We start from the raw sequence: 234,881 nt of genomic DNA, 5'->3' as shown, positions 1-234,881 counted from the left end.
TGTGGCTGACCCTGGCAGACATGAGGGAAACTAATAAATATCGGTTCCTTGACTCCCCCGTGTCCAAGGTCGGCCTATTAGGCGACGCGGTCGAGAGCTTTCCCCAGCAGTTCTCGGCCACACAAAAGCAGGCTGAGGCTATCAAACATGTCCTGCCCCAGCGGTCTGCTGTTGCCTCCACCCCGCCGCCGGCCACACAGCCTCAGTCTGCTCATGCCCGCATCTCTCCCGCCCCCGGAGGAGGGCCGGGGGGAATTTGTGTCTTGTCTCGTCCCGCTGCTGGCTCTCCGGAGTCCAGCGGTACCCACTTTCTCACCAAAAGATGTTTCCCAATCCTCCAGGTCCCAAGAGGGCGCGGCTGTCAGTGAGCGAGGTCCCGCTCTAAGCCCCCTCTCACTTCACTAGCAGGTCCCAGTGTGTTGGTCGAGGCCACCTCCAATGTGCCGTCTCCCAAACACACTGCCACCTCGCAGAGTCAGACCCCACTTCGGGCCGCTATGCTGTCCGAGTCGGGTCCCAGCACTCTGCCTCGCTGCCCCACGCCCGGTACGTCTGTGGTGCCTTTGGTCCCGCTGGCTTGGTGTCTGGAAGCCTGGCTAGCGCTTTCCAGCCCGTCCCGCTGGCTCATACGCACCATAAGACTCGGCTATGCGATTCAGTTCGCCCGGCCTCCCCCGGTGTTCAGGGGTGTCCATTACACTCGCGTGTCAAGTCAAGTCATCTTTATTTATATAGCGCTTTTTACAATGCAGATTGTGTCAAAGCAGCTTTACAGTGATAACTGGTATACAATTTTGCCTGCACAGCAGCTCTTAAAGAAAATGGTGTCAATGCAGGCAGATGCAAAGCACTGTTGAATGTCAAATGTCAAGTGTCCCCAACTAAGCAAGCCAAAGGCGACAGCGGCAAGGAACCCAAACTCCAACAGGTGACATCAGGTGGCAAACAGGTGTTAAAATGGAGAAAAAAACCATGGGAGAAACCAGGCTTAGTTGGGGGGCCAGTTCTCCTCTGGGAAACAGTGCTTTGTTACAATTCAGGTTGCTATCATAAGTCCGATAGGATCGCAACATTCAAAGTATTTATTCCAGTTCAGTCCAGTTGAGGATCGTATTCATCATGCCGGTATGGACGGTTTGTTGAGTAGCTGTGCCACTGGCTGTTGTGTCGATGAGGCCTTCACAGTGGATGATCTAGTTGACTCGATCTCTGCTGATTCTTCAGGGGTGCATTGTGGTCGTGTCAAGGCGTAGGTCCTCAATCTCACCTGGATACGGCCCGGATCTGGTTGACTACGGTAAACCTTGGGATAAACAGAAAGACTAATATTAGCGTAGATGTCATTCTTCTTCTGATGTAACGAGTACATCTGGTGTTATAGGAAGTGTTCCCGGTTCCAGCTGACCTAATTTATGCAGCCTAATAATCCTTTAACAGAATATAAATTGATAATGTGTTATGTGTATGCCAGGTTAAAGAGATTCGTTTTTAGTCTAGATTTAAACTGACAGAGTGTGTCTGCTTTCCGAACAATGCTAGGAAGATTGTTCCAGAGTTTAGGTGCCAAATAGGAGAAGAATCTACCGCCTGCGGTTGATTTTGATATTCTAGGTATTATCAGCTGGCCTGAATTCTGAGATCGCAATAGACGTGAAGGACTATAATGCTTTAACCCTCTGGAGTCTGAGGCTGATTTGGGGCTTGGATAAGTTTTGACATGCCCTGACATTTGTGCTTTTTTCAGTTGTTCATAAACATATAAATGACAAAAGTGTCATTACACTGTATTCAGCACAAACTAGGCTACAATAATATGTGAGGAACATGTATGTACATGTTTGTATTTTTGAAGGAATAATGTTTATGCGTGGTTATTGAAAAAACAAAAAACTTAAGTCACTGAAATAAGGCCAAAAAAAAAAGTATATTAAATCTGTGTTCACAAGACTTTTGGGTATTGGAGGTTGTAGACTAGAGTTTTTGTTTCAGAATTATGTAAAAAATTATGCTGCCTACTCCTTCATATAAAACAATATATTGATTTAGTTTTTGTAAGACACTTTTTGTCAAGAAACACAGTATGCGTGGAGGCGTGAATCTGCATGAATAATGGGCCATTTACACCTGAGAAGACAAAAGAATCACATACAGTAGGTGGCCATCCAAAACGGTGTTTCTACCGCTGCGCATGCCGCCGCCGCCGCGTCACAAAGTGCATTTGCCGCTTTTGACCGCTGAGTGGGGCTTTAACCACATGTTATCCAACAAATGCATCAAAGCACATTTATCTTTATGCAAAATGTCAATTTTCTCACATATTAGGCCTATATTTATCACAAATACATTTTTTATTTATATTTTAAACTCCTTTAATAAAACAGCATGGATTTTTGACACGCACATACTTTGTTATTCGTTACCTGTCCTTTATTTGACAGATAGAAAAAATATAGCCTATCTGTCTGGACACTGATTAATAAATTGTTGCGTGTTTCATGAATTATATCCCTTTATTTTAGTAAAACGTGAGTCACTGAATAATTTCGCTCCCATTATTAAGGCACGATTTAGCTAAATCATTGAAACTTAAAAGAATGGACGGATTAATAAAACGTCATAAAAACAACTGCAACTCCTGCAGCCGCATTTAAATGCAGGAGTGTATGCTATTCCTTAAAATATCAAATATAAAATTCAGAAACAACACATTCCAGCGGATAGATCACCTCTTATTTAACACAGACCTACGAATTTATTATCGAATTGAGATATTTCTTTCTTTTTAGGTACAATTATTCGCTGAGTTTAAGTTAATTTTTGAGACGTTTCAGTTTCTCGCAGAGAGACAGCTAAAAGCGCACCCTGTTTTTATTTATTTTAATAAAGCACAAGGTTTTGTTGTTATTGTGAGCGCACACAAATAAAAGTAGACCATTTGTATTCTTGTACTAATCTGTAGGCTATCGCCAAAAATGACGGAAGGCCTGTTTTAAGTTGTTTCAGCTGTCATGAGGAGAAAATCCATCAGAACGCGCCGGCGCTTTCGTCGGCCAGAGGGATAAAAATGTAGCCAATTTAGTTTCATATTTATATTTAAATATTGGGCTATAGCCTAATATATTTTTTTAAAGATGTCACCAATGTTGATTATGAAAAGTGAATAGCATGACGGATGCGCAATGTTGGGAGACAAATGCAGCGGGTCAGACATAAGTTCGACCACTTCATTAAGTTTTGTTTTATAGTAAGCCTTTCTTTAAAGTGAATTTCGTTTTGTAGAAATTGTATCTTAATTTCAATCAATGTTTCATCAACCAATTGCCTATATTTCATTAGGAAGAACACAATGCATTTAATTAGGGCTAGGAACACAATGCATATGAATATTTTATAGGCTTATTTGTATTTTGACTGCAGTTAAGAGCAAAATGACGAGAACAAGATTCTTTATTAAATATTCTTACTTTGTGCAAAACATATAGGCATCTGTACATTGTACTTCTATAACATAAATTATTTAATTATAGTTCAGATGAACCGTACAAACCCAATCTTGTTTTTTGCAATTTATTTAGGCCTATTTATTTATATCAGCAGATCTGTGTTGATTCAGTTCATTTCAATAACTGCTGATGTTGCAAACTGGTTAAGCTGTAAAGCAGCTCGAAAGAATTGACCAAGATATGAAGAGTTCAGATGCAAAAGCCTCTAAGTGCCGTCTGAAATTTTCTTCTAAAATGAGCATTTTTATCAAGCTTGTATGTTTATGTTCAGTTATTTCACTTTAATAGCAATGAAAAGGTCCTATTAATTGCCACTAAAGTGAAATCACTGAACCTAAAAATACAAGCTTGATAAAAATGCTCATTTTAGAAGAAAATTTCAGACGGCACTTAGAGGCTTTTGCATCTGAAGTCTTCATATGTAACATTATGGCTCCGTATTAGAACAATAACTGTACAGAATCTTTACTGCCATCCAATGTTCCTTAAAGACAAAGAAATAAAATAAAAATGTTAAAGAAAAACAAACAAAAACAACAAACCGATTGTGTTCCATTTATATATCAATGTATAATTTTTACATTATCTTGTGCGTATAAAAAGCACTCACCCAACCTAACAGTGCTTGACAAGTTTGAGACAGGGGGAAGGGCGCTTTGTTTAAAATGTTTGTCACCAAAGCCATTAATCCAGAGAGCGGGAGACTCAAAATATTAGCCTAAGCTATGCGCGTGACAGACCTTTTTGCAATCTTAGTGCTTTTTGTTAATTTTAACATCCAGGGCTGCGTTTCCCAAAAGCATCGTAAGCCTAAGTTGATCGTAAAAACGATCGTACGAGTGATCTTAATATTAAGGTCTGTTTCCCAAAAGCATCGTAACTTAAGTAGCACTTGAAAATGATCGCAGATCTACGAGTGCTCTGGAGTAATCGTAAATCTCTAAGTGCATCGTAAGAAGACAGAGTTATGAGGTCACCTACAGGACAACCGGCAGATTACACCTTTATTAAAGTGGAATGTGTATAACAGCTATGGTTTTGACTGTATTCCTCTTAAATACTCTTTGATGTTTAATATGAAAATAAAAGGGAAGAAAATACAAATATAAAAATACACATGATGTCATAAATAGTGCTGATAAAACATGTCTGTCATAAAAATTTGTCTGTACAGCTGTAGAAATTGGCTAGATGAAGTAGATAATATGTGCTACTGTCACCCTTAATATATACCCTTTATATAGCCCTATTGATATCTAAACTTGCATGTTTATGTTTTAAAATTTAGTTTATGGTTGAAAAAAGTCAGTCACTTCAGAAACACTTGGAAGAACCCTTAAAAATTCCTGTAGTATTTCATAGGGCCTTAGGCCTTGGGTGGTTCAGCAAACACATGGACATCAAAAACACTGAATCACAGTTTGATTGATTTCACACACACACACACACACACACACACACACACACACACACACACACACACACACACACATATATATATATGCAGGACACTATAGTAATTTATGTAAGTGAGAATGACAAAGTAAAGTAAACTGTGACATATTATACCCAAAAATTCTTCATACAGTGGACTACCAGTAAAATTGATACACATTTGGAACCAAAAATTATTCAGACACTTTGACCTGACCATGTTTTGCTAAAGTGTTATTTGAGATCTTGTCATATCTTATTAGCCTACCATTAAAAAAAGACTATAGTGAATAATCTGTAATAATGAATGAAATGTTCAAGGTGTCTGAATAAATTGTGTTTTGGCTGTGTGTGTATTTATATATATATATATATATATATATATATATATATATATATATATATATATATATATATATATATATAGCTTAAAGAAATCGTCAGAAAATTACATCTTTGTTTAGCTCTACCTCCTCCTGAAAAAACATTAATTTAATCTTTTTGAAAGATATCTTTATTTATTTATTTATTTATTCTAAACCACATCAGGTGACGATTATTAGGTTAAAAGTTAAAGGACATGATTCTATAAGGTAATGTTCAGCACTTAAGAAACGGACAGCGACTCTTAAGTAGCACGTAGAGCGCGTTCTCGCGCGTTCATGTTAAGGGCATTTTTGGGAAACGCACGTGGAATTGCAGCGAGCGTTCGTAACCTTGCACGTAGAAAGCACTCTTAAGAGCTAAGATACATCGTTATTGGGAAACCCAGCCCTGATCTGATCATATGAAATAAGCTGACGAAATACACAATTTTTAGACTCTGTTATGAGTATTTGCAGTAAGTTTCTTTATTTGTTTGTATTATGGAGATTTGCAGTGTTCTGCAGTTTTTCACGCTCCACTCCAGAAGTTCCGAATGGGATCGACCCTCCCCCCGCGCGTTGCCAGCGTCTGCTGCTGCCGAGCAGAGTATGTGCGAAGTTTTGACTGGAGCGAGGAGGGATTTTGTAAAAGTCGGAGCGTCGTGTTTTTTTTTTTTGTTTTTGTTTTTTGTTTTTTTAAATCTGCAAGAAATTTATGAGTTTAGCGTGTGGTATAGGAAAAAAAGTTTGCACAATAAGCCACTACGCAAATGTGTCTAAGTAGACCAGCTAAAATATATTGGTCGACCAAAAACATCTTATCAATTATTTAAGAAATAAAGACATGTAATAAAGTAATAAATAAATTTGATTAAAACAGAAAGACGTCTATTGCTTCAGCCTTATTCAAAGGCCGCGGAAACATGCTTTCGTTTCCATTCCACACCCGACGTTCTTGGTTTTCTTCCTATTTATTAAATATAAGCAATTGGTTGATGAAACATTGATTGAAATTAAGATACAATTTCTACAAAACGAAATTCACTTTAAAGAAAGACTTACTATAAAACAAAACTTAATGAAGTGTTCAAACTTATGTCTAACCCGCTGCATTTGTCTCCCGACATTGCGCATCTGTCATGCTATTCCCTTTTCATAATCAACATAGGTGGAATTTATTCATTTAAAAATAATAGGCAATAGCCCAATATTTAAATATAAATATGAAACTAAATTGGTTAGCCTACATTGTTATCCCTCTGGTCGACGAAAGCGCCGGTGCGTTCTGATGGATTTTTTCCTCATGACAGCTGAAACAAAAACGGGCCTTCCGTCATTTTTGGCGATAGCCTACAGATTGATGCAAGACTACGAATGGTCTACTTTTATTTGTGTACGCTCACAATAACAACAAAACCTTGTACTTTTGAATAATAAAATAAAATAAAAAACAGGGTGCGCTTTCAGCTGTCTCTCTGCGAGAATCTGAAACGTCTCAAAAGTGAACTTAAACTCAGCGAATAATTGTACCTAAAAAGAAAGAAATATCTCAATTCGATAAGATATAGGTCTGTGTTAAATAAGAGGCGATCTATCCGCTGGAACGTGTTGTTTCTGAAATCATGGCCAGTGCTTGTTGCTGCTGTTATCAGTTCCCTTGGCGCTCGTGCACATGAGCAGTTTTCACAAAGACAATCGAGCGTTTCGGTCTGGTAAAAGCACAAAACAAAATGCACACAACGTGTCCTTGCTCTTGATGTACAATCACAGATGAACACCTTTGGTTTTAATGAGTAAATTTGCCTAAATATTTATTCCTGCCGGTATTTTAGTCTACGATATCAAAATCACTAAACACTACATAGCATATATAATAGCCAATAATAATAATAATAATAATAATAATAATCAAGAACAATTAAAAAATCAAGTTAATAAGAATATAGCAGTTAATAAGAATTATTGCTCTTAATGCGGTCTAAACGCTGGACCGTTCTCATTTCGCTCCGCATATGGAACTTGAAGGATTTTTTTTTTTTTTTTTGCTAAGAGCAAACCAGAATGAAAATATTACATTATAATCCGTGTGTGTGTGCTCCTAATATATTATATATATATATATATATATATATATATATATATATATATATATATATATATATATACATATATATATATATATATATATATATATATATATATATATACAGCTATGGAAAAAATTAAGAGACCACTTAACATTGATTTCTGAACTTGGAGTGGTCTCTTAATTTTTTCCATAGCTGTATATGCCTAATGACTGTTTAATGACAATAGCATGCAGTAAGCCTTTGTGTAAAGGTCTTTCTTTTAATTTTTGATGCATAGAGTAGCCTAAGACTATCCCACGTTTTGAAATTAACTATCACTTTAAATTTTCTAATGGTTTTTAAGGATGTTAAAAGGTTATATTATAATGTTATTGTTGTTTTACTTCGTCCTTTCATCTCCGTTTACAAACCGACATTTTATTATTACAGTCACTTTCCAATCCGTCCCTTTGCGCCACCTGGCGGTAGTTTTTTATATGCGACTGAATTTCAGTTAACGCAACGGCCCTGCGGCGGCGGTATGCACGGCGGTAATACCCATTTTGGTTGTCCACCTACTGTAATAATGACCCGAAATGACTTGCATATTAATGAGGCCTTTCAGTCAGGTAGGCTGAGAAAAAAAACCTCTGTAATAATGTCTCAGCTCATCATAAACAGCAATACTGTGAAATATTTTTACAATTTAAAATAATGGTATTCTATTATATTCTTTAAAATATAATGTATTTCTGTGATGCAAAGTGTCTGAACAATTATGTTACCTCTATGGCATTTCATATAGGCTTTTAGCTTAAAAGCATGCACATTTGGAGAAATATTGATGGATTCTTATATATTTATGTACATTTTCTATACTGAGAAGTAATATTTATTGTCATCACTATGAGTGCTGGATACTGTTTTTTCAATTCATACTTGCAGCCGGAGGGCGCTCTCTGTACACCTTTAGTCCACAAATTATTCTAAAGAAGAAAAGGAACCAGGAACTAACGGCATGTCTTCTAGAGATCGCTAACCATTGCTTTAACATCCAAATAAACACTTTTCAAGACAATAAATACACGATTGAGATGATGAATGCATGTATTGCCTCTGAATTTGCGTCTGAATCACATACTTCTGACATGGCTCTCTTTTTATACAGATTACATAAACACAGAATGTTTGTTTTCGATTTGACTTGCACGATTAAAAACCTGACATTTCAACGTTTCTTTAGACGTAAGTGTCATTTTTTTTGTCATTAGTATTCATAAGTTACAGTTCATTTTCTGAGAACTATCAGATTGGACTTCGTTCAGAGGGAGAGGAGAGATCACGCATCATGTTAGTTTTCTTTATTTTACAAAAAGCACAACATTGTGTTTTTACTCTGACTGTGCACAAATAAAAGAAGACATTCTATAGTTTCAATTGATATATTACTTATGTCTCTATGACAAGAAATGACAGAGTATTTTAAGTCTGTTTTGCTGCAATGTGAAAAAAATCCTGCAAAACGCGCCGGCGCGTTTTCAGACCTCAGGGAGTTAAGAGCTCGCTCAGGTACTGGGGAGCTAAACCATTTAGTGCTTTGTAAGTAATTAGCAAGATTTTAAAATCTATACTATGTTTAACAGGAAGCCAATGCAGTGTTGACAGAACTGGGCTAATATGGTCATACTTCCTAGTTCTAGTAAAACTGACACAAGCTGTAGTTTATTTATCAAGTGAGCGGAACAACCACCCAGTAGAGCGTTACAGTAATCTAGCCTTGAGGTCATGAACGCATGAACTAACTGTTCTGCATTTTTCATTGAGAGCATATGTCGTAGTTTAGATATATTTTTAAGATGGAAGAATGCGGTTTTACAGATGCTAAAAACATGGCCTTCAAATGAAAGATTGGTATCAAAGAGCACACCCAGGTTCCTAACTGACGACGAAGACTTAACAGAGCAGCCATCAAGTGTTAGACAGTATTCTAGGTTATTACGTGAAGAAGTTTTTGGTCCAAAAATTAGAATCTCTGTTTTTTTCTGAATTTAGTAGTAGGAAAATACTGGTCATCCAATTTTTTATATCAGCTATGCATTCCGTTAACACTCTGAGGTCTAAAAACGCGCCGGTGCGTTTTGCAGTTTTTTTTTCACATTGCAGCAAAACAGACTTAAAATACTCCGTCATTTTTTATCATAGAGACATAAGTAATATATCAATTGAAACTACAGAATGTCTTCTTTTATTTGTGTACACTCACAATCAAAATAAAACTTTGTGCTTTTTAAAAATAAATAAAATATACAGGGTGTGCTGTCCTGCCATCTCCGTCTCTGCAAACATCATTCTAAAAGGTCACTAAAAGTAACTAAACTAGACGGCTTATACATGCTACATGGACATGAGAGATATGTCTTTGCAAAGCTTTAAGTGTCTACTTTTAAACGAAACAAATAAATTCTAAAAAAAATATTCTCCCTTTATGTAATCAGTATAAAAGTAAAGAGAGGTACTGTTTCTCCTGTCTTACCTAATTATCTTTAATGTGTGCCCGCCCACGCGCAGAGCGCTCTATTCATAAGATAATGTGCTGAGGCGATCTATGCAAACTGTAAACGCCCCTAACAGCGTCTTAAAAAGCATCCAGTTTCATCAGATTCATTCGCTTTCCTGCGCGTTTGGAAGATGGCACGCTATTCAGGTGAGCAGGCTCTTCAGATGGTCCTGGACAGTGAGGAAGAGTTCACTTTTTCCTCGGAAGAAGAACACGACTCTGACGATGAACGTCTGTATTTTGAAGAGCGACTTGATCCAGCTGAAGATACAGTTTCTGATGAGTAAGTGATTTAGTTTTACTTAAATTATTTGACGTGTTTTTTCTATATAAGCGTACATATATATTTGCCTTATATTTACATCTAGGCCTATCTATATAACTCTATGTAACCTTATCTCATAAAAATGCTTATAAATAGAATGCTTTTCTGTTGATATACTTAAATTATTTGACGTGTTTTTTTTATATAAGCGTACATATATATTTGCCTTATATTTACATCTATCTATATAACTTTATCTCATAAAAATGCTTATAAATAGAATGCTTTTCTGTTGATATTCGACTTGTTATTAATATGCATAGATACGTTGGATACACGCGTTAGATCGATTAACTGCATGCAGTTGAATAGCATATTATGATAGATGTGAATGTGCTAAAATATGCTTGGTTGTGAAATGCGCGAACGTGTTGCTATTCACTAAATGTGCTAACTGATATAGCAGACTGTCAGTTATATCAGTTAGCAACAGGCATTCAAGCAACAGGCATTCAGCTCTGTCATGGAAAACAGATAATGACACTGACATGGTTCCACAGACTCTGAGATTCCTACCTGCACGGGAACCTGGATCACAGCTGCGTCCTGCTGATGAACACACTCCTAAGAGTCTCTTCAAAATGTTTTTTTCTGAGGATGCAGTTTCAACTCTATGCCAGAACACCAATGCTCAGGCTGCCAGGGCAGTTTCAAAGGGATGTAGATATAAATGGACAGATATCAGCATCGGTGAGATGTACCGCTACATTGGGCTGCTGTTTTACATGGCTATGGTGAAGATGAGCTCCATCAGTGACTACTGGCGACAGGACAGTCTTTTCTCTGTGCCTTTTCCTGCTACAATCATGTCAAGAGACAGATACCGTACCATTTCATGGAACGTGCACATGAGTCACCCAGATGAAGACAAGAAGAATGACAGAAAGAGGGGAACAGCTGATCATGACAGTCTTTTCAGGGTCAAACCTCTCATGGACACAATCCGCCTTGCTTGTAAAGCAATCTACCATCCTAAACGGAACTTGGCTGTGGATGAAAGAATGGTGGCATGTAAAGCAAACACTGGAATGAGACAATACATGAAAGCCAAGCCAACCAAGTGGGGCTTCAAGTTGTTTGTCCTTGCTGATTCATCAAATGGATACACTGTGGACTTTTCTGTGTACACAGGAAAGAACAACTTTCCCACAGGCCATGGACTATCATATGATGCGGTGACATCTCTTCTGGACTGTAAAGTTTTAGGCTCTGGGTACCATCTGTACATGGACAATTTCTACACAAGTCCTAAGCTCCTGAGAGACTTGTTTGCCATGAAGTTTGGTGGCTGTGGGACATACAGAGACAACAGGAAGGACTGCCCTCGTAATGCAGCTAATTCACTCTCCAAGAAATCTGCCAGAGGATCCATCAGGTGGATTCGGGATGGAGCTCTTGTATTTGTCAAGTGGATGGACACACGAGAGGTATATGTCTGTTCTACCATACATGCTGCTTATAGTGGAGACACTGTGCAGAGGAGGGTGAAATCACAAGGAACATGGAGGACAAAGACAATTCCATGTCCTGCACCTGTGACTGCATACAACCAACACATGGGGGGTGTCGACCTGTCTGATCAGCTGATACAGTACTACACAACACAGCACAAAACAATGAAGTGGTACAGAAAGATCTTTCTACACTTCCTGGACATTGCTGCCACAAACGCTTTCATCATACACAAAGACCTTTACGGTAACATGACCCATAAAGAGTTCATAGAACAGCTGATTGCAGAGCTCTTTGGTATGTCGTCACAGAAAGCAGCTCCAAAACGGACCAAAAGTGACCATGTACCGGTTCCAGCAGCAGAGCTGACATCAGATGCAAGGAATAATGCCACCGCTGGTGGTCGGAACTGCATGCTTTGCAAAGTACAGCTTGGTAAAAGGCAAGACACACCTTGGAAATGCCAGGAATGTGACGTTTACTTGTGTCTTCAGTTGAAAAGGAACTGTTTTCAAAAATGGCACACAGATGTGTGACTGTTCAGATTCTCTGTTCACCACCTCTCACTGACCATTGGGCTGCAAAGATTATCTGTGTGTGATCAAGCATGTCATGTATAGGGTGTAAGAGTGGGCTTTTTTATAAACCTTACCTTTATTTGCCTGTATACACAAAATGTGCCTTTGACCCTTGTTTATATTTAAATTATATTGTTAACTTTATTTTAAATAAAAAAGAAAAAAACAATGATATGTCTTGTCTTTGCATTTTCTTAGTTCACTCAGTCACATTCCTGAGTGAATGGCTCATTATGCGGCTCATTAGGGGCAGGGTCTTAATCTCCCCAGGTGTAAATCGCTTCATTATTCATGAAGAGTCACACCTCTTCGCATATGGCCTACCTAAACAAAAGGTGTCTTAGAAATTTAAAATCAATACAATGTTTTATGTGTCAGAGTAGGGAGGATCATTTCCACATCATTTTGAAGCAAAAATTCTACACTAAAATATACAATTCTAAAAAGTCTTGTGAAAAAACATTTAGTATGCATTTTGAGGCATTGTTTCAGTTACTTTTGTTTTTTGTTTTTTCAAAAACTACGCATATATGTAATACTCTCAAAAATACTAACATGTACATACTTGTTGCTCACATATTATGGTAGCCTAGTTTGTGCTGAATACAGTGTAATGAGACTTTTGTCATTAATATTTTTATAACCAACTGAAAAAAAGCACAAATGTCAGGGCATGTCAAAACTTCTCCAGGGCCCAAAATCAGCCTCAGACTCCAGAGGGTTAATTTTGTGAATTGGTAAGTTTCGTCAGGGTGCGAAGAAATATAGAGCTGAGTATCATCAGTTTAACAGTGAAAACTAACGCCATGCTTCCTAATGATATCTCCCAAGGGTAGCATGTACAGAGTGAAAAGCAACGGTCCTAGTACTGAGCCTTGCGGTACTCCATATTGAACTTGTGATCGATATGACCTCTCTTCGTTTACTACTACAAACTGATAACGGTCAGATAAGTATGATTTGAACCATGACAGTGCAATTTCACTAATGCCAACATAAATTTCGAGTCTATTTAAAAGAATATTGTGATCAATAGTGTCAAATGCAGCACTAAGATCCAGTAACACTAATAGAGAGAAACAACCACAATCTGATGATAAGAGCAACTCATTAGTAATTCTAATGAGAGCAGTCTCAGTACTATGGTACAGTCTAAATCCTGACTGGAAATCCTCACAGATACTATTTCTTTCTAAAAAGGAACATAGTTGTGATGATACTGCCTTTTCTAGTATTTTTGGCAGAAAAGTGAGATTTGAGATCGGCCTGTAAATGACTAATTCTCTAGGATCAAGTTGTGGTTTCTTAATAAGAGGTTTAATAATAGCCAGCTTAAAAGTTTTTGGTACGTATCCAATGATAAAGATGAATTAACGATATTAAGAAGAGGATCTATAACCTCTGGAAGCATCTCTTTCAATAGCTTAGTTGGTATAGGGTCTAACATACATGTTGTTGATTTTGATGATTTAACAAGTTTAGACAATTCTTCCTCTCCTAAAGCAGTAAATGAATTGAATTTTTCCTCAGGGACACTATAATGCACAGTATGACACTATACTGTAGTAGACGGTTGCATGGTTATAATTTTCTCTCTAATATTGTCAATCTTGCAAGTAAAGAAGTTCATAAAGTCATTACTGCTGTGCTCTTTGGAAACATCAGAAGTTGAAGCTTTATTTCTTGTTAATTTAGCCACTGTATCAAATAAATACCTAGGGTTGTGCTTATTTTCCTCTAAAAGTTTTGAAAAATAGGCAGATCTAGCAGTTTTTAAGGCCTTTCTGTACTCAATCATTCTCTCTCTCCACAAAATGCGAAAAACTTCTAGTTTTGTTTTCTTCCAGCTGCGCTCCATTTTTCTGGACGCTACCTTTAGGGCCTGAGTGTGCTCATTGTACCATGGCGTTGGATTAATTTCCTTAATCTTTTTTAAACGCAAAGGAGTAACTGAGTCTAATGTGCTGGAAAAGACAGAGGCAATAGTTTCTGTTGCAACATTGAGGTCTTCTAAGCTGTCTGGTATGCTAAGGCGATGAAACTGATCAGGAAAATTATTTATAAAGCGATCTTTAGTGGTAGAAGTGATGGTTCTACCATATTTATGGCAGGGAGGCAGTTTAGCAGCCTTGACTAAATGTAGCATACACAAGACTAGATTATGATCTGAGATGATGATCTGTCACTCTGCTGCAGAATTTCAATGGCATCAATATCGATTCCATGTGACAATATTAGATCTAAAGTATGCTTACGACAATGAGTGTGTCCTGACACATGTTGTCTAACTCCAATAGAGTTTAGAATGTCTGTAAATGCCAATCCTAATGTGTCTTTTTCATTATCTACATGGATATTAAAATCACCAACAACAAGGACTTTATCTGCAGCTAGTACTAACTCTGATAGAAAATCAGCAAATTCTTTGATAGTCTGTATGACGGTCTGTATGGTGTCCCAGTGGCCTGTATACAGTAGCCAGCACAAATGTCAACTTACATAATGTTACATAAAGTACCATCACTTCGAAGGAATTATATTTGAAAGACTTTTGACTAATACTGTAAATATTACTATAAATTACAGCAACACCTCCCCCTTTGCCCTTCTGATGAGGATTGTGTCGATAATCGTAACCTTTAGGGCTAGACTCATTTAAAGTAATGTAATCGTCCGGTTTTAGCCAAGTTTCTGTCAAACACAGCACATCTATATTATTGTCTGTGATAATGTCATTTACAATAAGTGCTTTTGAAGATTGGGATCTAATATTTAACAACCCATGCTTTATCATTTGTTTGTCAGTATTATCTCTATTGTTCATTTGTTGAACATCAATTAAATTTTTACCATTAAATGGTAAGTGGAAGTAAAATGGAAAGTAAATGGAAGTTTTTTGTTTTCACTAATTCGGGGTACAGACACAGTCTCTATGTCATGCAACGTCAACTGGCGGCCCGCGGGCCAAATCCGGCCCACCAGAGATTTCCATCCGGCCCCCAGAATAATACTGAAATCAGGAATAGCCTTGTAAGAGGAAAAAGTTTAGGGCTGGTCCGAATACCATTTTTTGATGAACATCGACTATTCGAAGCTTCGGAGAGAGGGGCTGAACATATTTTTCTCTCTAATAAAGGCAGGAATCTGTGTCTGTATGTCCGTTTGCATTTATATTATTTCGAGAACCGTTCATCCAATCGACTTCACAAGGGAGTGCAGTGTCGCATTTGGTGCAATATAGATGGACACGCGAGACGCGACACATTCAGAATTAATAAACTTTTAGTAAACTACAGTCAGAGCAGCGCGAGCGGGAAGCGGCGCACCTCACGCGGGCAGGGCTTATGCTCCGAGAACGGTCACTGCACTAGTGATATAAAACGCACACACACAGGTCTGTTAAATTAAGCAATACTTTTAAGGTAATCTAATATTTTTCTGACTAACAAATTGGCACAGTAAGGGTAGATTTAAATAAAGAAAAACGAAATTTAAATAAAGAAAAAACGAAATTTAAATAAAGAAAAAACGAAATTTAAATAAAGAAAAATGAAATTAAAATAAAGAAAAAACGAAATTTAAATAAAGAAAAATGAAATTAAGTTAAATTAAAAACGAGATTAATTTAGATTGATAATAACGGGTAAAAATGCTAATACATTTTGTTTCTATTATTCTATTTTCCACAATGTCAAAGCAACAAAACACAAGCTCAGAGCCAGAGAACACTCCCGTTGCTGGAACCATAGGGCTGGAACACGCGTCGGTTCTATTTCTAGCATGCACGCGTTTTCTGCGTGGCTCGAGCGCGCCTGAGACGCGCGTCTCAGTGTGCAAACTCCAACCTGTTAAATATGGGAGCCGAAATAAAAACGGACACGCCACGCAGCCAGTGTGTCGCCGGCCTTATTCAAGGGGGAATGAGAACCGTTTTTTTATTTTTAAATCTAACGAAAAAAAAAGCCTTCTGAAAAGTAGCTTGTGCCATAGCCTGCCTTCAGTCAAGAATGACGATAAACGCGTTGCTCTCATTTAACATCTTTTATTGTTTCACATGCTCATTTTTTCACAAATGTCAACATTTTCCTTGCCTGGGATTTGCACACAATTGCGTGACAGTGACGGACAGCTTGACAGCCTCACGAATATGAAGCCTAAAATATCGCTATCGCCCCCTGGTGGCTTGCTGCAGTACAGGTAATATGTAAAAAATAACATAAATTTGGAATTAGAATTAGTATATCAAATAATAACATATTAGGATACAATTCGAATTTTAGTTTATATTACGAGTATCTGGCCCTTACATTGTCTGCAGTGAAAAATTCTGGCCCTTGGACAAATATAGTTGATGACCCCTGCTCTATGTGTTAATATCTAGGTGTAAGAGTCTCTATGTGTTGGGAATTATCTGACTTCTGTAACGTGAGGCAACTAGCAGACGGTCGGTTTAGCCAGTTTGTCTGCTACTTCCTGACCTGGGCCCCAGTTTGTCATGTTTCCGCTCCAAGACTATGTGCCATATTACTAGAGAGAAGAGCAGCACCATCCCGGGAGGGATGAATACCATCTCTTTTCAACAGGTCAGGTCTCCCCCAAAAACTTTTCCAATTGTCTATGAAACCTATATTATTCTGCAGACACCACTTAGACAGCCAGCCATTGAGTGATGATAATCTGCTAACTATCTCATCACTCCGACAAACAGGAAGAGGGCCAGAGCAAATTACTTTTCCTGACATTGTACTTGCGAGTTCACACACCTCTTTAATGTTAATTTAAGTGATCTCTGACTGGTCGAACATCATTAGTGCCGATGTGAATAATAATTTTAGAGTATTTACAATTAGCATTAGCCAGTACTTTTAAATTTGCTTTGATGTCAGGTACTCTGGCTCCTAGCAAACATGTGACTATGGTGGCTGGTGTCTATTTTCACGTTCCGTGTAATAGAATCGCCAATAACTAGGGCACTTTCAACAGGATTCTCAGTGGGTGTGTCACTGAGTGGGGAGAACCTGTTTGATGTTCTTATTGGAACGGAAGAGTGGTGTTTTCCGCGGCTAGGCCGCCTCACCGTTACCCAAGTGCCCTGCTGCGCGGGCTCTACAGCCGGAACCGAACAATGTACAGAGTCCTCCTGGCGAAGGATGCAATCGAGCCGGTCCCTCCAGCCGATATGGAGTCAGAGTTCTACAGCTCCTACTTCATTGTACCCAAGAAGGGCGGTGGGCTACGGCCAATCTTGGATCTGTGTGTCCTGAATCGGTCCCTTCACAGGCTGCCATTCAAGATGCTTACGCAGAAACGCATTTCAAATGCATCCGTCCCCAGGATTGGTTTGCAGCGATCGACCTGAAGGACACGTACTTTCATGCGTTCGAGGGTCTGGCATATCAGTACAAAGTCCTACCTTTCGGGCTGACCATGCCCCGTGTCTTTACAAAGGTTGCGGAGGCGGCCATTGTTCCACTCAAGGAACAGGGCGTTCGCACTCTCAACTACAAACTTTTCAGAGGCTCCTGGAGCACAGCCGTAGTCACGGCGCTCGGATTGCTTCATATGAGGCTGCTTCAGCACTGGCTTCACGGCTGGGTCCCGAGATGGCCATGGCAGCGAGGTACGTTCCGTGTCCCCTTGACACTGAACTGCAGTCGCACCTTCACTCAGTGGTCAGACCCTTAATTCCTGTGGGCAGGAGTTTCCCTCAAACAAGTGTCCAGGCATGCTGTGATCTACAAAGATGCTTCTGCCACAGGGTGGGGAGCCACATACAATGGGCATGCAGTATCAGGTCTGTGGACGGGGCCTCAACTTCATTGGCATATCAATTGCCTCGAGTTGCTAGCAGTACGTCTTGCACTGGGCTGCTTCAAGGAGCTGTTGACAGACAACCACGTACTGGTCTGCTTGGACAGCACTGCGGCCGTTGCGTACATCAACCATCAGGGTGGTCTACGCTCCCATCGCATGTCGCAACTCGCCCGCCATCTCTTGCTATGGAGTCTCTGCTTCCGGGCGAATTGAGACTCCATCCCCAGGTCGTCCAGCTGATTTGGCAGCGCTTTGGGGCCACACAGGTAGATCTGTTTGCCTCCCCGGACACTGCCCACTGCCAGTTGTTTTATTCCCTGTCCAAGGGCACGCTCGGCATGGATGTTCTGGCACACAGCTGGCCCCAGGGCCTACACAAATATGCATTTCCCCCAGTGAGCCTTCTCGCACAGCTCCTGTGCAAAGTCAGGGAGGAGAGGAGCAGGTCTTGCTAGTGGCTCCGTATTGGCCCACTCGGACCTGGTTTTCGTATCTGACGCTCCTCGCAACAGCACCTTCTTGGCCCATTCCTCTGAGGAAGGACCTTCTGACTCAGAGACGGGGCACCCTCTGACACCCGCATCCTGACCTGTGGAAACTCCATGTGTGGTCCCTGGACAGGACGCAGAGGTTCTAAGTGATCTCCCCCAGTCAGTTGTAGACACTATCCCTTCCACTAGAGCTCCTTGTATGAGGAACCTCTATGCGTTGAAGTGGAACCTGTTCGTCGAATGGTGTTCCTCTCACCGAGGTCTGTGCTTTCCTTCCTGCAAGAGGGCTTGGAGCGAAGGCTGTCTCCCTTCACCCTCAAGGTGTATGTTGCCGCTATTGCCGCACATCATGATGCAGTTGAAGGTAAGTCGTCAGGGAAGCATGACCTGATTGTCAGGTTCCTGAGGGGGGCGAGGAGACTGAATCCGCCTCGACCTTCCTCTATACCCTCTTGGGATCTCTCCCTGGTACTTACATCTCTCCAGGGTCATCCCTTCGAGCCTTTGCAGTCAGCTGAGTTAAAAGTACTGTCACTTAAGACCATCCTCCTGGTTGCATTGGCCTCGGTGAAGAGGGTAGGGGACCTGCACACATTTTCCTGCGCTCTGCGCCTGTACGTGGACAGAATGCGAAGCTTTAGGACCTCAGATCAGCTCTTTGTCTGTTACAGAGGCCAGCAGAAGGGAAAGGAGGTCTCCAAGCAGAGGATGGCCCACTGGATAGTGGACGCCATCGCCTTGGCCTATCAGTCCCAAGGTGGGCCTTGCCCGCTTGGGTTGAGAGCTGACTCCACCAGAGGAGTTGCCTCTTCCTGGGCGCTGGCACACGGCGCCTCGCTGACAGATATCTGTAGAGCTGTGGGCTGGGTGACACCCAACACGTTTGCTAGATTCTATAGCCTTCGCATGGAACCGGTATCTTCGCTTGTACTCGCTTCCAGTAGTCGATAAACACGAAGAACCTGTTCTAGTGTCGGCTTGCAATGCCATTCCCACCCCCTGGGCCGGATACATGCATCCATTACTCCACTAAGTTCCCCACTTGGTGAACCCTGTCGAGTTCCTCCGCCTCCCCTTGCGGCTCGGACAGTGCAGAGTATCTGATGCCAGGCCAAATCTCTGTATCTGACGTTGAGGTTTGGCTGGGTTCCATATGTTGCGATCCCTCTACATGAGCGGTCCCATATGTGTATTGTCCACAGTCAAACTCCCCACGGTGAGCCTGTGTCTTTCCCTTAGCAGAGCCAGCTCTGCCGTCACCTGTCAGGTGAGTCTCTAGGCTGGAGCCATCCCAGGGACTCCATATGCGTACTGCCCACGGCCAGTCCATATGTGTATTTCCACATAAATTCCTCCCCTGCAAGGTAGGTGGTGGCCTCCGCAGCGTCCCCTACAGGTTTGCTTCCCCAGTGTCATCTAAGACTTACTGTAGTGGGTCTTGCAGAATAGCAGTAGACTCTCTCAGTGTAAGCTCGCCCCCTTCTCCGCCCCCCAGGTGCGCTGAGTGGCTGGAGCTTACGCTGGGCGCTGGAAGGGGTCAGTAACTGTGGCGCTTTATTTGGGATCCCAATTCATCGTCACTACTGACGTACGTCGAACGTGACCAACTGAAAGGGAACGTCTCGGTTAAACATGTAACCCTCATTTCCTGAAGGAGGGAACGGAGACGTACGTCCCGTCGCCCGTTGCTGTAGTGCAGACTTAAGGTTGTCTCCTTAGCGAGTGCAATTGCATCTGCTTCCCTATTTATACCACCTGGCGGGGGAGGTGCGCATTATGCAAATATCACACGCCAATTCCATTGGCTTGTTTTAGTTCACTCGAAGCTGATAGGGCTTTCTGGCGAGATCCCAATTCGTCGGCCACTACTGACGTACATCTCTGTTCCCTCCTTCAGGGAACGAGGGTTACAAACGTAACTGAGACGTTTTCCCCATGAACAAGTTAACGTCATGGAGGACTTATTTATTTTGCTTATATATGTACATATTATATATCATTTTTATAATTTATAAAAATTTATATTTATATTTATATATATATATATATATATATATATATATATATATATATATATATATATAAGGCCATTTCATTTGATTAAATTCCTCAGAATTAAATGCAGTCAATTATCAGACAAGTAAACACGGTCTGAATGAAAGGCTGTGCTTCAATCTTTCATAGATCAGTCTGATATGCCTGTAACACAGCCATTGTGTACAGTGCAGTACCAGCCTGACTCGCTGTGAAAGGCCTCTGATGATGCACTCCCAGGGGAGAGATAGCACGCAAGCATCTCTCTGATTTGAGGCAGCATCGTATAAATGCCCGCCTTCGCAACTGCGATAGTCAAAGGGCCGACGTCACAGGTACAAAACACATTTATATTATAATTGTTTTGAGGTCTGCTTGTGTTTCACTGCATGAATGACCGCCCAGAGCAGTTCCCTTTCGCTTTATCATCACGGGAGGAACGCTCAGAGACAGACAAACTGAGCCGAAGAAGCACAGAGGCACGCTTCGGTCTCGGCAAAAGGACCTCGCGAGAGAGAGAGAGAGAGAGCAATAGGGATCGACTTGTCTCTTGCTCCTCAGCCAGATCGCCATACATTTTTTTAACCTGCAAAATTTTTTCTTTCCCTTGTATTATCATCAACATACACAGAGGAGTACACAGAAATACTTGTTACAACTAACAGTAAACAAATATATAAAGACCTTATGCCTTTTTGGGTGGTGCATAATAAAGTGGTAAACTATATATCCATAAATCAACTGTAACTGTAATAAACTGCTCTGACCTTCATCACTGCCGTATCCAGTATCACTCTGGAGACTGTAAGCTGGATCACGAACAGTTTACTGATCTATCCTTGAGTAACAACTTTTTAGCTCAACCTCTGTTTTGTATTGTCCCTTTGTATTGACCCTCGTTCACAAAGCAGTCGGGTGTGAAATGAATCGCACAGACATAAAGGAATTTCGGTATAATTGAGGGAGCATTTTCTTGGAAAACAAAATTAATCCACCTCATCTTCAGCGGCTCAGATTTAGGGAATAAATGGAGAGAGCTATGTGGATCAACTCCCTCACGCCGGCGATACCACCTCGGTTTTTTTCTTACCAGTGTGAAAGAGACTCAAAATACTCCGTCAATGTTGCATATACAATTAAGAGTTATACACCATTTTCAAGTTCAAGTTCAAGTTATTTTATTTATAAAGCGCTTTAAACAAGGTAGAACCTACCAATGTGCTGAACAAGATCAAGCATACAATAAAAAACAAAATAATAAAACATAACATAATTCAAGGTCAAATTCACATCATAATTCAAATAAAAACCAAAAGGCCTTGTCAATCAATTTTAATCTGTGGAATATCTTCTTTTATTTGTGTACACTCAGAGTAACAACAAAATGTTGTGCTTTTTGCAAAATAAAGAAAACTAACATGATGAGTGATCTCTCGTCTCCCTCTGAACGAAGTCCAATCTGATAGTTCTCAGAAAATGAAGTGTAATTTAGTGAATACTAATCACAAAAAAATTAGGCTTATGTCTAAAGAAACGTTGAAATGTCAGGTTTTAAATCGTGTAAGTCAAATCGAAAACAAAAATTCTGTTTATGTAATCTGTATGAAAAGAGACACATGTCAGAAGTCTGTGATTCAGCTTATTATCCGCTAATATGGCCACGCCCACGGAGGGAGTGCTATTCAGACGCAAATTCTGAGGCAATACATGTATACATCCTCTCAATCGTGTATTTATTGTCTTGAAAAGTGTTTATCTGGATGTTAAAGCCATGGTTAGCGACCTCTGGAAGCCTTTGTTAGTTCCTGGAATATCCTGTTCTTCTTTAGATTAATTTGTGGACTAAATGTTCACAGAGCGCCCTCCGGCTGCAAGTATGAATTGAAAACACAGTATCCAGCGCTCATAGTGATGACAATAAATATTAAATAAATATTACTCCTCTGTATAGAAAATTGATATAAACATATGAGAATCCATCAATATTTCTCCAAATGTGCATGCTTTTAAGCTAAAAGCCTATATGAAATGCCATAGAGGTAACATAATTGTTCAGACACTTTGCATCACAGAAATACATTATATTTTAAAGTATGTAATAGAATACCACTATTTTAAATTGTAATAATATTTCACAGTATTGCTGTTTTTTCTGTATGTTTGATATACACAATGATGAGCTTGAGACATGATCACACAGGGTTTTTTCACAGCCTACCTGACTGAAAGGCCTTATTATTATGCAGGTCATTAGAGGTTCTTTATGCAATTCTTTTGTCTTCTCAGGTGTAAATCACCCATTATTCATGATGATTCACGCCTCCACGCATACTGTGTTTCTTGACAAAAAAGTGTCTTACAAAAACTAAATCAATATATTGTTATAACTGAACGAGTAGGCAGGATAATTTTTACATCATTTTGAAGCAAAAACTCTAGTCTACAACCTCCAATACCCAGAAGTCTTGTGAACACAGATTTAAATTTTTATTTTGGCTTTATTTCTGTGACTTAAGTTTTTTGTTTTTTCAATAACCACGCATAAACGTTATATGCAAATTTTGCATAATAGGTCCCCTTTAAAATAAAATAGTTGTTGTCAATTCAGAATTCACTATATATTTATATTTAAACAATTTAACAGCATGAACTTAAATAGCTATTTTTTTTTTCTTTATGATAAAAAAGTTGCAAATATTTCTCTAATACTTTGACTGAAGAAGCAGTATTTTATTTTATTGGCAAACAGGCTTCTATGTGAGACGTTAGACTCAGACGTTCAGGCTCACAGGAAACATGAGAATTTCACTGACAAACTCCTAGAGACCTTCCAGGTAGGAAAACACATTTTCATAAATGTTTATATCTATAAGAAAGAAATAGATTACAGAACATTTATTGTAAAAATACTATAATAAAAATAAAATAATATTAATGTAATCAAAATGTAAAAAAAAAAAAAAAAAATGTTTTTGTACTTTTTGTATGTTATATGGCAGCTAATTGACATTTTTAACTGGTTTCTTTCACAAATATTTTTAATAACTAAATAAATAGTTTTGACGAAATATGGATGTGGATCTGGTTAAATTGTATTGTTCTGTATCTTATTTTTTCTTGCTTTGTTTGTAGGATCTTGAGAGCAAAATAATCATGTTTCTGAAGAATGAACTAGAAAAGTTTAAGAAAATATTACAAAAAGAGAACACACATTACTTTGTGAAGGACTTTAATGAGAATAGATGTAGTACCAAAGCAGCAGCTCTTGATCTCACACTACATTACCTGAGAGAGATGAAGCAGGATGATGCTGCTGATGCTCTAGAAGGTCAGAGACTCATGATCATCTGATTGATACTTATAAATGTAGGAGAGAAAATTTAGACTAAAACTATCTATTTTCTGTTCCTGTGTTTAGATGAGCTGCTCTTCATTCCTCAGCTAAAATGTGGCCTAAAGAAGAAGTATCAACGTGTGTTTGAAGGAATTGCGAAGCATGGTGACTCCATACTTCTGAATAACATCTACACAGATCTCTATATCACTCAGGGTGGCAGTGAACATGTCAATACTGAACATGAGGTCAGACAGATTGAAGTTGCTTCCAGGCGTCATGAATCCCAAGAGATACAGGTTAAATGCACACAATTGTTTGAAGCACCTGAACAAGACAAGGAGATCCGAACTGTACTGACAAAAGGAGTCGCTGGCATCGGAAAATCAGTCTCTGTGCAAAAGTTTGTTCTGGACTGGGCTGAAGGAAAAGAAAATCAAGATATCAGATTCATATTTCCTCTTCCATTCAGAGAGATGAACTTAAAGGAGAAAGAAGAACTAAGTTTGATGGACCTTATAACTCAGTTTTTCCCAGAGACAAAAGGACTAAACCTTTCAAGAAGGAATCAATTCAAAGTCCTGTTCATCCTTGATGGATTGGACGAATGTCGCCTTCCTCTGAAGTTTGATCATAATGAGATGTGGTGTGATATATCGTCACCAGCCTCACTGGATGTTCTCCTAACGAACCTCATGAAGGGAAATCTGCTTCCTTCTGCTCTCATCTGGATCACCACCAGACCAGCAGCTGCCAGTAAGATTCCTCCTGACTGTATCGACCGGCTGACCGAGATACGAGGATTCAATGATGCACAAAAGGAAGAATACTTCAAGAAAAGATTCATGGATCAGAATCAGGCAAACACAATCACTGATCATGTTAAAAAATCAAAGAGTCTCTTTATCATGTGCCACATCCCAGTCTTCTGCTGGATTTCAGCCACTGTTCTCCAGAACATTCTGGAGGAGAAAAGAAATAATGATTTGAAAAACAATCAGGCTGATGAGATCTCTAAAACACAGCAGGAATCAAATACTGAAGACACTCCCAAGACTCTGACACAAATGTACACACACTTTCTCCGCTTTCAGATCCAGCAGAGCCACCGAAAGTATGATGGAGAATATGCCCCAGATGTGTCCTGGGATAAAGACACCATCCTTTCACTGGGGAAACTGGCATTTCATCAGCTGGAAAGAAACAACCTGGTCTTCTATGACACAGATCTGGAAGCCTGTGGTATTGACGTCTATAAGGCATCAGTGTACTCAGGCATGTGTACCCAGATCTTTAAGGAGGAAACAGGGATCATTCTTGGTACCATGTACTGCTTTGTTCACTTGAGCATTCAAGAGTTTATTGCAGCTCTTTATGCACATCTCTTTTTAGATGTCAACAAGACAAGTGTGTTTGATCATGAGTCTACAGAACAGGAAAACAAAAATGAAACCATGATTGATTTTCTTAAGACTGCAGTGGACAAGGCACTCGAGAGTGACAATGGACACCTGGACCTTTTCCTTCGCTTCCTCCTCGGTCTGTCGCTCCAGTCCAATCGTCGACTCTTACGAGGTCTGTTAACACAGCAAGACGACAATGACCAGAGCAACAAGGAAATAGTTCAGTACATCAAGCAGAAATTAGAATATAATCTGTCTGCAGAGAGATCCATGAATCTGTTCTACTGTCTGAATGAACTGAACGACCAAACTCTGGTGAAGGAGATTCAGACCCACCTTAGTAAAGGAAGTCTCTCATCTGGTGACCTTTCACCTGCCCAGTGGTCTGCTTTGGTCTTTGTGTTGTTGACATCAGAAAAAGAGCTGGAAGAGTTTGAGCTTCAGAAATTCAAGAAATCGGATGAGTGTCTCATTAGATTATTGGCAGTCATCAAAACCTCTAGAAGAGCTCTGTAAGTCATTTAATGTTTAGTCATGTTTTTGTCTCATCCAGGGTATAACAGACTACTTAAAATACATATATTATCAGTTGTTACACTATATCTCACAATAAAATGTTATTTTAAAAGCTTAATTTCATAATAGTTTTAGTTCTGTAGTTTTAATTTTGGGGGGCAGTACATAATGCAATTCAATACATAAATCAGTGGTTCCCAACCTTTTCCAACTTGCGGCCCACACAAGCAAACATGTAGGTTTCATGGCCCACTGCTAGAATTTTAAATGAACTGACTATTGGTTAATGAGGACTTAGAAACAGAGAGTGTTAAGTCTTTGTTGAATAAACTGGCAATGAACAGCAGATAATGCAGATGCAGATAATGGGTTACCGAGCCCAGGTCTGGTTCCAGAATCAAATCGGGTGCTCTAGCCTTAAAGGGTTAGTTCACCCAAAAATGAAAATTCTGTCATTTATTACTTACCCTCATGCCGTTCCACACCCGTAAAACCCGTAAAAAGTACAGTGGTTCAATATTAATATTATAAAACGAGGAGAATATTTTTGGTCCGCCAAAAAAAACAAAATAACGACTTATTTAGTGATGGCCGATTTCAAAACACCGCTTCAGGAAGATTCAGAGCACAAATGAATCAGTGTATCGAATCATGATTCAGATCGCGTGTCAAACTGCCAATGGCTGAAATTACGTGACTTTGACGCTCCGAACAGCAGATTCGATACACTGATTCGTTTGTGCTCCGATGCTTCCTGAAGCAGTGTTTTGAAATCGGCCATGACTAAATAAGTCGTTATTTTGGTTTTTTTGGCGCACCAAAAATATTCTCCTCGCTTTATAATATTAATATTGAACCACTGTACTCACATGAACCGATTTAAATATGTTTTTAGTACCTTTATGGATCTTGAGAGAGGAAGTGTCATTGCTCCCTATGGAGGCCTCACGGAGCCATCGGATTTCAACTAAAATATCTTAATTTGTGTTCCGAAAATTAACGAAGGTCTTACGGGTGTGGAACGGCATGAGGGTAAGTAATAAATGACAGAATTTTCATTTTTGGGTGAACTAACCCTTTAATGCACTTATATCAGACTTTTGTCCCATCCATTGCTATGGTCACTATGTCAATCATTGCAATTTTGAGAGTGAATTCCACATTTGCAACAAGTATGTGGCGGTTAATCAATGAAGCTGTCTACACTGCACAATAAATCTCTTTACATCTTGTATACACGTTGTTAAAATGAGAGGATTCACAAGCTTGCATAACTCAGTAGCACTGAACAAAAACTCAGCCGTTTTGAGTAGTGGATTCTGACTGACTTAAACACTTCTGATTGCCCATTGCGTTCAAGAAATCAGTATGTCTGTCATTGGCTACATTGCTCAACACTGCAAAAGCACGTTGTAAATAGAAACATTTGACGTTCTCCAGAGCTCAAACACAACCACGCACTGGAACATTTGCCAAGTCTGTTTCACCAATATCCTATTATTACAGATTCAGCTAAGGGTGCTCTTGCTTACATTTGAGGGTCCCCTTTGGAACCGGGCCTGACCGAACCAAGAGATTCTGGCACATGACAATTAGACCTTATAAACTAAAATCTTTGTGACACCAATTTGATAAGTTGGTGTTGTTTAGCATTTACTAATCACTGGCTGTCAGGCTGAAGAGAAGTAAGTTGCAAATGGAGATCTGGTTTGGTGTGAAGCTTATTCCGGTAAAATAATCTGTAAAGCTAAAATAAGCTAAATAATGTAAAGCTTCATTTCAGCAACACAGAGCGGTAGCTCCTTGTTCTCCACTCCCACACATGTGAAGACTATCACTAGGTAGTCACTACTGTATTTTCTTTGCTTAGCTTTGTTTTTAGTCTTTTTGATGTCAGGCATTGCTGAAGATTTATCCTTACTTTTGTAGATGATGAAACATCTGAATTTGTCCTTTTCAGCAACTCTGTTGATAACCATTTATTCATGTTTAAATCTGCTGTAGCCTATAACTGTATGCAAAAGAAAAAAATGCTGGTAAATTCTTAACACAACTGAACGGCGAACTTAAATAGTGAATACACAGTAACAGTTACATATTTTTTTTTTATTATTTTACATTTAATTATTATATTTAGTTAGATAGTTTACACGTTAACAATGCTGAAATCATTGAAGACCCAGAAACTCCACCTCAAGACAAATGTATAATTCATTGGCATTTAAGCTATAAATCTTAACAAAAATATTTTTATTCAAGCATGCTTAATTTTATATAGCAAATTTGTCACTGAATCAAAAATATTATATATAGAAAATGCTAGTTCTTTTACACACACACACACACACACACACACATATACAATGGTGTGAAAAAGTGCTTCCCCTCTTCCTGTTTTTTTTTTTTTTGCATGTTTGTCACACTTTAATGTTTCAGATCATCAAACAAATTTAAATATGAATCAAAGATAACACAAGTAAACACAACATGCAGTTTTTAAATGAAGGTTTTAATTATGAAGGGAAAACAAAATCCAAACCCACATGGCCCTGTGTGAAAAAGTACTTGCCCCCCGCTGTTAAAACATAACTGTGGTTTATCACACCCGAGTTCAGTTTCTCTAGCCACACCCAGGCCTGATTACTGCCACACCTGTTCGCAATCAAGAAATCACTTAAATAGGACCTGCCTGACAAAGTGAAGTAGACCAAAAGATCCTCAAAAGCTACACATCAAAAATGAGTTCCAAGACGAAAACCGCTGCTGAGCAAAAAGAACATAAAAACTCGTCTCAGTTTTGCCAAAAAACATCTTGATGATCCCCAAGACTTTTGGGAAAATACTCTGTGGACTGACGAGACAAAAGTTGAACTTTTTGGAAGGTGTGTGTCCCATTACGTCTGGTGTAAATGTAACACAGCATTTCAGAAAAAGAACATCATACCAACAGTAAAATAAGGTGGTGGTAGTGTGATGGTCTGAGGCTGTTTTGCTGCTTCAGGACCTGGAAGACTTGCTGTGATAAATGGAAACATGAATTCTGCTGTCTACCAAAAAATCCTGAAGGACAATGTCCGGCCATCTGTTCGTGACCTCAAGCTGAAGTGAACTTGGGTTCTGCAGCTGGACAATGATCCAAAACACACCAGCATGTGGCTGAAGAAAAACAAAATGAAGACTTTGGAGTGGCCTAGTCAACGTCCTGACCTCAATCCTATTGAGATGCTGTGGCATGACCTTAAAAAGATGGTTCATGCTCGAAAACCCTCCAATGTGGCTGAATTACAACAATTCTGCAAAGATGAGTGGGCCAAAATTCCTCCACAGCGCTGTAACAGACTCATTGCAAGTTATCGCAAATGCTTGATTGCAGTTGTTGCTGCTAAGGGTGGCCCAACCAGTTATTAGGTTTAGGGGGCAAGCACTTTTTCACATAGGGCCATGTGGGTTTGGATTTTGTTTTCCCTTCATAACAAAAGCCTTCATTTAAAAACTGCATGTTGTGTTTACTTGTGTTATCTTTGATTCATATTTAAATTAGTTTGATGATCTGAAATATTAAAGTGTGACAAACATGCAAAAAAATAAAAAAGCAGGAAGGGGGCAAGCACTTTTCACACCACTGTGTATATATATATATATATATATATATATATATATATCACTGCCCTCCAAAGTTTGGATACACTGGTTCCCTTTCGTGGGAACTATCGACGCTATGTCAATGACGTGATGGGTGACGTCACGGACTAGGAAACTATAAAGCATACCCAGAACAAAGAACGCTAGCTTCTGATGTCTTCAGCAAGCGCTCTCTGTATCTTGTGTGTCTTATTTGGTGTTGTGTCTTATCACATATAAACAAGTCAAATGTGAGTTGAGTATGCCCAGGCAGCTCTCGAGGGAGCTTTCTGTGTGCACTGTAAAAACTCACTCTCAGGACACTGTGTTCCAGTGTTCCCTGCGGATCGGGTCCCGCTTCGGCTTTATTTGTGGGGTTCACAAATGGATCTGACAGAGGAGTTAGAGACGGGCGCCGCCCTTTCTCTGCCCTCACCTGTCAGGTTCAGCGCCGTCTCCCAGATGGAAGCACGGTCTGCGGTTTCTTCCCCCGGGTTGAGGCACCGATACTCACATGTCCAGCTCTGAGAAGGTGGATATTGTGATATCGATCTGAGGATCGCCACCTCACAGTCACACACATATCGTGTTTCAAAATCACACATTTATAACAAATCAATAGTGAACAGCAGTTTGAATCGCATTTTCCCCTGTGCTACACTACAAAGCGAGTGGGGATGCACACGATTTATGTGTCGTTTGCTGGGAGTGGAGCATGCACATCAGCTCACAACTCACAGTGACAGGGTTCATTCATAAAAAAAATGTCCTGAAGAAAAATATGCACTAGCGGGAGTTTTGTAGCTCCACTCCTGTTGGCTTTATTCTCGAGGGAATAAAAGTCTAACGCAAAGCTCGGATCTCGCGTTGCCGAGGCAGCGCGTGGATTAAGTTTTCATTAAAGAATATATAGCTCGGATCTCGCGTTGCAGAGGCAGCGCGTAGATTAAGTCTGCAAGAATGAATATACGGCTCGGGTCTTGCGCTTGCTGAGGCTGCGCATATATCACGTGTCCGTAATTATGCATGTGTGTGTGTGCATGTATATATATATATATATATATATATATATATATATATATATGTATATTTATATATTAAGGGATCTGAGTAGATGGGAGTTCCCTTTCTCTCTTTCCCTAAAATACCTTGCGAATTATTACGAGCTATAATTCTTTTTTGTATTCTAAATATATTCAGTTTGTTCAAAAAATATATATTTATATAAGAACTGGCTGCATTTAATTTGAGGATTAAATTAAATATTGAATACATTAAATTCTGAGGAATTTAAAAGAAAATAAAGGAGACCGTTCTGCCAACCCTGCCACCTCATGTGCTTCAGGGCACAGTGGTTTCCAGTGTTCCTCCAAGAAAGAGGAGGATTGTAGAGCGGTCAGTTCAGATGTTCCCTGTCGGTTCGCCATTTCAGGGCACTGGTCTGACCGTTCATCCAAAGAAAATGTCGCCACCCTTGGTCCCCCGCAGAAAGCTTGGGGACAGGGACAGGCGACACAGCTGAAGTCTTTGTGGGGTAACACAGATCTGCGGACTGTAATTATCACCAAGAAGGCTTCGAAGAGGTCCTGATGCCAGTGGCGCGGGACATTGGAGGGCAGCCCCCTCCAGAGAGGGTTGGGTATTAAAATACTTGGTACCCATCCCTCTTTGGCGCCCTCAGGGGACCGTTCTGCTAACCTTGCCACCCAGTGTGCTTCAGGGCGCAGCAGTCTCCACCGACCCTCTGAGGAGGGCCGGTCATCACTTGATTCGGCTGTTCCTTGCCGGTTCGCCGCTTCAGGGCGCCGAATCAAGTGTTAAAAAACACCAGAGGCCAGTCTCGAGAGACTGGTTCCCTTAGTAAATAAAGCAGAATGGAAACTTCTCCCAAATATTTCAAAATGGGTGCTGCTCACAATAGAAAAGGGTTACAAATTTGGGTCTCGCCCGCCCCAGTTTAATGGGGTCCTTCCCACAGTGGTGGACCCCGAGCAGTCTCTGGTAATGGAACAGGAGGTTATGACGCTCTTGCAAAAAGGAGCTATAGAAGGGGTTCTCCTCCCAGCAAGCTGTCAGGGTTTTACAACCAATGCTTCATTGTTCCAAAGAAGGATGGAGGGTTATCCCACAGATCAGGTCCGAGGACTGGATTGTTGTGATAGACATAAAAGATGCTTACTTTCATGTATCCATCCATCCACAACACAGGAAGTTCCTCAGGTTTGCTCTCGGGGCAAAGCTAACCTGTACAGGGTTCTTCCCTTCGGCCTATCTCTATCACCCCGCATGTTCACGAAGTGCGTGGATGCAGCTCTGGCTCCGTTGAGACTCCAGGGCATCCGCGTACTGAACTATATCGACGACTGGTTGATACTAGCTCAAACAGAACAGTTGGCAGTTCAACATTGAGATGTTGTTCTGTCGCACATGAAGAAGCTTGGGCTGAGGCTCAATGCCAAGAAAAGTGTGCTGGTTCCGAGTCAAATTACCAACTACTTAGGGGTAGTTTGGGACTCCACCACGATACAGGCATATTTATCCCCTGCTCGTGTGAGTTCCATTCTCGGGGCCGTGAAAGGGGTGAAGTTAGGCCAGTCACTCACTGTAAAACAGTTTCAGAGACTGTTGGGTCTTATGGCAGCTGTGTCCAACGTGATAACTTTGGCCTTCTGCACATGAGACCCTTACAGTGGTGGCTCAGGACCAAGGGGTTTTCTCCGAGGGGAAATCCTTTTCACATGATCAAAGTCACGCGGCGATACCTTCGTGCTCTGGTCATGTGGAAAAAGCCTTGGTTCCCAGGACCCGTGTTGGGGACTTCTCGTCGTCGTGTAATGCTTACAACGGATGCTTCCCTCATGGGCTGGGGGGCGATCATGAGTGGTCGCTCAGCTCAGGGTCTCTGGGAGGACCATCAGAGCTCCTGGCACATAAATCGGCTGGAAATGATGGCGGTATTTCTTGCAGTAAAATACTTCCTCCCAGACCTGAGGGCATTAAAATGTGGGAGCAGACGCCCTCGATTTGGTCGATTGCTCGATTGCTCCTGTCTCCCTCACTGCCTCTGCCTCGCTGCTGGTGTTTGCGTCTCCGTATAGCTTTGTTTTCTCTTACTTTTATTGAATCTCTTACTTTTATTCATTGTTGCTTATATTATTATTATTATTGCCTACCACATTAATCTGACGTCGCTAGCCTGTAATCTTTGAATCTAAAGCGCTGTTACAACGTGTTTGCATCTCGCTTGTTAACTTGTCATCAGTCTCGCGCGCTCCTTTTCAACGCGTTCATCAAACAGCTGTGGTAACTCGGATCAGTCTAGAAACACGGTGAGTCATGTCATCCTTTCCCACTGTTATCTCGTGTTCAGTTTGTCACATGTTCAGTGTAGCTCTCTCTGTCAGCGACGAGGGATTTACATGTCATAAATGTAGGGAAATAATCAGGCTGACAGAGAGAATCTCAGAATTAGAGACACGCATCCAAACTTTAATCGAGGATAGTAAGAATGCAGGGGCTTCAGATACTGCTTTGGATGCGACTAGCTTAGTGAACTCTGTACATTGTTCGGTTCCGGCTGTAGAGCCCGCGCAGCAGGGCACTTGGGTAACGGTGAGGCAGCCTAGCCGCGGAAAACACCACTCTTCCGTTCCAATAAGAACATCAAACAGGTTCTCCCCACTCAGTGACGCACCCACTGAGAATCCTGTTGAAAGTGCCCTAGTCATTGGCGATTCTATTACACGGAACGTGAAAATAGAGACACCAGCCACCATAGTCACATGTTTGCCGGGAGCCAGAGCACCTGACATCAAAGCAAATTTAAAAGTGCTGGCTAATGCTAATCGTAAATACTCTAAAATTATTATTCACGTCGGCACAAATGATGTTCGACTTCGCCAGTCGGAGATCACTAAAACTAACATTAAAGAGGTGTGTGAACTCGCAAATACAATGTCAGGAGAAGTAATTTGCTCTGGTCTCCTTCCTGTTCGTTGGAGTGATGAGATAGTTAGCAGATTATCATTACTCAATGGCTGGCTGTCTAAGTGGTGTCCGCAGAATAATATAGGTTTCATAGACAATTGGAAAAGTTTTTGGGGCAGACCTGACCTGTTGAAAAGAGATGGTATTCATCCGTCCCGGGATGGTGCTGCTCTTCTCTCTAGTAATATGGCACATAGTCTTGGAGCTGAAACATGACAAACTGGGGCCCAGGACAGGAAGCAGACAGACTGGCTAAACCGACCGTCTGCTAGCTGCCTCACGTTACAAAAGTCAGATAATTCCCAACACATAGAAACTCTTGCACCTAGATATTATCAAATAGAGACTGTGTCTGTACCCCGAATTAATAAAAACAAAAAACTTCCAAACCCATTTAATGGTAAAAATTGAATTGATGTTCAACAAATAAAAAATAGAGATAATAATGATAAACAAATAATAAAGCTTGGGTTGTTAAATATTAGATCACTTTCTTCAAAAGCACTTATTGTAAACGATATTATCACAGACAATAATCTATATGTGCTGTGTTTGACAGAAACCTGGCTAAAACCGGACGATTACACTACTTTAAATGAGTCTAGCCCTCAAGGTTATGATTATCGACACAATCCTCGACAGAAAGGAAAAGGGGGAGGTGTTGCTGTAATTTATAGTAATATTTACAGTATCAGCCAGAAGTCTTTCAAATATAATTCCTTCGAAGTGATGGTGCTTTACGTAACATTATGTAAGTTGACATTTGTGTTGGCTACTGTATACAGGCCACCAGGGCACAATACAGACATAAAGTCTACAAAGAGATTGCCGATTTTCTATCAGAATTAGTACTAGCTGCAGATAAAGTCCTTGTTGTTGGTGATCCATGTAGATAATAAAAAAGACTCATTAGGATTGGCATTTACAGACATTCTAAACTCTATTGGTGTTAGACAACACGTGTCAGGACCCACTCATTGTCGTAATCATACTTTAGATTTAATATTGTCACATGGAATCGATATTGATGCCGTTGAAATTCTGCAGCAGAGTGACGACATCTCAGATCATTATCTAGTCTCGTGTATATTACATTTAGTGAAAGCGGCTAAACTGCCTCCCTGCCATAAATATGGTAGAACCATCACTTCTACCACTAAAGATTGCTTTATAAATAATCTTCCTGATCAGTTTCATCGCCTTAGCATACCAGACAGCTTAGAAGACCTCGATATTGCAACAGAAACTATTGACTCTCTCTTTTCCAGCACATTAGACTCAGTTGCTCCTTTGCGTTTAAAAAAGATTAAGGAAATTAATCCAACACCATGGTACAATGAGCACACCCGGGCCCTAAAAACAGCAGTTAGAAAAATGGAGCGCAGCTGGAAGAAAACAAAACTAGAAGTATTTCGCATTTCGTGGAGAGAGAAAATGACTGAGTACAGAAAGGCCTTAAAAACTGCTAGATCTACCTATTTTTCAAAACTTTTAGAAGAAAATAAACACAACCCTAGGTATTTATTTGATACAGTGGCTAAATTAACAAGAAATAAAGCTTCAACTTCTGATGTTTCCAAAGAGCACAGCAGTAATGACTTTATGAACTTCTTTACTTGCAAGATTGATAATATTAGAGAAAAAATTATAACCATGCAACCGTCTACTACAGTCTTGTGTCAGACAGTGCATTGTAGTGTCCCTAAAGAACAATTCAATTAATTTACTGCTTTAGGAGAGGAAGAATTGTCTAAACTTGTTAAATCATCAAAATCATCCACATGTATGTTAGACCCTATTCCGACTAAGCTATTGAAAGAGATGCTTCCAGAGGTCATAGATCCTCTTCTTAATATTGTTAATTCATCTTTATCACTAGGATACGTACCAAAAACCTTTAAGCTGGCTATTATTAAACCTCTTATTAAAAAACCACAACTTGATCCTAGAGAATGTCAATTACAGGCCGATCTCAAATCTCACTTTTCTGTCAAAAATACTAGAAAAGGCAGTTTCATCACAACTATGTTCCTTTTTAGAAAGAAATAGTATCTGTGAGGATTTCCAGTCAGGATTTAGACCATACCGTAGTACTGAGACTGCTCTCATTAGAGTTACTAATGATTTGCTCTTATCATCAGATCGTGGTTGTATCTCTCTATTAGTGTTACTGGATCTTAGTGCTGCATTTGACACTATTGATCACAATATTCTTCTAAACAGACTCAAAAATTATGTTGGCATTAGTGGAATTGCATTGGCATGGTTTAAATCATACTTATCTGACCGTTATCAGTTTGTAGTAGTAAACAATGAGATGACATATCAATCACAAGTTAAATATGGAGTACCGCAAGGCTCAGTACTAGGACCGTTGCTTTTTACTCTGTACATGCTACCCTTGGGAGATATCATTAGGAAGCATGGCGTTAGTTTTCATTGTTACGCTGATGATACTCAGCTCTATATTTCTTCACGCCCTGACGAAACTCACCAATTCGCTAAATTAACAGAATGTATAGCTGATATAAAAAACTGGATGACCAGTAATTTCCTACTACTAAATTCAGAAAAAACAGAGATTCTAATTTTTGGACCAAAAACTTCTTCACGCAATAATCTAGAATACTGTCTAACACTTGATGGCTGCTCTGTTAAGTCTTCGTCGTCAGCTAGGAACCTGGGTGTGCTCTTTGATACCAATCTTTCATTTGAAGGTCATGTTACTAGCATCTGTAAAACTGCATTCTTCCATCTTAAAAATATATCTAAACTACGACATATGCTCTCAAAGAAAAATGCAGAACAGTTAGTTCATGCGTTTATGACCTCAAGGCTAGACTACTGTAACGCTCTACTGGGTGGTTGTTCTGCTCGCTTGATAAATAAACTACAGCTCGTACAAAATGCAGCAGCTAGAGTTCTTAATAGAACTAGGAAGTATGACCATATTAGCCCAGTTCTGTCATCACTGCATTGGCTTCCTGTTAAACATCGTATAGATTTTAAAATCTTGCTAATTACTTACAAAGCACTAAATGGTTTAGCTCCCCAGTACCTAAGTGAGCTCTTAATACATTATAGTCCTTCACGTTTATTGCGATCTCAGAATTCAGGCCAGCTGATAATACCTAGAATATCAAACATCTACCGCAGGCGGTAGATCCTCCTATTTGGCACCTAAACTCTGGAACAATCTTCCTAGCATTGTTCGGGATGCAGACACACTCTGTCAGTTTAAATCTAGACTAAAAACGCATCTCTTTAACCTGGCATACACATAACACATTATCAATTTATATTTTCAAATCCATTAAAGGATTATTAGGCTGCATAAATTAGGTCAGCCGGAACCGGGAACACTTCCTATAACACCAGATGTACTCGTTACATCAGAAAAAGAATGGCATCTACGCTAATATTAGTCTTTCTGTTTATCCCGAGGTTTACCGTAGTCAACCGGATCTGGGCCGTATCCAGCTGAGACCAAGGACAGGTGCCATGACACGACCACAACGCAGCCCTGAAGTATCAGCAGAGATCGAGTCGGCTAGATCATCCATTGTGAAGACATCATCAACACAACAGCCAGTGCAACAGTTCCTCAACAGACTGTCCATACCGGCGTGATGAATACGATCCTCAACTGGACACGACCACAACGCAGCCCTGAAGTATCAGCAGAGATCGAGTCAACTGGATCATCCACTGTGAAGGCCTCATCGACACGACAGCCAGTAGCACAGTTCCTCAACAGACCGTCCATACCGGCGTGATGAATGCGATCCTCAACTGGATGGAACTGAAATATATACTTTGATTGTTGCCATCCTATGAGACTGATTGTAACAAAGCACTGTTCGCCAGAGGAGAACTGGCCCCCCGACTAAGCCTGGTTTCTCCCAAGGTTTATTTTTTTTCTCCATTTTAACAACTATCTGCCACTTGTTTGCCACCTGATGTCACCTGATGGAGTTTGGGTTCCTTGCCGCTGTCGCCTTTGGCTTGCTTAGTTGGAGACACTTGACATTTGATATTCAATAGTATTCTTGACATTTATTCAACAGTGCTTTGATCTGCCTGCATTGACACTCTTATTTAAGAGCTGCTGTGCAGCCAAATTATGTACCAGTTATGTACCATGTAAAGCTGCTTTGACACAATCTGCATTGTAAAAAGTGCTATATAAATAAAGGTGACTTGACTTGACTTGATTTGGCCCTGTCGAGGCAGGGGCCGATGCCCGGGGAATGGAGTCTCCACACCGAGGTGTGGAGCTCACTTTGGAAAACTTCGGTCGAGCTGAAATCGACCTATTTGCTTCAGGGGAATCAACCCAGTGTCCACTGTGGTTCTCCCTATCTCATTCAGCACCATTGGGTCTGGATGCCATGGTACAGACGTGGCCGAGGCTGCGTCTGTATGCATTTACCCGTTCGCTCTGCTCCCTGGAGTTCTGGAGAAAGTACGCCAGGAAGGGGTCAGTCTAATATTGATAGCCCTGAACTGGCCAACCAAAATATGGTTCTCAGACCTAGTGTCACTTCTAGATGGCTCCCTGATGGAGCTTCCTCTCAGGCAGGACCTCCTGTCTCAAGCGGGCAGCATGATAATTCATCCTTGCCCAGAACTACGGAGACTGTGGGCCTGGACTCTGAGGGGGCCAGGCTCATAGATGCTACTCTCCCAACTGAGGTTGTGGAGACCATACTCCACTCCAGAGCTCCCTCCATGAGGAAGTGTATGCGGCCATTTCGGCCATGCTCCTCTGGGGGATTCCTCGGTAGGTTGTGACCCCCTTTTTATACGCTTCCTCCATGGTACTCTGAGGCTGAGGCCTTCAGTGCGTACAAGGACTCCGGCCTGGGACTTGGCCGTGGTATTAGAAGGGTTAGCTGGGGCTCCCTTAGAACCACTAGAGGAAGTTTCAGAGAAATTCCTCACCCTTAAAGACCATATTTCTACTGGCTATTTCATCTCTTAAAAGAATAGGAGATCTTCAAGCACTTTCAGTTGCTTCTTTGTGTTTGGAATTCGCACCTGGAATGGTGGTCGAGGCTATCTCACTTGCTTATGAGGCAGCCAGACATCCATCTCCATTAGCTGTCCGTGTCCACTCTACTAGGGGTATGGCGGCCTCAAAGGCCTTAATGTCAGGAGTATCCATTAATGACATATGTGGTTCTGCTGGATGGTCATCCCAGCACACATTTATTAGGTTTTACAACCTGGACGTAGGCTCCTCTCCGGGGTCCTCAGTTCTGTCTACAAGATAACAGACAGGTACTTGGTGATACGGCGTAGTTGGGATAGCGTTCCCATCACGTCATTGACGTAGCGTCGATAGTTCCCACAAAAGGGAATGTCTCGGGTTACTGATGTAACCCTTGTTCCCTGAGTAAGGGAATGAGACGCTACGTCACGTTGCCGTACCCCCTGCATACCTGTGAGCATCTTGCTTCAGACATATTCCAGAAGCTAGCGTTCTTTGTTCTGGGTATGCTTTATAGTTTCCTGGTCCGTGACGTCACCCACCTCTGACGTCTCGTTTCCTGGTTGGATACAGAGGTGCTTCACGAACACATCATACAGAGGGTTCCCATCATGTCATTGACGTAGCGTCTCGTTCCCTTACTCAGGGAACAAGGCTTATATCAGTAACCCGAGACGTTTTGGACGATATCAGCATAAATCCTTATCATTTTTTGGTGCAAATACATTACAGTAACTTGATATTATCATTGAAGACCAGCAATAATAATTTTCATTTTGATTACATAATAATGGCAATATATACATGTCAAAGTCAGACATGCCCCTTTGCCAGCTGTGATCCCTGGTTACTGGTTTAAACTTGGCCCAGGTTTGTAAAATATTTTTGGGTCAGCACGCCTTAATAGCTTCAACAATTGATTGCCAAGTAAGTTTAGAATACAATGAACCAATTAGAACCCAGTTTAGGTCAGATAGCTGCTAATGGTGGATATTTTGATGAATCGAAAATTTAAGTTTTTTTCTATGTATAAACTGTTTATATAATAAAATATGTTTTCGTAGTTTGTGTTGTCCCTTATCAGTGCATAATTATCACAAATTAAAAAGGATTCATGCCAATATTCTCCAAAACCCCACTTTTCTAGGGCGTTTCCAAACTTTTGGAGGGCAGTGTATATATACAGTGGGTACGGAAAGTATTCAGACCCCCTTCAATTTTTCACTCTTTGTTATATTGCAGCCATTTGCTAAAATCATTTAAGTTCATTTTTTTCCTCATTAATGTACACACAGCACCTCATATTGACAGAAAAACACAGAATTGTTGACATTTTTGCAGATTTATTAAAAAAAGAAAAACTGAAATATCACATGGTCCTAAGTATTCAGATCCTTTGCTGTGACACTCATATATTTAACTCAGGTGCTGTCCATTTCTTCTGATCATCCTTGAGATGGTTCTACACCTTCATTTGAGTCCAGCTGTGTTTGATTATACTGATTGGACTTGATTAGGAAAGCCACACACCTGTCTATATAAGACCTTACAGCTCACAGTGCATGTCAGAGCAAATGAGAATCATGAGGTCAAAGGAACTGCCTGAAGAGCTCAGAGACAGAATTGTGGCAAGGCACAGATCTGGCCAAGGTTACAAAAAAATTTCTGCTGCACTTAAGGTTCCTAAGAGCACAGTGGCCTCCATAATCCTTAAATGGAAGACGTTTGGGACGACCAGAACCCTTCCTAGAGCTGGCCGTCTGGCCAAACTGAGCTATCGGGGGAGAAGAGCCTTGGTGAGAAAGGTAAAGAAGAACCCAAAGATCACTGTGGCTGAGCTCCAGAGATGCAGTCGGGAGATGGGAGAAAGTTGTAGAAAGTCAACCATCACTGCAGCCCTCCACCAGTCGGGGCTTTATGGCAGAGTGGCCCGACGGAAGCCTCTCCTCAGTGCAAGACACATGAAAGCCCGCATGGAGTTTGCTAAGATGGTGAGAAATAAGATTCTCTGGTCTGATGAGACCAAGATAGAACTTTTTGGCCTTAATTCTAAGTGGTATGTGTGGAGAAAACCAGGCACTGCTCATCACCTGTCCAATACAGTCCCAACAGTGAAGCATGGTGGTGGCAGCATCATGCTGTGGGGGTGTTTTTCAGCTGCAGGGACAGGACGACTGGTTGCAATCGAGGGAAAGATGAATGAGGCCAAGTACAGGGATATCCTGGACGAAAACCTTCTCCAGAGTGCTCAGGACCTCAGACTGGGCCGAAGGTTTACCTTCCAACAAGACAATGACCCTAAGCACACAGCTAAAATAACGAAGGAGTGGCTTCACAACAACTCTGTGACTGTTCTTGAATGGCCCAGCCAGAGCCCTGACTTAAACCCAATTGAGCATCTCTGGAGAGACCTAAAAATGACTGTCCACCAACGTTTACCATCCAACCTGACAGAACTGGAGAGGATCTGCAAGGAGGAATGGCAGAGGATCCCCAAATCCAGGTGTGAAAAACTTGTTGCATCTTTCCCAAAAAGACTCATGGCTGTATTAGATCAAAAGGATGCTTCTACTAAATACTGAGCAAAGGGTCTGAATACTTAGGATCATGTGATATTTCAGTTTTTCTTTTTTAATAAATCTGCAAAAATGTCAACAATTCTGTGTTTTTCTGTCAATATGGGGTGCTGTGTGTACATTAATGAGGAAAAAATGAACTTAAATGATTTTAGCAAATGGCTGCAATATAACAAAGAGTGAAAAATTTAAGGGGGTCTGAATACTTTCCGTACCCACTGTATATATATATATATATATATATATATATATATATATGACCAGTCACGGAAAGTAGGGATACAAGTCGGTTCTGGGGCATTTTGAGTTATTCACAGATTCTCCAAGCTTTCCAACAATGTGTAACACATGGAAATCTGATAATATTTGGAGAAGTTGTGGCCATTTGAAGGTAGGCACTCAAAAATGCTCAAAGGGCAGAAAATGACCTCTAATTTTGCAGTTCTCGCCTGTTCTCACCTGCTGGGAGTGACAAAAGGGCTCATTTACATCTCATTTAGATAAGCCATACCCCCTGTAAAGCTGCATGGTTGCATAGCAATGACAGACGCAACGGGAAAAATTGGACCGCATACTATTAATAATAAAGGATAATGTGCATTATAAATGTCAGTAATTTATCTTTTTTGACATTAGGACTTTTTTAACAGGATACTGTGATAACTGTATAGTCCTGGTTTAGACCTCAGTTAGTGGTTAGACCTGGTTTGAGTCAAAGGATTAAAAAAATCCTGTACATTAAACTCTTCAATAAATACTTTTACTTTTGACTTATAACGCACATTTTACGGCTACAGATACTTTATACTTTTACTTACACAGGAATTTAATCTGATACATTTACTATTACATTAGTAAATCCTTGTTAAGAATATTAAGTAGTAACTGGCTAAAATTATTAACGTCACATTCAATTCAAGAATAGTAAGGTTTACATGAGCTAAGTCATTCACACCAGTCAATTCAAGCAGTTGAAGCGTTATTCAAATTAATAGCAGATGCTAACATTACCATCTAAAAGCCCATTATAGTAATGGGGGTTTTTGGCAAGTGATACGATGCTAACGATTACAATTAAAACAAAACTCCTGAGCTAGCTAATAGCAAAAGACACATGAGATAACGTGTAGCCTACGTGTTCTTAGAATGAACACAAAACGTCAAACTTTGATGTTTATGGAAACTCACCCCATAAGAAACAGAAAAGATCTCGTTGCCTCCAATGAAATAAGTTGTTCGGGCACACTTTCTCTTTGTCGGGGTCTTCTTTGTGGATGTAACCATCTCCGAAGTTTGCACTACTATGCGTCTGTTTGCCTCTAAATGTCCAATAATTTGCATGTCCTGCCACTCTTTTTTCCGCAGCTAAAGAATCCAGCCGTATGTTGTACTTCAAAACATTTTCGGTGTAACGGCCACGGTTCAGCTCGTCTGCGATATTCTTTGCGGCGTCCATCTTCATTAAATTTTGATATCAGCTAGAGCCGGCCAGAGCGCTGCATAAATAAGTAGCCACGCTTCCCTTGGAGGGCAGCGGCAATAACAAAAAAAACAAAAGCCTGCGTATCCGATTCCAGTATGGAAATACACACAGACAATGACACGCCCCTACTGTGAGATAGAATCCCAGAAAAACAAGCCGATTTCAACCTCAAAATGTACGCTTTTAAATAAACCAATACTGCTACCTAAAACACGGAGATGCTTCTTCGTGATCTCAACTAACAGATTCTGCAAAAAAAACGAAAATCACCAATTTTGAAAAAAAAACGCTTCTTTCTCAGTTTGCTCAATAGTTATGCTGCCGACTTGTGTCCCTGGTTTCCGTGACGGGTCACATATATTATATATATTATACTATTTATGTAAAAAAAAATAAAAAATAAAGTAGTGGAAAATATATTTAATATTTGTATATAAAAATGTTCCATCTAATTCTGTGATGTAACTTATTTGTCTTGTAGGCTAAATGATTGTGACAGATACCAATCTGAAACAGCTGAACATGAACAATAATAATCTGCAGGATTCAGGAGTGAAGCTGCTCTGCACTGGACTGAAGAATATAAAGTGTAAATTGGAGATACTGAGGTAAGTTTTGTTACAACAGAAGACATTTTTTAGATATTTTTTACTTTTAAATATACTTCAATCATGACAACTCTTGGAATAGGTTTTAGCAATGTTAATGTTTTTGGACTTGGTGGACTAGATGTGCACCAAGAATTGCACTTCCTGCTTCGCTACTGTTCGGACGCTCTTGCTTACAGCTCTGCGCTTTGCTCTATTGCTTTTATATTTTATCTCCTAATTTTAAATACAGCAAACAGCACAGTGCTCAAACGGCAAATCTTGGCACCAACAAACTTTTAACTGGAAGAATTGCTACAAAAAAGGGGAATATTTATCCAACCAGCCTCCCACTGACGGGAACCATCAGCTTACATTCCGGAGAAGGGAAAACACAGCCGCCTACATCCAAAAAGATTAGAAATAATATGCCTCCTCTGGTTGAAGAATCTACCTGCTGCACAAACTGCCACAGACTTCTACAAAGGATTGCAGTTCTTGAAACAAAGTTACTTGCGGGACTACCAAACCAGACGGAACAAACAACAGAGCTTCGTCATGGACGTCCTCAGCACACAGTCGGTGAGTCCCATGAATCTAACGCTCCTAATCAGGCCATACTGAGTGCCGTAATTGATCAACATACTAATCGATGGCACAAACAGGGAGCGAGACCCAAAGGCACTCGAGACATCAGATTGTCACAAGTATCACATTTTGCAGTAGCATCCTCTACCCCAAACACTAGCTCCCTACCACCGCCAATACATCTGGAGAACAGATTTGAAGTGTTAATGAATGTGGGTGAGGAATCCCCAAACATGATCGGACACAGATCAAATCAGCCAGCAGCTAACACCGATGCTAACTGCCGCTCAAGGTTGAGCAGACAGCGGCACTCAGCTCAGAGAGCAGCTGAGCCCAGGACTCTGATAGTGGGTGACTCTATTATCAGAAACATTAGCAGCAGGGATACAACTACATGCTGCCTTCCACAAGCAACAGTTTCTGATGTAAACAGGGAACTTAAGAGCATTCTGATGAAATATAAAACTGCAAACCGACTAATCATCCATGTGGGGAAGAATGATATTCGGAAGGAGCAGTCAGAACTCCTTAAAAGGGATTTCAATGAACTTTTTGAAATGCTCAGAAGACTAAAAGTTCAGTCGTTCATCAGTGGACCACTCCCAGCAAGAGGAACAAATAGATTTACACGGTTGCTTGGTCTTAACACATGGCTGCAAAATACCTGCAACTTAAATGGACTGAATTTTATTGACAACTTCAATCTTTTCTGGAGTCAGAGACAGTTGTTCACACATGATGGCCTGCACCCAAACAAACTGGGCTCAAGAGTGCTAAAGGACAATATCTACTTCTCCCTTCATCATCCTTCAGCAGTGTGTGCAAATCCACTCAATCTGAATGGCACAAACACACCTGGACAGAGTGCAACTAACCACAGGACTTCATTTCAGCAGCTGAATGGACATGCGGCTGACACATCCCACAAGGACAATGATAACACCACGCAGCCACAACAACCACTGCTCACGGACAGAATCCCAACTGAGCCCTGCCCACAGAGCTCACCGATAGAGAGTGACGTATTAGAACTTCTCCAAGATTCAGCACCCAAGGACGACTTTCTGGAAAACAGCCAGGGAAGCCAGGACAACATATTACAGCCTCCTGTAACACCAGAGCAACAGCCTCTCTCACCGGACACGTTATCCCTCTCTCCAGCATCCCCTCTTCTGTGCTTCTCAGAGAAAATGGAGGAACTGGTGTATGCTGGAACCAAACTCTGCCATTCTTTTGCTGCGAGCCCCCAGATATCAACGAAAAAGCGACAAGCCCCACAACCACCAAAGCCTGTGGGCCCAGCTCGACCTCCCCCTCCTCCTGTGAGAGCTCTTCGGCCCCTGCCACAACGCCAGGGCCCTCAACCTCCTCCGTCTGTTCTAGGTGAACCAAAAACAACTGATAACAGCTCTCAGTGATGTGTGTCGGGTCCCCGCTATGATAACAGTGACTTTGTCAAATGTTTACAGAACAAGCGGGAACCCAGTGTGCCTGTTGCTTTCTCTATTTCTGTTTTGTTACGTAATAGAAAGCCTAAGGCCTTCTCAAAACGTTTGGTAAACCCATTTAATCTGCTGCCTATTACACGTCAAACTAAGATTACTGTAGAAACAGAAAATAAGACTGTTAAGTTAGCACTTTTAAACATCCGTTCACTTAAAAATAAATCATTTCTAGTCAATGACTTAATAACCACAAACAATCTAGATTTTATGCTTCTAAATGAAACATGGCTTGAAGACAGTTGCAGTTCAACAATCCTGAATGAAACAGCCCCTCCTAACTTTACTTTTATGAGTGTCTGCAGAGCTTTTAGGAGAGGTGGAGGTGTAGCCGCTATATTTAAAGATGTCTATCAGTGCAAGCAAGTGTCATTTGGTGATTACTTGTCTTTTGAATACTTGGGTATTGTGTTAAAAGGTGCTCCTCGCATTCTACTTATAGTCATTTACAGGCCTCCAAAATATTCTCCAGCCTTTGTGGAGGACATTACAGAACTGTTATCAGCAATTTCCTTAGAGTTTGACTGTTTTGCTATTAATGGGGACTTTAACATCCACATAGAAAATGCAGAATCCAATATGGCAAAAGAAATTCTAACAGTTTTGCATACTTTTGATCTGACTCAGCATGTACATGGACCCACACACAATCGTGGACATACACTAGATTTAATTATTAGTAAGGGTCTAAACATTTCATCCATTGTCATTAAGGATGTAGCACTATCTGATCATTTCTGTATTTTCTTTGATCTATTGATCTCTCCGACTGTTGAAGCTAGATCTATCTCGGTCAAAAAGCGATGCTTAAATGAGAATACTAGTGCTCTGTTTATGAAGGCTATATCTTTAACACCAAGCATATCTGCAGACTCTGTTGATTTTCTCCTTGATTCTTTTAACTCAAAAGTACAGAATGTTATTGATAACATTGCTCCTGTGAAAGTCAGGAAGAAGAGTGGCAGGCAAAAAGCACCGTGGAGAAACTCAACAACAGTGCAAAATATGAAAAGAGAATGCAGAAAAGCTGAGCGGATGTGGCGAAAGACAAAACTTGAAATCCACTATAACATCTATAAAGATAACCTTCATGCTTTTAATGTGGAACTAGGGAAAGCTAGACAGACCTTCTTCTCAAATATTATAAACAGAAACTTAAACAACACCCGCACTCTTTTTGCTACTGTAGAGAGACTAACAAACCCCCCAAGTCAGATTCCCAGTGAAATGCTCTCAGACAGCAAATGTTGTGAGTTTGCTTCCTTCTTCTCTGAGAAAATTAATAATATCAGAAAGGCGATCAGCACATCCTTGAGCTGCACTGGGGAAAAACAGATCAGATCACAACCTCAGAAAGTAGCCATTATGTCTGTTTTTGAAGCAATTGATGGTAAAATTTTGGAAGAAATAGTACAGCACCTTAAAACATCAACCTGTGCCCTTGACACCCTTCCCACATCTTTTTTCAAAAGCGTGTTTAACTGTTTAGAAGCAGATCTCCTAGAAGTGGTAAATGCCTCACTTCTCTCTGGGACTTTTCCAAAATCCCTGAAAACTGCAGTTGTTAAGCCCCTCCTGAAAAAGAGCAATCTGGATAACACCATATTGAGCAACTACAGGCCAATCTCAAATCTTCCTTTCATAGGCAAGATCATTGAAAAAGTTGTTTTCAATCAGCTGAACAAATTCTTAAGTTTGAATGGGTACTTTGACAACTTTCAATCTGGTTTCCGACCGCATCACAGCACAGAGACAGCACTCATAAAGATAATAAATGATATTCGCCTAAACACAGATGCAGGTAAATTATCAGTGCTGGTTCTACTCGACCTCAGTGCTGCGTTTGACACTGTCGATCACAACATTCTTCTTGACAGGCTGGAAAACTGGGTTGGGCTTTCTGGGATGGTTCTTAAATGGTTCAGGTCATACTTAGAAGGGAGAGGTTATTATGTGAGTATCGGTGACCATAAGTCTGAGTGGACATCCATGACATGCGGAGTCCCTCAAGGTTCAATACTTGCACCCCTCCTGTTCAACCTATATATGCTACCACTGAGCCAAATAATGAGAAAGAACCAAATTGCATATCACAGCTATGCAGATGACACCCAGATTTACCTTGCCCTATCACCTAACGACTACAGCCCCATTGACTCCCTGTACCAATGCATTGATGAAATTAAAAATTGGATGTGCCAAAACTTCCTTCAGTTAACACTCTGAGGTCTAAAAACGCGCCGGCGCGTTTTGCAGGTTTTTTTTCACATTGCAGCAAAACAGACTTAAAATACTCCGTCATTTTTTGTCATAGAAACATAAGTAATACATCAATTGAAACTATAGAATATCTCCTTTTATTTGTATACACTCAGAGTAAAAACAAAATGTTGTGCTTTTTGTAAAATAAAGAAAACTAACATGATGCGTGATCTCTCATCTCCCTCTGAACGAAGTCCAATCTGATAGTTCTCAGAAAATGAAGTGTAACTTAGTGAATACTAATCACAAAAAATTCATACTTATGTCTAACAAAACGTTGAAATGTCAGGTTTTAAATCGTGCAAGTCAAATCGAAAACAAACATTCTGTGTTTATGTAATCTGTATGAAACGAGAGCCATGTCAGAAGTCCGTGATTCAGCTCATTACCCACTAATGCGGCCACACCCACGGAGCCAGCGCTATTCACAGGCAAATTCAGAGACAACACATGCATTCATCATCTCAATCGTGTATTTATTGCCTTGAAAATTGTTTATCTGGATGAAAAAGCCATGGTTAGCGATCTCTGGAAGACATTCAGTAAATTCCTGTTTGTTTTCTTCTATTGATAAGTTTTAAGTGAGTTTTTGTTTCTTTAGCGCCCTCCGGCTGTAGTATGAATTGGTAAACACCATTCATGGAATATCGTCTTCTTCTTAGGTGAATTTGTGGACTAAAATGCACAGAGCGCCCTCCGGCTGCAGTATGAATTGCAAACACCAGCGCTCATAGAGATAACAATGAATATTAAATAAAAAATAACTCCTCTGTATAGAAAATTGACATAAACATATGAGAATCCTATATTTCTCCAAATGTGCATGCTTTTAAACTAAAAGCCTATATTCAGACTCTTTGCATCACAGAAATACATTATATTTTAAAGTATAATATAAAACCATTATTTTATATTGTAATAAAATTTTTCTGTATGTTTCATATACCATGATGAGCTTGAGACATCACAGAAGTTTTTTTTCACAGCCTACCTGACTGAAATGCCTCATTAATATGCAAGTCTTTTCAGGTCATTACTATTCAATTCTTTTGTCTTCACAGGTGAGAATGAGCCATTATTCATGGAGATTCACGCCTCCTCGCATACCGTGTTTCTTGGCAAAAAGTGTCTTACAAAAACTAAATCAGTATATTGTTATAAATGAAAGAGTAGTCAGCATAATTTTTACATAATTTTGAAGCAAAAACTCTAGTCTACAACCTTCAATACCCAAAAGTCTTGTGAACACAGATTTAATATACTTTTATTGGCCTTATATCAGTGACTTAAGTTTTTTGTTTTTTCAGTAACCACGCATAAACGTTATTCCTTCAAAAACACAAACATGTACACACATGTTCCTCACATATTATGGTAGCCTAGTTTGTGCTGAATACAGTGTAATGACACTTGTGTCATTAATATGTTTATGAACAACTGAAAAAAGCACAAATGTCAGGGCATGTCAAAACTTCTCCAGGCCCCAAATCAGCCTCAGACTCCAGAGGGTTAAACAAAGACAAAACTGAAGTCATTGCGTTTGGAAACAAAGATGAAGTTCTCAAAGTGAACACATATCTTCATGCTAGGGGTCAAGCAACTAAAAATCAAGTCAGGAATCTTGGTGTGATTTTGGAGTCAGATATGAGTTTCAGTAGCCATGTAAAGACAATAACTAAATCAGCATATTATCATCTCAAAAATATTGCAAGAATTAGATGCTTTGTCTCCAGTCAAGACTTAGAGAAACTTGTTCATGCTTTCATCACCAGCAGGGTGGATTACTGTAATGGGCTCCTCACTGGTCTTCCCAAAAAGACCATAAGACAGCTGCAGCTCGTACAAAACGCTGCTGCCAGGATTCTGAGCAGAACCAGAAAACATGAACACATCACACCAGTCCTCAGGTCCTTGCACTGGCTTCCAGTTGCATTTAGAATTGATTTTAAAGTACTGTTACTTGTTTATAAATCACTCAATGGCCTAGGACCCCAATACATTACGGATATGCTCACAGAATATAAACCTAACAGATCACTCAGATCATCAGGATCATGTCACTTAGAAATACCCAGGGTTCACTCAAAGCAGGGAGAGTCTGCTTTTAGCTGTTACGCTAGTCGCAGCTGGAACCAGCTTCCAGAAGAGATCAGGTGTGCTCCAACAGTAGCCACATTCAAATCAAGACTCAAAACACATCTTTTTACCTATGCATTTGCAGATTGAGCACTGTGCTATATCCGAACTGATTGCACTTTATTTTATATGTATTATCTCTTTATTCTTTTAATAATTTTTCCTGTTTTTATTTCATTTTAATGTATTTTATCTTGTTATTTCTTTTATATATTTTTAATGCATTTTAAATACTGCTGTCTGTTTGAAAAAGTTGGGAGAATTAGGAAGAAAGCATTTGTGATTAGGTTAAAATTTGGTAAATTTGGACAAACCATGGGGAAATTTGAGCTGTGATGGATGGTTAAGATATCTCTGGATTACAGTCAGGACACTTTCCAAAGGGGAAATTTCCAAAGGGGAAATTTGAACTGTGTTGCATAGATAAGATATCTCCGGAAGGGGGATTAGGGCTGTGTGGCGCAGTTTGAGGTGTCTTGGCAAAAGAGGAGATTGAAACTTTGTTTATCAGTTTGAAGTGCCTTAACAGGTCGCTAGAGAGCGGTCCTGTCGTGTGAGGTTTAGATCCACTCTGACGGCAACAACAACACAATACTCCCTAAGACTTCCTAGCTCTTCCATCCAGATAGCAAAATTATCTGTTTTACTGTTATTCCTTATGTTTTATCTTTATTATTCTTCTTTATGTAAAGCACTTTGAATTACCATTGTGTATGAAATGTGCTATACAAATAAAATTGCCTTGCCTTGCCTTGCTGTGCTGCTGCTGCTGCTGCTGCTGTTGATTATTGCTGCTGCTGCAGAGAAAGTATGGACTTGCTACTGCTAATAAATGCACAGACATGCTGCTGTGAGCATGTAAGATATGCTGCTGTTGCTGTATAAATGGACATTCATAAGTCCCGTAGCAGATCTATGCAGGTGGAGCTGAGGGAGGTGGAGGGTTACAGAGGATCTCTGATAGCGTGTTTGGACCAGTCTATATAAATGTTGAGCAAGCAATCTCATTGGCTGCAGGATCAGTAGAGGCAAATCAGCTTGTGCCATGATGTGATTGCATGTAAAAGACAAATGTCTTAAAGCTATGAATATAATTAAAGTGTTGGTCAAAACTAAATGGGGAGCAGAGTAAACAATTGATATTGATCTGATACCGTTTGGACTGTTGGAGCATAATTTATGATTCTTCCAGGAAATAATATAAACTAAAACTAAAAGCAAACAAAAATAATCCAGCCTTCTCTCTTATTTTCTGCTCTCTCTCTCTCTCTCTCTCTCTCTGTCTGCTAATGTAGGTTAAGCTTCTGTTATATGACAGATGAAGGTTGTTCTGCTCTGACTTCAGCTATGAAATCAAACCCATCACACCTGAGAGAGCTGAACCTGAGCAGGAATAAACTAGGAGACTCTGCAGTGAAAAACCTCAGTGATCTACTGATGAACCCACAATTCAAGCTGGAGAAACTACAGTTAGTATCATTATACTGCAGGCAGTTGCAGTGTGATTAAAGTTCTTTCTGGGTTTTTCTCTATTGGTCACACAGTTTTTTTTTTATCTAAGAGGTAATTGTTTAATTTTAAGCATTTGACAATTTACTGATTGTGTTCATGCGGAAATCTACTTTTACAAAAGAATGAAGAAGGGTTACATCAAATAGTTGAAAAATGAAAGAGAATAAACAGTATCTTCCAGCATACAAAACTAATGGGCTGGGTTTCAAAACAGACTATTGGAAACTTAAAGCCTGCTTTAGTTCTTCAATAATAGGATCATCATAGATCTGAGTCATTTTCTTTTCTCTTTTTCTCTTCAGTCTGAGTGAATGCAGTATTGCAGAGAAACAGTGTCTCATCCTGACTAAAGCTCTGAAATCAAACCCATCACACCTGAGACAGCTGGACCTGAGCGGGAATAAAATAAAAAACACAGGAGTGAAGCACTTATGTGACGTACTGAAGGATTCACACTGTAAACTGGCGAGATTGAGGTCAGTAACATTCACATACAAGAAATAAAAAGTGTTTTGATATTGAACAAAACAGAATAAAGTGTTTATTTTTCTCATTTCTCCTAATGTAGGTTAAGCTACTGTGATATGACAGAAAATGGTTGTTCTGATGTGACTTCAGCTCTGAAATCAAACCCATCACACCTGAGAGAGCTGGATCTCAGTGTGAATATAATAGGAAACACAGGAGTGAAGCACCTATGTGATGTACTGAAGGATTCACACTGTAAACTGGAGAGATTGAGGTCAGTAACATTAACATACAAGAATCAAAATGCTTAAAATCACTTTAACAGTTTAAACTAAAACACTTTATACTCAATATCTCATAAAGAGCCTGAGTTCACATTATATTTGTGTAAAATTCTTCATCTTAATATTTTGTGATCTGGTGAAATGAAGATTATCTCAATTCATCTGTTTTATTTAATTATAAAGATGATGTGACTTTACAGAATAAAGAGTTCTTTTCTTTTCTCTTATTTCCTGCGTTCTCTCTCTGCTAATGTAGGTTAAGCTACTGTGATATGACAGATAAAGGTTGTTCTGCTCTGACTTCAGCTCTGAAATCAAACCCATCACACCTGAGAGAGCTGAACCTGAGCGGGAATAAACTAGGAGACTCTGGAGTGAAAAACCTCAGTGATTTACTGATGAACCCACAATTCAAGCTGGAGAAACTACAGTTAGTATCATTATAATGTACAGCAGTTACAGTGTGATTAAAGTTTAGTTGTGCGGTTCTTATTTGTGAATCACACTCATGGTCTTAGCGATCAAATGTGACCCAACCCCTGAAATGTAACTTCTTATTTTTTCAGTAAAATCATTGTAATACATTTTTGTTCAATCATATTTTTTTCTTTTGCATTTTGAGAGAGTTTAGTGGTACAGTTTTCCCATAGAAAATAATATAAAAATAAGACTTTTTTCATTAAAAAAGTTACGTTTTTTTTTTTTAAAGTTTTTTTCCCAAGTTTTAGATATTTTTTGTTAGAAATAGTGATTTGAAGTGTTTATTTTATTTTATTATTACAGTCAAACCTGAACATCGTGCTAGAACGAGAACTCAAGGAAGCATTTTGTTGCCAATTTTTTATTCAGAATTTTATATTAAAAAATGCATTTCGTTCAATCATAACGCATTATGTGTACAGTTTTCAGTGAAAAGTTTTGTTTTTTTTGTAAAATGTCAGTGAACTTTAACAAAAGGAAAGAACAGTAATCAAAAGGAAACAGAAATATTGAACAAGCTAAAATATCAGGAAGCATATAATAATAATCAAACAGTAAATTAAAAAAATAAAAATAATATAATAAAATGAGTTATAAATACTATTCTAACTATATTTATCTTATGTGGCCTACTACATAACTACATACTAACTACTATAACTAAACTAACTACATAACAACTAGCCTACAGTATGCATTGTTGCAGAGGTCACAGATCACTATGCAATGTCTCCTGCAAACTGGATTTTTCTGCATTTCTTTTTTTACTACTTATGCTCTTGGCACAGAGCTCCTGCAAAAAAAAAAAAAAAAAAGAAAAAGAAAAAAGAATGCTCTGATCGGTGCGAAGGAACAAGCCTGAGCTTCCAAGTGCACTAACAAACCCAAGAGGCAGCGCTCGCTTCTCATTGCTGTTTGTTGCAGATTTCCCGTTAATTTCCAGTGTGTCTGTTTTGCACCCTTGATGTTTTAGTGTCACTCTGTGACACCACATCACCTCTGTGAGCTTTTTTCTGCATTATTACTGAATTATTGAATTGATTTTATATATTCTCAAAACTTTGCTCTGTGTTACAGAGAGCAGTTCATAGGTGTGTGTGTGTGTGTGTGTGTGTTTGTGTGTGTGTGTGAATGAGTGTGTTTATTTCACAGCCTTGATGTTTTAGAGTGTCACCCCTTCACTGCTGTGAGCTTTTTCTGCATTATGACTGAATTATTGAATGGATTTCACATATTCTCAAAACTTTGCTCTGAGTTACAGACAAAGTGGTTCATAGGTGTGTGTGTGTGTGTATGCGTCCGTGTGTGAGTGGATATGTCTATATCACATTCTCGATGTTTTATAGTGTCATCCCTTCACTGCTGTGTACTTTTTTTCAGTATTGTGACCGATTTGTACAGTGTATCCGCAAAGTATTTACAGCACTTCACTTTTGCCACATTTTATGTTACAGCCTTATTCCAAAAGCGATTAAATTACATTTTTCCTCAAAATTCTACAAACAATACCCTATAATGGCAATGTGAAAGAAGTTTACCTGAGCCTGAGCTCAAAATTGAGCTCAGGTACATCCTGTTTCCACTGATCATCCTTGAGATGTTTCTACAACTTGAATGGACTGTGGTAAATTCTGTTGATTGGACATGATTTGGAAAGGCACACACTTGTCTATATAAGTTCCCACAGTTAACAGTGCATATCAGAGCACAAACCAAGACATGAAGTCCAAGGAATTGTCTGTAGACCTCCGAGACAGGATTGTATTGAGGCACAGATCTGGTGAATGGTACAGAAAAATTTCTGCAGCATTGACTGTCACAATGAGCACAGTGGCCTCCATCATCTGTAAATAGAAGAAGTTTGGAACCACAGAGACTCTTCCTAAGCGGGCCGCCCGGCCAAACTGAGCGATCGGGGGAGAAGGGCCTTAGTCATGGAGGTGATCAAGAACCTGATGGTCACTCTGACAGAGCTCCAGCGTTTCTCTGTGGAGAGAGGAGAACCTTCCAGAAGAAGAACCATCTCTGCAGCACTCCACCAATCAGACTAGAGTGGCCAGATGGAAGCCACTCCTCAGTAAAAGTCACATGACAGCCCACCTGGAGGAATCTCAGGCCATGAGAAACAAAATTCTCTGGTCTGATGAAACAAAGATTGAACTCTTTGGCCTGAATAGCAAGCGTCATGTCTGGAGGAAACCAGGCACTGCTGATCACCTGGTCAATACCATCCCTACAGTGAAGCATGGTGGTGGCAGCATCATGCTGTGGGGATGTTTTTCAGCGGCAGGAACTGAGAGACTTGTAAGGATCAAGGGAAAGATGAATGCAGCAATGTATAGAGACATCCTTGATGAAAACCTGCTCCAGAGCACTCTGGACCTCAGACTGGGGCAACGGTTCATCTTCCAATGGGACAACAACCCTAAGTGCACAGCCAAGATAACAAAGTAGTGGCTACGGGACAACTCTGTGAAGGTCCTTGAGTGACCCAGCCAGAGCCCAGACTTGAACCCGATTAAACATCTCTGGAGAGATCTGAAAATGGCTGTGCACCGACGCTCCCCATCCATCCTGATGGAGCTTGAGAGGTCCTGCAAAGAAGAATGGGAGAAACTGCCCAAAAATAGGTGTGCCAAGCTTGTAGAATCATACTCAAAGACTTAAGGTTGTAATTGGTGCCAAAGGTGCTTCAACAAAGTACTGAGCAAAGGCTGTAAATACTTATGTACATGTGGTGTGTTTTGTTTTTTCCCCTGTTTTTTTTTTTTTTTTTAATAAATTTGCAAAGATTGCAAAAAAACTTATTTCATGTTATCATTATGGGGTATTGTTTGTAGAATTTTGAGGGGAAAAAAATTAATTTAATCCCTTTTGGAATAAGGCTGTAACAACAAAATGTTAAAAAAAAATGAAGCGCTGTGAATACTTTCTGGATGCACTGTAGATTGTGCACACAAAAATTCTCTGTAGTTTCGTATTTTTGTCCATTTCCCATTCATTTCCTATGGTTGGTATTTTTTTACGACAACACAGCCTGTTCGAATCATGTCCTCAATTTTTATTTTGCCTGTTCACATTCCAAGTGTCACCAAGTTTCTTACCATTCCGATGAAGCTGTGATTTTTAAGAATTTAAAACAAAATTCTCTGGTCTGAAATGACCGAAGACTGCAAAAGGGTTTTAAGACACCTGAACTCAAGTCACATTGTTTATAGAACTGAATTTTCTGGGTTTTTCCCTATTGGTCACAGTTTTTTATCTAGTAGGTAATTGTTAAATTTTAAGCATTTGACACAATTTACTGATTGTGTACATACAGAAATTAGATTTTACAACAGAATAAAGAAGGGATGCATCAAATAGTTAAACATTAAAGAGAAGAAACAGTATCTTCCAGCACACAGAACTAGTGGACTGGGTTTTAGAACAGACTATTGGAAACTAAATGCTGCTGTAGCTCTTCAATAAGATGATCATCATAGATCTGAGTTATTTTCTTTTCTCTTTCTGTCTTCAGTCTGAGTGGATGCAGAATTACAGAGAAACATTGTCTCATCCTGACTAAAGCTCTGAAATCAAACCCATCACACTTGAGAGAGCTGAACCTGAGCGGGAATGAAACCGAAAACACAGGAGTGAAGCACCTATGTGACGTACTGAAGGATTCACACTGTAAACTGGAGAGACTGAGGTCAGTAACATTCACATACAAGAAAGAAAGTGTTTTGATACTGAACAAAATACAAGAGATTATTTTTCTCATTGCTCCTAATGTAGGTTAAGCTGCTGTTATATGACAGATGAAGGTTGTTCTGATGTGACTTCAGCTCTGAAATCAAACCCATCACACCTGAGAGAGCTAGATCTGAGCTGGAATAAACTAGGAGACTCTGGAGTGAAAAACCTCAGTGATCTACTGATGAACCCACAATTCAAGCTGGAGAAACTAGAGTTAGTATCATTATACTGTACAGCAGTTACAGTGTGATTAAAGTTCACTGTTTAGTTTAAGACAACTGGACTCAAGTCACATCATTTATAGCACTGCACTTTCTGTGTTTCTCCATCTGAAGAAAGATTCAGAAATACTATTAGTTAACGGCTTGTTATGTGAATCAGTAGAAAGAGCATTAAACTTTAAAGCATTTGAAACTTTGTGGATGTAAAATAGTTTTATATGCTAAAATCTGACAAATCTTATCTTTGAAACAATACAGAAGTGAGAACAGACTAAAAACAGCGTAACAAATGACAGTAGATTATTCTGACAGAGTTGCAGTTATACTGGACTAATGGTACTTTTCACTAAATCTTAATTTATTGAGCAAAATGTGTATTTAGAGGTTGTAAACTAGACTTTAAAATGACTTAAAATAAATTGATTCATGACCAAGATTTTCTTACATTAAACATCTGAAATCTCTCCATTTAAATGTATACTTTTCTATTGTTTCTATATTGATCCTATATATTAATCTGCAGTGATAAATTCACTTATTTGTGGAGTGAGGACGGATCCAGACTTGGATTGTAACTAGTGTCCTCAAATGCTCCTGTCTTGGTTTGTTCATATCATGAAGTTTCCATGATTTTGCTGCTGTATTAGTGACTGTATGGCATTTATTAATGATTCATTTAACTTACACATGAACTGAACATGGATTTGAGTCATTTTCTCTTTCTGTCTTCAGTCTGAGTGTTTGCAGTTTTACAGAGGAACAGTGTCTCATCCTGACTTCAGGTCTGAAATCAAACCCATCACACCTGAGAGAGCTGAACCTGAACGGGAATAAACTAGAAAACACAGGAGTGAAGCACCTATGTGATGTACTGAAGGATTCACACTGTAAACTGGAGAGATTGAGGTCAGTAACATTCACATACAAGAATCAAAATGCTGAAAATCACTTCATCAGTTTAAACTAAAACACTTGATACTCAATATCTCATGAAGAGCCCGAATTCACATTATATTTGAGTAAAATTCTTCACCTTAATGATTTGTTTGTAAGATAATCTCTCTTCACCTGTTTGTCTTTTTAGTCTACATGGCTGTGGCATTACAGATGTTTCTTCTTTAACTCAGTCTTTGACTGAATCAAAAGCACTGCAGTTTTTAAAAGATCTTGATCTGAGTGACAATAAGATAGGAGACTCAAAGCAGCGGCTCAGTGACATGCTACGAGACTCAAACTGTGTCCTGAGGTGAGGAAACATCACTGTGATATTAAAGATCTTCATTCACCTCTGATATGAACAAACCTTTCAGATATTCATGAAAGGAAATTATCATTAAGCTTTATTGCAATAAAGGGTTTGTATGAGAACAAAATAAGCTTTCTACAACAACACCTGCTTTATTAACTGTGTCAGTAGAAGTGAATAATTTTAGTTTGAAAATAGACTTGTTCAGATTGTAGGAAAACGCTGCACTCCTGCTGAAATCAGTGTGTTCAGCTTCAGCTCACAGCGTCCAGCCTCAGATGAGAAATGTCTCTGTCTCTAGTGTGTTTTTACTTTGACAAGAAACATGTCACACTGTAATGGTGCCCATTAACTGAGGCTGATTGAATTGCATATGATTGAATACATGAATGATGTTTTGTTTTGTTTTTCATTATTTTTATATTTATTTTTCATGTATTTTGTATGCATGTCATGTCATATTTACTTTGTATATTTGATATGGGAACAAAGTTTTATAATATGATGCGGAAGAAAAGTGTGACGCGGAACTAGCATGTTGATTGTTGTGTCGACTTGGGTATATATAGGGAGAACACCAAGTTAAAGAAGGCCGCGGTTCCGCTCATGCCTGGTGAATCTGGACTGGCGTTCACTTTTTCGTGGAACACTTCGTCAAGGGTCGGCCCTGTTTTGGACTTTGGACTGAGTAAACATTATTTCCATGAGTGAGCTGCGCTGTCAGAAGTACCGGTGTGGTAAGCAGCGGGAGTTTGTATGTTTGAACCGCTGTGTTCTGCTTATTCTTTCTATGAGTCCTAATGACAGCGAAACAAACGCATTGGACTGAGCACGTGTTATTATGCTGGTGTGGTAAGCGGCTGGAGTTTAAATGTCTGAACTGCTGTGTTCTGCTTATGTGTTCCACGAGTTCAAATGGCTGCACAAAATGCGTTTTAAGGTGGACTCAGTTGAAAGAAACTGGATTTTACAACAGAACTAATCTGTTTTTCAAATTTAAAAGCACTGTCAAAAATCACACCGAGATTCTTGGTAAATGGACGAACATATAAACCCAAATTACCAAGTGCATCTACACAAGCACTTAAATCCCCAGGACGACCAAATACAACAATCTCAGTCTTATTTTCATTAAGACAAAGAAAGTTCTGATCCAACCATACTTTTAAATCTCTCAGGCAATTAAATAATGACAAAAATGAAGCTTTGTCATTAGTTTTGACAGGCAAATAAATCTGAACATCATCTGCATAACAGTGGAAGGTGATATTGTGCTTTCTAAAAATATATCCCAAGGGCAGCATATACAAAGAAAACAACATAGGGCCCAATACTGAACCTTGAGGGACGCCACAAAAAAGAGGGGCAGCAGATGACGAAAATTCACCAAGGTGAACAGAAAAACTTCTGTCAGTCAAATATGATTGAAACCATTTAAGGGCTATGCCCTTAATGCCGACACACTGTTTAAGTCTAGATAAAAGAATAGAATGGTTGACCGTATCAAAGGCCGCAGTCAAATCCAAAAGGACTAAAACAGCAGAGTTACCAGAGTCCACAGTTAAAAGAAGATCATTAGAAACTCTTAAAAGAGCAGTTTCTGTACTGTGACGGGGCTTAAAACCAGACTGAAAATTTTCATTAATTCTAAATTCATCGATAAATGACTGAAGTTGATTAAAAACAACTCTCTCCAAGACTTTCGATAAAAAAGGGAGTTTAGATATAGGTCTAAAGTTAGACAAAATGGAAGGATCCAAGTTATTCTTTTTTAGTAGTGGTTGCACCACGGCATGTTTAAAAACAGCTGGTACACACCCTGAGCTGAGAGATATATTGACCAAAGATACAATGCTTGGCCCAACAGTGTCAAAGACATCTTTAGCCAAACGTGCAGGAATACTGTCAAGGGGGCAGTTTGTAAGACGTAGCTGTTTAACTATGTCAAAAAGATAAGAGAATGTAACCGGCTCAAACTGCTGAAAGACAGCTGGGCAAAAGGAAAAATCAGGAGAGTTACTGATAACCGTAAAGGGTGGAAAACTGAGACCAGCAATTTTGTCCACAAAATGCTTCAAAAAGTTTTCACATAATATTAAAGATGGCACAATACAATTTGAATCACGTGGGTTAACAAGAGAATTAAATACAAGCTACAAGGTCAGAAAAAAATTTAGTTTTAGCCGATTTAACTGCTCTCTGATATTTACATAATGCGTCCTGCATCATTTTTGAACAAGATTTTAAGTTTATCTCTTTTCCACTTTCTCTCAGCTACTCTGCAGGCACGTCTGAGAGAGCGGGTAATGTCATTTAACCAGGGTTCTGTCAGAACTTTAGGACGTTTTTTCCTCAACGGAGCAAGAGAGTCTAAAATCTCAGTACAAGTAGAGTTAAATAAGACCGTGAATTCCTCTACACTGAGATTACAGTCATCAAGATTGTACAACAATGAGTCTTTAAAAACACTAGAAAACTGTGATGCAGTTAAAGGGTTAATTGCTCGCACACTGGGTTGCGCAGAAGCACAGGTTGAAATCTCAGAATTGGGAACAACCAGAGTAAATAAAACAGGCAGGTGGTCTGAAATGCATGTGTCACATATTTCACTGATAGTAATACATAAACCATACGACAACACAAGGTCCAAAGTATGCCCTTTTTCATGGGTTGGACCAGTGACTGACTGTGTTAGATTAAATGAATCAATTAGACGGAGAAAATCTTTAACCAGAGGTTTGGATTCACAGCACACATGTATGTTAAAATCACCAATAATTAAAAAACGATCATATTTCAATGCAATCCCCGCCACAAATTCTGCAAAATCCTGGATAAAATTCTTATTATACTTTGGAGGTCAATATACCACCGCACATAACACAGTCGTGGAAAAACTGGTCTCAAAAAGCTGCAATTCAAAACTGTTGCAGGCGTCTACCGCTATCTCCCGACAGTGAAAAACTGATTTAAATACAGTAGCCAGGTTTCTGTCAAAAACATGAAATCCAGCTCACATGAAGTGAAAAAATCATTCAGCAAAAATGTCTTATTAGCTAGTGATCTAGCATTTATCAGAGCCAAACGAAGGGTGTAATCCTCTCTGGCCGATGGCACCGCACGGTTCAGCGGGCGAAAGTTCGAAGAATCCACACCACTTCTGCGGACCCGGACCCGAACTCGCATAGGAGGAGAAGACACAGGTGACAGGTCGGCCTCGGAAGTCACCGTCGGGAAGACAGGACGAAGCCACCTCCCTCTCATTTCCAGCGAACACCGAGCAGCAGGAACGTAAGATCCATCATGACGTGCCGTCACAGATGTGGACACCAGGTAAGCCTTGAATCTGACAAGGACACCTCCACGCTTCCCCCGTCGTCTCCAACGCTTCTTGCGAGGAATAACATATGGTGATCCGCGCAAAAACGCCGGTATATCTGCCAGGAAGGGTGGAAGGCCCGTAGTCTGGTGGTTTCCCGACACATATCTTCCAGACATGGTATCTTTATTAGTTCTAAAATTATAAAGTGTTTGGCGATCATAGACGAGCAAGGCAGAGATATCTCGACAACATATACAAATAAACAAAGCAATAGCAAATAACAAACTGAGAAGACAACGCGGAGACAGAGACAGACGGCATGCCATAGACACCGGCGCCATCTTGAAACTGACGTGATTCAAGGGAGTCTGTTGATGTTACAGGTTTTATTGAACAGTGTGAGAGTTTTTTGTCTCTTCGGCCAATGAGCGATCAAGAGTTATTAGGTACGTTGAATACTGTGTTGAAAGGACCAGCCCGAAGTTGGTGGTTGGCAACGTGTGCTAAGATTAACACATGGGAAGATTTTAAGAAAAGTTTTTTAGAAGCGTTTCTGCCTATGGACTATGAAGCTGAGATTGAGGACAATTGCGAACAACGGTACAGGCCCCAACACAGTGTTTGAGGGATTTTGCATATGATTACCGAGCACTGTGTTTAAAGTGGCGACCAAATATGTCAGAAGAAGAAATGGTCAGGCATATTCTTAATGCTTGTAACCCCAGATTGGCCAGTGGGTTAACACTCTGAGGTCTGACGGTATCGCCGGCGATACCACCGTGGTTTTTTTCTTATCAGTGTGAAAGAGACTCAAAATACTCTGTCAATGTTGCACATACAATTAAGAGTTATACATTATTTTAATCTGTGGAATATCTTCTTTCATTTGTGTACACTCAGAGTAACAACAAAATGTTGTGCTTTTTGTAAAATAAAGAAAACTAACATGATGCGTGATCTCTCGTCTCCCTCTGAACGAACTCCAATCTGATAGTTCTTAGAAAATGAACTGTAACTTAGTGAATACTAATGACAAAAAAATTACACTTATGTCTAAAAAAACGTTAAGATGTCAGGTTTTAAATCATATAAGTCAAATCGAAAACAAACCTTCTGTGTTTATGTAATCTGTATGAAAAGAGAGCCATGTCAGAAGTCTGTGATTCAGCTCATTATCCGCTAATGCGGCCACGCCCACGGAGCCAGCGCTATTCAGACACAAATTCAGTCAATACATGCATTCATCATCTCAATCGTGTATTTATTGTCTTGAAAAGTGTTTTGAATAGCCATATTTAGCGATCTCTGGCCTCTGTTAGTTCCTTGATTGTCACATGATATGCCTCTTCTTTTACTGAGGCATTTGTGGACAAAAGTGGCAGAGCGCCCTCCGGCTGCAAGTATGAATTAGCTAAAAACACAGCATCCAGCGCTCATAATGATGACAATAAATATAGAATAATAAATATTACTCCTCTGTATAGAAAATTGATATAAACATATGAGAATCCATCAATATTTCTCCAAATGTGTATGCTTTTATGCATATTAAGAAATTGTGGTTAATATAAGATTTTAAGAGTCAAAATGTGAAGCTTGAGTCTTAGATAGTTTGTCAACTGCACATCAACATTTAGGCTCTATAATATAACAAATATAGTAGCCTATATGAAATGCCCTAGAGGTAGGAATGTTCAGACGCTTTGCATCACAGAAATACATTATATTTTAAAGTATATTAAAATAGAAAACCATTATTTGGTTAGAGACTTGAGACTTCTTTTAAAAACATTATAATGGCAATGTGTTCAATCTTTTGACTGGTAGTGTAATTTAACATAGGCCTATACAAAATTTTCTTCATATCATGTGCAATAATACGTGCATGCACGAGATCACAAAAATCATGTTTTTTTTTTGTCCTGAGTGGACTTTAATCCTGTTATCAGCATGATCACAGAGGGTTTTTTTCACAGCCTACCTGACTGAAAGGCCTCATTAATATGCAAGTCATTTCAGGTCATTATTATTCAATTCTTTTGTCTTCTCAGGTGAGAATCACCCATTATACATGAGGATTCACGCCTCCATGCATACTGTGTTTCTTGACCAAAAGTGTCTTAGAAAATTAAAATCTCTCCATTGTTTTATATGAAGGAGTAGGAAGGATAATTTTTACTTCATTCTGAAGCAAAAACTCTAGTCTACAACCTCCAATACCCAGAATCCTTGTGAACACAGTTTTAATATATATTTTTTGGCCTTATTTCAGTGACTTAAGTTTTTTGTTTTTTTCAATAACCACGCATAAACGTTATTCCTTCAAAAACACAAACATGTACATACATGTTCCTCACATATTATTGTAGCCTAGTTTGTGCTGAATACAGTGTAATGACACTTTTTCCATTAATATGTTTATGAACAACTGAAAAAAGCACAAATGTCAGGGCATGTCAAAACTTCTCCAGGGCCCCAAAAATCCTCAGACCCCTGAGGGTTAAGAGGTTTGATACCTGTTGAGCAGTTGGTCAAAATAGGCTCCTTGATTGAGAAAGATTGGAGCAATACCAAAGGGTACTGGTCCAGAGTGCAGTCTACTGGTGTGGATCCTTCTTTGAGGAAGATGGGGAAAAAGGGACATGATAGGGGAAGGGATGCTGATGTGGCCATTGTTTCAGCAATTCCCGACCTTTTGGTTGTGCCCATTGGAATTAGAGGGTTCAAGGGAGATGCTGTGTTCGATACAGGATGTACATATTCATTGATGCGCAAAGGTTTGTGGGAAAGAATTAAGAAGGAGAATGAGTTTTTAAGTATCTCAAGTGAATTTTTATTATGCAGTCCAGGAGTCGATATCTCAGCAAGCTTCATGCCCACTTTTGAATGTACAGCCTAAAATTGTGAGACCATTGCTGGTCGTCAGTGTGGACTGAGCAAAGAGGGAAAACTGATATTACATCACATAAGATTCTAACTACTGATGAGGTACCAGTGTGACAAAGAGCTTATAGGGTATCCCCGCAGAAACAGATAATTGTAATGGAGCATATTCAAAAGATGCTGCAAGAGGGTGTTATTGAGGCATCATCATCAGCATGGGCTTCCCCTGCTGTTTTGGTACCAAAGAAGGATGGGACTTTTCGATGGATGAGGGCAGTAAGAAAAAGACAGCTGTGATAACACCTCAGGGACTATTCCAATTTAAGGTTATGCCATTTGGGCTGCGAAACGCTGGTGCCACCTTCCAGCGGCTTATGGAAAATATCCTTGGTGAGTTGAAAGAGACAGTATGCTTTGTGTATATCGATGATGTGATTGTTTTTCACAGACACCAGAGCAGCATTTACAAGATCTGGAGGCTGTTTTTCAGAAGCTTCATGTAGCTAACCTTACGTTAAATGTCAAAAAGTGTCATTTTTTCATGTCCCAGATAGTGTTTTTGGGGCATGTGGTTTCAGGTAATGGGGTGGAGGTTGATCCAGAGAAAGTGAAGGCAATTTTGGATTACCCTTGCCCCAGTAATTTGAAGAGTTGACATCGCTTTATTGGCATGGTGGGGTGGTATCATAAGTTTATTCCCCACTTTGCAGATACCACTGCTCCCTTGAATAATTTGAAAAAGAAGGGGCAACTTTGGGATTGGACACCGGCATGTCAGGTAGCTTTTTAAAAATTAAAGCAAGCATTGTTGCAACCACCAGTATTGGCTTTTCCAAAGCTCTGACCATTCGTTTCAAGTATGTACTGATGCCAGCAATGTTGGTTTGGGGGCTGTCCTGATGCAAAATTTGGATGGTGAGGAAAAGGTTATTGCTTTCATCTCCAGGGCTTTAACAGGAGCAGAGATAAAGTATTCAACAGCAGAAAAAGAATGCTTAGCGGTGGTCTGGGCAGTAGAGAAATGGTAAGGGTAATACCTTTGATGTATTGATGTGCTTTAACTTGGGCTTTCAATTGTCCAAAAGCTACTTCACGACTGAAGAGGTGGATCTTGAGGTTGCAAGCATTCTCATTTCGGGTACATTATCGAAAAGGTTGCTGTAATGTCGTACCCGACGCTTTGTCCAGGTCACCAGAGCCACCAGAAGGTGATGTGTTTGTTGCTATGGCAAAAACGTCCTGGGCAGATTTACCTGTAACTATGCATGACATTGAAAAGGCTCAAAGAGCTGATGCTATGTGTGAAGATTTAAGGCAGCCAGATGTAGATCCCACTCCAGGGTGCATTGGCCATAAAGAACAACAAGGAGTTTTGTACCGGGTAGTGCCATCTAAACATGGTGGGTTTAATTATCAACTGGTGGTTCCCGTAGAGTTGAAACCACAGTTTCTTACCTACTTCCATGACAGTCCATTTGGCGGCCACCTAGGTAGAATGAAAACCCTTTTGAAGATTTTAGAAGTGGCATGGTGGCCGTCAGTTAGGAAGGACGTATGGGATCATGTTTGTACTTGCATTACCTGTCAGAAGTATAAAGGTGATAACCAAAAACCAGCAGGGAGGATGCAAACAGCAGAGGTTCTGGCCCCTGGAGAAATGCTTGGTGTTGATTTTATGGGGCCGTTCCCTGTGAGTAAGTTACGTAATACCATGTTAATGGTTGTTGTAGATTACCATTCAAAGTGGGTTGAACTTTTCCCTTTGAGGGATGCTAAGACGGCAAAAGTTGTTCAGATCTTGAAAAATGAAATCTTTACCCGTTGGGGTGTTCCAGCCTTTTTGGTTTCAGATCGTGAAAGTACGAACATGATCCCATACGTCCTTCCTAACTGTGGACCCCAGTTCACTAGCCAAGTTATGAGCAAGCTGTGTGAATCCTGGGGAGTGGTACAGAAATTAGCCACAGCTTACCACCCTCAAACTAATTTAACTGAAAGGGTAAACAAAGTTTTGAAAACAATGATAGCTTCATATGTCGGTGAGCATCATCAGGATTGGGATCGATGGTTACCTGAGTTTCGTTTAGCTATAAACACAGCTGTACATGAAACCACTGGGGTAACGCCTGCACTGCTAGCATTGGGACGAAATCTAAATGGCCCTTTGGAACGTATGATTAATAAAACACCCATACCTGATACGTTGGCATATAACACTTTGCAAAAGCAACAGGAAATACAGGAAGAAGTGCGCAGACATGTTGGTGTAGCCAAATCCAGACAAGCTAGGCTGATTCTTGCATATGATTGAATACATGAATGATGTTTTGTTTTGTTTTTCATTATTTTTATTTTTATTTTTCATGTATTTTGTATGAATGTCATGTCATATTTACTCTGTATATTTGATATGGGAACAAAGTTTTATAATATGATGCGGAAGAAAAGTGTGACGCGGAACTATCATGATGTTTGTGTGAAGGGGTCTGAAAGATGAGAAACTGGGTCAATACATGCACTTTAAGCAAATTATGAAGTATGCTGTGTTTTTTTATTTATATTGAGTTTCATAGTTGTTGTTTTTTGTTTTTTTTTCCTTGTCTTTTTTTTTTTTTTTTTTTTGCTCAACAAATGTTTTCATGCAGACGCAATCAGATTCCAGCCTATGCCCTTGAAGCGTGCTGTGAAATCCCTTATAATATTTGATGAGATATAAGTGGGTTCTTACAACACTACTTTACACTGTAAGGTTCCTCCTTACAGAGTAAATAAAGATCAATTGCCAGTGACCATCAGGTGATCAACAGAAGAGTCTCGCTACTGTGTCTATAAGGAGAAATAAACACGTATTAATAACACAAATATTGTTTGATAAATATGTCTGCAAGATAATGTGAAGTCTGTAATTAATCTGATTACAGGAATTTAATGTAACTTCTTTTACTCAAAAAACAGTAATTGAAATATATTAAGTAATTTGTACTTTGTTCCACTGAACACTGATTGTTTTCTCTTCTGTTTCTCCTTATAGAGTAGATAGAGTTCAAAAATACCACAGGGATCCATTATATTATTATCCAGTTTAAATCTGTGAAATGATCATGAGAGGATCAGTGACCATCAGATGATCCACAGAAGAGTCTCTACTGGGTCTATGAGGAGAAATAAATGTGTGATTAATGTGTAAATGTGTTTCATACAGGTGGAAGAGACTCAGATTTACAGTTAAATGAAGCAGCATGTGTGTTAGCATGAGTATCAGAAACATGTGATATTGAATGATTAATGTTACTTTAATATTCAGTCAGATGATGGTTTTGTGTTACAAGCTCAGATGAGTCTGTCAGCAGAAATCTTCAGTATCAGGCCTACAAATATGAGAATATATTAATATAATATAATATAAATATACAGTTAAGAGCAACTATTTTTGAAAAGTTCACTTTATTGAAGCTCCATAAGCAGATGCAGAGATTGTCCTGCTGAACCCTCATGTGCTGTCGTGGGTCAATTTGACCCATTTTGAGATTTGAGTTGTCAGAAAAGAAGCTTTTTTCCACTTATTTCAATTCTGAAAAATATTTAATCAGCCACATATGGAAAAATTAACTATCATTTCTTTTTTCAATCGTACAATCTATCTGAAATACTATCTAACCCACGGAAGAGGATTAGGGCCAAGTAATAAAAAATAAATAAATAAAATAAACCCATCTCGAGATTAGTCATTATAATGCGAGATTAAACTCGAAGTTGAAATACAATGTTGAGAATAAACTAATTAAATTGAGAATAAAATATTTAGAAAAAATGGGACTTTCTAAAACGTTTAACATGAACGTGGCTTAATGTATTAAGACAATGATATTAACAGACCAAACTCAGTAAACACCATACTAATAAAGCATAATATCTATGTACAGATGAGCCCAGAATATGACCAACACATTTAATTACACGTTAAAGGGCACCTATTATGCCCCTTTTTACAAGATGTAATATTGGTCTTGGGTGTCCCCAGAATGTATTTGTGAAGTTTCAGCACAAAATACCCCACAGTTAATTTATTATAACCATTTGAAAATGTCATTTTTGGGGCCTGTTTTAAAAAGAGCTGTTTTGGTGTGTACCACCTTAAATATAAATGAGCTGCATATCCCCGCCCTGCCTGTGGATGAGGGCGTAACTTGCATAACAGTCGGTAGAAGCAGAATGGCTGAGAGTGAGAGACCCGCTGTTTTGTATGGCATTCAGCCGTACATGTTTGAACCGGAATCAGACCCAGATGATGAAGAGACTCCGGCAGAAGAAACACAATTGAGAATGGAGCAGGACGTCTCTGAATGGTTATTTGATACATTTATGTACTTATAGAGTTTTAATCGCGTCCCCTTTGCAATTATGGATGTGCAACACACACACACACACACACACACTGTGATAACGTTCGCGCAATTTTTTGAAACTACAAACACAAATACTGTGATAACGTTTGCTAAGTACAAACGAAATTATATTTATGCGAGGGAACGGTTGCGTCATGTTGACATTACTTGTCGTACAGGTGCTTATGTGGCAAATGTGAGAAGATGGCTACAGAACCAGAAAATATATGCTGCAGGGAGATAGAACGGGTATTAATTTATTTACATTTGTAATTGTTGCAAAAAATAATATGTGACATAAAACTGTCTGACGCTATTTGTTGTATCAAAGGTTACAAGACGGATGAAACAACTTCAAGTCACTCCATCATGTATGGTAGACCATCCCGGAATGGATGAAAACATACAGAAAACATACACAGTTTTTAATACAATATCTTTAAAAAAAAATATATATATATATACGTGTGGATACACACTATACAAACAAGGTTTAAATTATATACACAGACATTCTACGACGACGACAACAACTTTAGACGCATTTGTTATTGAATTGGCTGACATCGACTGAAATGACTATTTGCTCAAAAAACATTAAATACACTTACTTCTTCTGGAGGTGACGTTGGATCGCGAACAGTAGGCAACGATCCACACTTGAGGATTAACTTTGAAGCAAGACCTGCTTTGAATTGACCCTCGTTCTCAAAACAGTCTGTCAAAAAATGATTCGCGCAAACATAAACGTATTTTGGAATTTTGAGTGGCGCGTTTCCTTCGTAAATAAAATCCATCCACTGCGTTTTCAGTGGCTCTGATGTCGGAAGTAAGTGAAAACTACTATGTTCATTATTACATCCCACAACAGAACACTTATGTTTCTTAGGAAACATTACCGGCTGTCGTTGAAACAATAGAGGATGGTTGACAGATCACCGAGGGCGGGGTCTATGCCAAAACCAGATTGTCAATCAAACCACGTGGGTGGGGCTTAGCGCAATTCTACGTCACAATGAGAGCAATCTTAGAACAGGGCGTTCTGAGACAGTGCTTATGAATTAGTGAGATTGTAAAAAAAAACACTGGGTGGATTTTTCTCATTCTAGGGTGGTTTTGCTCACACACTGCCAACACACATTTATGGTCAAACACCATGTAAAAGTGAATTTTGCATAATAGGTGCCCTTTAAGTGTTTTCCTCCCATAGAAAACTGTTATAAAGAAAACGTCTGCCCACTTCTCCAGGTGGAGCGATTCTTCTCAAAAACTGTTTCTTCAATGATTTCCAAATCTTTTTTTCCTCCATCTAATCATTTATCATATGATATGGAGATCTAACATACCTTATATTTTAAATATTCCCATTTATCTCTATAAGTATATAACTCTAACATTTTCACTTAAATTATTAATTGTAGATATAATTTCTTGACAAAAGAAAGTATCAGCAGAGATCTGAAGTATCAGCAGAGATCGAGTCAACTGGATCATCCATTCTGAAGGCCTCATCGACACAACAGCCAGTAGCACAGTTCCTCAACAGACCGTCCATACCGGCGTGATGAATATGATCCTCAACTGGATGGAACTGAAATAAATACTTTGATTGTTGCGATCATATCAGACTTATGATAGCAACCTGATTGTAACAAAGCACTGTTTGCCAGAGGAGAACTGGCCCCCCGACTAAGCCTGGTTTCACCCAAGGTTTTTTTTTTTCTCCATTTTAACACCTATTTGCCACCTGATGTCACCTGTTGGAGTTTGGGTTCCTTGCCGCTGTCGCCTTTGGCTTGCTTAGTTGGTATTGAATACTATTTGATATTCAATAGTATTCTTGACATTTATTCAACAGTGCTTCTGATCTGCCTGCATTGACACTATTATTTAAGAGCTGCTGTGCAGCCAAATTATGTACCAGTTATCAATGTAAAGCTGCTTTGACACAATTTGCATTGTAAAAAGCGCTATATAAATAAAGGTGACTTGACTTGACTTGACAAAAGGGTAGAGAGTAGATTTTTATTCATTTCATTTATATGTTGAACACTTTCAAACTAAAGTACAACATTAGGGCAATAAACATTAGTTGAACAGAATTAACATCACTTTAGTCCTGAGACTCGACTAGGAAGATGTAAGATCATATCAGAAGACAAAATTAAATAAACAAGCATATAATAATTATGGTGAGTGGATGTGTCACGATTCCTGTCACTTCCCGGACTCTAATTCCCATAATTCTCCCTGCCAGTCACCTGCACACACTCCACACTAATAACTAATCACCACACCCAGCTGCAGTACATTAACCGGACTATAAAAGAGTCTCATTCACCACACATCATTGCGAAGTCTTGTTTCACCTTGTGTACAACCCTGAGCGTTATTATCCTGTATTGCCTGCCTGCCTGCCTGCCTGCCTGCCTGCCTCTGATCCTGTCTGCCTCTCGTCTATGATTCTCTGCCGCCTACCTTTTGGACTGTTTATTGTTACCTGGACTGTGAGTGATATCTGCCTGCCTCGACTTCTGCCTGTACTGTGACCACGATTCTGTCTGTCCCTTGTTGTTCCTGTCTGTCCCTGTTTTGACCTGGCCTGTACGACTACACTCGTATCTAATAAAAGCTGCATTTGGATTCGAACCTGTTTCCCGCTTCGTTACAGAATGAGAGGAGTTTTCCTGTTTGACAGATTAAACCGTGAAAATATCTTGAACTTGTGTTAAACACGTTATTTCAGGATTTAACCAGAAACCCACTGACTTTGGGACGATGCAGAGGTGTAAAGTATTTAAGTAAATGTAATTAGTTACTGTACTTAAGTATCTTTTTTTCTACTTTGTAGTTGTATTGAGTATCAAAGATATTAGCAACTTTTACTCTCTACTTGACTACATTTGAGCAAGTAAATGTACTTTTTACTCCACTACATTTGTGATGAGTAATGCAATTACAGATTACATTTTTCATGACAGCTCACTTTTTCTGCAGCAGCGATATCGCCATCTAAGGGTATTGAAGGTACTATATCTTGTGCATTTTGCCTTTATTCACCAAAACTTGTCAACAATGATACTTTACGTGAATGTGAGTGCATTAGCAGGTAGTTTCTGATCGCAGGTGTTTGATTTATTAGATGAGGAAATGACTGCACTGGTGATGAGGGTCAAACGAGCACATACAGTAGACTTTGACTATACAATTTTACTTAACATCCGCTTTACTTATTTATCCGCTATATTGACAAGACCGTTTTGAAGGATCTTGGTTTACTTGTGACCTTTCTGTGCACTTGAGCTCAGCTGAGACTTGAGAGTTTGTAGACATTTAAAAGGTTGTTGTGTCGACCTTGATTTATTGTAACATTGAGGTGTCCAGTTTTATTTTTATTTTATTTCTCATCTTACAAATCAATTGTTTCTTATTTTCACTGTTATGTCTCTCAGGACTAGTGTATCTCTGAGCCTACATTCAGCATGAGTAAAATACTTAAGTACTGTTAAAATCAAATACTTTAAGACTTTTACTCAAGTCGTATTGGAATTGGTTACTTGTAACTTGTAGTGGAGTCATTTTCGATGTAAGAAATCAGTACTTTTAATCAAGTATGGTTTTCAGGTACTATTTACACCTTTGTGCCGATGGAAGTAGAAGTGCTGAAATGTGAACTCAGTTGTGGGTTTGAGGACTCATTCCTGTATGGCAGCGTATCTCCATCAGTCCATGGAGTTGTCTGCCCACGCTGAAGCTCTGCTGTCTGGCTGTCATGTACTCCAGAAGGTCTGGAGCTCCAGGCGTCAGAGCTCTGTTGATCAACACAACACAGGAGGTAGAGAGCAGATTTCCTCTCTGTAAGGCCAGCAGGTCTTGAAGGTAAAGCTCAGGGTCATGATCCATTAGAACCAGATCCAGATCATCATTCCCAGTGTGAGAGGGTGAAGAAGAGATGAGTAGAAGATTAGAGGAATATTATCTGTTCAAGAGCTTGATGAAATAAAGCATTAACAGACTCCAGTGCCTGACCTTTCTGAGGACCAATGTTGGAGGAGGCGTGTGTGGTGGAGTAGAGGTCAAAGGTCAGCAGAACACTCTGAGTTTGTCCGTGGTTGCAGTTGGAGAAGACAGAGGCGTGAGTTTGTAACGTCTACCAGAGGGTTTGAAGTCTGCCCAGATGAAAATGAGAAAACAGGAGGCGAGAAGAAAAACCCGGGGCAAATGCACTGGTAGTCCCACGAGTCTTTATAGATGGTTCGTACAGTATAGCACACTCTTCACATACATGCAAAAGAGCGAGGGTAAACAGGAAAAAGAAAAGCACTCTGATAAACGCTACGAATCAAAGTGGAAAAGTAACATTATTAAACTGTAACATCAGTCAGCAGTAGAGCAGTCATCTCTCTCGTCACACAAGCATTCTCTATCAACTCTGTGCGTGCGCGCTCACATAAGAACAGCGTGCACACTACAACGTACGCCATAGAAGAAGTTATCTTAAAGGCACATCAACATTAATGTCTTGAACAGTATTCAACATAATTTAGGTGGCCGTTACAAGTTGAGCTGACACAGACCTTCCTGTGCGAAAGCTTCAGTATGCCAGAATACACCTGACGGCACAGGGCCGACAGCGCTGAGCGGAAAAGAGCCGTCATCACGGCCACAACCGGGAGCAGAGGCACGGAGAACACCAGCAGAGACATCACTGACCATCAGTGACCTGACAGGAGCAGAGGAGCGGTCAGGACAAGATTAAGTTAAAGGATAGTTCACCCAAAATACTCTATCTATCGATCTAAATTTTTCTTTCTGGAACCTCTCCAAGGTTTGGCTTGTTCAGAGGGGTTCGCCTCAACTCCTCACCTCTTTTTGTTGAATAGTTATTTACAAGGGATTAATATAGCTGGTAAAATATTCTCATAAGTCAATTAGCTGATGACACAACACTTTCTAAAAGATGATTTGCAGATCTCTATCACTTTTGATTGTATCAAAGTTTCCTCTAAATCTTCTGGTCTAACTTTGAATTTTGATAAATGTGAACTGCTTCCCATAAAGTCTTGTTCTGCCTCATCCCTGTACAATAATCCTGTTAAGTCTTAAGTTTTTTGGGTGTAATTATTTGCAAAGACAACAATGCGAGAGATCAAACTTTAATCCTGTAATCGCCAAGAAAGAGTTTAATTCCTGGCTCTAAAGAGACTTATCTCTCCTCACCTGTTGCACTTTTTAAAAACTCAATTGAATCTTTACACTCATTTATCTCTTTGACACAACCCTGTGAAACGGCAATAGAGAATGTTTTCTTTTGTCCAGTCTTTCTCTCAGGAAAATGAAGATTAGACACTCTTTCAGAAAGATAGAATTACTGTCCCTGATGTGATATCTCATGTGATATAACATCTGTTGTGAGTTGTTTACATGTGTATTTACTTGTGTATATCCTTAATAAAAAATCCTCTCCCATGCCTCATAGGATAGTAAAGTGTCCATACATACTTCAGATCGCTGTTAAACATTAACAGTCTTCAGATAAAATAGACTGATCTGATCAAAGATCGATTCGCACCACGTGACAAACAGGAGCACAGGTGAGTCTCAAACTGAAAGTGTTTCAGAGACTTCTGGATTCTGTTCCTGCAGGACAAGACCGTCTGTACTACTGAAGTAAGCTTTAATACTGACACCATTACAGTTATTTGAGGAATATGAACAGATTTCATATGAGTTTGTGTGAGTTGTGTGTAATTATGATTATGATTATTAACATGATATGTTTAGTTATAGCCTAACATAAGTTATAACTTATACCTGTTGTAAAAGAATAACAAACGATCAAGAAACAGCCAGAAATTACTAAAACAAACAGTTTTATGGACATTAATTTTATAGAAATTAATAACAGCGGTCTGATGTCACTGTCAGAATATTTGAGATGACCAATCAAATCAAAGTAGGCGGAGTTTATGATCACAGAAGCTGTTGAGCGGGAATTCCAGCGACGCTTCGGTTAACGGTCATAAAGTGCGAGATAAGATGAGATAAACTAAACATTTCATATTTGACAGCTGTTTTAGGATAGAAATGTTAAACTCCCAACAAAAATAACCAGGGATGCAAACTAATGAACTTTTGTCTAATTTTGCCATTTTAATTGCCTATATAATTTACCTGATTCATGTAATTAACTAATGTGAGGGACAATAAACATTAATGAAGCCGTTTTCATCATATTAGGCATAAGATTAATAATGAATGTGCACATATTGTGAATTAATTTATTAAACTGTTACCTAGCTTGTAGCCTTCAGTAAATGAACGTGTCTAAGAAAATGATTAATAAAACATATGAATATCATGTTTACTTTCTTCACAGATGAAAATGAGTCTGTCAGTCAAAGCTCAGCTTTAGGAGGGGAAGAGACAGAGCAAGATAAGAAGACTGAGAGAAAAAGAAAGAGTGATGGAGAGGAGGAGAGAACAGGTATAATAATCTACTGTCCACTGACATGCAGGGGTGGATCTGGAAAATCATTTATAGGGTGTCAAAGGGGTGGCATGAGGTCTGAGGGGTGGCAGCACCAAAGCAAGCAACCATGCCTAGTATTTAGAGATTTATGGCCTGACATACACAACTGTGTTCACAAATGTTGCATTACCAGAAAGTATTCATCTATACTGTTTAAAATTAAAAATAAATATAAAGATTTCAATATCCATCATGGCACCAAGTCAAGACACTATATGAAAAACATCAACAGATTCTGAACGAGGTCGAGCTTGTGTCACAAAAGGAGTTTTATTCATATTACACAGGCTGCTTCAATGGTATAAGTCAATTTTTGAGTTTGTGTTATTAACAGAGATGGGAATGTTTGTGTGTTCACCAGAACACCCCATCAACCACATACTAGCAACACCCCAGCAACTGCACAGCAAGAGCCTAGCAACCACCCAGAATCTCCTAGCAACCACCTAACAACACTTTAGCAACCACCCAGAATTCTGGCCTAACTCACCAAACTATTTACTTTTTTAAACAAGACTTTAAGTTAGCTTTATGACAATTTGCCAGCATAAATTTGTCTTTCAAACTTTTCAATCTAGTTATTGTTTTTCTTGATTGCTAACGCACAATTCATGAAACAATTCAACATTTTCTCACAATTATAAACACAATATCTCAACTTGCACAAACCTCAAACTTCCAGGTCAAAATAAAATGTTCTAGTCAAAAACCTATTCTCTTCTGACAAAATCAAAATTTGGCATCAGATGACACACAAAACATAACAAATACACAGACTACTGCACTGCCCAGTGAACACTAGTGAGATCATATAACACTGTAACAAAAGCCTTATTGGGATTCAGGATTCATTTTGCAGCTCAATGTCTACTACACTATACAAAAATACATTTACAGATGCTGTAAAATAAAGCAATGAACTTTTGGGGGAAAAAAATAATTTTACTATTGTAAATTGATCTTGCAGTAGATGAAAAGCATAAGAAAACTATGTATATGAACTTGGTATGCACCACAATACAGTATACTGTCAATTACAGTGCAGTAAAAAAGTAAATTCCCTTATCTAAAGAAGTGGTACTTTGTACTGTAATTATACTGTATGTGTAACTTAACTTTAAAACCCTGTAAATGATTCTTTCAGCTATCTCTTAGATTTCCATTGGAGTGTCATCAGTTTTGATATATTTGTCATTGTTAAACATTTTGAGAACTGATGGTTTGGGAAACTGGGCCAACTGAATCACTTGTGTTAGCAATCGAGAAAAATAAAATACATTTAGATTCTTACCTAACTCTGCTATTATTTTCTGTGATCGGGATCTTCTTATTGATTTCATGTTATTGTTTCTTCGGATGGCAAAAAAACCCTTTATCTGTGATGAAAGTGGAGTGAGCGGTCAGAGAATCAGCTCCCAAAATATTACGAAATGAATCTCAGACATATTCGGATAGGATTACATTTCTCAGAGGACTTCTGAGTTAGCCGGGAAGCAGTAATTTTCTGATTCACGAACAATTGGAAAAACAGTTTGTAAGGGAACTTGGCTGCATTGTGTTTTGAACTCAGAAAGAACCGGTTCATAAGAGTCATTTGTTAATGAAGCTGACTACACTGGGCACACTGTATGCAACCATCATGCACAGTTTTTTGAAAGACGCGTTTTTCTTGACATTATTTTGAGATACGATGTCTTTTTTAGGTTATCACATTGAAGCGCCGCTGCTGAAAAGCAGTACTTGAAACACTGCTAACATTTATATTTTATTCTGTGATAATTCTGGGGTGGCAGAGCCACCTGCCTAACATGGTTTTAAAGCTATTATTATTCAGTATTTTGGCTTTCAAATGTCTTGAAGTGCACATAGATCAGAGAAATCCAGCTTTCTTGGGTGAGTATATGAGTATATATATATATAAAAAAAAAAATGTATGAATCAAAAATTTCAAAATGCATTTAGAAATATATCGCACAAAACTGAAAAAAAAAGCGTCTATCAAAAATAAACACAAAAACAAAACTTTAAACACATTTAAAGTGATATTGCTGCTCATATTTTCATTTTTTGAATGCTTGTGCTGTTTTCCCCTTCGCTCTTATTTCCACATTTTGCACTTGCTTTTCCCAATGTTGCAGTTTGACTTTCATGTACAGGGTTTTTCCTGGGTCAGAAATGATCTTCAGTGGTGGTAGACGAACATGGTCATCCCATAGAATAAAAAAATATGGACGACGCATCTCCATTCTCTTCCATGGTAGAAAAGTGAAGCTGCCAATGTCCCAATAGAGTACTGACATCTTGTGCTGATTTGGGACCTGAGTCTGCGCAGTAGTTAGCATGAAGTAGAGCCGCGCACTATCAAGGCCCCGCCCACACTCTCGCAGAATCGTTTAGTACAGTTTACTGCAGAACAACTCATTATGGCAGTGTGAAATAAACAGTTATGGAAATGTTGAAATTAAAGTTAAAATCTGAAAATCCAGAAAAAAGTCAGTTGGTGCCTCAGTGACTACTTCGCTCAGAGACGCTGTCAATCACAGCTGTCAATCATGACGTCACACCCACGTTTTTATAGCATCAAATACCTTACTAAAACCAAACTTATTTAAAAAACAAACACTTGAAGATACATCACCATGACAAAAACTACATAAGAGAAAACATCTTTGGAAAAAAAATATTTGAAGTGTAATTTAATTGTTTAGTTTGTCTTTAGATTACATGAAGAGGGCAGGGTTTATGACCTATACTGGGACCAACCACCTGGGGGCGATAGAGACACTTTGGTTTCACTTTACAGGACTTGTGCATCACACTTGGGTGTTCCACACACACAGGAAAAAAGCTCCATCATTTTGATCAGTGTTGAGCAGATTCTGACTAAACACATCTGATTGGTCATTGCATTCATTTTTTGTTATCGATCATTAGAAAGCATCAGGATCTCTTTGTGATCTAGTGTTTAAAATGTTAAAAAGAACATCCACTGTGGCTGTTTCTCACCAAAACCAATGAAAAATTGAATGACAGTTTATTGTCACTTTGAAGACATAAAAATAATAATATTAATATTTAGCATAGTTGTAACTTAACATTCATTATTAGTTGTTATTTTTCCTCATCATTTCTCCCTCTGAAGTATCCTGATATTAATCTCAGTCACTCATTGTCATGTCCAGGTCATGCTGAGCATCTGATGGTCTTCAGCGACACAGAGACACCAGAGCTGAGCTGTTTTCAGTGTCAGTTTATCTGCAGTAATGTCAGAGGAGCGAGGAAAGGACTCTCTCTCTAAGATGAGTCTCTCAGAGAAACAGAGGTAAGACTGCGTCTGTTTTCACACAATCATTTTAAACACTACTGGACAGGGGCGGATCTAGAAAATTATTTATAGGGTGGCAAAGGGGTGGCATGAGGTCTATGAGGGGTGGCAACACCTAAGCAAGTGCCCATGCATAGTTTTTGGAGATTTATGGCCTGACATACACAATTGTGTCCACAAACATTGCATTACTACAAAGTAGTCATCTATATACTGTTTAAAATTAAAAAAAAAAAAAAAAAAAAAAAAAAATTTCAATATCCTTCATGGCACCAAGTAAAAACACTATATGAAAAACATCAACAGATTCTAAATGAGTCTGAGCTTGTATCACTAAAGGAGATGAGCAATTTTATTAATATTACACAGGCTTCAACGGTATAAATCACGTTTTAGTGCAAGTTAAAGAGCAACAAAACAATTTTTTAGTTTCTGTTATTAACAGAAGTGGGAATGTCTGTGTGTGTTCACCCAGAACACCCTATCAACCACATACTCTAGCAACACATCAGCAACTGCACAGCAAGAGCCTAGCAGCCACCCAGAATCTCCTAGCAACCACCTAGCAACACTTTAGCAATCACCCAGATCATCTATATTCTGGCCTAAATTACCAAAGTTTGCATTTTTTAAACAAGACTTTAACCAACATAAATTTGTCTTTCAAAATTTTCAGTATAGTTATGGTTTTTCTTGATTGCTAACGCACAATTCATGAAACATTTCAACATTTTCTCACAACTATAAACGCAATCTCAAAATACACCAACTTGTACAAACCTCAAACTTCTAGGTCAAAATAAAATGTTCTAGTCAAAAACGTATTCTTGTCTGACAAAATCAAACTTTGGCCTCAGATGACACACAAAACTTAACAAATACACACTACTGCACTGCCCAGCGAACACTAGTGAGATCATGTAACACTGTAACAAATATACCTCTTACTGGGATTCAGGAATTATTTTGTAGCTCAATGTCTACTACACTATACAAAAATATATTTGCAGATGCAGATACAGTAAAACACAGCACTGAACTTTTGGAAGGATTTTTTTTTCTTTTTTTCATTTTACTTTTATAAATTGATCTTGCAGTAGATGAAAAGCATGAGAAAAATATGTATGAACTTGGTATGCACCACAATACAGTATACTGTCAATTACAGTAAAAGTAAATTCAGCATCCTCTGCACATTTGGCTAAATTTCATTACAGTATATACAGTACTATAGCAGTGTATTGGTCTTCTGACACAAGATTATATCCCTAGGCAGTCATTTTTCAGTTCTACAAAAATACAGTAGGAAACACATAACAAATGGATACAAAGAAAGCTGACAATCACAACAATGAGGTTGTACAATGTGCTACAGTTTACTGTACATAGAATAGTGAAATTTCGCTCATCTAAAGTACTGGTAGCTACTGTTGTCATGATCATGAGTTGGAGTGCCCTGTTTAGCCACCAGAGGGCACTCCAACAAGGACTATTTTTCACCTCAGACTACATTACCCATATTCACCTCCTGGACTCATTATCCTCATTTCATTGCACCCAGCTGTTTTGTGTTTGCTCATTAGTTTCTGTCTATTTAGTCTCAGTTGTTTCTTTCTTGTTTGTTGGTTCGTTGTGTTTGTTACATGCACGTTGTATTCCTGGCTTTTTGTTTTGTGGACTTATTACGTGGAGTTTGACCCTTGCCTGTCTTTGGATTTACGTTTTTGGATTTACCAATAAATGCTGCAACTGGATCCTAACATCTTGTTCTTGTGTGCACCGTGACAACTGTGTACAGTAATTATTATACTGTATTTGTAAGTTTAAAACCCCTGTAAATTATTCATTCAGCTCTCTTTTAGATTTTGACTGGTGTGTGTCATCAGTTTTGCAACCAAATGTAGTCATTGTTAAACGCTTTGAGAAACGTGTCTTTGTTTTGAGAACTGAACGAATGGTTTGGGAAACTGGGCCAACTGAATCACTTATTGTGTCAGCAATCGAGAAAAGCTAAAATACATTTAGATTCTTACCTAACTCTGCTGTTATTTTCTGTGATCGGGATCTTCTTATTGATTTCATGTTATTGTTTCGTCGGATGCCACAAAACCTTTATCCATGATGAAAATGGAGCGGACGGTGGATCAGCACGCCAAAAAAATACGATAATGAATCTCAGACATATTTGGATGGGATTACGTTTCTCACAGGACTTCTGAGCTAGCTGGGAGGCAGTAATTTTCCGATTCACGTACAAATATGGGAAAAATCGTAAGTGAACTTGGCTGCGCTGTGTTTTTGACTCTCAAAGAACCGGTTCATAAGAATCATTTGTTAATGAAGCTGATTACACTGGGCGCGCTGCGTGCGCGTGCAACCATCATGCAGTTTATTGAAAGACATGTTTTCTTGCCATTGCTTTGCGTTACGCTGACTTTTTTAGCTCATCACATTGAAGCGCCACTGAAAAGCAGTACTTGAAACACTGCTTAGGCTACATTTTCTGTGATCATTTTGGGGTGGCAGATGGGGTGGCAAAACTTTTTCTTAGGGTGGCAGTTGCCACCCCGGTAGATCCACCCCTGGTGCTGACTACGATGAGACTTTTTCACCCGTGGTAAGATTTAACTCAATTCGTACATTACTGTCTTTCGCTGTTCAGAATAATCTACATGTACATCAGATGGATGTAGTAACTGCGTTCCTGAATGGACATCTGGGTGAGGAAATCTACATGGAACAACCAGAGGGATACATCAAATCAGGAGAGGAAACTTTGGTATGCAAACTGAAGAAGTCAATATACGGGCTGAAGCAATCTCCTCGCTGCTGGAGCAAAACTTTTACAGATTTCATGAAGAACATTGGCTTCAATCAGAGTACATCCGACCCATGTGTGTTTGTAAGACCTCGACAGGAGCTGGAGATATTAGCTGTGTACGTTGATGATCTGATACTAATCACAGAGTCGATGGAAAATATGGAAGAGCTGAAACTTGCTCTTAAGAAGCGCTACAAGATGAAGGACGTGGGAGAACTTTCCTATATCTTGGGTATCTCTGTCATCCAAGACAAGGAGAAGAAATGTATGTTTCTTCATCAGAAGCATTACATTGAAGCAATTCTTCAAAAGTATGACATGCATGATGCTAACCCCGTTGCAACCCCAGCTGATGTGAATCAGATGCTGAAAAAAAATCTATGGTAGGTAGCTTACTGTATGCTGCTATGGCAACACGTCCTGACATAGCACAAGCAGTGAGTGTTGTATCAAAGTTCAATGCAAATCCAAGTACTGCGCATCTGACGGCTGTGAAGAGGATACTACGGTACTTGAAGGGTACGACAAAACTCGCTCTCAAGTATGAGCAGTCAGAATCTGGAACCTTGATCGGGCTGGAGATCAGGACGATCGTCGCTCAACAACCGGTAATGTGTTTCTACTGAGTGGAGGAGCCGTGAGCTGGCTCAGCAAGAAACAATCAACTGTTGCTCTTTCGACAGCGGAAGCTGAGTATGTTGCACTTAACCAAGCATCTCAAGAATGTGTCTGGCTTAGACAACTACTGAGTGATCTTGGAATGGATGCTACGCCAGTGGTGATCCTGGAGGACAACCAAGGAGCTATTGCAATTGCAAAGATTCCAGCTGATCATTCAAGAACTAAGCACACATACATTCGCTATCATTACAATCAAATGCAAGTGCAATACTGTCCTACACATAACATGAAGGCAGATATCTTGACCAAGCCATTGGTAAAACAGAGGTTTGAGTATCTTAGAAGTGAGATAGAACTGTTTAGTCTAACACTAAAGAGGCTAGACTGTGTTTAGTGTTAACATGGCAAAAAGGGACAAAGAAGAAAAAGATATTACTAGTTCCCTTTCGAAAGGGAACTCAACTCTGCGCTGAAATCGCGCTATGGGGAATGCCACTCGTGACTCGTGTTCGAAATGCCAAGAATCACACAACTCCAATCCTATTGGCCGGCGACAGCCTATGACGTCGAACGGTGTGAACCTTGACGTATAAAGGGAATGCTCGAGGAAGCAGTCGGACATCTTCTCGTCTTTTCGGGACTGTTTTGTTCGTGCCATTGTTTCACAAACTCCGGTAGGAAATTACTCCTTTATATCTGCAAACGTCCAGGAGGATGTGTTCATCCTTGTCCCAGGGGTTTGACACTTGATTTACACGTTTCTGGCATTTTTCTGTCTGGAGAGGAGCGAACGCATAGACGATGCTTGAGGGCGGCATCTATGTGTGTTTGTCTATTCACTGTGAGTGTCTATCCTGTTGCGACACTCCGTTCTCATTTGACACTCTTCCTGAGGGAGGAGGTGTCTGCATCTGTGCCTGGTTTTTGTAACCCCGTGTGTGCTGAGGCAATACGGCGGCTGCAAGTATAGGGCTCGCAGATAAGCTCGTTGGGAAGTCTGAGAAGAATTATATTTCTCTCGGCTTCCCCAGGGCTGACGAGGTTGTGATTTGGATGATGGTGACGTCCGCATTTGATGTCACCGCGTCCGATAGTGAGCGCTCCTCTGGCTGCTGGGTATGTGAGCTGCTGTGTTTTTGGGACGCGCTTTTCGGCGGGCTGCAGCTGCCGTGTGAGCGCGTTAAGAAAGGGGCCACGAGCGACGGCTCGACGGTTCCTTTCTGTCCATGAATGTTGCGGCTCCCATAGACTTTCCATTCTCTCCTGATCTCCGCGTTTGAGATCGGGAGGGCATTCAGATTTGGATCTGAGCCAGACAGACGGGAGGAGGAAGAAGCGAGAGTGAGATGGGTGATCAATTGTAAACACTGTTGCGTTTATAATCGATCCCCCAGCTGTTTAAAGAGCGATTTATATCTACCCTCTCCTCTTCTTCTTATTTCACCTCCCATATATATATATGCTCAGCTGCTTCTTTTACAGTTAGGCTGTCGGCTGGCCTTTTGATAATATTTTTACTAAAGGCCGCCTTCTGGCTTGATAGTGAAAGTGCTTTTAGGCTTAAAAGAACTTTTGATTTCATCCTTCTTCATGCATTAATAAGGAGGGAAAATCTTCGTTCTGCGAGCTGCAGGAAGGTAAGCTGGGTCTATATTTTTATGTTTATAAAAAGTGTAGACCTTGTTTTTCCTGTATAGCTTTCCTGAGCATGTAGTCAGTATAGTTAGAAGGGGTTCTTTTGGGCAAAATAACTGTAGCATTAGGTTGGCTAATTTTCAAAATATGCAGGCAGCATTATGGCCGCTATTTTGTAGCCTCCTATGTTAGAGTAGCTTCTCAGCTAATACTTTAGTTTGGTTTGAGTTAGCACTCGTCGCTTCAGTTATTTGTGTACAGGACGGCTTATTGGCCGCCTGACACTGTTTGCTTGCAGTGCTTCATTTTCTCCTCATATTTGAAGGTTTCAAAATGAAGCCCAAGCCTTGCTTGGCCCAGTAGGCCTTAGCTAGCGGCTAGGCTAAAGCTAGGTTTAGGTGTTTGTTTGTTACATCACCCTTATTATTACTATCCCTGTGAGGTTGTATAGTTCCTAGTTCTGGCCTCCTCCTGAGGGAGTTGTGGGCCGCATGCCCATTTCCCTTTCGATGTGAAAATGTAGGTGCTATGGCTGAGGTTAACAGCTAAGGTTATAGGCTGTTATTAGCCTTCCTGGTGCTGTTTTTCCCAGGTGGTAGGCCCTTATCTTCGAGAAGATGAGTTATGCAGTGCTGCTAGGCCCCACTTTTTAGAACTTTTTGTCATGCCTATAATGTCTTCATATGAGCCCCTTGAATTATATTCAAGTTTCAGATTACGATGCTAAATATTCTAGCTTTCGTTCTCTAGGGTTCATTACAGATTCCAGTTCTGTTCTGTGAAACATTTATCCTGTCTGGATGGCATGTATTACAAAGCATTCATGTTTGCTTTGGGTTCTAAGCTTTAGCCCTACATACATATGTGAGCTTACTCATGTGCTGCCACAAGTTAACACCTGTTTCTGTGATAGCAGGCTATGATTAGCCTCTATCTATGAACATGGTGTTTTGTTGTACTCCTCGGTTAGGGTATGTGTTTCACTGAGTGCATCACCTGTTGGATTGCACACTCTGGTTGAGTGTAGAGAGTCTTATTCTGGTTAAATAGCTATCTCTGTTAACTCTCAGTCGATCGTGACCACAGCAGCTGTCTTGCATTTGCTGTTAGATTGTTGGCCCTTTATTGTGGCCTCTTTCTTATCACAGCTTGTGTTAGGCGCTGTTGGTTATGATCACGAGTTTGCCCACGTATTTGTTGCACTGCCTCAGGCTTTTGCTCACGTTGTCTGAGGTAATAGGCCTGTTCGGCCTTCCTCAGACCGTGATAGCATTTTTATGTACCGAGGTACATTGCCTGTTGGAATGTGCAGGTTTGAGCTCAGGTTTGGTAAGTTAGTTCCCCACTTATCGTGTAGGATCTAGACCTGCCCCCTTGAGCTTGGGCCCTGTTATGACCACGGGCTGGCGCCACATGGCGCGAAAAGTAGTAGGCCTTGCCAGGCCTCCTTTGTAGCTTCTGTGTTGACCCAGTCGGGTTGGTCATTTCTGGACTCATTCTCATGGTTGAGTTATGTCTTTGACTCTCGCCGCCTTCGACCGCGCCCACCTCTGTTCGAGTAGGCCCTATGTTGGGCCTTTCGTTGAGTTCTGTGGCGTAGTGTGTACTTCTTATACCCCAGGGTTTTCAAGTACCTTGCCTGCGGGCTGGCCCAAGTCATGAAGCTACCACTGGTTGATGCCATGTGTTCATAGAGGTTGTAGGCCCCCGTCAGGGCCTCCTTTCTGTCTGCATATTGGCACAGCTTTGTGTGGGTTTCTATACGACTCATCACCATGGATGGGTCTTGATGCCACTAGCTGACGCTGCGTGTATACGGGTTGTAGGCCTTCGCAGGCCTCCTTTGTGTGACGCTGGAGTTTGGCTTTGTACTCCTCTCGCTTAGAGAGTAAAAGGTGCTTTTACTGAGTACATTTCTGAAGTGGCTTGCCTCTTGAGGTGAGCTTTTGTACTAAAACCAATTTTGGTCTGGTTTTATGCATTTGCTGCCTTGAGCTTGGTTTCCTTTAGCTCTAGTCGAGCTAAATAGCTACCCTGTCTATGACTTGGTTCTGTTTTGCTCCTAGAACTTTAGTGGCCGCTAGCTGACGCCACGTGCGACGGGTAGGCTTGAGGGCCTCCTTTGTAAGCATGCAGGCTTTTTCCCTCTTTAGCGCGTGTTGGCGTACGTTGTACTCCTCTTGCTTAACACTCTGGGGTCGGCGGTCACGCCGGCGTGATCACCGCATTTTTTTTCTAACCAGTGTGAAAGAGACTCAAAATACTCTGTCAATGTTGCACATACAATTAAGAGTTATACACCATTTTAATCTGTGGAATATTTTCTTTTATTTGTGTACACTCAGAGTAAAAACAAAATGTTGTGCTTTTTGTAAAATAAAGAAAACAAATATGATGCGTGATCTCTCGTCTCCCTCTGAACGAAGTCCAATCTGATAGTTCTCAGAAAATGAACTGTAACTTAGTGAATACTAATCACAAAAAAATTAGACTTGTGTCTAAAAAAACGTTGAAATGTCAGGTTTTAAATTGTGTAAGTCAAATAGAAAACAAACATTCTGTGTTTATGTAATCTGTATGAAAAGAGAGCCATGTCAGAAATCCGTGATTCAGCTCATTATCCGCTAATGCGGCCACGCCCACGGAGCCAGCGCCATCAGCGCACCAGAATAGAATAGAATGGACTAGCGAGCTTGGCATTTTAGAATTTAAAGAATATAATAGAATACCATTATTTTAAATTGTAATAATATTTCACAGTGTTGCTGTTTTTTCTGTATGTTTGATATACACCATGAGCTTGAGACATGATCAATGTCTCACAGGTTTTTTCACAGCCTACCTGACTGAAAGAGCTCATTATTTATGCAGCTCATTAGAGCTCTTTATGCAATTCTTTTGTCTTCTCAGGTGAGAATCACCCATTATACATGAGGATTCACGCCTCCACGCATACTGTGTTTCTTGACCAAAGATGTTTTCGAAAATTTAAATCTCTCTATTGTTTTATATGAACAAGCAGGCAGCATAATTTTTACCTCATTTTGAAGCAAAAACTCTAGTCTACAACCTCAAATACCCAGAAGTCTTGTGAACAAAGATTTAATATATATTTTTTGGCCTTATTTCAGTGACTTAAGTTTTTTGTTTTTTCAATAACCACGCATAAACGTTATTCCTTCAAAAACACAAACATGTACATACATGTTCCTCACATATTATTGTAGCCTAGTTTGTGCTGAATACAGTGTAATGACACTTTTTCCATTAATATGTTTATGAACAACTGAAAAAAGCACAAATGTCAGGGCATGTCAAAACTTCTCCAGGGCCCCAAAAATCCTCAGACCCCTGAGGGTTAAAGAGTAAAAGGGTGCTTTTACCGAGTACACTGCTCATCGGATTGTGTTGGATGGGCTGTCTTGTGGGCACTCACAGCTACCTAATTACTTGGTTGGTCATGTGCACAGCATGCTTTGTTTTCAGTTCTTTGGCCTTATGGGCCACCTGAATACCACCTGGTGTGTTGGGTTCATGTTGTGATGTTAGTTCTCTATAGAACTCGTAGCTATGTTGTAGGCCCCTTTTGTTCGGCCTCCATGGTTATGGGCCTACAGTACGGTCTGTCTGTTAGGTTGAGCTTCGTACTTCCCCCTGGGTTGACTGCGTAATTGTGCTTAGCTCCCTAAGCTGGCCATTGGTTGTAGACTTCTGTGAAGTCTCCTGTTCAGACTGGCCCCAGGCTGGTTTGTGCTCCCCTGTACCAGGGTTCTCTAGCGCACAGCCTCCTCAGTGCTTTATCAGCCACTGAGTAGATCCTAGGATGCGCGGATTATACTCCCCTCAATACGAGGGTTTATAGTGCTTAGCTGAATTCTGCTCTCCGGGATGCCCATCTCTTAATGGCCGCTAGCTGACGCCGTGTGTAAAAGGTAGGCCCTCGGGGCCTCCTTTGGGAACATGCTGGCATGTACCTTTTGCGCTTCTTTTACATTGTTTTTGAAGACAGTAAAAGGAATTTTATGTCGCTGGCTGGCCAGGGCTCTGGCTGACTCATTAACCTCCTCTGTAGTCGGTTTGTTCTGCCTGGAGCTTGATAACACTGCCACGAGCTGATGCCACGTGTCTGCTGAGGTTAAAGGCCCATGGGGCCTTCTTTAGCACGTGATGGCGTACGTTGTACTCCTCTTGCTTAAAGAGTAGAAAGGTGCTTTTACCGAGTACACTGCTCGTTGGATTGTGTTGGACGGGCTGTTTTGTGGGCACTCACAGCTACCTAATCACCTGGTTGGTCATGTGCTCAGCATGCTTTGTTTCAGTTCTTTGGCCCTATCGGCCATCCTGAATACCACCCGGTTTGATTGGGTTCGTATTGTGATGATTAGTTCTCTGTAGAACTTGCAGCTATGTTGTAGGCCCCTTTTGTTCGGCCTCCATGGTTATGTGCCTGCAGTACTGTCTGTCTGTTAGGTTGAGCTTTGTACTTCCCTCTGGGTTGACTGTGTGATTGTCCTTAGCTCCCTGTGCTTAGCTCCCTGGTCATTGGTTGTAGACTTCTGTGAAGTCTCCCATTCAGACTGGCCCTAGGCTGGTTTGTGCTCCGCTGTACCAGGGTTCTCTAGCGCACAGCCTCCTCAGCGCTTATCAGAAGCTGAGTAGATCCTAGGATGAGTGGTCTTACTCCCCTCAATACGAGGGTTTATAGCGCTCAGCTGAGTTCCGCTCTCCAGGATGCCCATCTCTGCGTGTGGGTTTGAGTTGCTACTGCCCTTTTGCAGTCACTCTTACCTGCTCTCCTCTTGGAGTTCGCGCATTGAAGATTCTGTATGTCAGACAAGGTAGGCCCAGACTATGTTTGGCTTTCGCTAAATTAGTACGGCCTCCTTGGTGGCGTCAGGGGTGAATTTATCCCCCTAGTGACGGGCCGGGATTCCTCTGGTTCCCTGGCCACATTCCCTTTAAGTGACCACTTCCCACGGGTCGTTGGTCTCAGATGCCTCTAGCAGCCTTGGCAGGCCTTTTACGGAAGGCCTCTTTTAGGCTCAGCTTGGGCTGTTGGCTGTAGGGAATGCTGTCACTGACAGCCTTGGAGAGTTCCTCCCGGTTCCTCCCGGTTTTTCCCTGGAACTACCGGACGTTTGTTCAGACTTCTTGGGCATGCATTCTCCTTCAGCACGGCGGTGTGGGTATATCGTTCCCCATAGCGCGATTTCAGCGCAGAGTTGAGTTCCCTTTCGAAAGGGAACGTCTCAGGTTACGCATGTAACCATGGTTCCCTGAGAACAGGGAATGAGACTCTGCGCTTCCCTGTCATGCATCGGGGTGCCTGCGGAACAGTCCCTCAAAGACGAAAAGGTGTCCGACTGCTTCCTCGGGCACTCCCTTTATACGTCACGGTTCACGCCGTTTGACGTCATAGGCTGTCGCCGGCCAATAGGATTGGAGTTGTGTGATTCTTGGCATTTCGAACACGGGTTACGAGTGGCGTTCCCTATAGTGCGATTTCAGCGCAGAGTCTCGTTCCCTGTTCTCAGGAAACCATGGTTACATGCGTAACCTGAGACGTTTGTGTTAGTATAGTTTATTGTATCTTGACACTATTGAATTTTTTTTCTTTGTTTTATTTTTTGTCAAAAGTAATATGTTCTTTACTATAACATGACAATGTTATTGTAAATTAAGTGGGAGTGTTGTAATATAGTAATTTACCAATAGGTGTCACTGTTATACTATGCGATCTAGTGTATCACTGCTGTTCTGTTACTTCCTGCTTACTGTGCGGTCAATAAAAAAGCATATGAATCTTCAACAGTTAAATTATTCAGTATTACAGATACTAGATGAGATTTTTAGTTTTAGTATTTTATGTATGTTAGTCTGTATGATAATCATCTGGTTACTGCTGTCAACAGTGTTTATTTACTCAAGAGATTTAATTTGTTTTAATCTGACCAGTTATCCAGGTCTCGGATCAGGAATTTATTTGTGTTAAACTGGTCTTAATTAAACATGAAACCTGAAGTATTTCCTGTAGTAAAGTGTTTTATCTTTCTGCTCTTTGTGTCATTAGTAAAAGATCAGACTCACATGTGTCCAGCTCTGTGTCTGTGAAGAGTGACTGGTCAAAAGAGAAAGGACCAAACTTCAGTGAAAGAAAACCAACAACTAACAAAAGGTATTTCATGTGTTTTTAGACACATGAAACTTTATCATTCAAATGTTGTTCCAATTGGCATAAAATAGTGTTATAAATACCTAAAGTGAGCCTCAGCAAAATGTTTGTAATTATTTGAATTATAAATATATATTTTGCAATTCACCTTTAATTTTAGTGCTGACATAACTGCTGCACAGTTATTAAACATATTAAAATAAAATACTTGTCAATGCAGAAGTCAATATACTTATACACTTTAACAGCATGAACTTACATAGCTAATGTTTTCTTTCTTTAAAAAAAAAGTTTGCAAATATTTCTCTAATACTTTGACTGAAAATGCAGTATTTTATTTTATTGACTAACAGGATTCAATGTGAGGCATTAGACTCAGACGTTCAGACTCACAGGAAACACAAGAATTTCAATGGCAAACTCCGAAAGATCTTCCAGGTAGGAAAACACATTTTCATAAATGTTTATAACAAACAAATAGGATACTGAACATGTCTTGCAAAAATACTATAATTGTAATGAACTGCTGTGGGACACGAAGGTTGAGGATCCAAATGCAGTGTTCATTAGAGGGTAATCCACAATCATAGTCAAACAGCCAGGCAAGGGTCAAATCTAGTGATGGGAAGGTTGATACCGGGGCTTCGATGCTCCGACGCAGTTTTCAAAGCACTATTGTATCACACACTGTACCGATGCTTGTATCGAAATGACAATACCACGTGATTGATGACGTTTGAAGCTTCAAACTTCATACAGTAACGGAAAGTCAAGACAGCTGGTTTAAAAAAAATGGGCGCTTCAGCTGATGCATAAAGGAAAATGCATTTAATCATGTTTTATTGCTGGGGTCTCAGAGACCCTGAGCAGAACATAAAGGTTAAACAGCTCAACCAAAATATTTTTTAACTACTCATGTCAGTTATGATCACATCATTGTATATTTTATATTATTAATCAATATGTGAATCCGTTGACCAGGTTACACATGACACGAGTTGTGGCCTCATTGTCACAAATTAATTTATATGAGATTACATCAGATTAGATAAAAACTGATTCGGTATGTCACAGACTTCCGAAGCTTTGGTCACATGCTTTTTCAAACCATAGATCTGCTCCGCGATGATTTAGATATGGTGGAGAAAACAAGTCTGACCACCAGATGTCGCTAATGGGCACTGTGTTAAAAGCTTCGAGTAATGAACCGTTTTTTGGCACAATTTGATGAAAGCCTCAAATGCTTCAGAAAGCCTTGGTTTCCCATCACTAATCAAAGTGATTAGTCTGTGACTAATCAAATCGCAGGCAGTCCAAACAAAAACAATCCAAGAAAAACCAGAAAATGGGGAAAACCAAGATACAGTGGTTTCAGAAGTGCAGTACATACAGACATGCAAGACCTAGCGATGAGTGTCTGAATGAACCAGGTTTATATAGACAGAGAAACACAGGGCTAATGAGGTTATGGGACACAGGCGTGAGCAATCATGGTTGATCAGTCCAGGCAGAGAATTATGGGGAATGGAGTCCATGATGGTGAGGCAATAATCTGGGATGGATTGCCCTCTGGTGGCTATCTAGGGCACTCCAGCTGATAATCATGACAATAATAAAATAAAATATTAATGTATCAATGTACTTTTTGTGTGTTAAATGACAGGTAATTGATATGTTTGGTTTTTAACTGGTTTCTTTTACAAATATTTTTAATATCTAAATAAATAGTTTTAAACAAATATGGATGTGGATCTGGTTAAATTGTGTTGTTCTTTATCTTATTTTTCTTCTTCTGTAGGATCTTGAGAGCAAAATAATCACATTTCTGAAGAACGAACTGAAAAAGTTTAAGAAATTATTACAAAAAGAGAACACACAACACTTTGTGAAAGACTTTAATGAGAATGGATGCAGTACTAAAGCAGCAGCACTTGATCTCACACTACATTACCTGAGAGAGATGAAGCAAGATGAAGCTGCTGATGCTCTAGAAGGTCAGAGACTCATGATCATCTGTCAGATTGACACTTATAAATGTAGGAGAGGAAATTAAGACTAAAACTTTCTATTTTCTGTTCCTGTGTTTAGATGAGCTGCTCTTCATTAATCAGCTCAAATGTGGCCTAAAGAAGAAGTATCAACGTGTGTCTGAAGGAATTGCGAAGCAAGGTGACTCCACACTTCTGAATAACATCTACACAGATCTCTATATCACTCAGGGTGGCAGTGAACAGGTCAATACTGAACATGAAGTCAGACAGATTGAAGTTGCTTCCAGGCGTCATGAATCTCAAGAGATACAGGTTAAATGCACACAATTGTTTGAAGCTCCTGAACAAGACAAGGAGATCCGAACTGTACTGACAAAAGGAGTCGCTGGCATTGGAAAATCAGTCTCTGTGCAAAAGTTTGTTCTGGATTGGACTGAAGAAAAAGAAAATCAAGATATCCGCTTCATATTTCCTCTTCCATTCAGAGAGATGAACTTAAAAGAGAAAGAAAAACTAAGTTTTATGGACCTTATAACTCAGTTTTTCCCAGAGACAAAAGGACTGAACCTTACAAGAAGGAATCAATTCAAAGTCCTGTTCATCCTTGATGGATTGGATGAATGTCGTCTTCCTCTGAAGTTTGATTGTAATGAGACATGGCGTGATGTATCGTCACCAGCCTCTCTGGATGTTCTCCTAACGAACTTCATGAAGGGAAATCTGCTTCCTTCTGCTCTCATCTGGATCACCACCAGACCAGCAGCTGCCAGTAAGATTCCTCCTGACTGTATTGACCGGCTGACAGAGATACGAGGATTCAATGATGCACAAAAGGAAGAGTACTTCAAAAAAAGATTCACGGATCAGAATCAGGCCAACACAATCATTGATCATGTTAAACAATCAAAGAGTCTCTTTATCATGTGCCACATCCCAGTCTTCTGCTGGATTTCAGCCACTGTTCTCCAGAACATTCTGGAGGAGAAAAGAATTAATGATGTGAAAAACAATCAGGCTGATGAGATCTCTAAAAGACAGCAGGAATCAAATACTGAAGATACTCCCAAGACTCTGACACAAATGTACACACACTTTCTCCGCTTTCAGATCCAGCAGAGCCGCCGAAAGTATGATGGAGAATACACAGCAGATGTTTCCTGGGATAAAGACGCCATCCTTTCACTGGGAAAACTGGCATTTCATCAGCTGGAAAGAAACAACGTGATCTTCTATGACACAGACCTGGAAGCCTGTGGTATTGACGTCTATAAGGCATCAGTGTACTCAGGCATGTGTACCCAGATCTTTAAGGAGGAAACAGGGATCACTCTTGGTACCATGTACTGCTTTGTTCACTTGAGCATCCAAGAGTTTATTGCAGCCCTTTATGCACATCTGTTTCTAGACATCAACAAGAAAAGTGTGTTTGACCATGAGTCTACAGAACAGAAAAACAAAAATAAAATCATGATTGATTTTCTCAAGACTGCAGTGGACAAGGCGCTCGAGAGTGACAATGGACACCTGGACCTTTTCCTTCGCTTCCTCCTCGGTCTGTCACTCCAGTCCAACCGACGACTCTTACGAGGTCTGTTGACACAGCAAGATGACAATGACCAGAGCAACAAGGAAATAGTTCAGTACATCAAGCAGAAATTAGAAGATAATCTGCCTGCAGAGAGACTTATCAATCTGTTCTACTGTCTTAATGAACTGAACGACCAAACTCTGGTGAACGAGATTCAGACCCAGCTTAGCAAAAGAAGTCTCTCATCTGGTGACCTTTCACCTGCCCAGTGGTCTGCTTTGGTCTTTGTGTTGCTGACATCAGAGGAAGAACTGGAGGAGTTTGATCTTCAGAAATTCAAGAAATCAGACGAGTGTCTCATTAGATTATCGGCAGTCATCAAAACCTCCAGAAGAGCTCTGTAAGTCAATTAATGTTTAGCCATGTTTTTGTCTCATCCAGGATATAACAGAATATTTAAAATACATATATTATCAGTTGTTACACTATATCTCCCAATAAAATGTTATTTTAAAAGCTTAATTTCATAATAGATTTAGTTCTGTAGTGTAGCGATGGTAGCCCCTCAATTCAAAAAAGTAGTAATAATTTTATATAATTTAATAATTTGTTCGGGCGCCAGACAGGCCTATAATCCTGTCAATAAATTAACTCTGGATAGCTCATTTAAAAACCACCGTTACATATGATGGGAACTTGAAAGGGCAGAATCGAATTAAACTCATACAGAACATCAATTCATTTGCAAATTTATTTTTAGAAAACCCACCAAGGATCATATGATCATATACCCAACCATAACAAACATACTCTTAAATTACACAGTTAAGACAGTGCGACATTATGCGTTTCACAAACACCTCCACAAAAGAACAGGACACAAGAAATAAGAAACAAAAACAACAGCAAAGACACAACTCCAAAAAGTGCAAAAACACTTGACTGTGGATGCGGGAACGCTATTTGTCCACTGGCGATTTCCCATACATTGGCGTACGTTTAGTCTCAGTCCCATTTAAACAAACGTTCAAAGCACGAATGAATGGAATAACTTTGTCACAGCAAACCCATTCGCATAGAAAATGTACACATCAGTTAAGCTTTTGAACGGTTTCACATTTAAGCCAGTCAAGCTTCAAAACAAACAAAAAAAAGAAAAAGGGAAAAAAACTTGCATGTATGTGTGGAATGGCGTGACTGTTGAAGTGCGTTGGTGTGTGCATGTAATGTATGTGCGTCAGGTTGCCAGGAGCCAGCGCTATTCAGACGCAAATTCTGAGGCAATACTTGTATACATCGTCTCAATCGTGTATTTATTGTCTTGAAAAGTGTTTATCTGGATGTTAAAGCCATGGTTAGCGACCTCTGGAAGCCTTTGTTAGTTCCTGGAATATCCTGTTCTTCTTTAGATTAATTTGTGGACTAAATGTGCACAGAGCACCCTCCGACTGCAAGTATGAATTGAAAACACAGTATCCAGCGCTCATAGTGATGACAATAAATATTACATAAACATTACTTCTCTGTATAGAAAATTGACATAAACATATGAGAATCCATCAATATTTCTCCAAATGGGCATGCTTTTAAGCTAAAAGCCTATATGAAATGCCATAGAGGTAACAAAATTATTCAAACACATTGCATCACAGAAATACATTGTATTTTAAAGTATATAATAGAATACCATTATTTTAAATTGTAATAATTTCACAGTATTGCTGTTTTTTCTGTATGTTTGATATGCACCATGATGAGCTTGAGACATGATCACAGAGGGTTTTTTCACAGCCTACCTGACTGAAAGGCCTCATTAATATGCAGGTCATTAAAGGTTCCTTATGCGATTATTTTGTCTTCTCAGGTGTAAATGACCCATTATTCATGATGATTCACGCCTCCACGCATACTGTGTTTCTTGACAAAAAGTGTCTTACAAAAAACTAAATCAATATATTGTTATAAATGAACGAGTAGGCAGGATAATTTTGCATCATTTTGAAGCAAAAACTCTAGTCTACAAACTTCAGTATCCAGAAGTCTTGTGAACACAGATTTAATATATTTTTTTGGCTGTATTTCAGTGACTTAAGTTTTTTGTTTTTTCAATAACCACGCATAAATATTATTCCTTCAAAAACACAAACATGTACATACATGTTCCTCACATATTATTGTAGCCTAGTTTGTGCTGAATACAGTGTAATGGCACTTTTTCCATTAATATGTTTATGAACAACTGAAAAAAGCACAAATGTCAGGGCATGTCAAAACTTCTCCAGGGCCCCGAAAATCCTCAGACCCCAGAGGGTTAATTTTGGGGGGCAAAATAATGTAATGCAATACATAGATCAGTGGTTCCCAACCTTTTCCAACTCGCGGCCCAAACATCCAAACACGTGTTATTGTGCTGGTACATTAAGGACTGCCATGGACCAATGACTCAATGACGGATATTCTTCATATTTTCATGTGATGATGGTTAACTGTATTAAATTAAATAGATATAAAAGACATACAGGGGCATTTTTGCTGTTTATCTTGAATTTTGGTGGCATTCTAAATGAATTTTTATAGACTAGATCACTCAGTGAAAATATGCACTCTAAATTCACACGCACACTCGTCTAACCTACAAGACTACATCACGTAGTGAATACGTGCACTCTATGGGTGTGATTTTGTTTCGTTATTTGTAAAGTGAGGGACATTTTTGATAATTTCAGATTGTTAAAACAACAATTAGATATCGTCTAGGGCTGGGCAATTTACATTGCTGAATGCCCCACTCACCTCGTGCGACCCATGGTGAGTGTTATCATGCCTACGTTGAATAAGATGAAACCGCACACCATTGTTGTAAACCTTACTGCTGCCGACTTTTGTCTTGCAGTTAATGCTCTCCTCGACTCTGGGTCAGCTGGAAACTTCATCTCCAGAGCCCTCTGCCATCAGCTTCAACTCAAGGCAACAGCCCCGCCGAAGATCTACCAGATCCACTCGGTAACGGGAAGACCCCTCCGTCAAGTACGTTACAGTGTCGGTCCTCTACAACTCCAAATCGGCATTCTTCATACGGAGGAAATCCAGCTGCTGGTTCTGGAAGATTCAACGGCTGACGTGATCTTAGGGCGCCCCTGGTTAGAGCAACATAACCCCATCATCTCTTGGAGGACAGGAGAGATCCTGAAGTGGGGTAACCAGTGCTTCAATGACTGTTTTCCAGAGTTTCCTTTTCTTCGTCTCCCACGTTCCGAAGAAATCCAAGTCTATGTTACGTCTGTGAAAAGTCCACTCGAAAAACGCTCAATGGACATCCCTGCATGTTACTCCCACTTCAGTGATGTCTTCTGTCCGAAGAAAACCTCCACGCTACCTCCTCATCGGCCATGGGACTGCACAATAGACCTCATCCCTGGTGAGCCAGTGCCCAGAGGGAAAATATACTCACTTTCCATCCCGGAGGAAAAGGCCATGGAGGAATACATCACCGAAGCTCTGTCTCAAGGCTACATACATCCGTCTACTTCCCCTGCTGCTTCCAGCTTTTTCTTTGTGGCGAAGAAGGACGGAGGCTTGCAGCCCTGCATAGATTACAGAGCTTTAAATAAAATCACCGTCAAATTCAGATACCCTCTTCCTCTCGTCCCATCTGCGCTGTAACATCTCCGCGGCGGCACTGTGTTCACCAAGTTGGACCTCCGCAGCGCATATAACCTCATCCAAATACGTGAGGGGGACGAATGGAAGACAACTTTTGTGACCCCTACCGGTCACTATGAGTATTGCGTTATGCCGTATGGACTCGTCAACGCCCCCTCCGTATTTCAGGATTTTATGCATGAGGTGCTCCGGGAGTTCCTGCACAAATCAGTTCTGGTTTACATCAACGACATTCTGATCTACTCCCGGAGCTTGGCCAAACATCGCTGCCACGTTGTGGAGGTCCTGCAATGCCTGAGGGCATTTCGTCTGTTTCTCAATGCCGAGAAGTGCACGTTCCATCAGCCCTCAGTGCAGTTCCTGGGATATAACATCGATCGCAGTGGCATCCGCATGGACGAGAGGAAGGTCACTGCTATAAAGGACTGGCCCATTCCCACCTCCGTTAAAGAACTACAAAGATTCCTGGGTTTCGCGAACTTCTACAGAAGATTCGGTGTCATCACCACCCCTCTCACGGATTTGCTGCGGAGTAAGCCCAAGTCTCTGTCCTGGACTCCAGCTGCCACTCAAGCCTTCGAGACCCTCAAGAAAGCGTTCATCTCCGCTCCCCTCCTGGTTCACCCTGATCCAGATCACAGGAGTGGGAGTGGTCCTTTCCCAGCAGCAGGGGAATTCCAATAGACTCCATCCATGTGCCTTCTTCTCCCGCAAACTCAACCCGGTGGAGGTCAATTATGACATCTGCAACAGGGAGCTCCTCGCCATCAAGCTCGCCCTAGAGGAGTGGAGGCATTGGCTCGAGGGAGCCCAACATCCTTTCGTGGTTTTGACAGACCATAAGAATCTGGAGTACTTACGGGATGCTAAAAGATTGAACTCCCACCAAGCAAGATGGGCTCTTTTCTTCACCAGATTTAACTTTACCATCTCCTACCGCCCTGGATCAAAGAACATCAAAGCAGATGCTCTATCCTGGATTCATGCTCCTGATGAAAGTACCGACGATCCAGAACCCATAATCCCCGAGAAACTCTTTGTCAGTCCCATCACCTGGTCTGAGGAAACTCTCCCCGAGTCTAATGCCTCCACCAACACCCCGCCGGGTTGCCCACAAGGGTTGCAGTACATTCCACGGACACGGCACACTCCCCTTATTTATGCATCACACTCGTCACTGGGCACTGGCCACCCAGGGGTCAATGAGACCCTGTCGTTGCTCAAACAACGCTTCTGGTGGCCCAACATGGAAGCTGACATCAGGAGGTATGTGCAAGGGTGCAGGGAATGTGCCATCTCAAAAAGCCCTCGTCATCTTCCCTCCGGGAAACTCCAACCTCTGCCCGTTCCCAACCGCCCCTGGTCACACCTAGGAGTGAATTTCATCACAGATCTTCTAGTCTCCAACGGATGCACCTGTATCCTGGTGGTAGTGGATTGGTTCTCTAAGTCCTGTCGATTAATTCCCCTGCGAGGACTTCCAACGACAATGGATACCGCTGAGATCATGTTCAACTATGTTTTCAGATACTATGGACTGCCCGAGGACATTGTATCAGATCGTGGATCTCAGTTCACCTCACGAGTCTGGAAATCCTTCTTCAAGCTCCTAGGTGTGACCGTAAGCCTCTCCTCAGGCTATCATCCCCAAACGAACGGGCAGACGGGGAGGAAGATACAGGAGATCAGCCGTTTCCTGCGTACCTTCTGTCACGGCCACCAGGACTCCTGGAACCAGTTTCTGGGTTGGGCCGAGTACGCCCAGAACTCTCACCGTCAACCCACCACTGGTCTTACTCCCTTCCAGTGCGTACTCGGCTATCAACCCCCACTGTTTCCCCTGGACCGGGGAACCGTCTGATGTCCCTGCAGTGGACTACTGGTTCCGGGAGAGCGAGAAGGTTTGAGACTCAGCTCATCTCCAATGAGCCCTACGCAGGCGCAGGATGACAGCGGACCTTCGGCGTTCCAAAGCACCCAACTACCAGCCGGGACAGAAGGTCTGGCTGTCGACCCGGGACATCAGGATGCGCCTGCCCTGTAGGAGGCTGAGTCCTAGATTCATTGGCCCCTTCACCATCGTCCGACAAGTCAACCCCGTCACCTACCAACTGCAACTCCCACCTGAGTATAGAATTCACCCCACCTTCCATGTCTCATTGTTAAAGCCTCACCATCCCTCTGTCACTTCTTCCACAGAGCCTGCCAAGGAACCCCCCTTCCTCTCATTGTGGATGATGGAACGGCTTATCCGGCGCCGTGGTGGTCACCTGGAGTACCTGGTGGACTGGGAGGGGTATGGTCCCGAAGAGAGGTCATGGGTTCCCAGGAATGATATACTCGATCCAAGTCTGCTTGACGATTTCCATGTCAGTCATCTCAACAGACCAGTTCCGTGTGGCAGAGGCCGACCACCATGACGTGGTCCATAGTAGGACAGGAGCGGACCGGGGGGGGGGGGGGGGGGTAATGTCACAGACACGCCAGGCTCCACAGTCACACAATCACAGCGCACTCCCTCACAAGAGTACTGATCATCCACACCTGTCACGCATCAGCTTCATCATCACAGGCACTACAAGAGACACTCTCACTCACACAGTCACTGTCCGGTCTTGTTAACGCATACCTACCTGTTATGCTTACCTCAAGGACTCCTCTAACGATTACTTACCTGTCTCCAGCGTTTTCCAAGACTCCTAGTGTTCTCTGTGTCTCCTGTGAGTGTTTCTATGTTTCGTCAGCTCCACGTCTGCCTGCCATCCACGATCCCTGGGAAAACAAGATAAGCATCAGCTCCACGATCATCATCTACCACGAAATATATCTGCATTCACTTACCTGCACCATCTGGTTGTTCAATAAACATCTACTTGCACTTTACCTGTGTCTCCGTCCCCTTCTGTATGTAACAAAATGTTCGTTGACAACCTTTTTTTCCATGACTAAGACGAGACAATGAGAGAGGACACCATTGTAATTTAACGATAACGTGACTAAAACTACACGTGCAATATAGTTGGCGAAAAAAGACGAGACTGAAATGTGGCTAAAAGACTAAAAACTTTACCAAAATCACTCTTTTGAAATCACTTTTTGTTTTTTTTCGAATGAAAGAAAAGACATAAATTTACAGACTGTCTTTACGAGCAGGTTGCCAGATTTCCAGAATTTAAACTCCCTATCAGAGCTTTTCTGTTAAAAGAGCACGTTTTTCATTAATCTTTGCTATCTGGCAACCATGCACACAAGCCCTAGATTTTCTACTTAAATTAAAGTGTCTAAATTGCGCTGCTCGTTTACTGACTAAATCTGGGACCAAAGTGCAGGCTGATTGTAGTAAGATCAAAGTTCGTCTGGAAGGAAGAGGACGGAGTCGGCAATTGACTGCTGACTGAGCTTTATTCAACAACTCAAAACTGTTCAACAGAAAGACTGTGCTTCGCACAACAACAAAATAAATAATCCACAAAGGGCTTCACTCCAGTCTTGGTATACACAATTCCCAAGGGGCTACACTCCAGTATCGCTGTCGTGACCAGCGTCTCAGTCAGCAGTTCCCCTCTCTCTCCCACACTCCTGCTTCTCGCGGCGTTTTATCCTGTCTCCACGCCAATTACTGGAATGAGAAACAGGTGTTCGTGATTTACATTTAACCTGCTCACTTACCAAGCCTCTCCTGACGCTTTCTCCTGCTGCAGACCTCGCTGAACCATGCCCCCCTCGCCACATACCCCCACTGCTCGACTCAGGCCGGGGAGCCGTCCGGCCTGCAGTACTTAGCTTCTCTCTTAGAGAGCTTACGGCTAATGTACAGCACCGGCCGTTCCTCCCCCTCTATCTAGCACCCAGCCCCCTGTCCGACGCGTCAGTCTGCAACACAAAGGGGAGAAAAAAATCAGGAGAGTGAAGCAATGGCCCGCTACATAGAGCAGCCTTCACCTGGGTAAAGGCCTGCTGGCACAGCTCCGTCCACTGGACCGTATCTGGTGCATCCTTTTTAGTTAGATCAGTCAACGAGCTGGTGAGGTCCGAATAATTAGGAACAAACCTTCTATAATATCCCGCCAGCCCGAGGAACTGTCTAACCTCCTTTTTGGTCTTGGGGCGCGGACAGGTCGCAATCGCTGCTGTCTTATCAATTTGGGGACGCACCTGCCCATGCCCCAAGTGGAAGCCCAGATACCTTACTTCCACGCGCCCAATTGCACACTTCTTCGGGTTGGCCGTGAGCCCGGCCCCTCTCAGCGATCTCAGGACGGCCCTCAAATGCTGCATATGCCGCTGCCAATCATTACTGAAGATAATAATATCATCCAGATAGGCAGCAGCATATGCACCATGGGGCCGCAAAATTTTATCCATGAGACGCTGAAAGGTAGCCGGTGCCCCGAACACCCCGAACGGAAGTGTAACGAATTGGTGTAATCCGAACGGCGTCGTGAAAGCTGTCTTTTCTTTGGATAATGGCGACAAGGGGATCTGCCAATATCCCTTTGTTAAGTCCAGTGTCGAATAAAATCGAGCCGTACCGAGCCGGTCAAGCAATTCGTCCACCTGCGGCATTGGATACGCGTCGAATTTCGACACTGCATTCACCTTGCGATAGTCCACACAGAACCGAACTGAACCGAACCGTTTTAGGGACCAAAACTATCGGGCTCGCCCAGTTACTGCTGGATTCTTCTATTACTCCCATTTCAAGCATTGCCCCTAATTCCGCCTGAACTACCTTTTTCTTGTGTTCAGGCAACCTATACGGCCGGCTGCGAATCACCACGCCCGGCTCCGTCTCGATGTGGTGCTGAATGAGGTCTGTACGACCCGGTGAGGAGAAAACACGTCAGCAAATTATGCTTGTAACTTAGTCAAATCAGTGAGCTGGGAGGACGAGAAGTGGTCTCCTCCTGGGGCCAGAGCGAGGGATTGTTTTTTATATTCGCCTCTGGCCCAAGATCATCCTCTCCGCTAATCACCATCGCCAGCATCACTGATTCTGCCTCATTCCATTTTTTAAGGAGATTGAGGTGGTAAATTTGACATGCTCCTCTCCTATCGGAACGGCCAACTTGCCGTGTAACCTCAAACGGTCCTTGCCACTTTGCAAGTAATTTCGAACTTGAAGTGGGGAGCAATACAAGCACTTTATCTCCCGGTGAAAATTTGTGTAAATTAGTCCCCCTGTCATACAGCTGTATAACATGATATACATACACTCTAGAAAGTTTGAGAACCACTGAAAGAGGATATGTAGTAAAAATGTGATGACTTTTCGTCGACTAAAACTAGACTAAAATATGAAAGACTAAAGGCCAGAACACACCAAGCCGACGCCGACGAACTAGTGGCGATGAATGCAGACTGTGCGGCAGCGTCTGTGTCCAAAGTTGGCCTGACACACCAAACCAGTGCTAGACAGCCGATGGCCAAGTAGCACATCAGTTCTGGGCCTGCGTGAGATGAAATGCCTTTCCGAACCAGCAGGTGGCACTATCTGAACAGCCAATCAGAATGATCAGATGGCCCGACGAGCTCCGGCGCCGATTTGAAATGTTGCCCAAAAAAGTGCAAGGAGGACCACCTTCAGCTGACGGTGCGGAACACACTGAGAAAACTTAGTCTGCTGACGAACAAAAAGACTAAACATTTTTGTCTGAAGATAAAGACTAAGACTAAATCAAAAATGGCTGCCAAAATTAACACTGGTTTGTACAACATCTGACTTCATATTTCTTGCATATTTTCTGCAAAGATATTTAACAATTTGTTTTACATTTACACCATGTTGGTCACTTCATGTGTGGTGCACTTGGAATGGAACTTTTTTTTAACCAGATTGTTAATAAAGAGAATGTTACTTAAATCATATTGTAGTAAATTTAAGTTGACTAGTTAAACAGTAAAAAAAAAAAAAAAAAAGAAGATCGAAATCATGAATCGGTCAATCGTTCTGAAAAAAAAAAAAGAGATTTGATTTTTTTTTTTTTTTGCCATATCGCCCAACCCTAATATCATCGTTCATATATGATATAGGCCTATGTTGCACACCCCTACGATGCAGCACTGGCCCAATCAGGCAAGTGACAGTTCCATCAACTGTCCCAAGGGTTGTCTCAACGCTGACCCCGGGCCATCGAGCAGTCCTTATTGTCGAGCCCTTATATATATATAATGTGTGTGTATATATATTATGTAAAAATAATAATGGGAAATATATTTTGTATATGAAAAATCCATCTAATTCTGTGATTGTAATTTATTTGTAGGTTAAATAACTGTAACTTAACAGACAAAAGCTGTTCAGCTCTGGCTACAGTTCTTGGATCAGATACTAATCTGAAAGAGCTGAACATGAACAATAATAAACTGCAGGATTCAGGAGTGAAGCAGCTCTGCACTGGACTGATGAATATAAAGTGTAAATTGGAGATACTGAGGTAAGTTGTGTTACAACAGAAGATTTTTTTAGTGCAAAAGAATTATAAAGAACAACAGGTAACACTTTATAATAAGTTCTCATTATTTATTGATAATGCATTAACTAAATTTAAGAATGAGCAATAGCTACATTTGTTACAGAAGGTATTACTTTTATGTTAGTTTAATAAATACAACTGATCATTGTTAGTTTCATCTCAGGTCCATTAAATAATAGTTACAACTTTTGATTTTCTCTTCTTTTTTTTTTTTTTTTTTTTTTGGGAAAAGTGCTTAATGTAAATAATAGTCTTTCAAAATAAAAATAAAAATAAATCTCTCTCTCTGCTAATGTAGGTTAAGCTCCTGTTATATGACAGATGAAGGTTGTTCTGCTCTGACTTCAGCTCTGAAATCAAACCCATCACACCTGAGAGAGCTGAACCTGAGCAGGAATTATCCAGGAGATTCAGGAGTGAAAAACCTCAGTGATCTACTGATGAACCCACAATTCAATCTGGAGAAACTAGAGTTAGTATCATTATACTGTACAGCAGTTACAGTGTGATTAAAGTTCACTGTTTAGTTTAAGACAACTGGACTCAAGTCACATCATTTATAGCGCTGCACTTTCTGTGTTTCTCCATCTGAAGAAAGATTCAGAAATATTATTAGTTAACAGCTTATGTGTATCAGTAGAAAGAGCATTAAACTTTGAAGCATTTGAAACTTTCATATGCTGAAATCTGACAAATCTTTGATTTGAAACAATACAGAAGTGAGAACAGACTAAAAGCAGCGTAACCAATAACAGCAGATTATTCTAACAGAGTTACAGTTATACTGGACTAATGCTACTTTTCACTAATCTTCATTTATTGAGCAAAATGTGTATTTAGAGATTATAAACTACACTTTAAAATGTCTTAAAATAAATTGATTCATGAATACGATTCTCTTATGTTGAAAATGTGAAATCTGTCCATTTAAATGTATACTTTTCTATTGTCTATTGTCTATTTTCTATATTGATCCTATATATTAATCTACAGTGATAAATTCACTTATTTGTGGAGTGAGGACGGATCCAGACTTGGATTGTAACTAGTGTCCTCAAATGCTCCTGTCTTGGTTTGTTCATATCATGAAGTTTCCATGATTTTGCTGGTGTATTAGTGACTGTATGACATTTATTAATGATTCATTTGAACTGAACATGGATTTGAGTCATTTTCTCTTTCTCTCTTCAGTCTGAGTGGATGCAGTATTATAGAGGAACAGTGGGTCATCCTGACTTCAGCTCTGAAATCAAACCCATCACACCTGAGAGAGCTGAACCTGAGCTGGAATAAACTAGAAAACACAGGAGTGAAGCACTTGTGTGATGTACTGAAGGATTCACACTGTAAAATGGAGAGATTGAGGTCAGTCACATTCACATACAAGAATTAAAATGTTGAAAATCACTTCAGCAGTTTAAACTAAAACACTTAATACTCAATATCTCATGAAGAGTCTGAGTTTACATTATATTTGAGGTGAAATGAAGATAATGATCTCACTTCCTCTGTATGTTTTATTTACTTATGGAAATGATGTGACTTTACAAAACAAAGAGTTATTTTCTTTTCTTCTTTCTTATTTTCTACTCTCTCACTCTCTCTCTCTCGTGCGCATGCATGGGCGTTTGCTGAGTGAGTGCAAGGAGTGCGTGGTGAGTTAGGACTCAGAATGAGTTTCTGCCCGCTGTGGCTCTTTTTTCTTTACTTTTTTCTTGTATGAATATTGCTTTTTCTTATGTTTAATCTGCATTGAGTAGATAAAACATCATATTGTTTTGGGAGTTTTTTTCGCCAGCATTTCACTGGAGGCATAGTGGCCCAAAATGTTGACTCGTTAAGTGTTGGAGTTAATGTAGTGGCTGTTGCAAGCGTGGAAGATTGTATTTTGGCTATCGGAGAGGTTGTTGGACTTAAGAGCATTTTAGCGGTGTCAAGGATGAGTAATGCAGTTGTTTGTTTTTTGAACACTGTAGAAAATGCCAATGATGTTGTAGAAAAAGGAGTTGTAATTTGTGGCCTTTTTTCACCTGTGCTTCCTCTTTCAACCCCTGCGAAAAAAGTTATTCTGTCAAATATCCCACCTTTCATTAAAGATGAGGCTTTGGTTTAAGAATTGTCACGTTTTGGAAAATTGGTTGATCCAGTGAAAAAGATAGCGATTGGGGGCAAATCTGAGTTGATCAAACATGTGTCTTTTAGGAGAAAAACATGTCTTTTAGGAGATTCACATATATGATTTTGAGTGAGAACAGAACAGAACTGAATTTAAATCTGAAGTTCAGGCTCATGGCTGTCCCGAGAATGGGGGTACACGCACAAAGCAAAATGTGATAGATGAGAGAGTGGTGCAAGATGAAGTAAGCGCTGCTGGTACATCTGTGTCAGTACCTATGAGTTCAATACAGAGTGTAAAGTGCATAACAAACAAGGTGCTTTATGAGCAAACTGTTGAAACTGTTCAAACCATGATTGAAATCATGGATGATTCGGCTGGTGAAGATCAAGAAAGGTTGAATGTGAGCTTGATTAAAGAAGCTGTTGTTACAGAATTGATGGAGACATGAAATTCAATGAATCGTTTATCTGATATAGAGTCTAGACCAGATAATGTAAATTTGTGTGAAGTAGACATGGATCAAGCTGTCTTCAAAAATCCTCTTAAAAGAAAAAAGAAAGAAAGATAGAGAAGAAGGATCAAAAAAAGCGAGAAAAGAACAAAAGAATGATACAGATAATATTGAAAGTGAAAGTGAACTTTCTGACTCTAGTACTTCAAGTTGTTCACAAAGTGAATGTAAATGTGACGATTACAGTGCTGATGAAATTAAGAAGTTTTTGAAGGTGACAAAAAAAATCAGATAGGAGAACAGATTGTTGATTTCTTCCCAGACCTGAAACGGTTTGTGGAAAGCACTAAGAGTCTAATAAGTGAAGGTTGCTTTCTGGATAAAGAAGTATGTCGACTGAAAAAAATTTGTTTAAAAAATCCAAAACCGGCTGAATAATAATGATGACAAAGTGGCATAATTCTTTTATTCTTAATGGTTGTGTGTCTCTGTACGGCTTAATTTTTGTTTCTTTTTTTTTTTTTTACTCATGGCAAATATCCGTATTGCATCGTTAAATGTAAACAGAGCCAGGGATGATGTAAAGAGGATGCAAGTGTACGAAACAATGAAACAGAAATAACTTGATGTTCTCTTATTACAAGAAACACATAGTGATGATAAAAATGTTACAGATTGCATAAAAGAATGGAATGGTCATATTTTTCTAAGTCATAAAATTTCACATAGTGGAGGAGATGCTGTCTTGTTTGCCAAAGATTTTACTCCATGCTCTTTAAAAATAGAGGAAATTGTGAAGGGGAGACTTTAAGATTCAAGCCCTTTTTGAAAACCCTTTTTGGTTTTTATTTGTGTATATGCCCCCACTTTGCAAATAGAAAGAATGGCTTTTTTGGATATTTTATGCTAGGCAAATGCAATAGCGAAGAATATCTATTTCTTGGTGGGGATATTAATTGTGTTGAGCAAAATATTGATCGCAATCATATAGAACCACGTATGCCTTCTCGCAAGTGACTTTGTGAAATAATTGTAAGAAATGACCTATGTGATGTCTGGAGAAATTTAAATGGAAATTTAAGACAATATACATGGGCTCGGGGGTCACGTGACACAGGCGGTGAGGAAAGACGTGCTCTAGTGGGCTCCTCTGACTAGCTATATTATTAATCAAGAATCCTACATTAATCTCCCTAGTTTGTAGATTTTCGAGTCCATTAAGGAATTGGGTGGGCAATATTCTTTATGGCAGAACACAGTTCGCGCCGAAAAGGACGTAAAACACGGCCAACTAGCAACACTCCCGAAGCTAACGATCCTGACTCGCTACCCAACATGGCCGAAGATGTGGAAGGCGAAATATCGTTACAGACCCTTTGGAAGGAGATCAAAACCAGTAAAGAGGAAATTAGCAAACAAATGGACAGGATGACCAACAATATTCAAGCTAAACTGACCCGCATCGAAACCTCTATGTCAACTTTATCGGAACAGATGGTCGAGGTTGAAACTAGAGTAAGCGCCACAGAGGATGACTTGAGAGATACTCGTTCGACAGTTACTCGCTTGGAGAAGGATGTCGCCTACCTTAAAGATAAAGTGCAAGACCTGGAGAACAGAAGTAGGAGATCTAATATTCAGATTGTAAACTTGCCGGAAAAATCCGAGGGAAGTAATATGGTTTCATTTCTGGAACGCATTATCCCGGAGATCCTCGGTGTAGAGAACTTTCCGTCTCCTCCGACAACTGAGAGGGCCCACAGAACGGGAAATACTTCGTCGAATAGGGCAACTCCAAGGATAATTGTGGTGAAACTCCTGAACTTCAGAGATAAGCAGAAAATCCTTCAACTTGCGCGAGAGAGAACGGAGGTTTTCCTTGACAACCGGCGCATCCACTTTTTTCCCGATTTCAGTGTGGAGCTCCAGAATGCTCGCAAAGCTTACAAGGAGGTGAAACGAATGTTGAGAGATCGTGAAATTGAATATCCTTCTAAGCTTCGGATCATGTACATGGGTAAAACAAAGTTCTTCTCCACTCCACTTGAGGTTAAGAACTAATGGCTTTCACACAAAGGATATCCTGTGAGTTAAGACTATAATGTTTTCATATAACACTGTAAACGTTTTCCTTTTTATTTCCTTGACCAAAGGTCATAACAAGAAATATTATTTTCTGTTGTTGCCAGATTACAATTTAGCCACTGCTGAAAGTTCCTCTAATGTATAGTATCATGTATAGTATATTTGAATGGTTCCACTAGTTCGCAATGTAGTTTAATATTTGATTTATTAGCTTTACCATTTGTTCAATGTCTGCACCTAATTAAGTACAATTCTAATAGAAGATATGAATATCTGACCGTTTATATATTTTTTATTTTGTTCTGAATAGGGAGTTTTATCATGCTATGTAGGATACTAGCTATTTGAATATGGCTAGTCAGCGTCAGCTACAAGTTCGGAAGCAAGGTTGTTACTAAGGCGTAATTTGCCTTCTTTTCTTTCTTTCGTTTCTTCTTTTTTTTCACATTTGAAAGTTACAATTTTAATTCAGGTGATTTTTATTTTTGTTTCTTATTTTTCACGCAACAAGATGCATCTTTTGCAATGGTATCATTTAGGAGTAGAAGAACATTATTATTTGTGTAGTGGAGATTTTGCTGTTATTTATAAGATCATGATAACTGGCTAAGATTTTAAACTGTGTATCATGGAATGTTAGGGGTTTAAATAATCTGGTAAAAAGAAAGAAAGTACTGTCATATTTGAAAAGGGTTAACACGGATATAGCTTTTATTCAGGAGACCCATCTTACAGATCAGGAACATATAAAACTCAAGAGAGAATGGGGTGGTCAGGTCTATTACTCATCATTTTCTTCCAGTGGTCGAGGGGTAGCAGTACTAATCCACAAAAAAATTACAATTTAACTTGACTAATACATACTCTGATACTGCTGGTAAATATGTAATTGTTGAATGTGAGTTGAATAGGGAACATATAACCTTTGTAAATGTCTATGGTCCAAACCATGATGATCCCATCTTTTTTAGCAATTTACTATTACGATTAGCTACTATTGAGGGCAGTTGCATTTTTGATGGTGACTTTAATCTAGTTTTAGACCCTTCCAAGGATAGATCATCAAAAAAAATCTTAAATCAAAAGCAGGAACCATTCTGAGTCAAGGGATAACTGATTTGGGGTCCTGGAAGGTCTCTTAGGTCGTCCAACCAGAGACAGTTAAACGTTCCTCGGGCTAGACTGAAGTCAAGAGGAGACCGAGCCTTTGCTGTTGCTGCACCAAAACTCTGGAATAGTTTACCTGTTTTTATTAGAACTGCCTCTACACTACATGAGTTTAAAACAAAACTCAAAACCCATCTTTTTTCTCTGGCTTTTAATTGTCATTGATGTGTGCTGTGTGTTTTTTTGGTTTGTTCTGCGCTGTAATTTATGGTGTATATTATGTTAGTTTGTTATACTGTACAGCACCCTGGTCAACAATTGTTGTTTTTATTGGTGCTATATAAATAAAGCTGAGTTGAGTTGAGGTTGTATGATGTATGGCGCAATCTCTATCCAGACCAAATTGACTACTCATTTTATTCAAATGTACATAATGTCTACTCAAGAATAGATTTCTTTTTAGCATCCCAATCATTAGCCTACCAAGTAAAAGACTGTACTCATCTTCCTGCATCCATCTCTGATCACAACCCTGTCAAGCTTACATGGGAACCAACAATGTCCCCACCTTACTCCAAAAAATGGAGCCAATCGGCCTCCCTGGTTGAGGGCTCAGGCTGGACAGCAGGCTTTACTGGAGGCTCTGGTGAGGCAGCGGCCATTTTCTTAAGCCGTCTGGGCCTCGTGGTGGCTCTCCTCTTGGGCGGTCTGGGTTTAGGATCAGGCATTAACACAGGGGAATACCCACTGGAGGAGTATGTGGAGGAAACTGGCGGTTGGTGAACTGACCAGTGGCCGTGTGTTTTTCTGAGGGGACTGGATGAGGAAAACATGTTCTCTTGAACCTCTTCAATCTCAAAATCAGAACCATTTAAAAAGAGAACCAGATTAACCCTCTGGAGTCTGAGGCTGATTTGGGGCTTGGAGAAGTTTTGACATGCCCTGACATTTGTGCTTTTTTCAGTTGTTCATAAACATATAAATGACAAAAGTGTCATTACACTGTATTCAGCACAAACTAGGCTACCATAATATGTGAGGAACATGTATGTACATGTTTGTATTTTTGAAGGAATAATGTTTATGCGTGGTTATTGAAAAAACAAAAAACTTAAGTCACTGAAATAAGGCCAAAAAAAGTATATTAAATCTGTGTTCACAAGACTTCTGGGTATTGGAGGTTGTAGACTAGAGTTTTTGCTTCAGAATTATGTAAAAATTATGCTGCCTACTCCTTCATATAAAACAATATATTGATTTATTTTTTGTAAGAAACTTTTTGTCAAGAAACACAGTATGCGTGGAGGCGTGAATCATCATGAATAATGGGTCATTTACACCTGAGAAGACAAAAGAATCACATAATAATGACCTGAAATGACTTGCATATTAATGAGGCCTTTCAGTCAGGTAGGCTGTGAAAAAAAACCTATGTAATCATGTCTCAGCTCATCATAAACAGCAATACTGTGAAATATTATTACAATTTAAAATAATGGTATTCTATTATATTCTTTAAAATATAATGTATTTCTGTGATGCAAAGTGTCTGAACAATTATGTTACCTCTATGGCATTTCATATAGGCTTTTAGCTTAAAAGCATGCACATTTGGAGAAATATTGATGGATTCTTATATATTTATGTCAATTTTCTATACTGAGAAGTAATATTTATTCAATATTTATTGTCATCACTATGAGTGCTGGATACTGTGTTTTCAATTCATACTTGCAGCCGGAGGGCGCTCTGTGCACCTTTAGTCCACAAATTCATATAAAGAAGAAAAGGAACCAGGAACTAACGGCATGTCTTCTAGAGATCGCTAACCATGGCTTTAACATCCAAATAAACACTTTTCAAGACAATAAATACACGATTGAGACAATGCATACAAGTATTGCCTCTGAATTTGCCTCTGAATAGCGCTCCCTCCTTGGGCGTGGCCGAATTAGCGGATAATGAGCTGAATCACGGACTTCTGACATGGCTCTCTTTTCATACAGATTACATAAACACAGAATGTTTGTTTTCGATTTGACTTGCAAGATTTAAAACCTGACATTTCAACATTTCTTTAGACATAAGTGTCATTTTTTTTTTTGTCATTAGCATTCATAAGTTACAGTTCATTTTCTGAGAACTATCAGATTGGACTTCGTTAAGAGGGAGACGAGAGATCACACATCATGTTAGTTTTCTTTATTTTACAAAAAGCACAACATTGTGTTTTTACTCTGAGTGTACACAAATAAAAGAAGACATTCTATAGTTTCAATTGATATATTACTTATGTCTCTATGACAAGAAATGATGGAGTATTTTAAGTCTGTTTTGCTGCAATGTGAAAAAAATCCTGCAAAACGTGCCGGTGCGTTTTCAGACCTCAGGGAGTTAATAGACTCGACTAGGGAAAAGAAACAGGCAGGTTCACTATAACGAATCATGTCCTCTTCCAGGCCCTTCAGAAAACAGGCATTCAGGAGAGCATCTGGCCAGTTCACCATACAAGATAGCTCAGAAAATTCCTCCACGTACCTCTCCAGCGGGCGACCGTCCTGCCTGAGAATCCAAAGACGGTCCTCCGCTGTGTCATGGGGCTTCTGGACAGTAGGAGGAATAAGGACCAGGAATATACCCATTTTAGCTTGTTGAAGTCTGGTCGGTTGGGTCTGTTCTTCTGTTACAGTTGAGGTTGTGGCAGAGATGAGGCATACATGGACTTCCACAAAGTAAGGTATTAACAAAGGAGTATAACACAACCAAAACATACTAACTAACAATAAGAACAGACAAAGGAGTGCAGGGAGTGAGTCCATTATAAAGGGTGTGTAGATGATGAAATCCAGGTGCAGGTGATGAGTGATGATGGGGAGATGACGAGGAAGTGAGTGCAGGTGATGACACAACTAGGATGATGGGAAATGGAGTCCAGGAACGAAGGGAACTGTGTCAAAAAGTGAAGCAGTCTTGACAAGAGAATGGAAAAGTAGAATACCAGATCTTCCAGATGGTTTATGTTGGGCAAGAGGATGGTTTGCAATATTTGGGGGTATACTTGGGTAATGAGACAACGGCTCAAAAAAATTGGATGAGAACACTTGAAAAGCTTGAGGGCCGACTCGAAAAATGGAAATGGGTTGTACCAATTTTATCATACAGAGGACATACTTTGGTTATTAACAATTTGGTGGCTTCCTCTTTGTGGCACCGGATGGCTTGCATTGATCCACCGGCTTATTTACTTGGAAAAATCCAGTCTGTTTTAATGGACTTTTTTTGGGACAAGTTACACTGGATACCACACAACATTTTGTATTTAAAAAAGAAGAAGGAGGTCAAGGACTTATTCATGAACAAAGTAGGACGTTTTCTCACCAGTTCAGAGAAATGAAAGCTCTAGCGTAAGTTCTGCGAGGAAGACTCAATGTTACATCACCTATTAGTTTAGATCTAACCAATCATTATCTTACACTTGGAGTATAAAAGCTGACACGTTTGAGTCCGCAGATGCTGACGCCAACCTTCACCTCCATCCTCCCCACCACCACCAGGATGGTCCCTGTCCATACCTCCCAGGGGGTTGGCTACACCCCTGCCTTCATCTTCATATTCAGGCAGGAAACGCAGAGTCCGCAACCCTTTAGGATCTGAGCTACGGACGGGGCCTATGCCAAAGAACTTTCTTACAATATTTTGCTTGCTGACTGTTAATAAATATTGTTGTCATGTTATCTTACCTCCCCGAATCTTTCTGGTAGAACTTTGCTTGGAAATCAGAGGCCTGTGCAATTCTTAAATCTGTTGACTAACTCTGTTTAGATAAGCAGTTATTTTTGATGGATCCAAAAAAGAATTAATACATCAAGGCTTCCTGTTTTTTTATAAAAATCTGTTTAAAATATGGGACCTTTTTAAAGTGAAAAGATTTGAGAGTATGGATTCTCTTTTTTGGTTATTGGAAGAACCCATGATTAACGGTGCCTGTCTGGACTTTTTAGATACATGTGGGTTATCAAATGATGTCTTTATTAAATCCAAGATTGCAACATTGGGGCGTTTAATTAATGTGTCTAGTTCAAATTTTAAAAATGTGGAAAATGTGGCTACTTCATTAGGTATTAAATCAGTTTGAATTGTTGAAAAAATTCTTCAGAATTTGCTGTGTTTACAGTAAAAGAAATGAACATGCTTGATGATTTTTTTTGTCAAAAAACTTCTGCCTGATGATAAAGATACTTTTCCAAAGTGTTTTTTGTCCCCAAATATAGGGGAATATTCTGGGGTGTTTTTAGAAAATGTACCAGATTTGGATTTATATGAAGTTGGAGGAAAAAAAAAAAAAAAAAAAAAAAAAAAAAAAAAAAAAGTACAATGCTTGTGTAAAAGCTTTCAACAAAAAAGGTCTACATAAAAGAATTGATTCGCCCTGGCATACTATCTTTGAACTTCATGAAGATGTAAAACCAGAGTGGAGGGCACTCTATAAGCCACCATTAACAAAAAGATTTGGAGACTTAGAGTGGAGAATTGTACATGGCATTGTCAGGTGAGCCTAGAAGACCCAGAGGCAAAAGGAGTTTGCAAATAGTTTATTAGAGTTCCAGAAATAACAGAAGCAGGCACGTTGCAGCTGGAGATCAAAAGAATAAACAGCGGCTTCCCGAGTCACAGGTCCTCAACTGTAGTCCCACTGGAGTGAAGTACAAGCAGATGGAAATGGTCTGTGCTGGCAGATAGAAGCGACCACGACAGGCTCACAGTTCGACTGAACTGACAGCAGGAAACAAGTTCGGGTCTCTGGACTGGGGCTGGAACTCAGACACAGAAAACTGACTGCTAAGACACACACGAATAAAGTTTAGTGAGACAACGAGGAGCACGTCACACTCACATATACCAATTCCCGAACACAGACAAGGACGAAGAACAGAGAGAAGTAGGCAGCGCAATCAGCGCGAAGACACAGAACAGGTGCGTGCATGGGAGCGTGCGCGTCAGAGGTAAGGGGAAACAGCTGAGACCAATGAAAGATGAAAGAGAGAAGGAAAGAGATACCCAAAACAAGAGTAATCAGACCTGGCTCATGACAGTACCCCTCCCCCGAGGAGCGCCACCTGGCGCTCCCAAGGAAGAGGACTGGCGAGAGCGAAGGAAATCATCGATGAGCGAGTGGTCCAGGACGTCCCGAGCCGGAATCCAACTCCTCTCCTCAGGACCATAGCCCTCCTAATCGACGAGATACTGGTAACCCCGACCCCAACGGCGCATGTCCAGCAGCTTCCTGACCCTGTAAATAGGAGAACTCTCGACAAGTTCGGGACAGTGGGCAGGGCGGGCGGGAGCGCGAACGACCGGCTTAATACACAAGACATGGAAGACCGGATGGACGCGCCTCAAGTTAGGAGGCAATTTGAGCTTCATGGCCACAGGGCTAAGGATCTTGATAATGGAAAAGGACCCAATAAAGCGTGGTGCCAGTTTATGCGATTCGGTTCGATGTGGTAAATCCTTGGTAGATAACCATACCTTCTGTCCACAAACATATCTAGGTGCTTTAATGCGACGGCGATTGGCCGCGCGACGGGTGCGTTCTCTATTTCGACATAAGGCGGATCTAACAGCTCTCCAAGTTCGTTGGCAAAGGCGGATAAAAGCTTGGACCGAGGGAACAGAAGTTTCAGTCTCCTGAGAGGGAAACAGAGGGGGCTGATGCCCTAATGAAGACTGAAACGGAGATAACCCGGTAGCCGACGAGGGAAGAGAATTATGGGCGTACTCGATCCAGGGGAGTTGCTCGCACCACGACGCTGGGTTACGAAAAGCCAAAGAACAAAGCATGCGTCCTAAAATCTGGTTAGTACATTCAGCTTGACCATTCGTCTGGGGGTGAAAACCCGAGGACAAGCTGGCAGTGGCCCCAATCAACCGACAAAATTCCTTCCAGAATTGTGAAGCAAATCGGGGACCTCTGTCTGAAACGATGTCAGTAGGGAGTCCATACAAATGAAAAACATTCTCAACAATAATCTGCGCGGTCTCCTTGGCGGAAGGGAGTTTACAAAGCGGTACGAAATGGGCTGCTTTAGAAAAGCGATCGACAATAGTGAGGATGACAGTGTTACCGTTAGAAGCAGGGAGACCAGTAACGAAGTCCATGGCCAGATGTGACCATGGACGAGACAGAATGGGAAGGGGTCTAAGGAGACCGGCAGGCAGAGAATTATTCGACTTGGTCTGAGCACATACGGGACACGAAGAAACAAAATGACGCACGTCGCGTGTTCTAGAAGGCCACCAGAATCGTTGGTTTATGGACGCTAGGGTTCCTCTAACCCCTGGATGGATTACCAGCTTAGAGGAATGACCCCATCGGAGGACTGCAGGCCGCATGGTCGGAGGAACAAACAATTGATTAGGAGGGCACCGTTTCGGAATAGAAACACCAGTAAGAGCGGTCTTGACTTGTCTCTCGATTCCCCAGGAAACGCCTGCCACCACGCAACCCTCAGGTAAGATAGGTTCAGTGGAAGAGGCGTCACCAGCAGAACCGAACTGCCGTGAAAGAGCGTCAGGCTTAGTATTCTTTGATCTGGGTCTATAGGAAATAGTGAAATCAAAACGTCCAAAAAAAAGCGCCCAACAAGCCTGACGAGCGTTCAATCGTTTAGCAGACCGGATATATTCTAGGTTTCTATGATCCGTCCACACAATGACAGGAACAGAGGACCCCTCTAACCAGTGACGCCACTCACCCAGAGCCAAACGAATGGCGAGAAGCTCACGGTTACCGATGTCATAATTTCGTTCAGCAGGTGAGAGGCGGTGCGAGAAGAATGCGCACGGATGAACCTTATTATCAGCGGAGGAACACTGAGAAAGGACAGCGCCCACGGCAATATCAGAGGCGTCGACCTCGACAATAAATTGTTCGGTAGGATCAGGCATGATCAGAATGGGTGCTGAAGTGAACAGCTCCTTCAGTTTGTCAAAAGCGTGCTGCACTCCCTCGGTCCATTTAAATAGTTTCTTAGGCGAAGTGGGAGCCGTTAGAGGCGTGGCAATGTGACTGAAATTAGCAATAAAACGATGATAAAAATTAGCAAATCCCAGAAAACGCTGGAGACCAGCATGAGAATCTGGGATGGGCCATTCCATAACCGCGCGTACCTTAGCAGGATTCATGCTGATGCCGTCAGCAGAGATTACCGAATCCAGGAAAGACACAGACTGAGCATGAAAGACACACTTCTCTGCCTTAACAAAAAGCTTGTTCTCCAATAGACGCTGGAAGACATGACGAACGTGCTGGACATGCACCGCTAGAGATGGGGAAAAGATTAAAATATCGTCTAAATATATGAAAACAAAAATATTAAGCATGCCTCTCAGAATATCATTAACTAGGGCTTGGAAAACAGCCAGTGCGTTGACCAGGCCAAACGGAAGAACCCGATATTCAAAGTGACCGAGAGGCGTGTTAAACACCGTCTTCCACTCATCTCCCTCTTTAATACGCACCAAATGGTAAGCATTACGGAGGTCCAATTTGGTGAAAATGCGGGCCCCCTGAAGCAACTCAAAGGCGGAAGACATAAGGGGCAAGGGGTAACGATTCTTGACCGTTATGTCATTCAACCCTCTATAATCAATACAGGAGCGCAACGAGCCGTCCTTCTTCTTAACAAAAAAAAAACCCAGCGCCAGCAGGAGAGGTGGAAGGAATGATAGTACCGGCTGCCAGACTCTCAGATAAATATTTCTCGAGAGCTTCGCGCTCAGGGGCAGAAAGAGAGTATAAACGACCACGGGGAGGAGTTGTACCGGGAAGTGGTTCTATACTACAATCATAAGGATGGTGAGGAGGTAGAGATGCAGCCCGGGAATGACTGAAGACCACCCGCAGATCGTGATACTCCTCCGGCACTCCGGACAAATCACTAGGCTCCTCCTGCAACACAGATACAGAAGAGACAGGAGACACAGCAGATACAAGACACTGGACATGACAAGACAAATGCCAAGACTGAATGGTTCCTTGTGACCAATTAACTTGTGGATTATGTTGAACGAGCCAAGGATGACCCAAAACAATAGGGGCAATAGTAGAATGAAAAATAGAAAAAGAAATAGTCTCTCGGTGGTTGCCTGAGATGATGGGCTCACAGGTGCAGTGATAAAGTGTATACTTGGCAGCTCACTGCCATCTAATGCAAACACAAGAGTAGGGTCATCGAGCTTCAACAAAGGGATTTTCTCTTCACGAGCCCACTGCTCCTCCATAAAATTTCCCTCAGACCCAGAATCAATGAGAGCTTGGCGTGTAGTAGTCGTTCCTGCCCACCGGAGCAGAACAGGCAGAGTGGTGACTGATTTGGCGGGAAAAGAACTAGAAACAGCGCTCGACAGTATCCCCCGGTCTACTGGCGAGTGTTCCCTTTTAGCGGGCAAACAGCCACCAGATGTCCCGAACGGCCACAGTACATACAAAGGTGACGGAGGATTCAACGCTGACGTTCAGCAGGCGAAATGCAAATTCCAGCAGTCTGCATGGGCTCAGGAAACTGAGCGGCTTCAAACGAAACAGTCGCTGGTCCAGGTTGGGGTGGAGATGGAGCTCGTTGGGTACCGCGGGCACGGCGTCGGAGGTCAGCACGCTTCTCCAAACGAATAGCCAATTCCACCAGCTGATCGAGGGCAGTGGGGACTTCTCGCGCATAGATCTTGTCCTTAATCTCAGGACACAATCCCTCCAGAAACTGCGCCATCAAGGCGGGCTCATTCCACTCACATGAAGCTGACAGAGTACGAAACTCTATGGAGAAGTCAGAAACTGAGCGTCCTCCCTGGCGTCCGCTTACGGAGCGGTCGAAAACCTTTACCATCTCCTCCCGGAACGCAATGAAGGACTGACAGCATACCGCCTCCGCCTCCCAGACTGCCGTGGCCCAGTCTCGCGCTCTCCCTGTCAGCAGAGAAATAACAAATGCTACCTTCGCACGGTCGGTCGCATACGTAGTGGGTTGGAGAGAAAAAACAACTTCACATTGAGTTAGGAAGGCTTTGCATTCTGAGGGCTCACCGGCGTATCTTGGTGGATTGCTCACTCTTGGTTCAGAGGCTTTGCTGGGAGGCGGAGAATCAGAGAGCTCATGACGGAGAAATTGAAATCGGTGAGATAAGTCTGCCACTTGAACAATGAGGTTCTCAACCGCATGTCTTATCGCAGAGAGTTCCTGCTCATGACGACCGAGCATCGCCCCCTGCATCCTAACAGCAAAGTGAATCTGTGTTTCCTTCACCGGGTCCATTTCTTGGTCCGGGAATTCTGTCAGGTGAGCCTAGAAGACCCAGAGGCAAAAGGAGTTTGCAAATAGTTTATTAGAGTTCCAGAAATAACAGAAACAGACTGCCAGATGTGAAGAAGCAGGCACTTTGCAGCTGGAGATCAAAAGAATAAACAGCGGCTTCCCAAGTCACAGGTCCTCAATTGTAGTCCCACTGGAGTGAAGTACAAGCAGATGGAAATGGTCCGTGCTGGCAGATAGAAGTAACCACACCCGACGACAGGCTCACACTTCGACTGAACCAACAGCAGGGAACAAGTTCGGGTCTCTGGACTGGGGCTGGAACTCAGACACAGAAAACTGACTGCTAAGACACACACAAATAAAGTTTAGCGAGACAACGAGGAGCACGTCACACTCACATATATCAATTCCCGGACACAGACAAGGACGAAGAACAGGGAGAAGTAGGCAGCGCAATCAGCATGAAGACACAGAACAGGTGCGTGCACGGGAGCTTGTGCGTCAGAGGTAAGGGGAAACAGCCGAGACCAATGAAAGATGAAAGAGAGAAGGAAAGAGATACCCAAAACAAGAGTAATCAGACCTGGCTCATGACAGGCATAGTTGCTGTTAATTCTTTTAACAGCTTCTATTTTAAATCCAAATGTTAGATAAGAATGTCCTTTTTGTTCTCAAAGAGAGACTATTTTTCATGTGTTTATGTATTGCTCAAGACTTAAGCCTTTATTTGACTTGTTGAAAGATATATTTATTTGTTTTGATGAAAAATTTACTGTTCCGGTTTTAAATATATCCAAAGACAATATGCCAATTGATTAATTTTATTATAGGCACAGCAAAAATGGCAATATATGTTAGCAGAAAGAAAAAAATTGAACAAAAAGGTAATTATAATGTTTTAATGATGTTTACAGCTATGATTAAATTGAGACTTGTAATCGATTTTTATTTCTATAAAGCTACAAATTGTTTAGAAGTGTTTGAAAATATATGGTGTCATAGGGGGCATTGTGTTATGTTGCTGAAAATGAAATGTATTTTTCACAATTTCTATGAATATTATGTTTTATATTTTAATGTTTTAATTTTTTTTTATATTTCTGTAATGTTTTTTGAAAAATCAAAAAAAAAAAAAAAACTCTCTCTCTCTCTCTCTCTGCTAATGTAGGTTAAGATACTGTGATATGACAGATGAAGGTTGTTCTGCTCTGACTTCAGCTCTGAAATCAAACCCATCACACCTGAGAGAGCTGAACCTGAGCAAGAATAAACTAGGAGACTCTGGAGTGAAAAACCTCAGTGATCTACTGATGAACCCACAATCCAAGCTGGAGAAACTTGAGTTAGTATCATTATACTGTACAGCAGTTACAGTGTGATTAAAGTTCACAGTTTAGTTTAAGACAACTGGACTCAAGTCACATCATTTATAGCGCTGCACTTTCTGTGTTTCTCCATCTGAAGAAAGATTCAGAAATATTATTAGTTAACGGCTTGTTATGTGTATTAGTAGAAAGAGCATTAAACTTTGTGGATATAAAATAGTTTCATATTCTGAAATCTGACAAATCTTTGCTTTGAAACAATACAGAAGTGAGAACAGACTAAAAACAGCGTAACAAATGACAGTAGATTATTCTGACAGAGTTACAGTTATACTGGACTAATGCTACTTTGCACTAAATCTTAATTTATTGAGCAAAATGTGTATTTAGAGTTTGTAAACTTCACTTTAAATGACTTGTGTCTGTATGGCATTTATTAATGATTAATTTAACTCACACATGAACTGAACATGGATTTGAGTAATTTTCTCTTTCTGTCTTCAGTCTGAGTCACTGCAGTATTACAGAGGAACAGTGTGTCATCCTGACTTCAGCTCTGAAATCAAACCCATCACACCTGAGAGAGCTGAACCTGAGCTGGAATCAAATAAAAAACACAGGAGTGAAGCACTTATGTGATGTACTGAAGGATTCACACTGTAAACTTGAGAGATTGAGGTCAGTAACATTCACATACAAGAATCAAAATCTAGTGTTAGCATCAGTTCTGGCAGGTCACGTCAGTCAAGCTTGCACCAGCTGACTCCCAGGTGACTTATGTCTACCTATAGGAATACGACGCCTATCACGGCATCTATATATAAGCTCCTCAGTATTGTCAGCAGCTATTGCATTTCTCAAGAGCAAATTACCCTCCTCCATCCCCAGCTCCTCCTCTCTTCAGTCAGTATTGGCCTCATTATTCCCCCTGAATCAGGCTAATTCTCGAAATATGTGTACGTTAAATTACGACATTTAATGATATCTGCATATGCTGGTCCTGTTCTGTTTACCCTAGGGGGTTATTGCTGCTCTCCCTGCTCTTATCCATGCTAGGCTGCATGGATGCGCAGGGAGTTCTTGCCCAGAACAGAACCAAACCGCAAATACAAACTCTATGCAATATCTACCATATTTGACGATAGTGGTCCTGACCAGTGTTGGGCACGTTACTTTAAAAAAGTAATTAGTTATAGTTACTAGTTACTTCTCACAAATAGTAACAGAGTTAGTAACTGAGTTACATCATTATAAAAGTAACTAATTACCAGGGAAAGTAACTATTCCATTACTTTATTTAAAATTAAAATATGTCAAATAACTTGAATGCCCCCATTATTAAATATAAGTCTAAGAATAAATAATTCTTGATCTGACTCGTAACTCATGATCCGCTCTTGCTTATGAAATTTCTCTGTACTGTCATTAAAGAAAATGTAGTTTCATATATATGTTTAAATAGTCCTATGTTATGTTTTAAATTAATTTACTTGATTATGAAAAGTGAACAGCATGAGTAAGATAGGATACATCATAAGATGCGCAATATATCGGGAGTCATGGAGTGGGTCAGACATGATTTGACCACTTCATTAAGTTTTGTTTTATAGAAAGCCTTTCTTTAAAGTGGATTTCGTTTTGTAAAAATTGTATCTTAATTTTAATCAATGTTTCATCAACCAATTGCCTGGATTTAATAAATAAGAAGCAAATATAGCAAACAATATAATCATGGCAGGTGTGGGTGCGATCACTTGCGCATGAACTGGAGCGCGTCTTACAGGCTAAATGAACCGAAACTCAGCGTATAGGCTGCTTGCCTCGCAGACATGAGAAATATATCTATAGAAAGCTTGAAATATCTACTTTAAAACGAAATAATTAAAAACAAAAAGAGTCTACTCTGATTATGTAATCTGAATGAAATGTGCATTTTCTCTCAAGGCGAGTATATGCGGAGATGATGAGAGTCAGCAATGTCAACTTCATCTCTGCAGCCGACACTGATTCAGAAAACATTACTTTATTAATAAACAATTAAAATGTCTCCTTGCTGTTTTTTGTCATATTCATAATCATTACTTTTGCCGGTTCTTTATGGCAAGCGTTATGCGTGCGCTTGAGTGCATAGCCTATATTACATAAACACTCATTATTAGTTTATTCTCTACAATATTTAAGAAATTAAATTAATATAAATGTGATTAGTCAACTGATGGCTTAAATGAACAACTACTAGTCGACTAGAAAAACTTATTTCACATATTTTCGATCCAGCATGTCACGTTTATGGCAGTAGATAGGACCTTCAAACCAGATAGACACAGCTTACATTTGACTAAAAGGATTTTGTCTTTATGCTCAACTAAAGTGAAATAATGAGCATATTTCCACTTTGAGAAATTTGTCTTGCTCTCGCCTTGACTCGACACTGCTGCACATACTTGAATAAACGGAAACACGCCCACAGTGTGTCTTCGTGTTTACAGTGGTTGGCATCCACCAATCCTACAATGCATCGCTGCTGTAAACAGGTTAGGCTGTAGGCTACACTTCAGCCAAAATTAATTAATTAAAAAAGTAACATACAATGCACCATATGGTAACGGTAACAGAGTTAATTTATTTAAAAAGTAATGCGTTACAGTATTAGTTACTGTCAAAAGTAACTGCGTTACTGCCCAACACTGGTCCTGACAGAAATGCTGAAAATCACTTCAACAGTTTAAACTAAAACACTTTATACTCAATATCTCATGAAGAGTCTGAGTTCACATTATATTTAAGTAAAATTCTTCACCTTCATGATTTGTTTGTAAGATAATCTCTCTTCCTCTGTTTTCCTCTTCCTCTCTTTCTAGTCTACTGAACTGTGGCATTACAGATGTTTCTTCTTTAACTCAGTATTTGACTAAATCAAAAGCACTGCAGTTTTTAAAAGATCTTGATCTGAGACAGAATAAGATAGGAGACTCAAAGCAGCGGCTCCGTGACGTGCTACGAGACTCAAACTGTGACCTGAGGTGAGGAAACATCACTGTGATATTAAAGATCTTTATCACCTCTGATATGTGAACAAACCTTTCAGATATTCTTGGAGGAAATTATCATTAATCTTTAATGCAATAAAGGGTTTGTGTGAGAACAAAATATACAACAACACCTGCTTTATTAACTGTGTCAGCAGAAGTGAATCATTTCAGTTTGAGAATAGACTTGTTCAGATTGTTGGAAACGCTGCACTTCTGCTAAAATCAGTGTGTTCAGCTTCAGCTCACAGCGTCCAGCCTCACATGAGAAACGTCTCTGTCTCTAGTGTGTTTTTACTTTGACTAGAAACACGTCACACTAATTTACACTAACTTTACCTTTAGTGATTTACTAAGAGCCCTACAAACATGTTTAAACTAGAGGACAAACAGCTTTAACTAGTGGAAGTTTAACTCAGAATAACATTTGTATTTCTCGCTGTGGTTTATTCCATACACCGTACACTCATTAGCATGTGTTTCTCCTTTACAGTGACTCAATAGGAGTCGCAGGTCCTTCTGCAGTCCCACCAACACAAACACACAAACATATGAGCATCATTCATGTTTTAAATGTGTTATATTTAAGACAAATATTGTTTGAGAAATACCTCTGTAAGATAAAGTAAAGATTAATCTTATTAAAAAGAAGTTACATTAAATTCCTGTAAACAGTTTAAAAAATTTTCAGACTCAAAAAAACAGTAATTGAAATATATTAAGTAATTTACACTTTGAACACTGATAGTTTTCTATTCTGGTCCCTCCTTACAGAGTAGATGGAGTTTAACCGCTAAACGTCCCTGATGGATCGTTTACATCAGTTTAATCTGTGAAATGATCATGAGAGGATCAGTGACCATCAGATGATCCACAGAAGAGTCTCTACTGTGTCTATGAGGAGAAATAAATGTGTGATTAATGTGTAAATGTGTTTCATACAGGTGGAAGATACTTTTTACAGTTAAATAAAGCAGCATGTATATCAGAAACATGTGATATTGAATGATTAATGTTGCTTTTATATTCAGCCAGGTGTTTTAGTGTTTAGTGTGAACAGGAGGAAGAAGCTCAGATGAGTCGGTCAGCTGAAATCTTCAGGCTCTTCAGTATCAGGCCTACAAATATAATGACATATAATGTAATATAAATAAATATACAGTTAAGAGCCACTATTTTTGTTTGAAAAGTTCACTTTATTGAAGCTTCATAAGCAGATGCAGAGATTCTCCTGCTGAACCCTCATGTGCTGTTGTGGGTCAGTTAACCTGTTTTTTCTTCTTGAAATTTTGTGACTTTTTCTCATTTAGGGTCATGAACATGCATGCAAAATTTAAACACACTGATGTGTTTTGACATATATACACACAATCATTTCTGTTACATTTGTGATGTTCGTGGGTCAACTTGATCCGCAACTGTACAGACCCCCCCACGAAAAAATGTTTTTTTTTTTTTCAGTTATATTTTGTTGTGTTGGATTTTAACTACCCTAGTGAAGGTAAAAAAGAGCTTCCCTTTTCAAAAGGGAACTCGCACTGCGTCCTAGAACTGTGTCCACTACATCACTTGGTCCCATCATACAGGCACATGGTTTTTCCTACCATTGCTATGCAGATGACACACAACTCTTCCTTTCATTCCAACCAGATGATCCCACAGTAACTGCACGAATCTCAAGCTGTCTGGCGGACATCTCGGCATGGATGAAAGAATATCATTTGCAGCTCAACCTGGCTAAGACTGAGCTTCTCGTCTTCCCTGCCAATCCGACTCTAAAGCATGATTTCAGCATCCAGCTAGGTTCATCCTCAATTACACCATCAAATTCAGCCAGAAATCTTGGAGTAATCCTTGATGACCAACTGACCTTCAAAGACCACATTGCAAAGACCATTTGTATTTTTAAACTTGTATTATGAGCACTTCTTGCCTCGTCATGACGACTCTCTTGTTGTATTCCTCACTTGTAAGTCTCTTTGGATGAAAGCGTCTGCCAAATGAATAAATGTAAATATAAATGTAGAACGCATATGGGGAACGCCCTCGCGTGAAGGGTGTCTGAAGTGAAAGTGGCATCATGCCAATCCTATTGGCCAGCGACAGCCTAATGACATCATACTAGTGCGACCAGACAGTATATAAAGGGCGTCTAGAAAACAAGACATCCACTTTTCGTCTTCAGTGACTGTTGTCTGTTGTGATTGTTGCAAGGTGAGAACCTTTTTGCATCATGTCTGAGAAACGTTTCAAGCATTGTGCCGATCCGTGTCCAAGATACCTGACACCAGATGACACATACGACTTGTGTGTTCACTGCCTGGGCGAGGAGCACGCGCGTTCAGTTCTCGAGGGATCTGTTTGCATTCATTATGAGTGTCTGCCTATGCAGACACTCTGCTCTCAGTTGTCTATCTTCTCAAGGGAAGAGGGACAGGCATCTGCACCTGACGGCTCAGGTCCTGCTCGTGCTGAGGCCAAAAAGAGACTCAAGTTGTGGGGCTCGCAGGTGGAGGTCACTGAAAAGTTCGAGAAAGGTGTTTCTGCTCAAAGAGGATGCCATTTCTCTGGGATCCTCTGGTTCAGCGGATAGTGCTCTGTTGGCTCCAAGCCATACTGAAGAGCAGACGATTGTTGTTGAGGGCAGTGAGAGTGTTATATCTGAGCCCGCGCGACCACCCTACGTGGGGTATGTTGAGTTGCTAGATGTTATGGAGCACACCACGGGCAGATTAAACCTGCCGTTGGTGCGCACTCGGGAAGAAGTGGTTCGTGGGAGGCTAGACGAATGCTTTCTTTCCGGCCATACTCCTCCAACTCCCGTCGGGTCGGCATGCTCGGGTCAAATGCATTTTTTCCCCTTCACTGGTTCTGGAAATTTGCTCCTCTAGAGCTCTAGCATTGGCAACTTGGGCCCGTGGCCATTTTCCTGGGAGTAGTAGGCCCTGCTATTTGAGGCCTCCTCGCCATTCTGGTAGCGTTATGTTGTGCTCCCCTCATTGTAGGGTTGCTAGCAATATGCTGAGTACACCACTCGTGGGTTGCTATGCAAACGAATGTCCCAAGCCTGCAATTCTATTCTCACATCTAAGTATTTGGCTTTGAGGAGCCTTCTTGGGTGTGCTCTTAGAGAATGTAGGTTTCTCCTACTGTTACCTCCATCCCTGAGCTGTTCAGTTTCCCCTGGGTTCTTATGGGAATCCTCACCTACTTCTGGTACTTTTGCAGCTCTTTATTGCTATGCTTGTTTTTACTCGTTCTGGTTGAGCTAGTTCTCCCCTTATCCTTGGGTCATTAGAATTGACTCCCAAAGACCGATCGGAGGGTTTAAGGTCTTTCAGGCTGCCCTGAATAATCAGTTGTTATGCTGTTGTTACTCTCTGGCCATCTTAGTCCAGTTTTATGTTAGGAGGACGTCCTGTCTCCTGCTATACTCCAGTCTCTGTTCCACCCCTGGCCTAGCTAGAGTACCCAGCCTCCAAAGTGTTTTCTTTCACTCTGTAGATCCTAGGTTGAATAGACTGCTCCCCTCTTTTTAGGGTTCCCGGCTATTTGCTGAGCTCTACTCCCAGGGATGCCCGTCTCTGGCCTGGTGAGTTGATACTGCGTTTTTGCAGTTCTCCTCATGAGGTTTCTTTCTTTGGTGGAAGCATTTAGAGATTCTGTTCTTCAGACAGGTTGTAGGCCTGACTAGCCTTTCTTTGGGCTGGTTCGACCCACCATCCCTGGTGGCCCCTGGAGACCTCACGCAGGTGCAGGGAGAGGAGCGGACAGGAACGGAGGTCTCCAGGGTGTGGATCTAGGCAGCCATGGCAGGTCAGAGGCCGTGGGCGGCCATGGTGGGTCAGAGGCTGTGGGCGGCCATGGCGGGTCAGAGGCCGTGGGCGGCCATGGTGGGTCTGGAGCCTTAACAGGCCATGGCGGGTCTGGAGCCGTGGAAGGCCATGGCGGGTCTGCAGCCTTGGAAGGCCATGGCGGGTCTGGAGCCTTGGAAGGCCATGGTGGGTCTGGAGCCTTGGAAGGCCATGGTGGGTCTGGAGCCTTGAAAGGCCATGGTAGGTCTGGAGTCCTTGAAGGCCATGGAAATACCGAGACCCCCCCCTTTTTTTTCTTGGGGGGGGGACTTGCGGGCTGGAACTAATAGGCAGGCTGGAATGGGCTCGTCGGCTGCTGGAGCGGGCTCGGCGAAGGCTAGAGCGGGCTCGGCGAAGGCTGGAGCGGGCTCGTGGGTGCCTGGAGCAGGCACGTGGGTGGCTGGAGCGGGCTCGTGGGTGGCTGGTGCAGGCTCATGGAAGGCTGAAGCGAGCACGTAGAGGCCTGAAGCGGGCTCGTGGAAGCCTGGAGCGGGCTCAGAGAAGGCTGGTGCGGGCTCGTGGAAGGCGGGGAACACTGGCTCTGCTAGAAAGTCTATTAAGTATTCCGCCTCCTTTGGCAGCTCGTGGAAGGCTGGAGAGGGGTCTGGAGACAGGATCCAGGACATGCCCTCATATGCGATTAAAAGCCCCACTGAGACTGGAGCGGCCTCGTGGGAGACTGGAGCAGGCTCGAGGATGGCTGGCCTCTTTGACCGGGGGAACCAAGGGAACTGTGACACACGAGCAGCGGGACTTTTATTATTACTCTTCCGCTTTTCCGGTCATGAGTATGAGGTAACACAGCTCTGTTTATCATATTAGATACATTTGAGAGTGTTGAAAATGATGTTATAACGTTACTCTGTGCGTTCACTCGGCGACTGCTGTGAGACACTGTTAGACACTGCAGTAAGATAGATCGATTTTAGAATATCATATTAAATGCTGGATGGCTTGTGTTGATAAATGGCATGCAATTAATTTTAAAACATATTGTATGATGGAGAAAATTATGTATTACTGTTACTAAAAATAAAGCATCTGATTATGCTATGTTAGCTACTTCACAAAATAGTGTTTTTCTCTGAGGCATGGTAAAGCATGGTACTCGCAAAAAATATAAATTATCAAAACAGTTGTTCCCTTGTCTATTAAAACGTGTAATATTTTAAAGTGTCTTTGGTGTTTCCATGGTTTCTACAAAATAAAACCGGAAACCGAGGGTAACATGGGTATGACGCGATTGACAGGCGACTCCTCACACGTCCCGGAGCCTTAATTAAAATTTCAATTTTCTCACGATTTACAAATAGTTGGAAACATTTGGGAAGTTTTAAGTACTCAAGTGAACAAAATATATAACACTGGCCTACTGGTTTTTGGATATTTTACTGCAAAAATATTACATATTGCACCTTTAAAGAGAAAAAAAATTGTTTATGTTTTATCAATAAAATGTTCCCAAATGGACCAAAAGATGTGGATTTTTTTTTTTTATCATGTTCCATCAACGTGTGCAGTAGAGGGTTAAATTGTTCACTTTATTCAAAAGTGATTATTCTGTTCTTCAATAAAGTTCTTCCTCTCATTGTTGCATCTGTCAAAATACTAATTTATAAAGTAATTTATAGTGAATACTATAGTGTTTTTGAACCATACTATAGTAAATTGTAGTATACTGTATATATTATAGTATTTACAACACTTAATGAATAATGAATGCTACAGCATACTGTAATATTAACTATAGTGAACTAATAAATTCTATTAAATACTGTAGTATACTTCAGTTTTTACTACAGTAAACTGTAGTGTATTGTAGTATAATATACCCTATAGTTGTAGAAGTATTGGGTAAAGTAATTTGTTTATATTACTATACTTTGTTATATTACCACAGCAACTATAGAAGTACCAAAACAAATTAAAGTACTTTACTATAGTATGGTTCAAAAACTCTACAGTATTTACTATAAATTACTATAGTATTTTTTCATGTGGGGCAGCTAGTGTGGAAGTTTGTGTTTGACATTAACTCATAATCTGTGATTGTCTGTTACTGATGCTCAAACAAAAAGTGTTACTAATAATTGGCAAGATTTTCATAATAATATCTATTACTTCATAGGAATATTGATATATAATTTCTTTCTCTGTTCACTTGTTGTGTTTCCCAAAGGATATGTATGAAATCGATGCTTCGTAACAGAAAATCATATTTTGATTTACTCCAATTTGATTTATGACAAACTATTTTAAAATTATTTAAACAATAAAATGATGCTGGTTTCTCAAACATCAGTAAACATTAGAACAACAACATCACAGGTGTACCACGTTTATATAATGTTTCAGAACGCTGCTTTCTTCAGATGAAAACGGCAGAAGATGAAGCAGAATCTCTTTCACCACAGATTGAATCATGTGACAAACAGGATCAAACTGAAAGTGTTTCAGAGACTTCTGGATTCTGTTCCTGCAGGACAAGACCGTCTGTACTGCTGAAGTAAGCTTTAATACTGACACGATTACACTTATTTGAGGGAATATGAACAGATTTCATATGAGTTTGTGTGATTATGATTATGATTATTAACATGATATGTTCAGTTATAGCCTAACTTTAAGTTATAACTTATACCTGTTGTAAAAGAATAACAAACGATCAAGAAACAGCCAGGAATTACTAAAACAGTTTTATGGATGGTTTTAGGATGTTGTTTTATGATAATGTGAAGTTGAAAGTATTGTTTGGACAATCCAGTTTTTCCAGTTGGAGAATGTTTTGAATCAGGGCCAGTGTTGGGAGATTTAGTTTCAGAAGGCGGAGCATATATGAATATTCATGACATTCCCAGAGGTCCAACCTCTTTATTTTTCTGAGGTGTATCTATATAATAAGGTTGTGAAATATAATATATTATATAATTTCGTCTGAGGAAAAATTTGATCGCATACAACGGTCATTAATCAGCTGTTGGTGAACGTCAAACTAGTGATCAAAGACTACAGATTTTTGCCTAGGATTATAGGAATCTTTTAGGATTCTCAAAATTTGCCTCAGACGATCAAATCATGGTCAAAATCGCACAGTGTGAACCAGCCTTAAGGTATGGGATCAATTTCCAGTCAAATGTATTGCAGTTTCGGATTAAAAAATAATATGTATGAATCAAAAATTGAAAACGCATTTAATTATATTGCACAAAACTGAAAAATAAATAAATTGAAAAACAGGCTAAGCATGAATAAAAACAAAACGTTAAACTGAAACATGGTTTCAATGTTATGCAAATTGCATGCAAATAATTTTTTCTGCTCCATATTTTCAAAAAACTGCTAAAAACATAGCTTTTTCATCAACACTTGACCCAGTAATATTAGCACTTACTTTTTATCTTTCTTTTTTTCCCTATTTCTATTCTCGCTCTCCATCTATTTGTATATTTTTTCAATGGGGGGGTGAGATCTGCCTGGTTACAAACATTCTTCCAAATATCTTCATTTGTGTTCAGCAGAACAAAGAAATTTATTCAGATTTGGAACAACTTGAGGGAGAGTAAATGATGACAGAATTTTCATTTTTGGTTGAACTATCAGGAAGACTTAAACTCTGAGTCAAACAAGTGCAACACCGGAGAGGGAAAGGAATCCAGACTTACCTGTTGTGAAAAAAAAAAAAAACATGTCAAGATCACCTGAAATACAGAGCAGCCAATCATCATCACAAGATCAGGAAGAGAGGATAAAATTCCTTCAAAACTGAGAGAGACTGTAAAATGCAGTGGAATATTTACTGAGTAAAATGCATCAGAGTATGTTTTGATATAGTTGAGTAATAATGCTTATTGAATGTTGAAATAATTTCTTGTTGTTAAAAACATTTAAAATGATATTGCACAAAACTGAAAAATAAATAAATTGAAAAACAAGTAAATTGAAAAAAAAAAAGTTAAACTGAAACATGGATTCAAAGTTATCAAAACTGCTAAAAACACATCATTCTCATCAACACTTGACCCAGTAATAATATTAGCACTTAGTTTTTATCTTTCTTTTTCTCTTATTTCTATTCTCGCTCTCCAAATGTTCATATATTTAAAAATAATTCCTTGCTCCGAGCACTCTGCTGGTGAAACTGGGACTTGACACGGCACTTGCGTACTGTTACTCATGTTGATTTGATTGCTTTTTTGGATTGATTCTCATTTGTAAGTCACTTTGGATAAAAGCGCCTGCTAAATGACTAAATGTAATGTATATTTTCATTTTTTGTATGCTTATGGTGTTTCCCCCTTCACTCTTGTTTCCACATTTTGCACTTGCAAAACTGTGAGCCCACTACTGACAATACAGCCAAAATAAATGCAAAGAAACAATTTGTAATATTGACTTATCCTATTTATTCATGAAATAAAAAATAATAAGTGTCAGGACAGATCATAAAACAAAGTGCTCAGAACTATTTCATATGTACAAACCCGATTCCAAAAAAGTTGGGACACTGTACAAATTGTGAATAAAAAGGAATGTAATAATTTACAAATCTCATAAACTTATATTTTATTCACAATAGAATATAGATAACATATCAAATTTTGAAAGTGAGACATTTTGAAATGTCATGCCAAATATTGGCTCATTTTGGATTTCATGAGAGCTACACATTCCAAAAAAGTTGGGACAGGTAGCAATAAGAGGCTGGAAAAGTTAAATGTACATATAAGGAACAGCTGGAGGACCAATTTGCAACTTATTAGGTCAATTGGCAACATGATTGGGTATAAAAAGAGTCTCTCAGAGTGGCAGTGTCTCTCAGAAGTCAAGATGGACAGAGGATCACCAATTCCCCCAATGCTGCAGTGAAAAATAGTGGAGCAAAATCAGAAAGGAGTTTCTCAGAGAAAAATTGCAAAGAGTTTGAAGTTATCATCATCTACAGTGCATAATATCATCCAAAGATTCAGAGAATCTGGAACAATCTCTGTGCGTAAGGGTCAAGGCCGGAAAACCATACTGGATGCCCATGATCTTTGGGCCCTTAGACGGCACTGCATCACATACAGGAATGCTACTGTAATGGAAATCACAACATGGGCACAGGAATACTTCCAGAAAACATTGTCGGTGAACACAATCCACCGTGCCATTCGCCGTTGCCGGCTAAAACACTATAAGTCAAAAAAGAAGCCATATCTAAACATGATCCAGAAGCGCAGGCGTTTTCTCTGGGCCAAGGCTCATTTAAAATGGACTGTGGCAAAGTGGAAAACTGTTCTGTGGTCAGACAAATCAAAATTTGAAGTTCTTTTTGGAAAACTGGGACGCCATGTCATCCGGACTAAAGAGGACAAGGACAACCCAAGTTGTTATCAGCACTCAGTTCAGAAGCCTGCATCTCTGATGGTATGGGGTTGCATGAGTGCGTGTGGCATGGGCAGGTTACACATCTGGAAAGGCACCATCAATGCTGAAAGGTATATCCAAGTTCTAGAACAACATATGCTCTCCTTCAGTCTCTTTCAGGAAAGACCTTGCATTTTCCAACATGACAATGCCAGACCACATACTGCATCAATTACAACATTATGGCTGCGTAGAAGAAGGATCCGGGTACTGAAATGGCCAGCCTGCAGTCCAGATCTTTCACCCATAGAAAACATTTGGCTCATCATAGAGGAAGATGCGACAAAGAAGACCTAAGACAGTTGAGCAACTAGAATCCTGTATTAGACAAGAATGGGACAACATTCCTCTTCCTAAACTTGAGCAACTTGTCTCCTCAGTCCCCAGACGTTTGCAGACTGTTATAAAAAGAAGAGGGGATGCCACACAGTGGTAAACATGGCCTTGTCCCAACTTTTTTGAGATGTGTTGATGCCATGAAATTTAAAATCAACTTATTTTTCCCTTAAAGTTATACATTTTCTCAGTTTAAACATTTGATATGTCATCTATGTTGTATTCTGAATAAAATATTGAAATTTCAAACTTCCACATCATTGCATTCTGTTTTTATTCACAATTTGTACAGTGTCCCAACTTTTTTTGGAATCAGGTTTGTAATATGTAAATTTATATATGAAAAAATCATTGTAAATTTGAAAAGTTATTAATAAAATGAACAACAAAGTAACTGTTACGCCCCGTCTAGGGGAAAGGGTGCAACATGAAAAACAATGATAAATTTATTGACTTTAAAATTGGGAGTTTTGGTTCAGGAGCTGACTGGGCCAAAATAACAAACAAAAGTTTCTTGTTTTAAAACCACTTTCCTAAACCCTAACCCAAAAGAAAAGAAAAGAAACAAACCTAACTCCCTAACCAAAAAACGAAGATCAAAAAGTTTACAATAAACAAAAATGGCGTTAGACTCCCTACTTTCCCAAATAATCAGTATTTACAATATATACAACCAGGCAACCAAAGGGCAATCCAAACTCAGCGTCAAAAACAGGCAAATGGGTCAAATATAACAAAGTTCCTCAAGTACAAACAATTTCAAATCAAACAAACAATACTCACAGTCTCTAACACTCAAACTCTCTTAACACATACACAGATTCTGCACTATACAACCAACACTCTGATCATACCACTGGCATCCACTTCAAGTTTAAAAGGTCTAGAAAAGTCAAGGGCAGTTAAAACGGGAGCATTGCACAACACATTTTTCAAAGACTCAAAGGCAAGTTCACATTTAGAATTCCAGTTAAAGGTCACAGCTTTACAAAGGTTATCTGTGAGAGGCTTTACAACATCTGCAAAATTTTTACAGAAACTTCTGTAGTAACCAGCCATTCCGAGGAATCATCTAAGTTCTCTCTTAGACTTGGGCACAGGAAACTCAACAATGGTCTGAACTTTAGCTTCTAAAGGGCGGACGGTACCATGACCAACCTCCTTACCTAGATATGTGACAGTAGCATGACAGAATTCACATTTTGCCAAATTAAGGGTAAGATTAGCAGCTTGAAACCTTGAGAACACTTCTTCTAGGGTCTGCAAGTGATTACTCCATGTATCTGATGAACACTACATCATCGAGGTAAGCCTCACAATTTTTAACACTGGCTAAAACTTGATTCATTAAACGTTGGAAGGTGGCTGGAATGTTTTTGAAACCAAAAGCTAGGATGTTATATTGCAGAAAGGCATCTGGTGTGGCAAAGGCTGAGATCACAGAAGCACGTTCCGTAAGCGGCACCTGCCAATAGTCAAGTCACCTTTATTTATATAGCGCTTTTTACAATGCAGATTGTGTCAAAACAGCTTTACATTGATAACTGGTATATAATTTTGGCTGCACAGCAGCTCTTAAAGAATAGTGTCAATGCAGGCAGTTCAAAGCACTGTTGAATATCAAATGTCAAGTCAAATGTCAAGTGTCCCCAACTAAGCAAGCCAAAGGCGACAGCGGCAAGGAACCCAAACTCCAACAGGTGACATCAGGTGGCAAACAGGTGGCAAATAGGTGTTAAAATGGAGAAAAAAAAACCTTGGGAGAAACCAGGCTTAGTAGGGGGGGGCAGTTCTCCTCTGGTGAACAGTGCTTTGTTACGAATCAGGTTGCTATCATAAGTCTGATAGGATCGCAACATTCAAAGTATTTATTTCAGTTCCATCCAGTTGAGGATCGTATTCATCACGCCGGTAAGGACGGTTGTTGAGGAGCTGCGCCACTGGTTGTCATGTTGATGAGGCCTTCACAGAGGATGATCTAGTTTACTCAATCTCTGATGATACTTCAGGGCTGCGTTGTGGTCGTGTCAAGGTGCCGGTCCTCGGTCTCACCTGGATACGGCCCAGATCCGGTTGACTACGGTAAACCGCGGGATAAACAGAAAGACTAATATTAGCGTAGATGCCATTCTTCTTCTGATGTAACGAGTACATCTGGTGTTATAGGAAGTGTTCCCGGTTCCGGCTGACCTAATTTATGCAGCCTAATAATCCTTTAACGGATTTGAAAATATAAATTGATAATGTGTTATGTGTATGCCAGGTTACAGAGATGCATTTTTAGTCTAGATTTAAACTGACAGAGTGTGTCTGCTTCCCGAACAATGTTAGGAAGATTGTTCCAGAGTTTATTGTTCCAGAGTGCCAAATAGGAGAAGGATCTACCACCTGCAGTTGATTTTGATATTCTAGGTATTATCAGCTGGCCTGAATTCTGAGATTGCAATAAACGTGAAGGACTATAATGCTTTAAGAGCTCGCTCAGGTACTGGGGAGCTAAACCATTTAGTGCTTTGTAAGTAATTAGCAAGATTTTAAAATCTATATGATGTTTAACAGGAAGCCATTCTGGGAAGAGGGTAGGAATCTGATTTAGTTAACTGATTGATCTTATGGTAATCAGTGCAAAAACATGATATCCCATCAGGTTTCAGAACTAATAAACATGGGGAACACCATGGACTAAAGCTTGGCACAGCCAAACCATTTTCAATTAGATATTGGGTTTCTTGTTTCATAATGTCATGTTTTTCCAGGATTAACACGATAAGCGTGCTGCTTAACGGGACGATGATCATCAACATCAATGTCATGTTTCAACACATTAGTCACAGTAGGTACATCTCAGAAAATTGCAGAATATTTGTCAATTAACTGTACATTCATTTTGAGACAATCTAGACAAATGTGAGAGTTTAGAAATGGGAGCGTTTAGCGGAAGTTCTACCCGGAAGACTCTAATGCACCTCATTGCTCATTATCTAACCAATCATTACACGTCACCTGAGTATATAAGTTCTGTTCCCACCCACTATTGTGTTCGCAGATACCATCGCCGGCGTTCAGTTCGCAGTTGACGTTCCTCACGACGCATGTACAGGCATATAATTGTGATTATCTAAATATTCACACAGACAATGTTAGCGGTAGTCCAATGTACTACAATGTGAAAATGTTTATTTTAGATGGGATATAATGCTGCAGCGTCATTTAAGTTCATGTTAGCCTATCATTTTGAACGTTCATTGAAGCGGTCGCGCAATGAGAGTGATTGTATTCACCATCTCAAATTTCAGAAGTGTGCAGCTCCACCCGCGGATTCTATTCTCGATTTCGTTCAGCAGTATCATCAAAGGGCCTAGCTATCATCAAAGCAATCTTCAATATTCTCTCGTCATCACTACAACAGCCACCTCATCTCAGTGATAAGTATTTTCATCGTTTTATGCATTTTGATGTCGTTGGGTGTATAATCATACTCTTTTGCTCTTTACATACATCAGCAGAGCATACAGTGCAGTCGCACGCTTTGTTTGAGATGGAACGGTGCTCGTTCGCATTGTTACATTCATAGCATGTCGTAATGATCCGCTTAAAAGCGGAGTTGGTCTCGTTGTCTAACAGCAGAAAGAACGACACGCTTTGTAACTTGGGTATGCATGGCGCATTGTGTCGAGTGACTTCCCTTGTAACGTTAGAGGCAGAAACATGATTATTTATGTCCTGCGTGGTAATAAGGCTATGTCGTTTGCATACTGCTTATAAACGTGTTTATTCTTGGGCAGCTTCATGCACGTGCACCATATTTTCTTTGTGCAAAAAAGGGACAGTCGATTTCATTCCATAGATATTGCGTTATCTTTCTGCGATAACGTCATATACTGTGATATGACAAATTTAACAGATTATTGAATAACCCTTTTTGGAAAGTAATTCTAGAACATTTAGGGTGATTTAAATGAAATAAATGGTGTTTTACATATTTCAGGTAAGTATTCAGATCCAGGAAATGATTAATGTAAAATGACACTGCATAGTTTTTACTGTATTAAATGAATTTAATGTACCTGTGCTAAAGGCACAATCTCGGCGTGGAATCGCGGGCGCGATTGCCAACGAGAGACTGATTTCAGTGCCACACGCGAGTCCCAGCCTGCACTTCCAGGAATAGGAATGAGTCAATTCGTTCTACTGAAGTACTTGCAAGTGCTTAAATACTAGGCTACTCATACAGGTAAGTTTATTTTATGAATTAAACTGAGGTAATGCATCGCTGTTTCACTTGGTCTAACATTACACTATCATATCAAACTGCATTTGAGTGTTAAAGTTGTAGACTGTTATCTATTAGTCTGTTGACCGTAAGCAAGATCAACAGTATGATATTCTAACATTCCATCGTGTTGAGCTACATAACATTAATTCGTCTCGTGTACTTTTGCTCACCTGGGGCCGGTTGCACCAGCTGTGCGCAAGTTACAACGTAGACTAGTTTTGACGTAAATGGACACTAAGTTACAACTTGCGCACTACTAAATATTTTTGTGTTGCACCATAAAACTTAGTTGAAGCGTAACTATACGTATACACTAAATATTTACGGAAGCCTCCTATCAGGAGTAACGGTTGGAATAAAATAGCAGACTGACTGAACTGCATCAATAAGCTCTTGTTTTACCTGACAGACTTCATTCTTTACACATATATGATGCTGCTGACATTTACACTCTCTTACATTTTAAGAGAGAGAACATCATGTGAAAAGATTACTTTGTTAGCCACTCTTCAACACGAACCCGTTAAACAGCGCACCGCTGTGTGCATCGGTCCTATCACTCCGTGTTGGGCATGTCAAATAAAATCAGTCATAATCAATAAATGTCATTTCTTATGTTTTTTTGTTGTTGTTGTTTCAGTATTTATTTATTGATCCTTATTAATTTAGTTTCAAATACAGTTTCTGAATGTTATTTACATATAAAAACATTTATGGTTAAGTAGTAGGCTATTATATTTAATGGGAACTTATTTTTACTGTGAGAATGAAGGATAAACTGAAATTCACGGAATTTCAACAACTTCTGCTCCTGTATTTGAAGGATCACTGACCCTCAGTGATCCTTCAAATACAGGAGCAGAAGTTGTTGAAATTCCGTGAATTTCAGTTTATTATGCGACTACGCATTACTTTACGGAGACCTTACGAGCTACTAGCGACGTTCTGCCTAAAGAACAAATGGTGCAACCGAATAAAGTACAGAGTTAGTTACAAACTAGCTAGTAGTTACTAAGCCACTAGTGTGGACTTTACGTTCCAATTTAATAAAGAGCTTACGAACGGCTGGTGCAACCCTACCCTGTCTATTAATGTGCTAGAGCAGCATCTGTTAAGTCGAGTTAGTTGCTAAGCTGTTGCATTTCGTAAACGCCATGCTGATGTTGATCCTCGCTCCTATTCTTATTCCAAGTTTGCTTGCCATGTTCCATAGTGTTGGATGAAACAGCGTGCCACTAGACATCACGCAGCTGTCAATATCTGTTTCCACGGTTACTATCAAAGACTATAAAATAACACAAGACGTGTCACTCGTTTTGTTTTGAATGGGAGAAAGTGCATTGCGCAATATGACGGAATATGTCCCACCTTCTAAATAAGAGCAATCGCCGACTGCTAAAGTCATCACGTCACAACAGCTGCTCTTAGAAGCTCCGGTTTCTATAGAAACGGTCAGACGAGACGCGCATTTAGGTCTGCGGGCGGTCGACATAAGGAAGCTGTAAGCTTTAAAGTTCTCGTTCTCACTTATGAGATTCCCGCTACAAGCTCGCAAATACGTGACGGCTCGTGAAAGTAAACTGTTCATTTTGCTTAATTTTAAAAAAGTGATAACCTGAAGAAAGCCTGCAGTATTTTTATTGGAATATAAAAAATCTTTTTTTTTTTTTGCGATCATATGTTTATTGAAAGGAAAAGAACAACATATTACAAGGCATTTCAAAATTACAAGAGGAAGAAAAAAAAAAAAAAGGGGGGGGGGGATAATAATTTACATACATATATAATATACGTGGAAGGGAAAAAAAAAAATATATATATATGAAGGAAATTTACTCAAGTTCAGGAGCTCAAATTAACAAGTAAGCCAATTAAGTCAGGCAAAAAATACATTATCTTAACCAGGATTTCAGTATCTCAGCAACATTGTTCCAACTACAGAGAGTCTTTTCATTCGCACCATTAACTCGAGCAGTGGACAATTCTAAATAGATAACATCCAGAAATGTAAGAATCCAACATTTAACAGAAAGTGAATGAGAAGGTTTCCATCTCAACGCAATCAACTTTTTAGCAGCTGTGAGGCCAGCTAGTATTGTACGCTTATGCTGAATATTAGTATTCCACACTGTTAACTTATTCAATAACAAAACAGGCACTGTTACGGGTACCGTTGCTGAAACCAGATCAGACAATCTGGATGCTACCTCTGTCCAAAACTGTGCAACAGGTGGACACTCCCACATCATGTGTAAGAAAGTACCTGGAACCTTGAGAGCACATAGAGTACAAGTCGGGTCGGGTAATCTCTTCATTAAATGGAGCTTGCGAGGGGTTAAATATGTTCTATGTACAAAGTTGAAATGAATCTGTTGGTGGTCAGGATTACGAGAAGCCTCCTTTATATTTACCCAAACCTCCTCCCAAGTAAAATCTGGATCAAGGTTTGAGCAATCACGTCTCCACAGTGTATCCAAGGGCAGTTTGGCATAAGAGGTCTCCAAAATAAAATTATATAATATAGACACCAAACCTCTATTATTTCCTTGAGCATTGATCAGATTATGCAATGGGTGTACACGTAAAGGTTGTTGCCAAGGTACACCATATGCTTTGAGGGCCGATCTAAGCTGTAGATAAAAGAAAAATGAGGATGCTGGCAAATTGAATGAGTTTGCAATATCTTGAAAAGAGCACAAACCAGAATCATTATAAATGTCTTTCAAGTGACGAATACCACTCCTACTCCAATGCGAAGGAGGAATGGGTCTGCCACCAATTGTCAGACCTTTATTATTGAATATAGGAGACTGTGTATGCCACCTACATGAGATCTTGCATCTAGATTCAACCAACCTCCAAGTTTGAATAAGATGAGAAACTATGGGACCAAAGCGCAGCTGACGTTGCTTATGTGATACATTAGAAAAAAGAACATCTTCCAAATTCCATGGATGCACAATATGTTCTTCAATATTACGCCAAGAGACAAGAATATTAGGGTTAAACCATATAAGCAGAGGACGGAGCACAAAAGACCAAAAATAAATCTTACAATTAGGAACTGCTAATCCCCCATCAATCCTCTTCCTCTGTAAAGTAGCCAACTTCAAACACGGTCTTTTCCTATTCCAGATGAATTGAGAGATATTACTATGGATTTTATTCCAGAAGTTTACAGGGGGGGAGAGGGGTATCATAGAACTAAAAAAATTAAGTCGAGGTAAAATGTTCATTTTTACAATAGAAATCCGTTCCTGCAGCGAATTGGGCAGATTAATCCATCTGTCCAGATCTCTCTTGATATCCTTGCCTACTTCTGAAAAATTGTGCATTACAGTATGGTTCAAAGAGGGAAAAATTTGTATTCCAAGATATTTAAAGTGCTGAACAACAGGAATATTAGGTGGATACTGCAACCTTTTAGCCGACTCATTTAAAGGTAAAAGGGCAGATTTAGACCAGTTAACCTTAAAACCAGATAAGTGGCCAAACTCTTCACAAATAGACAGCAGGTTAGAAATAGACTGTATTGGATTTTCCATGAAAACCAGCACATCATCAGCATATAGTGCTACATGATGCAAAGTATTGTGAATGGAAATAGGTTGTATCTCAGTGCACTGTCGAATCATCTGGGCCAGAGGTTCAAGGGAAAGAGCAAAAAGAGATGGACTTAAAGGACACCCCTGTCGTGAAGACCTAGTGATAGAAAATGGTGAGGAAATCAATTGCCCAGTTAGTACTAATGCTGTGGGATTAGAGTAAAGGACTTTTAATCATATGTATAAAACCTTTACCGAAACCCATTTTTTCCAAAACAGACCACAAGAATGACCATTCCATTCTGTCAAAGGCCTTCATCGCATCAAGGGACAACACTACTGAAGGAGCCTTAGCACCCAATGCTGCATCAATTATATGCAGGAGACGCCTGACATTATCCACTGCCAGTCTAGATTTAATAAAACCTGTCTGATCACAGTGGACTAACAAGGGCATGTGATCCTGAATGCGCCGAGCAAGAACCTTTGCATAAATTTTTAAATCAGAATTTAGCAGACTTAATGGCCTGTAGTTTGCACATTCGGTTGGATCTTTATCTTTTTTTAACAGTACAGATATTAGGGCAGTATTAACATCTCTAGAGAAGCTACCTTTTTCAACTGAAGCTGATATCATGTCTAGAAGTAAGGGACCCAATTCATTACAGAATGTAACATAAAACTCAGGAGGTATCCCATCTAAACCAGGTGATTTGTTCCTTTGCAAGGCAAGGACTGCCACTTTCAATTCTTCTAAAGAAATGTGGTTGTCAAGTAGAATGGAAACATTTGTTGCCAATCGTGGTAACTGTAATTTTTTAAGAAAATCATTGCATCTATTTTGTTCCGGCTGAAGCTCCGATTTATACAAATTAGAATAAAAGATATGAAACGTCTCATTAATTTGTTTGGGTTCAGTTGTGATGATGCCATTTGAGGATTTAATGGAGGATATATCAGCAAAGTGCTCATTTGACCTGATTTTCATTGCCAACAGATGACTAGGTCTGGACCCGTGGAAATAGTATCGTTGTCTGGTTCTATGGATTAAAAACTCTGACTGTCGCTTCAGAATATCATTTATTTCTTTCTTAACAAGGTCACGTTCTACTGCTATTTGTGAAGAGTAATTGCTTTGTAAGGTTGAATCTAGTCTAACAAAGTCTGCTTCAAGAGCTTGCAATTTGGCAGATCTGGCTTTGCTTAAATTAGAAGAAAAAAGTATAGCATTGCTCCGTATAAACCCTTTTATCGCCTCCCATAATATCCTGGGGTCCTCAACTGATCCTACATTAAACTTCAAAAAGTCGTCTAATTGACATAGGAATTGTGACTTATAGTTATCATTCACGAATAGGGAAGTATTGAAACGCCATCTAGTGGCTCGCTTGGATAAACCACCTAAAGTGGCGCAGCACCATATTCCTTTGTGGTCTGAGAGGGCTATAGGCAATAACACAGCATGATCAACTTTCTGAAAAAGTAAAGGAGACGAGAACAAAAAATCAATCCTTGAAAACGTTTTATGTCTAGCTGAGAAGAAAGTATACTCTTTTGATGAGGGATTGAGAGACCGCCATATATCTACAAGCCCCAGACTCCTAGCCCACGAATGTAAGGCATCAGTAGCTAATTCCTGCTCTCTGGAAGCAGTTGAACTTGACCGATCAAGTTTAGCGTCCAATACTGCGTTCATGTCTGCTCCTACTATAAATGAAAAATCAGTCAAATCTAACATCTTCTGTGTTAATGTATCATAAAAGCCGTTATCAAATGTATTTGGTGCATAGATAGATATAAGAGCAACTTTTTTTCCATACAATTCAACTTTCGCAATAACAATTCTGCCTGCATCATCCGCCCATAAATCCAACACCTTAACTTTGAGATTGCGTCTGCAAACAATGGCTACCCCTTTGGATTTTGTACTTGCCGTAGAGGAAGCAATAGTATGATAATATCTATTAGCAATACGACCAGAATCTTTACTTAACAAATGAGTTTCTTGTAAAAGCGCAAGATTAATTTTCTTTTGCCGGAGCAAAGTTAAAACACTGCTCCGTTTATGCGGTATATTCAGCCCATCGCAATTCCATACCAGAATAGACAATTCACCCATGATCGTCGTGTACAGTTCTCATAGCAGCCCCTGACAGTCTAGATATAGGCCTAACCATTCTCGCCTCGCCGAATATTACAGAGCACCGTGAGCTTTCCCCAAAGTATAATATACAAAAAAACATTAACAGCACAAATAAGAGAAGAAAATAGAACAATACAAAATAAAAGGGGTAACTAAAAAATACAAACAGATCGTATTGATCCGTGACCATATATGGGTATGGGGCAGCAAAGATAATTCAACCCAGAATCGTAAGATCTTAAATAACCATTGAAATCAAAATATAATATCCGACGTTAGTGGAGAAAAAAATAAATAAATCATAAAATAAATAAAAAAATAAAATAAATAAAAAATAAAAATAAAAATTACTAACAAAACTGAACAGGTAACGCTCAAGTTTTAGTCATCCTGGTAGCACGAATATATGCAATGAATACATATAAAAACAAACACATAGCCTAATAAACTAATCAAGTCCAAAGGTAACCTACACAGTATAATGTAGGTCCTCGCAGTGAGAAAAAAAAAAAAAAAAAAAAAACAACTACAGCTAAATAATAATGATTAGGTAGAGTCAAAAATTAGTTGTTGCTCCACAACTTGCGTTTGCGAGTCGTCTTCCGAAAATAAGTCGCAGCTTATAAGCTTGTATATAAGAAATAAGCTTGAATGTTATAATTCAGATAAACAAATTAACATTGTAAGTGCATAACGGCACAATGTTCTCTTCAAAGCAGCTTGTCGAACTGCGAAAATAAGTATTCAAACAACCAATCTAAGCCTGCAAATGTGTAAAGAAGGCCCAGTACAAATCCTGAGCAGAGTCCAGTTTGACGAACCGCTTACGCGACCGAGTCAGCATCATTGGAACCTTCAATTTCCACGGGAACTCCATCGTCTGCACTCGAAAGGGGAAGCACCACAGGTAGTGTATGGATAAAATCCTCAGCATCTTTACCCACATAGCAAACAGACTTGGCCCAAATGTGGCCTCATAATGGCACTGCTGGCGTGTTGCCGGCACTGGCATGCATCATGTCAGCCAACCGTGGGCCATGTGTGGCAATGATGGCACTGCATGCATGACGGCAGACAACATTTGGGCCGATTGTGGATGTGAGGTGTGTGGCCCAGATCAGTGTAACGATTATGTGCCATACTCTGTGTACTGGACAATTGTAAGTATTTAGGCCTGCTATATTCAAGGCAAGATTTACCCCCCCCCCCCCCCCCTCCTCTCTCCTCTCTCTGAAACAGATGTAATGATTTTAATAATTAATAATATTAATTGACTTATATATATGTCATTTAAAAAAATGTCCAGATTTAAAAATGCTACAAACAAAATATGATAACAAAAAAATATATTTTCCTAACAAGATAGTTATTTTATATATATATGTATATATATATATATATATATATATATACACACACACACACACACACACATATATATATATATATATATATATATATATATATATATATATTTCCCCTACATAACAGTTTATTTAAAAATATATGTAAAGTTATAGTTACAACTGGGCGGTCAACTATTGTTTATTTTGGCGCGATCTCCACGGTAACAGCAGCTTTTCTGGTTGGTGGATGAGGTTCACGTGATGCGTCGGTTGAAATTTCTCCCACTGAAGGGTGAAGACGTCTGTCGGACAACCGCTGTTCTAGGTAAGTGAAGTTATGTTGTGTACGACCTAACATTAGATGTTATGTTATGTTAGATGTTTTGAATCAATATTTGGCCGTTTGGAAAGAATTGAACTTAAAAAAAATTTACAAAAAAGCCGCCAAATGCGGTTAAAACTCGCAGATTATTTTGGTTATTATGATTAATGAATTCCATCACTCGTAACAGCTATCTTTAAAAATAGAATAACAACCCATTTTTGGCGCTTTTTGAAATACATGAAACTCGGATGCCACTTAGTTCTTTATTGATGTGAATTTTGCCTATAAGGTAGCTGATTCACTGCCCCTTGAACTTGAGAACCCAGATATGAGGATTGACGCGACCGGGGTGAGATAGACCGGCCTGCGGGATGTCCGAGGCGCGGTGCTTCCTGTCCAGTGTGCGGAACAATGTAGCCCACTGTTGTTAAAAAATCACAGCAAAATCAGCAACAGTAAATGACTTTTTTAACTGAAAGTGATTCAAAGGTTGTACAATCAGATTTAATTATATCTAAATCTAATCTCTGACTTTGATAATCAGGATAGGTCTATGTCTGATATTTTTGTTTTAGCTAGTAGACATTCTTAAAACAATAAGAAAGCAATTTGTTATTTCGTAAGCATTTTGCATCAGTCATAGAATCAAATCTGGAATAATCATTGTGTCACATAAACAAAGACATGTTTTTGGTATTTGTAGGAGGTCATTGTTAGTTTACATTAACCTATGCAATAAGTAACTGTTTAAGACAGACCAGTACATTTTGAAATTAAATGCACTTTTTTTGAGGTGGAAATAAGATGTTATGCTTTGAATGCGTTACATTATCAGTACTTCAACAGTGCATTGGTTACTCTGTTTACACCACAGTTTCCATATCTCAACATTTTTAAGGTTTTTGTTTGCTAAAATGGTCTTATTTGTCATAATACTGTTGTCAAACTCTGACAAGCCAGTTAGTCATTCAATAGTGCCATATTATTGGCAATCATTTCCTGTAAAAAACACCAAAGCAACCTTATTTTTCATTTGTTGATGAATGTTTGTATATGTATTTATTAATTTTGTATTATTATTTTGTCTTTTAGCTGCTGTGAGGAAAAAATTGTCTGACACCACCCCAGACAGCAACATAGTGTGGCCCAGATCCGGCTCACATCTGGTACATGTGGTTTACACGCGGACCAGATGTGGGCCGGATCTGGCCCGACACTATGTTGCTGTCAGGGACAAGACTAATAGTCTGCTGGAATAAGGAGAGAGCACTTGTGGAGAAATGAGGGGCTGCAGAGCTGTACTTCACTTCCTGAGGACAGTCCTAAATAGGATCACGTTCTCCCTCACACATACAAACATTCTGATGTGTAAATTTGTTTTAAGTATTTTTTTTTTAAATTTGCTCTATATTTGTTGAGAGTAAAATTACATTATAATATCTTTACATTTCAGTGCTAGATTCATTCATATATTCATGAGGTGGTAATAAGATATGCTTTGATTGTACTAAATAAAATAGCCTTCACACAGTTACACAATTCTGAATGTGGTTATTATTATTATTATTATTGGCTTGTGCAATATTGTTAAATAAACTAATTTTGAGAATTGAATTTTCTTGTGACTCATTTGTTCACATGGTTTGGGTAAGATTAGGCTGGGTTATGGCTCATTTTTGGGGTTTCTGGTTAAAGGGTGGTGGTGATATGGTTAACATATGGCTGAGAATTGGTACCAATAATAAAACCTGTATTGGCCCACTTCAGGGCCAGTTAAGGGTGATTAACTGGCTGAGATTCGGGCCGGTTATGGCCCATGTGTGACCCCTGTCTTTAATCCAGTTCTGGGCCACTTCAGGGCCGTCATTCTTTGCGGTACTTGGGCCGAGGGAAACGTGATTGTGTGGCCCGGAGCTGGGCCAGAAAACATTTGCTATGTGGGTAGGAGACTCGAACGACTCTACTCGGCCACCAACTTTAATCTTCAAAATAGCGGGATAGAGCAGGAAGAACTCCACGCCCTTGGCTCGGGCGTTATCCATTGCCTGGGAAAAGGCTAGGCGGCGTTTAAGAGTGTAGCTGCTATAATCTGGCAAAAATCTCACTTTCCGACCTTCGACAGTAAGAGGGGTTTTCCTGGCAGCTCGGAAAATCGCTTGGCATGTGGTAAAACGAAGGACGTTGAAAATCAATGTGCGGGTATTTCCTCGGTTCTTGTTATCAGTGTACACTCGATGAGCACGCATTATTTCACCCTGTAGACTGCCAAGGGAGGGAAACCACTTAGGGAGTGATTTCGTCAGGTACTGGACTGCACTTGACCCTTCCAGACCCTCTCTCAAGCCCGTGATTCGAACGTTACACCGTCGACTTCTGTCCTCCATGTCCGCCAGCTTAAGTTGCATCTGGTGTAGCGTCGCATCTTGAGTGGCTAACAGCTTCGAGTTATCTTTAACATCGGATCGTATTTTCCCCATCTCCTTGTTTATAGTTCCGATGCTCTCAGACAAAGTCATTAAATGGGTCTGGATAGCACCCAATTTTCCTTCTGTATCTTTTCCCATCTGCTGAAGTTGGTCAAAACGAGATTCAAGATAGTCACGCTGTTTCTCCAACACTGATTCAGCAATGGCTTCCATGTCAGACCGATTAACTTTGTTTTTCGAGGTATTAGACACGGATTTTTTGCTCGATTCCGCCATTCTGCTTCAACTGAAGTTATTATAAACAAACTTAACAAAAAATAAATTGTTTTAACAGAGAATTACTGAACAAATTAACAATTCTGGGTGAGGAAAATCAAACTATGCCGCCATCTTATCCAGCTGATCACGTGACTCTCCAAATATAAAAAATCTTAACATTGACAAAGCATGTAACACTAAGGCTACTCATTTTCTTAAATACACGCGGTGAAATTAAAATATATAAAATGATATGAAAACAATGTGTATAATAATTTGAAAGAAATCTTTTAATAGGTTATGACATTTGTTTGTGATGTTATGTGTATTTATTGTGCATTATCCACTTATTATATGCTGGGGCGGTCAGTTGAGCTACAAGTTTGCAGCATATCTCAATTCTCAAACAATGCGTTCTGTGTCCTTGCGTCCTTCTGAGTTCGTTCTTTCAAGATCGCTGGCAAGACCGGACTCCACAAGAACGCAAGTCCGCAACTCTGCATTCTTGGAATTGAAAACGACCCGAGAGGCGTTTCAAAGATGGCCACCAAGTGAAATGACTGTCTTAAAGGGACTTATTACTTTGCAGTACAAGAAGAATCCAGGGATAATGCAGAATTGCAGTTATTACACCATTGATGGGCATTATCTTAAATTTGTGACTTTCTCTGATTTTACAAATCTTGGTAACATTTAGGATAATGTACGCACACAATTTACATAAAGTGTTCTATATATTTAAAAAAAAAAAAAAAATTTATCAGAGCAAGTGGTTTAATCTTACATATTATCTCTAAAGCCCCAAAGTTATTTCTCTGTACTTTGTTGGTGGTTAACATGCATGACACAGACAGCAGCAAGCCTGCTGTAAGTTAAGATCGAATGCGTGGATCCCCTATAATGATACACATCAGTTTTCTTCTTCACGTTACCTAAGCCATATGCACTGTGTGTACAAGGACATTTTGACATAAATCTGCATGTACGTGTCTATCCAGGCAAAAATAGATGCTAGTGAAAGCAATTCATCTTTAACGTGTGCGCACAGAATAGCGTGTAAACTGACAGGACCTAAACGTGCAACTCCGGTTTTTAACTATGCTATCCTTGCGTTATGACTTGTGGATGCGCACATCGCAACATATCTAAAGTGATATATTGTGCTGCCTACTACACATCGAACATCAGAGTTACTGTGCTCTGTAGGCTACTCCGCACCCGCCTGGTCATAAGCAGTTCTTTTTTGCTCATTGTGCCCCTTCTGTGCAGGGCACTCCCGAATACCTCTTTTCTCTTTACTAAGGTATTGAACAGCGATGCTCATGGTGTTATACTTTTGCAAAGGTTTGCTAGCTTCAGCCAGGTTCAGCATTGTCAAGTAAAGCGCTTCCTTTTTGCAAGGCCATCGTACAACAAGGTTTCTCAATCTTTATCTGCCCCATGCATTAAGTATTCTTGTACTTATGTCATGCCAAACTGGTTAATTTCTTTGGGGGTTCTCTTAGCAGGTTCTGACAGTTAGACGAGTTCTCTCTGCTTAGTTCTATCTAGCCGTGAGCGGGAGTCACGCCTAAGCATATTGAATGAGTCTTTCCTATAGGAAATATATTTACCTTTTCATTATTTACTTAAAATTACTCAAATGCTCATTCACTCATAGTAATCAAATTACATTGATTATTGGTTGCTAGTTACTAGCGGTGGTGTCCTTGTTTTCTACTTTATCTTCAGCTTCGGTCTTCACAAATGCGTACCCTTTTATATCATTGGCTCATCGTGACCTTTAATCAGTATTCATTATGGGCCTTTCGTGGCCTTTACTTATAACAGCCTAATCATGGTTTCGCGTAACATAGCATATTGTTGCTTTGCTTGGAATGGCCCCATGACTTTTGCGTTACATAGATATATCACACTGTCACACTAAATTGCCTATTATTGCCTTTGACTCTTAGCATTATAGGTATATCGTGTTATCAGGCTTACTGTTGACATCTCATAAAATCGCCTATCATTGCTTTACATTATATGGCCTCTCATTGCATTCACATTTGATGGCCATCATAACTTTTAGCTACATGGAATATTGTTGCTATAACATTAAAGGTTTAGTATAATAGCCATCATGACAGGTCATCACCATCAGGCATATCGTTGCCAATCGGGCATATCGTTGCCATCGGGCATATCGTTGCCATCGGGCATATCGTTGCATCGGGCATATCGTTGCATCGGGCATATCATTGCCATCGGCCATCGGGCATATCGTTGCCATTGGGCATACCGTTGTCATCACATCAAATGGCTTATTACCTCACATTAAATGGTTTTCATTTTTGCATCAAATGGCATATCGTGGTTCTACACAAAGGCCTGTCTTAGCTCTTCATATAATTAAAACCTGTCATGGCCACCAGGTAAGTCTGTTTTATGTAACTTCAAGGTCTTCTCAAATTGGCCTATATTGACTTTTCAAGGTACAGGACCTTTGAGGTCTTTCCACGTAAATCAGATTAACATAGCCTCACTCCATATCTTTATCAGTCAATGTTATTCATTATGTATGCCATTTATTTGTCAATTTAATACTAGTACATTACTAATGCAAACTACTGGTGGTGGTGTTTTCATACGATTTAATATCACTCGTTATGATTTCCCTATACTCACACGGGGTCAAGCGAACGCTAACTCTATAGACCATGGTCCCCATATGCAGTCTTCTAGTATCGCAGACTAACTTGTCTTTCTGACCATAGCATCAAATCACTATTCACATCACTGATATTCTTTTGTTAATCTAGGATTACTATGTTTATAACAAGCATTAGGTAAGGTTACAGCTTATCATAAAATCCTATATTTAAATCTTCAGTGGTAAGTATTCTATCGAGACAAACTACCTGTAACAGCGTCAGTTTCTATTCCTACTATTTACATCTATATGGCTTGCTTTATTCGGCATATCAGGGTATCTCATTCATCCACTCTGTCTTCCCCTCACTATGGCCTATCATGGCATCATACATGATCTACATGACATGTTTATACACTGGCCTATCAGCCTACTTGGCTTTCATGCTCGACCTAATGTGACAATGTTACGGGCTATGCGGCATTCTTGACATCCTTAAAGCTATGACAGAACAAAAAGCTATTACATAATGATCTTTCTGTTAATGATTAAACATTCATTAACATCTGTGCATTCATTATCTCTTTCTCTTTGGTAATATTTAGGAACGCATTCAAAGAATCCTCCAACTGGTGCGTATTTCATTCACATTCCCAGTTCTTTTGGGGTAGGCTCCGCCCCTGCCTTCATCTTCAGGCAGGATCTGCAAACGTCTGCTACCCTCCGGATTGTACTATGGACGGGGCCTACGCCAAAGAACTTTATCATTTATCTTTGATATTTACATTCATACTGTTGAATAAATTGTATTCAAACGTTTCTTTGCTTCCCGAGTCTTTCTGGTAGAACTAAGATTTACTAGAGCTTCAGAGTCCTGCAAACGAGCACCGGAAAGACAAGCACTTCCCAAACGAAGACCATCCATGCAGGGAGAATATTCAGAAGGAACCACATCCACAGAAATTACAGCAGCAGGAGTAGACACTGGAGAATTGGCAGAATCTTTAGAGTTAGGACAAGAGACATACAGTTTAAGCATGTTTATGTGGCATATACAAGTCTTTCTCTTTCTTTCAGGAGTTTGCACTACATAGTCAGTATCACTTAACCTCTCTTCAATCACATATGGCCCTGTAAACTTTGCTTGGAGAGCTGAGCCAGACAAAGGTATCAAAACAAGAACTTGATCACCAACCTTGAATGAGCGTTGAACAGACTTTTTGTCATATCTGCCTTTCATACGGGACTGGGAGGTTGCTAGGGACTGTTGTGCTAACTGCCACTGAATGTAAACATTCACGAAATTAACTCACATGCACTGTAAAACCCAATAAGTTCAGAATACTCAAAACATTTGAGGAAACTTATTACCTCAAAACATTTAAGTAAACTAACTCATTTTTTTAAAGTTGGTAGAACTTAAAATTTTTGTGACAAGTGGGGCGGGGCTGAGAGCCGTGGAAGCAGATCAAGGCCAGTGTGGTGCACAGGTGTCTCTCACTAACAATCCTGTCACCAGCATCTCTTTCCCAACTCATCATAATGTTAATTTACATAAACATCACATTCAGATCTTGGTTAAATGTTATAATAGCATGTGTTATTTGCTATGTAACTATCAGAGAGACATTATCAGAGAGTCATTACATACTTGCATATATGTAATCAAACAACATATTGTCACGGTGCACACAAGAACAAGATGGTAAGATCCAAGTGCAGCGATGTTTATTATGGGAAACTCCAAGCATGTAATCCAGAACACAGGCAAAGGTAAAGCTCCACAAAAACAGTCCAATACAAAAAAGCCAGAGAAACAAAGTGCACGTAACAAAATACAACAAACCACAACCAAGGACAGACACAACTGAGTATAAGTAGACAGACACTAATGATGAAACACAAAACAGCTGAGTGCAATGAGTGGAATAATGAGTCCAGGGGTGAGTATGGGAATTGTAGTCCAAGGGGTGAAAACAAGAGTCCAAGATGGAGTGCCCTCTAGTGGCTGATAGGGCACTCTCACTGGTGATCATGACATTACCCCCCCTCAAAGGAGCGGCTACCAGACGCTCCACCAGACAAAACAAAAACACCAAAACTCAGGAGGGAGGTGGACAGGAGGAGGATCAGGGGGAGGGATGGTGGGCCAGATCCAGGGTGCCCAACTGATAGCCAGGGCGGTGCTGGAGGAACTGACCAGGCTGGTTCCAGTGGTTCTGGAGTCCTGGCTGAGTGCCAGGGTGGCGCTGGAGGAACTGACCAGGCTGGTTCCAGAGGGTCTGGAATCCTGGCTGATTGCCAGGGTGGCGCTGGAGGAACTGACCAGGCTGGTTCCAGCGGGTCTGGAATCCTGGCTGATTGCCAGGGTGGTGGCGGAGGAACTGACCAGGCTGGTTCCAACGGTTCAGACGGCCTGGGCAGTGGCGGCAGGGCAGAAAGCCTGGGCGGCGGCGGCAGGGCAGAAGGCTTGGATGATGGCGGCAGGGCAGAAGGCTTGGACGGCGGCAGGGCAGTAGGCTTGGACGGCGGCGGCAGGGCAGTAGGCTTGGACGGCTGCGACAGGGCTGGCCAAGGGTGCTTCGTGGCCGTATCAGGGAGAACGAGCAGCTCGGTGACGGCCTCCGTGGCCGTATCAGGGAGAGCGGCCAGCTCGGTGACGGCCTCCGTGGCCGTATCAGGGAGAGCGGACAGCTCGGTGACGGCCTCCGTGGCCGTATCAGGGAGAGCGGACAGCTCGGTGACGGCCTCCGTGGCCATATCAGGGAGAGCGGACAGCTCGGTGACGGCCTCCGTGGCCGTATCAGGGAGAGCGGCCAGCTCGGTGACGGCCTCCGTGGCCGTATCAAGGGGAGCGGACAGCTCGGTGACGGTCTCCGTGGCCGTATCAGGGAGAGCGGAGGACTCAGGGAGGGCAGCGGGCTCAGACTGGAACTGCTCTGGGACGGCAACGTGTTCAGACTGGAGCTGCTCAGGGACGGCAACGTGCTCAGACTGGAGCTGCTCTGGGACGGCCGCGTGCTCAGGCTGGGGCTGCTCTGGGACGGCAGCGTGCTCAGGCTGGGGCTGCTCTGGGACGGCAGCGTGCTCAGGCTGGGGCTGCTCTGGGACGGCAGCGTGCTCAGGCTGGGGCTGCTCTGGGACGGCAGCGTGCTCAGGCTGAGGCTGTTCTGAGAGCATCCTCCAGGCACGCAAGACCGCCAAAACATAGAACGTGAGGACAGCCCTCTTGGCCATCACCGGACTGATAGGGAGAGCATGCCGTACTGGAGCGGACTCACTGGCTGGAGCGGACTCACTGGCTGGAGCAGGCTCTGAAGTGGACTCACTAACTGAAGCAGGCTCTGGAGTGGACTCACTAACTGAAGCGGGCTCTGGAGTGGATTCACTGACTGGAGCGGGCTCTGGAGTGGACTCACTGACTGGAGCTGGCTCTGGAGTGGATTCACTGACTGGAGCGAGCTCTGGAGAGGCCTCCGGGTCTTGGGGGATGGAAGCCTTCCTCCCCCTCTTCCTCCTTTTAGATGTGGGAAGCAGAGACTCAGTGCCAACCTCCTCTGAGGCCTCTGAAGCGGATTCACGGGCTGGGACGCACTCATGGACTGGAGCAGGCCTTGGAAAGGACACACGGGCTGGAGCGGGTGCTGGAGGTAGTCGAAGCGGCCCATTCCCACGCAGATGCAGGTAATTGGAGAAATTCCAAAAGTTTAACCCCCTTACCAGCTCCATCTCCCACTGCGGCAGGGGTTTATCCAGACAGTTATTAATTGTGTCCTTGAGGACTGTATCAGAGAGACCATACCCCTCCGCCCGTGACCAGAACTTCTGGACAAATGCCCGCACTCCCATTCTCCTCTGGCGGAGAGTTGCCAAAAGGGCCTGAGCCTCCTCAGCCCCCACTGATGACCGGAGTCTCCTGCTGCTGGATCTCTGCATGGTGGTTTGTTCTGTCACGGTGCACACAAGAACAAGATGGTAAGATCCAAGTGCAGCGATGTTTATTATGGGAAACTCCAAGCATGTAATCCAGAACACAGGCAAAGGTAAAGCTCCACAAAAACAGTCCAATACAAAAAAGCCAGAGAAACAAAGTGCACGTAACAAAATACAACAAACCACAACCAAGGACAGACACAACTGAGTATAAGTAGACAGACACTAATGATGAAACACAAAACAGCTGAGTGCAATGAGTGGAATAATGAGTCCAGGGGTGAGTATGGGAATTGTAGTCCAATGGGTGAAAACAAGAGTCCAAGATGGAGTGCCCTCTAGTGGCTGATAGGGCACTCTCACTGGTGATCATGACACATATGTGGTCTTAACTGTTTTGCAGCTCATCCTCAACCTAACCACAGGCTCTACTCTTCACCACAGTGAAGACTAGAAACTAACATAACAGAACCCCCCTGAATCCCAACATAACACAACATTAAACATTAACTTATATCTCCATATGTTAATCTTGTGCAAAAACACACAAAATAACACTTAATTTCAACAGTTATTTATATGGTCTGATGCAAAGCATGCTGGGAATTAGAAATCTGCTGCAGCTCAACTCAATCATACACTCTTAGCCCGGATTTTATATTTACTTAAAAATATAATTACAATATACTTAAAATATTTAAGTTTGGTTGCATTACTTATAAAATATAAGTATATTCTACTAATTTGTGGGTGTATTTGAATGTGTTAATAAATGTAAGTTAAATGCACTTAACTTATGAAGTTTTTCTCCTGACCACGCCTCCTACACACTGGTTTGCAGCAGGTAATGATGGCATTTTGTCGTGGTGTGTGTGAATTCAAGGAGCTGTTGATGAGCAGTTGGAACATTTGTTTTGGCTGTTCTACAGACATTTTTTCCAAACATTTACCTTTTTATAGTTTTTCACCAAAGGAGAAAATCACAATTTTTAAGTTACCATCATCGAGGTCAGGGTTTGTTTTAGTTGAGCTCTTGACCCTTGACTTTTTAATATTAGATTTTGTTTGGGCAGTTTTAACTGCATTAAAACCAACCAGACAAGCGAAGTTAAAAGATGATCAGGTGGTGCTGATTATGTTTTCACATAATCATTATTTGATCTGAATCACTGAACTCATTTAGAGCCTAATCTCTGAGTTAGATTTACATTATTGATTACAGCAGCACTGTGATTCTACAGCGGAAGATCAAAAAAAAAAAAAAAAAAAAAAAAAATATATATATATATATATATATATATATATATATATATATATATATATATATATATATATATATATATATATATATATATTAGGCACACACAGACATCAAGAATCAGCGTATGAATCTCAACAACGGTGACAAGCAACATATTCTGATAAACAGATCAACTCTGAACATTAGAAAACAAGCTACTAAAAAATCACAGAAAAACAGCAAAATTTAAATAGTGAGAATAAAGAAAATTACTACGACAATTCAGCTCATAATTTATTCATGCAGCAATGCATGATGGGAGGCATGGATGAATTTTGATTGGTGGCAAGTTAACTTGCTTAGTACATTGAACTTAAATATACTAGGTGTAATAACTACACTGTTAGCCCGGATAAGTTGAATTTACTTAAAAAATTTGAGGAAACTGGTTGCCCTAAAAAAATTAAGTAATGATTAAAAATTCAAGTTCATTTAACTTAAAATGTTTTGTAATATTAATTACTTTGTAGTTATTACACATAGTATAGTAAAACTATATGGTTTGTTCACACTCCTGAGTTCACAATAGTGGCAGTATTCCATTTTAGGTGCCAGCTCACATTTTCCTAGGTTAAGCATTACCTGCTGAATAAAATATAAAGTATTTTTCATACAGTTAGGGTAGTCCAGTTGCAGGGCATAAATCAGTCAGAAAAAAGGACACAGAAGTCCTGAGGTTGGTCGGTTCATCCATCACCAAACGTCCTTCCAAGACGATCTTCACTCATGATGGGTTTAGCTGAGCACTTTATAGATCAACACAGACAATTCTCACTGAAGTTTGCCTGTATGAGTCCTTGTCAGCTGCAACCTAGTAGAGGAAGACAAAGATCGACAAAGACATTATCATATAATAATGCATCAGATAATGGTATTGTCAAATACTCCATGCATCAATACATACCTGGTTTACTGTAGAAAGAGCTGGCCATTGAAGTACCATCAGGCTGATGTCAGGCTCGTCGTTGACAACTTTTCTGTTAGGAGCAAACATTAAAGTTAAAGTCTTGATTATGGCACCTGATTTTATGGTTTACATGTAATTGTGCACTGTGCAGTATGCAGATTAATAAAATAATCAGCCAAAGAACAGGTCTCAGTAATCCCACATGACACACAGCTGATATGGAGTTTTTGGTGAAGGCTGTATAAGTGTACATATTGTGCATAACGTGCGATATAAATGTACATGTATATGTTCCAGATGTAAACAAGAAAATTGTTCTGTTCTTGTATAACTTAATTGTTTGAGCCTATAATGTTTAAATAGCTGAGCTTTTTCACAGTTATAAGGGCAATACTTACACTTCTAATCCAAAGCATCTCTTCTTGACCTGCAACACAAAACAAGATAGTCTGTTGTTAAGAAAGCTATGAACCTAGATAAAACAGTATATCCATCTGTTTTTGTTTTCAACTCGTTTATTAACTTTAACTTAATCTTTCAATCAATAGCCGTGTCGAAATAAAACACGGTCGTTAAATTATTGCACTCACCATTTTCGCGCTTCATCCTCCCTCCTCTGCTGGGAGCGTGGGTGCGGGCGCGGGCGCGGGCGCGGCCGCGGTGTTCGCCGACAGCCAGAGGTTCAAACTAAGTTTACACGCCCAACAACAGCTCCTCGTGTGAAAAAGAAACAAACGACGAAATAACACGCGTCGAACTCGCCGATCAGGGGTTCATGCACGGTGATCCACCGCACGCGAGAGAGAACACTAGCTAACCGGAGAAAACAGTTCCGTCGTTTAAACTTTAACAAACGATTTTCACTGCTCACAAACAGTCTCTCAGGGGGGGGAAACGATAAAAAGGCAAATGTTTGGAAACAAATGTCTGTAGAACTTGCCAAAACAAATGTTCCAACTTCTCATCATCAGCTCCTTGAATTCACACACACCACGACAAAATGGCGTCATTACCTGCTGTAAACCAATGTGTAAGAGGCGTGGTCAGGAGAAAAACTTAATAATTTAAGTGCATTTAACTTAAATTTATTAACACATTCAAATTACATCCACAATTTAGTAGAATATACTTATATTTTATAAGTAATGCAATCAAACTTAAATATTTTAAGTATATTGTAATTATATAGTTTAAGTAAATATAAAATCTGGGCTAAGAGTGTACAAAGTAATTCATATTACAAAACATTTTAAGTTAAATGAACTCAAATTATTAAGTTCACATTACTTAATCATTACTTAATTTTTTTAGGGCAACCAGTTTCCTCAAAGTTTTTAAGTAAATTCAACTTATCCGGGCTAACAGTGTATTAAGTTCAGCTTACTACAATGAAATTTTGAGTTCATGCAACTTTTTTCTTTTTACAAACTCATTTAATTTATTTAATTTCACTGTTCGGTTTTACAGTGTGATCTAGCACATTCTTAGAAGAGGTAACAGACTGATTTACAGAAAGTAATTGTTCCTGTAACACCTTTAATGGTCCATGCAGAGTATGGCCAAAAACTAATTCGGCTGGAGTGAATCCAAGTGATTCTTGAACCGTATTTCGAACAGCAAACAACAGAAGAGGAATTTCTTCATCCCGGACGAGCCCCCAATTTCATGTTACGCCCCGTCTAGGGGAAAGGGTGCAACATGAAAAACTCTGAGAAATGTAATGAAATTGAACAATGATAAATTTATTGACTTTAAAGTTGGGAGTTTTGGTTCAGGAGCTGACTGGGCAAAAATAACAAACAAAAGTTTCTTGTTTTAAAACCTTTTTCCTAAGCCCTAACCCAAAAGAAAAGAAAAGAAAATACAATATACAAACATTACACATACATAGATAAAGTGACAGGTCTAACTATTATTTTGCAGTTACACTCCAAGACTTAATTTACGTATGTTTATCACTGTCAATCGTATTCAATCGTGCAATCTAATGTCCACGACATGGTTTTAAAAGCTATTATTATGCCATTTTTTTTGGCATTCAAATGTCTTGAAGTGTACATAAATCAGAGAAGTCAGGTTTTCTTGCTAAGCATATGCCCCTCAATCTCTACATCTTCATGTTTTAACTTTTTAACTTGTTTTACCTCAACATTCATCATTAGTTCTTTTCATCATAATTTCTCCCTCTGAAGTATCCTGATATTAATCTCAGTCACTCATTGTCATGTCCAGGTCATGCTGAGCATCTGATGGTCTTCAGCGACACAAAGATACCAGAGCTGAGCTGTTTTCAGTGTCAGTTTATCTGCAGTAATGTCAGAGGAGCGAGGAAAGGACTCTCTCTCTAAGATGAGTCTCTCAGAGAAACAGAGGTAAGACTGCATCTGTTTTCACACAATCATTTTAAACACTACTGGAGTTTCAGGTTTGTCCTGTAAAGAACAGCCTGATCAACAAGGAGTGTTTTCTCTCACCATTGACATGTCTAATGCTGTACAAAACAATTCAGAACTTCCAATGAATGTTTCTAGATTGTCACAGGTTAAAAATGTCTTGAAACTGGTTTCATATTTAATTTACAGGAACATTTATCACAACTAAATATGTTTAATGTACCATATAGTCATGTACAAACCTGATTAAAGTGTATTTCATTACAGTTTAAAGGTGCACATTTGGTGGATAGTAAATGTAAATATGGAAATATGTAAATGTGGAAACTTTAATTAGAACAAGTCAAATATACATGTCAAACAGGGCTTTATAGACAATGTCACAGTTAATAACTAACTAACGTACAGAGCTTCTACATGACTGTAGATCAGGGGTCTCAAACTCAAATTGGTGGGGGGCCATTTCTGTGATTGACACCTCATAGGAGGGCCATATTAACATTCAAGCGCAAGAAAGCGCAACATTTCAGAAAATTTACTTTCCTTTGCATTATTTCTCATTTACTTTCATTAGGCCTACTAAAATGTTTTTATACCTATACTATAAATATTTTATATACCATACTAAATGTAAACAGCAGTGTCTCTCTCATTGTTACAGAGTGTAATATAATTATATAATACTATAACTATAATACTACTAATATAGCCTACTAAATAATACTAGGTAACACTTTACTTGAAGGGGTGTGCATAAGACTGACATGACACCTTCATAATGATGACATGACACATGTCATGAATATGAAGGAGGTTTTATGAATGTTTATGACAACTGTCATTAAGTGTCATTCGCTCAGTTATGTCATTTTTAATGCAAAGTTGACATTGTTTGAGATGTCCGAGTTATGACAACTTGACATAAACCAATACATCATAACCTGTCAGTGTCTTTGTCATGACAACTTGAAATTATTTAGCTTTATGGGTTAACATTACATTAAACTGTCATGTGGTTGGTTTTGACATTGGCTGTCATGAGGCCATTATAATAGTGTCATGAATATGTATCTTGAGCTCAAGTACAGTGGTACAAATTGAACTTGTCATTAAAATGTCTTTAAATGACAATACTCTGACAAATAATTTTATAACATCATCATGACTATTTTTCATTTCATGTTTTTTTTGTTTTTGTTTTTTGTTTTTTTAAGTTTCCTCCAACAGAAGGTCAGATAATAGACAATTTCAAATTTCTTAAAAAAGATGACACTGTTATAAAATAATGGTAACACTTTATTTTAGGGTCTTTTAACTAGTTGCTTATTACTATTAGCATTCATATGGCTAAAATATTGGCTATTTATTAGTACTTATAAAGCACATATTAATGCCTTATTCTGCATGACCTTATTCTACATTCTTAATCCTACCCAATACCTAAACCTAACAATTAACTATAATAAGCAGTAAATTAAGAGTTTATTGAGGGAAAAGTCATAGTTAATCGTTTATATATGTGTTCCCTATACTGAAGTGTTACCAAAATAATGTAATGTAATGTTAACCCATAAAGCTAAGTAGTTTTTTAAGTTTGATAATTAATCTGCTATGTCATGTTTATGACAGGTTATGATGTTTTGCTAATGTCAAGTTGTCATGACAAAGACACTGACAGGTTATGATGTGTTGGTTTATGTCAAGTTGTCGTAACAAAGACATCTCAAACAATGTCATCTTTGCATTAAAAATGACATAATTGAGCGAATGACACTTAATGACAGTTGTCATAAACATACATAAAAGCGCCTTCATATTCATGACATGTGTCATGTCAAGATTATGAAGGTGTCATGTCAGTCTTATGCACACCCCTTCAAGTAAAGTGTTACCTAATACTATTAATTGCAATAGTCTGGTGCAACTTCTCACATCCAACAAGGTGCATGGAATAAAAAAATGTTTAATTTAGGAACAAAACCAGCAAAACTTGTGGCGTGGAGGGGTCAGAAATAAACAAAAAACTGGAGCTATATATATCAACTTTATTTTGTCAAAAAATAAAAAACTCTAATTGTTACATACATTATTAGTTTTTAACATTTAGTGGAAATATTTTCCCTTACTTTATGTTAGCTTAAATAACATTAAAATCTTGCACTGAACAACACTGTACTGAACAAATACAATCCCTGAATACATTTGTACACTCTTCTGTTTCTTGACAGACACCTGGCAGCGCTTGCGCTCACACACCTGAGCCACATTTGTCCAAGATGCCGTTTGAACATCGGTAACGTTTAATGGTTGCATCGGACGCGTTTCGGTGGTTTTAAATCGACGATCGTGACTTAAAGTCGAGTGCTTTTACTGTGATTTAGGCAAGCGCGCTCATAATAGAAGCGACGCGGTTGAGAGCACGGCTCATGGTTGCATAGCAACGACAGACGCCACTGGAGCAAAAGCGCATTGGAAAGGAGAATGCGGCGCGGCCGCTTATATGACGCGATATGTGAATGCCCCATAGAACGGCGACTTTTTCTTTGCATATCAGTCAGGTAGCAACTAGGGAATAATAATAATTTAGCGGGCTGGATTATGTTTTATTTTTGAGATTAGTTGCGGGCCGGGTAGAGGGGGAGGGCGAGCCGTACATGGCCCGCGTGCCGGCAGTTTGAGACCACTGCCATAAGTGATAACAAAATAAAACAAAAGTTTCAGAATAACTCGCGGGCCGCACTAACACTAAACTTTGATGTCAGGTGGGGGGCCACAAAATATCATGCTGTAGATGTTTTGGGACTGTGAAGAAATCATTTTGACATCACACTTGATGGCCACTGGGAATTACTATGAACAATAAAAAAGAAATAGCTGGAAACATTGATCAGAAATCATGTTTGGAGTGGCTTTTTTAGACTATGAATTTGTTTGTTAAACTGGGCTTAATTAAACATGAAACCTGAAGTATCTCCTGTATTGTTTTATCGTTCTGCTCTTTGTGTCATCAGTGAAATATTAGACTCAGATGTGTCCAGCTCTGTGTCTGTAATGAATGACTGTTCAAAAGGTGAAGGTCCAAGATTCAGTGAGAGAAAACCATCATCTAACAAAAGATATTTCATGTGTTGTCTGTAATACCCATTTAATTTTGGTGTGCAATCAGCTACTGAAAGGCATTTCATGTGTTTTGTGTTACAGCATTGCATTAGCTTAGATAATTGTGATGGAAATTAAATAAAACAATAATTCAGATAACACAGTGTCTATTAGTCTGCTTTCCTCCTTATTGAACTCAGTTTGGAGCATCTTTACAGTAATACAATTACAAGGAGGCATAAATTCACCATGGAGAATAGATCCTACAACCCAAACATGAATTATGTCCTTCCATCCATCTTCAGTCATAGATGGACAAAAGTGTCTATACTGCATTTAATTATTATTTGCAACATTAAACCCTTTCAAATGAGACAGTATCTCCTGTAGTAAAGTGCTTTATCTTTCTGCTCTTTGTGTCATTAGTGTAAGATCAGAATCACATGTGTCCAGCTCTGTGTCTGTGAAGAGTGACTGTTCAAAAGGTGAAGGACCAAGATTCAGTGAGAGAAAACCATCAACTAACAAAAGGTATTTCATGTGTTTATTATTGTTGGACACACAAAGACTGTGTGAATAGACTGAATATTTTCAGCAAATATTTATTATGAAACTGTATCATTCAAATATCATTCCAATTTACAATCAGCAGTGCTATAAAAACCTAAAGGGAGCCTCAGCAAAAAGACTGAAATTATTTGATTTTAATTATAATTCTTTTTCTTGTAATACCCATTTATTTTAGTGTGCTGACATAACTGCTGCACAACATATTAAAATACCTATTGTTAATGCAGAATTCACTATATTTACTAAAATAGATCCTATACTTTAACAGAGTAAACTTTAAATAGCTCATGCTTTCTTTTTCACTGTTAAAGCTGGGGTAAGCCATTTTTCAAAAACGCTGTTGGACATTGTTGATATTTGAAATTAACCCAAACAAACACACCTTTTTTCATCGCCCCGCCTCCAGAACTCACCCTCCAATCCTAACCACCCTGCTGAGTCAGACTCAAACCCCGATCACTGCTGGCAGGAGAGGCGAGAGCACTAACAATGACACTAAGCACCTCATTCTCTAGCGGTCATCAGTGTGCAGTGGTTTACCTGCACAACTCTCACTATCTGACCTCTGTTACACAGAGTGAATGTCTGTTTATCACAGCTGATGTGCAACAAAATAATGCTTCATGAAAAATAAAGCGTAGATATTCTTTTGAGCTCTGTTGTATCTCTCTTTCTGCATCTTTCTGTTTTTCTTCAAATCTCCCTCTTGCTCGTTCTCTCTCCTCGACCGTCATACACACCCTAATGCTGATTGGTTACACGCTTATTGTTGGTGTCGGCCTGACTAACTTACAGTGTTTTTGTAAAAATGCAGTATTTTATTGGCTAACAGGTTTCAGTGTGAGACATTAGACTCAGATGTTTAGACTTACAGGAAACATGAGAATTTCCTTAAAGGCAATCTCCAAGGAATCTTCCAGGTAGGAAAACACATTTTCATAAAGGCTAAAACACTAAAACAAATAGTTAACTTTTTAAACTTTTTTTGCACAAATACTAAAATAGAAATTTGAAGAACCCATAAATAATAATCAAAAATTAAGAAAAATATGTTGTTTTTGTGTGTTAAAAATTACAGCTAATTAACATTTAATGAATTAACAGTTGTTTTTAACTGGTTTCTTTTACAAATATTTTTAATATCTAAATAAATAGTTTTGACCAAATATGGATGTAGATCTGGTTAAATTGTGTTGTTCTGTGTCTTATTTTTCTTACTGTGTTTGTAGGATCTTGGGAGCAAAATAATCAAGTTTCTGAAGAATGAACTAGAAAAGTTTAAGAAAATATTACAAAAAGAGAACACACAACACTTTGTGAATGACTTTAATGAGAATGGATGCAGTACCAAAGCAGCAGCTCTTGATATCACACTACATTACCTGAGAGAGATGAAGCAAGATGAAGCTGCTGATGCTCTAGAAGGTCAGAGACTCATGATCATCTGTCTGATTGACACTTATAAATGTAGGAGAGAAAATTAAGACTAAAACTATCTATTTTCTGTTCCTGTGCTTAGATGAGCTGCTCTTCATTAATCAGCTCAAATGTGGCCTAAAGAAGAAGTATCAATGTGTGTCTGAAGGAATTGCGAATCAAGGTGACTCCACACTTCTGAATAACATCTACACAGATCTCTATATCACTCAGGGTGGCAGTGAACAGGTCAATACTGAACACGAAGTCAGACAGATTGAAGTTGCTTCCAGGCGTCATGAATCTCAAGAGATACAGGTTAAATGCACACAATTGTTTGAAGCTCCTGAACAACATGAGGAGATCCGAACTGTTCTGACAAAAGGAGTCGCTGGCATTGGAAAATCAGTCTCTGTGCAAAAGTTTGTTCTGGACTGGGCTGAAAGAAAAGAAAATCAAGATATCAGATTATTATTTCCTCTTCCATTCAGAGAGATGAACTTAAAAGAGAAGGAAAAACTAAGTTTGATGGACCTTATAAATCAATTCTTCCCAGAGACAAAAGGACTAAACCTTACAAGAAGAAATGAGTTGAAAGTCCTGTTCATCCTTGATGGATTGGACGAATGTCGCCTTCCTCTGCAGTTTGATCGTAATGAGACGTGGCGTGATGTATCGTCACCAGCCTCTCTGGATGTTCTCCTAACGAACCTCATGAAGGGAAAGCTGTTTCCTTCTGCTCTCATCTGGATCACCACCAGCTGCCAGTAAGATTCCTCCTGACTGTATCGACCGGCTGACAGAGATACAAGGATTCAGTGATGCACAAAAGGAAGAGTACTTCAAAAAAAGATTCACAGATCAGAATCAGGCCAACACAATCATTGATCATGTTAAGAAATCAAAGAGTCTCTTTATCATGTGCCACATCCCAGTCTTCTGCTGGATTTCAGCCACTGTTCTCCAGAACATTCTGGAGGTGAAAAGAAATAATGATGTGAAAAACAATCAGGCTGATGAGATCTCTAAAACACAGCAGGAATCAAATACTGAAGACACTCCCAAGACTCTGACACAAATGTACACACACTTTCTCCGCTTTCAGATCCAGCAGAACTGCCGAAAGTATGATGGAGAATACACAACAGATGTTTCCTGGGATAAAGACGCCATCCTTTCACTGGGGAAACTGGCCTTTCATCAGCTGGAAAGAAACAATCTGATCTTCTATGACTCAGACCTGGAAGCCTGTGGTATTGACGTCTATAAGGCATCAGTGTACTCAGGCATGTGTACCCAGATCTTTAAGGAGGAAACAGGGATCACTGTTGGTACCATGTACTGCTTTGTTCACTTGAGCATTCAAGAGTTTATTGCAGCCCTTTATGTACATCTGTTTCTAGACATCAACAAGACAAATGTGTTCGATCATGAGTCTATAGAATTGAAAATTGAAACCATGACTGATTTTCTCAAGACTGCAGTGGACAAGGCGCTCGAGAGTGACAATGGACACCTGGACCTTTTCCTTCGCTTCCTCCTCGGTCTGTCACTCCAGTCCAATCGACGACTCTTACGAGGTCTGTTATCACAGCAAGGCGACAATGACCAGAGCAACAAGAGAATAGTTCAGTACATCAAGCAGAAATTAGAAGATAATCTGCCTGCAGAGAGATCCATCAATCTGTTCTACTGTCTGAATGAACTGAACGACCAAATTCTGGTGAAGGAGATCCAGACCCACCTTAGCAAAGGAAGTCTCTCATCTGGTGACCTTTCACCTGCCCAGTGGTCTGCTTTGGTCTTTGTGTTGTTGACATCAGAGGAAGAGCTGGAGGAGTTTGATCTTCAGAAATTCCAGAGATCAGATGAGTGTCTCATTAGATTATTGGCAGTCATCAAAACCTCCAGAAGAGCTCTGTAAGTCATTTAATGTTTAGTCATGTTTTTGTCTCATCCAGGGTATAACAAACTATTTAAACTACATATATCATCAGTTGTTACTTTATATCTCCCAATAAAATGTTATTTTAAAAGCTTAATTTCATAATAGTTTTAGTTCTTTAGTTTTAATTTTGGGGGCAAAACAATGTAATGCAATACATAGATCAGTGGTTCCCAACCTTTTCCAACTCGTGGCCCAAACATCCAAACATGTGTTATTGTGCTGGTACATTAAGGACTGCCATGGACTGCTGACTCCTAAAGTTTTCAGATATTCTTCATATTATGTGTGGTGGTCAGTTCACAGCAGTGACAAATTGTCTTTTCAAATAAGTTCAAATATATATATTTTTTAACCTTTTTAAAGCTTTTAATTCACTTATTATTAATTTCTTGTTTATTGAACTGTTGAATAAAATCAATATCACATTTGTAATCATGCTGATATTTGGAGAAAAAAACCCCATCACTTTTCATGTTGGTTAACTGTATTAAATGATATAAATATAAAAGACATACAGGGGCATTTTTGCACCTTATCTTGAATTTTGGGGGCATTCTAAATGAATTTTTTTTTTAGACTAGATCATGCAGTAAAAATATGCAGTATAAATTCGTATCCACACTCATCTAACCTACTAGACTATATCATCTAGTGAATACGTGCACTCTATGGGTGTGTTTTTGTTTAGTTTTTTTGTAAAGTGAGGGACATACTCAATTTCAGATTGTTAAAATAACAATTAGATATCATTGTACGTAGAGGATGCAGCACTGGCCCAATCAGGCAAGTGACCGTTCCGTCAACTGTCCCAAGGGTCGTCTCCACACTGGCCCCGGGCCATCCAGCAGTCCTTATTGTCGAGCCCTGATTTTTTATATATATATATATATATATATATATATATATATATATTTTGTGACAAGTCTCCCGAGCTCTCATCAGCGTCGCCCTGGAAACAAACAAGGATCACCTTGGGCCGGACCATCACAGCTGCAGGAGATCAACGCACCCCATAAAACGCCGCACAGTGAAACACCAGGTTGAGCATTACACTCCATGCAGCGAAGCGCTAACTTCTCTCTCTCTCTTATCCAGACAGCAGCTGGTGACGGCCCGGAAACACTGCACTGTTGACACCGCCACATGCATCCACACGAGACGGAAGCACCACGCACCTGCACCTCTTCATTACGGTTGTTCACTGTTTTGTCACAATAAAAAAACCACCCTCCAGGGGTTTTTCACCCATCATTTGTTGTGTGATTCTTCGCCCCGTGACTATATATATATATATATATATATATATATATATATATATATATATGAGTGAGTTCCGTCTCGGTGCTCTTTGGGTGCAAGGGATAGTTCAACTCGTAAAATTAAGGATGGTCAAAGGCCTTTAAAAAGCTTTTATTTCATCATGGCTAAATATTAAAACAGGTGACAAGTGCACAGTCTGCACACCTACACATTGCCGCTTATTTTGCCTTCATCAGGATGGGAGTAACAAACACATTCAGAGTCCATTTTGAGCAGAAATTAATTAGTCTAATGACAAATCACCTGGTTGTGCTACACAGGTATTAAATGAAGTAAAGTATATAACTCAGAATCCACAACTCAATATATGTAATCGATAATGTACATAGTGTAACTTAAATTTCTGAAGAACAAAACACTTTTCAACAATGTCATAAATATCACAAATCAATAATATACACAATTACATTTATATATATATTTATGTAAAAAATATTAAATAATGGAAAATATATTTTATATTTTTATATTAAAAAAAAATTTCATCTAATTCTGTGATTGTAATTTATTTGTCTTGTAGGTTAAATGATTGTAACTTAACACACAAAAGCTGTTCAGCTCTGGCTACAGTTCTGGGATCAGATACTAATCTGAAAGAGCTGAACATGAATGGTAATAAACTGCAGGATTCAGGAGTGAAGCAGCTCTGCGCTGGACTGATGAATATAAAGTGTAAATTGGAGATATTGAAGTAAGTTGTGTTACAACATAAGATATTTTTTTTAAATTTTTTTTAGTTTTAAATATATTTCAATCATGACAACTCTCAGACTAGGCTTTAGCACATTATTGAATATATGCCAAATGTGAAATTTGTGTCAATGCCCAGCCTAGGCATGTGACGGTATCAAATTTTCATGTTGCGATAATGGATGACGCTTTTATAACGGTATACAGTATTATCACGGTATTGAAATAAGTTGCAAAAAAAGTGTTTTCATAGTATACCGGGTTTAAATGTAAAATGTTTCAAACAGATTAAAGTGCAAAATAATTATAAAGAACAACAGGTAGCACTTTATAATAAGTTTTCATTATTTAATGTTAATGCATTAAAGGTGCCCTAGAATTTAAAATTGAATTTATCTTGGCATAGTTGAATAATAAGAGTTCTGTACATGGAAATGACATACAGTGAGCCTCAAACACCATTGTTTCCTCCTTCATATGTAAATCTCATGCGTGAAAAACACCACTGAAAAACAGGCGAATCTCAACATAACACTGACTGTGACGCAACAGTCGAGATCATTAATATGTACGCCTCCCATATTATAGAATCCCAAGTGTGCCAAAATGAAAAATAAATAAATCTAAAAAAGTAAAAATACATAAATATACATAGAAAAGAAAAAAAAATAGACATTTATATCCTTATTTCTCTTTATATTAATTTTTTTCCACATTTATTTTTTTATTTATTTCCACATTTATTTATTTATTTCTATATTTGTTCATTTCCAAATTTATTCATTCCTATATTTCTTTATTTTTACATTTCTTTGTCTGTAGGGTAATGAGGAGGGCGTGGTTTACATCAGACATAGCAATCGAGCTCAGCTTAGGTGAGAGCGAAGCATTGAGGCCACAGTGACACCTTGTGGTGTCCAAAATAGTGTAGCCTACTGACGATGATACCGGGATGAATGATTTGGATAGGTAGTATGGCCAAAATCTTATATCACGGGTCATATAATATCACCCTAACTGAACTGTGTGACATGGATAGGCTACTCTTTATTCCAGACGTGACCGTAGAACATCGTCTGATCTGGATTTGTGAAATGTCCTGTGCTGGCAAACATAAACAGCAACATTATTTAATTTTTTATTACATTGGGTTCCTCCAGAATGTATTATTTTTACCCAAAGAAGGAGGACAAGGATTAATACATCTTAAAAGTAGAACAGCAGCTTTTCATTTACAGTTTTTGCAAAGACTTCTTAATGGTTCAGTAACTTCCAGCTGGAAAGTAGTTGCCTGTAAAATATTACAAAATCACAGAAATTTGAAAATGGACAGAAATCTTTTCTTTATGGACTTGTCAAAGCTGAATATCAATGGATTGCCTCTTTTATCAGGATGTTTTTAAAGTGTGGAATATGTTCAAATTACAAAGAGAAGGACATTTTAAGGGTGCGTTCACACTTGTAGTTCGGTTTGTTTCGTTCATTTGGTCCAGACCAAAAAAGAAAAAAATCCTGGTCCGATTAGCATTCAGATTGGCAGTTTTATCACCAAACCAAAAGATACTGAACATAAAGGCACAGGGATACATTCACAACGTGATTGGTCGGATTTTATGACGTATTGCCTATTTTGAGAACTTACTGAACATCAGAACAATGCTGTGTGCTGAGGTAAATGCGCTCGTTGTGTGTGTGTAGCCTGAATATGATGGTTCCAGCGGGAACTTTCCAGCTGGAAGTTACTGAACCATTAAGAATTCTTTGCAAAAACTGTAAAAGAAAAACTGCTGTTCTACTTTTAAGATGTATTAATCCTTGTCCTCCTTCTTTGGGTAAAAATAATACGTTCTGGAGGAACCCAATGTAATAAAAAATTTAATAAAAAATTAAATAATGGCCAGCTGGGAACTCGTGAAGAGCTTATAAAATGTGTAAAGGAGTCAAAACAGCTGCGGGAATCCATCCGTCACACAAACGATCTGTTGCGTGGAGACGCGCGTCTGATGCTGGGCAAACTCACGACTATGACAAGAAAAACCGATATGCGTGAGGATTCTGTCCTTTTTAGGGTCTCATCTTCCTGTCTTTTCTAAATGTTGTGTAATTGCACTTCTCCGTGCGAGAATGCTGTCCCGACAAAGTCTTGATTCCCGCTCTGCTTCATTATAACATTCATATATGGTCTCGACACACTGACACAGCCTACTAGACAACGGCATCCAGAGAGAGCGTATGCGTTTATATTTGCCGCAGCATTAATATGAATGTAGTATATCATTTAACAGCAGGAATGATGGCTACATTAATATAGTGTTTGCGTGTCTCGACATTTACAAATACAGACACGATAAGCTCATGGAGCGAACATGTCAATCATTATTTATGGATGACGCTGAGAAAACTCTGACAAATTATGAGATATTCTCCATGGATTTTAACAAGTCGATTGCAGCTATCAGAAATTATCCTTATTTTTTTAATATTGTTTATTTAAGGCCGTTTCTATGACGTTATTTTAATTGCAAAAGTCGAGAGCGCATCCAGTGTTGAGCGAGCACAAATCTCTCAACTCGCAGTCGGATTTCCTTCACTCTCGCGCTCGCTCTGATTCAGAATCAGAACTCAAACTGTCCTTGCCCTGTCCCTAAAATGGTCTTCTTTCCTGGATTTAAAGTTGCCAGCAGCTTTTAACCACCTGACTTTCATGACTGACTGACGAAATAACACAGTGTAGGCTACCTTCAGGTAACTTTACTGATCATCAGATTTCAGTGAGAGCACGACAACACTCATGAAAAGAATGTGCTTGTTTTGGGTCGAATTCAAATGAAACATCCTCGTGTACAGTCTTTATACATGCGCGTCAATCTATGGCGATTCGCCAGACTCTTCTTTCCAGCGAAGTCACTATCAAAATGCAAATATTGTAATGTAGCTGTAAGAATGAAACTATAACATTTAAAAAAAGGGGTGGGGTGGGGTGGGTGTTACTGGGCAGAAACATAAACCGGCACCTATGCATGTCAACATTACAATTTAAGGAGAATGCAGTTAGCAAATAATGTAATAATTTAGGCAATTAATTTACAAACACTGTAAGCAATTTACGTGAAGGTAGAAGCAATGAGCTCCTGGAAAAATGAATTGCATATTAACAATAATTAGGATATGGAGAAATTTGGAATGTGCATGTTGATCCAGATGATTGCGTCTTCTGAAGTCCTCGCAGGAGTTGGCACCATCTCTTCACAGGTGTTGGTCATCTGAGGTCTTCTTAAGAGACTGGATCCAAACTGAAGCTGATGTACTCTCTCATCACACAGAAAAGCAAATGGAGAATAATTAGCGTAGCTGCTGTTCATAACATTAAGCAAAGATAGTCACGTGCAAATGATTTGACATGAGATGCATTATGTGAATGCTTGGCTAAAGAGATGCGTCTTTAATCTAGATTTAAACTAGGTGAGCGAGTCTGAGCCCCGAACATTATCAGGAAGGCTATTCCAGAGTTTAGGAGCCAAATGTGAAAACGCTCTCCCTCCTTTAGTGGACTTAGATATCCTAGGTACAACCAGAAGTCCAGAGTTTTGTGATCTCAAGGAGCATGAAGGATTGTAGGGCGATAGAAGATCAGTTAAGTACACAGGAGCTAAACCATTTAGAGCCTTATAGATCATTAGCAATACTTTATAATCGATACAGAACTTAATAGGTAACCAGTGTAGAGATGATAAAATTGGTGTTATATGATCATATTTTCTTGACCTGGTAAGAACTCTAGCAGCTGCATTTTGTACTAATTGTAGCTTGTTTATTGAGGAAGCAGGACAACCAGCTAATAATGCATTACAGTAATCTAGTCGAGACGTCATGAAAGCATGAACTAACTTTTCTGCATCAGAAATAGATAACATATTCCGTATCTTAGCAATGTTTCTGAGGTAGAAGAAGGCTGTTTTTGTAACATATGAAATATGATTTTCGAAGGACAAGTTGCTGTCTAATATAACACCCAGGTCTTTCTGTCGAGGATGGAGTAACAGTACATCCTTCTAAATGCGGATTGTAGTCTGAGAGATTCTGTGTACTAGTCTGGCTATCACCAGACCAAGCTCAATTTAAAATTGAACATTGGTCTGGGGAGTTTGCTATGTATTTCCTACTGCACAAGAGGCGTGGTCAACGAGCATTAGTCACGCAATTGGATAGTCCTTCAACCAATCAGATCAACGATCCGGGTAGGCATGTGACGGTATCAAATTTTCATGTTGCGATTAATTGATGAAGCTTTTATCACGGTATACGGTATTATCACAATATTAAAATAAGTTGCAAAACAATTTGTCAGTTTAACAGGTTTAAGAACTCTTTTTGTAATAAAACAAAAACAACTGACTGACATTTTCAAACAGATTAAAATGCAAAAGAATTAGGCTATAACGAACAACAGATAACACTTTACTCTATTTAATGCATTAACTAAGATTGAGCAATAGCTACATTTGTTACAGAAAGTGTTATTTTTTGTTAATGTTAGTTTAGAAACACAACTGATCATTGTTAGTTTTATCTCCGGTCCATTAAATAAGTTATTTTGATTTTAGTAATGTTATTAAACAGTAACTAAGAAACTAACAATTAATAATAATTAATACTTTATAAGAATTTTTATTGTCAGTTTAGTGATAATGAATTAACATGTTAACTAATGAAGCTGTATGTTTTCAAAGTTTTACTGAACAATAACAAATAATCAGAACATTTCTAATCATTAGGGCATGTTGTAGTCCAGATTAAAATATAAAAATGTTTAGGTTTGAAAATAAATATCCTTTTAAGTCTTTTTTAAGTATTCAGTATTTGGTGCTGTGATGAACAACACTGAGATTACAAAAAAAATGAATGGCTGTTTGAAGCATTTTAAAAACTTCACTAGCGCAGTTACTTTGTTTGCACGGTTTCCGTGGTAACTGCTGCACGCTGCTGTTCCATCAGCGCCCTCTGCTGTCAGAGAGTGAACGCGCACTTTCATTCAGCACGTCTCCTTCACTCGTTCTGCCATGTGCCACATGCACGTTGGGATTGTTTACATCTGAGCGCGTGTCCTTTTGACGCAGAATACAGCGGTGTTGTGCATTTTATACGATTGATGGGTAAAGTATTCTTAATTGCCTTATAAAAAATTAATAATTGGTAATAAATTATTATTTACGGTATTCTGAAGTGCCCATGATTACAATATCGTGCATATTCATTATCGCGATTTATCGCATTACCGAATATCGGCACAAGTCTAGATCCGGGTGATGTACTTTGCAGAGCAATGAGAAAACTCCAGACAGGCATTGATCCGCGGTTTGCAGAAGCAGCAATGGCATCGAGCGATTTTTGCAGGTTGTGCAAAAAAACATGAAAGTGATCGGTATTTACACCCACTCGAGCAATTTGTTTGCTAACTAAGGAAGTCATTTAGCATCGTTGAGAGGTTAAAAGGCGACTCTGATACTGTTCTGGTTCAGTGTAAATGAATGCGGAATATAGCCGCCCTAAACTACGTCATTGTCATGACAACCAAAAAGAATTCCAGTCAGCTCAGGCAGCGCGAGATTCAAGAAGCAGGGAGACGAAACATATAGAGCAAATAATGAACATATTGTCTACCATCAAAGGGCATTGAAGTAAAAGAGTCCTGTACTCACATCGTGAAGCAAACCACCAAAATAACAGCAGAGAATCACTGTGTGTCATTAACCCTCTGGAGTCTGAGGCTGATTTTGGGCTTGGAGAAGTTTTGACATGCCCTGACATTTGTGCTTTTTTCAGTTGTTCATAAACATATAAATGACAAAAGTGTCATTACACTGTATTCAGCACAAACTAGGCTACAATAATATGTGAGGAACATGTATGTACATGTTTGTATTTTTGAAGGAATAATGTTTATGCGTGGTTATTGAAAACACAAAAAACGTCAAAGTCACACAAAGTCACTGAAATAAGGCCAAAAAAAGTATATTAAATCTGTGTTCACAAGACTTTTGGGTATTAGAGGTTGTAGACTAGAGTTTTTGCTTCAGAATTATGTAAAAATTATGCTGCCTACTCCTTCATATAAAACAATATATTGATTTAATTTTTGTAAGACACTTTTTGTCAAGAAACAGTATGCGTGGAGGCGTGAATCTGCATGAATAATGGCTCATTTACACCTGAGAAGACAAAAGAATCACATAATAATGACCTGAAATGACTTGCATATTAATGAGGCCTTTCAGTCAGGTAGGCTGTGAAAAAAAACCTCTGTAATAATGTCTCAGCTCATCATAAACAGCAATACTGTGAAATATTATTACAATTTAAAATAATGGTATTCTATTATATTCTTTAAAATAAAATGTTTTTCTGTGATGCAAAGTGTCTGAACAATTGTTACCTCTATAGCATTTCATATAGGCTTTTAGCTTAAAAGCATGCACATTTGGAGAAATATTGATGGATTCTTATATATTTATGTCAATTTTCTATACTGAGAAGTAATATTTATATTGGATACTGTGTTTTACACGAATGGATACAATTCATACTTGCAGCCGGAGGGCGCTCTCTGTACACCTTTAGTCCACAAATTATTCTAAAGAAGAAGAGGACATTTCAGGAATGGTGTTTTTAATTCATACTTGCAGCCGGAGGGCGCTCTCTGTACACCTTTAGTCCACAAATTATTCTAAAGAAGAAGAGGACATTTCAGGAATGGTGTTTTTAATTCATACTTGCAGCCGGAGGGCGCTCTGTACACCTTTAGGCCACAAATTCATATAAAGAAGAAAAGGATTGCTTTAACATCCAAATAAACACTTTTCAAGACAATTAATACACGATTGAGACGATGAATGCAGGTATTGCCTCTGAATTTGCATCTGAATAGCGCTGGCTCCGTGGGTGTGGCTGCATTAGCGGGTAATGAACTGAATCACAGACTTCTGACATGGCTCTCTTTTCATACAGATTACATAAACACAGAATGTTTGTTTTCGATTTGACTTGCACGATTTAAAACCTGACATTTCAACGTTTCCTTAGACGTAAGTGTCATTTTTTTTGTCATTAGTATTCATAAGTTACAGTTAATTTTCTGAGAACTATCAGATTGGAGTTCGTTCAGAGGGAGACGAGAGATCACAAATCATGTTAGTTTTCTTTATTTTACAAAAAGCACAACATTGTGTTTTTACTCTGAGTGTACACAAATAAAAGAAGACATTCTATAGTTTCAATTGATATATTACTTATGTCTCTATGACAAGAAATGACGGAGTATTTTAAGTCTGTTTTACTGCAATGTGAAAATAATCCTGCAAAACGCGCCGGCGCGTTTTCAGACCTCAGGGAGTTAATCGCTGTTTGTAATCTTCCTATGAAGAGACTGTCGGATCAACGGTCTGCTACATTTCTCTCAGATAAGGTAAATGCTTAACACAATCGGCGTCACTGTGATTGTGCATTGTTATTTTGGAGTGACGGTCGTACGAGAGACGGGTAGATCAAATAGAGTTTGAAAGCTGCTTGCCGTCGCTTCTCTATCGTCATCGTGTTATACCCGTCAATAGCGAGCAAGGTGGATAAGCCAGTCTGTGATTGGTTCCCGCAAAAGTGCAAAAGCGCAGCAGAAATGAATGCACGGGTTTCCAGACTGAGTTGCCGAGCGAAATCAAATCGCCAGCAGATCAGGCTGGGTTTACCCAGACTATCTGTGTACAGGTTTTTGGCCCAATAATCAATACTTCAGTCTTATCTGAATTTAATAGAAGAAAATTACTAGTCATCCAATGTTTTACTTCTTTAACACACTCTGTCAGATTGGATAATTTAGAGATTTAATTTGGTTGTGTTGAAATATATAACTGAGTATCATCAGCATAGCAGTGGAAACTAATTCCATGTTTTCTTATACAGTGGGTACGGAAAGTATTCAGACCCCCTTAAATTTTTCACTCTTTGTTATATTGCAGCCATTTGCAAAAATCATTTAAGTTCATTTTTTTTCCTCATTAATGTACACACAGCACCCCATATTGACAGAAAAACACAGAATTGTTGACGTTTTTGCAGATTTATTAAAAAAGAAAAACTGAAATATCACATGGTCCTAAGTATTCAGACCCTTTGCTCAGTATTTAGTAGAAGCACCCTTTTGATCTAATACAGCCATGAGTCTTTTTGGGAAAGATGCAACAAGTTTTTCACACCTGGATTTGGGGATCCTCTGCCATTCCTCCTTGCAGATCCTCTCCAGTTCTGTCAGGTTGGATGGTAAACGTTGGTGGACAGCCATTTTTAGGTCTCTCCAGAGATGCTCAATTGGGTTTAAGTCAGGGCTCTGGCTGGGCCATTCAAGAACAGTCACGGAGTTGTTGTGAAGCCACTCCTTCGTTATTTTAGATGTGTGCTTAGGGTCATTGTCTTGTTGGAAGGTAAACCTTCGGCCCAGTCTGAGGTCCTGAGCACTCTGGAGAAGGTTTTTGTCCAAGATATCCCTGTACTTGGCCGCATCCATCTTTCCCTTGATTGCAACCAGTTGTCCTGTCCCTGCAGCTGAAAAACACCCCCACAGCATGATGCTGCCACCACCATGCTTCACTGTTGGGACTGTATTGGACAGGTTGTGAGCAGTGCCTGGTTTTCTCCACACATACCGCTTAGAATTAAGGCCAAAAAGTTCTATCTTGGTCTCATCAGACCAGAGAATCTTATTTCTCACCATCTTGGCAAACTCCATGCGGGCATGCACTGAGGAGAGGCTTCCGTCAGGCCACTCTGCCATAAAGCCCCGACTGGTGGAGGACTGCAGTGATGGTTGACTTTCTACAACTTTCTCCCATCTCCCGACTGCATCTCTGGAGCTCAGCCACAGTGATCTTTGGGTTCTTCTTTACCTCTCTCACCAAGGCTCTTCTCCCCCGATAGCTCAGTTTGGCCGGACAGCCAGCTCTAGGAAGGGTTCTGGTCGTCCCAAACATCTTCCATTTAAGGATTATGGAGGCCACTGTGCTCTTAGGAACCTTAAGTGCAGCAGAAATTTTTTTGTAACCTTGGCCAGATCTGTGCCTTGCCACAATTCTGTCTCTGAGCTCTTCAGGCAGTTTCTTTGACCTCATGATTCTCATTTGCTCTGACATGCACTGTGAGCTGTAAGGTCTTATATAGACAGGTGTGTGGCTTTCCTAATCAAGTCCAATCAGTATAATCAAACACAGCTGGACTCAAATGAAGGTGTAGAACCATCTCAAGGATGATCAGAAGAAATGGACAGCACCTGAGTTAAATATATGAGTGTCACAGCAAAGGGTCTGAATACTTAGGACCATGTGATATTTCTTAAATGACTTAAATGATTTTAGCAAATGGCTGCAATATAACAAAGAGTGAAAAATTTAAGGGGGTCTGAATACTTTCCGTACCCACTGTAATATTGCCGAGTGGCAGCATGTATATTGAAAATAGCAGAGGGCCTAACACAGATCCTTGCGGCACTCCATGGTTTACTATTGTTGTCTTAGATTTTTTTTTCTTACAAAATTGTGACGGTCTGATAGGTACGACATAAACCACCATAATGCCTGGCCCTGAATACCAGTGTAATTTTGTAGTCGGTCTAGGAGTATTTTATGATCTATAGTGTCGAACGCAGCACTGAGATCAAGTAACACTAGTATTGAGAAACAGCCCTGGTCAGAAGCTAGAAGTAAGTCGTTTGTAATTTTAATGAGCGCAGTTTCTGTGCTATGATGAGACCTGAATCCTGACTGAAATTTTTCATAGATAGCGTTTTTTTGCAAGAAGCAGCACAATTGGACCGACACCACTTTTTCTAGTATTTTAGACATAAATGGAAGATTTGAAATGGGTCTGTATACTGTAATTTGCTAATACGTTTGGATCTAATTGTGGTTTCTTAATGAGAGGCTTAATAACTGCTAGCTTGAACGGTTGTGGGACGTGACCTAGAGATAAAGACGAGTTGATAATATTGAGAAGAGGCTCTTCTGCTACAGGTAACAACTCTATAGGTTAATAGAGTCTATAGAATAATATAGGTTTCATAGATAATTGGAAAAGTTTTTGGGGCAGACCTGACCTGTTGAAAAGAGATGGTATTCATCCCTCCCGGGATGGTGCTGCTCTTCTCTCTAGTAATATGGCACATAGTCTTAGAGCTGAAACATGACAAACTACGGCCCAGGTCAGGAAGCAGACAGACTGGCTAAACCGACCGTCTGCTAGCTGCCTCACGTTACAGAAGTCAGATAAATCCCAACACATAGAAACTCTTACACCTAGATATTATCACATAGAGACTGTGTCTGTACCCCGAATTAATAAAAACAAAAAACTTCCAAACCCATTTAATGGAAAAAATGTAATTGATGTTCAACAAATAAAAAATCGAGATAATAATGATAAACAAATGATAAAGCTTGGATTGTTAAATATTAGATCACTTTCTTCAAAAGCACTTATTGTAAATGATATTATCACAGACAATAATCTAGATGTGCTGTGTTTGACAGAAACCTGGCTAAAACCGGACGATTACATTACTTTAAATGAGTCTAGCCCTCAAGGTTATGATTATCGACACAATCCTCGACAGAAAGGCAAAGGGGGAGGTGTTGCTGTAATTTATAGTAATATTTACAGTATTAGTCAAAAGTCTTTCAAATATAATTCCTTCGAAGTGATGGTGCTTTACGTAACATTATGTAAGTTGACATTTGTGTTGGCTACTGTATACAGGCCACCAGGACACCATACAGACTTTATTAAAGAATTTGCTGATTTTCTATCAGAGTTAGTACTAGCTGCAGATAAAGTCCTTGTTGTTGGTGATTTTAATATCCATGTAGATAATAAAAAAGACTCATTAGGATTGGCATTTACAGACATTCTAAATTCTATTGGTGTTAGACAACACGTGTCAGGACCCACTCATTGTCGTAATCATACTTTAGATCTAATATTGTCACATGGAATCGATATTGATGCCGCTAAAATTCTGCAGCAGAGTGACGACATCTCAGATCATTATCTAGTCTCGTGTATACTACATTTAGTCAAAGAGGCTAAACTGCCTCCCTGCCATAAATATGGTAGAACCATCACTTCTACCACTAAAGATTGCTTTATAAATAATCTTCCTGATCCTGATTCCTGATTCTGTTTCATCGCCTTAGCATACCAGACAGCTTAGAAGACCTCGATGTTGCAACAGAAACTATTGACTCTGTCTTTTCCAGCACATTAGATTCAGTTGCTCCTTTGCGTTTAAAAAAGATTAAGGAATGTAATCAAAAGCCATGGTACAGTGAGCACACTCGGGCCCTAAAAACTGCAGCCAGAAAAATGGAGCGTAGCTGGAAGAAAACAAAACTAGTAGTATTTCGCATTTCGTGGAGAGAGAAAATTATTGAGTACAGAAAGGCCTTAAAAACTGCCAGATCTGCCTATTTTTCAAAACTCTTAGAAGAAAATAAACACAACCCTAGGTATTTATTTGATACAGTGGCTAAATTAACAAGAAATAAAGCTTCAACTTCTGATGTTCCCAAAGAGCACAGCAGTAACGACTTTATGAACTTCTTTACTTGCAAGATTGATAATATTAGAGAGAAAATTATAACCATGCAACCGTCTACTGCAGTATCATGTCAGACATTGCATTGTAGTGTCCCTGAGGAAAAATTCATTTCATTTACTGCTTTAGGAGAGGAAGAATTGTCTAAACTTGTTAAATCATCAAAATCAACCACATGTATGTTAGACCCTATACCGACTAAGCTATTGAAAGAGATGCTTCCAGAAGTCATAGATCCTCTTCTTAATATCATTATATTATTAAACCTCTTATTAAAAAACCACAACTAGATCTTAAAGAATTAGTCAATTATAGGCCAATCTCAAAACTTACTTTTCTGTCAAAAATACTAGAAAAGGCAGTTTCATCGCAGCTATGTTCCTTTTTAGAAAGAAATAATATCTGTGAGGATTTCCAGTCAGGATTTAGGCCGTACCAGAGTTACTAATGATTTGCTCTTATCATCAGATCGTGGTTGTATCTCTCTATTAGTGTTACTGGATCTTAGTGCTGCATTTGACACTATCGATCACAATATTCTCTTAAATAGACTTGAAAACTATGTTGGCATTAGTGGAATTGTATTGGCATGGTTCAAATCATACTTATCTGACCGTTATCAGTTTGTAGTAGTAAATGATGAGATGTCATATCGATCACAAGTTAAATATGGAGTACCGCAAGGCTCAGTACTAGGACCATTGCTTTTCACTCTGTACATGCTACCCTTGGGAGATATCATTAGGAAGCATGGCATTAGTTTTCATTGTTACGCTGATGATACTCAGCTCTATATTTCTTCGAGCCCTAACGAAACTTACCAATTCACAAAATTAACAGAATGCATAGCTGATATAAAAAACTGGATGACCAGTAATTTCCTACTACTAAATTCAGGAAAAACAGAGATTCTAATTTTTGGACCAAAAACTTCTTCACGTAATAACCTAGAATACTGTCTAACACTTGATGGCTGCTCTGTTAAGTCTTCGTCGTCAGCTAGGAACCTGGGTGTGCTCTTTGATACCAATCTTTCATTTGAAGGCCATGTTACTAGCATCTGTAAAACCGCATTCTTCCATCTTAAAAATATATCTAAACTACGACATATGCTCTCAATGAAGAATGCAGAACAGTTAGTTCATGCGTTCATGACCTCAAGGTTAGATTACTGTAACGCTCTACTGGGTGGTTGTTCCTCCCACTTGATAAATAAACTACAGCTCGTACAAAATGCAGCAGCTAGAGTTCTTACTAGAACTAGGAAGTATGACCATGTTAACCCAGTTCTGTCGTCACTGCATTGGCTTCCTGTTAAACATCGTATAGATTTTAAAATCTTGTTAACTACTTACAAAGCACTAAATGGTTTAGCCCCCCAGTACCTAAGCGAGCTCTTAATGCATTATAGTCCTTCACGTTTATTGCGATCTCAGAATTCAGGCCAGCTGATAATACCTAGAATATCAAATCAACCGCAGGTGGTAGATCCTTCTCCTATTTGGCACCTAAACTGTGGAACAACCTTCCTAGCATTGTTCGGGATGCAGACACACTCTGTCAGTTTAAATCTAGACTAAAAATGCATCTCTTTAACCTGGCATACACATAACACATTATAAATTTATATTTTCAAATCCGTTAAAGGATTATTAGGCTGCATAAACTAGTTCAGCTGGAACCGGGAACACTTCCTATAACATTTACATTACATTTACATTTAGTCATTTAGCAGACGCTTTTATCCAAAGCGACTTGAGAACAGTAGAATCAATCAAGTCAACATGAGAACAACAGTATGTAAGTGCTGTGTGAAGTCACAGTTATGACAGTAAAGTGCTCGTAGCAAGGATTTTTTTTTTTTTTTTAAATACACAAATAGATGGATATAGAAATCGAGGTAAGTGCTACTATTACTGGGTCAAGTGCTGACGAAAAAGATACATCTTTAGCATTTTTTTGAAAGTGGCTAAAGATTCAGCTGCTCAGATAGAGCGTGGCAGGTCATTCCACCAGCCAGGAATAGACCCGGAGAAGGTTCGTGAGAGTGATTTTGTGCCCCTTTGTGATGGCACCACAAGCCGCCGTTCACTTGCAGAACGCAAGTTTCTGGAGGGCGCATACGTCTGAAGTAGCGAGTTAAGGTATGGCGGTGCAGAGCCAGCGGTCGTTCTGTAGGCAAACATCAGAGCCTTGAATTGGATGCGAGCAGCTACTGGCAGCCAATGCAGACTGATGAAGAGAGGAGTGACGTGCGCTCTCTTCGGCTTGTTGAAGACCAGTCTTGCTGCAGCATTCTGGATCAGTTGAAGAGGTTTGACAGTGCATGCTGGAAGTCCAGCCAAGAGAGCATTACAGTAGTCCAGTCTGGATAGAACAAGAGCTTGGACAAGAATTTGTGTGGAATGCTCCGATAGGAAGGGTCTAATCTTCCTGATGTTGTACAAGGCAAATCTGCAGGACCGGGCCGTTGTAGCAACATGATCTGAGAAGCTTAAACAATCATCCATCACCACTCTAAGTTTCCTGGCTGTCCTGGAAGGAGTAATGGTTGACGACCCAAGTTGAATTGAAAGGTTATGACGAAGTGTTGGGTTGGCACCGACCACCAGATGTACTCGTTACATCAGAAAAAGAATGGCATCTACGCTAATATTAGTCTTTCTGTTTATCCCAAGGTTTACCGTAGTCAACCGGATTCAGGCCGTATCCAGATGAGACCGAGGACCAGTGCCTTGACACGACCACAACGCAGCCCTGTATCAGCAGAGATCGAGTCAACTAGATCATCCATTGTGAAGACATCATCAACACGACAGCCAGTGCCACAGTTTCCTCAAAATTATAATCACGATTATTAATCAATAAGACAAACCAGATTCAAATTGCCCGGCAAATTCGTAAAGTAAAGAACAATCATTTCTAGCTTATCAACATTATGAAAAATGGTAAACCTTTAGGAACTTCAAAAGATAAAACAGCGAAATTCCTAATATTACTTCCAATATTTCCAAATCATGTTTATTTTCATAGAGTGGGCCAATATTGTGATGATTATTTAAAATCAATCGGGAGAAGCAGATATCGTTATCGTGATTAAAATACGATTAATCGTGCAGCCCTAATTTAATTTAATTTGACTTGACATTTGATATTCAACAGTATTCTTGACATTTATTCAACAGTGCTTTTGATCTGCCTGCATTGACACTCTTCTTTAAAAGGAAAATTATATACCAATTATCAATGTAAAGCTGCTTTGACACAATCTGCATTGTAAAAAGCGCTATATAAATAAGGGTGACTTGACTTGACTTGACTTGTTAGCATGAGTATCAGAAACATGTGATATTGAATGATTAATGTTGCTTTAATATTCAGATGATGGTTTTGTGTTATTTAAAGGAGGAACAGGAGGAAGAAGCTCAGATGAGTCTGTCAGCAGAAATCTTCAGTATCAGGCCTACAAATATAATAATGTTTGGATTAAACTCATCCATTATGATTAAAATGTGTCTAATCATAAATGTGATTGTCAAGTATAGCACATAAATGATATGATATAAAGTATTTAATTAAATTAACAGTGGTTTGTGAATGTAGATGCTTTATTAAGAAATAATTGATCAGGAGTGTTTATGCTGGGATGTTAGGTTGTGCGGCGACACGTCACTTTAATCTATTTAATGTGTTTTTAAAGGGGAAGCGAATCTCTTTCCCTGGAGCCTATGATCTGAAAATTCATATTTTATGGTGACTTTAAGTGGAATAAATGATTGGAGAAGTCCAGAGAGAAGTGTGTCAGCTCAACGCAAGATCCAGTTATGGCATTTTAAATAAATATGAGGTCAAATTATTATTATTATTATTAATTTAAATGAACAAATACATGCATGAATCCTTCACAATAAGATCTGTATCATGCATTTTGAAAATGCATATAAAGGATTTATTTCATGCTGAATTTAACATGTTCTAAAATCAAGATTTAGCAGTTCCAGGTTTAGTTAAAGGGAAAGTTCACCCAAAATATGTGATTATTTACTTATTATTTATTGATCTAAACCTTTCTTTTGAGGATCTTTTGGAGAAAGCCCTGCTAATCTTGGCAATCTGATGAAAGTGAAGGAGGACAGGGTTGTGGAGCTCCAGACTGAAGTCATTCATTACAAGTGTTCTGGGCCCGGTTTTTCAAAAGTAATCCACTAGGATTTTGGATAATGGATTGGATCAAATCTTGAAAATGTGTTTTTCAAAAGAAAAAATGGATTACATAATCAGATTAGATCACGTAATCCAATCTTGGTTTTGATCTGGATCAAACCTTTAGTTTGGGTTTTTCAGAACTTTTTTGTAGGATTTGGATCACTTTGATCCAAAAAAACAGGATTATCCTGATCCCAACAGGGGGTAGGATTTCAAGGTGGATTCCAGGAGGAAAATGTAGTAAAACTTTAAAACTAGTCAAAAAATACAACATTTTTATCATGTAATATACATACACATTTTTATCTTGCTCTTGATTAGTTTAACTGTTAAAGTAATAAATTAAATGCAGACATTAGTCTACATATTTAGCCTTTCGGTAACCTACTCTAAAGTAAAAAGATATTTTGGTGCCATAAAACAATCCCTAAACAGCTGTAAATATCCAACAAAAATATATTTAATTCAAAACCCATATTCTTTCTATCATCATGTCCCTTTAGGGCCTCCGTAGAGCACTGGAAATCCAGATTTGGTGATCCTGAAAAGTTCCTATCCGGATCAGGGGTGCGTTTCCCAAAGCGAACTATGGTCGCAAGTTCCGTTGTTACCAATAGAGTTCAATGGGACTTACGACCATGGTTCACCAACGATGCTTTCGGGAAACGCACCCCAGATTGATCCAATCCGATGTTGCTTTAAAAAACTGGCTCCAAAAGTAAGCTGGATTACGTGATCACGGATCGCAAAAAAAGGATTAATAAATCCGGATCAATTTTATCCGGATTAAATCTTTTGAAAAACCGGGCCCTGAAGATACACAATTACTTTAGGTGAGAATAATGACCAAATTAAAAGAATATTCTGGGTTCAATAAAAGTTGAGTTGTCATTTGTGACATAATGTTAATTTTAGCTTCAAAAATTATTAATTTACTCACTGTTTCTTAGGCTATAGACTCAAGACAAAAACAATATACATGAATATATGTAAATCGTACCTGACTAATAATAAAAAGTAAACTAATCACACCTGACTAATTAGACAAAGTCCAGATTAAAGCCCCGCCCACACTAACAGTAGCTCGTCATGTCCACTAGATGGCAGTGCGGCATCAAACATAAGAATGACATCAGACACTGATTTCACTGATTTCTTTTGACTACAAAGTTATCTTTATTGTATCTCAGAAGCATACTTACACATGAGCACCTGTTATTGTTTACAAAGAAAATCACCAGTAACAATAAACAAGATCAGTTGGTTTACTGCCTCTAATGTCAATTTAAAATGTTGAATTAATTTTTTTAAAAATGTAATAATGTAAATAAATGTTTGATCTTGTAAGCAGTGACAATTCTTTTTGGAGCAGTTGTGTATGAATATTAATATGTGTTTATTACTTATTTAAGAAAGTTATGAGGCTCTGGAGCAGGGCGGCGCTGGGAAGCAATGCTCGACTCTGATTGGCTGTTTGGGCCGGTGGGCCGTGCTGGAACGCGAAGCTGCGTTCTGATTGGCTGTTTGAGGGGCACCGCGTCTCTCTCATCCGCGAGTGTGGCAGCAGCCCTGCGTCACGACACACACACACACACACACACGCGTGCGCGCGCGCAGAGTCCTGAAATAACTTCACCTGGCGAGTCACGTGTCTCTCCGTCACTCCGCGCGCGTGAGGTGGTGTTTACTGAGGCACAGGCTCTAAATGGCGAGTCGAGGATCGGATGCAGGACGACATCTTCCTCTGCAGCCTCGTCATCATCATTATCATCACACCGAACCGGCGCCAGAACCTGCTGTCCGCGAGGCGCAGCGATGGATAGAGGTGCGTGACGTCATGCCACTGCGTTATTCGGGAATACTGAAGCTGTGCACGCGCAGGTGTCTGTCTGCTGTATGAAGAATGATTTATTCATTCTGTTCACCTGTTGACATGAATCAGCTCTCATCTGAAGGAATTAATGGAATTGTTACTTAGTAGGAATCAGTCCTGATGGGATCAATCCAGAATCCTGTAAGGATCCAAATAAGATCTGAATCTCACTTCATCTCGTTGATTCATTAGTTCAGGTGTGATAGATTATAATAATAGATTATAAGATTCTATAGATTACTTTAGTTCAGGTGTGATAGATTATAATAATAGATTATAAGATTCTATAGATTACTTTATTACTTTATTATTTAATAGATTACTGCCTGAATAATTTTCTGTTTATCCAGTTGGATTCCATTAGCATTGCTTTAGGATTTTAAAGGGTTTGTGCAAAGATTCATCCCTTTTGCAGAGTTTTTAGACATTAGTTTGGAATTTAAAGTCACAATGAAACAGCATATGTCAGAGAAATGGATTATGGGAAGAAATGCAGGTTGGGAATTGGTGAATATCCATCGGTTGATAATTGAATGGAGGAAGATCTGAATGAAAGTAAGAAAGAGGCGATAGATAGATAGATAGACAGATAGATAGATAGATAGATAGATAGATAGATAATGTCATGAATCTGGAGATTCTAATCTAAAGAAGATTAAGGAAACTAATCCAACGCCGTGGTATGATGAGCACACTCGGGCTCTAAAACGAGCTGTTAGAAAAACTGAACGTAGTTGGAAGAAAACAAAACTAGAAGTTTTTCGCCTTTCGTGGAAAGAAAAAATGATTGAGTACAGAACGGCTATAAGAAATGCTAGATCTACTTATTTTTCAAATCTCTTAATAGAAAACAAACATAATCCTAGGTATTTATTTGACACAGTGGCTAAATTAACTAGAAACAGAGATTCAACTGCTGACGTTTCCAAAGAGCACAGCAGTAATGACTTTATGAACTTCTTTACTTGCAAGATTGATAATATTAGAGAGAAAATTAAAAACATGCAACCGTCCACAGTTTCGCTTCAGACAGTGCACTGTAGTGTCCCTGAGGTAAAACTAGAATCATTCGCCGCTATAGGAGAGGAAGAATTATCTAAACTTATCAAATCATCAAAATCAACGACATGTATGTTAGACCCAATGCCGACTAAACTACTGAAAGAAATGCTTCCAGAGGTCGTAGGTCCACTTCTTGATATAATTAATTCATCCTTAACACTAGGATACGTGCCAAAAACCTTTAAGCAGGCTATTATTAAACCTCTTATTAAAAAACCTCAACTAGATCCGAGAGATTTAGTAAATTACAGGCCAATCTCGAATCTACCTTTTCTGTCAAAGATACTAGAAAAGGCAGTTTCAACACAACTGTGCTCCTTTTTAGAAAGAAATGGAATCTGTGAGGATTTCCAGTCAGGATTTAGACCATACCATAGTACTGAGACTGCTCTCGTTAGAGTTACAAACGATCTACTCTTATCATCCGATCGTGGCTGTATTTCTCTATTAGTGTTATTAGATCTCAGTGCTGCTTTTGACACTATCGATCACAACATTCTTTTAAAAAGACTTGAAAACTATATTGGCATTAGTGGAATTGCTTTGGCATGGTTCAAATCGTACTTATCTGACCGTTATCAGTCTGTAGTAGTTAATGAAGAGATGTCGTATCGATCACAAGTTCAATATGGAGTACCACAAGGCTCAGTACTAGGACCGTTGCTTTTCACTCTGTACATGCTGCCCTTAGGAGAGATAATTAGGAAGCATGGTGTTAGTTTTCACTGCTACGCTGATGATACTCAGCTCTATATTTCCTCGCGCCCTGACGAAACCTACAAATTCACAAAACTAACAGAATGCATAGCTGACATTAAAAACTGGATGACAAGAAATTTCTTATTATTAAATTCAGAAAAAACTGATATCCTAATCTTTGGACCAAAAACTTCCTCACGAAAAAACCTTGAATACTCTCTAACACTTGACGGGTGCTCCATTAAACCTTCGTCCTCAGTTAGGAACCTGGGTGTGCTCTTCGATACCAATCTTTCATTTGAAAGTCATGTTTCTAGTATCTGTAAAACCGCCTTCTTCCATCTAAAAAATATATCTAAATTACGACATATGCTCTCAATGACAAATGCGGAACAGTTGATTCATGCATTCATGACCTCAAGACTAGATTACTGTAACGCTCTACTGGGTGGTTGTTCTGCTCGGCTTTTAAACAGACTACAGTTGGTCCAAAATGCGGCAGCTAGAGTTCTTACTAGAACCAGAAAGTATGACCATATTAGCCCAGTTCTGTCAACATTACATTGGCTCCCTATTAAACATCGTATAGATTTTAAAATCTTGCTACTTACTTATAAAGCTCTAAATGGTTTAGCTCCCCAGTACATAAGTGAGCTCTTAATGCATTATAGTCCTTCACGTTTATTGCGATCTCAGAATTCAGGCCAGTTGATAATACCCAGAATATCAAAATCAACTGAAGGCGGCAGATCCTTTTCCTATTTAGCACCTAAACTCTGGAACAATCTTCCTAGCATTGTTCGGGAAGCAGACACACTCTGTCAGTTTAAATCTAGACTAAAAACACATCTCTTTGCTCTTGCATACACATAACACATTATCAATACATTAACATTTTTCAAATCCGTTAAAGGGTTGTTACGCTGCAATAATTAGGTCGGCCGGAACCGAGAACATTTCCTATAACACTAGATATACCTGTACATCAGAATAAGAATGGCATCTACGCTAATATCTGTCTCTCTGCTTATCCTGAGGTTTGCCGGGTGCTGGATCCAGGCCGTATCCAGATCAGATGGAGAACCTGTGTCTGGACCTGACTACAACGTAGCCCAGGAGACAATGGGCCTACAGATCCAGTTCTGGCTGCATCTATAATTCAGATTTTTAATCCCCGTATCCGCTTACATATATTTATATATAATCTATTTTTAATCTCTATAATAAAAATGTATAATTCAGATTTTGATCTCCATATCCATTTACATATATTATATATATCTTCCAAGGGGTTTTTTCCCTCCTAGGACTTTTTTCCCAGTGTTAGCACGCTGGGTTTTTCTCCTAGGGGGTTTTTTCCACCCCTGGGAGTCAGCCGACATTGGCTTAATGTAGCACCATCTTGTATATGTTACATATTACCACGCTTGTTTGTACAGCTTATTTTTAACCACTTCCCTTTTTCTGTGCTTCTAATATGTAAAGCTGCTTTGAAACAATTACCAATTGTAAAAGCGCTATATAAATAAATTTGACTTGACTTGACTTGGAGATGACTCTGGAGAAACACAGTTTTAGAGAGATTATCGTAAGCTCAAATGTTAGCTGTCTCTGATCATTGCCAGTGTCGTGTGTTCAGCTCGACCCGCAGCGGTCATACCCGGTGCCAGATGCCCCAAATAACTGTTTATTGAAAAGCACAGGCCTCAGCGAGAGGCTTTTGTGAGCGGAGCTTTTGTGTCCATTGTGTGTCTCTGCTGTGATTATTGTGTGTTTCAGCGCAGGGGTAAAGTGTGTCACTCTTTATTCTTCATCCAGCACCTATGTCAACCTTCTCCAGTGAATGTACACAGACGATCCATGAGTTGTGTCAAAGCGCTGTATGAATGCCTCATTCATTCATTCATCTGATGTTTGATCGTGGATCTGACTGACTGTTCTTCAGTTCCAGATGTTTAATGTTTCATTCTTGCATTAACACAAAACCAAATGAATGAATGTTTTTCTTTTGGGAGTCAACAAAGAGCATGAGGATTGTGATATATAAAACGTTAGATGATTAGAGAAAGGCTGTTCTGGGCGGTTGCCAGAGTGTTGCTAAGGTGTTCTAAGTGGTTGCTAGGGCGTTGCTGAAGTGGTTGCTAAAATAACAGTGTAATAGTTCTCTGTAGCAAAACCAGTGTGGGATAAACTAGTGTAGGCATTAAATTTCAATACTTAACTCTATCCCTGACAGCGGTTGTTTTTTTTTATAAAGTTTCCAGTCAGCGCCAGCATTTTTGATAATTTTCTCCAAACTTTCATGACCTCCAGAATATTATGTTGAATGAATATCTGAACATGTAATAGTATATCAAATGAAAGAAGAACAGAGCCTCTGCTTTGAACTAAACAAAAAACATTTTATTCTAGCTTCATGTATTATTTTTTATCAACATTTCATAAAAAGTTTCACAAAATAGATTGAGTCCATCAAAGCTTCAGTCGTTTCCTCTTCATGGTTCAACATCTCATTCAGTAACGTTAGACAGTTTTGATTTAATGTTTGATGATCATGTAATTTATGTGTGTCAGCAATGCTTCTATCGCTTGTTTCTGCTTCTTCTTCTCCTGTGTTTTGATCTGGAGATTCTGTACTTATAACCCCTACAACAGTCATAACATGGATTCACAGAAAATTCTATCAATTAGCTTGATGATCAGTTCTTCAGGGTGGGACATATCAAACTCTTTTGTTTTTGTTAAAATTGTCTATATATATATATATATATATATATATATATATATATATATATACACACATACATACATACATACACAGTGGGTACGGGAAGTATTCAGACCCCCTTAAATTTTTCACTCTTTGTTATATTGCAGCCATTTGCTAAAATCATTTAAGTTCATTTTTTTCCTCATTAATGTACACACAGCACCCCATACTGACAGAAAAAAACAGAATTGTTGACATTTTTGCAGGTTTATTAAAAAAGAAAAACTGAAATATCACTAAGTATTCAGACCCTTTGCTTTGACACTCATATTTAACTCAGGTGCTGTCCATTTCTTCTGATCATCCTTGAGATGCTTCTACACCTTCATTTGAGTCCAGCTGTGTTTGATTATACTGATTGGACTTGATTAGGAAAGCCACACACCTGTCTATATAAGACCTTACAGCTCACAGTGCATGTCAGAGCAAATGAGAATCATGAGGTCAAAGGAACTGCCTGAAGAGCTCAGAGACAGAATTGTGGCAAGGCACAGATCTGGCCAAGGTTACAAAAGATTTCTGCTGCACTTAAGGTTCCTAAGAGCACAGCAGCCTCCATAATCCTTAAATGGAAGACGTTTGGGACGACCAGAACCCTTCCTAGAGCTGGCCATCCTGCCAAACTGAGCTATCGGGGAGAAGAGCCTTGGTGAGAGAGGGAAAGAAGAACCCAAAGATCACTGTGGCTGAGCTCCAGCGATGCAGTCAATTCCCCACAGACAAAATCAAGCCCCGCCCTACATTTGTTCTTGTTTGTGAAGCGTTTCACAATATATCAAAGAGTGAAAAATTTAAGGGGGTCTTAATACTTTCCGTACCCACTGTATATATGTATATATATATTAATTCATAGCCTCAGCAAATTTGATGAGAAGCTGAAATGCAGAATGATGTCATTAAAATTCTTGGTCTGTATTTGTGGTAGAGAGAGACTGTACATTTTTAACACATATATCTTATAAATGTGAATTTTGATTTCATGGAGACCTAAATATTGTAAGTAAAACAGTATATGTCAGAAATAGACAGCTGCTAACAAACAAAAACTGTAAAGCCATGTTGAAAGATGATTAGTCTAAACTCAATCTCAAATCTAAATTAACGCTTTTTAATTTAAGGTTCCTAATGTTGTTTTGGAGTCTCCTACAGCAGGTTTACAGGCATCCAAGATCAAAAACACTTACATTTTAAGTGCTCTTTACTTAAAGTCTGAAAACGGTTCATTCGAAGCTTCAGTCCCTCTAAACTCCTCCTTTCTGAGATTTCTGATGAAGAAAATCAATCAATCAATCAATCAATCAATCATAGAGCACATTTAAACATAACTGAGGTTGACCAAAGTGCTTTACAATAAATAAAAGAATCACAATGAATTAAGAGGGAAACAAAATGGAGAAACAAAAATAAACAAACATTAGGCAATCAGAGACCTAAAATAACATTAATGAATGTTACATGTCAAGGAGAATAAATATATCTTGAGATAGGATTTAAAAGCAGATGGGGCGTGCCTAATGTAAAGAGGAAGGCTATACCACAGTTTCAGTCCCGTGGGAGCAAAAACGAGATTTTAAAGTTTAACTTTGGGGACAGTGAGTAGGTCAAGGTTACAGGATCTTAGGGTTCGAGAACAGAATAATCTAACAGCAGCTGAAGAGAGATGCTGTAAGGAAAGATAGATTTGGGGGATTATATAAAGGGAAAACAACACCAGTCCCAGGATTGATCCCTGCAGAACACCACAACCAAGAGTTAGGGGTGGGAGATATTGACAAAAATGAATATCTCAATATTTTTTTTCAATATCTCGATATCGATATTCAGACGATATTTTTGCAGTCCTTCAAAGAAATGTGTGCAAACTGGCAAAGAAGGTCCAGTTGGTCTTTTGACTTGCTGCATTTGACCTATTATTGTATAGAATTACTAGTACATAAAGATATGAGACATTATTGATTTAAACATGAACCAAGTTACTGTACTAAATATTTATTTTAATACAAGAACAGTGCTTTTTCAGTACAATATATGTACGTAATAAATTAACTTTGTGCTTTGCAAACAGTACTCTATTAGTAATAGACTAACAACAATGTGACTACCTCTTTAAAAAAAAAAGTTGTGTTTTGCAAAATGTAAACATTAGAACACAACACAATATAACATTTTTGCACATTATATTCATATAAAAGATTAGGATAAAAAAAAGACAAAAGGAACAAAATAAATAACAGACACTGCTCTGCAGGTAAAATGTGCAATAAAGCAAACATGCTTTTGAAATTACAAATTACACTTCTTTGGTAAACCCCAGTGTAAACTGTAAGTGTAAACATGCAGTACTGTAGAGGTGGTCAGTAACAGTAACAAAGTAAATTTACTTGAGATTTTTTTTGTTGAGAACTGATTACTTTTATGCCTCTATATTTGAAAGATTAATATAATACTTTCTACTCTCCTACATTTTTCCAAAGGTTCCAAAGTAAAAAGCATGAAAGTATTTTCTACAGCAAGTAGAACTAGTTGTACTTTTACTCAAGTATTAAATTATGAACTTTGATCAACACTGGTAATAAGTTTAGTTATACTGCACTGTCTGTAACATAATATGAACATAAAGACCAAAATGTAGATGTCTATAATATAAATATAAATCTTAACCTTTTACTTTTAAACTTCTTTACTACTGCACAGATACTTATATAGATGCACAGATACTTCCTGGCTAATTTCCCAATTCTAGGGAAATTTACCTCTTGAGTTTTCCACCAGTTTAATGGATCTGTGTCACTATCTATCTCCGGTATCATGAGGTAGCTCTGCATTTCCTTTTCAACTGCACTTTGGAGAGACTCCTCTACCCTGTTGGCTTGCTGTCTTTTTTTAAAATAACTTCCAAAAGATTTCTTTGTCTTTTTTGCAGGCAGTGTCTCACTGTCACTAGTGCCTTCTTCCTCAGGTACTGCTGTAGTGGAATGAGATGCTGCCGCCTCTGTTACAGCCGGCTTGTCCTCCTCATTTCCCAGGGCCATAAGCTCAGCTTTAAGCGCACACTCAATGGCCAGGATTTGCTCATCCTTATTGTAGCGATGTTTGAATCGAGGGTCAAGTGTAGATGCCATCCCTAGCAGCTCCACCACGTTGTCTCCTGCAAATTTGCTGTTCAGGTATGTCAGAATGGATCGTTTGATGTCTTTGGTCAAGTCTGTATCATCCGACTGAACTGCCAGGACATCGTTGTTGAACAAGGACAGTACAGGTGTAACGTAAGAAACTGTGACCTGTTGCTCACCGGACAGAGCATCTGTGAACTCCAATAAGGGACCAAGTGCTTTGTTGATTGATTCCAAAACTTCAACATCTTGCCATGTAGGAATCAGGTGCCTGTGTTTTTTGTCTTCAGACAGTACTTGTTGTATGGCCTTGTGCTGCTCCAAAATCCTTTCAACCATCCGCTGCCTTGAGCCCCACCTTGTGGGGCACTCTGTTTTGAGTGCATGTCGGGGAAGATTCATCTGTTCTTGTACTTGTGCCAGAGCTTTTTTTTTTCCAGCTGTTGGAAAAAGCTGCCACAACTTTTTTGCAGACTCCTAAGGCTCTGTCAATGCGGGTGTTACGGAAGGACCCACCGGGAGACAGGAGATATAACAAACAGTGTAGTTTATTGAACACAAGCAGAGATATCAGGATGATAACAGGTGAGTATACGATGCAAGTTGGTGACAGATGGATGATATGTAGAATTGACACAGTCCTTTGTGTTTGCAGAGTGACAATGGAGAATGATACTTGCTGAATGTAGCCGGTGACTTCAGACAACACTTCACGCCAGATATACAAGGAGATAAGGAGCATAGGATCATGGAGAACAGGTAGGTCATAGGAAGAGTCCTTGAGGTAAGCATTAAGGTAAGTCCTTGATACAAACGAGACCGGACAATGTGGCTGTGTGTGAGTGTGTCTTAAGTAGTGCTGGTGATTGGTGCGTTGATGAGGTGCAGGTGGCGGTGATCAGAACTCCGGGGATGGTGTGCGCTGTGATTGGAGGGTGCTGGAACCTGGCGTGTCTGTGACAGCGGGGATCTCGCATGCTCTGCTCTGCGGGGGAAAAAATAAAAACACTTAACTTTTTTAAAATAATAAAATATTATTCAATAAAGTCTTTATTGCTCTTTTATATTTTTAACCTTCTAAGCTTCAAACCCACTTTTGAAAAATCCACAGAAATGGCATACCCAAACTAAAACAGATACAGTTCATGAACCCTTGGTACTAAAAGCACAAGTATGATCTCATTTGAAAGCTGACACTTTGCAGTTTGTTGTAAATTTAGAATAAATTATTGCCATAATGAAAAAAATAGTTATAAATATCTTCAAATTTTTTGAAGATATGGCAATTCACACTGTTATAATCCCTAATTTCTTTTGTCAAAGTGCTCGCTTCACAGTTGAAACTGTATCAACTGAAAACTAAAAAAGAAACATTTCAGTAAACATCGCTATTATTTTTTTTTAAATATAAAAATTACAGCTAACTTAGGTGGCAGATGCATCTGAGGGCTACACAACAATTTATGAGATTAAAACCATGTTTTTGCTCCAAACTTACTTTATAACGCAAGTCGAGTGTTTTAAATAACCTTCTGTGATCTGATTTGGCTTCGGATAAAAACATTTGACTGAAAATACATTATTTTATAGTATTCTGCACAATGATAACGTTAATATCAATTAGCATTACATTATAAATATAATCTATAAATATATAAATATAATATAATATAAAAATAATTATATATTAAATATAATATAATTATACATCTCAACAACAATAAAATTTAACTCAAATATCAATAATTGGTTATATTCCATTTCAAATTTAAATACTTACCAATGGCAATGTGAAGTCTGTGGCCAAAACATGGAAGTCGCTGCCAGTTGTTGGTCCTCAGAGCACTGATCACATTAGCCCCGCTGTCAGTGGTCATGCAAACCATACGTTCATCGTCCAAAGAGCATGAGGACAGGGCATCTTTTAGACCTTGAGCAATAAGTTCACCAGTGTGGTCCTCTGGGAAGTAAGATGTCTGAAGGCAAAAGCTCTGTAGTTGCCATTCTTCATCGACAAAATGTATTGTCAGAGATAGGTACGGCTCTGAGGTTCTGCTGGACCACAGATCGGAGGTTGTGGCATAATAGGTGACCTTCTGCAATTTATGGGACAGCGTTTGTCGACAAGACTCGTACAGTTTTGGTAGAGCTGTTTCACTGAAATATCTCCTTGAAGGCAGATTATATCTGGGATCTAAAGTCTGTAACATTTCTTGAAACCCATCCTTCTCGACTGATTGAATTGGCAACATAGACCTTGCAATAAAACTTGTTACAGAGTTTGTAATCGTTTTCCACTTTTCGCTTTTTTTGTCATATGGTGTTTTCTTTGTGAATGTTTCTGCCAAGGTCTGTTGTGTCTGTGTTTTTTTTTTGTACCGTGTTTGTAGCAGCAGTGTTGTTTTGTTCAGCATGAAGCCTTTCATACTCTTCAAACTGTGTTTTGTGCATGGTACGGAGATGATGGAAGAGGTTGGTTGTGGCGCTCTGCTTTGCGGCGATCTGCTTGCGACAAATTCTACAGATGGGCGACGTTTGTTGCTCGTCTTTTTGGTCAAAACCAAACCATCTATAGGCTAAAGAAGCTGACCCACGTCTCGCTGTTAGCTCTTCTGGCACTGGTTTTGAGGATGACTGTGTATTTTCGTTTTCTTTGCTCATTTTTGTGTTGTTGCGCTCAAAGCTAGATAGCAAGTGACTGATGAGTAACATACGCACGGCACACTGTAATGACGTAAGACGTCAGGGGCACTGAGGCATTATGGACAGTTCCCCGTATTAATAAAAATGTTTTAGTTTGTACTAAAAAAAAGTTTTTTCTAAAAGTTAAAAGAAGCCCTGTTCGTGTTCGGAGGCTATTCCGGTGGATCTCTGAGAAAAACTTTTTAACTTCAGACTTCAGTTTTCCGCAAACAACGCATATTTTGCCTTTTCTAGCAGCTATTTTATTAATCGTACATCGGCTTTACTCTTTACGTTTTTGGATTGTTGCTTCAACCTAAGAAACGTCATAACACACAGGTAAGTACTCAGTTGTATTGCAAATTAGTAGCAGCTTACTCTCGTGCAATTGAGGAACGATCGTGATTTTGTACAAAAAAAAAAATACAGTCAAACAAACCCCCACATTATTAAAATCGCTACATATAATTGTTTAGAAGGTTATAGTGTGGGTTATTTGTTTTCTCTTTAACTTCCTTCAGCTCTTTTCATGTTTGGGGGGTCGGATTGTACAAATTATGAAATATTCGATATCCCAATTTTGCATATCGTCCAGACAACAATTTGGATATTATCGTCTAAACGATATATCGCCCACCTCTACCAAGAGTTATGTTGGGAGATGAGTGATGCCCCAGACGAACAGTAAACCATATATTGAACAAATAAGAGTGAAACCACTGTAATACAGTACCATGAAGATCTCACACAAGTCTCCAGGCACGATAGGAGTGTGTCGCGGTCAAACAAATCTAAATCTAAAAGGACTAGTGTAACGACTGGGAGACTCAGGCAGGGGATCCAAATGCAGCGTTTATTAAAGATAAGCGTCGTCGTACAAGCAGGGTAAACCAGGGGCAAACAGGAACAGCAGAGGGTAGACAGAATCGTAATCCAGGTACAGGCAGAGGTCAGAACGGGCAGATAACATTCACAGGTCGGTAAACAAAGCAAGGGTCAGAGGTAGGCAGCACAGGATCATGAAACAGACAACAGGCAGGAACGGTAACACAGGACAGGCAGACAAGGAATAACGCTTAGAAATGACACACTGGGTAATCAAGACTTCGCGATTAGATGGTGTGAGTGAGAGTCCTTTTATAGTCCAGGTAACAAGCTGCAGCTGGGTGTGGTGATTAGTGAGGAGTGTGTGCATGGCTGTATGTGGCGACAGGTGATTGGTGTGGAGTGAACATGTGACTGACAAGGAGAATTGTGGGAAGTGTAGTCCGGGGAGTGACAGGAACAGACGGTGATCATGACAACTAGAGTCATAGATTTCCCTGAATCAGTCGTGAGAAAGATGCATTTGAGACTCTTAAACGAGCAGATTCAGTGCTATGTAAAGATTTAAAACCTGAGTGAAAAACTTCATTGGTAGAATCATCTGACGAGAAAGATTGTAATGAGTACAACTTTCTCCATGATCTTTGAAATAAAATGTCAGATCAAACTTTGTGCTCATTTAAGATGTTCTTGTTTGTTCAAGTAAAGGCAGTGTCATCTGATCTGCTAACATATGTTCATCTCGCAGCTGCATGATCAGTTCTGCATATCCAGACTGATGAGAAAGAAAGAAATAATAATGGAGATAATGGAGAATGGTGTTAAAAGTCAGGCAGTAACTTGACTGAGGAAAGCAGTGCTCCTGCCAATAATGAACTCAGTTGTGATGATCTCGGGTGTGCAGACATGTTTCCCTGACGGCATGTGTGCGTCTCTTCACTGACTTGTGTGATGATGTCACTCGGAGGGGCGGGACCTTGCGGGAATGGATGAGACGTTCCCTGGAGCTGTTTTGGGAAATGAGAGAGGTTTGTTCAGTGTTTATGGCATTGTCTGTCATGATCCTCTGTTTGGCTAAATCTGTGTTTGTCCATGTGTGCCTACAGTAGATTTACAAAACCTATTTGATGAGTTGATCAAGCAGTTAAATGGTAGTTATAGGTCATATATTATATGAGTATAGTGACAGAGATGAAATATTATAACTTAGATTGAAGATCTGATACTCACTGTCGTTCTGAAGCTGTATGACTCTCTCTGGTTTTCTACATTAATAGTCTGAACTGTTGTCTGTTTTCCAACAAAAGTGGATTTATATTGTCAAGCAGCATTAAAATAGCATAAAAGTTGCTCTCTGAGATTTCCTTGTGCTCCACATGTGAGAAGCGATGAGATTTGACATCACTGGCATCAAACCTGGTGTGAGCGTCTGAATGAACACAAGCGTGAATGAGGTTTGAGAGCTGTGATGATCTTCAACAAACTACTTTATTCTGCTCTAAGTTTGGATTGACATGAAGAGTGTGACGATAGAGGGATCTGAGAGAGGATCTGTGGAAGTGAAATGCCTCTTCAGAAGGGACAGTACTGTGATTTACTCTAGTACTTCTGCTTGAGTTCATGTGAAGTCTGCTGTGATTTACTGCTGATATGAAGATACTCATAAATCACAGAAATGATCAGATCTGATATACATTTATGTAAGTTCAGTTCAGTTCATCTCCTCGTTCTAGAGCTTTAGAATGATTAAGGGGTTTCACACTGGTGTGTTTACATGGAGTTTTATGCTTTCGGCCAATCAGCGCACACTGATGTCACTGATAGTTAAAGTTGACTTGTATGATGAAGGTGAATCGTTTTTGTGAATGCAAAGTAGGTTATGCATTTATAAATCATATTTTGTCATTAAATCCATTTGGAGACAGTCTAACAGTGGGAATGTTCTCATGGCTCTCATCGGATGTGACATCGTCCTACACACAGATTCAGATTCAGATGGTGGGAAACAGTGACGGCGCGAATGAATGAAGCCTTTCAGAAAGCATCACACACACTATTATAAATGAGCTTCACATACAGATGTGTTTTGTCTAGACGGACAGAAGGTACAGTCATCATACATATAATGTCACACATTTACACACTTTAAAAGAAATCAGAAATCCTGTCTTAACTTTACACACACACACACATGCTGTTATGCCCACACCATGCCACAATAATACATCTTCATTCACCTCTGATATGTGAACAAACCTGTCAGATATTCATGAGAAGAAATTATCATTAGACAAATGATAATTTGCACAACTGTAAGCACATTGTCAGCTTCACACTATTTGCAAAACATTACACACAGTGATTTGCAAAACACTAAACACACTTCTCTACATTAGACACAGAAATCTAACATAATGTCACTTCCTTGCCATTTTTAAGACACTGCTTTCCAAAATACCACACATATAAACCAATTGATCAAACACATCCACTTGGGTGCTTCACTGTAAACTCAACAATCAGGTGCAAAAAAGGCAAAAGGTGAGTTTATGTGTCTTCAACAAAATGAAAGGCAATGTTGCAGTAAGAGAGGAGAGGGAGAAACATCATTGGCCACAGAGCTAACGTGGTGTTAACATCACAGTATGTTGCAATCTCGCAGAATGTGGTCCTCTACCAGCACGCCAACTTAGACCCTTACAACACACCCACATATTCACATTTTAGACAGACTACACAAAATCGTCACAGCAGAAGACCAAATGGATGCAGAGCAGATAAGACACATTGTCATATTTCCACCTATCTGCTCTGGTCTAAAACTGGTTTCATTAGCGTCCACATTTTTCACTCCAATACCTCCCACCATACTGTTCCTTTCATAAACCCATTGAGGAGTTTTTTTTTTTTGGCATGGAAGGTTTACAGTCTCCTGCCCTTTGTCAGGATGTGCCTCATTCAAGCCATGGAGAAGGCCTGACTGAACTGATGCAGGATCTATGCAAGGATGGATTCACCTTTCAAGAAGATTCTTCCCTCGCTGTCCTGTAAGAGGACATCACCTGAGATGGATGAAGTGCTATGGCCAGATCCAGCTAGGCCAAGAGATATATATACTGTAGTATTTTCTGTACAATACTGTCAGTTATTTCAGGTTATTTTTTATGTTTGTTGTTGTTGTTGTTATTTACTGTAATTGTAACCTGTACTGGATACAGTATTTTACGTTTGCCTGTTGTTTGCTGAGCTAACAGTGTTATTCACACTACTGTAGTTGTGTTGTGATTCTCCATGTTGACTGATTTGGGTATATGGAGAGAAATCAATGATAATTTCCTCAGTCAGCAGCATTGGTCTTGTGTAGTGTTTGGTGAACTATTGTTTAGTTGCACTTTCTCTTCATTTACAATGCTCTAATCACTGAGGATTAGACTTGCTAAAAGTGTTTTAGGTTAGCAACAGCAGTGTGTAACTGGTTCAAAAAGATTAAAGTCATGTGAAATGTGTGTGTTTCATATGGTAACAAAATATTGTTTTTATAAAGTTGTGTATAGTTTTGACAAAAGTGTTCCATTTTGCAAATGATGTAAAGTGATGTGCTACTTTGGTGTAGGGTTGTGTTAATTGTGTGTAGTGTTTTGACAAACTGGGCCCTGTTTTCAAAATTGTGCTTAAGCAATCGTAAAAAACTGTAATGCAATAAAGGGTTTGTGTGAGAACAAAATATAAAGCTTTATTCAACAACACCTGCTTTATTAACTGTGTCAGTAGAAGTGAATAATTTCAGTTTGAAAAGTCATTCATGTTTTAAATGTATTTAAACACAAATATTGTTTGAGAAAAATCTCTGAAAGATCATGTAAAGTCAGTAATTAATCTGATTACAGGAATTTAATGTAATTCTTTTTACTCTAAAAACATTAATTATAAGTAATTAGCAGTTTGTTCCACTGAACACTGATTGTTTTCTCTTCTGTTCCTCCTTACAGAGTTTAATCACCAAACATCCCTGATGGATCGTTTACATCAGTTTAAATCTGTGAAATGATCATGAGAGGATCAGTGACCATCAGATGATCCACAGAAGAGTCTCTACTGCGTCTATGAGGAGAAATAAATGTGTGATTAATGTGTAAATGTGTTTCATACAGGTGGAAGAGACTCAGATTTACAGTTAAATAAAGCAGCATGTGTGTTAGCATGAGTATCAGAAACATGTGATATTGAATGATTAATGTTGCTTTAATATTCAGATGATGGTTTTGTGTTATTTAAAGGAGGAACAGGAGGAAGAAGCTCAGATGAGTCTGTCAGCAGAAATCTTCAGCATCAGGCCTACAAATATAATAATATATTAATATAATATAATATAAATATACAGTTAAGAGCAACTATTTTTGTGTGAAAAGTTCACTTTATTGAAGCTCCATACGCAGATGCAGAGATTCTCCTGCTGAACCCTCATGTGCTGTTGTGGGTCAATTTGAGCTGTTTTGATTTTTTAGTTTTTGGAAATATCAGTTAACCTGTTTTTTCTTGAGATTAGTCATTATAATGTGAGATTAAACTTTTTTTCTTAAAGTTTTTAAGAAAAAGTCGAAATACATGATAATTAAATTTTGAGAATAAAGTCATTGTTTCAAGAAAAACTGTTAAATTTCAAGAAACAATGTGGAAATAAAATGTTTAGAATAAAGTATGTTGAAAAGTCAAAATGTGGAGAATAAACGATCAGTGTCCATTATATACTGATAGAGGACATGACAGATCACTTACTCAAGCTATATTTCAGGCTTTCTTTCATTAGTAAAGAAATACTATCAGCTTTAGCTAATTATAACTGAATAATAATTAGTGTATGAACATTAAAGATCATTTTCAAGGTGCTGGGTCCTTTTAGAAGAAAAAAACTGTTCAGTTTGTGCAATCAATGGGACTTTCTAAAAAGCTTAACATGAAAAAGCTCTTAATGTGGTTTGATGTATTAAGACAGTGATATTAACAGACCAAACTCAGTAAACACCATACTAATAAAGCATATCTATGAGCAGATGAGCCCAGAATATGAACACGTTTAATTATACGTTAAGTGTTTTCCTCCCATAGAAAACTGTTATAAAGAAAATGTCTTCCCACTTCTCCAGGTGGAGCGTTTCTTTTCAAAAACTGTTTATTTAATGATTTCCAAGTCTTTTTCCTCCACCTAATAATTTATCATAAGATATGGAGATCTGACGTACCTTATATTTTAAATATTCCCATTTATCTCTATAAATTTCCACTTAAATTATTAAATGTAGATATAACTTCTTGACAAAAGGGTAGAGTAGATTTTTATTCATTTCATTCATATATTGAACATGTTTAAACAAATGGGTAAATAAATAGTAAAGTACAACAATAGAGCAATAAACATTAGTTGAACAGAATTAACATCACTTTAGTCCTGAGACTCGACTAGGAAGATGCAAGATCATATCAGAAGACAAAATTAAACAAGCATATAATAATTACGGTGAGTGGATGAGTGCAGTTTTCCTGGTTGACAGATTAAAACATGAAAATATCTTAACTTGTGTTAACCACAGACATTATTTTATTCATTATTTATTATTTTATTTACTCTTATTAAAAAACCTCAACTAGATCCGAGAGATTTAGTAAATTACAGACCAATCTCGAATCTACCTTTTCTGTCAAAGATACTAGAAAAGGCAGTTTCATCACAACTGTGTTCCTTTTTAGAAAGAAATGGAATCTGTGAGGATTTCCAGTCAGGATTTAGACCATACCATAGTACTGAGACTGCTCTCGTTAGAGTTACAAACGATCTACTCTTATCATCCGATCGTGGCTGTATTTCTCTATTAGTGTTATTAGATCTCAGTGCTGCTTTTGACACTATCGATCACAACATTCTTTTAAAAAGACTTGAAAACTATATTGGCATTAGTGGAATTGCTTTGGCATGGTTCAAATCGTACTTATCTGACCGTTATCAGTCTGTAGTAGTTAATGAAGAGATGTCGTATCGATCACAAGTTCAATATGGAGTACCACAAGGCTCAGTACTAGGACCGTTGCTTTTCACTCTGTACATGCTGCCCTTAGGAGAGATAATTAGGAAGCATGGTGTTAGTTTTCACTGCTACGCTGACGATACTCAGCTCTATATTTCCTCGCGCCCTGACGAAACCTACAAATTCACAAAACTAACAGAATGCATAGCTGACATTAAAAACTGGATGACAAGAAATTTCTTATTATTAAATTCAGAAAAAACTGATATCCTAATCTTTGGACCAAAAACTTCCTCACGAAAAAACCTTGAATACTCTCTAACACTTGACGGGTGCTCCATTAAATCTTCGTCCTCAGTTAGGAACTTGGGTGTGCTCTTCGATACCAATCTTTCATTTGAAAGTCATGTTTCTAGCATCTGTAAAACCGCCTTCTTCCATCTAAAAAATATATCTAAATTACGACATATGCTCTCAATGACAAATGCGGAACAGTTGATTCATGCATTCATGACCTCAAGACTAGATTACTGTAACGCTCTACTGGGTGGTTGTTCTGCTCGGCTTTTAAACAGACTACAGTTGGTCCAAAATGCGGCAGCTAGAGTTCTTACTAGAACCAGAAAGTATGACCATATTAGCCCAGTTCTGTCAACATTACATTGGCTCCCTATTAAACATCGTATAGATTTTAAAATCTTGCTACTTACTTATAAAGCTCTAAATGGTTTAGCTCCCCAGTACCTAAGTGAGCTCTTAATGCATTATAGTCCTTCACGTTTATTGCGATCTCAGAATTCAGGCCAGTTGATAATACCCAGAATATCAAAATCAACTGAAGGCGGCAGATCCTTTTCCTATTTAGCACCTAAACTCTGGAACAATCTTCCTAGCATTGTTCGGGAAGCAGACACACTCTGTCAGTTTAAATCTAGACTAAAAACACATCTCTTTGCTCTTGCATACACATAACACATTATCAATACATTAACATTTTTCAAATCCGTTAAAGGATTGTTACGCTGCAATAATTAGGTCGGCCGGAACCGAGAACATTTCCTATAACACTAGATATACCTGTACATCAGAATAAGAATGGCATCTACGCTAATATCTGTCTCTCTGCTTATCCCGAGGTTTTCCGGGTGCTGGATCCAGGCCGTATCCAGATCAGATGGAGAACCTGTGTCTGGACCTGACTACAACGTAGCCCAGGAGACAATGGGCCTACAGATCCAGTTCTGGCTGCATAGATTTTTAAATCCCCGTATCCGCTTACAAATATATATATATAATCTATTTTTAATCTCTATAATAAAAATGTATAATTCAGATTTTGATCTCCATATCCATTTACATATATTATATATATCTTCCAAGGGGTTTTTCCCTCCTAGGACTTTTTTCCCACGCTGGGTTTTCTCCTAGGGGGTTTTTTCCACCCCTGGGAGTCAGCCGACATTGGCTTAATGTAGCACCATCTTGTATATGTTACATATTACCACGCTTGTGTTACGGTATGGTGGTGTAGAGATGAGGCAGATACGGATTTCCACAATAACATAGAGCTTTAATCAAACAAAGGCAAGGAAACACCAAACATAACCTTAACACAACAGAGAACGGACGAGGAGTGAAGGGAGTGAGTGCAATATATGGGGAGTGCTGACAATAGAGTCCAGGTGCAGGTGATCCGTGATGATGAGGAACTGACGAGGGAAGTGAGTGCAGGTGTGGAGAACAGGAGGAACATGGGAATTGAAGTCCAGGGAAACAAGGGTTCTGTGACATTACCCCCCCTCCCGGTAGGCGCGTCCTCGCGCCGTAGATGAAACAACCGGGAGGGGGGCGGGCGCCCTGGAGACCTCAAGCTGGTGCAGGGGGAGGAGCAAACTGGAGTGGAGGTCTCCAGGGCAGGTTCAAAAGCCATGGCAGGTCAGGGGCTGAAGGCAGCCATGGCGGGTCAGGGGCTGAAGGCAGCCATGGCGGGTCAGGGGCTGAAGGCAGCCATGGCGGGTCAGGTGCAGCGGGCAGCCATGGCGGGTCAGGTGCAGCGGGCAGACATGCAGCGGGCATACATGGCGGGTCAGGTGCAGCGGGCAGCCATGGCGGGTCAGGTGCAGCGGGCAGCCATGGCGGGTCAGGAGCCGAAGCCTTCGAGGCGTTGAGCCCAGGCGTCGCTGAAGGACTGGCGGGTGATGGCGGAACCGAAGGCTCCGCCGACCGAAGCGCAGCCGGGGCTCCAGAAGGCCGCAGTGAAAGCAGGAGGACAGCCAACAAAACGAACACTGGGGGAGTGAGGAGGCCAACTGAATCCGAGGGACGGAGTGACGGAGCGGAGACGGAGGAGTGAAGTCCAGAGGGGAGGGCAGGCTGATGAATGACCAAGGTGTGAGTGGAGGCAGGATGGATACTGGTGAAGCTGGAGGACTGAAGGGCAACGGTGGAGCAGAGGGAGGTTGGAGCCGGGGTGAAGGTAATCGCCCAGAGGTCCAAGGTGGAGATCTGGGCGAGGGGGCTTGAGGTGGAGGTGCAGTATAGACATGACTTGGAGGAGGCGGGAGAGGGAGGCAGGGAGGGAAAACAGTCTTTACAAAGTTCATAATGAAGGGCTCGGTGGCGGAGACTGGCGCTGCTTGCTCGGCGGCGAAGACAGGCGCTGCTTGCTCGGCGGCGGAGACTGGCGCTGCTTGCTCGGCGGCGAAGACTGGCGCTGCTTGCTCGGCGGCGGAGACTGGCGCTGCTTGCTCGGCGGCGAAGACTGGCGCTGCTTGCTCGGCGGCGGAGACTGGCGCTGCTTGCCCGGCGGCGGAGACTGGCGCGGCTTGCTCGGCGGCGGAGACTGGCGCGGCTTGCTCGGCGGCGGCTGGAGCGGCTTGCTCGGCGGAGACTGGAGCGGCTTGCTCGGCGGAGACTGGAGCGGCTTGCTCGGCGGAGACTGGAGCGGCTTGCTCGGCGGAGACTGGAGCGGCTAGCTCGGCGGAGACTGGAGCGGCTTGCTCGGCGGAGACTGGAGCGGCTTGCTCGGCGGAGACTGGAGCGGCTTGCTCGGCGGAGACTGGAGCGGCTTGCTCGGCGGAGACTGGAGCGGCTTGCTCGGCGGAGACTGGAGCGCTTGGCTCGGCGGAGACTGGAGAGCTTGGCTCTGTCCAAAAGTCTATAAGCCAGGCCACCTCACTAGGTGGCTCGCACAGGGTTGGAGCAGGCTCTGGAGATACTGGAGCGGGCTCTGGAGATACTGGAGCGGGCTCTGGAGATACTGGAGCGGGCTCTGGAGATACTGGAGCGGGCTCTGGAGACACTGGAGCGGGCTCTGGAGATACTGGAGCGGGCTCTGTAGATACTGGAGCGGGCTCTGGAGACACTGGAGCGGGCTCTGGAGACACTGGAGCGGGCTCTGGAGATACTGGAGCGGGCTCTGGAGACACTGGAGCGGGCTCTGGAGACACTGGAGCGGGCTCTGGAGACACTGGAGCGGGCTGTTTCCTCCTCCTCCGCTTTCGGGACCCAGTGGAGGAGTGTGGGTTCCGTGTGGGGCAGGTAGGGAGTTCGCTGGAGGGGTATGCGGAGGAAGACGGAGGTTGACTGACTGGCCCGGCCAGCCGTGTTTCTGGATGGACTGGAGACATACACTTATCCTGAACCTCATCCACGAAGAATTTGGAGCCATTTAACCACAAAATAAAATTGATTGTTTCGCTTAAGGAGAATCGATAATCAGGTTCATCAAAACGGATAGTGTTGTCGTCCAGTCCATCCAGAAACAGGGAGATTAAACATGCTTCAGGCCAGTCAGACAAGAAAGCAAGCTCAACGAACTCCTCCACATACCTTTCCAGCGAACGACCCACCTGAAGAAGCCCGATGAGCCGATCGCCAGTTGCCAGATGGGAGAGAGGCCTTGGAGGAGCAGGAGCCAGGGAGCTGGTGGAAGTCTCCATTTTTTTTTTTTTTTGTGGAAAATCCAAACTGTATTGGTCCGTTCTTCTGTTACGGTATGGTGGTGTAGAGATGAGGCAGATACGGATTTCCACAATAACATAGAGCTTTAATCAAACAAAGGCAAGGAAACACCAAACATAACCTTAACACAACAGAGAACGGACGAGGAGTGAAGGGAGTGAGTGCAATATATGGGGAGTGCTGACAATAGAGTCCAGGTGCAGGTGATCCGTGATGATGAGGAACTGACGAGGGAAGTGAGTGCAGGTGTGGAGAACAGGAGGAACATGGGAATTGAAGTCCAGGGAAACAAGGGTTCTGTGACAGCTTGTTTGTACAGCTTATTTTTAACCACTTCCCTTTTTTTCTGTGCTTCTAATATGTAAAGCTGCTTTGAAACAATTACCAATTGTAAAAGCGCTATATAAATAAATTTGACTTGACTTGACTTGACTATTTCACGGAAAAGAGATGGCCTCAGCCAAGGAGCATGTCAGCACCTGAAACTGAGCAAGAACATGCTGAGCTCGTTTTACCATGATGAGTGTTTTAGCAGCAGCAATAATGAGTTATTTCAGTGATTAACTGAATTAAGGAAATGAACTACAGAAAAAACCTTGTTTTTCAGACAACAATACAAGTTAAGATGTTTTATGTAAAAAATACAAGTTGTCGCTCAAACTCTGTCCAGCTGGTGGCGGTAATGCACCAAAAACTGGTTTCTCAAACATCAGTAAACATTAGAACAACATCATCACAGGTGTACCGTGTTTATATAATGTTTCAGAGAGCTGCTTTCTTCAGATGAAAACAGCAGAAGATGAAGCAGAATCTCTTTAACACAGATTGAATCACGTGACAAACAGGAGCACAGGTGAGTCTCAAACTGAAAGTGTTTCAGAGACTTCTGGATTCTGTTCCTGCAGGACAAGACCGTCTGTTCTGCTGAAGTAAGCTTTAATACTGACACCATTACAGTTATTTGAGGAATATGAACGGATTTCATATGAGTTCGTGTGATTATGATTATGATTATTAACATGATATGTTCAGTTATAGCCTAACATAAGTTATAACTTATACCTGTTATAAAAGAATAACAAACGATCAAGAAACAGCCAGGAATTACTAAAACAAATGGACATACATTTTTTTTTTTTTTTTTATTTTATGCACATTAATTTTATAGAAATTAATAATGCTTTTTCTAAAAAGGTTTATTTCCAGTTTTAGGATGTTGTTTTGTGGTAATGTGAAGTCGAAAGTATTCTTTGGAGAATCCAGTATTTCCAGTTAGAGAATGTTTTGAATCAGGGCCAGTGTTTGAAGATTTAGTTTCAGAAGGCGGAGCTTATATGAATATTCATGAGATTCCCGGAGCTCCGCCCTCTGTATTTTTCTGAGGTGAATCTATATAATAAAGGTTGTGAAATAATCACCTAATATAATATTAACTGTAATTTAGTGCTGTATGGATATTACACTCACCAGATCTTTATTTATTTTTTTATTATTATTTTATTGCATAACAAGAACAATATACATACAGAGGATCACATTGTCTTCAACTATTATGTATTACATTCATAATAGCATCAAAGGAAACAACAGAAACAAAACAAACGAAAAAAAAAAAAAAACTACAGGGGAAAAAAAAACTTACAGAGTGTTCCAAAAAGAAAAGGATTCAAAAATTCTATACATCCGTATCGCTTTTTTATTTCTTGCATCTTTTAGGGCCTCAATATAATGCTTCAATTCAGTTTTAAATAATATAATGTTAGGTTTATTATTATTCCATTTCTGTTTGTGTATGTGATATTTTCCATATATAATTATTAAGTTAATCATCAAATTTTGCTCCAAAATCTTATTTTTATATAACAAAAATATATCTTTACCAGTTGAATCTTTCATTTTGTTAATTTGAATATTAGATATTCAATATCAATCCAACATGACTGGGCAAATACACATTTAAAAAATAAGTGTTTTATGGATTCTTCTTCTGAATGACAAAAAATACATGTAGTCTCCATGTCTCTGAAAAATGTTGAGACTACAGTACTTGTCTCGCTGGATAAATCAAATGAATAACCTTATATGTAATTTCTTTAACTTTATTGGTGAGGCAGTATTTACTAGGTAAACTCCAGACCTCTTTCCATTCAATCTGATTATATATCGAGTTCCAAAAAGGTTTGCATTTAGGCAATAATGTACATCTACATAATTTTTTTTTATATAAAAACTATTAATTTTTTTATCTATAATTTTCACACCATTAATACTTAACTGATCTGTATATAAGGGAAAAGGCTCAGAAGATATATTGCCTGATAAAAGTTGAATAAGACCACTAGGAATAGCATCAAATAATTAATTTAAATTAAAATTTAAATTATTTCTCTCCTTTTGGTCCTTACAGATCTTAATACCTAAATAATCTACTATCTCTTTTACTGGAATACCCAGTATGTTATTATGAATACATGTTTTCAAAGGAAATAACACAAGAAAATAGAAACAGACGAGAAAATATTAATGCACTCAATAGCTTTTTTAATTTCAGTTTCATTTTTTTTTTTTTTTTAAATGGCAGTGTCGTACGCTAATTAAGAACACTTTTTCCAAAATTCTAATGCCACAAAATGTATCTTTTTTAATATGAATGGCCATGGTTTGTGTTACAAGTAAGAAAAGAAATGGAGAAATGGGGCAGCCCTGACGTAAACGTATCATCATTGGTAGCTGCCAAGCCACTCCCTAGCAACCAAACAGAGTACCCTAGCAACTGTTTTGCAAGATCTATATCTCTGCATCAGAGCATCGTAGAGACATGGGGGTTGGATCTTTTAACTCATGCTAGCAATCTGGACTTCCAACATGCTACACGTGCTAGCAGTGAATTGCTACATGCTAATAATGATTAGCTAAGTGTTAAAGTGGGCTAAGAACATGCTAATAACTCTATAAAAACTCCATAGTAACCATCTATCTATCTATCTATCTATCTATCTATCTATCTACTCAACTAAAACTTAAACTTTCAAACTGAAACTTTCTAACTTTCAAAACTACTTCAAACTTTCTGGACCGGCTTTTTCAAGCCAACTTAAAGTTTGTCTCGACAAACTTTTTTATCTAGTTAATTAGTGTAATCGGACACCAATTTTTCTAGAAATAATAAATCCTTATTGGGCTTTGGTAATAAAGTTATTAAGCCTTGTTTCAGTGAACTGGGTAAATAACCTTGTTGTATAGCTTCACTGAATACACCTAACAAAAAAGGTGACAATTCTTCTTGAAAATATTTATAAAATTCACTAATTAATCCATCATTTCCTGGTGACTTATTGTCTTTTAGTTTGTTAATACAGTGAAATACTTAATTTAAAGAAATCTCTTGTCGCACAATGTACTAGAAGACTCACTTATCTTTTGAATGTCATTTTTATTAGATTCTACGAATGACTGTGGCTTACTCAATTTGTTATCACAGGAATGTAATTTCTCATAAAACTGGGCTGCATATTTTGATATTTTTTTTAGAATTTTCTGTTAAATATCCATTAATATTCAATTTGACCATAGATGTAAGTTCTACCTTCCTTTTTTCCATGCTAAAAAAGTATTTTGTATTTGTTTCTCCTTCCTCTAACGGTTACATTTAACATGAATAATCAAACATTTAACATAAAACAAGTATTGCACAACCATTTTAAATGTCTACTCATTTGTCCTTTTTTAAATCTTTTATTAATTTACATTTTTATGTTTTAATTAAACTGATTTATGCTATTCCTTATTCTTTCGGTTTATAAGGTGTCACAATCTTACATTCCTATTCTTCCATTCATAATATGCGCGTTAGGGTGATGGAAACCATTTATTAGCATATTGATGGTGTGTAGTGACCATTTGTGCATAAAACACCATGGTATTATGCATTAGGCCCAACAAAGTCTGACAAACAGCCCTCTTAATTGATTAACAAAGCGAAAGAAAAAACTGTGCCCAATAGTAACCTATATACTGCTGAGTCTGATTCATTTTTGTGAGGCGCGGCGCTCCACAAACAAGTTCAAGGAAAGGAAACAGATATGGCAAAAAGCGCATCCTGTTTTCTTTATTTTGCAAAAGCACAATGTTCTGTTTTTAGTGTGAGTGTATAAAAGTAAACTTCGCAGTATCGAATAATGTCTTACTCATATCTGTAAATTACGGAGTAGCCTAAGTCTATTTAAGTTGTTTCTGTTGGTAGGAAACAGTTGAAGTGATCGCACCGGCGCCTCGCGTGCGCACTCAACTTATTCATTGCAAACTTGACATGGCAGACTGTTCATTATCAAAATAAAATACCGTCAGCCAAAACATATAAAAATTACACTGCTCATTTTACATAGCCTACTTAATAGTATCCTATCTGTGCCGTTCAGCGTGACCACCGCTGAAACTGGTCCTGACAAACACATTTTTGCTCATGTGAAGAGGATGATTTTTTTCGTTGATATTGAAACGGGAGTGAAGTACAAATCCTGTTTGACATAATAAATAAAAGTACAGCATCCACATACATTGCTAATATGGAAACATTTGAATTCGTGCCGAACGAGAGGCTGCTTGAGAACACCGGTTTTTACTTTCAGTTTCGCCTCAAATTAATTCGTTTGGGCTTGTTTATAGCTACTTATAAGTTTTTATTCTTGTTCAATATAAGTATATTATATATTTTATGTATATTATATATTTTAGTATTCTTATGCTTGGTTTGACTTGGTTTGGTCGCGTCAATTAAAAAATGTCGTTCTTTAAAAAAAAAAATTGACAGCCACTGCTTTATATGTTGCGTAGGCCTATGTGTCGGAAAACACAAAACACGGCATGGACCACTTTTGGTCTTATGAGAGGGGGATCCCCCAAATGAGGTGCCGGATCAGATTTCGGAGGTTTCGGCTTGTCCCGGCACAACTTAAGGTCTGCCTGCCACTGTTCAGTCAAATCAAATCTGTTATTTGGCTTTCAGTGACATGCTTTTTAATTATGAAAGCTGCAGTCCGTAACTTTTGGAGCTCTAGCGGTAAATAAACTAAACTGCAGGTGTCTTCCTACTGCAGGTACTGTACTCCGCAGCGGTGCCGACTCGAACCAGTCTAATAGTCCCAAAATAAACTCTTATTAGATGTGTAGTAGTGATTCAGGATAAGACAAAAACACAGTTTGGAAAATGGATTCATGATGTTGGCTACTCACCGATTAGGCCTATATAAATTTGGTAGCCTACATTTTAAATACAAAAAAGTTACGGATTTAATATTACTAATAATAAGAAGAAGAAGAAGAAGAAGAAGAAAAACACAGATGTGAATTATACACATTATTATTATTAATACAGAATAATTATCAGCATACTTTCAATAAAGACATTTATCCTTTTTGTGTTTGTGTGTGTGTGGTTGGGGGGCGGTAAAGGACCTGGATAATGGATAGGGGGCGCTGGCCCAAAAAAGGTTGAGAACCACTGCTCTAACCATTTCTTTCTTGATCTTATGAAAGCACCCTTTGCTTTATATTCATATATTTTATCCAGCTCTAGTTGTAGTAATTTATTTTCATTTTCTTGATCTATATTACAATTTCCAGAAAGGCTTATAATTTGTTGTATAATTTTTTCTTCATTCTCTCGTCTATGTTTTGCTATTTCTTTTCCTCTCCTTATGGCTAAAGTTCTGATGTTATATTTCATGAATTCCCAATTTGCACCAAAAGAGTTAGTTAGCTTTGCCTTCTTCCAGGATTCTGTGATAACCTTTTTTGCTTCATTTCTAAATTGCACATCTGTCAAAATATTCTGGTTCATTTTCCAATAAGTAAAATTTTTTATATCTTTGGATTTAGTTGTATTTAACAAGAGAAAAATAGCTTTATGATCTGTAAGAACAGATGATTCTATAGAAACCTCATTAACATAATTAATTCAATTCATTGAAATTAACCAATAGTCTATACGTGACTGTCGAGAAACACCATGTAAACTGAATTTTGTCTGGACACTTATGTCTCCATATATCAATCAAATCAAAAGTAGAACATAAATTATATAATTCCGGAAGAACAGACTTGTTACTTGGACGGGGTGGATAACAATCCTTTTCAGAATCCCATATTGTATTGAAATCCCCTCCAAGTACTAATTTTGCATTGCTATATCGTTCCACTGTTTTTTCAATTTGTTCATCAAAGTTCAAAAATAAATGTTTATCTTGTGTAGTAAAATTACTTGCATAGATATTCCCCAAAATAAACAATTCAGTATTCTTTTCAATTACCAATATTACCCATCGACCAGAATCGTGCATTTTAGTTTGAATTATTTTCCCCTTAAATGTACCTTTTATGATCGCAACACCAGCTGCTCGATTACTCCCATATGACAACCATAACTCATTCCCCCATTGACTCTTCCAAAAACTATAATCTGACAAAGATGTATGTGTTTCCTGAATATAATAGAAGTCACATTTAAATTTCATGCAAAACAAAAATACTGCTTTCCTTTTCAGCAAATCACGAATTCCCCTGACATTTAACGATAAAACTGACAAAGATACCAATGTGCTATATTAGCAACCTTAGGCTTAACAAATGTGAAACAAAACATGTTCCTAACACCTCAAGAGTATAACTTCAACCCAAATTGACCTTAATAATTTTAAGAAATGTAAATGTAAAATAATACTTAACTTAAATCAAAAATACTGCACAACACCACATTATAGTGATATTTAAATTAACAAAGATCTATTCAGTCTGTAAATTGAGAAAAAAACAAAAAAACATACTCTAAATGTCATAACTCTAATAACGACTGCATTGTCACCGACATATATATCCGTATGCAGTTCCCAATCAAGACATATTCACATATAACTTTACTCGTATTTAGTCTTTAAGGAGGTATTTCCTTTCCATCAACGAAGGCTTGTACGCCTACGAAGTAAGCCTTCTTTCCTACCTGCCGAGCAGCCTCCACCTTTGGCCACAGTTGTTTACGTATATCTTTGTCCATGTTCGTTAAGTCCTCGCCAAACCGTAGTTCCTTGGACTTTAAGTAGGTGCTGGTTTTTGCCGCTTTCCAAAGCATGTCTCGTAAGGATCTGGATACAAACTGGATAATGATGGTTCTCCCTCTCGTGGCATTTTCATCAATTTTTCTTCCAAGTCGGTGTACGATATCCACATCTTGTTCTATTTTGCTGGTAAGTTCTGGAAGAACTGCGCAACAAATATCTATGACCTGTGCCTTTACGTCTTCACCCGACTGCTCCGCCAGACCGTACAATCTCAAATTCCATCTCCTTTTGTACCGTTCCACCTCGTTAAGCCTAGAGTCGATCTCGGACGTTTTCTTACCATGTACATCGCTGACTTCATGGATCACCTTCATGTCCTTTTTCAAATGTTTCATGTCATCTTTGACATCTTTTACTTCGTTGAAGAGGAATTCCATCATTTTCTTTAAAGCTTCAATGCTCACCGTATTTACCCTTAAGAGCTCCTCTAATCCATTGACTCTTTCATTTATGCATCGCATAATGTTTTCTTGAATTTCAGACAGGGACGGTTCATCTCTACTTTTCTTCGGATTAGGGGTGCAGGGAGTTGAATCCGGTAAAGGAACTATGGCGCCGCCGGCGCCTTGCACTACATATGCGTGCATTGTTTTAATGTCATTGCCATAAATGTGCACTTCGTCGTCTTTGTTCTTCATCTTTGTCAGTGGCTTTGTTAGGCTTTTTTCCTTGCCTTTACTCTCCCTCTCTTTTCGTTTTTCCACCATTCAATGCAGTCTTACTGATTCAGATACAATGTTCAAATGCAATTTACAGCAACTATATGACTATACAAAAAAGAACGATATGAGGTGAAGGAACAAACTTTTCTCCTCAGCTTCTGAAAACTACCTCCTCAACGGTCGCCATCTTGTGCGCCCCCCCACAGCACCAGATCTTCTCATCTGAGCCTCAGCGGTCTGATGTCACTGTCAGAATATTTGAGCTGACCAATCAAATCAGATCTAAACATTTAATATTTCACAACTGTAGAAATGTTAAACTACCAACAAAATAATCAGGGATTCAAACTAACTTTTGTCTAATTTCACCATTTTGAAATGCCTATATAATTTATCTGAGTACTTCAGTATTCATCATCAAAATAAAATGTCAAATCCAACATGGATAAAGTAACCAGCTCAATTTAGATAATCTGTTCTACATGATCTATATGTTCTGGGCAGAATGTTATTCCAATCCAAACACATTTTTACCCAGGATGCTGTTTTACGTGGATATTGGATACCTTGATTAAGCAACAAACATCCTCATATTTTAATCATACTCGTGAACTAGTGTTGAAAATGTTAATGTTTCTCACCAAAACCAATGAAAAATTGAATGAAATTGAATGGCAGTTTATTGTCACTTTGAAGGCCTAAATAAAATTATATTAATAACATTAAAGGTCCCATGGCATGAAAATTTCACTTTATGAGGTTTTTTAACATTAATATGAGTTCCTCTAGCCTGCCTATGGTCCCCCAGTGGCTAGAAAAGGCGATGGGTGTAAACCAAGCCCTCTGTATTTTGCTTTGCATTTGAGAAAATGAAAGCTCAGACAGCCCAATCTGGAATCTTCCCTATATGTCGTCATACGGGAAAAGGTTACCTCCCCTTTCTCTGCGTTGCCCGCCCATGAGAAAATGAGCTACTACAGTGCGTAATTTTTTCCTCGAGAGACATCATGGCTTGTAAACGAGTGAAGCATGGCAGTTTCTCAGTGTCTGGATGTACAAATGAACACCGAAGTATTTTTTTAGTTCCTTCATCCGAACCTATGAAGAAACAGTGGGTTAATTTTATTTTCTCTGGTAATGCGCCGATACAACTTCCCAAAGTTTTATATGTCTGCGCCACACATTTCACAGACGACTGTTTCCTCAACGTGGGCCAATACAGCCCAGTTACTGTTGCTAATATAAAGGTAGACAGCATCAAGTGTGTGTGTGAATACACACTGTAACGTGAGTGTTGTACATTTCTTTGTTGTTTGGATAACCGTTCTGCTGGTGTTATTATGGTGCACGTGATATCCACATTTCCAGATTGCAGAGCTTGATGTAATTGTAATAAGAAAGTGTAAAAACCTTTAAGATTTATGAAATATAAAATATGTAAACAAATAAATTATATATATATATATATATATATATATATATATACACATGATAGCAAATCAGAGCAACATGAAGAGCCAACATTGTAGGCTAGCATTAGCTACATGATAATAACTGTAACAGCATACATAAACCTACTAAAGTACCGTATCCTGACACAATGTTTTAAACTATCCATTTGGAGACGTCCTGCTGTAGCCGCTGAGTTGCAACTTCTTCATCCGGTGCATCTCCATCCGGATCAGATTCTGGGTTTAACTGAAACGCTTGAAGGACTACGTGTCTACGAGCCATTGCGATACATCCACTGTCAACATTAGCGCATGGTACCGTGGCCGCAAGCTGGTTTAAGGCCACACCCACCCTCCACCTTGCCCCGCCTCTCTCCTCCTCATTAGCATTTAAAGCTACAGACCCAGAAATGGCACGTCCTGAGGAAAGCTCATTGTGGGACTGGCTCGTAGTGGCTGAAATTCTGCACCAAGGCTGAATTTAGGGAAAGAAACTTCAGATACAGTACTAGGGACTACTTAGGCCTATATAAGCCTATAGGCCTATATGTAGCATATTTTTTTTTGTATTATTCATCATGAGTTGTTATTTTTCCTCATCATTTCTCCCTCTGAAGTATCCTGATATTAATCTCAGTCACTCATTGTCATGTCCAGGTCATGCTAAGCATCTGATGGTCTTCAGCGACACAGAGACACCAGAGCTGAGCTGTTTTCAGTGTCAGTTTATCTGCAGTAATGTCAGAGGAGCGAGGAAAGGACTCTCTCTCTAAGATGAGTCTCTCAGAGAAACAGAGGTAAGACTGCGTCTGTTTTCACACAATCATTTTAAACACTACTGGAGTTTCAGGTTTGTCCTGTAAAGAACAGCCTGATCAACAAGGAGTGTTTTCTCTCACAGTTGACATGTCTAATGCTGTGCAAAACAATTTACAACTTCCTATGAATGTTTCTAGATTGTCACAGGATAAAAATTAAACATGAGACTGAAGTATCTCCTGTAGTAAAGTGTTTTATCTTTCTGCTCTTTGTGTCATTAGGGTAAGATCAGACTCAGGTGTGTTCAGCTCTGTGTCTGTGAAGAGTGACCGGTCAAAAGCTGATGGACCAAACTTCAGTGAGAGAAAACCATCAACTATCAGAAGGTATTTCATGTGTTTTTTGTAATACCAATTTAATCTTGGTGTTTTGTGTTACAGCATTACATTAGCTAAGATAATTGTGATGGAAATTAAATAAACAATCATTCAGAGAACACAGTGTCTGTTAGTCTGCTTTCCTCTTTATTGAACTCAGTCTGGAGCATCTTTACAGTAATATAATTACAAGGAGGCATAAATTCACTATGGAAAATAGATTTTACAACCCAAACATGAATATGTCCTTCCATCCATCTTCAGTCATCGATGGACAAAAGTGTGTCTATACTGCATTTAATTTCTATTTTCAACATTAAACCCTTTCAGATGAGACTGAAGTATCTCCTGTAGTAATGTGTTTTATCTTTCTGTTCTTTATGTCATTAGTGTAAGATCAGACTCAGGTGTGTTCAGCTCTGTGTCTGTGAAGAGTGACTGGTCAAAAGCTGATGGACCAACATTCAGTGAGAGAAAACCATCAACTAACAAAAGGTATTACATGTGTTTCTTATTGTTGGACACACATAGACTGTGTGAATAGACTGAATATTTTCACATATACTGAATATTTGTCAATGTCAATGTTTTATCTTTCTATATATTTAGACACAGACTGGATATTTTCAGCAAATATTTATCATGAAACTTTATCGTTCAAATATAATTTCAATTTAAGAACAGCAGTGCTTTAAAAACCTAAAGGGATCATCAGCAAAAAGATTGAAATTATTTGTCATCTGTTTCTTGTAGGCCTGGGTGATAAAACGGTATCAATATTTATCGACGGTACGTCTTAATCTATAACGATGAAAAAATGTTCGAAATAACTCTCGATATATAGTTTAACTTAAATGCATTAATATGTAAACAGACATGAAGTTTGATTGCATGAACAACTCTTAAGCTCGCTCCGTCCCTCCGGATCACAAACAGACACTAACAGCTGCTGTGGAGTTCAGTTGTGCAATCGCCACTTGAGATCAGAACATACAAATGAGTGCTGTACCTACCAGTGACGAGGAGACTGTGAATAAAACAGTACATGTCAGTACGTCAGTCAGTGTGGCAGTTTCATGGTTTCCTTATGTCTAACAGTTGATCTACTTCAAATTTCATCTTGAGAGAGCAGTTGTCATGTCAGTATTACAGTTTTTCTCAGTTGCTTTGGTGCATTTCTCACATCAATATTTACATTTGCACAACAGTTAATGCAGTTCTCAAAACAATTAGTACAAACTGCAAAACCTACTTGATAACCTGCAAAAGCGTGTCACTTGCTCAAAATGGATAGGTCATTCCTCAAAAGCAAGTATTCATGTCAATGAAAGTGTCAGTGTCATCAAGATGAAAAGTCCTGACACCATTGTTTATGAACAAGATAGTCAAATGGCTTTGTCATGTTTTCATTATGACAGTTTACTCTGTCAATGTTTTCCAATGCAAAAAAGTCAGATCTTGGTGACACTACCTGAAAATGCTCAAGACAGCACTATATACTATTTGCACAGCCATTTGAAAAATACAGTAAAGTTACACATTACTGTATTTAGTGAGGTAACTGAGTACAAGACACTGAATATGTATGTTTCACATTTTTACTGCATATGCTCTTTGCAATTCTAATTTGTTCACAGCATTGTGCAAAAGAAAAAATACACCCTTATTTGCAACAAACATAAACTCCCTTTGGGTAGAGCTGTGCACAACTGTAAACAATATTGCAGTACATATGGCAAATCTTTACTGTAACACTACTGTACACTACAATACACTAAATGTGTGATGCAGTAAAGCTGTACGTCTAAATGTAAAATGTACAGTGACAAGTTCTTGTCCCACTGCAAGCTTCATGTATGACACGATGGCAGTAGTCCAGTGCAGATTGTTTAGTGCTGAATTACTGTCCATTTATACACACATGTTCTCCCAACGAAATGTTTGAATAATTGAATTTACAGTGGTTCTCCCAACATTTGGCTGCACCCTTCGACCAGCCTCAGCCATTGTGAGGCTGATTGACAACATGATCCACAATTGTAGCCCTGATTTCATCAGGGATCTGCCTATTGGCCTCTTCTTCCTCTTCCCCTGTTTTGTCCCCTTCCCCTTCTTCCCCGCACCCTTACCCTCTTCCATGAGGCTGACCTTCCATTTCTGTGTCACAGTATTGTAGAAATGGTACACACTATGTCCTGCTTGGTTCATATATGCTTGTAAAGTGGGGGTTTATGGGATTCAGCTCTGACAGTGATTGTAGAGAAGTGGCTTATCATTGGTTGCAACTAATGCTTCACACACCCCTTCTCATCAGTGAAAGTTGAGATTCACTTGAGAGAAATTGTTCAATTTAGGAGACATTTTCAGGAAAAAAAGATTTTAAAAAAATGTGTAAAATTTGCTTGACAGATTTTGACAACTAGTTCAAAATTTTTGTATGTAATGACTCAAGCAATGAAATGAGGACTATTAGTTTTATATGGAATGACTATTCAGCATTCACAAGTATAGTTAATTTTGACTGACATGACATAAGCAAATGATAATGTTGTAAATAGCAGAGAGTTGTATGAAAGCAATTGATGCATGTCCAAAAGCATTTGCAATTTGTTCGAAGGAATGAGAAACTGCTACTATGATGTGCACAAATGACTAAATGTTGTGGAGATTGAACTAACTGTTGTGCAAATGTAAAGAGTGATGTGAGAAATGCACCAAAGCGACTGAGAAAAACTGTAACAGCTGCACAAACAGTGTTTTCAACCACACAGTATCTTTATTTGTGTTACAAATATTCAGATTATTACAGAAGTACAGAGAAAAAAGTTTATAGTTCAGATAAAACACTAATGTTTATTTTTATCAATCAAAATAGAGCAAATATTGAAACATGAAAACTGAAAACGACGCATTTATCGATTACATTGTTTCACCACCAGGTGATGATAAGTGAGTGTTAAAAAATGTATCTGATGTCGAATCTTCGTTCAACAGATTCTTTCAAATACACTGATTCATCCAGTAATGAAACAAGTATTTATGGGTGTGTCATTGAATCATACATCCAAACAGATTTTTAAAAATAATTAATTCAAAAATATTTCAAATTTAAAAACAGACTGCAGCAATTAATATTTTGTCAGAACCTCTAGTAATTATTTCATTTAGTTGTCTATTTAGATCTCGATTTGAAACAAACTAAAAAAGGTTCTCAATTTATTCAGAATTGTGCAGCTCCAAGTTTCTTTAACACTTATTTAATCGTCATATAAAATATGAGAAACATTTGTTTACATTTTATTTTGCTTTGTTTTAAAATTATTTGTTGTTTGCCTTAATCAAAAATACATTCAAAAAAATTTTTTCTACTAAAATGTTTTCAATAATTATCGATACTGATCAATATGAAACATTAAATCATGATCATTTTTTTTAGCTGTATCCTCCAGCCCTAGTTTTGTTGTAAATGCAGTATTTTATTGTATTGTCTAACAGGCTTCAATGGGAGACATTAGACTCAGATGTTCAGACTCACAAGAAACACAAGAGTTTCAGATATAATCTTCTAGAGATCTTCCAGGTAAGAAAAGTTTCATAAATGTTTATAATATATTTAAAACAAATAAATAGGTTACTAAACATTTCTTGCACAAATACTAGAATAGAAATTTTAAGAACCCATGAATAATAAATAATAAAAAATATGGTGTTTTGTACTTTTTTTGTCTTAAAAATTACAGCAAATTAACATTTTTGTTTTTTAACTGTTTTATTACAAATATTTTTAATATCTAAATAAATAGTTTTGATAAAATATGGATGTAAATCTGGTTAAATTGTGTTGTTCTTTGTCTTATATTTTTTTCTTACTGTGTTTGTAGGATCTTGAAAGCAAAATAATCCCATTTCTGAAGAATGAACTAGAAAAGTTTAAGAAAATATTACAAAAAGAGAACACACAACACTTTGTGAAGGACTTTAATGAGAATGGATGCAGTACCAAAGCAGCAGCTCTTGATATCACACTACATTACCTGAGAGAGATGAAGCAAGATGAAGCTGCTGATGCTCTAGAAGGTCAGAGACTCATGATCATCTGTCAGATTGACACTTATAAATGTAGGAGAGAAAATTAAGACTAAAACTATCTATTTTCTGTTCCTGTGTTTAGATGAGCTGTTCTTCATTCATCAGCTCAAATGTGGCCTAAAGAAGAAGTATCAATGTGTGTATGAAGGAATTGCGAATCAAGGAGACTCCACACTTCTGAATAACATCTACACAGATCTCTATATCACTCAGGGTGGCAGTGAACAGGTCAATACTGAACATGAGGTCAGACAGATTGAAGTTGCTTCCAGGCGTCATGAATCTCAAGAGATGCAGGTTAAATGCACACAATTGTTTGAAGCTCCTGAACAACACAAGGAGATCCGAACTGTACTGACAAAAGGAGTCGCTGGCATCGGAAAATCAGTCTCTGTGCAAAAGTTTGTTTTGGACTGGGCTGAAGGAAAAGAAAATCAAGATATCAGATTCATATTTCCTCTTCCATTCAGAGAGATGAACTTAATGGAGAAAAAAACACTAAGTTTGATGGACCTTATAACTCAGTTTTTCCCAGAGACAAAAGGACTGAACCTCACAAGAAGGAATGAGTTGAAAGTCCTGTTCATCCTTGATGGATTGGACGAATGTCGCCTTCCTCTGAAGTTTGATCGTAATGAGACGTGGCGTGATGTATCGTCACCAGCCTCTCTGGATGTTCTCCTAACGAACCTCATGAAGGGGAAACTGCTTCCTTCTGCTCTCATCTGGATCACCACCAGACCAGCAGCTGCCAGTAAGATTCCTCCTGACTGTATCGACCGGCTGACAGAGATACGAGGATTCAATGATGCACAAAAGGAAGAGTACTTCAAGAAAAGATTCACGGATCAGAATCAGGCCAACACAATCATTGATCATGTTAAACAATCAAAGAGTCTCTTTATCATGTGCCACATCCCAGTCTTCTGCTGGATTTCAGCCACTGTTCTCCAGAACATTCTGGAGAAGAAAAGAAATAATGATGTGAAAATCAATCAGGCTGATGAGATCTCTAAAACACCTCAGAGATCAAATACTGAAGACACTCCCAAGACTCTGACACAAATGTACACACACTTTCTCCGCTTTCAGATCCAGCAGAGCCGCCGAAAGTATGATAGGGAATACACAGCAAATGTTTCCTGGGATAAAGATGCCATTCTTTCACTGGGGAAACTGGCATTTGATCAGCTTGAAAGAAACAACGTGATCTTCTATGACACAGACCTGGAAGCCTGTGGTATTGATGTCTATAAGGCATCAGTGTACTCAGGCATGTGTACCCAGATCTTTATGAAGGAAACAGGGATCACTCTTGGTACCATGTACTGCTTTGTTCACTTGAGCATTCAAGAGTTTATTGCAGCCCTTTATGCACATCTGTTTCTAGACATCAACAAGACAAGTGTGTTTGATCATGAGTCTACAGAACAGGAAAACAAAAATGAAACCATGATTGATTTTCTCAAGACTGCAGTGGACAAGGCGCTCGAGAGTGACAATGGACACCTGGACCTTTTCCTTCGCTTCCTCCTCGGTCTGTCACTCCAGTCCAATCGAAGACTCTTACGGGGTCTGTTATCACAGCAAGACGACAATGTCCAGAGAAACAAGGAAATAGTTCAGTACATCAAGCAGAAATTAGAAGATAATCTGCCTGCAGAGAGATCCATCAATCTGTTCTACTGTCTGAATGAACTGAACGACCAAACTCTGGTGAAGGAGATCCAGACCCACCTTAGCAAAGGAAGTCTCTCATCTGGTGACCTTTCACCTGCCCAGTGGTCTGCTTTGGTCTTTGTGTTGCTGACATCAGAGGAAGAACTGGAGGAGTTTGATCTTCAGAAATTCAAGAAATCAGACGAGTGTGTCATTAGATTATCAGCAGTCATCAAAACCTCCAGAAGAGCTCTGTAAGTCCATTAATGTTTAGTCATGTTTTTGTCTCATCCAGGGTATAACAGACTATTTAAAATACATATTATCAGTTGTTACACTATATCTCCCAATAAAATGTTATTTTAAATGCTTAATTTCATAATATTTTTAGTTCTGTTGTTTTAATTTTGGGGGGCAAAACAATGTAATGCAATACATAGATCAGTGGTTCCCAACCTTTTCCAACTCGCGTCCCACACATCCAAACACATGTTATTGTGCTGGTACATTAAGGACTGCAATGGACCACTGACTCTTAAAGATTTCAGATCTCAACAACAGTTAGATATCATCGTACGTAGACGATGCAGCACTGGCCCAATCGGGCAAGTGACCGTTCCATCAACTGTCCCAAGGGTCATCTCCACCCTTGGCCATCCAGCAGTCCTTGTTGTCGAGCCCTGATTTTATATATTGTCACGACTGCGACAAAGAAGTACAGAAGATCCAAATGCGAGTAAACACAGGTTTATTGACAGATATTCCACAGAACAATAAACAAGAGAACGTAGGCAGGCGAGAAACCGTAGGTGGTGAGCTGGGTGATGCAGGGCTGCAATGGGTACCATGGACTAAGGAATAATCCAGCCCAGAAAGCAGGGCAACACACGAACAGTCCAGTGAATCCAAAATCCGGGAAAACACAAAGGAAGGGAGCGAACACACACCAGGACAGCCTGCAACGATCTGACAAACACGACACGTTGGCACACACATTAAATAGGACGCTGAAAGAAGACACAGCTGGCACAGATCACAATCAGTCATAAACAAGGTAACGCCCACACAAATCCTCACGCACACACTCAAACAACCACATGAGGGTAAATCAGTGAACCCATGAACCTTGATAGTACCCCCTCTCCTAAGAATGCCTCTTGACGTTCCCAGGAGAACCTACCTGTTGATTGATCCAGGATGTCCCTGGCAGGGACCCAACTTCTCTCCTCCGGACTGTAACCTTCCCAGTCCACCAAGTACTGAAATCCGCATCCCCTCCGTCTAGCGTCCAAAATACGATGAACCGAATAAGCAGGTTCCCCATCTACGAGACGTGGCGGGGGGGAACCGGAACCAGCGGATTAATGTGGGAATGAAAAAAAGGTTTGATTTTGGAAACATGGAAAACGGGATGGATTCTCCTTTACGCCGGAGGAAATTTGAGGCGGACTGTCACTGGACTAAGGATTTTAGTGACAGGAAACGGGCCAATGAATTTGGGTGCAAGTTTATTACAAACGGAGTGAAGAGGAATGTTCTTAGAAGAAAGCCACACTTTTTGACCGACAATGTATACGGGTGGCTTCAGCCGGTGGCGATCGGCCTGAGCCTTGGTGCGCGCTCCCACCTGAAGAAGAGTCTCACAGGCTCTTCTCCATGTGTGACGACACCTCTGGACGAAGGCGTGGGTGGAGGGGACTGCGACTTTGGATTACAGACTAGGAAAAATAGGTCGCTGGTACCCTAAACTACACTGAAATGGTGACAGGCCCGTGTCAGACACTGGTAACGAATTGTGGGCGTACTCCACACATGAGAGCTGCTGACTCCAGGAGGAAGGATTCTGAGTCACCCGACATCGTAACACTCTATCCAAGTCCTGGTTGGCTCTTTCAGCTTGCCTGTTACTCTGGGGATGAAACCCAGATGACAGACTCACAGTCGCCCCCAGCAAACGACAAAATTCTTTCTAAAATTTGGAAGTAAACTGGTATCCTTGATGGAGACCATGTCTACCGGGAGGCCATGAATACGAAAGACGTGATCTATGACAGTAACCGCTGTCTCCTTGGCTGAAGGTAATTTGGGCAAGGGAATAAAATGTGCCGCCTTTGAGAACCATTCCACTAGGGTTAAAATTACTGTATTACCCTGTGAAGGAGGGCGGCCTGTAACAAAATCTAGCACTATCTGGAACCAGGGTCTCGAAGGGATAGATAGCGGTTGCAGAAGCCCATCTGGGGGACGATTGGAAGTCTTACCTCGAGCACAGACTGAGCAAGCCAAAACAAAGCTTTGAATGTCACGAGCCATAAAGGGCCACCAAAATCGTTGTTTGTCCAAAAAACTGGTACGACTGACTCCTGGATGACAAGCCTCATTAGAACCATGACCCCACTGGATAACGTCTGACCGTAATTCCTCTGGCACAAATAAACGAATTGGTGGGCACCCGGGCGGAGGCGTTACCCCTTCTAAGGCCGTGCGGACCCTCGATTCGAAGAGACAAAAAGTCTCTTGGGTAAAAAGCACTCGGGAGTAGAAGGGTGCTCAGAACGATCAAAAATACGAGACAAAGCATCGGGCTTGATGTTCTTAGACCCGGGACGAAAAAGAGCCCACCGAGCCTGCCTAGAGTTCAATTGTTTAGCGGACCTGATGTATTCCAGATTCTTGTGATCGGTCCAGACGATAAAAGGTACCCCCGACCCTTTCAACCAGTGACACCATTCCTCCAATGCTAACTTGATCGCCAACAACTTTCTGTTACCAATGTCATAATTGCATTCGGCAGCAGATAAACGATGAGAAAAAAACGCGCATGGGTGCATCTTGTCGTCCGCGACGGTATGCTGGGAGAGAACTGCGCCTACCCCCACCTCTGATGCATCAACCTGCACCACAAACTGACGTGACAGATCAGGGGTTACAAGTATGGGAGCTGAAACGAAGTGGCTCTTGAGGTTGGAAAATGCAGCCTCAGCTGCATTAGACCACCTGAACGTAGTTGTGGTGGAGGTCAAGGCGGTCAGAGGAGCGGCTAGTTGGCTGAAATTGCGAATAAAACGCCGGTAAAAATTAGCGAATCCCAGAAACCTCTGCAGGGCATTACGAGAATCTGGGATTGGCCAATCCACGACAGCCTTAACCTTGTCAGGATCCATGCGTACTCACTTGGACGAGACGATATAACCCAAAAACAGAACTGACTGTGCATGAAATACGCATTTCTCCGCCTTGACAAAAAGCCCATTCTCTAACAGCCTTTGGAGCACTCGTCTGACATGTTGATCATGTTCCTGGAGAGAGGCAGGGGCGGCCAGTGGTATAAACCTGGGAAGACACAAAGGACCTGTATAAAGCCTGGCCAACCCAGTATGATTTTGCAGTGGGTAGCCTACTACTAAATATAAATGCATAGTGTAAATTCACGTCCCATAATTGCGTCCCTGAGCAACAAATGGCACTGTTTCTTTACTGAATGAATCAGCTTTTTGAACTAATAAGTTGAATCAATGAAAACTGGAAAAGATAGGCTACAGGTGACGATGAGGGAGCTTCAGTTGAACAGTGAACTGCGTGAACAGATGAGATGTTGTCAGGCAATGTAAGTAAAATTCAGAAAAATGAACATGACTGTCCAATCAGCTGTTATACTGTGCTTGCAGCGCGCAAGCTGCATATTAGCTTACTTTATTATAGCTTTTAAATGAAGCGCAAAAGAAACTACGAGCATGCACCGTCGTTGTTCTGTCGTAAATGAAGTCATGGAATTGCCAAATATGCAATTAAAACTACCTCAAAACGGTGTGTGGTTTTAAAGCTATTTAAAGCTATTTATCCAGTTTGTTGGCCTTAAAACATCTTAAAATGCACGTGTACACCAGGGAAATATAAATTTTCTCGGGGGAGCATGCCCCTGAACCCCCCAGCAAACTGTTTTGTTACCTCGGTAATTATGACGGCGGGAGCAGGAGAGGACGCTGGCGTGGCTTGTTCGCCGCTTCTCCGTTTCTCTAACTGAAAACCCTCTACAGTGCAACAGTTGTTGTTGTCATGGTATAATCTATAACATAACGTTTATCGACCAGTAATATGTTCAGTAAGTTATACTAGTGTCGCTGCTCACTAGTAAATATTGTGGATTTGTATGTGTTCTGTACGGATTCCACCGACTCAAGCGGCTGCTTACCTACCAGTTTGCTATCGCTTGGGGATTCCCGTGTCTGTTCGTCGCTGCCGATAATCGCGAGGTGTTCACCCGTGGTCACGTTTGTTTGCTTGCTGTGTCTGTTGGCTTTCCTCTGTGCATCACGGACGTGGCTTGTGGCAAGCAGACCACTCTCCACAACTGGCATAATGCTGAACTATTCAGCCATTCAACTTAAGATATTCAACAACTATACCACTCCATCGTGTACATCAGTCATTAAACAATTTGGACTCCTTCGCCGGCCCCGTTACATTCACAAAAGTTGCTGTCGAAAGTTTGTTTTCTCCCGGTCTGATCACAACATCTCATCCATCTGGTCTGGCGTGCGCACCGTCACATCTCGAACACGTCATTAATAAATAATTAATAAAAACAAAAAACTTCCAAACCCATTTAATGGAAAAAATTTAATTGATGTTCAACAAATAAAAAATAGAGATAATAATGATAAACAAATGATAAAGCTTGGATTGTTAAATATTAGATCACTTTCTTCAAAAGCACTTATTGTAAATGATATTATCACAGACAATAATCTAGATGTGCTATGTTTGACAGAAACCTGGCTAAAACAGGACAATTACATTACTTTAAATGAGTCTAGCCCTCAAGGTTATGATTATCGACACAATCCTCGACAGAAAGGCAAAGGGGGAGGTGTTGCTGTAATTTATAGTAATATTTACCGTATTAGTCAAAAGTCTTTCAAATATAATTCCTTCGAAGTGATGGTGCTTTACGTAACATTATGTAAGTTGACATTTGTGCTGGCTACTGTATACAGGCCACCAGGACACCATACAGACTTTATTAAAGAATTTGCTGATTTTCTATCAGAGTTAGTACTAGATGCAGATAAAGTCCTTGTTGTTGGTGATTTTAATATCCATGTAGATAATAAAAAATTGGGATTGGCATTTACAGACATTCTAAACTCTATTGGTGTTAGACAACACGTGTCAGGACCCACTCATTGTCGTAATCATACCCTAGATCTAATACTGTCACATGGAATCGATATTGATGCCGTTGAAATTCTGCAGCAGAGTGACGACATCTCAGATCATTATCTAGTCTCGTGTATACTACATTTAGTCAAAGAGGCTAAACTGCCTCCCCGCCATAAATATGGTAAAACCATCACTTCTACCACTAAAGATCGCTTTATAAATAATCTTCCTGATCAGTTTCATCGCCTTAGCATACCAGACAGCTTAGAAGACCTCGATGCTGCAACAGAAACTATTGCCTCTGTCTTTTCCAGCACATTAGATTCAGTTGCTCCTTTGCGTTTAAAAAAGATTAAGGAATTTAATCAAAAGCCATGGTACAGTGAGCACACTCAGGCCCTAAAAACTGTAGCCAGAAAAATGGAGCGTTGCTGGAAGAAAACAAAACTAGAAGTATTTCGCATTTCGTGGAGAGAGAAAATGATTGAGTACAGAAAGGCCTTAAAAACTGCTAGATCTGCCTATTTTTCAAAACTCTTAGAAGAAAATAAACACAACCCTAGGTATTTATTTGATACAGTGGCTAAATTAACAAGAAATAAAGCTTCAACTTCTGATGTTTCCAAAGAGCACAGCAGTAATGACTTTATGAACTTCTTTACTTGCAAGATTGATAATATTAGAGAGAAAATTATAACCATGCAACCATCTACTACAGTATCGTGTCAGACATTGCATTGTAGTGTCCCTGAGGAAAAATTCATTTCATTTACTGCTTTAGGAGAGGAAGAATTGTCTAAACTTGTTAAATCATCAAAATCAACCACATGTATGTTAGATCCTATACCGACTAAGCTATTGAAAGAGATGCTTCCAGAAGTCATAGATCCTCTTCTTAATATCATTAATTCATCTTTGTCATTAGGATACATACCAAAAACTTTTAAGCTGGCTATTATTAAACCTCTTATTAAAAAACCACAACTAGATCCTAAAGAATTAGTCAATTATAGGCCAATCTCAAATCTTACTTTTCTGTCAAAAATACTAGAAAAGGCAGTTTCATCGCAACTATGTTCCTTTTTAGAAAGAAATAATATCTGTGAGGATTTCCAGTCAGGATTTAGACCGTACCATAGTACTGAGACTGCTCTTGTCAGAGTTACTAATGATTTGCTCTTATCATCAGATCGTGGTTGTATCTCTCTATTAGTGTTACTGGATCTTAGTGCTGCATTTGACACTATTGATCACAATATTCTCTTAAATAGACTTGAAAACTATGTTGGCATTAGTGGAATTTCATTGGCATGGTTCAAATCATACTTATCTGACCGTTATCAGTTTGTAGTAGTAAACGATGAGATGTCATATCGATCACAAGTTAAATATGGAGTACCGCAAGGCTCAGTACTAGGACCATTGCTTTTCACTCTGTACATGCTACCCTTGGGAGATATCATTAGGAAGCATGCCGTTAGTTTTCACTGTTATGCTGATGATACTCAGCTCTATATTTCTTCGCGCCCTGACGAAACTTACCAATTCACAAAATTAACAGAATGTATAGCTGATATAAAAAGCTGGATGACCAGTAATTTCCTACTACTAAATTCAGAAAAAACAGAGATTCTAATTTTTGGACCAAAAACTTCTTCACGTAATAACCTAGAATACTGTCTAACACTTGATGGCTGCTCTGTTAAGTCTTCGTCGTCAGCTAGGAACCTGGGTGTGCTCTTTGATACCAATCTTTCATTTGAAGGCCATGTTACTAGCATCTGTAAAACCGCATTCTCTAAACTACGACATATGCTCTCAATGAAGAATGCAGAACAGTTAGTTCATGCGTTCATGACCTCGAGGTTAGATTACTGTAACGCTCTACTGGGTAGTTGTTCCTCCCGCTTGATAAATAAACTACAGCTCGTACAAAATGCAGCAGCTAGAGTTCTTACTAGAACTAGGAAGTATGACCATATTAGCCCAGTTCTGTCGTCACTGCATTGGCTTCCTGTTAAACATCGTATAGATTTTAAAATCTTGCTAACTACTTACAAAGCACTAAATGGTTTAGCCCCCCAGTACCTAAGTGAGCTCTTAATACATTATAGTCCCTCACGTTTATTGCGATCTCAGAATCCAGGCCAGCTGATAATACCTAGAATATCAAATCAACCGCAGGTGGTAGATCCTTCTCCTATTTGGCACCCAAACTGTGGAACAACCTTCCTAGCATTGTTCGGGATGCAGACACACTCTGTCAGTTTAAATCTAGACTAAAAACGCATCTCTTTAACCTGGCATACACATAACACATTATAAATTTATATTTTCAAATCCGTTAAAGGATTATTAGGCTGCATAAATTAGTTCAGCCGGAACCGGGAACACTTCCTATAACACCAGATGTACTCGTTACATCAGAAAAAGAATGGCATCTACGCTAATATTAGTCTTTCTGTTTATCCCGAGGTTTACCGTAGTCAACCGGATTCAGGCCGTATCCAGATGAGACCGAAGACCGGAGCCTTGATACGACCACAACGCAGCCCTGAAGTATCAGCAGAGATCGAGTCGACTAGATCATCCATTGTGAAGGCCTCATCGACACGACAGCCAGTGCCACAGTTTCCTCAAAATTATAATCACGATTATTAATCACGTTTATTCTATCAAAAAGAGTAATGTAACTGTAATTTTGCAAGTTCCCTTTCGAGGGAACTCGCGCTGCGTCCGATAGGAACGCTTTGGGAACGCCTCCAGCGTGATAGCGTCTGATGCACGACTGTCAACTAGTCCAATGGCGAGAGTGAACGTCACGGGCGGGTGACGTCACGACCAGGAAAGGATAAATACACATCCGGTGCAACCGGCTTCAGCTTTTCTGCCTCAGCAAAAGCGCTCTATGTGAAACTGTCTTTGTCTATTTATTGTTGTCTGTCCCGTTATCATACAGCACAATATATATCAGTCATGGCGAACACACAAGCATTTAAACCGTGTGCTCCTCCCTGCCCTCGTTTTCTCTCGGGTGGGGATACACACGATTTGTGCGTTATGTGTTTGGGAGCGGAGCATGCTCTTTCAGCCTTCGAGGGGGCTGAATGCGAGCATTGTGAAAAACTTCCCCTGAGAACGCTCCGCTCCCGCCTCGCACTTTTCGAGGAAAGTGCGCAGGCAAGCGTTCCCCACGGCTCTGGACCCGCTGCTGCCGAGGCAGCGCGGAGAAAGATGTCGTGGGGCTCGCAGATGGATTTGTCAGCGGGGCTTGAGACGAGCACGAGTGCTTTTTCTCAGCCTTCACCTGGCAGATCCCGCGCCCCCTCTCTGGTGTCGGAAGCCCGCCCCGCGGCTTCTTCCGCCCAGGGAGAGGGCTCGTCGCATCAGCACTCTGGTTCTGAGGAATTAGACGTGCTGAGCGTCGATATGGGGGAAGATGACTCGCCATCACTTTCCCCTGAGTACGAGGAGCTGGTGGATGTGCTTTCTCGTGCTGTGTCAAAATTAAACATCGAGTGGCCAGCCGAGAATCTTGGCGCTCGTCCAAAAAGCAAACTGGACGAGCGGTTTCTGTCATCAAACAAAGCACTTCCACCACGGGGCCTTCCCTTTTTCCCTGATTTGCATGATGAGATATCTAAAACTTGGAAACTTGGGAACTTGGAAAACTCGAAAAGCCATATTCATCACGTCTTTTCAGCCCTCATGTGAAACACTACTCTAATATAAGAGGGCTGAAAGAGCATGGTTATGGGGCGATGCCCCGGGTTGAACAGACGCTTGCGAGTTATCTGTCCCCGGGTTCAGCATCGTCCCTGAAGGCCCCCACGCTTCCCACTAAACCACTAAAAGCTACATCAGGGTTAGTGGGAAACGCGTATACGGCAGCAGGTCAGGCTGGTGCATGCTTGCATACTATGGCTGTGTTGCAAGCGTACCAAGCAGACCTGTTGAAGGATTTGGATGGCGGGGAGGGGATTGGCTCGGACGCTGTTCGAGAACTTCGTCGAGCCACAGATCTGTCTCTAAGAGCCACAAAGGAGACCGCCAGAGCTGTTGGGCGGTCTATGGCAGCCTTGGTGGCGACAGAGAGGCACCTGTGGCTTAATCTGTCTGAATTGAAGGATAAAGACAGGGCCTTTCTCCTCGACGCTCCGCTTGCACCTTCTGGCCTGTTCGGCGACGCAGTCACATCTGTTGTCGACAGGTTCCAGGAAGCTAAGAAGCAGGCGGAGGCGTTTAAAAAGTATCTTCCACGCCGCCATCCACCTTCTGGGGCTGCTGGGCGTGAGCAGTCCCAGCCGTACAGCTCCTCGTACCGAGCGCAGCAGAAAGAGAGTGTCGCCTCTCGAGCTCCACCCCAAAGACACGGTGGGCCGGGACGGCACTCTCAGCCCAAGCCTTCCAAGCCGAAGACAGACCTGAGGGTTTTGCTTCAGGCGAAGAAGGCTGGGCAGAAGAAGTCCTGACGCCAGTGGCGTCAGACTTCTGAGGGCAGCCCCACACGTGGTGGTGCGGTACACACCTCAGTATACGGTGCCCGTTCCACCTCGTGGCCCTCAGGGGGCCGTTCTGCCAACCCCGCCACCCTTGGTGCTTCGGGGCGCAGCGGTTCCCACCGAATTAGTGACGCAGTGTTCAGAACATCAACACGACACTGCGTCACATCCTCTGAGGAGGATAAATTTACATCAAAAATGTGCTGTGAACAAAACACCAGAGGCCAGCCTCGAGAGGCTGGTTCCCTTAGTAGATTTTCTGGTAGAGTGGAAATCTCTTCAAAATATCTCACGTTGGGTCCTGCAAATTATAGAGAAAGGGTACAAAATCCAGTTTTGGTGCCGTCCACCTCTATTCAAAGGAGTGCTGCATACGTCAGTGCTTCCTCAGCAGGCTTTGGTGTTGGAACAAGAAATAAAAACCTTATTAGCAAAGGAGGCTATAGAGAGGGTTCCGGTTGCCGACAGGGAGTCGGGGTTTTACAGCCGGTATTTCTTGGTTACAAAAAAGGATGGGGGATTGCGCCCTATTTTAGATCTACGTCATCTGAATCGAGCAGTTCAAAAGCTAAAATTCAAGATGCTGACGTTAAGTCAAATCGTGACTCAAATCAAATCCGAGGATTGGTTTGTCACAATAGATCTCAAGGACGCATACTTCCATATCTCCATCCTTCCACAGCACAGGAAGTTCCTGAGGTTCGCTTTCGGGGGCGAAGCGTACCAATTTCGGGTTCTTCCGTTCGGCCTAGCTCTCTCACCCCGCACATTTACAAAATGTGTAGATGCAGCGCTGGCCCCGCTCAGGCTGCAGGGCATACGCATCCTGAATTATATCGACGACTGGTTGATTTTGGCACAGTCAGAGGAGATGGCGGTTCGGCATCGAGATGTCGTTCTCGCACACATTCGGAAATTGGGGTTGAGACTGAATGCCAAGAAAAGCGTTCTTACTCCACAACAGAGGACCACTTTTCTTGGTGTGGTTTGGGATTCAGTGACAATGCGAGCATGTCTCTCTCCAGCTCGCATCACTGCTATTCTATCAGCCGTAAAAGAATTGAAGCTAGGCCAGTCACGCACTGTAAGGCAGTTTCAGAGACTGTTGGGTCTGATGGCAGCAGCGTCCAACGTGATACCTTTTGGCCTGCTGTACATGAGACCCTTACAGTGGTGGCTCAGGACCAAAGGGTTTTCCCCGAGGGGCAACCCACTTCGTATGATCAAGATCACGCGGCGCTGTCTCCACGCCTTGATCATATGGAAGAAGAATTGGTTCCTGTCCCAGGGCCCTGTGTTAGGAGCTCGGTGTCGTCGTGTCACTTTGACGACGGACGCTTCTCTCACAGGCTGGGGAGCGGTAATGGAAGACCGCTCAGCTCAGGGTCTGTGGAAGAGTCATCAGCTCTCGTGGCACATAAATTGCCTGGAGATGATGGCAGTTTTCAATGCATTGAAGTTCTTCCTTCCAGACCTGAGGGGCCATCATGTGTTAGTCAGAACAGACAACACATCGGTGGTCTCCTATATAAATCGGCAGGGGGGTCTGCGGTCGCGCCCATTATACAAACTGGCGCAACAGATCCTCCTGTGGTCTCTGGGGAAGATGCTCTCCTTGAGAGCTATCTATATTCCAGGGATTCAGAATATTGGAGCAGACACTCTGTCGAGGCAGGGGCTGAGGCCAGGGGAATGGAGACTTCACCCGGAGGTGGTGAAGCTCATATGGGAGATTTATGGCCAAGCGGAAGTGGATCTGTTCGCGTCTCAGGATACGACGCACTGTCCACTTTGGTTCTCCCTCACACATCCAGCTCCTCTGGGGCTGGACGCCATGGTACAGACGTGGCCGAGGCTGCGTCTGTATGCATTTCCCCCAGTTGTTTTGCTCCCGGGAGTTCTGGAGAAAGTTCGCCAGGAAGGGATAACTCTATTGCTAGTAGCACCTCACTGGCCGAGCCGCATATGGTTCTCGGACCTGATAGCTCTTCTCGATGGCTCACCTTGGAAGATTCCGATCAGGAGGGACCTCCTGTCTCAGGCGGGGGGCACGATTCTGCATCCCCGTCCAGAAATGTGGAATCTGTGGGTTTGGCCTCTGAGGGGGCCAAGCTCATAGAAGCTGGTCTCTCAACTGAGGTTGTAGAGACCATTCTTCAGTCCAGAGCTCCTTCCACGAGGAAACTATATGCCCTGAAGTGGAAACTGTTCACTTCCTGGTGTCAAGAACGACAGTTGGATCCAGTCTACTGCCCGATTGGTTCAGTACTTGAGTTCCTACAGTGCCGTTTCTCATCTGGGTTAACCCCATCTACACTTAAAGTTTATGTGTCGACTATATCTGCTTACCATGCCCATGTGGATGGTACTACTGTTGGGAAGAACCCATTAGTCATTCGTTTCCTCCGTGGCACCCAGAGGCTGAGGCCTGCGATGCGCACAAGGGTCCCTGCTTGGGATTTGGCTATTGTGTTAGAAGGCCTATCTACAGCTCCATTTGAGCCTATTGAGTCAGTCTCAGATAAGTTCCTGACACTTAAGACTGTCTTCCTTCTCGCCGTATCATCCCTTAAAAGAGTAGGAGACCTTCAGGCCCTTTCAGTGTCCCCGACCTGTCTTGAGTTTGCTCCGGGGATGGTCAAAGCCTTCCTTTACCCCAAACCTGGATATATTCCGAAGGTTTTGACTAATGTTCCAAGGCCTATTGTGCTGCAAGCCTTTTATCCTCCTCCATTCATTACACCAGACCAGGAGAAGTCGAATCTGCTGTGTCCAGTGCGAGCATTGGACACATATGTCCACAGAACTGCCCTGTGGAGGAAAGCAGATCAGTTATTTGTGTGCTTTGGACCACATAACAGAGGTCGTCCAGCATCTAAACACACGGTAAGCAAGTGGATAGTCGAGGCTATTTCACTTGCTTACGAGGCCTCTGGCCAGCAGTGTCCATTAGCTGTCAGAGCACATTCGACTAGGAGTATGGCGGCCTCCAAGGCCTTAGTCTCGGGGGTTTCCCTCAAAGAGATCTGCGATGCGGCCGGTTGGTCCTCGCCACTCACCTTTGTAAGGTATTATGACCTTGACCTGGATGCAGCTCCAGGATCATCGGTTTTGCTGTCTTAAGTGTGCCAGAGTTTCACACAGACAGGTATTTGTGATTATGGCGTTTTGGTATATCGTTCCCAAAGCGTTCCTATCGGACGCAGCGCGAGTTCCCTCGAAAGGGAACGTCTCAGGTTACGTATGTAACCATAGTTCCCTGAGATAGGGAACGAGACGCTGCGTCGCGTTGCCATACTCCCTGCATCCCTGTGATCGTTTTGCCTCGGCAGTATTTAGCTGAAGCCGGTTGCACCGGATGTGTATTTATCCTTTCCTGGTCGTGACGTCACCCGCCCGTGACGTTCACTCTCGCCATTGGACTAGTTGACAGTCGTGCATCAGACGCTATCACGCTGGAGGCGTTCCCAAAGCGTTCCTATCGGACGCAGCGTCTCGTTCCCTATCTCAGGGAACTATGGTTACATACGTAACCTGAGACGTTCTTTACCAACCTACACTTCACCTAAAAAGCCTGTAGGTGGCACAAAAACTTAATTTAACCAACTATGATAACTTCGTTAGATGGTAAATCAATACAAAACATGGTTTTGGTGAGCGCTTTGTAATATGTATTCACATTAGATTTTAAAGCAACACAATTCGTTTGCAATAAGACAAACCAGATTCAAATTGCCCGGCAAATTCGTAAAGCAAAGAACAATCATTTCTAGCTGATCAACATTATGAAAAC

The 234,881-nt window shown here is 39.9% G+C and overlaps 2 protein-coding genes and 4 long non-coding RNA genes across 6 annotated transcripts; 5 read left to right on the top strand and 1 right to left on the bottom strand.

Annotated features, from left to right (window-relative positions):
- Positions 1-50,921: 50,921 nt before the first annotated feature.
- LOC125259490 (ribonuclease inhibitor-like) lies at positions 50,922-199,583 on the top strand. Its single transcript, XM_048177141.1, has 6 exons — positions 50,922-51,079; positions 52,131-52,304; positions 57,049-57,222; positions 57,401-57,562; positions 130,012-130,016; positions 199,323-199,583. The coding sequence occupies exons 1-6, from the start codon at positions 50,922-50,924 to the stop codon at positions 199,325-199,327; spliced, it is 678 nt and encodes a 225-aa protein (XP_048033098.1). The 3' UTR covers positions 199,328-199,583.
- On the top strand, positions 73,727-89,262 carry LOC125259097. Its single transcript, XR_007182722.1, has 4 exons — positions 73,727-73,822; positions 74,532-74,639; positions 77,867-78,006; positions 89,157-89,262. It is a non-coding gene; the product is annotated as an uncharacterized LOC125259097 (long non-coding RNA).
- LOC125259095 (protein NLRC3-like) lies at positions 89,613-123,296 on the top strand. The gene is made up of 7 exons (XM_048176487.1): positions 89,613-89,696; positions 91,057-91,252; positions 91,347-93,177; positions 102,707-102,877; positions 103,215-103,388; positions 122,176-122,337; positions 123,118-123,296. The coding sequence occupies exons 2-7, from the start codon at positions 91,219-91,221 to the stop codon at positions 123,131-123,133; spliced, it is 2,388 nt and encodes a 795-aa protein (XP_048032444.1). The 5' UTR covers positions 89,613-89,696; positions 91,057-91,218; the 3' UTR covers positions 123,134-123,296.
- LOC125259098 lies at positions 143,387-145,185 on the top strand. Its single transcript, XR_007182723.1, has 2 exons — positions 143,387-143,574; positions 144,667-145,185. It is a non-coding gene; the product is annotated as an uncharacterized LOC125259098 (long non-coding RNA).
- Positions 154,828-155,788, bottom strand: LOC125259096. Its single transcript, XR_007182721.1, has 4 exons — positions 155,624-155,788; positions 155,432-155,460; positions 155,031-155,103; positions 154,828-154,937 (listed from the first exon to the last, which is right to left on the bottom strand). It is a non-coding gene; the product is annotated as an uncharacterized LOC125259096 (long non-coding RNA).
- Positions 199,584-214,888: 15,305 nt separating the features above from the next.
- LOC125258712 lies at positions 214,889-216,124 on the top strand. The gene is made up of 2 exons (XR_007182672.1): positions 214,889-215,336; positions 216,066-216,124. It is a non-coding gene; the product is annotated as an uncharacterized LOC125258712 (long non-coding RNA).
- The last annotated feature ends 18,757 nt before the right edge of the window (positions 216,125-234,881 follow it).

The sequence above is a fragment of the Megalobrama amblycephala genome, linkage group LG23 (genome assembly GCF_018812025.1).
Source record: "Megalobrama amblycephala isolate DHTTF-2021 linkage group LG23, ASM1881202v1, whole genome shotgun sequence".
Classification (NCBI taxonomy): domain Eukaryota; kingdom Metazoa; phylum Chordata; class Actinopteri; order Cypriniformes; family Xenocyprididae; genus Megalobrama; species Megalobrama amblycephala.
This window is presented reverse-complemented; position numbering and strand designations above follow the sequence as displayed.

Excerpts from the sequence above, each read along its gene's own strand:
- LOC125259490 (XM_048177141.1), top strand. The coding sequence starts at position 50,922 with ATGACAGATGAAGGTTGTTCTGCTCTGACTTCAGCTATGAAATCAAAC. Across the intron at positions 51,080-52,130 it reads TTCAAGCTGGAGAAACTACA|GTTAAGCTACTGTGATATGA; the intron begins GTTAGTATCATT and ends CTGCTAATGTAG. Across the intron at positions 52,305-57,048 it reads TTCAAGCTGGAGAAACTACA|TCTGAGTGTTTGCAGTTTTA; the intron begins GTTAGTATCATT and ends TTCTGTCTTCAG.
- LOC125259095 (XM_048176487.1), top strand. The coding sequence starts at position 91,219 with ATGAAGCAAGATGAAGCTGCTGATGCTCTAGAAG. Across the intron at positions 93,178-102,706 it reads AAAACCTCCAGAAGAGCTCT|GTTAAATAACTGTAACTTAA; the intron begins GTAAGTCAATTA and ends ATTTATTTGTAG. Across the intron at positions 102,878-103,214 it reads TGTAAATTGGAGATACTGAG|GTTAAGCTCCTGTTATATGA; the intron begins GTAAGTTGTGTT and ends CTGCTAATGTAG.